Genomic DNA, 261,356 nt, shown 5'->3' with positions numbered 1-261,356 from the left:
GCACAAGCAGCCGTGTCCTGGAGCCACACACGGGCATATGCCAAGCGAAGCTCAAAAGATACATCCAGAAAGAAGTGTTATTACAGAATTTTTTTTTTTTTTTTTTTAAATTTTGCTTAAGTCTGCTGTCATTTGTGCTTTGCTTGGTAGCAGTGGCTACAGCAGATGTGGAGGGAGATGCTGGCTCCCAGATCCCGTTTTCTCATCATCCAGCTAATGATCTTGCTCTGCAGCCAGCTCTTACTTTTTTGAGCGATATGTATTTGCTTTCATGGTCCTTACAGGCTTTAATAAGGAGATAATATTAATGATGTGATGTCATCCGCTCCTCTCTGGGCTGCAGAGGTAGCAGCTGAGGTTTTCCTGTAGGTGTCACCATTATACCATGTAGGAACAGAGCTTAAACTCTACAGAAGAACCGCAGCGCATCGGGTGCTCAGTCCAGTTTGGTGACGACACCGGGGTCTTCTTCAGAAACATTTTACATCCCATGGGTTGTACTTCTCAGATGCCCTTTTGTACTTTATCTAGTTTTGATCTGGAAAAATCCCTCCGCTTTAATAACCATGTAGATTTCAGAGGATTTTGAGAGTGATTTTCTACCAAGGCACTAGGAAAATGTATGTGAAGGCTGTGATGAGCAGTGGATGTTAATTGAGTTAAGTGACCGCTGTTGGAGCATGACTTAACCCACTCAAGTCTTGCAAATATCACACTACAGTAGGATCACAGTAATCCAGAACTTGCAAACCTATGTGATTTCCTCAGCCGGGGGCGGAGCGGGGGGGGGGGCAGCGCCTGATCCCAGTGCAGGCAGTTTTGGGGGAAAATATGTGGCTTTTCAAATTATTTGTTTTGACGAAAGGTCAGATAGCCCATTCCCCCCTCAAATGCCTCATAGGAATGATACACACTTAGTGAGTGATCATCACTTCTTTGTAATAGCAACGAGAATTAATCCAGCTGGCAGTGCAGCCCCAGAGTGTTTGATTCCATAAGTGTACGGTGGCGTCATGTATTGATGTCCGGTAATGAGACTCTAAGTAGAGGCAATTCAGCTTCATCTGTACTAACAAACTAAGTGCATCCAGGAACTAAATGTATCCTGAGCCCTGTGGCCAACTGGCACAAAATGCCCTCTTCCACGCTTGTAAACTCTTGCCTTCCAGAGGAGGGTGGTTGGATGCAAACTGCCTGCTGGGAGTTGTTCTTGGACCGTTCTGGGCATTGAACCATGCCTGGGAATTATCTAGGAAAATGCAAATTGGCACCCAAATTTCTGCTGGGGAACTTTCTAACAATTTTCTCACATGGATGATTACTTTCTAGTGCCTGGGCATGCCTGGATTTACAGCGTGGATGTAACCTTTGTGTAACAGAATATACTTACAGGGAGAAATAATGCAAGCGCTGCCTGCCGGCTCCCTCCCACTTGGATATGGACCTCTGGTTTTCCTCCAAATACTCGTCTATAAATGTGCTAATGAACAGAAGCATTTCTGGATGCACTCCTTTGTGCCAGTGGGTACAAAAGGTCTTCAGCACCTTCCAGGAAGCGCTCGGTGGATTACAGGATCAGACCCTGGGAGGTGTCTGAATCAGTGTGCCAGAGTTAAAGAGCTGGTGATATATTTTATAGTTGCAGGGCAATGAACTGGTAACCCTACGTGTGGGGTGTACTCCACCCAGGACCTTGGTGCACCGTCTGGTAGCTCAGCACCTCCCCAAAGCCTCCAGAGAAGCTTCTAGGATCTGTCTTGGTCTGTTGAGACGCTGATGCCTTGTTCTCACTGCTCTACTTGGATTGCTTTTTTTAAGAGAAATAACATGGTTTATTGTTGCTTGAGATAACTTTTAAATTTACCTTAAACAGAGAAATTTAAATAAAAGCAACAGGCATACTCAATCAAAACAGACCCTTGGTTCTTGAAAGCAAAACTACAAACTTAAGACAGGCATGAAAACAAAAGGAAAACAAGGCAGAGGAAAATTATGTTCTGCTTGTATTGGTCTCTTGTTCTAGAGCTACTGAAGTTTTTAAGCAAAGAGGACAATTTGTCAGGGCTCTGCCGCAAAAGCAGAACTGCAGCCCTGGATTTCTGTTTCCTGTTACTGCTGAATGCAAGCAAAGCTTTGTGGTCCTGCCTTGGTTAGGCTGTGCGAACGCTAACAGAGCTTAGTTGGAAGCTCTATGAGAAAGACTCCACTAGGTGGGATCTCATGGTTATCTCCCCTTATTTTCCTTTTCTCTACTGACTTCAGGGGATCACAGTCATCAGCTGTACTGTCATTTGCAAATGGGGTACCATAAACTTGGTTCTCACTATGTGGCGGTTTCCTTTTTTATTTTGAGCTGTTTCAGAGTTCACAACACATCGGAAAGTGCTCTAGGTTTGAAGGTTTGAAGCTACTGCAAGGTTTGTCCCACTGTGTTGTATTTCATGGCAGTTCTTTTGTGCTCTGAAGGTTTGAGTGTCTGGTCTAGTTCAGCCACAGCTTCTTTTGGGGCAGGTGTTACTGGCTGAGTGATGCAGGGAGTGAGACTTGGTGATCAGATAAAGGCCTCTTTCACCTTAAAAGCTGGGGGAAGATTTGAAACAAATAATGCCAGTAAAAATATAAATCTAAAAGAAATCCAGTAAGGCTAAGGATTTCCTTGAGCAGGTCTTCAAAAATAGTTGGAGATTGAGACTGCTGTGCTAATGGAGAATTAAAGAAAAAAATAGTGGTGAAGCGAAATCCCTAATACTGAAATTCAGACATTTTCCTCCTGCATGGCCACAAAGCGGGGATTTACCTTTTCGGTGTGACTCAGCCCTGCGCGGTGAAGCCCAGCAGACAAGGTGCTGGCTTAAGCTGCAGGAGAGCAATGTGGGTGAGAAGTGATTCTCAAAAATTTCCTGGTGTGCACAGAAGCAAAACCAAAACCTTCCAAAGGCTCTTTGGTGAACAGTGAAGCCGTGCAGGGTGTGGATTTGGATGTCCCTGATTTCAAGCAGGGACTGTCCCTGGTTAATGCCCTGACCGCCCGGTGTAGACCATGTGGCTATGGCTGCATCTGTGTGTGTGTGTATGTCTTTCCAACAATTCATCTGCAGTGTTTTCTTCGTCTCTTTTGGCTATAAATTATACCACATGGCTCCTAACCAACGTTTCTTGGAAATGGACACACTCCCAGAAAAGACCTGTCCTTCTAGTCTTACATTTTCTATTGGAAATCATCCTTAACTAACTCTGCGTAACTCATCTGAGCATAGTCCCAACACTGGGCAGGTTACTTTTCTGTGCCTGGCATTTTGTAGCTGAAAATCAGAGATAAAAATAGTGGCCTTCTATACAAAGTCAGTCCTGGGGAGGACGAGTATTATATAAATAGCGGTGGTGTTAATGTTCAGGAGTTGCTATCATTCTGGATATCTTTTTCATGCAGTGCTGCTCCAACTGCAGAGCTCTCTCCTCTCCGCTCTGGCCTGCAGAGCTGTTTGTCTAGAGCCTTAATGAGCTTCCTGTATCTTTTCAAAATCTAAATTGTAACCAATTTAGAAGTCATTAGTTAAGAAGTCTGTCACTGCAGCCCCGGTTTAATTTCACCTGTCCCTTCCCATGTTTCCATTAAAACCCATTTAATTAAAAGGCTATCTTCTTCTCAGAGCAGTCATCTCCATTTGAAATAAATGTCCCGCAAAGTCCGTGACTCAGCTGACAGCACGCGAGTACCGACCACGACCCAGATGATCAGGCTTTCCAGCACAAATTAACTGGTCTCTCTCCGCATATCCACCAGCATGAAGGGAAAAGAAAACCAAAGACGTCAAAATGCAATTTGGTTTCTTTGCTGCACATGGGCACGTAGAGAAAACAGGGGTGCAGCTGCTGTAACCCAGTGATACCTCCCTTAGGTTGCCCCCAGGGACTGATGGGGGTTTGCAACTGTAATGCGATTGCTGCTTGAGGTAAGGCTTTAGCTGCAGAAATCCCTGTTTCCAGCCAAGTTGCTTAAATCAAGCGCACTTAGCTGGATTGCAGACTCCGCTTAATGGGAGTGTTGCTCTCTGTTTAACGTCTTGGTTTCGGCATGAGCAGGTCGAGTCGTAGCCTGCATTTCTCTTTCTGGACACAACATGTAAGAAGGCATTTTTATTTGTTCTTGGCTAGAGGCTAAACTGTGGTTCTCCCAGATGTTGCCTCTGGGACAAAGCCTCCCTTCCTCTGAAGGTTCCTTCCTGCCATTCTCAGCATCCCTTCGCCTGTGCCTTCCCTCTCTGCTCATGAGCACGTGGAGGAATGGGCCAGGGAACTGATCGTGGCTTCTCATAACCTTTTTATCACCAAAAGACGTGTCTGTGGAACAACAACCTTAGAAAACGCTGGTGTAACCCAAGAGTGGACTGTTTATCTGCCTGAGTTCATCTCCCTTCCAGATTTCTTCCATGAAGCTGAACAAGCCCAGGTCCTCTTGCTCCATACCTTAGTGATGCCAGACTTCTCCACACTTTTGCATGTGTCTGTCTGTCTTTCTGTCTTGAATATGAATGACTTGGCCAGATGAGGTCTTGCCTTGCCCATAGCACCATATGAATGTCCCAGTCAACACGGTCGAGAGGCTGGAGCACATGACTTAAGAGGAGAGGTTGAGGGATCTGGCTTGGTGTAGCCTGGGGAAGAGAAGGCTGAGGAAGATCTAATTGCTCTTTTCAACTACGTAATTAAGATCATAGAGAAAGGAGAGCCTGACTCCTCTCAGGGGAGCACAACAAAAGGATGAGAGGCAACGGACGTAAGCTGCAGCAAGGGAAATTCCAGTGAGATATAAGGAAAAATGTTTTCCCTGTGAGATGGTGAAATGCTGAACCAGAAGCCCAGAGAGGTGGGAACATTGCTTTCCTTGGAGGTATTCAACACTCATCTGGACAAGGTACCCTCCAGCCTAAATTTTTATGCAGTTCTGCAGATGACTGAAATAAAACAGAAGGAATTGCATGTACAAGAAGAGATCAGGTTGAAGACAGCGTGCACAGTCTCCTTATCTGGCTTTGAAATAACATTATGGCATTTCAGCAGCTCCTTGCTGACGGCTGGCCAACAGCTAAGCAAGCTGCACCACTGATGTGGAATATTTCCTTCTCTTCTCTGAACTGCGTGGAGTTCACAGATAACTCTGAGAGCAGCAAGGCTACTTTCATCTCCCTGCAGCTAATCCAAATAGATTATATTGCTGGAGGAAGTTGAGGGAAAAGCAGGAGAAGGCAGAGTATCTTTATTTCAAAATAAGTTTAAAATATCCTTAAAATCAAAGCACTTGGTAGGGATCCAGCAGGATCGGGAGTTACCAATCCTTGCTGGTACTGCATTTCATCTGCTGGGTTATGTGTTTTGTCTGAATTGCCTTCTCTCTCCAACAAGTGGTGCTCCTAGCTAGTGTTAATTGGGCAGTGTGGGAAAAGGAACCGGAACAGTTGTCTCTGTTGTACCTAATCTGTGGATAAATGGGGGTACGTAGGATTGTGAGGACTGTCAGGCTGGATTAGACTCAAGGCACATGTAATCTAGTACCTTGCTTCCTTCGATGGACACAGCAGGTTGCCAGGGGTCATTTTAAAAGCTGTGCAGAAGGCTTCAGAGGAGAAGAATCAATTATTTTCTCCCCTTTTCCCTGAAAAACTGCACTGTCTGCCTTCCTTACAAGGTCAACTTTTGAAAATCAGGAAGATTTCTGAGTCTCTGGAAGGCTGTGGGTCGCTGATGGTGGTGTAGGCTCACGGTGGGTCGTAGGGGTGAGTGGTTGGGGTTAACGTGGCACCCTGGCCATGGGAAGCTAGCTTGTGTCCCCCAAGTAGGTGAGAAGAGGTCAGGACTGATACATGGCCTTTGCCAGGGGCTACCAGGAGTCTTCTGCTGCCTCTGTGTATTTTATATGTGCAGTGTGCATTGAATCATGAAAGCCTGGAGCCTCTAAAACAAAGTCAGGGAAACCCAGGCAACATTTGTCCCTCCAAAGCAGTCAGAAAAGCACTTTTGTAGGGATCTATTTCCAAGAGAGATCAAGATACTCAGAAATGATCTTTGCTCTGGGTTGCAAAGCCTAAAGGAAAAGAAGCTAAACTGGATCCCCAGGAGAGAGATGCAAAACCAGTAACCCCATAAACAAAATTCACTGGATTTCATCTGCCAGTTGCAACCAAATTATAAGGGAAAAAGCAGTATAGAGGCTAGGTAGCTCCTGGGCTACCCATCCCTCGCTGAGCATCTGTTCAAATGCCCCAGGCACTTAGCATCCTCTCTGGATTGCAGGCTGGTTGTCACCCCAGAGGTATATACCCAAAAATGGCAAAAGATGCCTATATACAAATATTTGGCAGGCTTGTGTGGACAAGACATCAAGAAGAGACCCCCCAAAGCCCCAGCAGCTGCGTTGCAGGTATTGGCGTTTTAGAGGGGGAGCACAAAAGCAGAAGGAGGTTTTTAGGTAGCACTAGAAAGGAAGGGAAGCACCTTTCAGTGTGTCAACTAACATTTAGTTATGCATAATCACGTCAGTCAAATCAAAATAATAATGGAAACAAAAATCTTTTTAAAGACAGAGTGGCACACAGGAGGTTTTCCTGCTTTTGTTCCTAGACCCCTGCTCTTGGGGCTAGAAGGGAAAGATACATAAGTGTTTGGAGTTGCATTTTCCTTCATCTTCTCAGCTGTATTATACACGGAATGATCTGACACAAGAAAATGTACCCTGGCATTGCGACTTCATGATTTCTGTTTTGTGTAGAAATAAATGTTTGGTGCTGGAAGCCATAAACTTCTAAAGCATAGCACCATTTGCTTGGTCGTATTTTCATCTTCATAAAATCATGAATTCTGAAAACATAATCTTGCAGCAATTTTTCCTAGAATCTAACAGTTCTGCTGGCTGCCCGCATTCCTGCAATGTCTGGGCTTTCAGAGGGCTTTTTGTCACTTGTTTTCTCTCTCAATGAGCTACTGTGAAAATGGAAACGCTTGCCTGCCAGTGACAATACTGAAGAATGCCTACTTTCCCTCTTATAGTTTTCGAAAGTAACAAGTCCTTAGGGACTGTGTATACTTGATCTCTTGTTTCTTATGGGCTGTCGCTGACTGGCGATGATGAGGGTATATCCATTTACTTTCATCTGGCTGAAGGTAAATGTTTACCTGCTGCTGCACCTTTTGAAATATACTTTCTGTGGGATATTTTCTGTGACACATCTTTGGGGCGAATCCATTGTTTGATGTCTACTGTATCTTTTTTCTGATTAGTTCCTTCATCTGGTTGATGACGCCCCACAATGTTATCACAAGGTGCAAGAAGATCTGTGGGACCCCCTTGACTTTTAAGCATGATCCGAGAGATGTTTCCAGAAATCTGTTGGATTTATTTTAAATGCCTGAAGAAATCCCTCATAGCAGACATGCTTTCCTGTCTGGAAGGCTGCAGAACCCATGAAGGATTTTGGGAGTTTACATCTCCACGTTATGGACAATGATAGGCTTTTCACATCTCATGCCTCAGCAGGCTTCAGTGAGGTATTGTCTGACTTTCTTGTAGCCAAACACAATGACATAGGAACTGGATGAGTAATAGATGCAGGACAGCACTCTGTAGAGACCTCTGAGGATACTGTTCTCAAAGTTGTGCTTAAGGAGTCTTGAAACAAGAGCAATCCAGGTGATGTCATTGAAGAGCCAGAGGGAAACATAAATGGAGAGCAGTGAGAACAGGACCTTGGTCACCTGAGCTGTGCTGGGTTTGAAGCAGACCTCATCTTTCTCTTTTGCCTCCAGAGGAGATCAGTGGTGAATCCATTCAGGACTATCCCAAGGATGATGAAGATGAGGTCCAGGTTGATGGATGCGTTAGGTGGTGAAATTCATGATGAAACTCCCTGGAGGACTTAAGCAAGTGCTGGTAGCCAAGCACACAGCTTCATTACTTATCCTCTGCTGTTGTGTTGTACTGAAGGTAGGGAAATTGGAAGATGATGCTGAAGATCCAGCAGCCAGCAAGGATGCTGTTCATGTACTGCCCCTGGTGCTTGTACATGAACGTGGACCAGCCATGGTTAGGTCTATGGATCTTCATCAAGTGGAGGAAACTTAGATTCTCCACTGACCAGATGCTGATCAGCCTCAGGAGGGTGCAGCAACCCCTCTCACCAAAACCACCGGTGCCATCAAAGGAGAGGACTGCTGGGACTTTTTTGTGGCAACAGAGTAAGATGTTCACCAGGGCCATGTTGACAATGATCCTGTCTAAGGGCTGAAGAACTTCGTGCCAGACAGCATTACTGGTAAAGGCAAAGAGCACAATGAGGTTGCCTATTGTGCACATAAATGCCAAGAGGTAAATGAAGATGGAAGTAGGGTTACATACCATAACTGATGCCTGAAGAGGGGCTCCTGTAGCCTTTCCCAGCTGCTTTCCTAACTTCTTCCTCCTTGCCTTGGCTGCTTGACCCTACCACACCTGCCTCGCTCTGCACCACATCAAGGTGGTGGCAGTGTTGCTATTGCCTCTCTCTGTGGGGCCATTCCCTGCTCCCCACCAAGGTTTGCAAGCTGCAGCTCTGCTAGCTTTGATTGCTTTTCTGCCTGTGCAGCAGCTCTTATCTTGCTTGGAAGGGCCAGGCAGGGTGGAGATTAGGCAGGGAGCTGTGCTGTGGCTGAAAATGTTGCATATGTAAGTAGATAGGCTTGCAAGTGGAAAGCCCTGCAAGAATCCGTGAGGTTGGAGGGAGTGCTTGAGAACTGAAGTTAGTGTGAAGCTTCCATTGAGTCCTGCTATGGCTGGTCACTTGGTGCTGGAGATGGTTAATGAAAAGTCTGGCTTGATGGGACAGGGAGGTGCATGTGTCACTCTGTGTGTGAAGGTGTGAGAGACGACTTGTAAAAACAGGTCCTGAAAGAAACAGGCCTGCGAGAAACAAAAACTAAGAAAAACAGCCTGAGAAAGAGATAAAGGATGGCGGGACGGGGAGGGTGGAAGGGGGGGGAGTGGAGGCCCTCCGAGCTAAGGAGTGTCTCAAGCACTCGCAAGTAATGAAACTATAGTCATGGGGTGGATGGTGTGGAGGTCAAAGCTGATAAGGCTGCCTGAATAATACAGGATGCAGCTGGAGGGGGGAGCCCTGTGGAGACAGGACAGTTCTGCTCTGGGGCACCTGGCCAGATTTCAAGGGCCATCTGTCCCGTGAATGACCTTTGCTTCATTATCCACGAAATGCACATTAACGTTAACACCCCTGAATATGCTAACAAAGATTAACAAGATCATGCTAATTACATCATCCCATAAAACACCTTGCTCTCCCCATCCATGGGATACATAAGTATGTGGGTCGACCTAGGGGACAGACCAAGGAAAATGTGTATAAATTGAGGGGGGGAAGGATCAGGGGAGGTTCAGAGAGTGAAGTGAAGCAAAGAAGATGGATGCCTCCTTGAACCCTCACTGGCGGGATTGATGCAGGAACCCAGACCAGTGATCTCTATTTCTTTGTTCTCTCTATCTCCCTCCTTTTTTTTTTTCACCTTTTCCTTCACTACCATTAAGTAATGCAAGGCATACTGTATTGCTTGCTTGTATATACTCATTGTATTGCTTGTATATATACTCATTATATACTTGGCCAATTATCATGTACCAAATTAGTACATTGTGGGAAGTTAGTAAATGTCTGGACTTTGACACTTGTCTCACCGTTGTCCAGCCCATTGGGGATTTATGAATCTAAGTCACTTGTCTTCCTCCGTGACAGAAAGTGAAAGATGAGAGTTGTTCTGAGCAACCGCCGGGGGAAAAAGGTACTAAAAAGAGTCTGTGACTGAAAAGCTAGACCCAGAAGGCACTGAACATCATCAGACCCCTCAGGATTGATTTTCTAGTCCCTCAGAGTGATCCGATCTGCCTCTGGGCGTGCACGGAAAAGCCCGTCTCAGAGCAGCTGGAGTCCTTTGTCATTTGGGATCCAGCAGCTGATCAGTTTGGGTGTAAAGATCCTGATCTGATCCATGTTATCAGAGCTTATCAGAGATCATCAGTGAGGCTGGTAGCAGCATCATCAGACGCTTGGCAAGAGATAATTGTATCTGCTTTGTTAAAAAAAAGAAAAAAATCTGGTGCAGATGCCCTCCTTGCATTTAAAGGGAGGGCACCTGCCTGGGTTCATATTGGTCCCAGGAAGAAGTTGTCTGAGAGCCAGGCTCCTGGCTCCCCACCCTGCAAGTCCTGCTGGGGCTGGAGTGGGATGCAGGAACTGTGGGCCCATGTGAACCTCATGAGATTCAGCAAGGCCGAGTGCAAGGTCCTGCACATGGGTCGGGGCAATCCCAAGCACAAATCCAGGCTGGGCAAGGAGTGGATTGAGAGCAGCCCTGAGGAGAAGGACTTGGGAGTAGTAGTGGATGGAAAACTGACTGTGAGCCAGAAACATGCGCTCACAGCCCAGAAAGCCAACCGTGTGCTGGGCTGCACCCAGAGCAGTGTGGGCAGCAGGGCGAGGGGGGGGATTCTCCCCCTCTGCTCCGCTCTCGTCAGACCCCCCTGCAGTGCTGGGTCCAGCTCTGGGGGCACCAACATCAGAAGGACATGGACCTGCTCGAGTGGGGCCAGAGGAGGCCACAAAGATGCTCGGGGGGCTGGAGCACCTCCCCTGTGAGGACAGGCTGAGAGAGTTGGGGGGTTCATCTGGAGAAGAGAAGGCTCTGGGGAGACCTTAGAGTGGCCTCCCAGGGCTTAAAGGGGCTACAGGAAAGGAGGGAGGGACTCTTGATCAGGAGAGTAGGGATAGGCCAAGGGGTAACGGTTTTGAACTGAAAGAGGGGAGATTCAGACTATATATAAGGAAGAAATTTTTTACGCTGCAGGTGGTGACACACAGGACCAGGTTGTCCAGAAAGATGGTAGATGCCCCCTCCCTGGAAGGGTTCAAGGCCAGGTTGGACGGGGCTTTGGGCAACCTGGGCTAGTGGAAGGTGTCCCTGCCTGTGTCAGGGGGATGGGACTAGATGGCGTTTAAAGGTCCCTTCCAACCCAAACCAGTCTGTGATTCTATGATTCTATGAACTGCCTGGTCAGGGTGGGAGGGGGGTTCTGGGCTCCCACAGAAGGTCACAGCTTCTGAGTTTCCTTGCTTCCACCTAACATAAGATGGGCTCAAGCTGCCCAGTTCATATCCAGCTCTCCCCTCCATGCTCCTTGGGAAGGTGCTGGTGGGAGCACAGAGACTTATTGGGGATGTTCAGCTGCAGTGATGGTTTCTGGGTATCCTTTGATGCGGTGAGGACTGCATGCACATGTTCATGGTTAAAATAAACTCTCTGAGAAGAAGAAACAGAACCCAGGGCTCATTTTGCTTTCAGACTCCTGCAGCACTCATTTATTTTAAGGCAATATTTTAACTTCAGAGGCCGTATTTTTAAATCTTTTTTTCATGCAGAATATTAGTCCTGGGAGTTTTTTTCTATTTTACCAGACTTCTCAAAATCAGGCAACCATATATTTTACTGATTGGAAGCAGAATCATGCTAAACTCATTTTTTTCAGTGGAGCCACAAGAAAAAAACACTTATTTTATCCACTCCCAGCTTTGTTCCCAAATGAGGTTGACTCACGGCAGCTGGATCAGACAGGGAGAGAGGGATGCCCCCCATGACGGAGGCCAGTACCACGTTGTGTGGTTGAGGCTCTGTTGTCTACCCTGCAGGGGTTACCTCCATTTGCTGAGCGTGGTCTGCTTTTGCCCACACAGGTGTTGGCATGGGGACAAGCAAATAACCCTGCTGCTCAAATGAGGACTCCTACCACAACCCCTCTTGAGGTCAGACCCATGCAAGAGCTCGTATCTGGCCTGTGTTGTCTTTCTTGATAACAGCTCCTTCCTCTAACAGTGGCCAAAAACAGGTGCCTCGAGAAAAAGAAACAGCAGGTCTTTCCTCTGCGTTTAGGACTCTTCTGACTGAGGTTGCTTTAGTGCCTTCAGTGGACCTTTCCTCCCTGGGTTTGCAGCTTTGCTTTTGAACCCATTTAAATGAATGCCTGATATAAGTCAAAAGGAGGGTATGAATACTCATGGGAGGCAGGAAAGTGGCCACTGCAGCCCCAAGGGCTCCCATAGCCTTCTCCGTGCCTGAGAGCACAGCCTTCTCCTCAGGCTTCCCTTCCCATTCCTGGGCGTTATTCCAGCGTTATTCCAGCTGTAATTTAGGCCCAAAAGGAGGAGCTGAGCTCAGTGTAGCTGCTGGAGGATTGTGTGGAGATTAATCAGGGCAATGGTGGTGGGGACAGGTAGTGTCTTTTGTGCCATTAACTCAGGGCTGGAAGAACGAATCGATGGCCAGTGATGACTGCCCAGGTTACGTTGTCTTCTCTTTGATTTAATCACTGTATGATTAGTCCAGAACTTGAAAATTATGCCATTAAACATTGCGCTGTTCCTTTTATTGGATGGCTACTGGTAGAAGTTACTGGAAGATTTCCAATACTCCTACTTTCATAGAAAATGTGCAAAAAAGCAGGGGGTGGCAAGGATCCCACCTATCTGCCCCAAATCAACATCAGCTCTACCTGCTGCACCCCTGATATTTGGCTGTCTGCTTGAAAGCCTCCAGTGATGGGATACGTGCCCTGTCCCACCCCCTAACCCTTCCAGTTCATCACTGTCCCTGTCACAATAAGGATTTCCTTTATGCCTGACCTAAATCTTCCTGCGGACAACGTAAGCCCAATATCATCACTATTCTGTAATGAATATTCATTATAGTTCTGTAATGCATAACGAAGGTCAGTGTTCTTTAATAAAATAGAAGAAAGGCACACAGGAGGTCTATTTAATAACAGAGGTGACTGGTATGTAAAGCAGGGAGATATTATAATTAATATCACGAGAGTGGCAATGTGCTAAGGAAACTCCTGGCAACCAGATGAAGGGATGCCATGAAGTTGTAGCTTCAAGAAGTTAAAAAAAGCATCGACTGAAGTTAATGGAAATTCTGCCTGCATAAGAAACACAGGTGGAAAGGAAAATCGGCTTATTTTAATCAAAGCGAGAGGAAAAAAAACTAATTTAAATCAGTCCAAGTGATTGCAGGCTTAATTCTTTCCCCTTATTAGACTCTTCAATCCTAACCCTACAGTCCTAAGAGATCTCTTTACACTGGAGACGCACGAATTTGATTTGTATGCGTGCTGACCCCTTGAAGTGATACACTGAAGCCATCCTCTCTCGGCAGGGTGGCTTTCAAGCTGAATCTTCTGGTAAAGACGATTACATTGAAACCATCCCTTTCTGGAAATTGTGATGGGTGGGGAGAAACTGTCCCCTCCGTGAGTGCTCTCAGATACTTGGCTCTGAGGTGCTAAATAATTGCTGTGAATGGAAGGAGGAGGAGGGAGCTTTGCTCCTGTTCTGAGCTGGAGGCAGAGGATGGAGGAAATATGGAAATGCAGATCTGTTATCTCTGGGCTGAGAACAGTCTTTAAATTCCTGCTGCTGGTTACCAAACTACTAACCCCTTGTGCAGCCTGTGGTGATAGCTTCCCTATGGTGATGATATCTGGTGTCCCCTCAGAGTGCAGAGCCCAACGTCAGCAAATGGCACACAGAGGAGACAATATCAGAGGTGACCAAGCTGCTCCTTCTGGGAAAGGCAGTTTTGCTGGAGCCAAGGATGTGTTGATGCAAGGGAAATCTCAAACAGCTCTCACCTGCCCTCATTTCCTTTCAACAACATAGCACAGTCTTGCTGCTGTTCTATTTCAGTTCTCATCAGATCGGTTTAACACTTGTTCTTGGCTATGCAGCACCTTGGAGGAGAACATACCTGTATCGCCAGAGTGAAACTCTGGACATGTCTTTCAATGGATCAGAGTTGATGCATCAGAGTTTGGAAAGCCATGTGGTCCTTGAAAAGCAGAACACGTTAGCTTGGAAGGAATTTTAAACCCAAACTGATGCTGAGCAGAGTGGCCAGGCACAGATCAACTTATGAAGTGACCATGTGGATGTTGAGTGGAGAACATCTACGTTGGAGCTCAGGGCTTGCTCTGCTCTTGATCCAAGTTGCTGGCTGCTGGACGGGTTTTGCTGAAAGGCTCATGCAAAAGCCCGTGCAAAGGTTTCTTGTCTCTCTGTAGGATTTATTCATTGCAGGTAGTGAACATGCATCTGCTCCCTTTTCACACCCGTTGCCTTTCTGGACACCCACATGTCTGGTATGTTTGAAAGCAGATCAGGACCCCTTCAAGGAGGCCTCTCTGCCTCACCTTATTTCTGTGAGATGCTCTGAATCAAATGAAGCACTCAACAATTACAGCTGTGTGGAGTCAGTAGTTTTCTGAGGGTTAAAAAGGGGGGGGGGGGGGAAGTCAATCAGGAAATGTTTATTTTTTTAAAAATACTTAATTCCCAAAATGTCCCACTTAAAAAACTCAGCAGTTTTCTTTTCCTCCCTCCTGCAATTGTTATCTGTTCTAGAAATGAGAGAAGCAAGGAAAAGGATAGCAGGTAGATGTTAGTTTAGAAAGCCCTGATAAAAAGCCCTGATTTACCTTGGTTTTAGTAGGGTTCAGCCAAAATTCCTACCAAGAGATAAATGGAAGTACATTCTTATTCTTCCCATTTCACTTTTTTCATCACAGAAATGACACAGACAGAGAGGTTTTAATCAGCCAAATCAAATGAATAAGTGGAGGAGAGACCCCATTTCATCCTGGCAGTCCTTCTGGAAATGAGGCCAACTCATTAGCCAGAGATCTCTGCATCTCTCAGCGGAACAGCCTGTTCTCCCTGCTCTGCACGTGGTGTGGTCATCTTCTGCTCTCCTACCATCCGCAGAGCTTAGTGCCTGGAGGGAGTCACCCTTGGAAAGCTTCAGCCTCATCGTGGCTAAGTGGAGAGCAGTGATGAGTGCTGTTCCTCAGGGGTCAGTGTTGGGACTGGTGCCATTTAATGTCTTTGCTGGTGACATGGACAGTGGGAATCAGTGCACCCTCAGCAAATTTGATGATAACACCAAGCTGTGTGGTGCGGTCAATGCACTGAAGGGAAGGGATCCATCCAGAGGGACCTGGACAGGCTGGAGAGGTGGGACGTGCAAACCTCATGGAGTTCACCAAGGCCAAGTGCAAGGTCCTGCACATGGGTTGGGGCAATCCCAAGCACAAATCCAGGCTGGGCAAGGAGTGGACTGAGAGCAGCCCCAAGGAGAAGCACGTGGGGGTGTTGGTGGATGGAAAACTGACTGTGAGCCAGCAATGTGCGCTCACAGCCCAGAAAGCCAACTGTGTGCTGGGCTGCACCCAGAGCAGTGTGGGCAGCAGGGCAAGGAGGGGGGCGGTTCTCCCCCTCTGCTCCGCTCTCGTCAGACCCCCCTGCAGTGCTGGGTCCAGCTCTGGGGTCACCAACATCAGAAGGACACGGACCTGCTCGAGCGGGGCCAGAGGAGGCCATGAAGATGCTCGAGGGGCTGGAGCACCCCCCTGTGAGGACAGGCTGAGGGAGTTGGGGGGTTCAGCTGGAGAAGAGAAGGCTCCGGGGAGACCTTAGAGCGGCCTGTCAGGACTGAAAGGGGCTACAGGAAAGGAGGGAGGGACTCTTGATCAGGGGGGTAGGGATAGGATGAGGGGTAACGGTTTTGAACAGAAAGAGGGGAGATTTAGATGAGATGTAAGGAAGAAATTGTTCCCTGTGAGGGTGGTGAGGCCCTGGCAGAGGTTGCCCAGAGAATCTGTGGCTGCCCCCTCCCTGGAAGGGTTCAAGGCCAGGTTGGACGGGGCTTTGGGCAACCTGGGCTAGTGGAAGGTGTCCCTGCCCATGGCACGGAGTTGGAACTAGATGATCTTTAAGGTCCCTTCCAACCCAAACCATTCTTTGATTCTATGAACTCTTACAGCTTCACCTCGCACCCTGACATATTTATATATATATTCCTGTTTGCGAAAAAAAATGCTGGCTTTTGCAAACATTTTTTTTTTCAGCCCTGCCCTCTATCTTCTTCCCCATCCCCAGGAAACATACAATCCTGGGGGATTCTGCCAAAAGAAGTGGAGATATCCTGGTGTGGTTTTGCAGTTATATTGTTTATTGGTTTTTTTTTTCCTAGGATTTGCATTTCAACACAAAAACAAAAATAACCCTGAGAAGTGGAGCTGAGAGCAGACTCATATTCCCAGCTGGGCGAATATCAAAAGGCCATTTTACTTCCTCTCAGCCCTGTCCCTTTGCAGCCTTGGGTTGGGTTCTGCACTCACTTTGCAATGGCACCACCAGCACCTGTGTCTCCTGGTGCCATCAGCAGTACCCAGTCAAGAAGGACTGGGAAAACTGGTTTTGGAAACTTCCCCAGAGACGGATTTTGCTGCCATCCTGTGGTCGTTGCCTTTTGAAGCCACTGAAATGGTCTCAAGGCATCAGTTTGATGATCTCCATCTCGCAGCAGGTCTTGCAGTGTCTCCTCCCTGGTCCCAGGAGCTGTACAGATTCCCAGTAACCAAGCATGGAGCAGTGAAAGGCAAGAGAAAGTGGTTGCTCCTCCTTGATCCATCTGAAAGACAAGGACAGGACACAAAGGGGCAGATGCTGACAAGGTGCTTCATCACCATTAGGCATGAGAATGTCCATGGGACCCTATTTTCATCTGTAGGTGCCTAAAAGCCTTTATAAATCTACCCCCTGGTTTTCTGAAGACGCAAGCAGGAAGGCTGGGAAGTGTAAGACAAGGGGTTCATCTCACTGGGAGCTGCTGCTTGCCTGAACTCAGTCTTAACTCTCTGTGTCTCAGTTTCCCCATGTGCAAAATGGGGTTGATAAAGGGTGCGAGAGCCCATGTGCTCCCAGCTGGTTAGCACCCATGCAGTCCCTGGTTAAGGTTTGGTCTGTGCTGGCCAAACTGGCCATTTTCCTGCCAAAGCCCTTCATGGAGCCTGCCATGTCAGGGCCTCCACCTTCCTCCTGATGCCTTGGGGCTGCTGGTGATCCTACCCTTGTCACTGTCACCCCTATTTCCTGCCTTCTCAGAGGGGTTTCACCCCCAGCCTCAGCCTGGTGTTAAAGCCAGTCTCGTCTTGTGCAGCATCCCTGCAGCAGCGTGTCCTTCTTCTGGACCCCTGGTAAGCCCAAGGTCCCCCTTCATCCTCAGGCTCACTTGCAGGTCTCTGCTGTCCCTGCTCCCTGGATGCATTTCCTCCTGCCAAGTATTCCTTAGGAATGGAGCATCCTTCTGCATGGGATCAGGCAGTGCTTGGACCATATCTTTCATGCCCCAGTGTTCACCAAGGCATCACCTTCAACGGCCAAGTCTGAGGGAAGAACATGGGGGAGTGCTGGAGCATGTTAAAGGACAATCACAGCTATTTCTACCCCTTTGCTGATGGATAGAGCCAGCCCCTTTCGGGGTTCTATCTCTATCCCTGTTTCTTCCACTGCTTATCTGTGTGGCACTGGCCAAGTCACTTAACCTCTTCCAACTTTTCCTTTGCCTGTAGAGAAAGGACAAACATCTGTCCTCCTGCCCTGGCGTGACCCATTGCTTTAATGCAACAGGTCTTTGGTGTGAACCAAGCTGGATCTTCATCTACCCAACACGGTCTGGATCAGAGGGAAGCAAAAAAATTCAACAGGGCCTAGAGAATAGCAGCCAGTGCCACCTCCTGGCTCATGGGGTGACTTAAACAGCTCTTGGTTTTGGTCCAGGTCCCTTAAATGAACTCTTGGCTAGACCCCAGCATGGGCTAGAAGCTCTCACACCAAACAGCCTTGTGCAAACCACGTCAAGTGAGGTGTTTCTGTGTTTTCTGGGTCTGTCTGTGCGCTGTGGTTGTATCTATCAACAAACTAACCAGAGCTTGTTCTTTGGCCTCAAGCCCAACTGGCCTCCTTCATATGTTTCAACCCTCTCAACCCCTAAACCAAGCTCAAACATTGCTGGGGAGTCGGTTCACTGGCTCCAACATTGGCACTTTAAGTGTCTGGGCAATCGCTTTTTGAGTGACTAGTGTGGATATAGTGTGTCAGATCAGAGACTCCACAAAAAGCAACACCTTCTGGATGCAGCACCACATTTCAGCATTGAGGATAATTCTGTATTCCCATCTGCTTTATTTTAAGCAGCTCTGGGGATGGAAGGAGCCACCTTAAGAGAATACAGCCAGCACTATCCTGCTCCATCCACCCACAGACTGACAGATTAAATCTCATTTGCTTGTGCCAGAAGTCTTGCTCACTTGTTTGTCATTATCTGGAGTTTTGTTAGGCCATGTTAAAAAAAAAAAAATCAGCAAAATAAAACTTTTTTTTTTTTTTAAATAGAAGCAAAGTCAAGGAAGGAGACAGTGCAGACACGCTCTTGGAGAGCAGCAGAACAGCAGTGGTCTAGTCCTGCCAAGGATGTGTGGAAGAACATCTCTGAAAGACCCACAGGAGGAACTTCTGGCCATGCCACATGGCCATGCTCCACCTCAGTTACTCACCTGTCCCCACAGCCTGTCTCCAGGGCTTGCAATTCCGCCTCCATTTCTAATTGCAGTTTTCAAATTCTTTCCAAAATTTGCTGTTAGCTTTGAAGTTCTCTCATCTTGCACATCTTCTTCCACCCACGCTGGACACCAAAACTAGGATATCACAGTGAATGATATCCTTCTCCATTCAAATTCAACAGGAAGAAGTCCAGATAAGAGCTGAGCAGACACATTTTGCCACCACACATCGTAGCTGGCATTCACATCTCCCTTACGTTCCCTTTTTTTTTTTTTTTTTTTTCCCCCTTCCTGTTTTTTTTCTATTTGCTTCATATCCTGATCCAGAGAATAAATCAAGTGGACTGGACTTCATTTCTTGGAAGGCCACCAATTTGCAGACACATGCAAAATACCAGCTTTTCATAACCTCACCGTATGCTGCAGAGCTAGTTTTGACAGTTGCCAAAAAAGCTTCAGCCCAAAAGAGCCAGAATAAGATGGCCAGCCTGGCAGCCCGTCCTCTGGGACTCACAAGGTCATCTAAGTGGTGGAGTGCACATGTGAAATACAGCTGTGTCTCAAAGCACAGCCAACATCCCCTTGCTGGCTGCAAGCACACTCAATAGAGATGACAGATTGGTAGAGAAAAGGTAAGGGTCTAAGGTGGATCTAAGTTGTATCTACAGCCACTAAAGGAGTGTTACAGAGATGATGGAGCCAGACTCTTCTGAGACAGGCACAGGGAAGGAAAGGGGCTGACAAACAAATCCAATGAAATGCAAGGAAATATTTTTCGCTATGAGAGTGGTCAAACAAAGGAAAAGGGAATCAGATCAGGGGATCAGACTGTGTATTCTCCATCCTTGGAGATCTTCAAAACTCTGCTGGTCATGGCTGAGTGCAATCTACTAAGTTAGAAGATGGACCATCTTTGATCAGAAAGTTGAACTGAAGACCTCCAAAGCCCCCTTCCCACCTCAATTATTCTGCAATTCTGGTACATGCAGCAGATGGAGGCACATTTCCCTGGGTTCTTCCTGCCAGAGGACCTGATCTCATGCTGTTCAATGCCTTTCCCCTCCCAAAACCCTCCAAGAAAAGGAGATCCCCTCAGCCTGCAGGTGTAGCTGAGTGGTGTCAGGCCACTCATTCATGCACATCCACAACCTGATCTCCCTGCAGCCCACTGAGCACTTCGATAACAGGCTTCTTTCTCTCTATTAAATCATTAGAAGAATTAATTCACCAAGTCAATTTTAATGACTCAGAACAGCGCTGCTATCCAGATAAGCATGACAGTGTCTTTTCAAGTGTATCGGTCCATGATTATTCATGACAAATTGTTCACAAAGACATGGCTCAATGGTGAGTTTGCCCACCCAAATCTAAGCCTGGGTGACCTTCTCAGGGGCATGGCGTGAGCTGCAGGCAGGGCTGGTAACAGGGCCCAGGCATCTGATTTCCAGAGGGCTAAAATGCCACCCAGATGTGCAGTAGAGCAGGCAATTTATCTAGATGAAGAGCAAGGCCAGTTTTAAGCCTGTATAACTGCCTATGGTACATAAGCCTCACTAGCACAATCTCTAAATTATCCTTTTTCACTAAAGGGAAGGAAAAGTCCAAAATAAAATAAATTTTTCCCTTTCTCACACCTCCCAAAAAACCTGACCAAAATAATAAAGAGCAACCCACACAAAATTTAAGAGATTGAACTGCACTTATCTCTAGTGTGGCGGGTAATGTATTAGAGCAAATAGCTTGAAGGACCTGGGAGAGTTACACTTTTATCACCAGGAATAAAAAAGAAAGGGGACAAAAGCAGCCTCCGGATAGACATGGACCATCTTGTTTTGTCTTCACGGCCCATTTAAATGTTATTACATCAACTCAAACAAATTGCCCAACGTTCAGGCCGTTCCTTCTATTGACCTCTAGGGACCAAAGACAATAAAAGCTCTAGTGCTTAAATCAGGCCATAATGAGAAAATTAATGTCTTTGGGAAGGCTTGCCGACTGCAGCTTGGACCACGCTCTGTCATGAGCTGGGGCTTAAGGGCTTGACTTTGCAGGGGCTGCTCCTCATCGTCTGGCTTTCCCATGGTGGGGCTTGCTGGGAGAAAACGTGCTTCGGCCAACCTCCTGCTCTCGGCTGGAGCAGCCCCAATGAGTTACAATTGAAACGACCTCTCTGGCCATGCTGGTGGGTGAAGGGATATTTTTTTCATATGTGAGAATGCTGGAAGAAACTCCCAGAAAATTACTTCTATTTTTGTTTTAATTATTATTTTTTGATCATTTTTGAGAACATAGATGGGGAGATGACAGCAAAGCTAAGCAACTCGCTTACTGGGTGCTTGGTGGCTTCAAGGTGAGACCGGTCCTGCACACTGCCTGCATGGGGGAAAAGCCAGCTCCACCTGGTCACTCTCTGGCATTGCCCTGGCTCTGGCATATAATGTCCAAGCTGAACACAAAGGTGGCTGAAAAAAGGCAGGGTCCTCAAGCAGGGACTGGGAACAATGGTTTTTACCATACTGGGGTGCCCAGGACTGGACATGACCCACAGGACTGTGGTGGGTACAAGTGCATTTGTAGATTGGTGGATTTTCATAGGAACATCTCGGAGGAAATTCATTAAATCTCTATTTCTAAGTCTCAATCTCTATATCTGCTCCTATATCAGCTCCACAAAGTTTTTGTTGGTTCAGTGAAAACCTAAAACATACTTTTTAGGACACTATCAACATGTTATGGTTCAAACTGGCATGTTGTGATGGATGGGGGGGTGAATAAAACCTTTCAAGGAAGGGAATTTCTCTCCAGCCAAGCCGTTGGTTTAGAAATCAAACACAGAAACATGATCACTGAGTTGTTAATAGCAGCTTGAGGAGTCAGGGTGAAAAATCATGCAAAGAAATATAAAATAGTAAGGAAACAAGCAGAGAATTGAAAGGTGACAGCTCAGCAACATCGAGGATGAATTTCCAGGAGCTCAGGCCACCATCTGGCTGATGCCAGCAGAGCCAGCAGAGCCTGGTGTGTCTTGTTGGGGATGGTGAGTTTGAAATGGCTTAGTCTGCTCTGGGTAAGAGCCAATAAATAACTGTCTTGAATGCCTGAGCTGTGCATATTCTCCTTGCAAAAATCTCTTTGTGCATGATAAAAAAATGTATCTTATATTTTTACCTTCCTATCATGCCATCGGTCCTTGAGACGAGCACAGACCCAATGGCTCTGACCAGATGAGCTCAGTTAGGGCTCCGAGACTTTCAAAACTCTCCTGAATCTGTGTCCTCATCCCAAAACAGCCCATAAGCTTGTGTAAAATCATGTTAGCGAACATGTAAAAATGATCTCATGTGGATCCTAGAGCAAGAAAGAAGTAAAGAATAACGTGAACATCATATTCCTCCTGGTGAAGGACTCCAAATATGGCTGAACAACTATGACACCTCCAAAACCAGAGTGAAACCACCCGGGACCCAGAGAAGCAGGGAAGGGTGAGTAGAACCCCAGGAAAAGGTGTAGAAACTAAGTGCAAGTATTTTTTCTGTATTGGGTATGGACTAGTAACGATGAGACTGTTGTGATTTCAGTTATACCAACAACAAATTCTTGGCTTTATGTATATACATACAAGGAGTGCTTCCTCTTTGCCCATAAAACAGTATTTTTAGTGCAACACCATTAAATCTATGTCTGTAGTGATTTTACCTGATTTATGCCCTTTTCGGTTGTCAGAGATGTACTCTTCCCACCCTGCCCCAGGCTGTTGGGCTGTATGGATGCGTGGCCCTGCCTCCCACCCCTGGGGTGGGTGCATCCCAGCTGCAGGCAGACCCCAATGTCCCAAATCTCCCGCCAATGCTGTGCAACTGCTGGAGATGTTCATCTGACCTGGACAAGGCTCTGAGAAACCAGCTATGACTTTCAAGTTTTCCCTGCTCTGAGCAAGGAGTTGGACTAGAGATCTCAGAGGTCCCTCCCAACCTCAATTCTTTGATGGTTTGTGAAGGTAACCTTGTGGTGCTTGGAAATGGCAAGGAGACCACTGAGTCAAAGATATAAAGGGAAACAAACATTCAGACTTGCATTTAAATCCCTTTGAATTTATCTAAGATTAGCCAGAAGTTCTGATTTGATTTGATTTTTTTTTCTCACTTTGCAGCCTTGACTTGCAGAACTGAACTAAAACCCGTGGAACTGTTAATTGAAAACTAAGTGTCAACAGGAGCTCAGCACAGAAAGAGTTTCAATTAAAAGCAATCTCTTCTTGCCATCTGAAGTAATATTTTCCCTCCTGGCTAAATTTTAAGTGAAGCACAAAGTGGTTGCTTGTCATTGCTTTAATGGGATCTGAGCTATTGTGTGGGAAAACTTCCTTTCACTCAGAGGCCAAGGAGCTTTTAATTTATCAGCGCTGAAAGCGGAGGATTGCTTTTTGGTATGATCTGGGCAATTCGCTTTTATCTTCTAGGCTGCGTGGGCGTGGAGTGAGGTGTTCTGAAGGCCACACCAAGAAGACTATCTAAAAATTAGAGCTGGATGGGGCAGAAATCAGTGTTTCTCACTCTCTGCCCATCCTGGACCTCCATCTGCCCCTCTCCAGGTCAGTGCTCAGCCTGGATGTTGTGAGTGTGAGTGAGGATAACATGGCCAGAAGGTCCCCAGGTGCCCACAAGCTTCATTTGGGTTTGTGGCTGATTGATGCTGCCTGCTGCTTGACCCACATGAGTGGGCCACCCAAGGGCATGAATGGAAGGTTCCCAAAAGAGAAGAGCAGAGGGAGGAAGAGGTGCTTAGAGGGTGGTGAGAGAGGTAAGAGGGGAGCTGAATGTGGGGGCATGGGGAAGACTGCCATCATGCCTGGTGACATCTCTTGGAGAAGGAGGGCTTCTTGCAGGAGGAGGGTCTTGGATCAGTTTCCCTGATGCAATCCAGGATGGAGACCACACAGCAGTGAGTCTCATGATAGGATGAGAGGAAATGGCTTCAAGTTGTGCCAGGGAAGATTTAGATTGGATATTAGGAAAAATTTATTCACTGAAAAGTTTATCAAGCATTCGAACAGGCTGCCCAGGGAAGTGGTGGAGTCACCATCCCCGGGGGTATTTAAAAGACGTGTAGATGTGGTGCTTAGGGACATGGTTTAGTGGTGGCCTTGGCAGCGTTGGGTTAATGGTTGGACTCAATGATCTTAAGAGTCTTTTCCAACCTAAATTATTTTATGATTCTATGTGACAGAGGAGCATGGGAGGGAATTGGGATGGCACTTGGGTGGAGGTGGCTAGTGATGTTGAGACAGACGCATGTGGGATGAAAGGTGTGTGCTGTTAGAGTCAGCAGCCAAAATATTTGCAGTCCCACTTTGGTAGCAGAGGAGAACATCTGCATGGCCAGGCGTGAATGCTAAGGACAGCTTCTGTGGCTGGCACTGCTGGGAGTAACTGGGGAACAGGAGTTTGTCCTTGGAGAAGAGCAGAGTCTGTAATTAAATCTTCCTCACAGCATCCAAAGACCTGGCCTTGCACCCTGCTCCCTCCAGAGCCAGCCTGGATGGCCTTGCATCAATCACTTCTCCTCTTGGTCCCCAGATACAGAGTGAGGATGTAGCAGGGTGTCACCTTCCCGGCTCAGCGTAATAACTGCTAATCAAGCGTGTGGGTTATTAAGAACGTTCCCAGATTTATTTTCCTGAAAAGGTGTCTAAAACCCCCTAAAAGGAAGTGATAAAAAGCGACAGCTGACGAATAAACTGCTCTTCATCATTGTGAAACAGAGAAAATGATCTGCCTACTGTTTTAGGGCTTTCATGTAAAAAGTGTTGGGAGAAGGTTATGGGGGCTGTGTCTTTGCGAATTGTTCAAAAACAGCAGATCATTTTAGAAACAAAAGTACTAAATGCTGCTTTGTGCTCCAGCTCCACTCCCCACTCTGCTTTCTGATCAGCACTGAAACATGCCTTAGCATGAAATTAAGGATGCGAGGTTCATATATCAGTGCTGCTCCCATTTGCAGGCACTCTCAGTTGTGTTGGGACCCACTTCTTCATGGTTGGACTAATTCTGCTTTACCCATTAATAGGGATGTGGGGCTGCCAATGCCTCCTGTGGGTCCCTGGGCCGAGCACGGTGCTCCTGGGCACATGGCTGAGGAGGAGCGTGGGAGAGACCAGATGAAGGCTGAGGAGCCTCCAGCCCCACATCTCGTCCTCTCTTCATCTTCACGTGGGTTTTGTGCTTCGGGCTGGGCAGATGCGGTCAGCATGCTCAGATCTGGTGTGGCTCTGGGCATCCAGACTTGTATTTGCTGTGGTGGCAGCAGAGCAAATAGCTGGTTTATGTGCAGTTAGACCAGTGATAAAAGTCCTGGAAGCACCAGTTGGAACGGTGTTGGCCAAAAGAGCTGTTTGTCATTGTGGGAGGCTTTCTGGTGTACACAGAGTAGCCAGTGCTGCATAAAGTGGGAATTGCTTTGCTATAAATGTGTGATCTGGTATTTTTGCCTTTTTGTGAGAAAAGAAATTACCTAGGTGAGCTTGGAAAGATGGGAGAGCTGTAGCTGAAACTTGTATCTGTGTACAGTCTTATTTCTTTTTGTCTTACACAATGGAGGAATCTCCAGAACTGTGAAAATGTGAGGGCAAGCCTTAGTCTGGAAAAGAGAGTAATTTTTAAAATTTTGGTTTTTTACTTGGTTAGCCACTTCATAAGCAAATGGGAACAGCATTTTCCCTCTCCCTCCCTCTGCTTGCCCATCTGTAAAATGAGGAGATGGCAACTACACATTTCTCATGCAGGTCTTGAGATCCTGCAGAGGATAAACTACCCAAAGAACTCCCCTTCTTTCCGTGCTGATCTCTATTCCAGTTTTGCTTTTGATTTTTTTTCCTCCTTCTTTGCTTAAAAGGTGTTCAGGAGATGAGCCACAAATAAGTGACTGAGATTTATCTCTGCAAACGATGCATGCATTCAACAACAGCCATAAATCACTCTTGAAATAGGTAAAGTGTTAAGAGCAGGAGCATTTTCATTTTCTTTTGCTACAAAGCCTCCTGGAGGAGTCATGGCAGGTTGCCTTTGTGTTAAAAGACACAATGAAGTTGATAAAGAACTGCCATGCAGAGCTGATGTCAAGAGCAGATCTTCGTGAGACAGATGGGGCTTGGAGCATTGAATGTAGATAAATGATACCAGCAAAGTTCAGAAGGAATCTGAACAGCTACTGCTTGTCCTTGTGACTCGTAAAGAGAACAATGATTGCTCTGGACGGCACCCTTGAGTTGTGTTTTTCATGGCAGAGCTAACACTGGTGTTTGGCACATAGGTCTGGGCAGAAAGTGATGGGGAATCATCAACCCTCCCCAGCGTGAGATGCAACCCCTGGTCCTTGGTGTTGATCTGACCTGAGCCCTTCTGTAGGTGTGATTTACAGGTCTCTGCCTGTAAATCACAGGAGATGTTTCTGCCTGTTGTTTTGGGTAAGATTCAGCTGTGGTTTATGGCCATCTGTCCGGTATTATCCTTCCAGCATCATCTGTCCAGTATGTTCAGACATCAATCTAGAAGCAGCGTGGCACAACAGGGAAACAGACCCTGTGCAGCAAACTTGGGCAGCAGGTGTGGACTTCTCAAGCCTTTGAATTTGCACAGAGCAAAGGGCTCTCTCTGCCAAACCAGACTGGCAATTTCCCCCATTCCTATTGACTTCCCATCTAAGTTGCAGCACCCTCTGTGTTTTGGTTTGCAAAGAGGTACCAGTGATAAGCTAGCCAATGCCCAAAGGAGCGGGGAGACCTTCTCCCATGAAGCCCTTGTTAAAAGAGTCTGCATATAAAAGCAAAGTTAAATAGTAAGACACTTGTTCAGGAAAATAAAAACCAAACAAACAGTTCAAACCCTTTCCTTTTTATGTTTTTCAGGAGACTCATTTCCTCACAACCTTCAGAGGACAGCAAGATATGATCCAGCTGATGATTTACTGCTCTCTGGTGCTCTGGACGTGGCCTGTGGGACCAGGGTCATGGAGGTGTAACAAAATCTGGGACTCCAGATGCTGATGGTCTGGGAGCATTAAGCTGGGTGGAGACTCCAGCTGCAGAGGGGGCACTACCAAGCAGAGTTTCACCAGTGTCATCTAATCCTCAGAGATCTGAGCAGACTGAGGGCTCTGGGGTGGGTGTGACAAAGCATAGGTGAGAGGCGGCAGGTGCTGCTGGGATCTGGCAGGGTTTTTAGATTGATTTTAGATTGATTCAATACTGTGCAGACATGGTTGCATGTGCCTCCTTCCCAGAAGGCTTAGTCAAAAATAAAAATGGTACCTGAGCATCCCTCCCCCAGGAATGACCCTGCTTCCCATTGCTGGGGGACCACGTGGTGATGACCAGCCTGCTGCTGCCGGTTCCAGTGAAGGGAGGATGGACAGAGAGGGCTCAGAAGAGGTGGGTCAGGTCTCCTCTGCCAGAGGTGAGGTGTGGGCAAGTTGTGCATAAGATCCATCTCCTTAAACTCTCTAAAAGCTTGATGTCTAAGTCCAACTGATCTTCTAGAGGCAACATCTGTCTCTTTCTCATACAGAGACCCACATGCAGGTTAAGAGACGAAAAGCACCTTTTAGAGGTACCAACTCTTCTTTGACTATAGCCAACAGTGCTGAATGTGGTCAAGCTTTCAAATGCCTAAAGGGAGAGGAGATTAATACTTTCTGCATAATACACCAGTTTTTACAGCTCTTGGCCTGGTGGGCAAGGACATGGTGGGTTCAGACCTTGACTTGTTGGAGAAAGCCATTAGGATGTGAACCCCCATGAGCAAAGCTACTCACCACCCTTCCTCGGGGCTGTTCAGTAGCCCAGAGGACAGGACAAGAAACAGGCTGAGCAAGCTCTCCCACGGTAACTCCAGTGAAGGACCACAGTGCTGTGTCCTGGTAAAGACAGGGCTGCTTGCCACTGCCCCAGACCTTTGCGGGTCTTACACTGTCCTGAAGTCACACACCATGGTGAGTATCAGACACGGGTTTAGACAGACCTTTGCTCTAGCGTGGCGCAGTCACTCACGTTCCCGTGCTCAGGGTAACAGGAATGGAGTGGGTATTTGACCCAATACAGCTCCTGCTAACCAGGCTGTACCTGAAATACTTTACACAGAGCAATTGGAGGGAAAAAGCCCCACCCTGATCCTGAACAACCTTGTCTTGACTTGTCTGTGGTAGATCAGCTCTTGCCAGAGGTGTGCAAAGCTCACAACAGCCTTGCACTTCTCCTGGCTGTGAACATGAGTGCAAGAGAGACCAAAAGTGGTCAATCTCTCCCATGAAACTCCCCAGCTGATATCCCAGGGAACTTTTAACCTGGCTTTATTTTGAGCATTCATGGGCCTTTCAGTCACAGTGATATGCCGTCAAATTTTGATGTCTAACAAAGGAACAGTCGTCTCTTCACTTCCCTTTTATAGCAGCTGAGGCTTTCAGTAACATTATCCTGCCATGTTTTGACATCTGGCTTGTCTGCGAGAACATTATCTACCACAATATGTTTTTTCCACGAGCAAAACTTTGACATAAATTCACTGCCAGGCTGGCTAGATGCTGCTGTGTGCAACACCTACTGCTTCCAGATAGTAAACACGCTCCCAGATGCAGAGTTTGGAGCCTGTTTTGTACCCAGACAAACTGAGACGTGAAATGTTGAAGCAAGTGTCCACCCTTGGACTGTGCCGTAAAATCCCAGGGATTTTATTTGTCCTTCTTTGGTGTAGTATCTGGGGACAGGGTGATTTGTTTTGGTGTCACCACTACCATCACCAGTGTGGGGTCTTGTCAGCATTGAGACACCCACACCACACTATCCACAGTGCAGGCGCGTGATTTGGTGGCCTGACCATGGTGCCAGGAGCCACCTGAGATGCTCTCAGGTATTTGAGAGGCTGGCAGGTGGGAAACAGGTGGGCAAGGTGGGTTTCCCAGCTAGGATCACACATCCAGAGCCAGTTGCCATCTACGAGCCTTGCTGTGCCCACTTTGTTTCATCAGTGCTTTTCAACCTGTGCTCTGTGGATGCAGGTGTGTCCATGGGATATTTCCCAATCTGTGGTCAACCACGAGAAGAAGACCTGTTTGCTGATAACTTGTCTTTCCACCAGCCAGCCTTGTTTTACAAACTTGTTCAAGAATGGTGTGTACCTCCTAGACATCTTCCTGCCACCGTGACGTTTCTGGGACTCGCAGTCATCCACCTCCCTCTCCGGCAGCAGCACTGCTGCCAGGAAGGTTTTAAGATCTCTGGTGACTTCCATGGACTCCCAGAGCATTTCTGGCCCCCTTCCACCCCTTTCCACACCCTGGGCCAAGTGCAGCTGAGTCGGTATGTTTGGTCCATTGCCACTTTATCCTGGAAGGCCTCAGCGGTGCTGGGATTTGCCAAGAACACGGATCTCAGGAGCGTCTCTGCCAAGCCCAGATGGTACTGCTGCTTCCCTTCTCCTTCAGGCTCCTATCCATGCCCCGGCCAGCACAGAGGGTGTGTGTCTCCAAATCCCTTTTTGAAGACTACTGTAAATTCAGGCTAATCCCTCTGGTACTCCCAGAGTAAATATTAAACTTCCCCTCCGAAAAGAAACACTTGGTGCCCTCCAGAACCCAGACTCATATCATAGAGAACCTGTGATTGGAGGAACACAGGTTTTCAGACCATGCACAAGAGATTCATCCCCTCCCTTGGTGCTGTTGGAAAGTGACACCCAATAGCAAGAGATGACAGGGAGCAGGATACGATACCGCAGCACAGGGCAGTTTGCCCTTACCCCAAGCTCTGCTTTGCTTCCCCTGTTCTGAAAGTCTCCTTGGTATTTCCATACGTTGTTCCAGAAGAACAGTATGGTTCAAATTCAAGGAAGGTCTCCAACTCCTGTTCCTGTGACATCTCTTGTCACAGGCAGCCACATGCACACAAGGTTATAGTGGGCTGACACCAACCACAAATCACCTTGCACTATCTCCCCACTCTCAGAGAGTGCTGTAACCAGTTGAAATTTTAATGGTGAGATCACAAAATTGTTCAAGCCCAAATCTGCTTAGAGCACTTTAGTTAAACCAGCTGCTGGCCCCATCTTTACTGCTTAGAAATGGAGTTTGGGGATGGATTTGTGTTTTGTTTAAAAAACATGACCACAAACTGGCCATCACCAAGCTCTGCAGAGAGATGTTGGGTCACAGCTGGTAAGGAAAAAATGGGGAAAAAAAGGGTTATTAACTATTAAATGCCAGCCTCTCGCAGCACAACTATCTTTCGGTATGGTCCTTATTCAAATAATGAATCAATTTAACTCCTCAAGGCTTAGGTGTATGTTAAGGTGTATGCTGTATGCTGTTTATGCCATGGTTTAGAAACCTTTATTGGATGATCTGCAAGGGTCAGGTGTGGACGTCTGGGTGAAGACAATGCACAAATACACCTCTTCGGAGCTCCCTCCTCCTTCCCTAAGTTCTTAGTTTTCCTATAAAAATCTCTAGAGGTCACGGATGCAAGGAAAGACTTGAGAAATACGCTCTAGGACTTTGGAATCAACATGGCCAAGAAGCCTTCAGGAGGGATCAGTAGCACTCAGAGCTCTCCTGAGTGTGCCGGGAGCCAGGCAGAGCTGCTCAGAGGAGGGTGCACAGTCACACTCATCCCAGTGAGAGTTATCTCTGCAACAGAGGGATGTGAGGCTGGAAAGGAGTGTTATGTGCCAGGAGAGGGAGATCTTTGCAAATGTGGTGAGGGATTTTTATTGCCCGTGGTGGGGCCAGCACTCAGCCTTCAGCAGCATCACCATGCACCCTCCCTTGCAAGACCCCGAAATCTCAGCTCAAAGCAGAGAGAAACCCCTTTTCTCTTCCTCCCCCTCCTCTCCAATCTGTTGATCTGTTCGGAGCTGGGAAGGGGACAGCTTTCCCCCTACTGTTGGGTAGGATGGGAGCTGGCAGCAGGAAACCATCTCCTCCTGGACAGATTGTAGAGGAAAAGGTTGGGGAGCAGGATGAGAAAAAGTGCTATTAAAGGCTCTACAAGAACAACGTGTGGTGGTCCGGAGAGAGCCCATGAGAGCTGGGTTTATCCACCCTGGCTTTGAGGGGCATGGGTGCCACGCCTGGGGCTGGGGACTCCCTCCAGCACCTCCCTACAGGGACAAGAGCACTTGTGGGGGTTTTTTGAGAAAAATCCCCTATGCTGCTATGGAGACATCCCCATCCTATAGCTCCTGGGACGTGAACACCCCGACCGTCACCATTACAAGACACCCTGTTGGATGCAGACCCCCAGTGGGTATCAGACCCCCAGAAATGTCCCTCCTGTGTCCCCAGAGGGGGACACAACCCTCAGGCAGAGGATCTTCAGCAGAGGGAGCACGTGGGGCCAGCTGAATGTTTCACCCATGTATCGCATTGCCCTCCAGCGTTAGCAGACAGGAATATTTTGTTCTGTCTGAAGCTTCTCCCACTCACCAGCCCTGAGTGTTTTCTCTTCCTAACAAGATGTGAAGGCAGGCAGGCCCTTTGCTGGTGCACAGAGCTATTTTCAGCTGCAGAAGGACTGACTGTAGCTCCTTCTAATTGCATAAGCATTTCTATAATTCATTGGTACTGGATTTCATCACTGGGAGCCCGGGTGTACGGAATAGAAAAGGGTTTTTCTGTCCATCCTTTTCTCTCCAGTGACTGTTCTGCGGGTGATGGGTTTAGTGCTAGGTCAAATCCCCTCCATCGACAGGAAACACTTTGTTTTACCCCTTTCCCAGTTTCTTCAGGAGTTCAGGGCAAACCTGGGAGGATCTGAGAAAGTGTTTCCTCCTGCAGATTGCAAAGCACATGCCTGGGAGTTTCGGATCGGTAGCTAAAAGCCAAACAGCCAAAAAGACTCCCGAGGAAGGACTTATAAAATGACACGGGAGGGTTAGGCACTGGGAATGACTCACACATCTGAAGCTTTGGGATCTCCAAACCCTTTGCAAACAATAGTGAAAAACAAACCTGTAGCCACCCCTCCCTCCTTGGTGACACGTGGACTGGGAACACATGATGCCTGTTGATGCAGAGGAAGGGTAGCTCCAGGGAGATCTTATTGTGGCCTTTCAGTACTTAAAGGGGGCTTATAAGAAAGATGGGGGCAGACTTTTTAATAGGGCCCATAGCAATAGGACAAGGGCTAACAGTTTTAAATGGAAAAAACTTAGATTCAGACTAGGTATAAGGAACAAATTTTTTACAATGAGGATGATGAAACACTGACACAGGTTACCCAGAGAAGCTGTGGCTCTCCCCTCCCTGGAAGGGTTCATGGCCAGGTTGGAGGGGGCTTTGGGCAACCTGGGCTAGTGGAAGGTGTCCCTGGGCTAGTAGAAGGTGTCCCTGCCCATGGCAGGGGGATTGGAACTGGATGATCTTTAAGCTCCTTTCCAATCCAAACCATTCTATGGTTCTATGGTTCTATGATTCTATGACTGCCAGGGACGCTTTTGAGGAGGAAAATGTAAATCTGCTCCTAGGGAACATGAGAAACATGAATGCTCTTTGCAAGCTGGAGTCTGGCTTGTGATGACCATCTCATGTGAGTGGTGGTGCCTGGAAGGGCTCTCATCTCTGAAAGAGCATCCCTTTGCTCCCAGCCAGGACATTTTCAGTCCACTCCATTGAAACTCGCCAGCAGCTTTCAAAGATAAAAGCAGAGGAGAGGGGTGAGCGGGAGGGGAGTGGTAGGCACAGACACAGCCCTTTTTCCTTAGGAATCTGGCAAAAAAAATTAAATAATAATAAAAAAGGGATCTGTGATCCTACAGTGCTCCCAGCCCTGCTCTTAGCACCCAGCCTGCCTCCCCATTGCTCTGCCTGCACAAGGCAGCCTCTGTCAGCATCGTGGAGAAGCTGCAGACCCACATGGGCTGGAGACACTCCTGGAGAGAAAATGAGAACCACAGCTGCTGCCGCTGGGATATTTTCAGTTGTGTGACAAGTCGAGACCATCTCTGCAGCTCCTGAGCATGGTGAGGTGTTGTGCTTAATTAACGTAGGGGCTCTGCTGCCTTCCCTTCCCTTCATCACCTGCGCCCGGGATGTGCTGTGACAAAGCCAAGGTTAACAAAAGTCCAGATTTAACGCATCCAAAGTGATGGGAAGGCCTAAACCAATCTGCAGCAGACTGAAATTAAACTGAAATAGGGCTCTGGGTAGGCTTTGGGACTGAACTGAGACAAAATCTGTGCAAGCTCTGACTTGCTTCATGCCAAAAGAGCTGTCTTAGTTGAAAGTGTTCACCTTGTTTTAAGAAACAGAAGTTTTCCAAATCCCAGAGCATTATATTTTTAGGCATCTGAGGCAAATAATTGTTGTGGAAGAGGAGACTTGCTAGCTTCATGAAGGGGAAAAAAACCTACCTGTTTCTCTTCCCAGATGCCTCCTAGCAATGCACTGCTTTATGCTGGGGCGACCCGACCATCCTTAAACCCCTTTCACTAATCAGTGGCTTAATTACACCCGGGCCTTGGTCATTTGTGTCCCTGGTTTCTCACACTTCAAACCATAATGTTCTATTTTTTATTTTTTAGTTTTTTAATGCACACACTGTTGCTGGAAACAGCCTCCAAAGTTTCTAATTAGCTTCCTGGAGGATGAGTCCACATTCACGAACTGAAAGGAGATTTATTAATTCCCTGCTTCGTACTTGGAGCCTGACAGGTCCCCTCCAGATTGTGCCAGCCATGAGGAAAACACCAGCTCTGCAAATACCTAGCAAGTGCTGTAACAGTTGGCAGAGGGCTTGCAGGGAGTTGCATCTTTGACCCTCTTTTTGCCATTCCTGGACTGATTTCATTCACCTGCTGGGAGATCTTGACTCATTTAGGGGCTGAAGTGCTTTGAGTTGTGGCTTTTTGTTCTCTCCACTGCGATGCTGATGGTCTCCCCTTGGTGTTTGCTGAGGTCAGACAGAGCCCAGAGGAGTTGGCTGTGCATTTGTGTGATGTCCTACGCAAAAACTTGTCATCTTCTCAGCCGAAATGTTGCTCTCTTCCAACTGTTTCTGACTGCTGCTGAAGACTAGCAGATGGAAAGGTGTCTCTGTGCGTGGTGTTTCTCCCTTTCCTGTTCCTTGGATTCATAGATCTTGCCAGACAGCGGGTGCTTCATGTTGGAAACAGCTACAGGTGCAAGAAAACAAGCTCTGATCACATGCTCATGTTATGTCTAATGTTTACCATGGACCTCGTCCTGTCCAGAAGTCAACTTGGAGCTCATCTGGCTGAAAAACTATCACTGCATTTCCCATTCAATTTGAAGGGAATCTATCCCTGAAATACATCTAGAGCTGTATCAACCTAGTGGGGTCCTCCAGAGGACCTTTGCTCAGTGATGCCACCTAGCCAGGACATCTGACAGGGTGGCTGTATCTTCACTGCCCAGCATCTTGTAACACGAACATTATCTCAGCCTGGCCACCAGACCTTTTTGGTTCTTGTGAGGAGCCTCTTCAAAGGCACGGTTCCCCACCTTGCCAGTACAGTCGTGTACTTCCATTCAAATGAGAAGCACTGAGACATCCTTTGAACCATCAAACTTGTGGCTTTTGGTGGTGAGGACTAACCCATGTGTCTGTCCTGAGCAGAGGGTGGTGGAGGAGGCTGGGGCCTGGATGAGGAGAGTCCAGTCCCTCTCTGGTGGGGTAGAGGAAAAAGGACATTTCTTTCCATTCGCTGTAGGATTAGCCTGGACATGGCTTGCTGCACATCTCCACAGCAGAAACCATCATCTCCTTTCGGGTTATAGCTCTGAGCATGGCTGGAAGAGGAAAGATGGCTCAGAGATTGTGCACAGTGATGCTCTCAGGCCATTCCACATCTGGCTGTGTTTACATGACGCTCCCTCATTCTGACACATGAACGGGTTCACATGATGCCCCCTGATTTCTCTCCCCACTCAGGGTGTTATGAATTGTTGTCAAGTGCCAGAGCTAATATTTTGAGGGCTTTTTAACACCTTGGCTGGTTTAGGTCATGCACAAGCTCATCCCTCTCTTCCCATCGCTCGTCCAGTCACTTGCAGCAGCTCATAAATCTCATTTCCCATCCACTTGAAGGCCTTATTTCATCCCCGCCATGTGCTGGGGTGGTCTGTCAGTGCAACTATCTCACATCCCTGCACTCCATTTTTTGGCCAGCCAAGATCATCCATCCATCTTGCGGCAGCTTCTGTGGTGCTGAGTCTCAACAACATGGCAAGGAGAGGGATCATGGCCTGAAAAGCAACTCTCCCCTGCAGTGAAGGATTGCATTGTGCTACCAAAGAGCTTATATCCAGCCCACAAAGTTCTGGGGGGAGCAGGACAGAGATCTAATTATCTCTCTGTCTGACGGCAGCAGGTTGGAGCCCTGTATCGTTTCTTGTCCAGCTGTTAATTGCCAGGAGTGACACCCTGCTGCAGATGTGTGATTGCTGGACCCGAGCCACAGTTCACCCATGTTAGCACCCAAGTACAGCACCGATGGCTAAAGGGACCAGTTGAGCAAAGAGCTGCTGTTTTGGTTTGATTAGAGAGGATTCACAGAAATGGTCTGGGCAGCAAATCTGGGGGGGATGCTGAGCTCCAAGAGTTGGAGATGCTGCTGGCAGAGGCCGAGTGCCCCTGTTGGTGTCTTTCCCCTCCACCTGCAGAGTCCGTGCTCCGTTCTGCAGAGGGCAGCAGGGACAATGAGGAGGATGTGCCACCTCCTCATCCAGAGGGGAAGGTGGGCATCTCTGGGAATGCCTCTTTTGCTGGTATTTCTATCACTAACTTAGCCTTACTTCCACCCATCTCATGTTTTGCAGCTCCTCCCAAAGCTCCCCACCTTCTCTTTCTTATCTGAGTTAGACCCTCCTGGAATGGGTCTTAAGGAAACTCACTTCCCATCTTAGGCTGGTCCTTGCACTATTATGGGAGGAAGGAAGAGCAGATGCTCAGGTAGAGCAAAAGCCAAGAGCAGGGAATTGCAGAGATCGCTGCTGCCTGTTTTCTCATGCTTGCAGCCTGGACGCAGGGGTTAAATCCCATCCCTTTGACAGTTTGCTCCATTGGCATTGATATAGTTGATGAGCAGAAAGATGTTCCCCCAGAATATGATTCCCTTGGGGTGAATGAAAAGCATCATGCTTTCAGGGTGCTTTTCATGGAAAGACGGCAAAAGGCTCTCCTGGTGTTAAAATTCAGGTTTGTCTGTTTGGTGGTGGTAAGGGGATGTTCAGGCATAGCGGGTGTCAAACTCAGCTTAGCTGGGGGGACTAAAACTACAGCTGATTTTTGGATGACCCAATGGGAAGTGAATATAAACAGGCTGTCCTGGAATCTGAAGAGGGCATAGACAAACCCATAGGTTTGTACAGGAAATTCCTGTATACAGGAAAGTCCAGGAAATGCCAGAACAAAGACAGTAAAACTCATGGTAGGAGGAAGCAAGGAAGAGAAATGAGCAGCCACTTTCTCCCTAGGCAGCAGGTTTATGCTCATTTTTTTTCATTTGCAATCTTGTGAGAGCAACATAATATTTCAAGGTCACGCAGGGGAATTTGTGAGGAAGATGAGAAAATCCTGGAAAGCACAGGAACTGTTCTGCCATGTTTCTGCTTTGCCCTTGCTTCAGCGAGTCCCACGTATTTTGGAAACACCCGTGTTGGTAGATGTGGTGGGAGCCTCAAATTGAGTGGAAGGCAATGCAAATTGAATTGACGCACTTTGTGCCCACGGAGGACTTCTGAAACCAGTGAAACCTCTGTGGGGGAAAAGAAAGGCAAAGATGGAGCTTCTGATGCAGACGAGCTCGGTGAAGATGTCATTTCGATCTGTAGCAGTGCTCAGCAGTTGTAAACATATTCGTTGGCATGAGAGAGCAGAGACAGAACATAGGATAGGGAACACAGTGTTCTCTGCCCTCTGAGGGGCACCTTCACCTGGAATAATGCCTCTGCTGGTGGAAATGGGCTTTACAGGGACTATATTAGACTGGAAAGGGCTTATTCCTGGGTGGGAGAGGTGTTACAGGAACGGAAGCTGGAGACAGGGTTTTACTGAGAACTGGGAGAGTGAAAAGGTCTGGCTGATTTGGTCACAGAATCACAGAAGTTGTGGAGGTAGGTTGGAAAAGACTTTGAAGATCCTCCAGTCCAACCATTAACCCTCACACTGACCGTTCTCAACTCCACCAGATCCCTCAGTGCTGGGTCAACCCAGCTCTTCAACCCCTCCAGGGATGGGGACTCCCCCCCTGCCCTGGGCAGCCCATTCCAACGCCCAACAACCCCTTCTGCAAAGAAATCCTTCCTAAGAGCCAGTCTAACACTGCCCTGGCGCAGCTTGAGGCCATTCCCTCTTGTCCTGGCGCTTGTTCCTTGGCTCAAGAGACTCATCCCCCCTCCCTGCAGCCTCCTTTCAGGCAGTTGTAGAGGGCCATGAGGTCTCCCCTCAGCCTCCTCTTCTCCAGACTAAACCCCCCCAGTTCCCTCAGCCGCTCCCCATCACACCTGTGCTCCAGACCCTGCACCAGCTCCATTGCCCTTCTCTGGAGACGCTCGAGTCATTCAATGGCCTTTTTGGAGTGAGGGGCCCAAAACTGAACCCACTCATTGAGGGGCGGCCTCACCAGTGCCGAGTCCAGGGGCAAGATCCCTTCCCTGTCCCTCCTGGCCATGCTACTGCTGACACAAGCCAGGATGCCATTGGCCTTCCTGGCCACCTGGGCACACTGCTGGCTCCTGTTCAGCCGGCTGGCAATCAACCCCCCCAGGTCCCTCTCTGACTGGCAGCTCTCCAGCCACTCCTCCCCAAGCCTGTAGCACTGCTGGGGGTTGTTGTGGCCCAAGTGCAGCACCCGGCATTTGGCCTTAGTGAAACTCCTCCAGTTGGCCTCAGCCCATCGCTCCAGCCTGTCCAGGTCTTTCTGCAGAGCCTCCCTACCCTCGAGCAGATCAACACTCCCACCCAACTGGGTGTCGTCTGCAAACTTACTGAGGGTGCACTCGATCCCCTCATCTAGATCATCAATAAAGATGTTAAACAGGAGTGGCCCCAAAACCGAGCCCTGGAGGACACCACTCGTGACCAGAAAGACTGAGGATATGACTGGGCTCCTGGAAGGGACATCTTGCAATAACGCCTCTGTCATGTGTGTTCATATGGATCCTTGGTGTTTTTAAGGATTAAGAGATACCCTGTTGTCTTTGGAGGCCCTTTGGAGGCAAAGGGCGTTGCTGGTCCACATCCGTAGGCAGTTCTGCAAAAAGTGGTGGCCTCTGCTGGCTGTGGCCCATCTCATCCCACTGTAGATCCTGCTAGGGCTTTGAATGCTTTCCATGTCCTGTCCACAGGCGTGGGGACACACAGACCTCTTCAGCAGCCAGGCAGTATGGGCTCTGCAAACACAAGCAGGGTGTCAAGAGGACATGGTCATCATTCAATCGTCTGTTTGATTTCCTTGCAGGAGAGTGAGCAGATATGTGGAAATCCTCTGTGATGGATGGCAGAGTTGTGAAGAGATAATAAAAGAGATGTCCAAAGACACTCTAACAAGCTTACTAGGTCTGAGTTGCAGAACAGTCAGCAATAATCCTTCCAAGCAGGTTGTGATCCAGTTGTCTTATTAACAATACCTTTGCTAATTAACTGTGGTTCATTTTCCTGCCTCTACTGTGGACAGATCTAACAGTGCATTAGCAAACTCTCTGGCTTAATTAATCTCCTCCCTGTTTAAAGAGAGCAGAACGAGCAAGGCTTGTCTGTCTCACCAGTCTCAGGGGAACTGTGGTCAGAGCATCACCCGAGAGTACAGGAGGGAAATCCTTCAATGGAAAGTCCCTCTTTCCGTGAGGTGCAAAGGTAATGGATAGAGGTGTGCTTGCATCCAAAAAACCACAGCATGATTCATACCCAAACAGAGGCTTTATACATATTTCACACAGCAAGGATGTACCTTGCAGAGATGACAAGTATCAGGTGCTGGAGGTTTTTTTTTGGGGGGAAGCCGAGTGGTCCCAGTTGTCAGGAGAAAAGCAGCGATCCCAGCTCCAGGTCCCCTCTCCCTCCTCCTGTCCCCTCTCTCCTTTCTGATGTGTTGTGAATTGCAGCTGCAGCCCAGGACAGCCTGGCCTCAGATGAACGCCAGGGAAAGACTCTTACATAAACCTCTTCATCCATAATGGATGAACATCATCAAAATTCAACAGCAGCCTCCAGAGCCTTTCCGGTGCCTCGCCTACAAATTTCTCCAAGAGGCTAGAAAGCCCCAATTTAGCACTGCACATTGATTAGAGAGAAACCCAGGAGTTTTGGTTCCCTCGTGCCTAGGGAGTCTCCATCCTCAAAGGGTCTTTTAATGTAATCAAGTCCTTTTTAAACATGAAAATGATGTTCTGGCCTGGGCATGCAAAAGTCCAACTCTGGGCTCGTTCAGCCCTGGAGAAGCTAGGTATGAGACAGCAGCTGGGAAAGATGGTGCAAATAAAACCACCAGTGACAGGAGATACTGGCACTTTCTCCTGCGTGCCCAGCTGCTGTCTGGTCACATGGAGGTGGTTTCAGGCCTGAAATGTCCCTTTATGCTTTAGGATGAGATCTGGGGGTGGAGGAAGACAGAGATTTCAGTGCTTCATCTTGAATTGCTTGACTTTGAGAGCACAGTGGAGAATCCCCAATTTCTCCCATCTTCAAATCTCTCTCTGACGGTCAAGGTTTGTAGGTAGAGGTACTATCCTTTGTTAAACCAACTGTGAAAGAAATCAGACAGGCTTCTGGGTCTATGTTTGGGTTTGAAATGGAAACAGCAGATCTCCAAACAGACTGTTTGCCTGGTGAGAGGTTGCACCTGTAGGAGCAGGTAATTGGTACCTACGGAAGAGGGCACAGGGGGGGGAAAGGGAAAAGAAAAAGAATAATAGATGGCAGGGAGATTATAGTGAAGGATAACAGCTGAGTTTGTGGCTTTTGGTATCCAGGAGTTACGAATTTTACCTCCTGAGTTCCTGAGCTTTGGAGGTGTTTTGCTTCATTGGTCCAAGAAGCAGGAGGGCCAAATGTTTTCCTTTAAAACCCGTCAAAGGAAGAGATGTCCAGCTGGCTCTGCAGGAGGTGGAGCAGATATCCAAGTCCATGTTGTCCCCTCGGTGTTGAGGGCTGAGTCCATATTCTGTCTGGCTGTGAGATGGGACACCGTGGGACACCCATGCAGTGGAAGATGCTGCCTGGCCATGTGCACAGTGGCCTGTTTCTCCATCGCTCTAAAGGCTGGGAGTGTGGATGGGGTCTGGCAGGTCGGGAGAGGAAACAGGGTGAAAAACCCACCGAAGATGCTGTAGTAAGCATGCTGGTCATCTCCTGCAGGTGGATGGATACAGCTTGCCCAGCTGTGAGTGGTGGACTTGGATTGAAGGAATGGAGACAAAAAGGGCCTCCTGGGATGCATTAGCTGCTGTTTCTCAAGTTTTTTGTATCCAAGGATCTGCTGTGTCTTCTCACATCAAAATCCACTGGCCATGCCACTCAGTGCTGTATCAGCCATTTCCACTTCCCATCACATGCAAAGAAGGCTGCCCTTCTGCGGGTCCTTCATCTTTCTCCATTTTATTTGTTGGCTGATTGGCCTGAATAGCACTTACTTTTCCCTCGATCTCATGGGCCGTGGGTGTACAGCACTGCACACAACAGCACTCTCATTCTAGTTGATTTTTACAGATCTGCAAACAGTCCCAAGATGCTATATGGCAGTTCAGTGCCTGCTTAGAAATGCATAACGATAATCTCTGTAGATTATCTCACTTTAACATCTGCAGCGATGCTGTTGACATGATGTGCCAATGGAGAGAAGAACATAAGTGTTAACACCTATCAGTATGAAAGCTTATGAGTACCCAGCCTCCAAGGAAAAACATGCTTTTGCTTCCCATGATGCTGAAATTAGCTGATTAGATGAAATGAGCCTGTCCTACTGCCACAGCTGTGGGGCACACTCTCTCTTTTACAGGATTAAAGATGTCAATTTGTTGTTGTGTGTGGACCTACCACAGGTAGGTCTTTTGTTAATTCACGTGCCTGATGGCAGTGCTCAAGTCAGCACGGGGAGACAGTAAATCCTTGCAGTGGGACCCATTTCACTTAATTTTAGCCATCCCAATGTTAGATGCATCATGTTGACTGTCCATCCCAATGTTAGATGCATCATGTTGACTTGACAGTATTAGGTTAATGGTTGAGCTCGATGATCTTATGGGTCTATTCCTACTCAAATGATTTTATGAGTCCATCTCAGCCAGCTTTCCATGCTCCTTCTGTAGACAGTGGAGAAACCTTGGTACCTGCAGGTGATTCAGCTCTTGCATTTTACCTGCCTACCATAGGATGGGATTAATTGCCACCATCAAAGCCACCTCTCCCTATAGATCGTAGAGGGAATCCAGGCAGCACACTGAAACTCAACCCTTGTCCTAAATGCTGGAGTTAAGTGCAATGTCCCCCTCAGCATGAACAGCCAGAGCTCAGGCTCTGGTTACTATCAGCATCCACTCTCCTGTTTTTGACATTTTTCAGCCTTTTTATCTCATCTGCACAAAAACTGCTCCTTCAGGATGCGATGTTATCTGCACAGAGGTTTGTTGGCTGCAGACTCGCTCTCCAGGATGGCTGACAAATAAATGCACAAGAGGACAAAAGTCCCAACTAGGAATGATGTGAGTCAAGTCTTGTCTCATCTCACTCAAAATGCTGCTGCAATTGCCAGAGTAGCAGCTCGGATTTGTGGTGGTGCAGAATCTGACCCATTCCCTCTAGAGGCAGAGGCAATAGAAGATACTACCAAAAGAGCTGATCTGGTTGTCAGAAACTTTTCGTGAATTCCTGTTAATTCACCCATCACTTCAGTTGGAAAGAGCCCTGCAAAAGCTGAAACATTTTGACAGTTGAAACATTTTAACACTCTTCCATGAAAATGCTTCCAATTTCTCATTTAAAAGTTACATTTAATTTTTAAAAATTACTTCAGTTTTATATTAAAAGATCCTCAAAATATCCTTTTGAAAAGATACGAAATAAAATAATATGTTTCCTTACATCTCAGGTGCTTTTAAAGAACATGTTTCTCAGTATCACAAATAAACAAACTTTTTTTTTTTTTTTTCTCCCAAGTGTGGTTATAGGCACAGCTTTGATAAAAACATTTATACCAGAAGATAGCATCAGATCCTGTAGCAGAGTGTTACCCACCGTGCGTTGGTGGTTCACTGTTGTCTGTAAGACATCAGAAGGTGGTCCATGAAATGATTATAAATAACCCTTTCTCCCCATGTATTCTCTCCCAGACAGCAGGTTTGTACGTGTTACCAACCCTCCCAGGCAGGATTGGAAGAAAGGGTCAGAGTCTAGTTAAAAGACAAATTATAGCAATGAATTTACAGTTTTGCAAACCAATTAAACTGTGTTTACCTAAAAGTCCCTTTATTTCCCAGACTCCCAATAAGTGAAATTCATACGATCTTTACTCTTTTTCCCAAAGAATAAAGACAAAACCATTAAACCCTGAGCTAAGATGCCAACGCATGCTGAGGTTACTATTGATGAGGGCAGAGTTGGACCTTAGGAGGTGTCAGCCATGGATGTAGCTACCCCCGTTTATGCCTGATGTTCCCAAGGTGCGCACATGCACCATTACAACAAAACAGACACAGTATAATAAATTCACAGGCTCTGTTATTTCTTGCCATCCATAAACTTCATCAAAGCCCTTGTAGGTACTTAGCTGAAGTCAGAAAAATCTCAGTTTCTAATAAGGAAAGGAGATGGACACCAGAAGAGCTTGCACACCACCCTAGCTTGGGGACATGTGAAGAAAATTTGTCTGGAAAGACATTTCCTATTGCTCAGCAAGACCCATGCACTGATCATGGGCATGGGCAGCCCAGAGACTAGTGCACACTGGATATTAAAAATTCAGCATGCTGTGCAGAGCTCGGGGCTTTTAAAGTCACTTAGATCTTCCCGTGACCCTTTGTCTTGATTTTTTGGGAGTGTGCTGATCCCCCAGGACTGATGGCAGCTCAGCGTGTGGTGGTGAAGTTAAGCACTGAAGAATTTGATGGCTGCACAGATAACTGTGACTATTTTTCCTGTGATGATGGGTTTCTCATGGGACTTCTGCTAAGTTCTGCCTCCTGTGGCCTCAGAAATCCCCTCCAAGGGCAAATCCTTTCTGCAGTTTCAGCTTCCAGCTTTTACTATTTTCTAATAGCTACTCCTGAGACCAGTTGAGAATGAAACAAAGCTTGAGAATTGGGCTGAAGGCTGGGGTTCAAGAAAAGAAACTTAAACAAGATGAGCACTAAGGTGCTGGGTGGAGGGAGAGAAGCCCAGGGCTCCACCAGAGGCAGAAATCTGGATGAGGGACTGGGAGGAGGCTGCATTTGTCCAGGCTGGAGCTAAAATGCAGAAGCTGGTAGGATGCAAATGCAAAGACAGCAATGCTCGTAAGATGGTGTTGAACCTTGTGGTCAGTGATTAAGACAGTGGACATGTGGGCACAGCCCTCTGAACCACCACAAAGCATGTGTACCACCAGGTCCAGGTGACAGAGAGACTAGACTTGAGTAATCGAAAAGCCTCAGTAGATCTGGGCCAGAGTTTCTGCATCTCAGGTTTCCATCTGTAAAGGAAGAAATGCTTGTACCATTGACACTTCTTAAGAAGAGCCCAGCAGATGATTCCCAGTTTCACCACAGGCCAAACTGAAAGCAAAGGTTTGGGCTGCTAGGAAAAAAACAAGCAGAAAAACCTGTTATGCCCAAAACCCAGCCGAAGATGAGTTTTTTAGATAAAATCCACTGAGGTGCTGGGAAGGAAAAACAAAGCTAAAAACAGGGCTCCAGGGCCTTTAAGATGTATTTTTGTACAATAGCTGCCTTTTGAAATGTAAAAAGAAATAACCAGATTCTCACCGGGAATGTGTGTTATATTCACATGATGAGCTGTAGGATACTCCCTTACCAGTTGTACAGAGATGAAAGCAAAAGCGCTCAATCTTTTATTCAGGAAGGCAGTAGTAGTTAAGATGATTAACTGTTCCTTATGAAATACTGTCCAAGGGACTATGCTGGTTTTATGTCCAACCTAGAAATGAGCTGGTAACTTGTTTTCACAGACCTGGTGTGATAAGGATGGCCAAGCCAGGCAGGGGGAACCTGAAAGATGTGCTTTGATATTATGTCAAGAATTCTCATGAATAGTGAAGACCCAAAGGGAAGAGGATTTACGTTTAAAATTATACATTGCGTATAATGAAGATGCTATATAGTGCAATGGATCACTGATCTGTACAAATACAGCATCTATCACACCCAAACACGGGCTGTTGACTGCTTTGCATTGGTATGTTTGGTCTTGTTTCACCTTCTCCCTGGCTTTCTGGCTAGATTCACCATTTAAAATTGCACAAAATAGGCCAATCTCGGATCTGCTGTCCCCATAGGTCTGTGGTTTTTAAGTCTGTGTACTGGGAATCACTGAGGTAAAATCCTTTAGTACAGAATATTTGTAAATGTTAGGAGAAATGGGGCAATACAAATCCTTGGAGGAAACAATGATAATTGAAAATTTGATCCAAACTTCTCTTGAGTCCGTTGTAAGGTGTGAAAAAGGCCAGGAATAAAACAATGAAGTAATTAAGCCCTAAAATAGCATTCAGCAACATTCATGGGTATTAGCCTTGTCTCTAGAGGAGGTTCCTATGAGCACACTGGCGTGTTTGTAGGTCTCGCCTCACTTAACACTAAATGCCTGGCGGGTAGATGCATCTGTTTGAGCTTCTGACCCTGAGCTCCCTCTGTGGTCGGTGGAGTGAAAAAGTCACTGTAAGGACAGTTTGTTGGACTTATTCTAGACATGTGTCTTACTGTGCCCAGGAAATGTAGATTTGTCTTTGCTGGCTGTGGAGTGAGGCAGTGGTGGCCAGCTGAAATGGAGACACCCAAGCGGAAGATACTTTCAATGGGGTAGAGGGATCCTGCCCCACGCAGCAGCTGCCTCTCTGCCTGTGTTCCCAAATAGCTCTTGAGCCCCACGTTTGATGGAAGTTATCTCAAAGACATTTGTTTTGTGCATGTTTTGTGAAAAAAAAATGACCAAAAAGAAACCTTAGTCGTGCTTCCACTGAGGAGAGGATGCAGACTGAGCTCAGCACCCCCGTAATTCCACCAGTAGTTCCTATTGCAGTCCTTCTGTAACCCACTAGTAATTCCTATTGGGACTCAAGAGGAAAAACAGAGGTTTTTTTTCATGGTGCACACAGAATGGTGTTTTTTCAACCAAGAACTAATGAAGTATTAGCTATCATAGTTGCATCATGGCTGAAGACCCCAGCTAGTGTAATCTTGTCCAAGAGAAAAAAAGGTTGAAGTGGTGAGAACCCTGAATCCAGATTGGGGAGGAACTGTGGTTTGGTCCCATCTCTGTAAGAACAGAACAGTAGAGGGGTGAAAACACAGCCACAGTCGCATTTGGTTCTCTAAACATAGGTGTTATAATGCCGTTTCAGATGACCTGGGGTGCCTGAGCTGTCTATATGGGCAGCTGCAACAGAGGATTTGTGGGAAACTCTCACCCTTATCGAGCTGTTGCTTGAGGTCAGCTGGGATAACCCAGAGCATTTCCCATGGCTCACTGTTTAAAGAGCTGAACCCGCTCTCAGTGACTGCTTATTAATGGAGTTAACTTTCATGCTTATTTTTATGATTAGGGAGTGTAAGGCTTTGTAGAAACTTGAGATAGCATGGTGTGATTGGCAGGGCGTGGGAGACGTGAATCCATAAATCTGTGCCTAGACATAATTGCTTGAGAGGTTTTGTTTTTCCTTAACTCCATCCCAACGAACATATATCACAGCATTTCAGGCCGGGCCCCCTGAGGACCTGAGAAAATCACTTGCTGTGTGCTGTGGGAAAACAGCACACAGGGGCCAGGAATCATGACTAAAATACAGATTCTTAGCTGGGGGACAGAAACAACGTCTTGTGGCAGAAAGACTCGTACTGGGTCATACTAGTTATGGCTGTATCTTTTGAAGGGAGCCTAAATGCAGGTGTTGAGGTGATGGATACCCAGATCAAAGGAGACAAGACCCTCTGGAGGGTGACTCTTCTCATTTCTTCTCACGGTTTACCTTTGGATGGTGTGAATAGCCCCTGGAAGTCTCCACTCCTGCTGTGCTGCTGACGATGGACTGCTCCCTCCGGGACCTGTGCTTGCAGCCTGTCCCTGGGTAGCAGCTGGTTCCCTGTACCAGCTCATGGCCTTGGCCATGATACATCAACATTTACATAAGTCAAACTCCTCCATGACCACGGCACCTTACCGTCACCAGCCCATATCAATTCCTCTTCATCAGAGAGCTCTATCTCTAAAACAAATACCTGTGGAAAAACAGGCAGGTTTATGCTCACTCTGTTTTTGGGGAATATTGCAGGGCCTGCAGTATTATGAAACCTTGTGATCTCATGTGACAGATGCTCTGCAGATGTGCAAAATTGTAAGGTAAATCATAGAAACATAGAATTGTTTGAGTTGGAAAGGACCTTAAAGACCATCCAGTTCCACCCCCCTGCCCCAGGCAGGGACACCTTCCACTAGCCCAGGTTGCCCAAAGCCCCGTCCAACCTGGCCTTGAACCCTTCCAGGGAGGGGGCAGCCACAGCTTCTCTGGGCAACCTCTGCCAGGGCCTCATCATCCTCACAGGGAAGAATTTCTTCCTTACATCTCATCTAAATCTCCCCTCTGTCAGTTCAAAACCGTTACCCCTCGTCCTATCCCTACCCCCCGATCAAGACTCCTTCCCCCCTTTCCTGTAGCCCCTTTCAGTCCTGGGAGGCCGCTCTAAGGTCTCCCCAGAGCCTTCTCTTCTCCAGCTGAACCCCCCCAGCTCTCTCAGTCTGTCCTCACAGGAGAGGTGCTCCTGTCCCCCGAGCATCTTTGTGGCCTCCTCTGGCCCTGCTTGAGCAGGTCCATGTCCTTCTGATGTTGGTGCCCCCAGAGCTGGTCACAGCACTGCAGGGGGGGGTCTCATGACAGCGGAGCAGAGTGGAAGAATCTCCTCCCTCGCCCTGCTGCCCACACTGCTCTGGGTGCAGCCCAGGCTATGGTTGGATTTCTGGGCTACAAGTGCATGTTGCTGGGTCATGTTGAGCTTCTCATCAACCAACACCCTCAAGTCCTTCTCCTTGGGGGTGCTCTCAATCCACTCCTCACCCAGCCTGGATTTGTGCTTGGAATTGCCCTGACCCATGTGCAGGACCTTGCATTTGGCCCTGTTGAACTTCATGAGGTTTGCTCAGGCCCACCTCTCCAGCCTGTCCAGGTCCCTCTGGATGGATCCCGTCCCTCCACCGTGTTGACCACACCACACAGCTTGGTATCATTTGCAAACTTGCTGAGGGTGCACCCAATCCCACTGTCCATGTCGCCAACAAAGATGTTAAGCAGCGTCTGTCCCAACACCAACCCCTAAGGAACGCCAGTTGATGTCCATTGATGTTGAGCCATTGACCTCAAGTCTTTGAGTGTGACCATCCAGCCATTTCCTTATCTACCGAGTGGTCCATCCACCAAATCCATGTCTCTCCAATTTAGAGACAAAGATGTCGTGTGGGACAGTGTCAAATGCTTTGCACAAGTCCAGGTAGATGACATCAGTTGCTCTTCCATTACCCACCAATGCTGTAACCCCATCATAGAAGACCATCAAATTTGCCAGGCATGATTTGCCCTTAGTGAAGCCATGTTGGCTGTCACCAATCACCTCCTTATTTTCCATGTGCCCTAGCATAGCTTCCAGAAGGATCCGCTCCATGATCTTACCAGGCACAGAGATGAGACTGACTGGCCTGTAGTTCTCCAGGTCTTTCTTTTTTCCCTTTTTAAAAATGGGGGTTCTCTTTCCCCTTTTCCAGTCAGTGGGAACTTCACTGGACTGCCACAACTTCTCAAATATGATGGATAGCGGCTTAGCCACTTCATCTGCCTGTTCCCTCAGGACCTGAGGGTGCATTTCAACAGGTCCCATGGACTTGAGCACCTTCAGGTTCCTTAGATGTTTTCAGACCGGATCTTCTCCTACAGTGGGTGATTATTCATTCTCCCAGTCTCCGCCTTTGCCTTCTGTGACTTGGGTAGTGTGGCTGAAGCACTTGCTGGTGAAGACTGAGGCAAAAAAGTTGCTGAATACCTCAGCCTTCTCCACATCTGGAGAAGGCTGTTTCCTTCCAGAGAAGGCCTGCATTTTCCCTAGTCTTCCTTTTATCATCAATGTACCTACAGAAGCTTTTCTTGTTGGCTTTGATGTCCCTGTCCAGCTTTAACTCTATCAAGGCTAAAACCACGGTGATGCCAAATTGGGCCATGCTGACAGTCAGAATTGTGCACAATCTGGCAGTGACCAACAGCAGACGGCTGAGGAAGAACATCAGTATATAGTATGAATAGTGAAGTCCTCCATCAAAAATCTGTCAATCTTTGGCAAATTAAGTTAAGGGTGTCCTAAGTATGAATAAGGCAAACAGAAGAGAAGGACAGAGGAAGCAAAAAATGCATTTGTCCAAGTATTAATCCCACCTGCCCCACTCCATCTTCATCCTATCCCCAGCACATGGCAGTGCAAAACCCAACAAGTAGTATTGCCAAAATGCAGCAACAGGGGACTCTCAAGAGACTTCTTCTGTAAGTGGGAAGCTGTCATGAAGATGCCCCTCCTCTGTGGATTGTAGACTGGTTTTCAGTGTCCGAAGATGTGCTTGAACACTGGTGTGAATACATGAACTGTGGAGCAAGCCACTGTTATTGAGTGCTCGCTGTTGGATAAAGACTTTGCATATTTGGCAAAGCTGATGTGGTTAGTCCCAAAACTTGAAGAAACACATTCCCATCTGATTTCAGTTTCTTTAGCTGGGCTGGAGACATAGCTTTGTCCTTGCACAGCCATGGCAGAGCTATAAAAAAATCTTTCTAGACAAGCAAAAAAAGGTTCCCTCCCCTATTTTTGTCTTCCTGTTGTCTGAGTTGCCTGTTGCATTAGTTGTCTGAGATGTGGGTTGCTGTGGAGTTGTTGTTTTTGTTGTATTTTTGTTTGCAGACCCAAAGCCTCAGAGGCCAGCTTTGCACTGTAACAAGCAAAATCCAGCTGACAGGTAAAGACAGACCTGGAGAGGTGAGCTGGCTCATACAGGCTCATATGACTCATATTTTGAGAGGCAAAATATCTTCCTCCTTCACTCCTTTCCCATCTCATCCTTGCAACAATACACACTCTATGACACCAAAATAGTCCCAAGAAGTCTCTTGTCAGAGCCACTCACGGTAATAATGGATGCATTTCCCACTGGGGGGCCCAGCCTGTCTCAGCAGAGATACTGTGAAAGGGCAGAGCTCTACGGGCAGCGCCACGAAGTGCCAGGAGATGTCTGAAGTGGCAGGAAGCATCTGCCGCTGGAGATTTGTCTGGGTGCCTCGTGATTAACGATGAGATGGGAGGAGAGACGAGGTCTCCGGAAAAACATCGTATGGCTTCGTAAATACAGAGAGGGGCAAGGCTGCGGCATGGTAAAGCTGTGTATGGTTGTTAATATAATAGCCCTGTGTGTCCACATTTTGGATGCCTACATATCTGGGTCTGAGAACTGAGTGACCCCGATTTCTATAGGCTTTTCCAGCTAAGGATTAAGGTGGATACCCAATTTCATCGCCCTCTTCTTCTTTCCCTGCAGATAATTTCAAACATTTTGGATCCTTGGTGCCAGCTGTGGCTGAAGTATGAATGTTGAGTTCATACAATTTTCCTTTAGCTAAGCCGTACGGTCCCTGATGAACATTGCTAGCCACTAAAGAGACGTAATCATGCTAGCACCAGAGAAGTGTCTCATATACCATCACAAACATCTTTTCTAGCTTAAACTTCACCTGTCTTCCCACAAAATCCAAGTTTACAAAATTTCACCTAGTAGTTTTAATGCAAACCATGCATCTCACGTGCTTGTGATTTCCACAAGCAACAGGGGCATTTCCTGGGCATTGGTTAAGTTGGGTGAGGAACTGCAAACATTGTCCATACAAAGAAAAGCAAGTCTGCAGCAGAAATAAGGTTGTGATGGATGTGGTGTGAAATCTCATCTCTCAGGGAAAGGAGGTACCATACCTCTCAGCGAAAGGAGGTACCATTTGGGTTAGGACACCTGAAGGAGTAAGGATCACCAAGCAGAGAGCAGAAATTGGAGAGAACAGAGTGCAGGGCGGGTGGTGGAATTGAGCTGGGTATGGCTGTTAAGGGAGCTGTGCATGTGGGAGAGAGCTCCATGTTGGAAACCAGAGGCCAGGAAGAGAGTCAGCTTCATTAGGACCCAGAGGAGAGAGACGGGAGAAAATGGGGGGAAAATGCAGGCTTGGAGCATTGATAGATAAACCTAAGTTTGTCCCAACTGCTTCACAGCCAGGGAAACATTTTCATCCCTATTTTGCTTGTGTGCAAATTTCTGAAAGACCTCTTCTAATAGTTAATTTATCCCACTCCAGAAGAGACAGAAAGGTCCTGAATATTGGCTAAGTGCTTGACCAGAGGGGCTGCCAGCTGTGGCCAAGCTTGCTAGGGGGCTCAAAAGACGTTTCTTTGCAATATGCTTTAAGCTCCCTGGGTGGAAAAGGCCAGGCTAAGGGAGTTGCTAAATGTATCCGTCTGACCACCGATGTGAAGTGTGAACTCAACTCTTGCTGTTGTGGTTGCTGCATTAGCTGAGGTTTCAACCCCAAAGCTTGTTTTCTTGCAGTCTAGTAAAGGGAAGCGTTCACTTTTGGCCACAACTTGCAGCCACGCTCTCTAAAGTAGCAGAAAAGTAAAATAAGAATTTGGGCTTAAGAATTTCATAAATAGGTTCTCTCAGACATGGATAAGCAGCTGAAATCTTGCTTAAACAGCTCCAAAAATACAGGGCTTCCTGCTCCTTCAGCTCAAGAGAAGATCAACAACTTGTATGGGTGAGTAAATTAATTTTTACCACTTTCAAAGCCCATATGATGAATGATGACACATAGGAAAGCAGTACCCCTAGCAGCATAAAGGGGGGGGGGTCTCCCCAGGCTTTTGGCCAGGCTTCCCGTGCTGCCGATGTTTTCCTTGGCATTTCTGCTGGAGTTATACTGCTCCAGGCAAAGACTTTGCTGGCAGGTTTCCCAAAACAATCCCGCTGGGACAGTTTCATGCCGTTGCCCATCACTGCCATGTGCAACGCCCATCTCTCTGGTTCGGGGAGGCAGTGGTTGGGTGATCCTCAGGTCACCTTTTTCCAGGTGCTGGTCCATTGCTGAGCTCTGGAATCACCACGGCTTCTCATCTCAGCAACAGAGAGGATCAAACCAGCCTGCAGCCATGGGTGAAAGCCTTCATAGACCCTTACACATGGCTCTGTCTGCTGCTCTGCAAAAGCTCATGAAGCCTAAGGCGTGGTTATCCCAGACAGATCCTACTGATCTCTCTCTGAGACTCCTCTCTTCACCCTTGGCAGCATTCTCCTCTTTCAAAAAGGGAGGGATCTAAGGAAATGCAGGATGTTAACAGCTTTGGGAGCACCAAGCCAGCTGGATGTGTGTTCCCAGGGCTCTGCACCATACTCAGAGCATCAAGGACCCTCTTTTCTGTGTCCCCACACGGTCTATGTTACCCAGGTCACCCCAGACCTGGACCATGACTCAGTGCTCCTACATACACTGCTTTTCATCTGCCAAAGCACAGCCATCTGTCCTGCACTGCAACTGCCCCAAGCTGCCAGGGCTGTAAGACTTCTCTTGTGGCTGATGGATATTCATGCCCAACACAATGGAGGTGAGGCCATGGCAACCTTGTCCCGTCATGAAGGGAACCATCCCTGCCCAACCATGCTGCAGGACCCTTTAGAAAAGCTATGCCCTGCTGAATTATGCAGCGTTTGCTCTGGTACCATCAACAGCTTAGAAGGATGCAATAATTTTCCTTTTCTGCCCGGCGTCACATCTCGGGACGCAGGTTTCCAAAGTGCTGAGCATCTGCTGAGCCTATTAACGTCAGTGGGAGCTGCTGGCACTTAGCCCTGTCAAAAATTGGGTCCATATAACATGACTCAGCTGAAATACAAAATTAGCCAGAAAGGTAGGGCTGAGTTGGAAGATCGAGCTGTTCTGCCTTAATATTAATTCTGGCCACGCATATCCTTGCAATGTTACAAATGCTATTTTACAGATTGCGGCAGGCAGAGACACATACACATCTTATTTTCACAGTAGTACAACAGGCAAAGGGAAAAGCTGGGTCATACTGTGCCCCAAAAGGAAAGGTTGGCTTCCAGATGACTCAGGAATGTCCTAGAGATCAGCTTTATCTATTTATATATTTATTCCGGCTGGCATCCATGAATCACTGCTAATAGCAAAGGGTTGCATAATTGTAAGGAGGATACTTTTGTGATGCCTTTGACCAGAGAAAATATATCTATTTTGGATTGTATCTATGAATAGGTACCCTGCTCTGACTCTCTGCATTTGCAAACCACAGATACTACTGAAAATAAGATATGATTGGCAGGTAAAACCTGATTAGCATATACAAATTGCTGTGGCCTTTCTCCAAGCAATCATTTGTACAAATTGTTTCCTCTGTCTCCTATCTGAAAAGAAACAGAGCTATTAGGTAAGTTGAGACTTTAAAAGAGTCAGCACAAGGCTAATGCTCATGCCATCTCATTTCACACCCTTTTGAATGTTCAGCTTTTTCTGAACCGTGTCTTTTTCCCCTTCCTTAAGAAAAAGGCCAAAAACCATGGGCTTTAGGTGAAGAGGCGTTTTTTCCCCTGAAGAAAATCCTTGCTTTTTTCTTTTTTTTACAGCTTTTTTTTTTTTTCTTATAGCAACTGTTCCTAAAATATTTTCTCATTGTGGTTTTCAAACAGATGAAAAATTTCTATAACAGTTTAGATCATATATATATTTTTTTAAATCACATCAAAATGGAAAAAGGCTTGCAAAAGAAAGAAAACCTTGCCTGATGAGAAGTGCTTCTGAGTGGGCTGGGATTATATCCCTCCCTCCATATTCAAGTCAGGAATAGGTCTCGTGACATTTTTGGATTGAGTATATTACTGCACGCTCTTCTTCTTGTTTGGTAGCACCAATCATGGAGGTTCAAGCTATGAGTCAAGTATGCCAAACAGCCGAGACTAGTTCCAAAGACGTGCAACCCCTCCCAGACACAGGAATAATTTGGCTTTTTTACTTTGCTTTGTGTACTTTGGACCTGCAGATGGTGTTGCACCCTTCCCCGTAATCAAGACCACTCAGCTGTTGTTATTTTCATGGTAGTAAATGTTCCCATGACTCCAGGAGCCAGAGGCTTAAGACCTTCAAGACCTTCCTGGTCTCTGTAGGCAATAGGAGGGTCAGCCGGAGAGTCAGTTGGTCACTGAGTTCTTTGGAGTGAGGACATCACTCCAGAAATTTTATCCTACTCAATTTAATTACAGTAACAGCAGCACTTTGCAGAACAGCCCATCCAAATTTCATAGGCTTTTGAATCGATAATTAGGCATCTTAACGCCGGTTATGAATACCAAGCTGAGTTCTGGCTGCAACCTTAATTAAAAACATCTCACAGCAGGATAAATAAATAATTCTCTTTTAAGTCTGAGGCCATTTTGTGCTTCAGACCCTGCCGGGCTGCAGGAGGGCTGGTGTGTGGGAGAGGCGTGATAGCTCTGCCTCGATGAGATAAGTGGTGGAGAGGCAGTACGCATCCTCTGATGCGGTCCTAACCACAACCCTTTCTGGGCTCTGCAGACTTTCTGGCCAGAATTGCTTTGCTTTTTCTATGCTGCCTCAGAGATAATTTTTTTCTCTCCTGGTTTGTTCTCTGGGGGCTTAAATAAATAGAGTGTGAGTGGGTGGGTGGGTGAGAGGAGGAGGCAATGCTGGGAAGCCAAACTGAGCATGTCATTTGGTGCAGGAATGTTGCGTGGTGCTGCCTGTCCAAAAATCATGGGTCATTCTCTGACACCAACACTACAGGGGAAGGGATGGGTCACGGATTTGCTCCTTGGCTTCCTGGCCAAAATCAGTGCAGAGCTGATGCCAAAATAACACATGGGCATTGTGGGTCCTCCTGAAGGGCTCTTTCTGGCCATGGCATTTTTGCCAATATCCCAGCTAACAATACAAAATCATTGACAGTGGTGTTTTCAGCTGAGTAAAAGATTACTGGTGTAATGCGTAATGACATAATGTCACAGTGAGTCACAGAGGTGAAGGCATTTCAGACTTTATTTTGGACAGAAAAGAAGAGGTTTTAAAGATGACGGTCAAAAATGAGTTTGAAACCAACATGCATATGTCAATTCAGATCAAGCTGGGTGATGGAGGCAAAGTAGGACCCCAAACCGAAGTTCCTTAAGAAGTAGCACTAAGAAATTCGAGTCAATGAGACCATAAACAGATTTTCTAAATGCTTTAGTGGACGTTGGAAAATCTCTGAAAATGGGTACCTGGGTGACAGGTCCAGACTTCACTGGATGAATCAGAGCCTTGGAAAGATAATTGAGAATATAAGGAGTATGGGGATGGGGAAAATAAATGGTAGAGCCCAAGTGGAAATAAAGAAGGGACACATGGCCCAAATAAACACTCAGTGTTGTCTCTCTTTCTGAAACCTAGGAAAATTGTGGGTAATGAAAGGGGACTTACTAATCTGAGACTGAAAAGGGAGCTCTGTTTGAGATAGATAACCCTGTTCTTGAGTACTGCAACACCCAAAATCTAGGGCAACATGTGAAATTGAATTAAAGTCAAACACAGGGATGGATAACGACTGGAGAACAGCAAGTAGCATCTCTGTCTAAGGGATGGAAAAAAATGATCCATGCAGCTACAGAACTGATAGTCTGAACTTAGTCTTTCATGGAGAAGCAGCATTTGGACTGGAAGAGGTGGTGACGTTGGGAAGAAGGATGGAGAAGAGACTTCAGGCTGAGTAGCCCCAGCTTTGGTCCAGCACAAGATGGGTTGAACATGAGGAGGAAGATTTCCATCACGCGTTGCTGACAGTGCTGTCACCATGGTGGTATGAAGCAACTGAGTATTGGGTGCATACTCCACAGCATCAGCAGTCTGTAGTTCCAGAAATCTGGTGCTGCAGTGAAAATGGTACTTGGACAAAACATCATTCCTCTGCATGGAAGAGGAAAAGCCACTATAATATACCATGTGCCACAGGAAAAGAGAAGAAATCAGTGCTGTTGCCACAGTCCAATGGACACCTTTTAGAGACAACATCCAGTTATCCTAGGAAGTCCATCCCTCCCTGTGTTACACCAGGAACCACAAGGGCCCTCCTGATCCCTATGGAAAGCTCATTCCCAATCATAAAATGCTGATTGATTAATTCTGGAGCTCTTAAGCAAGATACACAAAGCAGGAATGTAAATGAAGTTTTCCACAACTGCTAGGGGTACTCTTCCCAACAACCCCTCTCCATTAAAGTCATAATTGGTGGGCAAAAATGCACCTTTTCCTGCAGCCAAGTGATGCAGTGGAGAATTAGTACAGGTCCAATGTAACAAACAGAGTCCACATGTTGTGATCAGGTTCTCTTTCAACCTCTGCTGGTGGGATGCACAGATCAAACACTCAAAATGTCTGAACCACACAGGTTTTAGATCCTGGCTCTGTCGGTGTTGGACTCCAGGATGAGAGCAGTTGAGAAGTGCTAAGACACAAACTTCCCAGTGCCCTGGGAGCATGAGAAAAGCATGATCCCTTGGTCGTCCAACCCATCCCTCTGACACCTCACCACCCCTTGCCATCTAGCTATAAAGCTGAGCAAATCTCTGAAGAAAGGTGTTTCCCATCCTTGACATGCTGATTATTGACATGTCGAGGCAATCCCAAGCATAAAGCCAGGCTGGGCGAGGAGTGGATTGAGAGCAGCCCCAAGGAGAAGCACGTGGGGGTGTTGGTGGATGGAAAACTGACTGTGAGCCAGCAACGTGCGCTCACAGCCCAGAAAGCCACCCGTGTGCTGGGCTGCACCCAGAGCAGTGTGGGCAGCAGGGCGAGGGGGGGGATTCTCCCCCTCTGCTCCACTCTCGTCAGACCCCCCTGCAGTGCTGGGTCCAGCTCTGGGGCACCAACATCAGAAAGACACAGACCAGCTTGAGCAGGTCAAGAGGAGGCCACAAAGATGCTCGGGGGGCTGGAGCACCTCCCCTGTGAGGACAGGCTGAGAGAGTTGGGGGGTTCATCTGGAGAAGAGAAGGCTCCGGGGAGACCTTAGAGCGGCCTCCCAGGACTGAAAGGGGCTACAGGAAAGGGGGGAGGGACTCTTGAACAGGGGGTAGGGATAGGATGAGGGGTAACGGTTTTGAACTGAAAGAGGGGAGATTTAGATGAGATGTAAGAAAGAAATTCTTCCCTGTGAGGGTGGTGAGGCCCTGGCAGAGGTTGCCCAGAGAAGCTGTGGCTGCCCCCTCCCTGGAAGGGTTCAAGGCCAGGTTGGACGGAGCTTTGGGCAACCTGGGCTAGTGGAAGGTGTCCCTGCCCATGGAAGAGGGGGTGGGACTGGATGGTCTTTAAGGTTCCTTCCAACTCAACCATTCTGTGATTCTATGATTAATCATGGAGCACAATATCCATGTGTTTTGCTGGCCATGGGGTCAGTAGGAGCAGGACTTCTCAGCAGCCAGAGGGATCGGCAAGCTTGGGAGCGTGCACATCGATGCTTTGTGCCAGGACCTAAAGGGACCAGTATCATTTTAAGCTTTTCTTGTGGATTGAAAGTGCACACTTATTCTCCTGCAATATTTAATACCTTGCTATGGATCCTGAGGAATATCTGCCCGCTTGATCATTATAATTAATAATAACAGCACACTGTAGGGAAAAAGACTTGTCTAAAGCTTTCAATTGTTAATGACTCAAACTTTAAGGTTTAATTCATCCTATTCCCTCTTTGTTAATTCAAGGCACTCTCTCTCATTGTGTCAGCCAGATTAAGAAGAGGAGATGCAGAACAGCTGTTACTGCCATGGCAGGGAAATTGCATAAAAGTTATCTCAGCCTGGGACACCCTGGAAACAGGGATGGCTGTGGACAGTAGTTTGCTTCATCTGAGAGCAAAGATGGAAAATGTGCAATGAGGTGATAAACTCCCTTCCCAAGCTTCTTAAACCCTTTTCTTTACAACCCAGAGATTATGGCTATAGTTTGATTTCTGCTCCGATTACTTGATAGCCAGGAATTATTTATTTTGCAGCTGTCAGACTGTATTTGCCACATGCGGTGCTTTTCTATTTCGTCTGTCACAGATATCCTGGGGTTTTATACCTGAGTTTATCTTGTTTGTGGCTCTCTTAGAAATACAATGAAGCCAAAAATAATTGTGTTTATTACAACTCATATTGAAGTTTTTCTGCCAGGAGGTAGCACAGTTCAGGACCTGGTGGGATGCTTTCCAGGCAGAAAAAGGGTCAAGTGACAAAAATCGATATATTTTGAAGCATAGGTCATTTATTTGCAGCAGTGCTGGATCAGATCATAACTTCCCAGATTGAGGAAGAATCCTTCCTGGGATCCACTCAGAACAGCAAAATTAATATTCATTAATTTATTTAGCAAGACTAGGGTGGAAAACAAGTTACCTTCAGTTGACAGCAACTTCTCTGCCCTCATTCAGTATAACCTTATATATTTTTAATCCTCCCAACCTTGTAGTGGTTTTGTGCAGGAGCCAAGATGCTGTTGAGTAATGGAAAGCTTAGTCAATCCCCTCCAGGGAATACATGTAAATAAGGAAGGTTTAGCATGGGGACAAAATGATGGCACGTTCCTTGGTCAGTGCACAGAAAAGAAAAAAATTCCAATCAAATAATTTTTCTCTGCTTGAAAAAAATGGTGCTTTTATGTTAGGCTGAAAATATCCTCCTGGTACTTTCATATCTCCAAAGTAGTTTGGAAATGAAAGCAGCTTTGCAGAAAGGGCTTCCGAGGAGAATTTGTGGCGGTCTGAATTATCTCCCTCGGTCCTGCCTGGATTGAGGCAAAATTTGGATTTTTTTTTGCTGAGGAAGTTAAATTCTGCTCAGGGATTTGAACCTGCCTCCCACTCCCCAGACCCCTGCTGCCGTGGGAGAACCACACGCCCTTTCCTGTTTAAGAGCAAAAAAACCACACATACAAAAATCAATTCATCCTTTGCCACTTGGAGGATAAAGAGAAATTTAAAACCTCTGCATGTTTCGCGAGATGCCACTTCTCCAGTGTTACTTCCCTCCCTGCAGCAACTGCTGCTTATAACTAACTCAAAACAGCAAGAACCAAATTTTTTCAGTGGTTAATCCTGTTAGATCAGACACAAGCTGAGGGATAAAGTGGGTTTCTCTCCTCCACCATCCACCGTGCCTGCCAAGTCCCAGGACACTGTCATCTCTAAACTATTTTCCTTGTCTGAGATATTTTGTTGAAAACTTGGTGGTCCACCAGGTTCAGAAATTCCAAGACAGACAGATGGACAGAGATTTCACCCAAACTTCACGTCTTCATTTCTTTTTGAAGGAGGAAACAAAAAAATGGTCAATGTTTGCACTGGTTTGAGCTGGTTTGAGCACACACATCTGGAGTATTGCTTATACCTAAAACCAGCCAGTGCCTACGAGTCCACAGTTTGCTTTGATTTGGGTTCATCATTCCACATAAATATCTTTGGCTTGGAGAAAACCTTTCTTACCAAGAGCTCAACCATAATTCAATGCTGTATACAACATTTTGAGTTCATGCCAGCCTTCAAAAATGTATTTTTTGAGTGAAATCTCATGAGCACAACGGTTCTAGTCAAGGTGTCTTTCAGTCCAGCATTTTGCAAATCATATATGAGGCAAATACAGAGATCCTTGAATCAAACACGTGGTGAACATACCTTGGGGAGCTCTGGAGAGAGCAAAGAGTTCAATAGCGCTGCTATGGCAGAACAGTAGGTAATTGGGAAAGTCAGGATCCAGTTGAAGAGCTTTTTAAATTGACCACAAGTTACAAAGAAGCCCTTTCTCTGGAGGCATAGAAATCCAGGAAGAAAATGAGAAGTTTTTTTTTTTTTTTAAGCTGCCTTTCTAGGATGATGACCTATTTGACCTCAGCACGCCAAAATAGGGGGAAAAATCTGACAAAACCTCCCCGGGTTAAACTTCCTCCAGAGTTAAGGGTTGGTGGCTTTTTAAGATGAAGGCAGTTATCCTATTGTGCAAAGCATTTGACACTGTCCTGCATGACATCCTTGTCTCTAAATTGGAGAGATGTGGACTTAATGGACGGACCACTCAGTGGATAAGGAATTGGCTGGATGGTCGCACTCAAAGAGTTGTGGTCAACAGCTCAACGTCCAAGTGGAGAGCAGTGATGGGTGGTCTTCCTCAGGGACTGGTGTTGAGACTGGCTCTGTTTAACATCTTTGTTGGAGACATGGACAGTGGGAATCAGTGCACCCCCAGCAAGTTTGCCAGTGACACCAAGCTGTGTGGTGCGGTTGATGCGCTGGAGGGAAGGGATCCATCCAGAGGGACTTGGACAGGCTGGAGAGGTGGGTCCAGGCAAACTTCATACAGTTCAACAAGGCCAAGGGCAAGGTCCTGCACATGGGTCAGGGCAATCCCAAGCACAAATCCAGGCTGGGTGAGGAGTGGATTGAGAGCAGCCCCAAGAAGGACTTGGGGATGTTGGTGGATGGAAAACTGACTGTGAGCCAGCAATGTGCGCTCACAGCCCAGAAAGCCACCCGTGTGCTGGGCTGCACCCAGAGCAGTGTGGGCAGCAGGGCGAGGGAGGGGATTCTCCCCCTCTGCTCCGCTCTCGTCAGACCCCCCTGCAGTGCTGGGTCCAGCTCTTGGGGCACCAACATCAGAAAGACACAGACCAGCTTGAGCAGGTCAAGAGGAGGCCACAAAGATGCTCGGGGGGCTGGAGCATCCCACTGTGAGGACAGGCTGAGAGAGTTGGGGGGTTCAGCTGGAGAAGAGAAGACTCCAGGGAGACCTTAGAGCGGCCTCCCAGGACTGAAAGGGGCTACAGGAAAGGGGGGAAGGAGTCTTGATCAGGGGGGTAGGGATAGGACAGGGGGGGGGGTGTAACGGTTTTAAACTGAGAGAGGGGAGATTTAGATGAGATGTAAGGAAGAAATTCTTTCCTGTGAGGGTGGTGAGGCCCTGGCAGAGGTTGCCCAGAGAAGCTGTGGCTGCCCCCTCCCTGGAAGGGTTCAAGGCCAGGTTGGACGGGGCTTTGGGCAACCTGGGCTAGTGGAAGGTGTCCCTGCCCATGGCAGGGGGGTGGGACTGGATGATCTTTAAGGTCCCTTCCAACCCAAATCATTCTATGGTTCTATGATTTTCTCTTCAGACTCATCAGTGTCTACACCTGTAATGTGTTGCTTGGCAATTTGTGCCCCATCCGGCCTCACACTGCGCACACGATTCATTGTCAGCAGTCCCATGTTTTTAGTGTGCCATGAAAGGCAGATGTTACAATCAAACAGCCCCACTAAAGCCCCCAGGACTTGAGTATCTGCAGTCATTATAGCACTGGGAATGCATTTTGCACAGCTGTTTTAGTTTGTTATAGGGTGGAAAAGAGATTGAGGAGAAAGGAGGATTTCTTTAAGGGCTTTTGGGTGCAAGGGAAATGCGTGCAGAATTTAAGAGACAAGCAAGGTGCATGTATGTGTGTGAGAGGGCTTCAGAAGGGAGCTGCAGTCATCACTCAGGCATTGTAATGTGATGGGGGAGTTGATCCCATCAGCTCCCATGATGGAAAGAAGCCACCGTGAGTGCCCTCAAGCCCTGCAGCCTCTTTCTCCATTGCTCTGGGAATGCCCGTGACAGGACACAGGTCACCTTGCAAAACAGCCAGTACTCTCCAGTGTGGACATCTGGGAGGGGGAAGAAAGTTGTGAAGCCTCTGAGAGAATTGCATGGACTCAGGCCAGGAAGAAGTGGAGCTGAGACATGATAATTTGGTGCTGAGCTGGTCCACGTGCCTTGGACCAAGGATAGGTTAGTTGGGATGCAGCCTTGGAATAGATTTGGGTCCCATGTAGGGGTGGTAAATGTACAGAGCAGGACAGTTCAGATCCTGTGTAAGGTTGCCAGAGGAGGCAATGCTACCGAGAAAAAGGAAAAGATTCAATTTCCTAAATGAGTTCAGTAAGCTCTGGCATGCTTTGACACTGTGGTCCCAGGCTCCCAGCAATGTGGGAATCCCCAGGGCATGAGATGTCGATAAAGGAAGGACAGGAGAATTCTCACCACCATTATGCAATTCTCCCCAGGCCTCTTCTGCATTCAGCTCATTCTCTTTGCTGTAAATATTCCCAGGGAAAGGGAAAATGTCCTTCTTTAGGACAAACTCTCCCCTTGCAAGATAGCAAAGCGCTGCAGGCCAGGGAATCTGTCGGAGGAGCCGGGTGCTGCTGTGCCTACAGAGACCTCGCAGCGCCTCGGGCATGCAAAGGAGAGACGATTGCTACGCATCAGTTTTGGGAACTGCTGAGCATCCCTTCCCCTTCGCTGCTCCACTGAGGGACAGCAGCAGCACAGGGTGGAGGTTGAAATTTTTCTCTGGAAGTTCAGAGCAAGGTTTTGCTGTGGAAGGATGAAAAGTAAAAATTTCCCTGTGGAATGAACATCCTGGGGAGAGGTCAGCTTGGAAATGCCTTTGAACTATTTTATTCTGATAGTGTCTAGCTATCATTAGCAGATATACCCTAATATAATAATACTGGCATCAAATGAGTGAAATAAAACCCAGAAGCAAATAACTTTCAAGCAGGGGTTGTCCCTCATTTCATTTTATAGGGCCAAACATTTCCAGGGAAAGCCATCCTTTTTGGTTTTCCTCCCCACAAAGAACAGCCACAATATTTCCCCTGAAACAGTGATGAACCCAATCCATTCCCAAAGTGAAACCACTTCAAAAAATAAATTTTCAAGCAGCTTTAACTAGGAAGCCCAATGAGCCAACTCCGCTCCATCGCATGCAGCCCCCGGCGCTCAAACACAGCACGAAGTCCCAGCACTGGGTAATTAGGAGAACATACGCTGGAATCAAGCCCAGTGAAAGCAAACATGTGTTCCTTAAGTGTATTGACATTTATTATGATAAAACTCCCTTTTCTTGTCTCTTGGTCCTTTTTTCCACATTTCTGTTCCCCAGCATTATGGTCTGGAGGCAGAAAGGGGTTGCTGAGGCAGTTGTAGCTTTTCCAGCAAGTTGAAAGAAGATGAGATGTTATTTTATACATGAAGACACACATATTTGCTCTGTGGTCCAGGAGAAGAAGAGAAGTGGATGAAGATAAAAGTGGAAATAAACCCTGCCAGCAACTCAGCCACCGTGACAGAAGACTGTCTCAAGCATTTAACAGAAGCAATCAAAAGCAAGACCTGGAGAAAGAGATCATTGGGCATTTTGGCAATTCCTGGAGATCTAAATCAGGTAGCTGGCAGGCCCAGCCATTCTGAAGGGTGGTCCTCTGGTCCACCAGTCCTCTCCTAAATTACCAGCAGTGCTGATGTACACTAAATTATCTGAACATCCGCTGGTGAAACAATTCAGGAGGACTGTGACAAAATCCTCCTTCCCAATCTCCAGGGTAAATGGTGGAGACATTTGGACTGGCATCTGTTGGCTTATTCTCATACAGGGTGGAGGTGAGTGACACACTCTCCTATGAGACATGGAGGACTGCCATGGGCTTCAACTGGCCTGGTCTCAAATGCAGTTTGGTGTCCAGACTCAGGTCCCTTCCATCAAAAGGGACCTTGAGAAGTTGGACAGTGTGCCCAAGTGGGCACAAAACGAATACATCTACACAGCACAAAGCATGAGGAATAGTAAAATGAATGGGGATAACTTATTTTAGAAGGGTGTTGTGGTTTAACCCAGCAGGCAGCTAAACACCACACAGCTCTTCAGGCACTCCCCACAGTGGGATGGGGGAGAGAAGCGGAAAAAAGGTAAAACTCATGGCTTGAGATAAAGACAGTTTAATAAGACAGGAAAGGAAGAGAAAATAATAGTAATGATAAAAAAATATACAGAATAAGTGATGCACAAAGCAATTGCTCACCACCCACTGACTGATGCTCAGCCAGTCCCCGAGCAGCGGGCTGCCATCCCCAGGCCAACTCACCCCAATTTTTTTGTCCAGCATGATGTCATATTGAAGGGTCTGGAATACCCTTTTGGGCAGTTGGGGTCAGCTGTCCTGGCTGTGTACCCTCCATCTTCATGTGCACCCCCAGCCTCTGCTGGCAAGGCAACATGAGAAGCTGAATAGTCCTTGACTTAGAGTAAGCACTGCTCAGCAACAACTAAAACATCGGTGTGCTATCAACATTACTCTCATCCTAAAGCCAAAACACAGCACAGTACCAGGTACTAGGAAGAAAATTAATTTTATCCCAGCTGAAACCAGGACAGAGGGGCAGAACTAGGAGATAAGGAAAAGATCACCTTCCTAGTAGCTAGAGCATTGTGACATGCAGGACTGATGCTCTTGACATCCACTCAGGAAGGGCAGGACAGAACAAAAAAAAAAAAAAAAGAAAAAAAAAAGAAAACAAAAAAAGAAGAAGGGTGTAGTTAGTGGTTAGGAAGCACTAAAGGCTGGGAAAATGCATGGAACTTGCTGTGAATATTTAAGGTCCTCTCTGGGAGAAGGGATCAGAAATAGGTTTGAAAAAAACCTACAAAAGAGGGTGTAAGACCTGCTTCTGAGGAGATGCTATAGACCTTTCTTGCAGCTCTACATAGCTCTTGTGGTGAACGCTACTTACTATCTTACAAGATTTCATATGCTCACTTGTCTTCACTGAAGTAGGTGCCTTTCCTCCTTCTGCCCCATTTCAATTCCAGCCCTATGCAGTTCATATAAGCCCATGGGATCATCCTGTTGGGACATCCTTTAGACCCATGACAACGGTGTTGCTCTCCCCAGTCCTTCTCCATGTGCTGGTAAAGCATTTACCGATATCTCTGCCCCTGCCCATGCTTTTGACTTTAGGAGATTTCCAACTTTTCCAGGGCACTTTCAACAGACGCATCCTGTTAGTGACCAAATCTTTCACATGATGCTAGTTTTGAGTGATCATGCTGTGGAGTCAAAATTACAGGACAAACTCCACCGGCTCTCAGCTCACAGAGGAGCATCTCCATCCCAGCAAGAAACCAGAGTGAACAGATGCCTCTTCTGGGCTGTCCAGATGGCTGAGTAGCTGCAAAAGGCATAAGAAGGATCATAGCCTATGGCAGCTTTCAAGTGGTTAAACTGATCTGGAGTGAGCCACGACCTTCATAAACCTACTTAATGAAAAATACATCCTTGCAGCAGGGTGAAGAGGAGGAGGAATTTCTTCCTCCGAATCTCTTATACCACAAATATTTCAGCTGTGCAAACATTTTAAAGTGAGACCAGCGTGCAGTTAGCTCTCACCACTGGAAAATCCACTTTTCCACCCCAAATTTTTGCTTTCTAGGCAGCTTGCCAATGGGTACCTGGCAGCCAGCTTGCGGGGTGCTGCTCCTAATCACATCAGAGGAAAAGCGCTTCCCTGGGATGGAGGCAGACATTGTGAATAAAGGAGAATGTGGGCTGATCTTGCTAAGGGAGGTGAGCAAAAATCCCACTCGAAGTTAGATGTATGAAACTTATCACTGCAGAAATGGCATCTTTGGTGTCCAAATGGTTATTAGATTGAGTAAAAAGAAGGTCTGGAGACAATCAAAGAGATGATAGATGGATGAATAGGACCTCTGGAAGTCTTTAATCTAACCTCCTGATTAAAGATGGACTATTCCAAGTGCTGGATCCTTTTGATAAGGGCTTTGTCTGTCCCAGTCTTAAAAACCTCCATGGATGGAGATCCCACCAGCTTTCTTTTTCAAGTCCTCTCCACATCCATAGCTCTGTCTTGCTGTTTGTCCTGTTAGGTGAGAAGTCCTTGGAGCCTGGAGCTTTTCGGTCTTCACAGCATTGCTGCAGAGGAGCTCTGGTCTTAGCTGGTTTATTCAGGGTCCAGTGCTAGCACACAGCATAGCACGGTGTGGACATTATCAGTGCATTTGGAGGTTTTGATTCAGTGGCGTGTTGTGTCATGAAATAAAGCAAAAGGCTTTTTAAAAAAACACATAAGCTGAGCTTTGGGATCTCCTAAGTTTTGTATTTAAATGTCTACCACATGAAATATTCCTCATTACAAAATCATTTCAAGCTGTTTTCCCTGGAAGCTTTGGAATATAAGCTTTCTTTGATGCTAACCTGCATTTTCCCTGGGAAAAATCCAAGCATTTCAGTGAAAGATGTCCAGCCATCTCTTGTGTCGAATCTCATCTGAATTGTTCATGTGCAATAAAGTGCATGCTCATCTGCAGTGAAATGTATGTAACTGAATTAGCTTTTGCAGAAGAGAAAGGACTGGTTAACTACACTGAAATTGTTAGCTTCTGTGAAGGGCTCTTGACTATCAGCGTGAGGTGCAGAGTAAAGTTGCTTCCTGGGAAACATCAAATGCTTTTATGCTGGGCTCCTAATCCAAATGAGGACAGGGCTCCTGATGGTGAGTTAGGATTCTTACTACCAAAATGAATGAATGAAATGGAAAAGAGATGATTGTCCTTTTTTCAGAGAGGAGGGAAGAACCCCTGAAGGTCTGGGTTTGCACAGCTTGCCCATTGGAAGTGAAGCTATCGGATGAGTCTTATCTGATGTGAGCAGATTCGTCCCACTGCTGCGCTTGAAAGGCAGATGGAAAAACCTTAGTCTGGTCACTCCTGTTTTAAATTATGCATCCTCCATCTGCTGACTCTAGCACAGACGTGCTTACAGTAACTGCCACGCTTCTTAAAATAGCCTCCATGCTGCAATGGCTACTTATGGAGAGGTTTCACACATCCCTGACTTGCCTAGTCCAAGCTCTCTCAGCTTCTCTCTCTTGCTGATGTCCCTGCAGGTGAAGGTTTGATGTCACCTGGAGGAAAGTGAGTGGTACAGGTTTGGCCAGCTCTGGGCACAGGCCAGGCAGGCCAAGATGTCATCATGCCAATGAAAACTGCTCCCTCTTTCAACACTCTTGCAACCCATTGTTAGGAATTTTATGTCCTTTGCTTTGACTGCTCCAAGAGACCTCGCCTGCATGGAGAGTGTCTACACACAACACCTGAAAACCTGCCTGAGGCACCAGAACCCAAGCTTGAACCCTGGATTGACTTTAATTTTGGAAAGCTCTAACCCCTGGACCACAGCACTCCTTACAATGGGTCTTGGCACCCTCAGGAGACCACTGCAGCCAAGTCTGGTTTCCCACCAGTTCAGAACCACCCTGGGTGTAAGGTGGAAGCGTGTTGGCCCAGCATCTCCTGGAGCAGAGCCAGGGGTTGGTTAGATGGGGACTCACACTGCCATGCTCAGGTCACTTCCAGACAGCGCTCACATCCCTGCCAGACGTGCTCCACCACAGTGAACATGTTGAATTCTTTGCCTCTTTCCTCGGACTCTAAATCAATTCTGTCAGCTCCTTAATTATTTTAATTTTTCTTCATTCTCCAAATCCCTCAAATATATTTTATATATAGGGTACAGGCTTAAAAAAGAAAGCTACCGCTGTGCCCTTGCCTCTGAAATATTACCAGAGAAATGTATTTCATCTCTGCCTTTCATTTTTCGAGACATTTTTTGCTTTGAAGAAGCTTGAAACAGTAATAGGCTGATGGCTACGTTCCAACTCTATTGATTAACAGTGAGTGGTCAAGCTCTTCAGTGCCTGAGAATATATCCAGAAATGGGGGCAGGTGAATCATTGCTTTTTCCTGCAGATGGAAGGAGTGGGGGACGATAAGACCTACAAAGAGGGAGTTCAAAAGACCAGCCTCCCCCAGGTCCAAATCCCCATTGGCATCAAGTCTTAATCTGGGGGAGAATCAATGATTATTTTAGTGGCTTTGCACAGCACAGGGCTAAATCATTTACAAATATTGCAACTCTAAATTGTCTCTACTTTAACAAGAGGAGAGCAGAGAAAGAAAGCAAATGGGAACACTTTCCCACAGTTTTATGCAAGAGGTCAGTGCTGAGAATAGAAATCTCTTCCAGCCATTACAGTTCTCACCAATGGTCCTATTATCAGTGCATTTTAGGAGAAAAGACAGAGAGTCCTCAAGACAAAGGAAGCATTACAGGTTGCAAGATTTGAAGAAGCCCAAGGGCTGCAAAGAGGTTGTCTTGATGGACAACAGGACGGAGGCCCCATGTATGAACCTTCAATTTCCTCACAGGAGGATTCCTCTTTACAACCTTGGAAGCTCCTGTACTGCTGGGCTACTCCCTAACAAGACCACAGGGTGATAGTATCGTAGGATTGTAGGGTAACTGAGGTTGAAAGTACCCTCAGGAGATCTCTAGTCCAACCTCCGGCTCAAAGTAGGGTCAGTTGTGTGACAGGACCAGGTTGCTCAGGGCTTTATCTAGTCTTGTCTTGAAGATGTCCAAGATTGGAGATGGCATAAGTTCTCTGGGCAACATGTTCCACTTCTTGACTGTCCTCATGTGGGAAATGTTTCTCCTCCAATATGTAGTCTTACCTTTTCTGACTCAAAGGAATTGCTGGTGAGTATGAATGCAAAGGCAATGCCATCAAAGCCGGACTTTCCAGAGTAGGACAAACTTGGTAAGGTACTATCTCCAAAAAACAGACAGGTTTGGAGTGGTATCACAGGCTGTGGTTTCCTCCAAACTTGAAGCAAGGAAGAGAAGCAAAGCTTGGATACATAGTGGGGACATCACTCTCAGGTTCCACCACCATGTGTCCCACCACCCCTCCATCTCATCCACCATCTGGGAGAGGTGCGAGTTTGCGTCAAATATCAGAGAATGCATTTTGCCTTCAAAAAGATGGGGAATATTTTTGAAATCATGACTTCTCCTGGGATAGGAAAACATTTTCTTCTTCTGACTTGAATTCAAATCCTGTCCCAAGGCTGAAGAACAGGTAAGGGAAGATGCCATGGGTGATGATGAGCAATACATCACTCCAGCTTGCAAGATGAGTCAGTGAGAAGTCAGAAGACTTTGCAGCTTCTCTGCTGTACCTGATGCAGCCGTTGGCGCTGGGGAGTGTTTCTGAACTGTCTTTCAACTGGACATCCAAGTGAAGTTTTCACTTGTATGTTAGGTGGAGGCAACACCAGCCTCCACGGCCATTCAGAGCATTACAAAACTGCCATTTCCAATCCTCGTGCAGTTAATAGTGAGTGATAATTTTCTGATAAATATCATGAAACTCAGATCCCGACAGGATTAATGCACTGTAAAGACTCGAGACCTCCAGTGAGGAAGGGTGCTCTTTTAAAACATCAGCTTTATGAGCCCATGTGTGGCCAATTTTGGAAGAATCAAAATCCTTCAATGAAAAGTTGTTTAGTGAAGAAAAATAGTAACAACAACAAAATTAATAAGCAACTGTAGAAAGTAAGTAAGCTATGAAGAAAATTTTTTCATCTGCAAATATGCTTGAGTCAATAGCTGGATGAGAGGTACTAATATTAACACACATTTGAAAGCTGTGAAGTCCAAAGGAAAACAAACCTTTGGGCACGGTAAATTAAAGGAGGTTACTATGATATATATGATCAGGCAACTAAAACACTAAAAGAAAACATAGAAGTAAAAGCATGTTCTTCTTTCTACTTATTTTTTTATAGAATAAGATTTAACTTATATTATCCCCATTAAATTCAAGAGATTTTGCTGAGGGGATTTCATCTGTTCTGCAGAGATCTAAACTATCATTTCAAGGTGTGACATTTCCCAAAGACTTTTTGCAGTAGGAACAATGAATCTTCTTGGGGAGCAGGGATCTGAGCAACGTCATGACAGAGAGCGATTCAGTCTTGCAAACTTTTCTGACCCCTATCTTGCCTTGTTCCTCCTCAATTCTGTATTTGCATATCTTCTGTCTTTTTTTTTTTCCCCCCACATTTGAATTTAATAGCTATTATTTTAAGAATTGTGAAAGGACTGTATATTGAATCCTGATAAATCTGTAGTCTAAGTAGCTTTCCTAGTAGCAAAACAGATTATTTTTGTTAATACTGATAGCTATAAAAATCAATATCTGCCATAGCTCTATATCATCTGTTTTGACTCTACACTCCTCAGGAGAACATCTGCTTGTTTCCCACATGTACTGACATCACAGTGAGGACAGGAACACACCCAGGTGTGGGGTAACTCTCCTCTCTTCACTTCTGTCCATCGATTTCAACATGAGTTGCTCAAACACCCTTGCAGCCCTTGAGAATTCCTCATGATAGACCTAGGTCTCAGATCATATGAAAACAGATTAAGGGAAAGCAATATGTAGCAATAAACTATAGCCATACAGCTTTAACATCAGCAGTCGAGAAGCATCCCAGAGTACAATTTCATTGATTTTAGTGGAATTATGTCATGCATTAATTTGAGCCAAAACCGCAATGTATATTTCAGTGCTCCTGAAAACCCCTTTGGAATTTATTCTCCCGTGGAGGTTCCATTAAAATAAAAAGACACCAATTTTAACCATTGATCAGAATATATTGTAACACATCTGAGCATAGAGATTATGGAAGACCTCATAGAAGATTGACCTTTTGATACATGGCAGAAAGATTGCTGGAAACAAGGGAACAATTCAAGAGTTATTTGCTGAGAGCACCCAGGGGCATCAAAATCATTGCATTATGACAGGCTTGGACTGTTATTGTGCCCTTTGTATACAGCTGAGAGAGACTTGCAAAAGAAGCTCTTCTCAAGAAATAGATACAATATTTTTGCAGCCGGTGACAAGAAAGCTTTGACAAATTTTAGATCAGCTCACTTGGAGGGAACAAAGGCTGCTGAAGTGAGTCAAGTTCACTCCTCAGTAGTCATGACAACACTTTCAAGAACTCACAGTTTAGGGAAGAGTAAGGGAAATAAATACTGATTGGCGACACAAAGTGATCCATTATTGCTTGTACATTATCTCTAACCATCTGGACAGCTCTGAAGTTAAGAAACCAATGCTTGGTGGCATTCTGGAGGCCAGGCGGGGTGCGGTATATCATAACTGATGTCAAAGCTCAGTCAAAGGTAGCATCGTTGTGCCACAGGCAGCACAGAGGGTCCTGTGGTCAGAGCCCAGGATGCTACGTACTCATCATACACATCCTTGGAAAGCAGTGGAAGAAGTTAGGACCAGCTTCCTCCAGCTCTGCACTTGGGCCTTTCTGGGAGATGTTGTGACTCCCAGGACTGCATCAGAGGAACAAACTGATCATCCTGAGATGCCTCAGGGTAAAATCCAGGGGTAGGTTTGAGCTGCTGAAGGAGGTGGCTTGGGCAAAGCAGTCAGACTTTGTACTGAAGAGGATGATGGGATGTCCAGCATGCTCCATCCTGCTGACCTGTTGTCCAGCCACCGCATGGTTACAAACAGCCCTAGGACAAGAATATCATAAATGCCTGCAACTACTTGCTAAATGGAAGTGTATCTTTGCAAGTGCTTGCCTTGCAAGTCACATCTGCTCTTTGAAAGTCTATTTTCCTTTTTACCATTCCCCCAGGAAGTTTGCTAGTGCTTTATTAGGTTTTTTCTTTCTTTTTTCTTTTTTTTTTTTTTTCTTCTTCATCTTTTTGGATGTAATAGCTGCCCTTCAGCTATATCTCTTCTTAGCTTCTCATCCAGACAGATTCTGCCACTGCTAATACCCATCTGGACTATGGGAAACCAGAACCCTCACTGGACAGTAATGGGCCAGAGGAAGCTTCAGAGTCTCCATGCAGGGGAAAAAGGGATTAGGATCTATAATTGCTGTGCCCAGGCTCCCTTTGCAACCCTCAAATGGGCTCAACAGGGCAGAAGACAGGCTAATGTTCTTTGTGCTCTCCTGGAGATGTGTCTCATCTCAACCAGAGGGGCAGGCACATCAAAGCCATTATTCTCTTTTGGCTAGTTCCATTAAAGAAAAAAAAGAGTGACAAGTGTGGGATTGCTGGGGACCACAGTGCAGCAATGACCTGCTCCTTAGGAGTGGAGCCAAAGGCATCCATATCTGTTCCCAGAGCCTCCTGAGAGCCTCCTCAGATGTCAAAGTTCAAAAGAGATCTGGAGGCTGAGCCCTGTTCCACAAAGGTAAGAGATTTCATCCCTCATGAACAAGCTTCATCTGGTAGATGAAACTACAGACATCCAGTAAGTGATTGAGCACACCCTGAGAGAGTGTGAGTTGTTTGCTCACACGGGTGTGTAGGGAACCACCACATCCACAATGAGCTTGCAGATGTGACACCACCTCTGGGAGGGCAGCAAAGGGAAAGCAGCAGCATTGCCCTAGAGCATCTCAAATGCTGCTTCTTTCTGCACATTTGCACAGCCCCAGGACTGGATGCTCAGCCTGTGTGCATGGGTATCCACATCTGCTGTCCCTGGACTCCTGCCAGGCCAGCACTGCACATCTGTCCATACCAATCCACTGCCATATGCCTTTGCATTTACTCCAGAAAGCCATACTGGGGTCCTGGGCTTTGGGACTAGAGTGGACTGCCAGCCCCTACAGGTAAATTCTTCCTCTACCTACATGCCAGCCTCCCTGTCACATCTTCTGGCAGCTCAGAGATCCAAAGCTGACCCAAACCCCCAGACTCTGAAGCAGACCACCACATTAGTTTCCACAGAAACTTCTCATCTCCTCTGCCCTGCCTCAGTGCAGTGCTGAAATTTCCTTTCCTTGCACTGAAAACTCTCCAGATGTAACTGCAATTTCTGTAGACATAAATGATATTTACTATTATATTGACCTAGAATATGATTTTTTCACTAATTCTAAAGTATTTACTAGCACTGGCAAGCAAACAAAACTCACCTCTCCTGAGGAGTCAACAAAGTTGGCTGTACATGGAGGTAACTCTCATCACCACATCAAGAACTCAGGGGAGGTTTATTGCCTTCAGCTGTGCAGGGATCTGCAATTTCAACAAGGAGTTTTGTTCCATATAGAATCAACTTTCCAAACTTACCCATGAACGAAAACGCAAATTTTCCACCAGACCAATGAAAACTTCTTCCACTTCACTCAAATGAAAAATTTCATTTCAATTTCAGTCTTTTTATAATTTACTCTTTATCATATAGAAAGAAAACACAGTAAGAGTGCTGATTTGCATTTCTGTAGGGTTTAACATAATAATATGCAGCAATAAGAAAATAGCCTATTAAAAGAAAGGCATTCTATTAACGAAAAGGCATAGTTACAGGCATTATAACGTCTCTATTGACACCATAAAGGTCAAACACCTTCAGGACCACATTGTTTTCCAAAAAGTGGTGATTAATAGTTTTTATGAGCATCACTGGAGAGTATGGCTGCATCACAGAGGAGGAGAGGGTGTGCATTTAGGGCTGGTGCAGTCCCAAGCACTCTCTGGGTAGCCTTCAGGTTCATTATCCCATCCACCAGCATTTGGAAGGTCTCCTAATGAGTCAAGCTTTCAGCAGATCATCCCAAGGGATTGGAGCTGCAAATGCTTAAAGTTGAGTCACTTTGTCATCATGAAAAGCTTTCACCGCGGGCCCCTGGAGTACCGAGAGGCTGGTGGGATGGCCTGATGTCCAGTGACCATCAAAGACACCTCACCGGCTAGCTCACAAGTAGGTGCCAACACGTATACCCCCCCTAAATGGAGGGTTTTTCAGCTTGAGGTATGCTCACATCTTGGCAAACCTGAGAAAGAGATGGGCTTAAGTCCTGTGGAGCAATGACTCAGAGGCCAGCTTGACCAGGCTGTGCTTAAGGAGACATTTTGAACCCAGAGAGCCCTGAGGTTGTTTTACCTGGAAAGCTGCTTGACTGGCATTAACTCAGGGCTGCCTGAGGTAACCCAGCTGTCCTCTTGTCCAGGTCCACCATCCCTGGGAACAATCCTAGTCCTGTATGTTAAATAACAGGGGAAAAAAATGTGCATTATGTTTTCCTGTTGGTACCATGCCATTTGGCTATTTGCTTGGAGCTGCACAGCACATGGAGATGGAGATTGACTGGGTCAGCTTCCTGGGACTGCTCATGTAATGAACACCACCTAATGAAGAAAAACCTTAATTTCTTTGAAACTGGCTTTTCAAGGGCAAGAAACCATTTTCCACATTAGACCTCTTCACACCTCTCCTTGACTTCCCACATGTTTAGACCACTGACAAAACTTGTTGAGGTAAACATTCACCCATACACTGGTTTGGAAGAGGGGACATTTCTGGAGCCTTGACCTTTCTGATGCTTTTATTTAGGGAACTGGGTGAAATATTTAGAAATGGAGCTAGCAGCCTAAAAACTGCCAAACTTCTCTAAATAGAATAAGGGAAGAACTGCTTTTCTCTAGCTTGGAGGCACAGCAATAATAAAGACTAGACCAAAGCAGGAATTAGCTCTGGTTATGCCTCTGCTGCAGGAGGATGAGATGGTGAGTCCACAGGTTTGATTTGCACTGTGTCAAAACCCTGCAGCACGGAGTCACACAAAGCCAAGCCCCACGCATGCAACTTCCACACGTGGGTCTCACTCGACATGTTTAACAGTACATAAAACATTTCCATCTAGAGCAAGTGGTGGATAGAAAGACTTGACCCTTTTAGCCATGACTGATCATTATTTCATCTGCCTTCATCAAATCCCCTTGCCCAGCCGTTGTGGCTTCCAGTCTGAGATGTCTCCAGTGCTTTTGGGTACCTTTTTTTGATAGAAAAATAACATAATAGTTAGGCTCTGGGAACATATGGCGGGGCACTTCCCATGTTTCAGAAACCATGACCCATCCACAGACTGAAGATTAGAAGCCATCTCTTTAAAGAAAATACTCCCAGTCCTTGAAATCCCTCCCCACGCCCAGGGCTTTGCAAATCTCCACTTACTTTTGGCATCCGTTTCCAGATTGTGTCACTCGCCAGCTTAGTTAAGAAGCTGATTTGAATATTGTTTTATCACACTGTGCTTCGCAGACAGCATTGAGTCAGCTTAAAACCAGCGCAGTGTGTACTGGCTCCCAGTTAATTATAGTCATAAAACATAATTTACTCCAGTGAAAGGAAATACTTTGAATCCGGAGGGCTCTTTGCTGCAGACGCCAGTTCCTGAAAAGGGTTTTGTTTTCCCCCCGTTATCACACAGGACATGATGCTAGAGAGTGAGTTTTCTGACTGTGGGATTATAAATCCTTGAAGACCATGTCCAGGCTACCCCCAGTGCATGGGCGATCACAGAGAGGATGTTTTGAAGACTTTTTTTTCCAAAAAACATTAATACAGTCCTCAGGAAAGAAAGGAAGAAACTGCACCCTTGGTGAATAACAGCTTGTCTCTTGCTTGGGATTTCTTTGGGGCACACCAAGCTCCTCAGGTACCCATCCTCCATTCAACAGGGTCTGGCTTGGTCCCTAGAGGAGTCCATTTGCTGGGTTGGTGTTTCCTCCCATTTCAGCTCTCCAGGCAGCAGAGTAGGCACAGTGCTAATGCCCTAATCCAGAATTTGTTTTCCCAAAAGCCAGATGTTTTCAGTGTTCCCCCCTCCCAAACCACTCAGTGCAAGGAGCTGCATCCTTGTCCTTGCCTTAACATCACAGGAAAAGTTATCTACATCGTAGGGACTGGATCGCCTCTTAAACCCACCTGCTAAATCCATCTCATCATTAAATAAATCCATCTCATTAAAACACCTGATGGCCCAAGAGGTGAAGGCAGAGACAAGGGGAGATTGGGGCTCTTCTCACTGTAGATGTAGCTCTTGGACACATCCCAAGTACAGGACTCAGAGTTATTCTGGGAGCATTTGCATGTGTGAGAGTGTCTCTCCCATTGTCCGAGAGAGGATTTCTGGCCAGAAACCAGGTTTGAGGTTTACACAGGAGGTTCAGGGTTGCACGGCTCAGCATTTTCTTACTGAGAGGTTGCCTTGGATGAGTGCCCAAACACAGAGAGGCAGCTGGGGAAGGAGCGTGGCTGAGGACATACGGTAGAGCTGCAGCAACAGCAACCCACCCTCTCCTTCAAGCTGTCATCAGTGTTTAAAATTGGTGGGAGAGGAATGGGCACAAGCTGGAATATCTAGGGATGGTCTGGTGGCAACAGTTATTGCTGATGACCACTGCTAGGGCTAACCTTGGAGGGGGAAACTTCGGTCCTATCAGTGTTTGAGACATATGGGAAGGGCAAGAACAAGCTGGAACTGCTTTGCTGATAGAACTGCACATAACCAAGTCTTCTGCCCTCACCTCTTGCCTTGCTCCTCACTGCTGAACAAGAAAGCATCTTGTCCACCCGGTCTTTAGCAGATCTGGCATCAAATTTAGGTGCTCTCAGTTTCTTCTCACCAGAGGACCCCCAAAGCAGTGGGGAGGGAGGTAAGAGGAGGATATGTTTTAATTTGTCTGGCCAAATGCTCTCCTTGACATTGCGATGGTGAACTTCATCCTATCTAAACATTTCTCCAGCTTCCCTCCCTGGTTTCTCTCCAGTATTGATGCAGAGGTAATAAAAGGGAAAGCAGCTCTCCTGGGTCTCTCTGACAGATGGATACTGGGTAGAAATGAAAGGCTTGTCTGAACTCCCAGTCTCCTGGTTGCCTCCTTTCAAAGTACTGTCTGTGCTGAAGAATGGAAGTGACACGTCTTGGCCAGACCCAAAGGAGGGCATGGAGGGTGCTTAGTGGGTCTGTGATGTCCTGATACAGCTGTGCATGCCTTGCTCCTGACTCCAGATCCCCTCCTCTCTTCCACTCCTTATGATTAGGTTATTAATAGTACAGAAAGGAAATACTCAGGTATATATACAGTCAGAGGGTGTGCAATGTAACTGCCCAAATGTGACATCTCTCAAGAGTTAAAGTCCCTGGGGAAACTGAGGCACTGGATGCATTAGGGACATGACCCCAAATCCCGGCCAACCCTTGAAAGGTCCCAAAGAGAAACCAGCACTTGTGGCTCCAGCAAGCACTGCCAGCCAAACACCCTCCTTTAGGTTTTAGTTAAGTGCTAACCAACCAGAAATATGGGCCTCTTCTTCCTCATCAACACATGCCCAAGTCCCACAGCATCTCTCAGAGGAGACATCCTGTATCAACACTGCTGGCATGTCTCCTGGGTGTCTCTAGTCAGCCTTACTGGGGACATGAGCAGCAGGACCAGCAAGGAAATAAAAGCACTTAGAAGAGCAATGTCCATCACATTTGATATTTTATCAGGCTTCCACTTATCTTTTTTAATGTACTGTGAGGAGATGGGAAGGACTCCAGGTTTGGGCAGAAAGGACCTCAAAGGGAAAGAAAAGTCACCCACAAACCTTGGAGGCACAGGCAGATACATGCAGAAACAAACCAAGGCAAAAACAAAAATGCCCTTAAAAATGTTTTGTTTCTCTTGCAGTTGCTTATTTTACTGCAGAGGAGTTTGAAGTTCTCCATTTCCTGGGTGTGTTACAGGAGCAGCAGAGTTGAGACACAAGCTTTTAATGAAGTTTATGTAAATTTGGTGGTGTTTATATTTAGCAAAACAGATTTAGGAGTACTAATAAAGCAGCAGATGAGGCGTAGAAAAGAGCTGGTGAAGTTTTCCACCACTGTTATTTTTTAGCTTCCTCCCACCATTCCCAATGAAAAGAGTCTGTTTCTGTTGCCAGTTTCCCTTCAAAACAAGTGCTTTTGGAAACCCGTTTATCTCTAAGTGCTGCTGAAGCATCTCACCAAGTTGCAGTTCAGTTGCAACACATCCCCTTTCTTCTGTGAGCAACCAGGGACAATCCAGCCCATATTTGCTTTCCCTTAAAGCAAATTAAACTTTCCCAACTCCACTGACCAATCTTTGTTCACTAACATGGGAACATTGAGACAGGCCAAAGCAATAGCAGGCTTTTCATTATTTATATACAGACTGAAGCTGAAGCAGCCTTTTCCTTTGGAAAAAAAGTGAGAGCTCGTGTAGCCACCCAGATGCCGAGGGCTCAGATGCTGAGGATGCGGGATGAGCCTCAGCCCTGGGGATGTGGGTGGAGGAGGAGGCAGAGCTGGAACTGCCCAGTGATGGATGGTGACTGATCATGTGCTTGGGCCATGAGGAGAAGAGCAGGGCCACCAACAGAGACCTGTGACCGTTATCCCTTCTAATACACTGCTTGTACCCTGAGAAAGCAGCAAGCCCATCTTTGAAGACCATGGTGGAATCGTACGTAGAGAGGCAGAAAAATTCATGAGTGCCAAGTGAGGACAAGGAGTGTGATGGGTCTCCAGATCCTCATCTATTGTGTGGGAAGGCTGGCTAATTAACCATGACTATTAACCTAACAGCAGACATGTGGTGCATTGCCTCCTATCAGCTGTGTCCGGGCTGTACAGTGCTGACCAGTGCTCTGATTTTGCAAAGTGGAAGGAGAGGGAGGAAGGAGGAATGAAGTGAGACCCCACGACCTGCAATGACCCGAGGGCTGAGCCAGAGCTGTGCTTCTGCATCCCAGAAACACCACTGAGGGGGTCAGACTGATGCCACGGGCATCATGGGTTTCATCCTGCCATCCCCTTACAGATGGGAAAAGCCAAGGAGCAGAAACAAGTGACTCAGCAAGTCTGTGGAAGAAGATGCTTGGGAGCCCTACCTCTCCTGACACCCTGCTGCAACTTCTTTAAAATATTTTCTGCTCATTCCAGGAGTGTTTATATTAAGAAATGAGCCAGATTTTGGGCTTGTCAGCATCATGCATTGCTATGGCAGTAACATCCAATGCAACCCAGCAGTGTCTGCTCAGGATATTCCCTGCCTAGTCCTGCCTCAGCAGACCCCACCTGGGATGGGGTTTCCAAGGAGGGGAGGGAGGTCCCAGGCCCCATTTTGAGCAAACACATCTTTATCAGAAAAGAGCAGAAGCTCTTTGCACATGTAGGGGTGTTCACATTGAACAGAGCTGCCAGTCACACACATGAACCCAATGAGATTTACAAGTTTATGCCTGTATTGGCTGGATGGTTGGTGTTCTCTGGGCTGCATCCAGCCTATCTGAACCATTTCTCTGGCCCTGATGGTTCCCTCCCTGTCCCTGGGGTCCCTCATTGTGATCACAAAACTGCTCAATTTAGTGAGGAAGAGCAGTCTTTGATACCAGAAATTTCTATATTCCTCAGAGGTCAACATGAAATGGAAGTTAATGCAAATTATTACAAGCTACTAGGCAAAAGGTGCTACAGAAATACCAAGAAATTTTCCTATTTATGCCACTCTCACACTTCACATTTCATTAACAATAGGGAAAGGGTCTAAATTTAGAATTGGTACGGTCAAAGCTTATGTTTGAGACAAGACTTCCCCACAACCCCATACCCCCCAAAATGAAATAAAGCAAGACAGTTCAGGTGGTGATAACAAAACAGCAAAACCCCACATTGTTGCCTGTCTGCCTCTTACATCCTCACAAGGCCAAATTCATGACAGATGGATAGAGAGCAAACAAATGGGGGTCTCACTTCTTGTCTGCGTGATTTAATGAGCAGCAGACACACTGCATGAGAAAACCATAGCCACTTCCCTTCAACTCAGTCTGGGTCTCAAGTTTTCCTCTGGGACCCCATTCCTACAACACAAAGAGAGTCCTGAAAAACATTAAAAACCCCGTATATTGGCAAGCAGTCATGATATTTATTTTTTTTTTTTACAGAAACTAACCATCTGTTTTACCAACATCCACCAGTGCTTTAATACACACCAGGGAGAAAGCTTGCAGAAGCTTTATGTTAGTAAATCAACACCACCAAGCTGAGCATTGTATCCAGATCTTGGCTGCAAGGCTCTGACACCAGGAGCAAGGAAATGTGATCCACCGAGATCCATTAATTAGGCAGGTATGCTGATCAGGGACTTTTGTTTCTGGCAGGGCTTTGAGTCATGCAATAGCTGTTGGGGGCATCTGAGACCATGTCCTCCCTGAGAGGACTTCAAAGACCCAGTTCAGTGCTGCAGAAGTGGTTCATTAATGGTTTTTACCTGGTTACCTCCTCTTTGCCTCTGATTTCCTCCAGCTCATCTGGAATGAACCAACAGTCCAGCTGGATCAGTCACTCTGATGGGGCTCTCTGATATCCAGAAACTTTCATGAGCATCTTCAGAACATCTTCCTTGCCATGGACATGGGCTTATGGTATTTGCAGGCATCCCAGTTTCTGAGCAGTGTTTCCCTGGGGAGGAAGGGACAGCCCAAAAGACTCAGTTGGAGATAGGTGGGCGTCTGAAGGGGAGGTCTTGGAAATGGGAGCTGCTTCTCACTTAATCAAAAATATCTTTGGAGAAAATGTTTTTTTTTCAGACCACTGGCACTCAAACACATTCTCAGCTGCCTGAGTGATCTCGTTCCATGTGGTGACACAGGGATGGGAATCCAAAAGCCTCTTAGGACTGATGGATTCACAGCATTTTGACTGAATGCTGAACCTCACTTGAATTTTCAGCTGCAGCTTCTTTTCTCGTCAACCTGAAATGAATCTAAATATCCCTAATTTAAGGTGCTGGAGGAGGAGGAGATTTCTGGGGAAAAATTTGTTGGGTCCAGGAACCAGATGTGATTGCTAAAATAGGAGATTTAGACACATAGGGAAAAAGCAAAATGACTGAAAAGCTAAAAATACAGCCCCAAACATGGAATCTGCCTAGGAGCTGCATTTTCATCATCCTTTACTATGGGCTTCTCTAACCCAAGGAAGAAGAGCACTGCAACCCCAGACCTGACCCACAATGTTAATACCTACATAAAAAATGTAAGACAACAGGAGATAAGCCAGCCCAAAGCTCTCCTCTTAGGTATCACACCTGAGCTTTTGCAAAATGACAAGCATGAGCAAGCCATATCTGGGACAACATGTGAGTAGAAAAGTCAAGAGGAGCTGAGCACAGCTTCTCAGGGTTGCCCAGGGCCAGGTCTTGCATCTACCAAATTAAAAGGGGCTGTTTGAGGCACCCCAAGAAAATGTTATCCTTGCCCTAGTGTAAGTACCAGAGACAGAAGACGATGCTCAGAAAGATGTTTTCCTGCTCTTCCGTTGATCATCAGCCTTAGCACCTGTTGACTATTCCACTAATTGCTGACCAGATATAAGTGTGGTGCTGAGCTACTAACATGCATAAGGGCTTCTCCAGCTGAGGGCTAGAGAAATCTCACCTGGTGCCCTTTGCCAGCCAGTTGTGGTGGTGCAGAAGTGAAGGAGCTGGTGAGTGCATTGACTAGGGAATGCTGCAGATTACTGTATCCAGCTCCTAATATGTTGGTGAGTCTTGTTAATCCAAGTTTAAATTTTAAAGAGAGAACAGGAACTTCCAGGCAAGAGGATTTATATGCAAGGACTTAACAGTTAAATTTATTCATGGCTAAACTGAGAGGCCTAGAGTTATTAAAGCATGAAATTGTGCCAGTCAATTAAAGCGTCAATCATAGCCAGACTCATTTAGGAGAGCTGCTTTAATCCCAAGAAAGGAACATTTTTTTGGCCTAGTGAGAGAGCACATTGTCTTGATGTTGGTTTTAGTGAAATAGCTGTTCCTCAGTTACTGTTCAAAGATTTGCCAATGTTTTTTTTATTTATTATTTTCTTCTGTGCTCTTTCCAAGGTGACTTGTGTTATGCTCAAGTAGAGATAAGGATGTAATTTGAGCTGGAGATGGAGAAATTCTAGTGGGCTACACAGCAAACAAACCCAAACAAGAAAACTGATCAAAGACAGATTGAAACTGTCAAATATCAAAGTTCTGGGATACCTTTTGCTTCTAAGCATATAACAGATTCTTCTTTTGTTTTTAAAACTCAGCAATTAGATTATTCTGTTTGCAGCTTCATGCAACATGTGGTTTTTTTATTTGCTTTTAAAGTCTTTTTTCTCTCTGGGCTGAAATCCCAGAATACTGACTATGTTAATGATATGTTTTTAACAAATGATGACTGTCCTTTGGCCGTAGGTATAGCACAGCTATATAGAGCAAGTCACATACTTGATCATAATGAATGCATAGTCAGGAGAAACATTTCCAGAGGTTGTTTACCTGAAGATGAATGTAAGCCTAGGCACTGAACATGAACTCTTATTCCTTGTCCACCAAAGCTCATGAAAAAGAGACAAAACAGACTCAGGGTTGGAGGAGAAACAGGAGCTCAGGGAGTCCAACAGCTTAGCCAGGCTGGCACTGCAAGTCATAGGTGGAGCTTGTTAGAGAGCCCAGGTGTCCTTCCAACTCATTAGCGCACTTCATTCCCATTGATGCCCAGCAGCAGGTATTTCACTTGGGCTGGAAGTATCTTGGAGGTGGGGGCAGGTTTGGGTACACTTTCTGGCAGCAAAGTAGTGGTGTGAGAGTTGGCAAGGTTGGTCAGAGGAGGAGGTGATGGTGGCTGATGTGCCTTTGTACTCCCATTCCCCTTCCTGCAGAACAGCCCACCTGGTGGCAATTCTGGCTGTGATGTGAGCCAAGGGAAAGCTTTGGGTGATTTAAGAATGAAATTCAGGCTGCAAGGCAGCTCCAGACCTATCGCTGACTGCAGTGGATCACACAAGCTTTGCAGTTATTCCTGCAGCAGCACAGCTTCCCATGGTGAAAGCCTTGGGTGCATCCTTATCATGAGGTAGGAGTGAGGTTGCTTGCTCGGGACAGATTGGTTTATATTTAGCATGAGGCCAGCACATGTGTATAAGTAACTACTGAATATATATTAAAGAGCTGTCACTTCACATCTGGGGGATTCAGGAATGGACATGAACCAGGGATATTTAACATTGGGAGCCTGGGCTTGGTCCTTCTGCAGAGGAGAAGAGGACAGCTGGACAGGCTGTTCTGCACCCATTGGCCTCTGGTCCAGAGGGTGGTTTGGGACAAGCTTGGTTTCATAGAACACATGGGGCCTTTGCAACCTCCAGAAAAGGTCTAAACACTTCTTTCTCAACCAGGCACTTCCTCGAAGATGCACACACATCTCTCACATGTCTCCGAGTCTGCATCTGTGTTTGTGCAGAAAGGAAGGGGGATTTTTCTATTTCCTATGGGCTGTACAAAGCTTTCTCTTAGGAGCTCTCCTGTGCTGGGAGGGTGCGGACCCCAGCTGGTAAGGTAGCACCAATGGCAGTAGTATTTAGGAATACCTATGCAGTAAATTTTGGTAGCTTGACTTGAAATTCAAGTTCCTGGGGCCAAGGAAGTCAAGGCAGTTGCTTCAATATCTACTGTAGGAGCAGGGCATGTGGGTGAACCAGTTTCTCTCTTGCCAGTTTGTTTCAGAGCCCTGGACACCAGTTGCCCACATTGATACAAGTGTTTCCTCCTATCTCCTCTTTTGGGAAATTATTCATTCCCTTTCAAGAAGCACCTCAGGTGTGGGTCTGGGGATGGTCCACCTCAGGTACCAGGCTTTGTAGGCACTACAGGTGAGGCTGCATCAGGTTGGGCTCCCACTGCTGGCCCAGCAAACCTTGCAACTTAGGCACCCCTGCATGGCCCAATGCCACACAACACTCATACACACACAAGTTGACTCTTAGGGTTGTGCTATTAAAACATGACTCTGTCTGCGGGACAATCCTCAGATTGTTCTGGATCCTCTGAAGATTACAAAAAAATTGTGTACGTGCATTTAAGAATCTATAAGCATATGCCCATATGTATTTGTTTATGTGTTTGCTACAGCCACAGCATTGTTATATGAGGCCCAGAGAAGGTAGAGACCAACAGTCGTGTAGGGTGGACACAGCCTACCCAGCTATCCCAGAAGAGATAAGACTTCAGCCCTATGGATGCGAATCCCTCTGTGCTGCTTGGCTGGGTGGCTTGAGATGCCTTTCAGGCACAGGCTTTAGCAGTATATAGATGTAGCTGAAGTTTCCCCACCTGGGCAGTCCCCTTGCCACAGTGAGCCATCAGGGACAACCCAGACAATCAGGCTTTGTGTGCGAGCATTGCCTGGAAGCTCATATGAGAACACAGATGCAAGTCCACAGCTCTTTTTTTCCCTCCTGGTGCCTTGCTTTAGATCTTGGGAAGGGCACGTATACTCATGTCCATGCTCTTCTGGTCACCTGTGTCCAGCAAATGGGTCCAAACTGGAACAGGTAAAGACGAGAGGAACAAAAGTTTGTCTTATAAGAGGAGACAGAAAGATTGTTGCTTTATCATACCAAGACAGTGAAAGCTGAGACATCATATGATTGCTTAAACTGCAACAGGGGAGGTTTAGACTGGACATTAGGAAAAAAAAATTCAGAGAAAGAGTGGTCAGACAGTGGAATAGGCTGCCCAGGGAGGGGGTGGAGTCACCTTCCTTGGATGTGTTTAAGGGTCGTTTGGATGGATATGGTGTAGGGAGAACTTTGTAGAGTCGGACTGAGGGTTGGACTCAATCTGAGGGTTTTTTCCAACCTGAATGATTCTGTGCTCTCTATAAATATCCTCAGCAGGGAGTGCAAGGAATAAGTGCTAGAAACAAAGAAACATTTCATGGTAAGGTCTTGTTGCCAAACTGGAAACTGCCCAGACCTCACAGTGACAGGATCCAGGCTGGGATGGAGAGGGGAGATCTTGGGCAATGCAGTTGTGAAGGTTTGAGGAAAAACATGGGGAAAGCTCAGGGAACTTATTCTTCAACTTGGCCTTGGTATGACCAAGAAAGGGTTTGTATAACAAGGTATCTGTGAAAAACCCAGGAGGTCCCCCCAGTTCTCTACCCCTGCCTCTGTAATGATGATGATAACACTTCATGCCTTGCAGGGGCATGAGAGACTAAGTACATTGCAGAGGGAAGAGCACTGAGGTGTGACTGTGATTGGAGCATTATATATACCTGAGACAGTTGTATCTAGCTGTAATTTGCAGTATTAAAAACAAGCCTATTTAATTACTAGGCTGCAGACTATTTTTTCCTGTTCCCACCTGCTGTGAGATATTGTGAGGGGAAAAATAGCACATGTGCAAAGAGAGCCTTAATAAAAACTTTGGAGAAATATAAGTGGGTCTCATCTCTGTAGGTATCAAGGTAACTTTTCTTGGTACTAAGATGAAATTTTCCAAGGCTGGCTGTTTGATTTATTGTCCAGATTCTAAACTGGAACATTTTTGTCTTAGTTCTGTCAGTAAGAACAAAAGTACAAAGCGTAAGATGTCCACATTGTTTTTCATTTTGCTGATGGATGTTTTGACAGCCGAGAGACTTCTCGCTATGATCTCTTTTTTTCTAACACTTATTTTTATAAGACATTAGGGGGTAGGGAGAGAACTGATCTTCCCATCAGCTGGTGGCATTGTGTCAGTCAAAGAAATTTTTTTCTTAAATCCCAAATAATGTCTTCTCAGCTTTCTAAAAGCTGTGATATTTTGTGCAGGAGTGTCACTGACTTAGTCCGTGGCATACAAAATGGTGTGTGTGTGTGTATTTTTAATCACTGACTTACTTAAATTAAAGTTTGCCCCTGATTTAGGATGACTTCAGCTTTGACCCTAATTTGTCAGGTTAGTGAGGCTGAGTAAGCTAAATTTGCCAGCAATGAGACTTAGAAAACCAAGGAGCCATGTCTTTTGGGTCAGTGCATAGTAGATGGGAAAGCTCACATCCTGCAGTCCCTCTGGGTAATTTTACATGGCCAACTAAGCATTTGTGCATCTGTCACACTCAAATTAAACCACGAGACTGCTCTAAATGGCTCTTTCAGCCCAAGATCTTGAGCTGGGCAGAGGAGGAGAAACCCAGGGGGAGCCTTGGCCCAGCACATGGGCTATCTACCAATGCAGAAATAGTTGGAGGTGCACCCATAGGAGATGGAGGATGGACATGGTGATCTAGTTCATTGGCTCCATCCCAGGTCTGGCCCTTTGAGAGTTTCCAACAAGCACTGAAGAACATTTTTCCCATTGAGTTAAAGACCCATCTTATTTCTCTTTCTTTTTCTGTAATCTTTGCAAGATTTCTAACCCATTTTGTGGTCTGATTTTAACGGCATCACTGACACAGACCATGGCAGTCCTGGTATATGTGGGATTTCTGAGTCATCACCAGCCAATTATACCAAGTGTTTTGACCCAGCTTTCCAAGACATAGTAACAGCTCTAGCTGTGGCAAAGTTATACACAGGCATGATAGGATTGATCCATTCAAATGCAGATACCTCCAGTGTAGATATCTGCTCTGAGTGAGTCCCTGTGGGCTCTCTTTATACTGCCTGGAAAGAAACAGTCAATTTAGGGTGAAATTACTCTCATCCACAGCAGACATCTACATTTGGTCAAGAAAATAACTTCCTAATTGTTTTTCTCCCCAGCAACGGCAATGGGAGCACTGTGGAACTCCCTCAAGCATAAGTAGGGATCCAAGATTAGGTGTTTCCACCTGTTTCTGTGGTCTGTGGAGAATTTTAAATTGAACTTTGATGAAGAGAAGTGTTTTGGTGACTCTGGTGTCCAGAAAAGTGAGTGGAGATAAGTTGTGTGTCTTGATACTGCAAGGATTTGGGAATCCATTACTGTAGGGTCTGTGAAAGGTAAAAGAAAATAGTTTTCTAGCCAGTCAGGTTCGTATTCTTTTGAAGTATTTCCTGAGAGAAATTCAGGAAAACATCCAGCCTTTTATGTCTAGACACCATCCCCTACAAAGTTTAGATCCCAAAATGCTCTACTGGCAATAGGAAGAGGTGGCTTTGTCATACTGTGCTGTGACCCAGAAGAAGAAAGGGAGTGCTGCCTCTTCAAAGAACTGCAGCTCATGCCCTTTAGCTCCTTTTTACTCTGCTGAATTATTGCTACTGTGCTAACAAAGCCCATTTTAATTGCCTGAGCTGGATACCTAAATTCTGCAGTATGGGAGTGACCTCAACCATGAGAGCTGCGAGTTGAAGAGCAGGTTGTGGCTAATATCTGGGCAAGTCATGGTATGAGGGGAGCTAACTCAGATGCACGACATGTGCATGACCATCCTTGCGTGAGGAGGTTGCCGGAAGAATATCTCCCGGGGCATGAAATGCCCTAAATATTGTCTTGCAAAATTATCCATCAGAGCACGGGCTGTTCTGGGTAGCAACCTGCGTATGACAATGGCCATGCCCAAGAGTTGCTGGCCTTTAGATTTGAGTACGACATTTTTTTGTCACTTATTGCAAAGTATTATTGGAGGAGGGGGAAGGCACAGTTTGCCTCCCCTTGCCTCCTCTTGCAGCTCTGTTTGATGATTTAGGAGACTTGGTAATAGAATTCAAAACTAATAATGGGATCCTGTTGATGTATTGATTTACTCTACATCTGATGGCTGTACTGCTTTATTCTCTGGGCTCAGTAGTGTTAGTAGTAGTTCATCTTTGTTGATATGTCTTTCCTTGAAGCTTTCTTAAAAAATATATTAGTGAATTTCATAAAATGTATGTGTTATATAAAAAACAGAGGTGGAAAGGTGCTACATCACACTGATTTCGAAAAACAACACACATCCGGAATTGTTATTTGTTTGATTTTCTTTCCCTGATCTTTGGTTCTTGCAATATTTTCTCACAGCAATATTTTTGCTTTCTCTGTTACATCTCTAGTACTCCTGCTAACATTTTTCCAACCACAGATTGAACCCTAGATTTTTTTCTGAAAAAGGTATTATAGGGTGTTGCTGATTAGAAAACAACCTTACATTGTAAACTAGTGAGGTGGGAAAAGTCTGAATTAATTTTTTGAAGGTCTTTGGGCTAAAATCTGATAGAGCCTGGGATTTTCTCATTAGGACCATAGGACCAGTTTTCAGAACTGGATTAGGTGCCCAAGAGAGAAAAATGCTTCCCCCCCCCCCGGCAGTCTTTAATGCTTTTCAGTGTTCCTGTTGTTAAACTAAGGGCTCATCATCATGAGACACTTCTAGTCAGTTTTTACTTAATTGCCAGCAGAAAAATATAAAGAAGTAAGCAAGGAAGAACAGCAAGACAAACTTTAGGAACTCTTGCTCCCAAGGGGATGTGTAAGTAACCTGTTATTTTGGCATCCAGACACATACACGGATGATGGGCAACTCAGTCTATACCTGCTGGGGGCAGATGCTTCTTTGGTGACCGTACCAGAAACACTTTTTCTCCCAGAGCAGCCTGAACATTTCCTTAGAGAGACAGGCACTGCCTGTAACAATCTATTTCCCAGCTACTGTGAAGGCAATTTCATCCCTTGCTTTGATCCTGCAATCCCAAGCCCCATGCTAATTGCTCTTAATTTAAATGACTTTTTATTTATTCATATATAAATGCGCAGATGCTACAGGCCTAGCTTTATGATGCTGAGGTTTGGCAGCCTTGAAGACTCAGAGGGTCTCTGCACCCTTCTTCTGCCAACAGTCTTTCACCATACCAGGAGGACATTATGTCCTGGCCTGGCTCCGAGAGATAAGACAGCCCCAAATCTGATCCAAAGTGCTGTTTGAGTTGTCTCCCCATGGATTGTTGTGCTGGCAGGGCCACAGAGGCCATGCCCAGGTGGGCGAGGAGGGCTGGGTGAACTGTTGGTGGTCCCCAGGGTGCTGGGTGTTCGGGCTGCACCCCAGGAACATCGTGCCTGCAGGAACTTTTGAACACATCAGTCTGTTTGCACGCTGGATTTGTTCTTGCTAAAGGCTGTTGGCATTTTGATGTCTTTTGAAGATATAACAGAGAAGTGACTCTGGAGAAGTGACTAAACTCTGATTAATGTCTCCAAGGAGCTAGATAGTCAACCAGAACCATTTTCTTTAAGCTGCATCAATTTCCATGTGTAGCTCAGACTTTTTTTGACAACGCTGTAGAAATGCGGTGCTTGGAAAGAGCATGGTTCATTATGAGGAATATTACTTGTTCAGCCTTTAAGCAGAGATGAAAAAACCTCCCAAATCTCTGTTTAAAGACACTGGAATATTAATTTCCATAGTAACTAAGAGGTGACAGTCCCACACACTCCCATGAAACCCATACCTGAGTGTCCAGATCCTCAGCTAGGAGGTCTGCACACAGTCTTGAGATGGGAAGGAGAATGGCAACTTGAGGTTAAAGACTAGTGGAAACCACAGGTAATCCATGTACCACTTTGCTAGGACATTGCAGGACCATACTCATGACTTGTTACTGCTTCTCATTTAGGGAGAGCATCTTCTAGAGATGTGGCTGCAGTTCATCTGGGTGTGCTCGCACCAGTCACATGACATAATCTGCTGCCCAAAGCTTTGGTCTGTGAGTTAAATGACCGAGGCATTTCACAATCTAAAAAAGCATATTTGCCATTCACAGGCTTCGAGCAGAGTCCTCGTGAGCTCTGCTAATGATTTACAAGCACATGGCTGTGTTGTCACGTACTGTCACCAAGTGTCTGGCATTTGGCCACCCTCTTCCTCCCTCTTTTCCTAATTGCTGTGTTAACAGACTGCTGACCATGTTTGATGGGTCAGAGATGTGAAGCTAAGAGTGGCAGAGAGGCTGAAAAAGGGGATCCAAATAACAGATCTTTTATACAGCCTTTCTCATCACCCAGAAAGAGTTAATTTTCATTGTCTTTTGGATGGGCTGGAGGAAGTATTGCAAGTTTCCAGCTATCTACTAGCACTGCACTCACACACTGCAGCCTATAAAGATTTTGCTTTTTTTAATTGCTAGAGCAGCTATTTGGCAAGTCATGCAGCAGCAGATGAGTCCTGCTGCTGCTGTCCAAGGTCCATGTGCTTGGCGGGAGAGCAGGAAAATATACAGTGTGTGTAGGCTGCCCAAATCTGAGCCTGAGCATATCTGAAATAGCCTGGGATGTGGCTGCCTTGGAGCAGGGCAGGTTCAGGGCTTAGACTCAGCACTTTGATGCTGAAACACAGCAGGGCTAGCAAGTAAATCCTGGGGCTGATCTAAGTGTAATGGTATGAATATATCCTGACTCTCAGCAACCATGCCTCCAGGATGACTCTTTTTGCTACCTGCCCACCCAAGCAAAGTTTTCCTACAGCAGACAAAGGACATGGGGCTCAACCAAGTTTATGAATGTCATCTCCCATCAGGCTGGATGTCAGACTCTTGGTTAGTGTGGGCTGTAGAGACTCCTTTTCCACCTAGACTGGGACACCATGCCATGCTGCATCTCCACCTTCTCCATGTTCCCTGCCCAGAGACCGTATTCATGTCCATCTCCAGCAAATCCTACCCTGGTTCAATTGCCATCACCTCTGAGTTGTTCACAGAATCATTCAGGTTGGAAAAGACTCTTGGGATCATCGAGTCCAACCATCAGCCCTACTCTACAAAGTTCTCCCCTACACCTTATCCCCCAGCATCTCATCTAAGTGACACCCTGAGGTCAGCTGCTTTCATGAGACCTCTTGGGTTCACGTGCTCCATTATAAACTCTTCCTGGGGTTATTTTCCCACTGGAGATATTGCCTTTCCCCCCCTCTTTAAGGAACCTGCGATACTCTTGTCACAGGGAAGCAGGTATCTCAAAGAGGAAACGTGGAAACAACCCAGATGGGAGATTTTTTGTGTTGTAAACAAGTGCCCACCTGGATGACCAAGGGGCCAAGTGCAAGGTTCACCCAGGGAGAAGCACTGATGCAACCAAAGAGAGCTAAAGAAAACTGTCTGTTTGCAAGTTATATTCAGATCTTCACAGAATAAGTAATTTGTACAATATCATCTTTCAACTCCCACTTTCTTCTTGATTTCTTCTGAAATTGTTCTATGTGAAAGATCTTGTAGTCATTAAAAGAAAGTGAAACCGCCTGAGCAAAGCAGTCTGCTTCCTTCCCTGTGTGCCAGTGCTGAGAAGGACTGGAAATAGCCCCCTGTTGCCTTAATTATGTGCCACAAGATGACTTTATAGGAGGGGCTTGCCTGTTCATTTGGTGTTATTGGGGTTTTGCTTAAGCTCTATCTCAGAGTGATGTGTAAAATGGAGACAGGAGTAGAGTCAGGCAACTGAAGGTCTTGCATGGTGAATACGAAATGTGTCCAGATTAAAATGGCAATAAAACAAGCAAAGGAAAATCATTTCTTACATAAGAACACGGGGAAAGTGTCATGTGACTGACTTTGAGTTTTATTAGACGTGCAACTTAAATAATACTAGAAGGTTCAAAATAGAAGGAGCTTTTTCACATGGCAGGTAGGAGATCTGTAGATTGTCTTGTCAAAAATATGGATGATAAATATTTACATGAGTTTGAGTGGAAAAGTAGACAAATCATCCAAATCAAAGAATACTGAAGTTGGAAGGGAAACCTGGAGGTTTCTGAACCAATGTCATGCTCACAGCAAAGACAACTTCAGACATAGATCAGGTTGCTCAAGGCCTGATCCAGCTGAGGTTTTAATATCTCCAAAGAGGGAGATTGCCTCACCTCTCTGAGTGAGTCTGCCTCCCTCTTCCCTGTAATCCCCCTAACGGCACTGGCTGGCCCCCATTAGCTCTTCTCATCACTTTCTCAAGTTGCCCAGTTGTGGTCACTCCCTCCCTGGAAGGGTTCAAGGCCAGGTTGGATGGGGCTTTGAGCAACCTGGTCTAGTGGAAGGTGTCCTTGCCCATGGTAGGGGGGGGTGGAACCAGATGATCTTTAAGGTCCCTTCCAACTCAAATCGGTCTATCATTCTCCTTGTCAAGCTCAGCAGTGCCCTGGGCACCAGGTCCTGCTCCGTCAGGTGTCCCGGCCTAGGCTGTTATGTGGGGTTATCCACTCCCAGATGCAAGATTTGGCATTTGCCTGTGGAAAAGCAGGGGCTTACACTAAGACTTGCACAGAAACCATGTCTAAGAAGGGAATTTCCTGAACTAAAAATGGTTGGATGCTTTGAAAGTAGTGGAGGGTGGGAAGGCATATGACTCAGGCTGTCTTTGTTCTAATATTCTTCCTAAGGCATTTCCTTATGTCTACTGTTGGAGAAGGACTCATGGTCTGGATAGACTTTTTATTTCAAAGAGAAGAATATGGCAGAGATCTAGAAAACCGTAACAGGCCTGGAGAGGATGAATAGGGATGATCACTCATTCTCCTTCCTAACGCAAGGATTAGTCAGCACCTAATGAGCTTAGCAGGTGGCAGGTTCAAAATGAGTGAAGGAAGATAGTTCTTTACCTGAAAAGTAATTAAATTGTGGAACTCATTGCCTCAGGATGGCAGTGTGGGAAAAACATAAATAGGTTAGAAGAGAAGCACCCGTTGGAGGTTGTTAAACACTACAAGAGCACTTCTGGCTCAGGAAGTTGCTGAACCTTTAATTGCTGGGATGAGGAAGGATACCACAGCAGGCTTGCTGGTCTCTCTCTCTAAGAATCCACCACTGGTCTCTGCTCGAGGTAGGATCCTGGGCTAGATCAGCTTCCAGTCTGGTGTGGTGTAGCTGTCTCAATATCACATTGTCACTGGGAGATGGTAAAGATGGCAGGACCCGAGTGGAGATGAAGAACACGGTGGGTTTGCTGAGCTGTCTGTGCAAATCTCCAGCACTCATCTCGGTCAGCCAAACCCATCCACAAAGTGCTGACTTCAGAGAGTGGGGAGGTTTCAAGCTCTTTGGGAAGAGACATGCAGGCTTTTATTGCCTTGGGCTTTTCCTTACATCTCTAGCTGATCTTACCTGGCTTTGCTCAGCGTTGTTATCAAAAACTTCCAAACCCCAGCTGGGGCAGCCTGTAGGGGTTTGTCAAAACTGTCTTTTTTCCGCAGATTGCTTCTGCCCGTGTTTCTGTATGTATTTCCCCTGCACACAGAGTGGAATAAAAAGCTGACTTGAGACCTACTTGTTTTATGCCTGAATTACTTCGATTTTTCTCTGCCTGAGGCTCCTCATTCTTTTCTACTATATTGCTGCTGGCCTGCTAGGACTCTCTCATTGCCCACAAAAGTTTCTCTTGTCCGGCTAAATTGACACTTTTCTCCATGAGCTCAGATTTTTGCCTAAACATGGACTCTTGGAGCGCTAATTTCTCTTAAATCTTCATAGTTTGGTTAGGTACACGCATGCGCACTAAAATCAGTTTCAAAATGGCTCAGGTTTATTTTAAGCCCTTTTTTTTTTTGTAGATGCCAAATGCATTGATTTCTGTCTGATTAAAAAAAGCCCTACAGAGTATTTTCAGCATGATTTAGAGGCTCATCTACAAGGATCTGGACTGTCTTAACTAAATGGTTGGTGTTCACTCGTGTGTGGAAAAGGCCTTGGTGTCTTTGGATGCACATTATTTTATCTAACCTAAACACAATTTAATCCTGGAGAGTTAAAAAGCAAGAGTTTAAGCTGATGTCTCACAGCTTGAGACAGTCACTACCGGAAAAATCATGCAAGCTATCTCATTATTTTTTTTGAGCAGAGAAGCTGTCATGTTTAAATATTTTTGGATGCAAACTTTTGGAATTGTTTCTGGGAACAAAGCTTTTCTTTTAAACACAGCTACAACTTAAAATGAAAATATGAAGGCAAAAAAAATTATAAGTCTTGAGTGACACAAAGCATTCAGTTCCAAGTCAAAGAAAACACTGATTTTTAAGACAAGTGAACCATTTAGCTTGATTCCTTGCTTAGAAGAAGTTAGGTTTTTGGATCATCCAGAATCATATTCTTTTCCCTACTCTTTTTATTCTGAAAGAACCATCAAACCAGAAAGAACAGTATTCGTGTCTTAATTTAAAAGGGTCAAACATGGTTTCATAAGTCTTCTGCACAATACTTTTAAGCAGTGCTAGAAATACCACCAGAATAAGGATGTTAAGTGGAATTAAACAAGATTATAAATTTTGAAGGCAGTTTAAGAATGCCTAATTCAGAAAATCAGTAAAACCATGCCACTATGACCTTTGGCATATAAATATACTGCAGCAGAACAAACCAGACTCTTGTTATGTGCTGAATGTGAAATGGGCTGTCTTGGGGCTTTCACATCCTGATGAGACAGTCTGAATTAGCAGCTGGTTAGTTTTAATCCAGACAGCTCTGTCTAAAGGGCACCGTTAGCTCCATGGCAGGGAAGAAGCTGGGGGAACCCAGGGAAGAAATTGAACCCTGAAGGAACTTCGTGTCCCCATGGCAGGCCAGAGCCAGTGACCCACTGCTGCTAAAATGTTGTGACAGAGGAGATGATGGCCCAAAGTGTTTTCTAGGAGGAAGGGGGTTGCTTTTGTTAAGCAGGTCCTGAGATGGGCAGTCAGACCATGCCCTAGAGACGTGGTGTGTGGGGACTTATTGTACAGGCTTGGAAGGAGAAGCATTGTGAGAAATTGCAACCAAGCTGGGGAAGGGTGATGCGAAGCAAGTGCACCAAGGTGAACATTCACTGTCAAGGGAAAGTAGAGAGGTTGTGGCAAGGTTTAGCACCAGTTCATGTAGCAGCAGTGTGAAAGCAAGAGAGTGAGGGTATGCTCATGCCTTTGCCTGCCTCATTGTGTTGGTGGGGTCTCTGGTTTGCAGGATGTAAGACCACAGGGCACCCCAGGCACACTGCTGAAGTTTCCCTGGTCAATAGCATCCATCTTTGGCAGAACGGTAGAGGATGGGTCGTTACTGCTGACATGCATTCCAGACAGTTCAGCAAGGAATAGTAGTAGGGACTCAACGTGGCTGTGAGACCAGGCTGCAAGGCATGCAATGCTCTGCCTTCAGCAGATGGCCTAGTCCAGGCATCCTTGCACAAACCCAACACCAACATAAAAAATGTAGGTAGCAAACCATGTGAGACAGATAGAAAGCTGTTAACCATCTTAGCAGAATCACTCACTACTCTTCAAAGAGCTCCTGCATGGCATAACATGTGATACAGGGCTCCAGCTAAACCTTTAGGATCCCTCCTGACTAAGTCCTCCTTCAAATCTCTTTGCTGTCTGATCTTTAAGCATTTCCCACTGGAGACCCACACAATGCTACAACAACCTCCCCTGCCCCTATGTGTAATTCTGGATCTAGCTGTGAGGAAATGAGCTTTGAGAGCATCTGGACACATTGCTGTTCCTGTGCTGAACCGCTCAGTCCCTTGGGACTTTCCCAGTGGACTTGAGCCAGTTCCCCTGCTGTGAATAACCAGTCTAAAGTAGAGACATTGTTGGGCATCTCTAGAAAAAAATGTGTAAAAAGAAACAGGATAGAAATGTCTATTAAAAAGAGAAGTGAGACCACAAAAGATTTCACAGGAGAAATCTTGATTACTAAGCCAAACCATGCTATCAGTCAGCCAAGACATCCAACAGCCAACTTAGCTATGCATGAAGGCATCATACTGCATGGTGTTGCAAGAGATGGGACTACCACCACTCATACACTCTTGTTTGATAAAGAAAGCCTGTAGTGGAGGGAGGGCTAGAAACCCCTTTCCTGAGCCTCTGAACAGTCTAGTTTTGACAAGAAAACCCGGATAGGAGATGTTCAAACAACTGACCCCACGGAGCCGGCATCATCTACAAATGGGCAAGGGTTTATGGGGCTGCAAAGGAAGGTTGATGTATTAAGGTTGGTCAGGAGCAAAGAGGACTGCAGGAAGACGAGTCTCACCACAACATAAAAGTGAAGAGATGTTTTAAAGTCAAAGTGACCAAAGAATCTACACATAAATAAGGAAACCAGACTAATATTTTTTTTTTTTAAAAAAAGGATACATTATTTAGTGTATTTTTTCAAGCTTGCTGGACATCATACTGAAGCACTGTAAAGCTGTCAGAGAAATTATATACTTTTTTTCTGTTGTCAACTAAAGCGTGCTTTTATGGAGTCAATTAGCCACAAATTATGAACACACATCACTTCTCTGAGAATGAATTACGGTACAACCCAGTAAACATAACTGTCTTTGCTCACTGGTCATTGCCCTGATGAGGAGGCCGGTGGACTTTCCTATCCAACCAGAAAGGAAACTTTATGTTCATTTGTGTTTCATTCTGCAATCATGCCTCTTTCAAGTGCTGCAGCATGAGAGGAAATGGGGTCATTGGTATTACTGCTCTGACGTGCAAACCTGGACATGAGCTCAGTGTGTAAAATGCAATTTCATCAGTGGAAAGAGTTCATATAAGCTGGGATGGCATGAGTGCTTGGATCTACAACGGAGCCTATAGCTGCTGTCATATTCGATAGAGAAGTGCAGCCAACATCATCTTTACATAGTATATTGTGTGGCCTCCACAGACCTTAGAGCCCTTTTTGAAGGTGGAGAGCCACAGTCTTATCAAGTTTTTAGTTTTTACTTTTGTTTGCTGGGAGGGTCTCTTTTCCTTTTCTTTTTTTAACAGGTGGGGAAACTGAGGCACAGAAAGGTGTTGTGACTTGCCCACAGTTGGTGGTAGACCTTGAACCCCCTGGTCTTGCTCATGGCTTTTCAGCTCCCACCTGGACCATGGTGAGAAGGAAGGGCTGCCCACTTGTTCCCGAGGTGAGGAGAACCACATCTCCTCCCAGGGTGAGGGGAAGGGGTGTCTCTCTCAGCGGTGATGTCTGGCAGGGGGGACAACAGCACGCATGGTTACTGCCAACCCTGAGAGGCAAGAGAAGCAAGGAACCTGAAATGGAGAGGCAGGAGTTCATTGGTCAGGCACTGGGCGAGAGGACACAGCTCTACAGGATGCATTCCTGCCTCTCTGTGGCTTTCAGGGCCTCGTGCATGCTGGCGGCAGAGAGCCTCCTGTTGATGTTTCTGTACCTGCACCTCAGAAGGTTCCAGAAAGTAGTCCTCAAGTCTCGGTTAAAGAAAGCATAAATCAAGGGGTTGATGAGGGAGTTGGTGTATCCCAGCCAGAGCAGTGTCCTCTCCAGCCTCAGGGGCATGCAGCTGCAGTGGATGCCACAGATGAAAGGCCGAGCCGTTGACATCAGGAAGAACGGAAGCCAGCAAAACGTGAACGCTCCCACGATAATGCCGAGGGTCCTGGCTGCTTTCTGCTCCCTTTTGAAGATGGAAATATTCTTTCGGTCTTGCCGGAGCAGTTTGGAGAGTGTGGCACATTCCTCCACCGCTTTGGTACGCTTAGAGCTGTGGTGGCTCCTGCTGGAGGCCTCCAGGCAGTAGACACCCTCCTCTTCGTAGTGTTTGGGGAAGTTCATGAAGCGGTGCTTCTCGGCGCTGACCTTGGCGGCTTTGTAGATCTGGCTGTACATGACGAGCATGACCGCCATGGGGATGTAGAAGGCAACCCCTGTGGAGTAGACTGTGTACCCAAAGTCCTGGCTGATGAGACAGACTCTTTCCACGGTGACATTCTTGGCCCAGCCAAAAAGTGGAGGAAGAGTGATGGAGGCAGATAGGAGCCAAACAATGAAAACCATCTTGGCCATCAGCTTCCCATTTTGTCTCACAGGGTACGTCAGAGGCCGAGTGATCCCCAAATACCTGGAAAAAGGAGGCATTGCAAAGGGTTAGGAAGGTTGCAAGGTGCGAGTGCTGTTGGGTTGTTTTCATCCCTAATCAGCTGCTAATGCTCCATCACAGGAGAATTTTGGCCCTGGCAAGGGGCAAGAAATGAATTTGCTAAGTGAAAACGTACCCAGGGACTTGCAGCTACAGTATTTTTAGCGAAATGCATTTCACACCCCTTCAGCTCTCTTGCCTAAACACCCTGTTTCAACTACCCCCCCACTTCTTTCTTGCAACCACCCCATGCATGACATGAGATGTCATTTAACTGCTGAGTGCAGTCCGAGCTCCACATGGTTTCCTGGGAAAAAGTTTAAAAAAGTTTAGTTTTCTACCAGAACTAGTTTGGACAGAGAACTTGCAACAACTTCCAGCTGTGGCATGTAACTCACTCCAGACTGTTGCCTGCCTTGGGAAACACCCAGGAGTGGGGTGGGTGATCCACAGAGTAATACTTGCACGAGGATATGTCAGGACTGACTCTTTATGAAATGAATAGACTCATACCAGTGTTTAATGGGAAGTGGGGAGGACAACACCCTTCTCTTATTTGTCCAGGCAACTTGGGAAGAAATACAACCTGCAGCTGAGATGCCCCTGGGGCAGTGTGTGAGCAAGGAGCAATCCTGCCTTTGGGAAGACTTAATGATGTGTCTGTATGGGCACGGAAAGCAAAGCTAGTGATCGGGTGATGGGCTGTGGCGTAAGACTGACAGACTCAAAGCCTCTTTCAGCCAATGGAATCTGCGTGTGTGCATCTTACAGCACTGGCACCCACGGCAGATGCTGCTGTCAGCAGTGCACCCCATCCCTCTCCATCCAGCCTGAAATATTAGGACAAACCTACAGGTTCCTGCAACATCTACTGGAGATGACCTCTGGAAACCAAGAGAGGAGAGAGACAAACAGCTGGAGTAGTCTGCTCCCTTGCACGGCCCATAGCTCCTGAAGTGATGGTGTCCAGCCCTTCCATGAGAGTGAAATGAGAGGAGCTCCGAGTAGGACATCCCAAAAGCATGTGGTCATCCACAGATTCACAAATCCTGATGCCTGGAGTTAGGAGTTACCTTGTTAGCTTGACTGAAAGGAGCTGGAGACTGCATCAACCATCAGCTCCTGGTTAGACTACGGGGTGTAATTTTGAACCATCCCCAGCCTTGATTGAGAGGGTTCGTGTGACTAAGAAATTGTGTCAACTGTTAGTTGGTAAATTACAATTGTAAATTAATAAATCAGTAGGGAGCTGGCCACTGTCAGCCAATGTTCTCACTGAAAAACATCTGCCTGCTATTCAGTCTCAATCAATCCAGAAAAAACCTCTAGCTAATCATAGGGATTTCTTTTATGTTACAGCCTTTTTGATTCAAACCTGCCTGCTGTCAGGAATTTGTAGGCATTTTTAGACAGGATCACATCACCTCTTAATTGTTCTTGGATAAACTGTGTCAGTCCAGAGGGGCAGTGAGAACAGCAGCTGTATGGATAGTTTTTGCTGAAAGCTGTTCAAGAGAAGAACGGGCTTTGCTGCCAAAAAGGAAAATTTCTGTAGAGAATTTTACCTCTGCTGTGCCATTATTTCATTCCGACAATCAATCTTATTGTAGATATTAGGAGATTTTTTTTCTTCCCTGATTATTTCCCTCTTCCAGATCCTCCCCCAAGGTTGGAAGAAGATGGAAATAAAATTTAAAAAAATCCAATTCCTCCTCCCCTCCTGACTGCTAAATAAATTCAAAGCCCGAAGTATTCTCCCCTGACTCCCTGATAAAATGAATTTGAATTCATTCACTGAGTTATTCTTTTCCTGTTTTCCTCTGTATTTTCTTCAGCTGGTCTTACTCACAAAAATGAAACAAAACTCTCCATGACCACGTATGCTGCTTGAACACCCGGCAGTGGTACAGGACGATGTTCATGGATGCAAAAGCAATGCAAACTCGTGGAAAAGGACTTTTAACCCCATCACCCCATGGGGCCATGGTACAACAGAGCTGGGTTTGGTGCTGTCCTTCCAAAACATATCTGGGCTGAGCACATCAAGAAGTGATGAGCCTGGCTGGAAGATCGGGACTCAGCTGGCTGGGGGCAGGCTGGAGGGATGTTGCCAAATATCCCTCCTGCCACAGGAAGGGGCTTTGGAGGGAGAGCAGGCTTGATGTCCCCTAGGCTGGGAGAAAACCATACCCTGCTGTTACATCTCCAGATTCAGCACCCTCTAAATAACACTTCTCTATATATCCAAGCCAAGAACTTCCCAAACTAATATATGCTGTGTTGTATGATATCCTTTATCAGTCTATTACTGGGTTTTCTTTAGAAGCCAATCCGCTCGGGATTTGCTGAAACTTCAAGGAATTTACACGCTAGCCAAGCAAAATGCACAGTGACAAGATTTAAAAAGCAGGCAAAGCTGACACATTTCATCTCTGGGTGCCTTGTGCAGCCGCTGCTGGAGGAAATGGGGCCGTTTTGAGGTCTTTGCTTATAATTTTGATGCGAGCGGGAAGACCTCAAAATAGGCCAGCGTTTACAGCAGTGCGGGAGGCAAGATTGCACAGACATGCAATGAAATTCAAATCAAATTCTCTTGCTTTGATTCTTCTTTTTTTTTTTTTTTTTTCTTTTTTGTGTGTCTTGTTGTTAATCAAGTTTAGTGGTTATCAGGTAACAAAAGCCAGTTTCCAGAGCAGCTATTTACCGGCAGTTTGTGGGTTTTGCAGGACCGCTGCTGTGCAGAGCTGATTGTGTAGCCACTCATTCCTTGTGCAATAAACTTTCCACATCCTCACTCCCACCAATTCCTGGGCAGCCCAAGCCCTGACCGTGGAGCAGAAGACCTGCTCCAGGTTGGGCTCCACCGTCAACCCCATGGACAAGCATTTATTCTACACTCAACAGTAATTGTTGGATCTTTATGTCAGGGATTAAATAATAAAGAAAACCAAAACATCTTCAAGGTGCCCCTACTCCCATTCTGTAGCTGGTGAACTGGGAAAGGATGAACCTCTGCTCACACAGGTTGGCTGAATCCAAATGAGCCCAGAATTGGGGTTTCCCAGACCCCACTGTTTTACCACAATCCCATGCCTCCTCTAAGCCAAATTTGAGCTCCTTACCTGACTCCTAAGCTGATTCTATGCCTGCCCCATCCTGCTGAAGGAGAGGAACCCTCCAGGTGGAGGACGTGACGGGCAGCTGGAGGCTCCAGCTACCTGTGGCTTCGTCTGCCCATGTCGCAGGCCAGGGTTGGTGGGAGCATCCCAGGGATGCATCCCAGCTCACTGGAGATACAGTGCGGGGACATGTTCGGATGAAGGGTGCAGGAAAGGCAATCCAGCAAAATGTTGTGCAGATTTCATCCCACTGACTCTTTTGTGAGGCATCTTTTTTACTGAGGACGATGTCGATTTGCATCATATCTGATTTTGGGTAGAAAATACTTGCCAGGGAGATGGGATAGCCCCAGCGGGGCTGTCTGGGATATGGATGGAGGGTTTTTTTCTCCACTAGGAAAACCTGAGGTGATCTGTGGGGGTTAGGGAGCTCCTTTTGTCAGCTGTTTGGCTTTTTTACAGAGAGCTTCATCAAAAGCTGAACAGCCAAAAGGGTTTTTTCTGTTGTTGTTTTGTTTTTGGTTTGTGGCATTAAAGAACCTATAACATTGGCAGGCTTTTATATGAGAAAAATGTAAGAGAAAGATGGATGTTTCCAGCATTTTTCTTTTTTGATTTAAAAGAAAATCAATCAAATTTCCCTTCAGACAGGATTAGTTCTACAAGCTTCAAGCGAGAGGCTTTTAGAAAGCGCTCTGCATTAATAATCAATAATAGCAGCCTACATTTTAATAGTAGTCGTCATCTTGGGCAAATCAAGCATCTTTTATACCTAAACTAACCAAAATATGAGGACACTTCAGTCATCAATAAAAATGCAACCTCCTTTTTGGCAGAAACAGGCAGCTGCCTAACAGTGCTGACCAAGTTGGTATTCAGGACAGAACTAGAGGAGACACTTATATTTCCGAGAAGCAACAGTGCTGTTCCTCTTCTTTCTTGCAGGATAGGAGGAACAGCTTGCCATCATTGGGGGGGTGGGGGGGGGGGAATTTCAGTTAATGCCTCACTGAGATGAACAACCATTTCATCTCTTTTGGTGCAGGTGTGTCAGGCTCTCTGCAAACTCAGCTCCACTTTTGCTTTAGCTTTGTGGTTGGCTTTGTTTTGTATCAGCATAGAAACTGAAAAGTGTGTTTTTGGAGATGTTTCCATCAGGAGCTAAACTAAATATCCTGCCCATCCCAAGTTTGGGGGGAGGTGGAGATCCAGACGTGGTCCTGGATCCATGCTCTCCCTCAATCCACTTCCATCAACTGCCTTGTGGGAGCAGCGAGGATGATGACTTGGCGTGGAGCATCAATGACTTACAGGATGCTCAAGATCCTGCCCTGGGATAATTCACACAACTCACAGCCCATTCCTGGGGACCCCTGAGGCAGAAAGCAGCAGGACAGTGCCCCAGTCACCAACTCCTCCTTTGTGCATCAGAGGACATCCCAATTATTCCCATTCCCTCCTCAAAGCCCAGCAGGGACTCAGCCCACCAGTCCCCTGCCCTTGCAGCATGTCCTTCCTTCCTCCCAGACCACGGTGGGCACAGCTGGGAGGACTGTCCACTCCCTTCTCTACCAGTCCTCCTTCTGCTCAAATTACCACCTTTGCTCTTTTTCTCTTTTCCCAGCTAGAAATGTATCTCGGGCAATTGTCCTCTAACCATGCGCCTTCCCTATCAGGCATTTGGTGGACGGGGGATGAAGGTCTGGGAGAAAACAATGATGCTGCGGCCCAGAAGAACAAGCCCATGCCAGAAGACTCAGCCTCTGTGGCAGCCTCTTATATCAGAGGTTTTTTCTCCATCACTCTGCTGAGAGGTCTGAAGCAACCTGCTCCCTCCATCATTTCCTTTGCTCCCTTTTTCTCTCTGAAATCCAAAAAAAACCCAGTGGGGTTTGCATGGCCAGCAGCTGGAGAAGGTGAACCAGAGATGAGTTGGTGCTTGAGAGCCATATGAGATGGGGGACAGGATGGGGTCCCTGTGGGGTGGGATGGTTTTCCCTCCCTGCAGCTCAGAGCTGGCAGCATGAGTTTTGCAGCCTAAAGCTGCCCCACTCCTGGGCTCCTGTGAGCCCCACCAAGCTCATCTGGGTGAGCTGGGCAGAGATGTTCCCCCAGAGAGATGGGTGTGTGCTGGAAACAGGAAAAGTATACCCACAAGTGCCTCCAGCATCAGCCAGTTAAAACAGATCCTCCTTGGCTGTATGACCAGTGGGTGCAACTTAGAGCAGCCTTAGGGCTGCTCCCATTTAAGCTGAAGTGTGGAGTTACTCAGCTCCAACACCTGTCCACCCTGCTTCCCCACTGTCCTCCCTACTGCCCTCAGCACCGCCCAGGATTTGGCTTTGGCATGTGTGGGGCCCCCCATGCTGGTGTCCACACCTCACCAGAAACATCCTGCCCAGCCCCATTCCAGCAGGGAAAGATGGACCAATGTCAACCCCAGGCAGCTGTCTGCATGATGTCCTTGGATTTTGGTCTGCTCACAGGAGTGGTGATATTAGGTGAGAGAGACGTGATGAACAAGTGGAATAAACTGCAATGATTTTTGTGAAAGGACTGTCCTATTTGTGTGCATGTTTGGAAGAGTGTTTCTCCAGGGGAAGGGAAGGGAAAAAGGGAAAAAAAAAAAAAAAAAGGGGAAAAAAAGGGAAAAAAAAAAAAGGGGAAAAAAAGGGAAAAAAGGGAAAAGGGAAAAAAGGTAAAAAAGAAAAAGAAAAGGGAAAACAATGCAAAAAGGAAAGGAAAGAGAAAAGGAAAGGGGAAAGGCATTGAAATTTTTTAAAGCAAAGCCAATCTGATTAGTGTGTAGCTGCTTCCCTGCTCCTCACTCATCAAGAGGAAGCATTGACATTATTTCATTACTGCATTTATTCTCTTCCCCCTATCAGAGACAGACTTCTGTCAGCTCTGAATACTCCTGCTTTTTAACGAACGGGCTTTTTATTAAAACAAAGCAAGTTCAGCAGCAGAGCTGGACCTTGTTGTGTGGCCTGGGAGTGATTTTGTTTTCTAGCCAACAGCGTTGAGCTGATCAGGGCCACGGGGCAAAGGGCAGCTCGTAGGGGAGCAGTGGCTGGTGGGGGGGGTGAGGGCTTCAGAGCAGGACTTGTTTGCTTGCCAGGGGTAACATCAATCATCATCAGCGGGATTTTCTCTCTCCTTTCTGCTTTGTCACCAGGTTTCACACCTGGGGAGGGTGGGAGGGTGACCAGGGAGGTGGTATAGCTGAAGGCATGCATCCCATCGGCTGTCTGCCTTCCCTGAGCTCCTTAGCACAAACCAGTCCAGCTCAGCGGTGCCAGCGTAAACCCAAACCAACCCCCCAAGAAAGCCAACGTGTGTGTCAGATCTGGATCTGGCCCACCGGCTCGTCAGTGCAATGTCCCTAATGACGCAGGCTGCTATAATTAGACCCACGGAGGTGCTGACTTGCCTGAGTCTTGCCAGTTTGCCAGATGGGCTTAGCCTTTCCCTCCTGACCCCAGGTGTGGGTGTTGAAGCCAGCAAATCCTCACAAATGCATGCACTGGGCTAAACCAGGGTTTCTGGGGACTTGGGATGGGGTGGGGGGAGTTGCTGACATCCTTATCCAAGGCACGAGTCCAGGAATCAGCAAAGCATCCCATAGGACTAGGCTCCAGAAGACCCCTAACCTGGATTTTCAAAGTGCATGTGGATTTTTTTTTTTTGTTTTCTTGAATAATTTTATGGTGCAGCCTCCTTCCATGGAGAAGGTCAGGTCATGGGTCTACCCTCTAGGCTCTGTTCCTCAAGGCAAGGAAGAACAGCGTGAAGCAGCTGCCTAGAGGAGGAGGACTAAGCAAGTAACTTAGAGAAGTTACTTGAGAAAGGACCTTAAGCCCAGCTCTTCCAAATGGACTGAGGCACCTAATTCCTACAGAAAACCCTCAGCAACCCTGTGCACCTGGAAAACATGTGCTGAAGCACTGACCCAACTGGGAATGTGATTCTAGTGGCCCTCAACCTCCAGAAACACCCATATGTTCAGGCCCACCCGAACACGTGGCAGGTGCCTTGTCCTCCCTTACCTGTCCACACTGATGATGCACAAGGTCATGATGGAGGCGGTGCAACACATAACGTCCATGGCGATAAACACGTTGCAAAAAACCTTGCCAAAGAGCCATTCTCCCCCGACCAGGTCCGTGATGGTCACGAAGGGCATGACAGCGAAGGCCACCGACAGGTCGGCAGCTGCGAGGGACACCACCAGGTAGTTGGAGGGCTGCCGGAGCTTCTTGACAATGCACACAGAGATGATGACCAGCCCGTTGCCGGCGATGGTCATGAGGATGATGATGGAGAGCACCACGCCGATGACGATCTTCTCAGTGTCCCCATAGAGCAAGATCTCCTCGCCACAGTCTGTCGTGTTGGTGAGGTTGGAAGACGGCAGGTCTGGCTCGGTTGGGACGGAGGGTTCCTCAGTCATGAATGGATTCGGGAGTGATCTCTGAGCCGGGTGCTGCTGCTCTGCGTTCTCCACAAAGAGAAGATGGTGATCCAGAAACCGCCTGGGGCTGACCCTTAGCAACATGCTCTGAGCTCACCGCAGCGGGCAACGGCACGAGTTTTCTCCCAGCAATGACACCTCCAGTGACAAACCAGAACATTTTCTCACAAACAGGCTAAGAAAATAAAATACCCCCCCCCTTCCCCCCCCCCCCCCCCCCCCCACCCCCAGCTCTTGCCTCCCAAAGCTGCGGCTGGCTCTCATGTGCTCGGTAAGGAGCTGTTTCCCAAGTCTGCTTCCAGACACACAGTTTCCTGGAGGATGCTCGGAGAAAGCTCGTCTCCACTTTTAAATGAGAACAAGCTGCCCAGTCCACCTGCAACGGCTGCCTGGTTGTCTGCGTGCCTTTCCAGAAGGACAGATAACGGCAGCCGATCGTAACTGCCCGTGTTATTATGCGTTACTGCTGAGCTGCGCTGCTGGTCTTGCACTTCTGTGCATCCCTACATTTAAATCCCATGCAACTACATCCATATTGCCGCATGTGAAGGTAGAAGAGTATGTGCTGACACAAGTCACGGCCACAGACGCGCGCACACGCATCACCGGCTGCATCTCCTGCGTGCGCTAACACATAAACTTCAAAGCCGTGACTGTAAATCCATGCACATGGCATGGAAGGGCAACACGCGACCGTTACCTACCCACGGGAGCACGGTGCGGAGCCGCGGGTCGCAGTGGGAGCTTATCCACTGCATGCAGCACCCCCAGGGTACCACGCACAGCCCAGGCACCCCAGCCTGTGCCCGGCGCCGTGAGCATCACTACCACACGCATGGCAGAGATACGCAGGGAGCAGCTAACCCACCCCTGGCTATTGACCCCTGTCAGTATTTCCTAGCCATCAACAGGGAAACTTCAAGGCAGGGGTCACCCCTACACAGGGCTCCAAGCATCATGCACAACCCGCATCCTCTTCTTTTTGTTTCAAAGCCCCTTTTCCCCTTGAAGGGAGTTTTGTTTAAATCCAAGCAGGATTGCAGCCTCCTCCTCCCCTTTGCAGCCCCCCCGCCCAGGCTGGGGTGATGGGAGTCCCAGAGTTACCTGTGCCGAGGGGGTGAGACATCCTCCAAGCGAGACCCTGCGAGCTCCGGGCAGGCGAGAAAGAGAAGAGCCACCCCCGGAGCATCCTTCTCCCCTCCCCGCCTCGCCGGTCCCTCCTACCGCCCTCCCTTCGCTTCTCCTGGGCAGGGACCCAGATGGTCCCTGGCTCCCTCTGAGCCCCAGGGAGATGCAAAGATGGGGGAAGGGGGGTGGGGTTGGGGGGGTCCAGGCCAGGTCCTGCAGCCACCCCAGCCCTGCAGCGATGGGTGGGGGGGGGAGTGTGCGAGGACCTCGAAGGAAAGGCTGGAAGTTGGGAAGATGCTTTTGAACGCGGTCGTGCAGTGCAGCGAGGCAGGCGCAGGAGGAGCAGCCTGAAACCCAGCAAGCAGGGGACGGAACAGGGGTACAGAGAAAAGCTATACCCAGAGCACCCTTCCCCATTTTTTTTTTTTAATTTATTCCCTGCTCCATGCATTTTTCCACCCCCCCTGCTTGTAGGAGGTCCCGTATTCATTCAGCTCTGCACTGAAGAGCAGCAAACAGCCAGGGAGAGGCAGATCTCTAAAGATGAGCCTTTCCCTTATCGGAATAAAACCAAAACAGGGAGGATAAATAAACCAGGCAAGAGCATGCAGAGATCCACATCCATTTCCCTTTCCACCAAATATTTCATGGGCGCTTTGGTGCTGGAGTTGCTCTGGCGCTTCAACCCAGGGCATCAGACAGCTGCTGTTTGCTCCTCCTGGGGCAAAAGAAAGGGAGCAGAGTCATCTCCTGCTTTGGTTGCTCCTAAAGGCCATTCCCCTGGGGAGCTCAGCCCATCTGCTCCCTCCCTGGGGCAGGGTGGACAGTGTGGGGCTGCTTCTCCCCTTGCACAGACCCCATCCTGCACCCCTCGGGGTGATGGGTGTTCAGCCAGGAGAGGCGCAGGGGCTGTTTGCAGGCTCAGAAAGTGTTTCTAGCTGCCCTGCCCCATGGTAAGCACTTGGGAATGAGATGGGCACCTCCATCCCCGCTGCCACCAGCTCCCTCACCCATCTGGGGGCTGTGCAAACACCCTGGCACCCTCCAGTCCTCCCAGGGACAGTGTGGAGGGCTGATTATGGGAAAAAATCTTTTAAATCCCTGAGACGTAGAGCACTGCATTACCTCAGGTCAGAGTCAGCACCATCCCCAAGAGATTTTGGGGCAGATGTTCCCTGCGAAAGTACATCTGCAAGGAAAGCGCCGGCGAGCTAAAACAGGGCTGTTAAGGCTGTACTTAACACTAGGGTTTCTCCTTTGCTGCTCAAGCATCGCAGCATGTGTGGGAGGCTGGCTAAAATAGCTTCCTTGCCAGGGCAGGGTGTGCTGAAGCTCTGTTTTTTTTTTTTTTTTTTTTCTTTTTGTATTACAGGTGTTTTTTTCTTTCCCTTGAGAGTGGTGATATGCCAGGATGGGATGGGGCTGATACAGAAGAACAACCTGCAAAGCCCAGTCCCTGCCTGACCTGGGGATCAAGGGCTGCTTCAGCGGCCAAACTCACCAATATTTGGTGGAAAAATACACTCGGTATTTCCAAGGAGAAAGGGGGATCTGTAGGACTCCCTGCTGCAGGAACAAAGGACTCAGCAGTCTCAAAACCCAGACAAATTCACCCAAGAAGAAAACCATCCCCTAAGGAGCAGCTGTTACATGCCAAGGCAGCCAGATGCCCGGAGAGTTTCGGGAAAACCATCTGCTCATGAGCTGCCAACTCCTGCACTGCTTTCCACCTCTGGGACCGGCGTTTGGCAGGAAGGATACAGGGTCGGGGATGGGCAGGAGGATTTTTTCCAGCTTCCCTGGAGGTTGCCTTTGGGAGAGTAACACAGCAAGCAGCTCCTGTGCATTAGCAAGGACAGGGAGGGATTTTTTTTTCCTCTTGCTGTGTCGCTGGGAAGCAACCGGCTTATGCACAGAGGTCAAGTTCATGTGCTGGCAGAGGAAGGAAGGAGAGAAGGTGCTTATAAAGGTGATGAACTTCATGGGCCCTTTGCTCTGGCCAACCCCTTACACTGCTTATGGCAGAGCCTCAAAACCCTGTAATAGCTTCAGAGGGCAGAATTAACCTCCCTCTCCCCCATCCCAGCCCCCTTTCTGTATGGTACAACCTATACCTTCCACAACCCCTGCAGGTCTAGGGACTCTAGAGGAGGGGTTTTTTTTTCCCCCCACTTTTCCAGGGGAATGAGCTGTTCTGATAATTTGGGGAACAACAAAATCCCTGGAAAAACAAGGGCAGAAAGCCACTGTCCAGCTCATGGGACATGCACTGAGTGGCTGGAGGGCACGTTCTCTGTATGGCCTGATTTTTGGGAAGACAGAAGGGAAAATGGCAATTTTTCTGTGAGGGAATGACTCAGAATAATAATTCTCCTTCTCCCTAGAACTCTTAGTGCAGCATCTCCCCAGCTGCAGGCCATGATGACCTTACTAAGGCACTTGCTCCTGGGGCAGGCTGGGAAGCACTAATTGCATTTAATGGCAAGTAGGGGAGGAAATGGCCAGTGCGCCTTAGCTTGACTGCTAACCGTAGCTTTCTCTCTTTGGCTGAGAAGAGAGCACAGATTTGGGGGAGCAGGGATGTTGCTGGAGCAAGATGGATGAACCCCATGGGTAATTGTCCTTCCAAAATAAAGCTGAGAAGTTGAAGATGCAAAATAGTCAATGCATTCCCCCTCCATCTGCAGCAGGCAAGAGATGAACAAAGCCCCCCCACCGTTTCATGAAGGCAGTGCCCAGATATATTCTTCCATCTTCCTGTACAAATGACCATTAAAGTGGCTCTTTTATTAACTATTGTTAATATTACACCCTATTAACTCTAATGGCAACGTAATAGGCACATTTATTAATATGCAAATTCTGAGAAATCTCATTAACTCAGAGGCCCTCAACCTCTCAATGTTTCCAGGACTAGCATCCCAAAGCAATTCGCCCTGTGTCGCAGTTGTTGACATTTCTCCCTCTGAGCAGGCAGAGCCTGCCCAGATGGATAAAATTAATCACTTGACGCTATCAGCTTTCAAGGAGCATCACTAAGGACTGCTCTTGCCTCCGGAGAAGTTCATGATGAACTGGTCTGGTGTATCTAAACACTCTCTGATTTGGAAACAGTGGGGCTTAACCCACTTTCATAGCAAGGGTGGCCAATAACCTGCCCATGTGCAGACCCCACGGTGCTTCTCCAGCAGTTGTGATCAGGAATAACAATGACCACAACCTACCTGTGACTCTAAACTCTCAGAGTCGAGTCTTTGGTTTGTTTTTTCTTACTGTATCTCCCCAAAATAGAAAAAAATGAAACTTCTCATCTATTTATAAGAGACACCCCATGCATTTTGCTGTCGGAGCAGATGGGGAGCAACTGGGAACCTCGTGGGAAAACGCCATCCAAAGGAGACCTCCAAATAGCTTATCGCAAAAGATGTGTTTGCTGAAGAGAAGGAGGTATTAATGCTGTTAGATGCAGCCATGCTCCCTCTGCTGGAGTCTGCACAGACAGCAAGCAGCTTTTAGTGTTTAAATCTCCCATGATTTGGAAATTTTAGTTATCTGGAAGGCTCTCCAAAAATTCTCTCTGCACCCCATCGCAGCTAAAGCCATGTGCTGGTAGCATCGATGCCTCATCCCGATGCCCTCCAAAGGTGGGACTGTCCCAGGGGAGGATGGGGACAAGAGGGAGGGACATTAGCCATGGGATAGGAATGAGGTGGAGGGAGGGGAGACTTTCAATAGCAAACTTTTGGCCTGCAGACCCTCCTGTCCACCCTAAAGCTGCCTATAGTGGGTGCTAAAAGGATTTCCAGGGGGGCTGATGAAGCTAGCAGAGAAAAATCAAAAAGCCTGAAATAGGAGAGGAAAGGGTGAAAAAAATTGAGTGATTTAGCTGAAGTTTCCAACACAAACCCTTCAGCCCTGCAGCTCTGGCTCACAGCTGTAGTCACCCATTTGCCAGGTATCATTAGTGCTCATTATTTATTCAAAGTGATGGGCATGCAGCATTTCCACCTATTGCTCTCCCATCCGCCATCTCCAAGGGTTTGGGTAGAGCCTGATGTTAAGTATATGCAGTGAGGTAGGTGCTGATTTAGTTTTTGGGGCTCAGGTAGAGTCATACAGTGCTGAACCAGCCCCCCTCAATGCATCGTCCTGGTGTTACACCTCCAGACCATTGAAATCTGAGAGGGATAGAAGTGGGTGAGGCAGAGCAAGCACTCCTGGCCAAACTTTTTCTAAAATCCAGCAGGATATGGCCCTCTGGAGAGCAGCAGGAAGAGAGGAGATTGCTTCAGGACATCATGGCAAACCTAGAGCTGGAAATGTGAGCAGAGAGGTGAGCTCACAGTGCTCTGGCTCGCTCGTGGTTTCTCCACATGTTTAGAGCAAACCACCAAAAAAACCACCTCTGTGCATGCTCCTCTGGTCCATGGTTTTAGGCATGAGTGCTGCATGAAGGCAGATGCTTTCTACTCGGGACTGGGGGCTGGCTAATCTTGCATCATGCCATGCACCCACCAGCTCCCCATTTTGAGCCTGGGATTCTCCGTGCTCGGTGTCAAAGTGACTGGAAATGGAGATGGTGGGTTGGGGTGGTGGAGAAAGTATTGCAGGTTTGGAAGTGAAACGCCTCCTTGTCTTCTGTTGTCTGTCCCCTAGATGGCACCTACTCTCAGCAGATTAAACCCCTGATGAAAACCAGCAGGTTTTGGTGCCTGGAAAGGCGCAGGGCTGCAAACCGCTTCCCAGAAAACAAACAAACAAGCAAGCTACAGTTCATGGCTTTTTTGGCTCTTACACCAAGAACTTGAGATAGCTGACCTCTTGTTGGCTCCAACGTTTGTGCTGCTTTCCCCCTCCGGTCCATCTCCAGGTGCTGAATCCCCCCAAAACACAATGGACAGGGGCTAACGGGTCCTTTCTCACCAGCTTTGCTGCACATTGGGGGGCAGTGACAGACCCCGTCAGACGTGGATCACTCCGGGAGGATATTTCAGTTCTTTATAGGGCTGGGAAGCACAAGGAGGAATATGCCAACTTCATTTTCAGTTTACATCAAAGCAGGACACTAAGAGGGAAAATGTATTGACAAACTCCTCATGTCAGTTTGAGGAAAGCTCAGATACCTAAATAATCCCTTTTTCCACACCCTCCATACCAAGATGTGGTACAGGGCAAAACCACAGATCGCAACTCTAGGGCCTGGCACCTCTTTGGACAGTTTATCCGTGTAAGTTTTGGCCAACAAATATTTGAATCCCTCCTGTAAAGCTCCTGGCAGCACATTGCATATGTGTCCTCGTGGGAAAGGAAGGACATGGTGGGGGGAAATATATCCCCATCTGACCCTTCCCAAGATCAGATCTGCAACAAATGTCACTGCCATTTAAACCAACTATTAGTAGACATCTGCTTTGAATAGGGACACTTTGCACCTGGCAGGGTTATGGCCTTGCCCAGCTGCCTGCAGTTGCAGACAGATACCCATCAGCCAGAACTCCGCACAGTGAAACCAGAAGGTGGCAAACATGTCCTGCCCGCCCCCTCCCTGCTCCCCAGCACCCATCCCAGGGGCCTCGCTGCATCCCCATGTGTTTATGGTCACAATGTCCTTCATTATACCTCACTTAAACCTAAAGGGGCTGTACAGCCTTCCCAGCTTTCCAAGGCTACTGCTGGGCACCAAGCAGGGACCAAGCTGTCCTGGGGAGAGACCCTCATGGACTGGAGACAGAGACACACCATGGGCCCAGATGACCCCATGGCTCCCAGGAGGCTTTCTTTGATGAGTGCACAACTGCTTCTTACCCATTGCATCTGTTCTTGGGACCTCCTGGGTAGGATGACACCTTGGGTAGGAACACACCCTCACACTCCAGTCATCTTGCAAGACGACCCTCAGGTGTTTAGGACAAGCAACCTGTGCATGCAATCCATCAGACTCAGAGTTCAAAAGAGACACACATTTGCCACACACCCCACTCCCCTCCCACGCCAAGTATCTTCTTGCTGCCAAGGCCTTAGTCCTTGCACACCGGTTTGAGGATCTCTACATTTGGCTTCTTTCGGAGGTCCCTTCTTGGACCATGCTGTGAAGCAGTACGCAACATATCTGCCTGAAAGCAACAAAATGCTGTGAAAGGGCTCCTGAGCCTCCCCAGACCCTGCTCCTGCTTCACCCTTCTGCAGAAGAGGATGGTACCAGACTGGTGCAGCAAACACAGTCTGAGCGCTCCTTCACTTCCCCAGGGACTGGCACATCTCAAAGGTCCCAAAAATTTGAGGCTGCCCACACGCTCAACATCCCTCTGAGGTTAACACTGCAAGGACTGCTTCCCCCTTTTCCTGATAGCCTGTCCACATATATTTGGTTTTTTTATATATATATATATTTTATATATATAAAGAGGGTCACCAGTATCACTTCCAGGGCAGCACAGGCTGATGGAGGAGGGATCCTACAGGATGAGGTGGCTGGAGGCAAAGAGCAAATTTGCAGACTCTGGCTCCTCTCAGATGACGCTACCAGAACCACATGGCCATTCTCAGTCCTACCCTTACCTCAACCTCAGCTTGCATTCACATGCAAAAAACCACTCCTCTGCAAAGCAAGCTCCTCACGGACCCTGATGGGCTAGAGGGAGCTGGAAGGCAACTATCCAAGCTTGGGTCCTGTGGTAGGTAAGGAGTAAATTTACTCCTTGGAGAAGTGGATCATTCTCAAGGCTCCATTACAACACAAAATTCACTAGGTTTTGGACTCAGCTCTATTTTGGAGGATGCCAAAGAAGGCAGAGCCATAAGGGCAACACTAGCCAGGTCTAGATGCTCTCAGTGCTCCATATCAGATAAGAGGTGCAATTATTTTTACATTTCCCCGTCAAAGCATGAAGAATCCCATTTTTGACTTGCACAGGTAAGACAACACGTATCCTTACGTTCACAACTGAGATGCTCAAATGCTACAACTGTTGGGGATTAATTACAGAAGTACCTCAGCTACAGGGATCCCCACCAGTCACCAGAGAAACGCGTAGCACTAGGAGAGAAATCCGAGCAATGCTGGGAGCTAAAGGTTAAATAAAGGACACTGATTAGGCACAAAGTAGAAATATATAAACAGTATACTTCTTTTTATTTTGTTTTTAAATACAGAGTTTCCTTATACAATAAAGGAATTCCCTCTCCCCCCCCCCCGCCCCAAGCAACTCTTATCAAAAAGAAATCATCCACTGTAAAATCAACACTAGATAGAGGCATGCGCGTTAATAGCCTATTTAGCAAGTGCAATATCTATAGGCCATATCTCCCTAAATAGGAACATGTGCTTTCCCTCACTTAAAATAGTTCCTGGGCAATCTGTGATGGAAACCTCCTGGTCACCAAATACAGAAACATTTAACCAGTCACACGCCACATGAAATGTTGGGAAATAAACCCACTGCTGGTCTTCTCCTGGCTCCTGCACAGAAATGGGATGCAGGATTTATAATGAGTCAGCTCTGCCTCAGGAAGGTTTCTCCTCTTAAATCACCCCCTCGGAGCTTATCCTGTGTTTACACTCACTCCAAGGAAAGCAGGAAGGGAAATAAGGGAGTATTTAAGATACAGCCCCTTTCTCAGGTCGGACCAAGGGGAAGGGGGTTTGGTTTGCACAAACGTTCAGGAGTACGTACTTCAGAGAAGTAAGGATTTTTTGTCTTCAGTAAGACAATTCCTGTTTTCTGGGTGTAACATCTGAGTGGGAACAAGGTACAGCTTCACATCAATAAAGAGGACAGGGAAAACAGAGGGGCTGAACACTTCTGAAAATAACAGAGCACTAAGCCACCTTATTAAATCAGAGCAGCTCTGCCAAACGCAAGAGGCTAAATCCTCCAAGGGTCAACAGCACAATAAGCTTCTCGCTTTCCAGCAGCTGCCGTGCTTTGCAGCTGAATCACGGTTTCTCCCATGTGAATAGATCCACCTAGACCTGCTGGGCACCTCAGATCACAGCCCAGCACCTGCCAGGGATGGACACATCCAACGCACACCCCAGTGGTCACAGCTCCCAGACACAGGCACTTAAAACCAGGGTCCTAATTACACTTTGGCTTCAGAAGTCTTGGAGATGGGAGGTAGCTGCTAACACCTGGCCAGGCAAAGGAAGCTCTGCAATAAAGATGTGAATCACTTAAAAGCCTATTTATGCAGGCTGGGACTCTGCTGGGGATGCAGTCTGAAATCAGCAGCACTGGTACCAAATTTGAGAAGTTCAGAAATAGGCGATGCTATAGATATATGCTGTAAATAATTAGAAAGGGGGCTAACACAGCTCCCGAGGTAAGCAGTTCACAGAGAGGAGGGTACACTGCACAAGCTCAGTCGTGTCACTCAGATGTCAAACACACACCTGCTGAAAAGAGATCACCTGCAAAACTGGAGATGCCATCGCTCACAGCACCGAGGGCTGCACCTCCTGCTCCAGCCACGTCTGGCAGAGACCAGCACGGCCACGTTACCCTGCCATCGCTCGTATCGACGCTGCAGAAACCATCTAAGTCATCCAATCATGTGAAACTTACCTAAATTTGATGCCTGGAAAAAGCAGGCTGAGACCCTGATTGTTGCCGAGAGGCAGAGCAAGTCCTGATCTCAGCCCTTCATCAAACCTCCCAAGCACTGAAACTGATACTCCAGCTGCTGAACTGGATATGTTGATTTTCTGCAAAACCCTGATCACATAACAAATACTTTTCTGCTAGAGAGCTTTTTTTTTTTTTCCAAGCTAAAAGCAAAAAGGCAGCATAGCTCAGGTCAAGGAGGAGAGAATTTAATTGCAAACTCTTTTTTCCAACTCTGACATTTTTTTTCACCTTTTGGACTCCCACCTGCAGCTAAATAAGGGATACTGATAGCTTTTGCAGCAGCAAGAATTTGTCACACAGATGACCAACTGAGATGCCACATGCATCCCCTCTTCTGCTCCAAGAGCAGACTCCAGCTCTCCAAGTAAGCAGCTCTTTGCAGCAGAGATGCAGATGGGGAGCAGAAGGCAGCATCTCCCCCAGGACAGGCTCTTAATATTTAATGCGACATCAGAACAGCACCAAGTGATCCAAGCTCACGCAGAGTTTTCTACAAGGGGGAAGAAAAAAAAAAAAAGACACAGCAAGGATTGTCTTAGTTTGAAAGGAAAACACACAAAAGCTGAAGAGGAAAGTGCTAATTTGTATTTCTAAAGCATGTTCTCCGGCAACTCCCTCGCCTGTCTGCTCTTTACACAATATTGATGGTTTGCTCTTTGCAACCAAATCTGCAGCCAGTAGCGTAATGGACAGGGTTTGGTACTTAAATGCCTTAATTAGATATTGAAACAATTAAGACTATTCTCTTTTAACATCCACAGGCCTCAGCACAGATAGAAAATGGGGCAAACCCATTCCATTATGTTTAAGTTGTTTTGGAAGCTTGACAGATGAAAGGACAGCCCAACTGGAACACTGCACCATAAAGTAATCATCTAAAGAGATGCAGAAGACAGTGCAACTGTAGGACAATTATGAATCCTTCATAATTGTGTATTATGGCAAAGCGAGCCCCAAGGGAGCAGCCGCTGCCATGCTGCTGCTCAGACATAGGCTCAAGTCCTCCAGAGAAAAATTCCCCCTCGGTACTTTGGCAGCATTTCCACAGTGGGGATGCCAGAGCCAACTTCCAGAGAAGGGCTGGGGAAGACGAGAGCTGGGTCAGGAGATGACAGAAGATGGCTTGCACTGAAGTTCTGGGGGGACAAACACAAGAGATGAGCTTGAGCCAACCCTGGTTCTGCCTGTTAAACTTCCAGGCAGACAGAAACACTACAGAAGGGCAGATACAGAACACAATGAACGAGAAAAAAGCTTGATCAAGGAGGAACACGAACATGTGTCAACAGATAGTGCAGATACACACTTACTGGGACAGAGACTGGGAAATGGTAGGTGCTTTTGGTGACATGGCATGACTCAGGTCCCTTTCGTATTGCCAAGAGCTCCACGAAAACAATCCCCTCCCTCCCACCCCCAAACGTTCTCCAGCTACATCCAGCTTTGGCCAACTTCATGTTTCTTCAACGAGCATCCACAGAACACAGTTCAGCAGCAGTGTCTAAAGCAGCCAAATACAATATGCAAAAGTTTACAGTTTCAGTCTTTTGGTACAGCTGGGGATGAAGGCCTTTTGGGGAGAATTGTTTGACCTACAGTATATGGAAACGTGACCATCTACCATATTTCTTTTCAGAGCATCCCAGTTCACACAGATCGTCAGGAAGTGTGTATCACATCCCACAGTCGTTGGGCTCATCTTGAAGCCTTTCACCAGATGGCAGCTCTGAAGCAAGCCAGCTGAATTCGTTTACTCCATCCCCATCCTCTCGCAGTAATGCGCTGATGCATAGCCAAGTAGAGCTTGACGTTTATTAATAGCTTCAAATGTTGACGCCAGAGAATTTGGAGATTGTTGCTAGTGAAGTTGTCAGATTTGCTTCCTAAGCAATCTAGAAAGTGCTATGCTGCCTGTTCAGCAGTATGTTTTCACCAACTTTCCTTAATTTACATGGAGAAACACATCTATTTCCATATATAGCATGTCAAGAGTATTTCTGAAAGCAAAAAATAAGTCTCAGACCAACAAAACTATTCAGGTATAAATCCAATTTTAATTGTCAAGCTAACTTCTAGCTCCTACATTCAATGCAAGGATCAAGAACTACAACTTTGAGAGTAGAAGTTTATTCTATCTCCAGTCTCTGATCGTTTTGGCAGCTGTCAAAAGGTAACTTCCAAAATCCACTTGTTTCAGAAGCTTTTTACTGCCTTGTGGTTCCAGGTGAACATCATGGACTCTTAATAGCAATCAACATCTTTCAAACCCAGTTCTTTGGCAACAGTTATACATAGCATTGTGCGTATATAAAGAGCTTATAATAAAACTTCTTTTACATTCTAATTGTCTTAACCTTCACAGAAGTATTAAAGTGCTCAATTGACTCTGAACAAACTCTCCTTCCCTAGTTAGCCTACTTCCTGGAAACGCCTGCACTTAAGTCAGCAAAACCAGAAGCAAACAAGAAGAGAAAAGGTATTTGTATGAAAAAAAATCCTCTGCAGGATCATTACAACCCCTCATGAGACAAGAGGCCTTGAGACTCACATCTCCCTTCTACCCATATATTGACACATGGCTCCAAATGTTCAACAGTCTAAGCCAGCACAAATTCTTTTCCCAATTTATGCTGATTTCCCATCAGTTGATTCTTTGGCCCCTAACTTCTGTAGAAAGAAACCCCTGCAAAACAGAATCCTATTGATGCTACAAAGAAAAGACAAACACTGAAGTCATACTGGTAAAGCAGCAGCAGTGAAAGATATAAACAAGAGTTGTGATGGATAGTTACCACCCCCCACGCCCCCCAAGCTATCTGTTTTTTAAATTATCTCAATTAGCAAACTTTGACACTATCTGAAATCGATACTTTCAAAGAGAGTTTAAATGGGGATATTTTTGGTCCTTCTAAGTGATAGAGGGTACATCCACAAAACTATTTCCTCTGGCAAGACCTGCATGCCAGTTCACCCCACTATGCTCTGTGTTGGAGGAAGTTTCACCCAGGGCCTCTGCTCTTCTTCAAAGAGACCAGAGCCACATTGCCTTGGGCACGTCCTCTCCTTCCTCCACCCACAGCATCCACAATATGATTTAAACCATCCCACAGGGTGACTTCTTCCTGCCAAGAGCCGAGACACCCGAAATGCAACCCTAGGACACGTGCGTTTAAGAGCTTACTCAACCAGAGGATGACACTTCTGAATCCAGTTTTGGTTAAGTCTTTTGACATCCGTGGGAAAAGCGCATTATTCAAGCATCATCAGGCCTTTGCACTCCCTGTCTTACAACAGGTACTGAACTGTTTGCTGTCACCTGCTCTTTTTCTGTTGACTGAAGATCAGACGTACTTTTACCACCTCCACCTCTGCACTGCCCAAAATCCTGTTTGCTGACTGCCTGATGTTTCTACATGCGGATCTTGGTAACAGCTATTAGTGATCTCATCACAGAAATGACTCAAAAGCCAGGAAATCTTGCTGAAGGTGGTCAGGAACCACGCACAGATTTATACCTGCTGTCACACCACTTAACTTATCAGACATGGCACGAGCTACCCCTGCTGCCTCCACGACTGACTGAAAGCCAAACGCGTGGCATTACCTGCTTGGCCGTGCTGGGGTGGTCATCTGGACCCTGAGACTTCTCAGCAGTCCCCACAAGAGTTGGTTGGTGCAACATGAAGGTCATGCTTTCAAGGTTTCATGGTCATATGATGTTGTTTTGCTTACTTAAGCTGAGGGCTTTCCCCTGCGATTGCTCAAGGACATATAAGCCATGGCCACATTCTTGGGAACACTCTTACTGCTCTCCAAGTATCAATACAAAGATGAAGGATTTCATAAGAAAATAAAAATTTAGTTTTTCATACATGTTTTAAAGCTGTAGACAGCTACGTTAAGATGAAATACCATCTGATATTTAGAACAAATACACCAAATCTTCAGTAGCTTGGGTCTGGCTTAGTTTCAGCATGGGAGCTTTTTACCCAATGCCTTCCTCCCTCATTACAGACCTCGTCTTCCACATCATGCAGAGGAACACCCAAGCAGTAGAGCATGTGCTGATAAAAAACTCTGCGCGATTTACCGGGCAAGCAACTGGTAAGAAACACTTCTCTGCTAATAATATATTTGCATTTCATTTTATATTACTCTTCTTCCCTCATTTCTACTGTTTTGAAAGTTCATTATCTTCAGAAGTCCACATTTTTCGTAACACTTTACCTGTGATCTGTAGTGTGCAGGAAAGGGCAAGCACTGAACTAAAGGGCAGCTTATTTCACAGTACTCCAAGTAAGAAAACTGACCATAGTACGAGCAAAATTAAATAAACTGAAATATAAAAGACAGCAGAAGTTAGATTCATCCAGAAATATAATATAACGTCTGGCAATGGGGAAAACTGGAGATTAGCTACAAAACAGAAACAATGAAATGACCAACAAATACTGGATTAGGTGAAAGAGGAAAACTTTCATTGCATGCTGTACATTAAATGCAAAATTCACATGTTGGAGCATCAAGACAGAATGATGAAGGTCTCAAGCCATGGGAAGAAGAAAGCAAAAGAACATCTTGAATAAAGCAAAACATGAACAAAACCAGTAACTGAGCAGCTTCAAAAAGAAAAAAGTGACCATATCTCAAATGAGAAAAAGCAGCACTGAAGCGGAGAACAGGTATATGGTCAAGACACCACGGGTAACACCAACTGCACAAAACACTTGATATTTTGAAAGAATCATGCCTATTTGTATATCTATGCAAAAATATATACACAAATTCATATGTATATATGTACACATAGGCACTACTGTACATATGTATATGCAATCATTAACACAACTGCCCTTTGACAAGTTTCAGCATCTGACTCTGGGTGCAAGCAAGAATGTTGCAGTTGTGCAAAACTACACTTCTGTGTTTGATTACCAAGAAGTAATAGTAGAAAGATCCAAAATAATTCCCAAATAGCTTAGACCCAGATGCAGTTTCATCAACATCGCCATGCGAGCCCAACCTCTGAACAGTTCCAGCTCATTTGTAAGAATTAAATATTCATCCAAAGCAGTGGATTATATCAGTACAGATTACACCTGTTTCCAACCCTGCTAATCTGAGGAGATGGCCAGACATCTCTCCTGACATCATTGGTTTAGCACGAGGCCATCCCACCTGGAATACCAATTTGGGAATACTGGATGCACGGGAAATTGAATTCCAAGGCCAGAACGGGACTGTCATTCTGCAAAAGAAGGGTCAGTTGCTGCTCTTACAGTGTTTTGGAAGAAAGGGACATGGTGCATAAAAGAGAGATTCCCCCCACCCTCAAACAAGGGAGCACATGACAACTCTGGGAACACAATGCTCCAACTGTATGAACATGCTGATCTTTGGGGTTTCCAGTTTTGGGGTGTGGAAAGTAGCATTTTCCATAAAGCTTGCTTGCCTCACAGCTCCAAAGAGCATCGGCCTCCCAAGTCCAAGGCTGTTTTGGTCTGACACTTCAACGCTTAGTTGGTCTTTGATACGTGTGCATTACCAATGCCATATTAGAGCAGAAAGAAAGTGGTGAAAGAAAGAACTGCAAATAGATTGTTCTATGCCTCGGCAAAGCCGCCTTCCAACTCCAAGAGCTGTCCTCGCTGCTCCGTGTGCGGAGGACCCCGTTTAATGCTCTGCATCCATAGCATCCAAGTACTTGGCTTCGATGATCCTAGGGAGCAGGTTATACCTGAGATTGAACCAGAGAGATAGAATCAGTGCTTGTTTATAGTCATGTAACATTTTGTTCTCTGTCCCAAGACTCTCAGCTGAGTTCGTCCGTGGCCATGCATACAACGGATTCACCCAGCTGAAGGGAAGATGAAGTGGGGGAGAGTAAAAACAACTGATCCTACAAGTAAATACACCATTTATAGGAATAAGTGAGGAGCTGCTCCTGGAAGAAGCCTCCTCATTTCAGTTGAAGAGGAAAGAGAACATCTTCATCCTCACAGAAGAAAAGTCGCTATTCAAGAGCACTCTGTCACCACAAAATCTTCAAGGTGACAAAAATGTACCAATCTCACCCAACCCACAGCTATGATGCTCCTGGTTTGTGCTGAGGAGGCAGGTAGTAGCTTCCTGCTGCTTCCAGTTTGCTAGGGGATGGGTTATTTTACCAAGAATCACCATTTTTCACCACTTTCCCTATAGTGGGAATGTTGGCTCAAAGACCTGCATACAAGGGTTATTTGTTTTGCCATTCCTCAGTTTTCCAAGTAGCCCAGGTCACTCCTTTCAGCTCTCACCACAAAGAAGCTTTAATAGACAACCCAGAAGCTTTAGTCTTTAGAGAAGCACCAAATATGTCAGCAAGACTCAAGACCATGGCAAGAGGCTAAGAAGGGCTGTGACATTCATTCCTCCAGCTGCTGCTAAGACTCCATCCCTACCCTGTGTCTGGATTCTCCATTGGACCACGGAGACAGTGATTCCCTTACTTTCGGGATTGTGAATTTTTATAATTTTTTTTATTTGCTTGAAGGAACCTCCTCATGAATTAACATTTTTGGGTGAGAAAGGCATGGCACTGTAACAATATGCTATGAAGTTGCTCTCATTAAATCCTACATATTTAAGTCTGACACTTTTCCTTGTTTAACAAGGAAGCTATTCTTCAGCTGTTAAAATAAGGCACAAAGCACTAGAAAGCCAGTTTTAAGACTTGGAAGGGCCTTTTCAATAGCTGTGCAAGAGATCCCAAACAGCGCTTACCACTGCGAAGTACCAGGATCTGCTTAAATAGACCTGTCATGAAATAAAATGCTCGAGAGCTGCGGGAGCAGAGATAAGCATCACAGAGAACTTGGAAAGGAGCTCTTCCTCTCTGAGCAACCAAAAACTAGTCATCTCAAAGTTCTGAATCAAAGCCAGGAACTGGGAATACCCAAAGAGATCACATTTTCTCCCAACAGGCTGTTCTCCACCGCAATAATGAGAAGCCATTGAAAAACCATTATCTTTCACATTAATGCTACACCAGTGGAAAAAGATGGTCCCTCACCACTGACAATGCAAGTCATGAGTCTAATGTTGCTGGACAGATGGAAATGTGGCTTTGAGACAAGTAACATGGCTGGTTTTCTGGATGGGACACTGAGCCATGACTCACTCATCTGGGTTTGATTCTTGACTTTGACCCCTGGCTACTGTCCCATCTCCTCTTCCTCCCTTCTTAAAAAAAAAAAAGAGAAAAGATATTTCATTTCTTCTGCTCTGTCTCATCTATTTAGAGTGCCAAATCTTTGTGAAAAAGTCATTGTTAACTACAGAGCTCATGCATCATGGTGCTGCCTACTCAGCTGGAGTCCACAGAAACTACATGAAGGCAAAAGAAATCAGAGAAAGGAAAGCCAAGGGCCAATTTCTGCATTGTGCCAGGTAGCACCATCTTCCCCTTAGCAGCAGGGCTGATTATCCAGCTACTAGAAAAAGCTGCTCTGGAAAGAGAAACGAGTTAGCAACAGAGCCAGTTTTAGACAACAGTATCTTACTCAATAAAAAGATATATTTGCACCACTAAATTATCTAGCTCTTATTACAAAATCAAGTTCTTTGACAGCACTCTCTCCAAATTAATTTAGATTACACTATGTCCGATACTTGAATGTTTGGCAAAGGGTGTCCCACATTTTCTTTTCTGTACTGAGCTGCTCTGTGCGGAGACTTGCAATTCCCACAAGAGTCAATCATCCAGCACTGCACACAGTTGAAGTATTTACCAGCCACTTAACGAGTCATCCAGAGTGACGCCTATGTGAAGGGTGGGTGAGAGATTCTTGCCACAGCAACAATAATTTCAGTGTTTTCCAAGATTTTGTTTATCTTTAGAAATCCAGCCCAAATAGCTCTAACCTGATCCTGTTGAAAGCCATGGTAGCTTTGACATTTGCTTTTGTTTTAGAAAGAACTGGACCCATCTTTATCACCCAAGGAAAACATCACAATGAAGATTATGACATTGGTAGCCCTGAACTTTGAGATCAGACAAAATCACCAGACTGCAAGCTCAAAGACAACCAGATATCACTGGATGCCATGCTGGCCTAAAAATAATCCAGTGGACTGGAAACAGATCTGTTCCTTCCAAGATCTTATTATGGCTTCTCATTATACCCAAAGGATGGAGAGCATGAATGATTTAACTGGAGAATGATGGGCAGTCACTGTTAATGAACATTAAGGAAGAATTTAGCTGAATTTCTCAATGTTTCTCTCTCAAGACTGCAAGATATTGTGAGGTCCTCCCAGTTTTAAAGATACATTTTAAGACTAGATGTGGCCAGTTTGAGCTAACTGATCATTGGCAATGCCATTCGGCAGTGCAGGAGGTCTGTAAGGCCACCACAGCACTGGATAAGAGATAAAGATTTCTCTTAGGAAAAGTTTCTAGCTCTGTTCTGAGCACAGGCCTTAGGAAATCAAATTGCAAAGCAATAAGGAACATTATCAAATACCTAGAGGGAAGACTCAGACTACAGCTTCTCAGGAAGATCAGGCATCTCACAGGCACTGCAAAAGCAGACTTCTCTGCCTCTCCACTAGCTGGAAAAAGAGCACCTGCCAGCCCAGAACCCTTTGCACAACATCCAGCATCAGTGAAATCACAGCCTCTCAGCACTGTTCCTCCTCAAGCCTGAGCAGCTGGTGAAGAAGAGGTCACCATCACCCACCTCCAGGATCTGGCTACTCAAGAAAGTACCAGCTGCCCTGCTAGACTACTCAGACTTCCTGCAGTCCCAACCTGAAGACAAAAGGCATGGGAAACAGGAAAAAAAAGGCAGCCAAGCTTCATACCTGATTGGGATCATCCCTATCATGATGAGAGGGAAGATCATCTTCATGTAGGGCAACGGTGACATGCCGAAACCACAGAGGATGAGGAGCTGCAGGACCTGCAAGCCTGTGAAATAGTGAATCTTCCTCTGGGGCACTCTGCGAATGTAATGTGTCGGAGGATAAGCAGTCTGGGAAGAGAGGAATTACATGTTAGACATGCAACGACCTGCACTTGTGACTGCAGAACGTGGTACAGGCTTTTGAACACAAGGGTTTTAGGGAAGACATCAATTTACGCAGAATGCATCAACATCAGAGTCCTTAATGGGTTCAACAGCAGAATGCAGGATTTGTAGGGTTAAAACAAGTGCCTTATACCACAGCCTTGGCAGCAACACACAGAAGATGACTGGGCACTAGAAACATGGAGAAAAGGCACACCACACAGCTAATATTGCCTTTGGGAGCATCTAGAGTGCAATAAAATGTCTTGGTAAGTACAGTAATGAGATTCCCTTGAGTCGGATTATCAGGGCTCTGCAGCAATACGTGAAGTGCCTGTGGGGGTGTGCGAGGGGTGATGGTAAGCAGATGTATTCGGGTGGTGTTACTGCTGGATGGTTTCTCCATCTGAAACCCAGCTCCTCCTTATTTTATAGCCTTCTGTCTTCTGGTGATCAGACTCCACACGTGCTCCTGGTGGTCCCATTTCTTGATTGAACCCCAGTAGGGGAAAACCAGGAGATGAGACTGGGGAGGTGCAGAAGGAGACTGTACTCAAGACTGCAGTGATTTTCCCAACTCATACCAGCTATTCATTTTTGAGAAAGAAGGAAAAAAAATGTGACATTAATAGGCTAAATATCGCTCGTGGTTTCCTTTGACAGTTACTTGCTCATGTCTGAGCACAGGCTTTGACTCACTGTCTATACATCAGTGAAGAGTATGAGCGACTGTCTGCTGGCACCGATACAGACTCGATGGATTTCAGATTGTACCATGACTCATTAAAATGTTTCCAGAAAAGGGATATCTCCATATTTGAGAATACTTTTTAATTTTCCAAACCATAGCTTGGAAAATTCCACACAATTTGCACTAAAACCAGAAGATTCCACATACATCACAGTAACTATTCAATCCTCATTCAAAAATTGACATGACAAATGTTATCTTTACACAGATTTCACAGTTTTAACCTCTGAGATGTAGTATTAGAGATCACGATAAATTAGCAGAAATGCAGAGCCAAATGTTGGGCTTAAGCCCTTCACCCTTGTTACATAAGAGAAGGTGAGTTGGAGACTCACTATTGCTCCCAGGTACCACCTACACTGCAAACTAGCATTTTCTTAGCACTTGTAATAGAGATGGTGTGAAAACACATCTTTCAGATTTGTTTTCACCCCACATCAGAAGGGTTTCGGTAATGCAAGTAATTTCCTTTTGAGTTTAAAATCCTATCTTGTGGTATTTCACACAAGTCAAAATGAAAGTGTAAAATAAAGCTTCAGAACAGGTAATTTTTTGCTACGTTGGGGAAATAAAGATCACCATCTACTGACATCATGCATGTGCTTTTTAATATTTTTATTATTATTTTTAAAATGCATGTACTCTGCAGCTGACATCACAGTGGGATTTTAAAACTTACTCTACATTCAATAAGCAAGCTTATGCAATTGTTTTTTTAAAAAGTTATTGTTTTAATATATTTTTGGTTTGCACTCTACACAGTTTAGGGGGTGTCTTCACTGGTAGCAGCTATCCCACCTCCATTCGTGCACTCGTTTTTGCCTTCTGGAGATAAGGGCTCCAGAGCAATTCCTAGCAGACTGAAAAGAGAAAGACTACATCCAAGACATCGCTCTGAACAAGAAAGCTCAATTGCTTTTGTGGCAGGGAAATGCAGAAAGCAATTTATCCAGAATTTGAAAGACAGACGAGATGCAGCACCATTCTATGAACAATTTGACTACCACCTTTTTTTAACCCAACAATAACCATGCCACTTCTGTCTGACACTGCATTATTCTCCCCCTCCTTTGTCTGCTTTAATGGAGACTTGTCAATAGCAGCCAGGCTAAACTAGAGACATCAACTTTCACTCCCACTCTGCAGCAAAAGGTGAAAGGAATATGCAGGCTGGAGCGGGAAATCGTCCTCCTGAGAGCAGGAGTTTTGGGGGTAACCCTGTTCCCAACAACAGCATCTTTCCACGTTAGCTCCTGGCACAGTTTGGTGCTAAGGCTGTAAATACAATTTCCTTCTCTGTTCCACCAGGCTGGCACCCCAGTCTGCGTACCTGTTCTTTGAGCAGGAGAGCCACCCTTTCAAAGAGCTGGTTCCCATCAATGGAGGTCAACGCGATGTAGAGGAAGAGGCCATAGAGGACCGGCTTTGGGATCCACTGGAGAGGGAAAGGAAGGAGCAGGAGCGAGAGGCCAACCAAGAAGTTTGCCACTAGACTTGTCAGCCGGGTCTCCTTCACGCTCACAATCCTGAAAGCAAGAAAACAGGGATTAGGGGAGTAGGATAATATCCCAGCATCCATGTAAGCTTATTGCTGGAGCTCACTACTCTGCGTAGGTGCAGGACACGTGCCACTCGGGAAAGGGAAACTCATCTCCACTGCACTGAGATCAGCACTTCTGGCCCCGTGCTAACACTGAGAAGGCAGAGCTCTGCTGGATCTGGGCCAAGCACTTAATCCACAGCTCAAACAGAGCAGCTGGAAAAATGCCAAATTCCCCTTCTGCGAAGCTCCACAGATCCCATCCTGAACTAAATTGCCCTCTAAACTAATTCTGTTTAGCACATTGCAAAAAAGCCAGGCAAGAATCCTCCTCCTGGGCAGTGATCTTTTCCTCGATTTGCCCAATACATATGCAACTGGCTTCTATCCAGAAGAAAACTCATTGACTTCTACAGGAACTAATGAACCTCTCGTAAAAAAAAAAAAGTCTGCACTCTTGACTGCAAGTCAGCTTTTTTGATGTATATGAGAATCTCCTTGTTTATATGGAAGAGGATGCTGAGAGCACTACGCAAGGAGCTAGAAATTTAATTCTGCTGTGGATAATAGCAGTTGCACTGCAAATCACCTATTACCATGCAGAACATGTAATTAATTAATGCAAATTTTCCAGAGCTGACAGACCACAAATTGATTTTTTTTTATTGGGGGTGGGGAGGGGTGAGGGGAAGACTGACATGAAAGCATGCAGCAACTTTCAGAGCCTACTTGGGGGGTGAGGGGAGATGGCTTTGTTTTCTTTTCACTTCAACTAAACCTGCAAGCATCTCCTAGTTTGAAAAAGATTACCAGAAACAGGAGAAAAGAAAACCCTCATCTTTCAAAAGTACTTATAAATAGAGAAAAGGAGGATTCTTAACATACATTTTTGAGAAGATAAATCCACCAATTCAGTGGATAAGCTAGTGAGTAAATCCCTGTTTATCAGGAGAAATTTTTGTTCATAGACTGGTTTGGTGTCATCTAGTGGCCTCATTCTCTGGATGCAAGACCAGAGAATGATATTCCGAATTAACCCTATACACAAAATACTCTGAGGATTAACACAAGAGCCAGCCACAAGATCTACCAAAGCACATTTCCTTCTTTTACATATGCACTGCTGGGACTTCATAATCCCTTCTGTCCTAAAGAAGATTGTTTCCAAGTGAATTCCTTCAATACTAAGTTTTTGAGAATCTTCCTTATAAGTAAGGTCAGGTTGAACTTCAAATCTGCTTATACATTCAAAAGCATAATGAAGCTGTGGGGATGAAGGAGCCTTCCACACCTGTATTTAGAGGGAAAGAGTAGCAGCCTAAGACTTGCTCAGGATCTGGATAACATGGCAGAATTAACACAAGTGCTCACAAGACCTAACAAGAGATATCACAGACAGTACACAAAGTCCTGAGGAGAATGTTTGAATTTCTCGGTGAGTAGTGGGACAGGTCATACATATTGCCCAGGATTACCAAGAGAAGAGACACAGGAGGTGTTAACCTCTAAGTAACCTCCCCTGGCTAGATTTAAACAGCAGGAACTACAGCTTTCCTCCTTCCAAACACATTTTGTTCAAATCCTCTTGCAAGTCTCCTAGGTCAAAAGGTCCCTAGAACTGAGGGAGAGTAGAGCACTTTACTCGTACCTACAGACTGCTCTTGCCAGCTCTGGAGGAACTGGGACATCACCTAGGTGGATATAGTTTGGCATCCTTTCACTGCCTCCAGGTCTGGATCACCACAGAACTGAAGTCTTGGAGATGAACAGAGTCAAGCAGCTTAAAGTGCAACCGCAAGTGCTAATTGAGAGTAATTTGACAGTCTGATAAGGAGCAGTCAAACTACTTCAGAGCTACCAGAACCACTACAAACCTCTTGAGTGGCCCAGTAAAGCAGGAATGAAGGGATGCACTAACTGATTTAGCCTCACCCAGGTACAGCAAGAGTTTGTTTCCCTAGATGCATCATCGGGCAGACTACAGAGGAAGCATTTCTGCTATTTCAGGCAAAGATCTAACCCAGTCGGGGGATGTTCGTGACCTGCAAGCATCAGTCCGAGCACATACAAGTCTGCTTCCTTGCAAGTGAAGTCATGCAAATCAAAGAGCTCAGGATCAAAATTAGATATGAAGACACCACATTTCAATCAGATGCAAGTCTGCAAGTACAGAACAGCTCAGAGTAGCAGCCCTTTGGTAATGGATTTTTGAAGTTCATGAAATTTTCTGCTTGTCATCTCTTGGGGATGCAGCAATCACAGCACTGAAGAGTGTTTGATCATGTACAAGAAGTACTGCAACTACTACTGCCAGCTCCTGCTAATGCCACTTAAAGTAGTTTAGAATTTCTTATCAGAACATAGTTAAAACTGCTTATAGTTGACCAAAGAGGAGATCTTTAAAGCTGAAGTTTCCAGCCTCAAATTGGCCTTCTGCCAATTCTAGCACCTTTCTCATTTCCAGGGTAAGGACATCACGAACAGTCACATTAAGCCAACAGGAAAAAAAACCCTGTAATTTGCATGTGTTCAGACTCTTGTTTGGTCCTTGAGGAAACAGCTCCAGAAAGTCTATGCTGCAATGGAAATGAAATAATTAATGGAGATTAAAGAGCATAATCCAGGCTCATTTCCCTAGAATCCTTTAGATACAGCTAGCACGGGATTAGCCGTTCCTGACCTCCTCCATATGGGAAATGAGAGCCCATTTTTGCAGATTGCCACATAAAACTCCAGTGGTTACTCTACAGGGGAGAAGAAAATTTTACTTTCATTGTGACAGATCTTTATTCTTGTTTATATCGTCATATGCACTGAGAGCTTTGATTCGAGTGCAGGAAAGGAACCTGCCAAGGGAGCCAGTGCTGAAAGAGCTCCTGATTTTCTAATTGAGCTTCAGTACATTTCTTTTCCAGCAGAGCTGGCTAAGAGAGAAAAAAAAGATGACAACATTGCTCAGAGCCTCCTGTTTATAGCTCAATGCTTTGCAGAGAACAAAAAGCTTCAGTCTCAAAGGGAGTTCAAATAACTAGGAAATCCTCGTTCCCTTTTTCGCTCTCAATATCCAATTCACAGCACTCATTTATGTACCGATTTGCCTCCAGCAGAGGAAGAGCTGTGCCAAAAGGGAACACACTTAGTGAGATTAGGGCATCCCTCAGCCCTTTCAGGATAATCACTGGAGCCATATCTAGGTTAGCATGGCCAAAGCGGGCTCTCCGATGCTCTTTTTGGGCAGCTGGGTGAAGGAGCAGAGGACAAGGGCAGAAGGTAGTCCTTAACTCTGGCAGGGGACTTGACTTTGTCAAGGACGAGCCAGAATGCAGAATCAAGACACTGGGTGGCAAAACAGGAAAAAAGCCACCAAGTATTAAAATTGACAACAGAGGATGCAGGAGGGAGGCCTGGCACATGGATTTTGAAGCGTAAATTCTGCATCTCACAAAGAAATGGAGCACAGAGGTATCCCAGAGCAGACCACGGACACCAGGAGCAAGGGCATGGATTAAAACCCTACAGAACTCAAATCAAAGTGGCTTTCTTTGAAATCGGGTTTAGCATTTATTTAAGACAGATGTAGCTGTGGGAACCACTAATACCAAGACATACTAATGTGGGTACGAGCCCAAGGGACTGATCCCCCAGGAAAGGTCTGTAAAAGCACTGTAGCAAGCAGCAGGACTCAGCAATTTCCAGATGTGGAAGGTGAAATCTGTCCATCACTGACCCAAAAAGCAGCTGTGCCAGCTGGCACCAAGACCAGCGTGAAGGCAAGATTGAAATGAAGACAGACCCACTCCATCCCCCAAAGTCAATGGCCACTTAGCCTCACTTTTGATAGGTGGCAACTCTGAAAATGAAAACCAAGACAGGATAATTAAAACTAATGGTATGTGAGTGGAAATTACCACTTCTGAGGTAAAAGCATTCAACTGTAACATACTAGGATTAAACAGACCAGATAATCTCTATTCTGGAGCAGGTTTCATGAGAAATTAGGTTTTTAATTTTTTTTTTTTTTTAAATAGGTCTCTGATGTGTTGGACAACTTGGAACAGCAAAAAGCCGGTCTTAAATAGGAAGCTGTGACCTGAGCAGGGCTTCTAAGTTGATTTTGCTTAGAAACAAGATAATTTAATAAGCATCTCGCCTTCCTGAAACGTGGCAGAAGATGCTATGGGAGCTCTGAAATAATGCTGCATTTTTCCTACCCTTCGTAATAACCACCAGACAGGTTTCAGGCGATGAATCAGACTGGCTTTTTCCTGGTGAAAACATCTGGAAAGATCTGGCCAAAACACCTCCTCAGTTTCCACAAGGATAAACCTGAAAAAGTCTTGGCCGACTCTTCCAGAGAAGAATTTGCACCGGAGAGGGTGGAATTCCTGCATGCTGCTGCCAGCCATTGACAAGAGAATAAATTTGTGGCTGTCCTAAAACAAGCACTTTAGTGAAGGGGGATGAAGCCAGGTCACAGGTCATGCTGGCTGAGGTGGCTTCATTTGGTGCATCTCCCCTCCACCTTCATATCTTCCAGGTCTTCAAGAAGACAGCTAACTCCCCAACCACGTAACCCACTGTAGGCAAAGGATTAGGCAATCGCAAATGAAACCAAAGAGATCCATGACAGCTCCGTGGCTCCTACTTACGTTTCATAGATGTGTCCATTTTCAACCCTCTCCTCGACATAGGCCAGGGCGCGGACGTGCATTGGGGAGTGAGGGAAGGCAGCATGGATCCACGGGAGGCCGAAGACCGATAGCCCCGTGTTAATCAGCGCAACGAGCAGGAGGTCCCAGTGATAAGCTGTTCCCTTCACCAACCTGAAACGAGGTTTTTGTTGACAGTAGTTACAGCCAGTGCAAACTAACAGACAGCTCTTGCTGAACCTGAGCTCGAATGCTGAACACTGAAGTGCACTTTCATGCAGAGAGCGATTTCATGCTCCTCCTGCTTTACAGTCTGCATTACATGAACGTGAAAGGTAATGAAACTTGATAGTTTGCTCCCAAAGCAGTCATCTCCCAGAAAGAACACCACTGAGCAGAAAGGCAACCCACTAAAATAACAGCCCATGAAAATTTCATCAGCGTTTTGCCACTATATTTATTGCAGAGTTCCCTAGAAATATACATATAACTGCTAGCAGAGTCCGTGTGGGGAGTGGTTAGAAATCTGGGTGTGGGTTGACAAACTACTGATGTTGAAGTTTCCCACCTGTCTTGTTTTCAACCCCGATCTCCCTTCCTTCCCCATGAGCAGAACATGTGCTCAGTATGCTGCAGTAATTCCCTAATTATGTAATTGCTACTGCACAACAAGAAAACGGGACATGAATTCATTAAGCTTCAGCTCCTCCTTAGTAGGAGCATATCTCCTTGGTTGACTAACTTTGGTGAATACAGGACAGCCTCCCCATTTCGTTAGGGGAGGGGGGGAAGGTGGCAGCCTTCACCAAGGAAGCTGACCAGTTCACATTCACTTTGCAAGGACTACACAGAGAGCAACTGCTAACACTGAACTCCCATGTAGTTAACCTTGCCATTTTTAGCAAGGTCTGCCCCTTTCCTGAATATACCCATCTGGTTATCAACTGCTCAGATACCACGAGTAAAGTTTAGAAAAAGGATTGGGGAAGGATTCAGCTCTCAGACTTTGATACGTAACTTAAGGGACTATAGCCGTGTTTCTGCCTGGGCATCAGAGCAGGCAGTGGTTGTTACCCTGACACGACACAAGGGATCAGCTGAACTGCTCTCCAGGCACCATCAACTAGAAAGGGATCACCATTTAGGTGTCTTAATGCCACCCAAGCAAGCTCTGTTCAATACTGAAGCAGAGACCTGGAGCCATCTGAGATGCTCTAGGACATGAGGCACATAGAGTTTGTAGACATGACCCAGCACATGAAGATCTATGCCTAATATCTATCTCAAAGAGCAGCAGATGCCATTGTTTGGACAGCAGAAATATTGGGTGGGGTTTAGTTTTGAAACAAAGCCTCGTCTCACTGGAAGTGCTCATCTCCACTGACTGAGGCAGCCACGGGGTGACTAGGTCAGGTAGATGTCTACACTGAAAGCCTCTGAAGCTGAAGGTGCTAGCAGGAAGGGTGGGATTGTAAACACACTTCCTGTGCTGGCTCACACTTTGAAAGCACAGCCCCTGCTCATGTGCTGCCTTCTCAGAGCAAAGGCATCGCCAGCATCCCCAAGGTTATCGTCTGATTGTCCTCTCTGTCCCTTTCAGAGAGCTTTCTATGTAAAAAGACCATACAGCTAATTTCAGCACCATTTTAGTCCCCTTGGGACACTGGTCTCAGCAGTCTTGCAGCACTGTGGGTGATATACACCTGCTTTGATCAATGGATGGGCTCCACTGAGCTTCTCTATTTCAACACATGTACAAAGATCTAGATGCCTTAATCCTAGGTTATCTTTACACCACCCAACCAGCCCAGTAGTCCTTGGACTGTCCCAGAAGCTTGCCGTGATTATTCTTTACCAAAGCACATCAGTGTACTGTCGGGCAAGCACTATCTTTTCCCCGTTTATGTTTTTTTTTCTCTACAAGAGGAAATCATTACATTTGGTAAGACACCAAAAAGCACGTTCTCCATTTGGCTGGTATATTTATTCTGTGATGGCAGCACAAACAGAAGGTGTCAAGTCTTAGTTTTTCCATCTCTAAAAACCCATGCCCTGACACCTGATCAGCATAAGGTCAGCCCTGTAACAAGGCATTATGAAAAACACTATGAAGAACTCCAAAGAATATTTAACATTCCTTAAAGACACCCTAGTGGAAAACACCAAAAGTTTAGAAGAAACTCGTGTTAAGAAAGAGATGACCCACTTACATTACAGATTTATGCAACACTTAAACAGATATAATAAAACAGGGAAAATAAAATGGTCAAAGAAAACCAAATTAGTGTAACTGAATTTGAGCTTGTCTTCTCTCCCCTAATTCAGTGTCACTCCAGCTACAGCATGGAGAATGCTAATGTATGTTATGCAAGGAGAGAACCCTCCCACGCATTACATTAGCAAAAAATCCTCTGAGACACGGTGGTTTCCCTGGAAAAAGTCATACATGTTCATTCTTGATATCGTATCTGATTACAGTTGGCACAAAAACATCATAGGGAATATTTTAATAGTGCCACATCTCAACTCAACTGTGCACATAAATCAGACCTATCAGACATACCGTTTCAATTCCACCTTTTTAGTTGGAGACTAACAGCTTCCAACACTTTTCTGATGCTTAACTGCAACATATCATGCTATGACACTTATGCAGGTCATGGACTTTTGATTTTCAAAAAATTCTCCGTACTGCAAGACCAGTGCAAGTATTCACATGGATCAGACACTCCCTAAGTATCTGGAGGTACATTCACAGACCTCAAACCATATAAAATATCTATGTAACATTCACAAGTGGGCAAAGAAGAAACAGGCTGAGGTGAGTTCACTGATCCTTTGTGTTTTTGACTCACTGCCACAATACTGTGTTTTGGGGATGGTGAGGAGTTAAGCAGTAGAGTTACTTCCATCTGTGTCAACAGAAGTTCTGAAGAACATGTCCTGAATACCTTTTCTGATATTCAGACAAGCTTTGGACAAGCAGTGCTGGGAAGAGACTACAGGACATCCCTCCACAGAGGAAGAGGAGTACCAAAAGCATTACCTGTTCTCCGGGGCATTTGTGAGTGACGCCACGATGTTCTGCTCTATGAAGAAGAGCATTGACAGGAGGAACCCCAGCCCCATGGCGCTCATCACTGACCCGATGGAGAGGGACTGGACCGGGGCCAGCACGAACAAGCTCTCAGATGGGTTGTAGTTAAATTTAGACACTGGAAAGAGGAGAAGAATGGTATTAGGAGGCATCTTCTTGTCCAACCATTCACATGTACTCAGATAATGTTCCACCCACACCACAGACTATTGGGAACCAATGCAGCAAACCAGGCATGATGCTCTGGCATGTGGGAGCCAGAAGGCCATAGAAGATGGGCTCATCTGGCTGTTTCAGTTTATTTTTTTCCTCCATCCTCTTAGAACTTGGCTGCCATCCTGATCTGACAGATTACTGCTAGTTCTAGCAAGGCATTACATACATTTGAGCAAAACAAGAGGGAAACTTGTTTTCCACAGATGCGAGGCATTTTTAGATTAGAAAACCTTATTTCAAACTAGCAGTATAGTCCTTGTGTTCAGTTAATCAACTGACAGAGGCAGTTTGAAACTTCCTCATATCCAACAATCTGTGCAAGGCGTTTTAGTATAAAATGCCCCTACTTTCCTGCCATTGGAAGAAATCCATGACTAGGAATAAATCACACATGGCCACACATCATTTTACAATCCAACTGGATGGAATGGCCATCACATAAAAAAAGCCATTTCTTATTTGTTTCCATACATTTCCTCACATCACCCACTCACGTCACCACAGGACAATGCAATTCCTGTCCCCATTATCACTTCCTGATATGGAAAAGCTGATCTACTTGGCCAATGAATGGCGTCTCATTTTTAGATTTCCTTGTGTAACTTAGAACTGCCCAGATGCTCTGCATCATTTCACCTAAATTAGGAAAATGTAAACTGGAGACAAAGAGGACAGACTGGGATCATCAACTCTACGTCTGTACGACTGGCAACAACCCTTCCTGCCTGCTAATTACTCTGCCCTTTGTTCTTTGCCAGAAATTGTTGGTCCTCTTTATTGTAAGAGATATATACTTTAAATTACATGGAAAAGAAAGAGACACACTGGAATAGTTTGTCTAGAGAAAAAAACTTCACTCAGCCTCATTTGATTAGGGTTTTGAATGAATTAAATCTAATATTGAGGAAATCTGAGCTCTTGGGGTGCTGGGAAGTACATGCAGTATTTGTGAGATTATATGGAAGAACTTGGCTATTTTTTAGCTTAACCTTCCTAGGATTTCACTTCTCTTATATTTTTTTTTTATTTACACACTCCAGTATTCCAGAGAATAAAAATATAACTTACTTTCAATTTCCTTGAAGATATAGGAACCCACAACAGAGAAAGTCAGAACCGAAATTGGTAAGGCACAGTCGGACAGAATTTCACGTACTCTCGCATGCAAATATGGGCTGTAATTTAAAGACAAAAAAGTTTCCGTCAACACCACACTGTAGGGACAATCGCTCAATCCAGATAGCATTAATGCTTTAACAAGTGAAAATTCAGTCCAATCTTGCAATTCTAAAGAGATACTTGGAGTGAAGAATTAGTCTTTAATTCAGCCTTAAATCCTCTGGAATCTATAGCCTTTGAAGGTTGACGAATGCATAAGCCAAACCCATAAAGAAACAAGAAATTAAGATGCAAGCTAGAAAAAACTCCTCCAAGCTCCAATTGTGTCTCATTTCCACTTTAGTTTAATCGCTTACTCAAGCGTTTCAAATGAAGAGTTTTAAGGGCAATGGGAGTAAAACCCAAATTAGAGCTGGGCATTTGACTCCCAAGAGCACACTGAAGGTACATTCCCAGTAGACCTTCCAGCACCATCAGGGATTTCTGCCCACCAAAACGGTTCAATGCCTATTTGGGGGGGAGTTACAGGAGTTCCAACATGAAATATGTAGTTCACCCAAAGCTTTCTAAAAAGTCACTTGTGACGCCAAACCAAATACGGAAGGGCATCGTCCAGGGACTGAACATTTTGTTCTGCTGCTAACATTTTCCAGGTGGCCAGCCAAGTTCATCTCTGGCTTTGGCTTCCACCACCACTAATGGAAGACTTCCACCTGATTTTTCTGGGTTACAAAATTAAGATCTAAACCATTAGTGATTCCTCACAGGTAATATGAAATAATCAGTAGTCTGAGTTCTAAGGCTGAAGTAACTCACCTTTTCTTAAACTGATAGAGCGTATGACCAAGCCAAAGGGTACCCAACATCAACATGAGACTAAGGACGGCAGTTTCACGTCCATAGTGCACATCATGCGTGCCTGTTTGATTCTCTAGGGACATGGATCTGCTCACTGATGAATTCATCAAGAAGGTGGTATTGATGCCGAGGCTTGGAATAGCATCAGTTCGTGCTTTTTCCAAGTAACTGTCTCCTGTGCGCCCATGGTAGTAATATTTCTTAAAAACTGTACAAACAACCAACAGGCAAGCATTAGGATAGGTTTGTGACAATCAAAGCAAGTAAAATAAAGTGATTCTTTCTTGCTTGATCATGCAGTATTAACATTATGCTTCACCAGGTTTATAGCTCTACCCCTCAAACCAGTGAAAAGAAATCAGGAGAGCTGCTTCTCTTACGAAGCCAGTGCTTAAAAAATTTATTTTTCACTTTAACAGGTAAAAGTTAAATTGATCTAAAGCAACAGTTTGAACTGTAAGGACTTCCAGAGCTAATTATTTATGCAATCCCTAGCACTGGAATCACTGCTTTTAAAAAACCCCATATATGTATATAGACAGCTAATTTCATCAGCCTGGTAAACAAATTCCATTAGGATTTCTGAAAAAAATTAAGAGCAGGCAGGCTGCACAGATCCTTAAACAGACTACAAAATGTACAGTGATTACTTTTCCTCCAAGGTTGGTCCAGATTTTAAAGATAAGTGTTGATGATATGCAAAACCTGGCAGAATATTTAAATTTACACTGCAAGTTGAAATAGAATTACAGAGCACCTGAAGTAAATGTGTACGAATGAAACACCCAGTAATGCCTCTGGAACTGTCCATAAATGTGTTAGGTTAGCTCAGAGGCATTTGTATAAGTAATTAACAGTTGTAAATACACTCTTGCTCTTGAGCATTTAGACAGCTGTGTTCCCATTTCTATGGCATTGGCTGGCTCCAAGCATATAGATGTGGTTTGGGGATGATTTCACCTCTTTGGCCTGAGGTGTCACAAGGAGCAAGTAAAACCAGCTGATGGGAGTTGGGCCTTGCAGCCTTGGTACTCCCATGTTTTGTGATCGGATGGCAGCAGGCAGCAGCCGCTCTCCCCCATACTCATGGGGAGATACAGGAGGATGGAAACCACCATGTCAGAGCTTTGCAGTCCCCTCTACCTTTCTTCACTTTAGTGAAGATATCTCTTCAAGCTTTGCATAAGGAAAACTCAGAAGTTTAGTGCGGGACCATCCTCTTTAGGCAAAAATACAGTCTGAAACTCAGGCTATAATGGTCCTCACAACATTTCCCCCCACCCCCAGATAATAAAGTTTCTGAAAAGCCCAAGCACCTCAGCTTTTCCATCTGCAGCAGGTACAGGGAAAGCAGGCAAAAAACAAACTGTAATTCTAAATGTTTGAAAACAAGCCAAACAAACTTTAAACATTATCACAAAGCACATCTGGTATTTGCAACCACCTTGAATTTGGCCAAAGCACAGTTTGTGTTACTGCTGGTTTGAAGCTCACCCCAACGTCAGATGCCCCATGTTTAGCCATGCTGCCATTTTACCAGCAGTAATAATCTTTCTTGTACCACCTTTATGTTTTAAAAGGAGTCCAGGCATTTGACAAGTGGATGGGGTCAATAGGGCACGTAGATCACTAGAAAAAAGACCAGTTGCTTCACATTCAATACTTCTGTATATAAATTTAAAGATCATAGAAGGTTTAGTTCAAGACTTAACCTTTCAATTTGCTCTCAGCAGCAGCCAGAAATGAGGAGATCATTGGGGGAACCTCTCTTGTGCTTTAAAAGCACAGCAAGGAGCAATCTCATTACAACCTCGTTAGCACTGCGTATTTCTGCATCGCGTGCTACGGAAAAGGCTCTGCTATCATTTCCTCCCTCCATCCTCGCAGCTGTGTCCAGCCCAGGCAGGACACCCACGCCTGCTTTGCAAGCAGGTAAACTGAGGCACAGAGCACTGCTGTGACCTGCACACCAGCACAGAACAGGTTTTGTTGGAGGATTTGCCGTTTCTGGCTCTGAACATTAAAGGACATTTTGTCAAAAATTATTATGGCAGTATTTCCCGGGGATCAGCAGCTGACCAGGGCTAAAAGCCTGTTCACCATCTCAGCTTGCCCTAAGCATTACTAAGTCCTAGAGGCACATAAAATTACCGAGCATATTATAAACTGACAGCACACACAACCCAGCAACTATGCAGAATGCATTTGCATGCCTCCGTATTTAATTTGGACTTGAACGAGTAAGAAACAAGGTAAGTTTTTGAGGGTCTTGTGGCTTTTCTCAATTTCCCACATGGCTACACTGCAATAATACGTTTAGGGCTGTGCACATCTTTGATGCCCTGCGTTCAGCCTGATTCCATCTATGTACACTACCTCTCAGGCTGCAATTCAATTTACAGCCACCTCAAAACCAGGTAGGATTGCTCCACTCAATCCTGGATATAGGGAAGAAACTTGACTTTACTCTTGTATTTTAGTTAAAGCAATGAGAATGTGCCAAGATGGCTAGTGGAGGCCTCTGTCCTGCACCACGGGCTTGCTATAAAGTATTTAACTCCTGCAGATTTATAGTTTGCTTTTAATGACAGAGCTAAACAAATCTTGTTGACTACACTCAGAGAGCAGCAAAGCAGGTGGTGCCCTCGCTGAAACAGAGCCATTCTCAAACCTAGCGCGCTCTCAAGTTCCCTCCAACAACATTAACTCGCTTTGTTTGCTCCAGCCGGTTCACTGCCGTTTCCTGCAGAGTGCAGATGTCAAGATCAAACAAACACAGCTTTGGTGGCTGGGCCACACGGCAAAAACAAAGTGTCACCAGGAGAGTGTGAACGCACATGGCTCGATTCCTCTGTACAGTATCGCATCCCTCCCCCCTTCTTTCCTGCACATGTACGAGTACCTTGTGAAAAATCAAGGCTATGAACAGACTGAGGAAAACATATCTGAGCAAGATCAGCATGTCCCAGGGCATGCAGGAAGCCCAAAGTCGCTGTCAGCTGGCTCATCATTACCAGGACACATTTAACAGCACGGAGAAGATACCAGCTTTCTCTTCCTACCGAACTGCTCAACCGAAGTTTTGAGCAAGAGGGGGAGATGGCAGCAGCAACCATCACCTCCTGCTACAAAACACGAGTAGGAAAAGAAAGACGAGCATGCAGCCATGAGCTGCACTAGTGTCACATGTTTAAATATAAGCACTGAGAAGGTTAAGGATAAACCCCATGCCTGCCAGCATTGGTACCCTTCTTCATCTGGGAACGTGGCTGGGCCTGGGGTCCCATCTGTTGACACACTGAACACTCCAACCTGTAGCTGAACCCAACGTGAGCTGGCAAATGAGCAGAGCCTTGGTTTGATTTTATTACCAACGTTCCTATGAACTGAGCTCTTCCCACGTACAAGGGAGAATTGCACTAATGCTAATTAAGTTCCAGGATCCTCTCCTGTCCCCACAATACTCAGAGGTATTTCTTGCATATTCCTGAAAGTCTGGCAGCCGAGATCAATGGATTTCTGTACCTTTAACCTGCACCCCACTCCCCTGCTATGGGAAATCAGCTCTCTACTACAGAAGCACTGCGAACATTTGCATTTGCTAATTTTTACAGAGCAGATGAATGTTCTGTTGAGGAGCACCCTAGTGCCATAGGGAGACTGTCTCATGCCTCCAGACTAAGGCACTAACAACACACGTTAAGCAAAGCTCACAGCTACATAGCGAGCAAGGAGAAAGCACATTATCCCTGAATAGCTTCTCCTTCACTAAGCTTTACCTAAGCAGGATATTTGAAAGATGCAAGTGTTCTGCAGAGGAAAAAAACACTTTGTGATTGCACAATCAAAGCATATGCCCAAGGAGCCAAATTAAGGATTCCCAATGAAGCGAGGAAGCATCTCGCTTCAAATTGCTTTGCAGTGTCAAACCTGCTCTTTGAAGGTGTTCTCCTTGCATGCAAGATACCATAATGAGCCAAGTCTGAGAATCTTGAAAAGAAGGGATGTGCTCAGTGTGCTTAGGTATGTCCTGAAGGATTTCAAAGGATAGCCCAGCCTTGGGGCTGTTGGACAACAGGTCATAAAAAACAAGGAACGCACAGCTGGCCAACTCGTCGCTGGGATGAACAGAAAGGTTGTCATTCACATGGCATTTCTGCTAACATTTCACCTTCGCAAATACCTCCAGCCAATCTTGATCAGGAGGAAGAGAGATGCTGTAGAAATTTGTTAAACCCTACAGCTACTCATGGATGCTTACTTAGAACTTAACCCAGAAGTGGGGAGCAAGTAGCTGGAAAGGGCTGAATAGCTTTGGGAGCATGCTGGAAAGCACTGCAGTCCTTATATTGTCACTGAAGAAGGATCTCAGAGCTCATGTAAGAATGGGCAATCGCAACCCATCTTCCAACTCCTTTTTTTTTAATAACATGGCAAGGAAAGAGGTCTAGATGCACTGCATTTAAAGTTGGACTTCTTTTTTTACCAGGACCAAAGAGACTGGTATCAGGGGAAGATTTTCACAGTAAAATTAATACGGTTTCTCCATTTGTTAAGACACTAATTCTATCTCAGCTAACTCAAATCTGAGCTGATAGAAATTCTGCATATCCAGATAAACTGCTGACACACGGCTGCTTCAATCTCAAACACTCAATTTTTTTTCCTGAAGACCCTGAATGAACATAGAACAAGCAAACATCATGCATATTTGCAGCCTTGTATTTCGCTCTGACAAGGAAGCAAAGCAGAGATCTGCACTGAAAAAACACTGTTGCGAGACTTACCTTTAATAATGCCTTTGAAAGCATCAAGCACAAATGTGATGGATATAAAAAGTGCAATTATTTCTTCTGTTGACCTGTGGAAAAATCCCAGGAATTAATATAGCCATTAGCAGAGTCTGCATTCAAATCCATTCAAAGGAAAATCAGCATATTCATGCATTTACATGAAAATATACCAAGTTTAGCTAGACTCCAACTCAGGAAATAAAACCCAGTGAATCTTTAAAAGCTTCTTTCAAGCTAGAACAATAAGCTGATATGATACTAGCCTCGTCTCGCAAAATACATTTTGCAGTAAGTTTGTAATTACGGAGCTTGTGGAATGTATAATTTTTCCATTTGCTGAATAATCTGATCAAAATATGACTTCTTGAAAATAGCTACCTTTTAAAGAGCTTCATCAGAAGACTGAAATTAAAGAGGGAGTACATCACAAGGAAAAAGCTGTTCCACAGTCCAATCCAGGCATAGAAAGCACTGAAATCCAGGTTGTAGTCATCACAGATTCCTCGGATGACTGCAAAAATTAAGCATTCACGTGTCAGATTAAACTTTGTCATTACCACCCTGTGATTCTCATCTGCTTGATGGCCAAAAGAACCAATTTCAAGACTTCACTGCAATGCACTTCTGGCAGATACCATTAAACCCCTGTTCTTACGCTCCTGGATGAACACTGGATCAACCTAAACTGTTCTCCCCTTCCCCATCTCCTTCCTTCACTAGAAACAGGAAGAAGCACTTGGAAGAAAATACTCTCACACTGCTCAAAATTATCTTTCCTAGGGATCAAGGCCACAAAATCAGGCCTTGGAATTTGCTCTCGTTGACATTTCAGGATGCTGTTGAGCAAGGGATCTCATACATGCTTTTGCACCATATTTACTCAGTCACTGCATTGTGGACAAACCTTCACATCTTAAACCTTTCAGGCTAGTCACAGCCCATCTGATTGTTCCTACAGATACTGAGTTTTCTCCTTTGCACCTCTGGCTCAGTAACCCCAACTTGCAGCTGTAACTGGAAAGCTACTGATCACACCTTAACAGACCAACATAAAAAACCCTAACCAGCAAAAAACTTTGTCTTAGGCTCTTATCCTCAAGTTGGTTTAATGCAGCCACATGAGAAAACCATCAGATTAAAAAGGATTTCCTCCCTGGAGCAGAAGAAACGCTTATTTTCACAACATGTTTTTTCCGTACAAGATGATTCTTTTAGAAACCAACTTTAACTAAACCTGAATCAAATTCCTCCCCTCTTCCTCAGCAACAGAAGTAGCCTTTTTGTATTGATTAAACAAATGCAAAGCTGTAACAGGATTGCAAGGTTCTTGTACAAAGTCCCATTACACCAATGGCAATCACATCGGTCCCGACGTACAAGTTTAACAGACTTACCATTAATGTAGAGTGCTAAAGGAGCCGTTGTTAGGAGTACAACTAGAGGCTGCCCCGAGAAGAGTGCGTAAAGCAGCCCTCCAATACACTGGCCAACGATTGTCTTCTGCACATCTATGAATAATTAGGAAGGATGGAAACACACGGTTTTTAACAAACACCTCCCTGACCAAGGAGCATTCATAGGGCATAAGCCAACCACTTGAAAGTAAGAGCAATGCTTAGAGGATATAGAGAGGTGAGACACTGTGAAAGCAAGAAGTGACTCTTTGCCAGCAAACTTATACCAATAATTTAGATGCCATCATATTTCCAGATGTTGAACTATGAAAGTTGGGTGGGGGTTTTTTGCTTGGTTTGGTTTTTTTGTTGTGTTTTGTTGGGTTTTTTTTAATTTTTATTTTAAACAGCTCTAAAAACATAACCAGTATTTGTGGAGGCCTTCAGGACAAGATATAAAGTAAGAATCCTATGAACTGTAACAGCAGTAGGGAGTGCATCATGGCCACAAATGGGTTAGATCAAAGCATCATCTGCTATACCAGTGGTTTGGATACTGGCATCAAATTCAGCTCAAAAGCACAGGAGTTTGTACTAGGAAAAATGCGCAGGTAACTACACAGTTATAAAGTGAGCATCATTTAAAAATACAGTAGCATATATTTGTATGCATCCAAGTTCAGATGATACTATCCAAAACAGTGTTCAATTTTTCTAGTCTTCTTAGAAAACGTCATGAATGTTACAATTGTTACATTTAGAAAATGTAATTAGAAAATTAGAAAAACCTTCAGGTTTGGGTTGGGTTTTTTTTCAGTAAATAAAATCTACCAAAACTTTCCATAACCAGAGCTACCCAGTTTGAATACATGGAATCTTATAAGATGTGCAAAACTGATAAACTTACCAATAGCTCCTCGGGTGTTTTCATCATTGAGTGACCCAAATGCAATGGATGGAAGGAGGCAGGCAAAATACAGAAAGATCATAGTTGTGATGTATTTTCCTATAGCTTTGTTGTTTCCAATAACACCTAGTATAAAACATAACAAAAGTTATGTTAGTACTGCCCACTTGTAAAGCATTGAAACCCTACTCAAACCAGCCATATAGACCATTAGTTCTTTTCATGTTGAAAGGCAGAAGTAGAAATTCAGTCTACACTTTAGTCCTAAACGTACAGGTAGGTCTTTAACATTTGATTTTGCACACCCACGCTTGCTCTGTTCACCTGGGACCAGAATTAGAAGCACCAACACGCCACCAGACTGCTTCAACAGACGTTTCTGGCATTGTCAAAACAGGAAACGCTGGAAGCCTTTTGTTCAGTTTTGCTAGCCCCAAAAGCTTGGAAGAGGATCAGAGCAGAAACTGTAAGTTTAGGGTTCATAAACCCCACCATACCCTGCCTTTTTAATACCAACGTCATAGGTATTCTGGACTATGCCCCTAACGAGCTTCATGATGATCACTCATCTTCACAACTCATGATGCCTTGGGCAGGAAAACATGAAGCACTTCATTTTTCCCTAGACAGAAATCTGAGGTTATAGGCTTGAATCAATAATATGCTATGCTGAGCCAATTAGTGCTTGCAGACTTACAAAAACAAATAGCACAAGAGGTCAGGAATGCGTACATTGAGAGTCTTGCTTTTAAAAAGCTCTTCTGAAAGAATGGCTTCTTTCTTTTCCATCCACTCACCCCCTCTCATCTCCCTCGGAAAAAACACACCAAGCCAAAACAAAAGCAGCCAGAAAGAGAATTAAAGTGTCATAATATGAATTTAAGGGCCTCTGAAGTAGCTTCCCTTTCCTGTTTTCAGGCTGATGTCCATCCCCAGTGAGCTCACATCACACAAGAGAAAGGATGAGAGATGACAATAGCTGAATTTGCTTGAGGAGAATATAAGTTTTTTCACAGAACAGCCTCTTCAGAAAGGATACACCAGAGAGGGCCCTTTCAAAGAAAACCATGAAACAGCCTTCAACCTCTCTGTGCCACCATCCTTGATGATACTCCTGCTGTGAGACACTTGGACAAGCTTGGAGTTGTCCAATTCTCCTTTCTGGAAGCCTCCTGAGCAGTGAACTCCCACACAGGCATCTGCCCCTAAGCTCCCAAACGCCCATCTGAGCCTCTGATAGCATTAGTCCCTTGCTGAGGGAGCTACAAGCCAATGAGTTGAATTACAGAAGGGAGGGCTTTGAATTAGTGCAACATGAAAAGCTGGATGTTCTCACAACAGACTAACTGTATCACTGGAATGAAAAAGAAAAATCTCACTCAATGACTTTGGGATCTTATCTAACATCTGTTTGCTGCACCATCTGCAGTGCAGAGATAAGGACAGAAGGAGGATGCAAAAACCAAAACTCAAAGGTGATGTGTAATGAACAGGCAGCCGCATGAAGAAGGGACACCTTGTGATGGTTCCTGTTTGCAGACACAAAAGGAACAGACAGTAAGTAGGACTTCTGATGCTCAGTATCCTCCAAAAAAGGGCAGGGGTTGAAACTTGACAAGAAACATCTCAAGCATGCAAATATGAGCCTGACCTTCCAGGAGTCCTAGGACCAGCTGTTTCAAGGCAGATTCCTTTCAAATTTATTGTGAAGATTCAGAAACCACAGACCACATTCCTGACCACTCTTGGCAACCAAAGGGCCTGAAATTTACTTCTTGCAGATGAAGCTTTCTCATGTGATCACGAGTCCAACAGCTGCAGGCTCCTACCTCACACTCCCAAGTGCCTGAGACCTTTAGAAGAAAGGAAAGACTTGGCAGGGCAAACAGTAGACCAAGTGGTAGTTTTAGAAGTAGAGATGGTCACATCCTTGTTCAGAGGACTCTGCGTCACTCCAGAATACCGCTTTTTGGACAAAAGAATCTTTACAACATGAAAGGTCAGAGGCAACAATGACTGAAAGCTTTGAAATCATTCATAGACAGACAACGAGGACCAGAGAAACAACTAATACTGGGGGGGGGGGGGGGGGGGAAGGCTCATTTGCTGAGTAGAGAAAGCTACACAAGTGATGAGGTGCTTTCTAAAAAAACTTTCAGGTAGATAAACCAGAGTATTAGATGGCAGAAGGAAAGAAGAAGCCTTGAAAAGCATCACAAAAGCTCATGTGTGGCTTTTAGTTTCAGCTTCAATCCTTGCAAAGTGAGCAGCAGGAGTCCTTGCTGAACATAGAGGCCCTTATGCCACATCATGGCTGGGTCCAAGACTTCCAGTACAAAGTACTACTTTCTTTAGCCCATGATCAGCCAGATGAGATCCAAGGAGCAAAGAATCCCTTCTGGTGGGCAGCAAAATTCAGTTCATAATGGAGACAATAACTACATCAGATTAAACATACTCTCACAAACATGATTAATCACTCTTTAATTGCAGGTAATATCATGAGCAAATACTGCCTCTTTGCACAGATTCACCTGAGGCCAGTGCTAAAATCCAGCGTTAACCACAATTTACTTTTGCCTTTTTAAAGTCAACATCTGGCAAAACATTTTCAGAGTCTATTTGCAACCCAGAGACTGACATTACTTCATTTAAAAGAAGGTGGGCTGCATTATGATGGCATTTCATCTGCAGTAGGCTCATAAAGCCATTGAAAAATGTGTCACTCCAACTGCACAATGTGAATTTGTAGCAGAAAAATCAACCCTCAGTCCAGCTGTGAAATTTGCGTAGATGACTATTACAGAAGCAATCCCTTGAAATTAAGGTACATCTACACATTGAAATTGGAAGCAATTATGTTCATCAACATGACAGTTCTGTTTTACTGGCTTGAATTTCTGAAATGTCGTAGTTTTTAGAGACAAGGTTGGAGTTTCAGAGAAAACTGCAGCATTGCTGGCCTCAATTTGCCTGGTATTCTGCATCAGTAAGTTAATGACCAAGAGACCCAGAGGCTTGGGACTAAAGCTCCTTAAGTCTACCAATTGTACATTTACTGAATCAAAATTGAGACAGATGGACATTCTATGAAATGTCTATTAATGTTCTTTCCCAATTCTCTGAAATGTCCAATGCAAAACAAGTTTAATTATACTGATCTGCAGCACAGCAGCAAGGATGTGTCTATTAAAGCCCTGATTTGAAAAAAGTAAAAATCACCTTTCAATGGTAAAAACACCCAGTAACAATATCTGTTCATAGGTTTTGAGCCATAAAAACTCAAAGCATTACAAACTTCTGCTAATGCCCTCAAGCTGGGCTTTCAGTTATGTAAGTAGCTGCTGGACTCTGCCCAATTTTCTGAAGATGAACAGAAGATGAATCTTTCCTAAAGTCCCGTGAAGAGTAAATCACAGTACAAGTGAGACTAAGAACTTAACCGGAAAAGGAAATTCACTCTTACTCATTCTGGAGCAGAGAAGCCAAGCATATGCTCAGACTAGAGAAGTATGAAGAAACAAATCAAGGGCTCAGATCTTTCCCTTATTCTTTTGTTTCTTTCCCATGAAGGGCTAGTCTCTTGGAAGGAAACATCCACAGACAAAACAAGATTCTTTTATGCATCTTTAATACATTCCCATCCACCACTGACACAAAGAGAGACTTCAAAAGTAACCCAGGCCATGATGCCCCAAAGCATCCAACAAGTCAGTCTTCAAGAGGCCGTTGAACTTTTACTCCCAGGTGATATTTAGGAATGAAGGGCTGCAGAGTGACACAGGAGCTACCCCATCACCTAAACTAGGGCAGCAGAGGCACTGACGAGAAGGGACAAAGCCTATCTATAATCCCTTTATTTTTCCTCCTCCCTCGAGAATGCAGTCCTGCCGAAGTGGCCAGTGCAACCAGGTGGGAGACTCAATGAAGATTTGGCACATGCCACAGCCAATCCACAGTAAACATTTTAACAGGTTTACGCTCTGTGCTATCTTAGAAAACCGGCAAGACAAAAATTCCCCTTTCAAATCCCATTTTTCCAGTGCCTTCAAGCTTCCCTTCGAAGCATGCCTGCATTACAGGGAGCTTTGGAGATCTCTCTCCTGGAAAACACAGCCATCAAATCCTGAGGATGCTGCCAGCAGATACACTCGCCTTACTCTGAGGAGCTGGCTACGGACCCTCTGCAGGACCAAGGGCAGGGAGGAATCCACATCAGCAGCTGAAATATCCACCCACCACAGCCATGCACCAAGGACACAGGTCCGGGGAAACAGTAAATTTCAGCTCTCCTCTCTTCCCTTCACGCTCCCTCCCCAAGAGGTGAACGGATATGGCAGAACACAGCATCAAAGCTCACCATAAATAGCTCGGGCACGTCAAGTTTCCCCTTGCGCACTCCAGGCACTACATTCATGAGTGTTTATTCCTCCATGTTGTACCAGAAAATCCACACTGAAGAATAAGGGTAGCAACTTTAAAGGGTTTCAGGAGACTTGTAACTGAGTCCATGCAGAATTGCCTCCATTCAAATCAGCCTCAAAATAAAAAAAATTCAGGAAGCTCCTAGGGTTCAACCGAGTCATAAAGAGTAGTAATGTTGATACACACCTGTTTTGAGCCTATTTGACAAGATCAGGATGAACTTCTGTACAAACTTTTTTTTAAGAAAGCAAAATCCCATAAACAATGGTTGTAGTCATTAGGAGACTATATGCCATTAATCCTAAATTAAACTACAGGTATTTTTAGGCTCAGCATAATCCAACTGTTCATCTTAAGATGCTCCTGCTTGAAGACACCTATTACAAAGCTATTCATATCACTAAAGTCCTGGACCAAAAGTTAAGAAAACTCTTTTGATCCTTGCATGTCCAGTAAAATGCACAAGACTTCACAATCCAAAGCAGAACTAAAGTTGACAAGTTCCTAACCTGGAGGAAAAAAAGAAAGAAAAAAAGATGATTCCTTTCTTTCCTCTCCCAAATCATGACGGTTAGGGATAATTTAATGGCCAGCTTTGTGCAGTGTGTGAAGAAGATCAAGCCCACAAAAGTCCAACTGACAAAACACTTGCTGGCCCTACAAAAGCCTTATTATTTATCACCCTGCCCTTAATCGGTTTATCTGTCTAACCAAAACCCCAGGATGCTTCTCAGATGAGGATTTAGAGACTGCAACCATTCAAAAAAAGGCATCTTTGTAATTCAGTGCTCTTTGATGATGCACGTGTGGTTGTCTGGAGTGCAGATACTTGGATAGCTCAAATCCCCGATGTTCTGGTACACTGCTGCTTTGAGATGGTCCAGGAATTTCACATTCCTGATCACCTTTGGTCTTGGTGGTTCGTGGCAGATACTTTGCTCCATCTGGTTTTCATTCTGTGCAGACCCTTAAAGAATTCATCCTAATTTCTGGTTTCTGGGAAGAAATGGCACATACTAATATAGAGGTTTTTTTTAAAAAAATCCTCTTTTCTCCATCTCCTATTTGAAAAGGCATAAATGCTCCTAAGGTGAGTACTTCACATTTGAGCTGCAGTAGTTCTTGAGTCTCACTTGTCTTGTTTCTGCACCTTCCACCCTCCCAACAACGCACTGACACTTTAACATATACTTGCTGCTTATACACAAATATTTTTTCTGGAATATTTGTAATGCTGGATTCTCAGTATGACAGTATTTCATCACTCAGGGCAGATGAACTCAAGGGAACAATTCTTTCAAGCTAGTCAATCCCAGCACCTTGTTTAAGTCAGGCCTGATCTGCTACGTGCATCAGTTCATGGAAAGCTTGTGGACCTGGTTATAGCTGGCAGCCCCAGGGCTGAGAGGCAGCATGTGCAGGTTAATTTGGACACGTGCAGAGCCAGAACATGGACCCTGAAATGCATTTCCAAATCTGCTGACAGCCAGTTGGCTGCAGGACCATTGTATGATGCTTTTGTGCCTGTGAACCTGCTGCGCTCAGGACAGGCAGCCACAGCAGACACTGCACTCTGGCTTGAATCACAGAATCATCTTGGTTGGAAAAGCCCTTGAAGATCCTCCAGTCCAACCATTAACCTCACACTGACCGTTCCCAACTCCACCAGATCCCTCAGCGCTGGCTCAACCCGACTCTTCAACCCCTCCAGGGATGGGGACTCCGCCCTGCCCTGGGCAGCCCATTCCAACGCCCAACAACCCCTTCTGCAAAGAAATCCTTCCTAAGAGCCAGTCTGACCCTGCCCTGGTGCAGCTTGAGGCCATTCCCTCTTGTCCTGCCGCTGGTTCCTTGGCTCAAGAGACTCATCCCCCCTCTCTGCACCCTCCTTTCAGGCAGTTGGAGAGGGTGATGAGGTCCTCATGGGATTGAGATGCACATGGGTCTTCAACAAGGTGCTTCTGCAGCACTTCCCTTCTGAAGTGCTTCAACATCCCTTTAGAATGAAAAGTTAGACTTTGACAGCCCTACAAAGCAACAGCCATAGAGATGAAGTGTCCTGAACTCACTCCAGTTAGGAGTTTAAGTCCCCTGACAGATCTGGTGGCAGTGATGCCCATGCCAAGAAATTTTATCATCAAAACTTAAGACTCCTTGCTGCTACCCTGAAAATAATTTCTTGTCCCCCTCCCTCCTCAACATACCCTCAAATGCCCAGAGAATATATCATTACCTTGACTTCAAACAGAGCCTGCCCTCCTAAAAATAGTTTAATCCCAGAAATTACAAAGCACCTGGAGAAAGCATCCAGCACTCAACCACTATGCTAAGAGCCAGCATCTCATCCCATTTTATTCTTCCCAGTGGAGTGGATATGACTAACTGCAAAACACATTGTGGTGGATAAAACATTCCTAGTCAACAAAACGGGATCTTTGTGGGAAGCAGCTACTTGGCAACTGCCCCAGACACATGGCATCTCCTTCAGCCAACAGCTGATTGCCGTGTTCCTCCACTGGCAGTGACCACCCTTGTTGAAATGTAGTGGAGGACACACGTCCATACCCTGCCCACGCTTGCTCTCAAGTTTAAGCTGCTGTGGAAGGTGGCTTTGCACTAGCATACTTGTCTGCAAAATAGGGCTTGAGTATGTATCTTTTTTTTATGCCAACTGCAAGGGAGATAGCCATCAGCAGAGGTGCAGTGAGGACACTGTGGCTTGAGATGAGGAGGATTTAACAGCAGGAAGGTGGCTGATAGAGCCCCAAGATTCTCCTTGCCTACACTACATCTTTACTGTTGAAAACTTCATGGGTTTTATACTTGAATATATTAACAAACTCCCCAGTAAGCTGTAAGAATCCGAACAGGTTTTGATGTCAGGTTGAGGCTCTGCAATCATGGTTTGCCCTGAAGACTTTTCACAGAATCTCTGAAAGTGAAAGTTTGAAAGTGAAAAGGAAGAAAGTGACTCTTAAAACCAACGAGGCCATTGTGAGAGCTATATAAAGCCCAAAATCTGAGGCTCAACATAAACACCGTACTGCTGCTCCTGTGATCTGGCTAGAGCAGACAAGCTATATCCTGCTTTTAAAAGCACTGAGCTGAAGTTACTGCAGCTCAGATTTTGTTTAAGCATTCTCAACTCCCACAGCATTACCATAATTGCTATTGATGCTGGCTTGCAAAGAGAGCAGAAAGGGCCTATTAGGCCAGCGCTGACTAATTAGGTTGCAATGAGTTGATCTGTGTCTACACACGACAATAATCAATCTGTGTAATCACCTCATTGCTTAATAAAAATTAAAATCCTCATCTACATACAGCTAGCATCTTCATTAAGGGAAGACTGCAAGATTCTCATCTATAGTGTGCCACGCTGCCTATTCACAGGCTTTTGCCAAAATATTCTTTTAAATAAGAAATGAGAGCGCTATTACACGTATCAAAGAACACATTCAATACACAACTGTAAACAGGACATCGCATCACAAAAATTTAAAATCAGGCCAATGCTTTCATAAACATTGGCCAACATACCGTCAGTGAAATCCAAAGCGTACACTGGAAATCTTCGTGCAATGTCATCAGAAATCCCCTTGCCAACATTGAGAAACTCGTGCAACTAAAGAAAGGAAGGAAGTGCTGTGTCAGTTTAAAGACTCGTGTATTGTTAAAGAGATTAACCTCCTTATTCAATACTGATAGGAGCAAAACTGGTCATTTTGAATAGGGCATTCAAATCAGATTTTGTAATGATAATAAAAATAAACTCTTCGCACTTCAATTTATATCCTTAAAAGCATTGTAAAAGAGAAAACCCCCCAGACCACCCTCTTTTCCTCCCTTCCTTCCCTTCTCCCCCTCCCATTCATATCTGCATCCCTGCTTTGCCAGTGAGGGAGCTGATGCGGTGTGACCTGCTGAGAACACCCTGGCCAACAGCAGGATTAGACCTTGGGTAGCCTGGGGTGAAACAACAGGTCACAGATACCTTCCCCATCCCTCTATCCAACTTCTTTTTCTTTAGATACCATTGTAAAAAACTTCTCCCAAATCCAAAGAAGCCTCAAATGCTCCCTTCCTTGGCATTGCCATAGGAAAGCAAGACCTCAAATAAATGTAGTAAGGGAACTAAGACTGTCTACACCTCAAACTCCACCAAAAGGGAACAAGCTTGAATAGCTTCACATAACCAAGCCATAATTTCTGCCCATTAAATGACAGTAAGATCATTGTGAAAGGGTTCCAAAAACCCAACACATTCCCTTTTATTTCTGGTTTGCGGTCCTGCAAGGTGCAGTAGGATTGTTTATACGATCTGATGCTCACCACAGGCAGTAAGGAGCTTTTCAGAAACATGTGACAGCTGCTGTTGACTTAGAGCCTCCCAGTTCTCACAGCTACATCCTTACAGAAAGCACATGGAAAGCGTCAGAGTAGGCAACACTTGCAAATGAGGCACCTGTCAGATTTTTTCCTGTTATCAACTCAAAGTGCACATACTACTCTGAAAATCAAATGCACCTTTATACAGCGTTAATTACTGCAGCTGTCTTGTCTAAAACATTTCATATGTTTGTTACAGAACTAGACACAGAAGACTTATAACCTCTGCTAGGGAGTATAGGGCAGGGAAAATTTACACCAACAGATCATCTCAAAACAGCATGGACTTTGGCTGGTTTATGTGGAAACTGATAAAAACTACTGCTTTGGAAAGGACTTGACACCGCAGTGTTCGTTTAACAGACTACACAAAACTTTGCATTTTCTCATGAGACTCGCCTGCTTTGCAGCACCTGGATGATCAGCGTCATCAGTAAAATAAAGAAACCTCTCCTTTAGGAGGAGTACGCTGGGCACAGCAAACACTATGGTTTGGGGTGCAAAAGACACCTCAGAGCACCAGCTCCTTTACCAGTGACTATGGCAGGTCATATTTCAGCTACTTAAGTCAAATCTGTTGCATTTTGCCAATACACCTGTATTACTTTAAGACAGTTTCAACTCTAACCTGAATCATCAGGATGAAAAGACAGCAGACACCAGCAGAACATCTGCATTTTAAGCATTTCTGAAAAAGCTATGAGCTTAAACTATATTTGGAGGCATATTTGGACATCAAAGCCATATGCGCTTGAAAAGCAATTTAATTTTTCCCCCCCAGAAAGACATTCCTGAAGGCACGAGTCAGCCAGAGAATCACAATAGCTTTAATGACTAATATGTTTACTCGTCTCACTGCAGTGAGAACGGGGAAAACGACGCTCGGGGTATCTCATCTTCCGGGGAAGAAGCCACATGCTTGCTGCTGGCCTGGGGCTGCGCGTGGGGTGGGGAGGGATGGGGCACTCATGCACAATGCCTGTTTGCAAGCAGCAGTGAGTGTGCAGAAAAGCACTGCCTAACTTCACGTCCCGCAAGGCAAGTTCAGGCAAATTTGAGAGAATGGGGAGCCAATGGGTTATATTTGAGACCCCTCCCAATTCCTTCACGCATTTGCAAGTTTAGCCTAGGATGGGGCATGGGGCTGTCAAGCTAAACCCCATCAGTGGCTAAGGATGAGGGAAGCTGCTGTTTCTGTATGGCTAATCCTCCTCTTACTCTCCTCTCTGCTCTACTAACCTCATCCTCAACTTGGGTTGCACTGAGGACATAGAAGAGCAAGTTCACAGACCTCTGAAGTTACTGCCCTTTTTGGTTTTACTTTCATTCCCCCCCAACCTGTCAACCATGCATCTTCATTGTCTAACCCTACTTCAGACATGTTTCAGTCTGGCTTTTGCCTCCTGCAGTCTTCCGAGCTTGCACCTTGGGAGGTTTCCAAAACTCTTGGAAAGGGCAGTGCTAACACTTAATTCTTGCCCTTTTGATCTGCTTCCTCATACTCCAGTCCTGGGAATTTCTTGGACTGCCATTCCCTTCTTATTTCTCCTTCAGTGGGTCAAGTTTGGCTGACCCATTGGCTTTCCACTCTCACTCGTGGTGGCACCTCTCTCATGGCCCCATCATCTTTTTGATTTAACATCCTGATACTAGGTGACCTTATCCAGGAGGCCAGAGCTGCATCCCCCACCAACACCAAGATCAAGGCTTATCAGCCCTTAGGAACCACAGCTCAGGTCCCCAGCACCAAATCCTCCTTCAGTCTCCTTATTCTTCTCTTCAAGTTCTTCCAGCGCTTTTCCAATGCTACACCTAATACACAAGGTAGGAAAGAGCAGCAAAAGGAGCACGCACACACAAAAAACCTAGATGAAGTTCATGAATTTTCTACTTTCCATTTCACAAATCCCTCCAAGTCTCTTGCCATAAGCAACCATTGTTTGCATTAGAGGAAGAGGCTGAACCAGCACTTAACAGCAGTTAAAAAGCCAAACAGAAAATCCCTGCTCCAACACCAGTGACTCTTTCTCAGTCCTCTCCTAAAGTACTAGGGGGCTGCACAACTATTTTACACAGACCAGGGACACAAACTACCACCCCCTCCTGCTGATGCTGAGCGATAGCCCAGCCCTCTCAGCAAATCCAAACAGGTATCAAATGGACACAAAAATCACAGCTAGAAAGCATCACAACTGTCAGGGGCTCCTCCATGAACAAAATCACAATTAGATGCCTCAGTAAACAAGTGGATTTCAGGCAGGCTTAATTATGACTGAGTATGTAGCCTTGCCTAAATAATCCTCTGAGATGAGCCAAAGCAAACTGTGCTGTAGGCACAGCATGGTATGCAACTGTCATGTCCCCTTTAGTATTTTAGCAGAGGTAAAAATGAGCACTTGCAAAAATCCCACTCTCACAGAGCACTTGAGGCCCATTTCTCCCCCATCACTGCAGGACCAGGGGCAGGAGGTGGTAGGAGACAGATTTTTATGCTACCAAGAGACTTTACCCTCCTGCCCTCTCCTGAGGGCTCACTTGTAATAATACAGTGGCTCTGGCTTAGGGTATTTATTTCACTGGGGGTGGTTCACAGGTTGAAATTACACCCCTGGTCTCACATGAGTCCGTGTTCGTATTAAACGCTTCCTTTTGAGAAGGCTATTGCACAGGGGAGGCAGAGGGGGAGGAGATGCTGCTGGAGATGGCTCTCATAGGAACTGAGGAATGCAGGCTACGATCTCAAATCAACCTTGCTTCTCCAGGCAAATCTTTGCTTGCCAGGAAGAGAAATCTCCATTCCAGCTCTTAAGGTCTATGCTGGCAGGGCAGCGTGGGGGACAGCTTCTTCCAAGAGACATGAGAAAGCAGAGTTACTGCTATGCAGGCTGCATCTCATGAGGGCTGAAGGATAGAACATTTTAAAAACAATGATTTACCAAATCCAGACCAAGAATGGTCGATGCCAAGAACAAGTGCTAAAGAAACAAGCATCACTATCTACACCACTGGCTCAGAGCAATAAAAAATTTGCCTGGCCAAGGCTGCTTGCCTAGCAAGGCAGATAGGAACCACCCCTTCTCAGGGTCAACACCTACAAGCTCAGTGTTGCATCCAGCCCTCCTGCTCATCAAACCACAGAGCAGAAAATCCTCTACAGACATTTAAAAAGGGCTAGTTTTAGCAGAAGACAGAGCCAGACACTTCAACTGCTCTAACAAGAACTCCTTTGAAAGGCCAAGTGCAAAGGGTTAAACCTATTTTACCTGAATTGCATTACTGCAACTACTCCGAATACCACTGCTCTGAATGACCTAGGTTTAAAGAAGGTTTCACGACTTGTTCTGCAAACTTAAAGAGCAGGTATGGGGTCTAGGAAAGTTCAAAGCACTACCTATGGGCAAGGGGGTTCTGCAGGAAAAACATGAGCTTTGCTCATTTCCAGATGTGCAGATTAAAACCCCTTAAATTATCCCAGGGAAAAAAAAAAGTGGTAAGTTAACCAGCTTCTGCACTGTGGACAACCCAAAGCTTTAAGGTTATTTGTAATTCAGGGACAGGAGCATCAAGCTAGGGATGGCACAGTTTGTTTTTCAGGTATGCTGTCTGGTTAAAGAATGAATTTCTGAACGGAAAAGCAAAACGATGACCAATACACAGGAAATTCCAGAAAAGAAAGCTGGGTTACAGCATTTCCCTCGAACTTTAAAAGTACAAAGCAAGTAACGTTTTACAGAGCTACAGATCAAACAGTGAGAAGTCAGGCCAAATACTGACAGGCAACTTTTAAGTGAAATTACTGTGCAGAGATGGCCAAGAAGTCTTTTGGCTGCAGGGAAGACAAGCAGCAGCTTCCTTCAGAGACTTCCGATTGTAGGATTAAGTACCTTGGACCAACAATGCACAGTGATCCATTAATCCCACCCTTGACTAAGCATCTGGAATCAAAGTCCTGTAACTATTTTAACCCCCTACCACTCTGCATCCCTTCAGCACCTGCCTCTTTGAAGTGTTTGGTGGGGGTTTTTCGTGGGGTTTTTTTGGAGGGGTGGAGGTGTTGGGTCTTGTGGTTTTTTTTTGTTTTTGTGGGGTTTTTTTGTTTGTTTTTTTGTTTTTTTAAGATTTACAGCAGGAACTGAGGAAGGTGGACATACACACAGCAGCCATTTGTAGAAACCTCTGTGCTGAGCGCTTGCTAGGAAAGCCCGATGGATGCAAGCAAAAGTGATTCATCTCCTTACCCAAACCCCCTTGTATTTATGCATTTGGACACCACTGAAGCAGGGCCACGGCAGATGTTGGCCCAGCCTTACCTTGAGGGGCTTAGGACCATGTGACTTGTGCCCATCACTCATTGCTGAGGGTCTCTGATTCACCACCGTCAACAAGTGGCGTTGGTGGACTAAGGCTTCCTTGAACTCTTCTTCAGTTTTGGTTTCTAGGAGTTTTTGCCGAAAGGTTATGTCTGAAAACATCGTGGCAAAGGTCCTGCCCACTTCTGTAGCAGTTTTGGTACTTTTCTGAGTGGGGGGAAAAAAAAAAAAAAAAGACACATAAAACAACCCTTGTAAAGTTATCTTTTTTCACTTCTGAAAGGTAAAACCACTGATTTTCCCCACTGGGCACCATCTGAAAAGCAAGCTGCCTGGCTTCCAGGACCCCGGGGACACACCATGGAGAAGGGTAGATGTGGAAGCTGTTGCAGATGAACACACCAACCACAGCAGGATCCTGTGAAGGCATCAACATACAGGCCCTGACCAGCAGCACTGCTCAGTCTTACTCGATCAACTTCCCAGGACTCGATCCAAAGCTGAATCATGCTGAGCATGCATTTTTATCCCCAGTCTCCCTTCGAGGCTGCTAAATCTGAACAAGTAAGAGTTTTTGCTATCCTACAGCATCTCAGCATTACTGCTACTGGGGTGGAAAGACAATGTAGTCAAGGTTCCTGCAGGTAGAAGTATCATGATATCTTTTCCAGACGGCTGAGATTATTGTGCACATCTGCTTCATCAACTTCCCATTTTCTGGGCATTAAAACTTAATTCAGTTGGCCTCTCTGGGGCAATTCTGGCAACACAAGTGGAGATAGAGAGCTCTCAGCTAAAGTAACTACTGGCACAGAGGAAAGCACAGGAAAGAAGCAGCTGAGCACACACACAGGCAGCACTGTCTATCTTCACTAAATGCTTGGAAGGGACAGGAGACTTGCAAACAGGAAAAAGGAACAAGTGCCAATTTGCAAGCTTTAACGTTTCTGTGAGCCACAAGCCGGGTCTTTGAGGGTCCAGCTTCAACAGTATCCAAACCTGCTTTCCTATTGCTCCAAGCACCTTGGAAAGTAGATACAAAGGGAACAGTAAAGGGTGCTGAGCTCCTCCCATCCCTGCACAAAGCCACCTCTACAAACCCTGACCTGCTCGACTGTTTGTACCACTTTGGTCAGGACAGATAAGATACTTGCCAAGGCAAAGTTATACAGAACCATAGCTCATTAAGAGCTCCTTCTGATGCAAAGTTTTCACCCATTCGCCTTAGTTACACTCAACACTCATCATGTAGCAACTGCTACAGACACCCAAACAACCACCCTCCTTTGGGCAGCCTCCAAGCTCCTCGCATTACTGTGAAAAGTAGTAGCGAGCATATGTGATTGATCTGAATTAGTTTTCATGATTCATAACAAAGCAGATGAACAATTTCTCCATGAACACAACCAAATAATTCAGTGTTGCTTGACGCAGAGGCACGGACATGTGGGTGGCACTGCACTAGTCCCAAAGTCATCACTAACACTATACTTGCTCCATCACTCACACTGTCCTGCCTCCACCTCTCCTCCCTCATCCTCTCTCCATCACAGGGAATGTCCCTTCAGACACGCTTCTTGCTAGGACACATTCAATTAAAGTTTGTAGTGAAAGGTTTGGATTTAAGAGAAGATTATCTGCTCTGGGAGTCATTTCTGGAGTTGGTCCTTTCAGACTGAACCAGCCTGGATTTGCCACCACAGGGGAGGCTTCTCTTTTCACCTCTAAGCAGCAGCAGTCCTTTGGCTGGATGCTGCAAGGGGTTACACTTCAGGCTGCTCAATGCCACTCCCTTTCTTTGCTTTCCCAGATAGACATGAACACTTTAGAGGAAGAGTGCAAAGATTTGCAAGACAACAAGTTTTTTCTGTCCTCCATATTAGAGAAGGCCAAGGATCTGGATTCCTTAGCACAACAGATGCCCGTTTTCTGAGCTTTTTTTTTTTCTCCCCAAGCAAGGCTCATTTAATCTGTTACTGTCAGCAGGTTAATTATTTTAACTGCTGCACCAGAAATGCGTACTTAGAGCTGGCTAGATAAACTCATTTAAAATAAAAAGCATATTGGCAACTGCAGCTCTGCTTGGCCTCCACTCCCTTTCCTTAATTTGATGCTGTCCACTGGAATTGCAAACTTTCAGGATACAAGCGGATACAGAACTGTTTGCTGGGTGCTTTGCACGTAGCTGGCCAGAGATAAGCAAACTGCCATACAATGAAAGAGAGATCAATGCAATTGCACATGGGTTCAGTTGTTTGCCTGCTGCCTTTCATAAGGAACATCAATATGTTTTCAGCCTGTTAGGTTTGAGATCTATGCCAAAAGCACTGAACTGCTCAGTTGGGAAAGATCTGCCAGAAATCCTGGGAAATAAGGAAACACCAGTATTTCTATTTAAACAAGGGTGGTGGGGAGGAGACAGACAGACCAGACTAGAAGGTCCCAAGGTCACACAGACAGCATTGAAGAGCAGGAAATTGAATTAGGCTATGTCCTGTTCCAGACGAGGTTCCCAACCTCTCCAGCACCTCCCAGAAAGCACAGACCTAGTAGGCCCAAAGTGTAAACAGCCAGCTTAAGTGTGAAAAGGTCTTGAGCTTTGAACTGTTCAACCATTAGCTAGGAGAACACACCATCTTGATCAAGCCAGTGCTTTCTAGGAAGACAGGACAATGATTCTCGATTAACCTTGATGCCCCTGTGATATTGCAGTAAATGTGTACTACTATGACATTTGTTGGCCTCATCTACACCAAAGAACCAGCAAGTACACTTGAGAAAGCTTTAACCTTGCTGCTTCAAGCGCCAAAAGCTATGAAAACACATCCCAAAGGATGTCTGACCTTACAAGCACCCCAGATCCTAAACAGTCTCACCATTACTGCAACAGAGCTTACAAAACTACATCTTCCTCTTGGTTACATCAGTCCCATCTACAACCTTTGCAATCACATCTGCAGTGTAGCTGTTGGTCCCATCAGGAGAGCAACCCAGACCTTTGCAGTAGGGCATCAGCTGCAGACTCACAAGAGCCCTTCAAAAGCCTGGCTTTAACCCTGAACTGCATTCTTTACCTCTGAAAATAGTGACTAAACTGGTAAAGCTGGAGGGGGGAGTCTGGAGTAATACATGCATCATAGTTGTAGCTCTAGCAAAAAGCGTATGGGGACTAGAGACACACTTGATCTGCAGTGTTCTCCTCCCAGTCAGGCTAGAGGCCATTCTCCAGTATGAGATGAGGACACAGCTGACTAATCTACCCCTCACAGATGCTGTTAGTATAAACCATCTTGACAACTGCTGAAATCTCAAGCCTTTTCACATCGCTTTGCATTTTAGAAGTATGTTGTCATTAACCCTAGAAGGAGAAAACACTCTTGGGAGAACCCTCTGAAGCACCAGAGCAAGAACGGAATACTCACCATTTTAGGAGGAGCCAGGACTAATATCACAAATCTCACTTCACAGGAGTTTTCACCCCAATTCTGAGGCCTCTCCAGGCGGCTGATGCAAACATGACGTCGCTGAAGGGACTTTATAGTGCAACTGTCAAGGAAGATGGCATTGTTATACTTAGCACTGTGATACATGGCACGGTCTCTCCTGGTGCACAAGGTTTATAAATACACATTTCAACTTCAAGAAATAGAAGATGTTGTTGGCTGTGAAAGGCTCACTTCTGAAGTCTTAAACAGTGACTTTAAGTTATCGTTAGCCCAATTCTGCTAGCTCTTCTGTAGAATTTGAACATCCATGCTTGCATGGGAAATAGCTTTCCAGATTTCAAGGTGTATTCTTCCTCTTCCCCAACTGCTTTTTAATAGCCAAGAGATCAAAAGACAGAGAATGAAATATACCTAGTAGCACTTGCAGTGCTACAGAAGCTCCTACAGAAAACCCTCTTAGAAAAAAGAACCCTAACACCTACGTTACTGGAAAGGATTTACGCTTGATTTCATTTCACCTGATCTCCTAAAGTGCTTCTGGAAACACTAAGGCAAGATGCCAAACCAACATATTTCCACTTCTTTTGCCTTGGGCAGATCTCTGTTTGAATGGCTCTCCCTATTTGCTCTCAGCTGTTATTTTTCCCCTTTCTGGTGCAGGTGCGTTGCAGACACCAAGCTCACCACCTTGCTCAAGATTTACAGAGGCTGTAGCAGGCAGGATTGCTGCTCCGAGGGAAATCCTTGGCTGCAATCCACCCAGCCCCGCTGGGCACATGATGGCTGTTTCACTCCTATAACAAAGACTAGCAACAAGTTGTTTGAAATAAACAGAGATCATCTGTGGAAGCCATGAAAGAGCAGGTCTGTCTCCACCCTGGGATATTTAAACACAGCTGTGGTCAGGGTAGCTATCATTTTTCCTGCTGGGAAATTCTGACAGAGCAGCAAAGTGTCTTGGTGCAGTTGCAGGAAGAGGTTAACACCACCCTGGACTGCAGATCTCCTGTTCCCATTAAAGCCACCTGCTACTTCTCAACTCTGAAAAGCACTAATGAAGTACATACATGGGTTTTGGCTATTGACACTGAAAGATGTATGGAAGTGCGTTTTCCTACCTCAGCTATTTATTTTGTTTCTGGTTCAAAGTCACTTAACAGACTGCTTGCTCCCTTTTATTCATCTAGCAAGCACCTATCACAGTCCTGGAATCATCTCTCCTTTAACTTCTCTTCCATAATCCTAGCCCATTTCTTCCCTTTTAACATGTTTTCTCACACCCATGCACACTGAAGGTTGTTCCAGTAACGGCTCCAGTAAGATCTCTGGCTGGAGATGTATTAGTCAGGACCACTTCATTTTTTCTATTAACTCATATGCAAAAATCACAAAGTATTTTCTTATTGAGTTTGACTTCCTGATCACAGATTGGAAGCAGCCTACTTACACAAATTAATCTGACAAAGACACTTGTCTGAGAGCAACCAAACAGCTTAATTAGAACAATATAGGTCATGAGTAAGATGACAGTACTTCATTCATTTCTGAACTCCCCTCCACCACAGCCCCGTGTCCTTTTTCTACTTGAATCAGGTTTGGAAGGGAGAAAGATCAAGGCAGGTCCTAAGGTTAGGAATAAATCTCCTTATTCTAAGGTAATTCAAAATAGAATACAAGCTATCTTCTCAACTAAACCCATAGTTTGGATCTGCAACAGCCCTTGTCCCTCCCTCCCAAGGGATGAGCACAAAGAACACTGGTTTTCACAAGGAAATCAAAGCCCTTGGTAGCACAGTCCTGCTGTGGCTGGACAGCATACAAGTCTCTTTGTGTTACAGTTCAACAAGTCAGTGGGGAAGATACATGAACTCCAGGCTTTATACTAACAGAAAAACCTTCAAGCAGTCCAACACCTTCAGTTCTCTCCCCATCTACCTGAACTGGTCAACAACAATGAATAGTTAATGTACCAACAGCAAAAGTGAGCCTTATTTTGTGCTCCATTCTCAATATTTTCATACCTCAGATGTTGAGCTCACCGATTAATTTGTTTTGAAAAGGAAGGCTTTCTGAGCATTTTGAACACCATTTCTACTCCAGAGATGGCCAGAAACAGGTATCAGATACCTATTGCTCACAGAGCTGTCCTAACTTTCCAGACATCATCCCTTTCCTACCATGTCTATCAGGCAGTGGGAAGATAGCAAGAAACTACTGAAGAACAAAGAATAGCCAGAGAAGACTTACTACAGGGCAAGGGCTGATCACACCAGCGCATGCCTCGGTGCCTGAAGTGGGGCAGGATACTGGGGTACGCACATGAACATAAGCGTGTACGTGTTGTGGAGGTACAGGTTACCAGCCATCTCTTGGCAGTGCTGCTCAGCAGCTCCCGCTCCATTTGAGTAAATCCAAGAACCAGAACCTCACAAAAAAACAGAATGTCAACTTCCTCCTACCTGAGGCAGGAAAGCCAATGTGCAAGAGCCCTGCTCCCCTAGCTACAATATCTGCAGTCATGTTGCAATACAGCAGGTTATGTGGAAAGATCTATTATATAGTGCAATAATTAAGCAAGACACATGTTTTTCTGTAGCTAACTTTCTCCCTGAAGTGACAGGGTTATGTTTCAGCTCCAGTAACTTGTCTCTATGGCTCTGCTTTCCACAGATGACAGTCTTGCCAACACTGCCAGTCCACAGGGCTACAACATCATGTCAGCTCAAGAGCTTCTTGGGTATGGAGGGGAAAAACTTGACTCTAAAAGGTTGCTCTTTGTTATTGGATTGCTTTCACATACAAGCTAATTTTCTTGGCAGTCGTGCCAAAACCTTGTGTTTCTCTACATGAAGAGCCCACTGTTTCATTACCTCGAGGGACTGGGAAAGTGTGCAACAAGAGGGTCTTGCAGTGCTTCGGCAGTACTGGAAGATTTGGCAACACTGAGCACATTCACAAGACACCAAGCAACCTACTGTCATCACGACCCATTTTTATCTGAAATAGCTTTATCCACAGTGCTAGAGTTTGAGACTTCTCACACCTGAGACAGTTTCTTCCAACTCTTCCATAAAGACCTCTATTGACATGGACATGTGCATCTGAATCCCAGTATCACACCAATAAAGCTGAGTGTGGACCATTGAAGAATTTCCAACCTAGTTTAGAGGTCAATGTTTGGACACAAATTAAGTCAATAATACCTTTACAAATCAGGTTGAGCTGGTTTAGTGAGGGTAAACCAGATTAAAACCAGGTTTAAACATGTGCCACAGAAAATGTCTGAGGTACCTGGGTATTGCTGCATGGAGGGGAGAAACAGTGCCTTTGTGCAGAACGAAGCCTCCTCTGCACTGAGCCTGGTCTCACTTTGTTGTATCTCTTTATTTGGGGGAAAAATACCCAGTGTCTCAGAACTTTTAGTTGTAAGGCCAAGTCACTTCTACCCATGCATCATTCAGCACCTCAAGCTTTCTGTCAAATTTAAGCCATTATTTAGCCAACTCAAATCCCATTCCCCAGTGTAGTACTTACAGCTCCCACTTTTGTTTTAATTCCAGAATCCAGATACAGATATCAGATAAACCAAAACTCCAGTCCCTGCTAGGCTTGTGCAAATTTTTAAAGGACAAAAAAGTTATTTTGTTCACATGGAGAAATCCCAAGTTATGCAAGACTGCAGGTAAAGCTCAGCACAGTTCAGGCCAAGAGGAGAGTTACTTTCAAAACAAAGCAACTTTCTTCAAGAAGCACTTAAGTAAATTCCCACTAAGAAAAAATAATTCTGAAGGGTAAATAGCCAAAGCCCCAAAAAACCTAAGAACTAGCAAGACATTTTCAGCTGACTCTAAATCAAGTCTGGTTTGGCCAAAGCCTCCAAGCTCCTTTTTGGTTTGGGTTGAGCTAAATTTGATTCTCTTTGGTTTGGCCAGAAAGCTGAAAAATCTATTTTCACCCAGTATTAGTCACACAAGGAAATGCTGGGCTATGATTTAATGAAATGTCAGGTTGTGTTCTCAGCAATTTTATCTTGATCTTCCAATAATTGAGCTCATAAAAAGGGCATTTAAATTATAGCACACATTCCTGCTTCGCTGTCCTCCTCTCTTTCCAGGCTGTGTATCTAGCGGCGTTGAGCGTGGCACTCAGATGGTGAAAGCTGGCAATGCTCCACCAAAATCAGTGATACACCAAGTCACACACGCCGCAGGTCTGCCCCACACCCAAGATGTTATCAGAGTAATAACACATTTCTCAACCAAATCATAAAAAGGGTCAAACTATGGAGACCCAAGAGAAACAGAAACCCTCTTTAAACAGGGCAAGAAAGGAAGTTAATTCAGAAACAAATTATTCCCTGCAGTAAGAAAAAGTGCCCAGCAGAGGTAATCAGCTAGCCAGCCTTTTCCTGTCCCGATGCAGAACAACAATGACACTTCTTGTTCTCATCCACTGCAAATAAATCTTCCTCTGCGGAGCAGCTCCAGGCACAAGCTTTCAGAAACCAGAATTTGCAAGCAAGGAATGACGCTGTGACCAGCAAGCCAGCTCACCCACAGCTTGGCAGAGGGTTGTTTAAGCAACAAAGTTGCTCCAAGCTGGATATCATTTTGGACTGGTAAATGCATAAGGAGACATCTCCTCCCTGTACACATGCTGCAGGCATCCTTCTCCAACACATCTCCTTTGAGACTCAAATTCCTAATGATGGGTTTGAATTTGAGAACTCCTTTTCTTAACACAACACCTGCAAGAGCTTCAGCTCTCCAGCATAACCTGAAACAGCCCAACAAGGGTGACTCAGGCACTTGAAAGAAAATTAATCAGTTCTTTGGACCCAACAAATACTTGAGATGATGGTTATAAATTCTGGAGAAGAGGCTCTTGTAAATAAGACTCCAAATCTTGTAATCATTCCTCTAAAGTATAATATTTGTTTTAAACAGTTGAACTGTTTAATTTCCCACAGCATCCCATTTTGCTCTTTGAAAGAAGGGGCACCATTCTGAGGAATACACAGTAACTGACTATTTGAAAGCTATTCAACAACTAAATCAGAAGCAACGTGGCTTTTCTACAGACTCAAACCTCTGGGTCTGGACAAATCCTTAAAACCATGAAATAGGCTTTGCATTACTTCTTTTGGAGAGATCCATTAGTAACGTTTCACACAATCATCAGTTATACATTAAATCTGAGAAGTTAATACTCTTAAATTTTCCTCTATTTGAACAGCAGTCTTGCTTGATATCCAAAATAACTTCACAATACCTGTTTTTGAAAGGCTACCTGGGTTTTTCCAAGTTAAACTCCTCCACAGGAATCATTGCAATGACACACTATATCAGAGTAAGCAATTTTATAGCAACACAGAGCACACAAACCACTAAACCACTCTTGGCTTGCAGAGAGGCTTTTCTCCTCTGCTTCGCTTGTTAAAACAGCTTTAGCAAATCAGTTGAACGCACTGAAAATAAGTCCTTCACCAATCCATGTGCCTTATCAATGCAGCCAAAGGAAATGGCTCTTCAGCTACTCAATCCAGGCTACAAAGCAGCTCAATTTCATGTTTTTCTAAGGATTCAGCTTTGGAAGAAAACAATTATATCTCCTGGCAAGAAGAATATCGCCTGGAAGTTGTGATGCCTGGGGAATTCCACTCGGCTCAGGGAGCATTTGTTCAATAACCCACACAGCTGGTGTTTCTCCTAGGAGGGTATCAAGGAAAGAGATCCACCAGCAGTCAGTTAACAGTTACTTTAACATCTTTAGCATTAGATATTGTTCACTCCAAGGGGAAAAAAACCAAAAATAGTCATTTGCATCTCCATTTGTCGGACAGCAAAAGCAGCAATTGGGTGTGATAGGACTTGGTTTGTGATGAGAGCCACTTCTCCATATACTCTCCACTGGATAAGGCAGGATGGGGCTTCCTTGGGCTTTCTGACCCACGAAACCGTGCAAGACCAAAACCAATAGTTCTCACAGGGGCTTCTTCCCCACCTTTCCTGATCCAGACATGCAGAGCATCCAGTTTACCCCCTCCAGGCCTGGGATCATAGTAGGTCTGGGTGGTTCATGGGCAACTCCGAGAACCCTGCTGGCAGTACATGGACCTGCTGCAGTCACTGCATGCTGGAGAGGTGCCCAAGCACCTCCCTCAGCTCCTACTAACAGCAGAGCTTCCTCATGCTGAACAACTGAGTAAGTCTGAGGACAACAGTTCAGCACCCCCCATTCTGGGACAGGTCTGGCTACCCCTCATCCCAAATTCCCTGATGAAACAGTCAACGAGCAGCTTCACAGTGAAGCAGCAAGAGATCTCCATGCCAGTTTGTGTCTTCTTGTTCTGGCAAATGCTATGAATAGGAGAAAGAAAGGGTTGTGTTTGTGGTTTCCAGGGTATGAGATCATGTCCTTGACTGATGAAGCTCATCTGTAACCCTGAAGATCTGCTTTCTATTCTAGTTAGAAAACCATCACGTACACAAATATCTAACAACCTTCATTTTTCTAGAGCTGAAGACTGCTGGCTAATGGGGCATGCAGTACTGCGCTACTCTCAGCCACGCAGAATCTTAATGAAGGAGTCTCAAGGTTTCCATAAGCTTATGTACCCTGGTATAGCTTCAGCAAGATCAGGTTTTGGTCATTCTTGACAAAAAAAAGCCCAAAAGCCTATTGTGACTCAGAAGCCAGTTGTTTTCCTGGAATTCAGTGGAATGTTCAAACCTTGACATCTTCAATTCCTCAAGGGTTTGTTCTGTCATATGGTTATAGCCCAGATCCATATGGCACATTTAACCTTGCTGATGGTTCAACAGACCTGAAACTGTCAGGAAAGTACCAATTCCAACAGAAGCAGAACAGCTATTTCACCCTAGGTTCTCCCCGTCGCTCTTCCCACTGATAAGTCAGATAAGAAAGAGCAGCCCTCCCTCCAGCACAGAAGAGGGAAACAAATTTTTGTATCCATTTGGAATGCTCTTCTACGGCCAGGCTTTGGACAACTCAGTGAAAATCCTACACAAGTTTTGTCTTTGACTCTAAGCTAGTTTCAGCTTTAGTATTTCCCCTCAAAATCAATGCAGAAACAACACTACCAAAACCGTATCTCTGAGCTGCTCTTCCTCATTAACATAACCCTATCATGATACTCAGCCTATCTCATCCACTAGGACTAAAAAGTTAGTTAAGGTGCACAAAAACCAGCAAGGCTAATTTAAAATTTAGCAAAGAGTACAGACTAAATGCAAGGATAAAGAACACCAGATATCTCAAAGGTTCTTCCCACTCACATGGAAAATTTTTTCATCAACAAATTCCTTTTACTTCAGAGCTTTGGAAGTTGTTTTGCAATCTGACTTCAAGAAAAATGTAAGATCTAAAAATATGGTTCACAATCTGTTGCACAATAGCTACAGCAGAAATACAGTGCAATAATTAGATAATTATAGTTAATAACTCATCACTGCTTTCCCACCACTTTCTTCTCCCTCTTCAGAGTAACAAAAGGAAGAAACAAGGAAAGTTTTGCACAAGACACCTTCAGGCTGTAAGCTTATTTTTCAAATCATGTCTTGTCATGGAAGCTAGTATTACTCACATGGATGCATTTAAAGCTTTGGGACACTGTCTACAGAAAGGCTGAACCTACCCTTTTCAGTTTCATGTATATAATCACAGCATTTGTATCATGACCTCTAGAAATGCTTTATTATTAAGCCAATGCTCCCCAAAGCCCTCCACAGAGCCACGTCACATGCCATGGTAGAAACTTCCACCCTCCACTCTTCCTAGAGTAGGATGTACGTATCCTTATTGACACTATGCTACCTATGGCATCCAAAGTGGAGAAAACTGCTCAAAAGTCCTCTTGGCTGATCAGTGCAGAAAGACTGTTTTACTGTATAAACTCATTTTCTTCTTTTTGCAAGCTGCTCTGTACACGCCAAGAGTAGAGGTGACAGTAGCACATGCAGCACAGATGTTATTCAGTGCACGTATTTCACAGAACAGAGCCCTGATATGCAACAGTTTCCTTTTTACCTAGAGACCACACCTTTCTTTCATAAGAGATTAGAAAGAAGAGTAGGGGGTTTAATGTTTTGTTGGTTTTTTTTTTTTTTTTTAAAAAAATCATCTATTTCCAAGGCAGAATACATTTTTTCCAGCCATAAGCAGAGGCTAGGAACTGCTAGTAGAAGAAAAGCTATTGTGACAGTAGTCCTAGCAAACTGGCTATGAAGGCTAAAATATGTGCACGTACTCCCCGAGCCTTTAGGCACCTATCCAACATACCCTAGTAATTTCTCTGGGAATTAATATATTTCTTGACAACTTGACTTAGAGACTGCATATGCACAAACCAACAGACAGTAGTCAAATTGCATTGCTTTGGCTGGTTCAGTGACTCAGGTTCTGGCCTTCCTCCATGAAGGGACTGTTTGACTCGCCCAACATGCCTGACTTTGAGACAATTTCAAAACTCAGTTTTGGTCAAGGGGAAGCTAGGGTGAAGCCACCATGTCTTGTAAATCCCAGGTGACAGAGTCCTTACTGTCTTAAGGGCCTGTTCCAATGTTTAACAGTGTTGACAATTAATCACCATCTGAATTAATTGTCAAACAAAGTAATCAGTGTCTAAATAGTGCCAGAATTTCTGTCTTCAATTTTCAGTTACAACGTTTAGATGTTTTCATCAAAGGACCTAAGAAATCCTTTGGTACAAGTTCCCAGACTTTGGCAGACAAAATAGTCCATGAACCAGTTTGCTTGTCCCTTTCAGAAGTTCTTCTCATTAACATTTCTCAGTAATTAGCATTTTCTGGCTCATTTTTTTTTCAGCATTCTTAGCTTGTTAACACCAGATTTCAGTAGTATCCAAGAGCTTAATGCCCTGTAGACTGTGGTCACCTCTGCTCAGGCTACTGCTTGCTCACTTGCAGAGATGAGTAGCCCAACGCTGAGACTGAGATCCCACAGACCAGGATGGATGGAGAGGGCATCCCCATCTTGACTTACAAAGGCATATTCTGAACCACTATTCCTCCCAGCACCAGGAAAAGTTACAAGTTTTGAGCAGTCAGTGGATTCTGCTAGTCTAACCCAAGTACTTACATGATACAGAGCCAGGACTGCTGATACTGCACCCCTGTGACTGTTGCTGTGACCCCTTGAATTGTGTCTGATAAGAGGTGAACTAGGAAAAGAAGAGAGGGAAACATTACAGGCTGTCCACGTTCGGTTTGCAACTGCAAGTAACATTTCCTTTCAAATGGAAGCCAAGTACTAATACCAAGCGTACTTATTTATCTGCACAGTGGATTTACGCAAGCATGGGGACGACAGAGAAAGATGGAAACATTTGTCCTGATGCTTTTGAATTCTGTCCTTAAACTATTCACAGCTTGGAAAGGCAGCTGTTTTCTCCTCCCAACATCAACCTACTGCGATATCAGGTTATTAGATTAGCATTATTCAACACACAGACAGAACTGGAAGAGGTATTGCCTTCTGGATCCCCTGCCCTTTCTCCCCCTCTTCCTAATTACTGCTCTCATATTTTATGGCACTGCTTAATTTTTCTTTATTGGCAGAAAGCCTAAATTAAAGAGATTATAAATGCAAAGCTCTAAGACAGGTAGCAAGAAGTAACCAAAGCATGAACATGCTTACTACATGCTCAGGACTTGACATATCTGTTAAACAAATTCACTCAGGCTGTGACAGTTACATTTGAGGTGCGATGTACATGTTTGTATATTCATTCCTGTTGACTCTGAAACATCATGGGTGCCTACAGAGAAACAATGCTTAGTTAAGCTTCTTTATATCTTGGGCTAAAAGGTAGCGTTTTAGACTATGCTATGACATTTGCTGATAGCTTAAGGTGACACATGAGCCAACAACGTCGGCTAGGGACGTCCTAGTTGAGTTTCTGGAGGAAAACAAAGTGGTTCTCGTCCCTTCCAGTGGGCTGGGAGCAACGCAAAGGCTCAGCCCTCCCCAACCAATTGCTCATTCAAAGCAGGGAAATTTCCCCAGCCTGTGTGAATTCAGATAGAGAATCACAAGGCAAAGGAGCCATTTCTGAAGAGACACCAGCAAGTGTCTCTTTGCTGAAGAGCACTGGACACTTGTCTGAGGACAAGCATGCCTAAGGGGTCCAAACAGACAAGACACTCCAGTGCTGTAGACTTCTCACCCCAGAGAACACCACTACGTGTCATCTTAATGAAACAGGGGCATAACTCCACCAAAACATAAGGGCCCTGGAGACACGAGACCCTTCAGTCTGAGTGACATGGAAAAATAAACCCCCAGTGTCACATGCAGCATGCAAGTCCGGGGACCATGCGGTAGTGAGTGTTCAACACATCACCAATGGAAAGGATGATAACTTAACAGTAACCCACAGGCAAAAGCAAATTAAGAGTTGATTACCATTCCCTTCTCGTGGGGTCCCTGAATCTGTGAATAAAGTGCTCATGATTTTTTCGAAGTTGCAGCTTGGCTCCATGTTCTCAGGATCTTCAGCAAAGTGTTTCAGCATCTCTCTAAGAACATCGTCCAAGGAGGTGGCTGTTTCATCAAGGATGATGCTGGCTCTGGCCAAGAACCCATCCAGGTCTCGGTGGGCTCTGACTTCCTCCTCAAAATTCTTTAATTTCAGGTACTGTGTTAAGAAAAGGTCAGAGCATTAGACAGCTATACACAACACCTAACAGCAAAGGCCTAGGATCTGTGTAGCTCACAGGCAGTTTTGCTGAGGTTACTGCCACCCAAGCAGTGATTCTGGAATCACTTTGGCCATTCAGATCACATTATAGAAGAAAAGGAGTTTTATGCATTATGCATTAACACATTAAAGGTTTGCATTTTCAAGACTTATCCTAACAGAGTAACCACAGGTGAATGCCTGAGCACCATTTATACCCTGACAGAGAAAGCAAACTTAAAAAATTGGGATTTTTTTTCCTAGAATTAAGCACATAAATTAGTCTAAATGCAAAAAGTGCTTAAGGTAGCATTTAAAATCCTCTTTAGGTTTAAATAATTTAAGAAGTTTGCAGAAAAGTTATTTGGAAGAAATGGACTCTGAATTTAGCAGCATGAAAAATTACCAGTGTGTATCTCAGTGTAACCTAACCCAGTTCTTCTCAAACTGGGAACCATCTCCCTCCGGTGCTCCCAGTTAGGAAGTCTGAAGGAATAGATGGGGAATGCCATCCAGGTGATCACCTTTTCTTCCTTTGTGCATAACACTTAGCTTTGAATCAATGAAAAAGACAGACAGAGGCCGAGACTCTCTCAACTCTCTGCTGGTTCCCTCTGCTGTCCCAAACTTGACAGCCTTGAGATGGAAGAAACAGACGTTCTCTATTACAGAACCTCAACTTCCTTCTGTATCTGTCAGCTGTGAAGTTTGTTAACTGAGTGATCAAACTACAAATACACCCTTCCCCTTTCACAGTCCTTGGAAATCCACACAGAGTTAGCACTCACAGTACTGGTCAAGAACAACTGACAGTCCTGTCTTCTCCTTCAACAGCTTAAGATTGAGTGAGGAAATGGGAACTGCACTTTGATATACGGATCTTCCTTCCGATGGGAAACCAGCCAGGCTTGAATTTATGACGTTGAGGACCAGATTGTCAAGATACATTTAAACACTCAGTTCCCCTTAAGCTCAGTAAGAATCAAGCTTTGAATTGCTTTTACAAATCTGACACCAAGTTGCCTCCACAACCAGGACCTTGGCAGGTTCTCCCCCAAGTTACAGGGCCACCCCAGAGCCTGACTCACGGATGCCCTCCTCTCACACATACCCTCTCTATCTTTTCCATTTATAGCCTAGACACAGGGGAAAAAGATGCTAACATCTCACTAATTACTGTAATTATCACAGCAACTATCAAGTTGTCAGTATACATCCATTGCAATTAGCACTGTTTTACTTTGCATCAATCACTTACACAGCATCCCTGAGAGGGAGGATTCTCTGAAGGATTCCAGCTCCCACCCCCAAGGCTTTGTTACCATCTGCTCTTGGGAGAGGAGAGAGTGACACAGCTCTGTTATAACTCCACCTAAGAGAGACCATAACTGCAAGCAGCCGAGTCAGTCTCAAATTATCACTGCATGAGAGCGGGTTAAAACACCTATCACTAACACTGGTGTTCATGGGGTCACCACATGACCAGCAACCATCTCCCAAAGGTCACTCATTTCAGCTTGTCCAGCACACAGAGTCCATCCTAGGCTGTAGGTTCAAAGAGCAAAGAGGCCAAATGACCTAGACAGGATTTAACAAGGTGGATGACAGAGGAGGTACCCATGGAGGTATGAGGAAGCTTAAGAGCATTAGGAGTGCCACAGTGCCAAGGAGCTTTCAAAAAGGCAAGAGTGGCTTTGTGTCACCAATTTCTCCCGTGCATGAGAGAAGCCACCAGAAGCAGAAAAGTAGAAGGAGAAAGTCAAGGAATAGCTGAGAGACAGGAGAAATGAATCAAAGGCACTCAGGAGAGGGCTATTATCTGCCCACATCATCTCAGTCAACACTGATTCTCCAGCAACCTGTGCATGACAGCATCATTTGCTTGTGGCAGGACAGCACTGTCAGCAGCTTACTGCAAGTCATAAGGATTCAGGTCCAGCTCTGCCACAGGTTTCAGGCAATGCTTTGGGTAAGTAATTTTCCATGTCTCAGTCCTGTTTTATTCCCCTGCTCCTGGTCCTTCATAGGAAATTGGGGCAATACCCATCCTTATCACCACTCCCATAACACTGGGGAAAATATGCACATTAAACATCGCAAGGCAACTAGCCACCATGAAAGGATATAAAAACATCACTCCCTGGGACAAATCAAAATCAAATTAGTGGAAGCACTGGCACAGCAACACCTCAGAGATAGCTCAAACAGAACTGTTCCAGTCAGGACACCCAGTGGCTTCAGATTAATGATTGCTCCTTCACAAATATTTTTAGCTAGATAGTCAAGTCACACCAGGATACTTGATGCTGGAAACTTGATGCTGGAAACTGCTTAGCAAGAAACCCAAGACAGATACCCAATAGCCATTTTAATAGCACTGAGTACCCTTGATTGCAAAGCTGCACATTGCATCATGGTAAAAGCAAAGACTGTTGCGCCAAAGAAGGGGGAACATGTTGAAACAGCCTCCCCCAACTTCAGGCAGGTCTCTCAGCCAAAGTTGCACACACTATCTGTAAGAAAAGAGCTACCAACACTCATCAAGGCTCAAAAGTCAAGTTCTCTACTGGGTGACTGCTCTGGAGACCACCTCCACTTATAGACACTGCAAGAACCTTACAAGAAGGGGTGTCCAAAAAGCACGCTGTCCTGAGCAGAGCTCTACCTGTGCTGTTGCCACAGTCACTGGGGCTAATTCCCTCAGAAACACACCGTGATGGCGATTAAATAGTTCCAACTATGTCAAGGAGCTTTTTCTTATTTATGCCAACCAAGTGCCGTGCCAGGTAGCAACTTGCCTGAGACACAGATTGGCCTTCCAGCACTCCTGAAGTGAACCACAGGAACCACAGGCTACCACCAGAGATGGGAACAACCTAGCAGGAAAACATCTCCAGACAAAGCTTCTGACCTGACCACTCCTCTTCTTGGGATTCCCCCCTCCCAGACACTTAGAGCCATCTTCTCCATGACTCAGGTCCTAATTTCCTTTGTATCTGAAGCACAAAATTTCCACTTGTCCTCCCTGGAGGCAAAAACTGGCAGTAGTAACTCTTCAAGCCCTGCTCAAGCATGCTAGCTCTCTCGTATTTGTTGCTCAACAGCACACTAAAATGCTTAAGCATGAACTATAGGCCAGAAAAGCAGGAATCCTACAGCTCTGAAAAGGAAAAATAAAATAGAAGAGACATTTATGTGTTAGCAGTCTCCAACTATTTCTTATCAGAGGCAGATTCTGCATTTAGGCTTAGAACTTGAACTTTAAGTGATTAAGTTCTTGGGTTACTTTCAGTCAAGTGTATACAACTCAGAGAACCTTGGCACTAGTATTAGACAAGACAAATTATTGACAAAGACATTTCCATTCCAGAGCACAGGATAGCTTATTTTAACTTTTACGACTTAATATCAAGCAACGTTTGGGGTTTTTTTTTTTTTTTTGGTGGTGGAGGGTTGGGTTGTGGGGGTTTTTTGGTTTTTTTTGTTTTGTTTTTTAACTTAGAGGAAAGGTGTCTTCTACTAAAGCTATTATACATTTTCCTCCCCCTACTAATTCAGCCTGCTGAAATACCTTTTCAGGATTTGAGCTGTTTTAAAGGCCTAAAGCAACGCAGAGTTAAAAAGCTCTCTGCAATTCCCTAAAAAGCCCCCAAGGCTTTGGTACACAGATTTAAGAACCCAAGTTAAAACCTTCAACCAAGCCTGCAATATCTGATCTACCAGGATCAGCAGTGCTACAAGTTTTCACACAGACAGCCAGCCCCTCCAACTGGCAGACAAGGCAAGAGTCAAGACAGCTTAAAGCACCATGAGCCACGTCTCACAGCCCCAAAGACCAAGACTTCATGTGGTATTAAATATCAACCCATTTCCTCTCTGCATACTTTCTTGTGTAGTCAGAGGTTTGTAATAACACAGCCTATATGAGGGGTTTTTTGCATTTCCAGCTTATTGTTATTGAGTTGCGGTCTCGAGAGCAAGGGTAAACTAAGCGTTGTTTCCTAATTGTCCTCCTAGACTGCACATTTCTAGGGAATCCACTCCTGCTGAACCTCGCGAAGGCAGCTCTGATTAGCTGGAATAAACAGGAAACCAAGTCACAGCAATGTCTATTGGGTGTTTCTGCTTTCAGCTCGAGAGGAGCTCAGCAGTCTGAATCTCTATGGTGCATGCTTGGATCCTTTTGCAGGCAGCTGCAGAGGAGAAAGTGATGAATTAACATGTCAAGGAATTGTCTGGGACAAAAAGCAGCAGAACAATCAGAAGTACAGAGAAATTGTTTGGAGAATGAGCAGCATATGGCTTTTTAGGTTTAAAGACAGAGGAATTCAAGGGAAGAGGCATTAATATGCCTTCTGTTTAGGCCAGTAAAACACACCTCCCCACCCCCACAGTGTTTCAAGAACCTTTTCTGTGCTTCTAGATCATGAAAAAAACCCCAAACTGATCACACAGCATCCCTACTTACCTTCCTTGATGTGTGCAGTAACACGCAGCCAGCACTTTCATTTTCAGCTGAAAAGAGAAAAAAAGATAAAATCAGGAAAGCGTTACTATCGCAGATACCTGACAGGCAGCAGGAACCAAGCAGAAGGCTCAGAACAAGGTGAAGTATCACTCTCTTGGCAGAGGATGATCTCTAGAGAAAAGCAGAGATTCAATTTTTACAACATTTCCCATTTTGGAAGTGTGAACCAAGTGCAGAAGCAGCCTTTGGCATTATCTGATCAGCTGGGGGTTATGTCGTGCAGCTTTTTTTTTTTTCTCAGATTCCCTATGTATTCTTACTCTTCACTTCTCCCCCCACCCCCTGCCTCCTCCCAAAAAATATCTAACTCCTAATCCTTTAGGTAATCATTTAATCCGATGTTGTTTGATAGATTGAGGCTAAGATTGCATGAGTCACACTCGTTTGGAAACCATTCTTGTCCTCGTTAAGAGTCAACAATAGCACCGAGGCACTTCCAAGGGAGCGGGCTGCGAGAGATCACACACAGTGACTTGAAGACGAGCACATTAATGTCCTGTCAACTCACCACGCTGCCTCTATAAATCTAAGTGTAAAGCAACAGAGCTCTTGGGAAAGAAAACTGCTGTTTAGAGACTATTAAATGTCACTTAATATGCAGCTGAGATACAGGGATGGGGTACCCGGGAATTTCCCAGTTCAAACTTCCAAACACCAACATTAACATTTTCTTACAGTATCTATGAAACAATTTTTGGAGTATAAGCTAAACAAATAACACCCAGTTGTTTCTGCCACAAGCCCACTCCATACTGCTTGCATTCAAGGCAGCTTCTCTGTAGCATCACTAGTACCACAGGTACTGTTTCTGCATACTTCTCCTTAAGTCCTCATCTTCACACTCCAAAAAACCCACAAGACTGAAACATGTGAACAGTTTTTATTTAAATGAGTGACAGCATGGAAAAAACCCACTGGAGACCAAGAACTTTTCCAAAGGCCAAGCTGTGGAAAAGTACAGAGATGCAACACAGAGTTACAGCTGTTCAGATGAGGTTTTTGCTTCCTTTACAGATCTGGACGTCCAAATCCTAACCTATACGAACCACCACAGCCCCATTTCACAGGCTGACCACACGCACAGGCACCTTCAAGCCCAGTCCTACTACTCTCCAAAAAATAAGCTGACTGAGGATGCAATTCGCACAAACACACCAGAACTCCAAAGAAGCAATTATTTTTCGCACACAGAAAGCTGATTTAACCAAAACCATCCCTGATCAAACAGGAATTCCTGTCCACAGTGGGGTTAACAGGCTGCAACTCAGACTGGGAACAGAGTTGACTGCAGTAGAGAAAAGGATTGCCTTCATCTCCCACTGAACAAAATAAGAGCGTTCAAAGGCTTTGGTTTCATCACCCAACTTCTCCCAAAGTTCACTTGGATACTGCACATGTGATTAAAAGCATTCACTTAACTAGACAAGTCTGCTGGTGCAACAGTCCCAATTATTACTGCTTTTGACACGTCTTTTGGAAAACACAAGCTGTTTCATCTATAAAATGCTATTTATTATTAAAAAGCAAGCACCCAAATAAACCAGAAACATCAAGCGTTTTCCCCAGGCTCTTACATTTGTAGTTCTCCAACGTTCACTTACTCAATTTACAGTCTAATTACACATGCAAAAGTATGCTGGAAGATTTGGAAGCCATAAATATTCATTGAGGAGAAAACATGTTTTGGTTTTTCTGCTCTTGCAAGAAATAGTTCTAGAGAGACAAAAAAATACCCACAACCCCAAACAATAGCAAGCACGTGCTAAAAAAGAGATATCTGCATATCTGCAGTTTGTCCTTACGGATGTATGCAAACGCAACAGAAATTCATGTTGTCCTTTTATCATGCAGCAACTCTTTGTTTCTCTTATCAGTTTCAAGTGTGTATCAATCTTCTCTGCTGACAGCTCTCTCAGGTACTCAGCTCAGAGGAGCACCAAGTGCTGCTTTATCAACACAAGCAAAAACATCTAATTACATCTGTTGGACCAGGATCTTTCCAACTTCTCGGAAAAGCTGCTCTGGGTACAGAGGTGACGCTTCAGAAGGCCCAGAGCCTCATTCATCACATCATCCAAGCAACACACCATTCAGACTTGATCCAGGGAAAGGAGATAGCTGGATGTGGCCATCCAAGTTCTGGGCTGTTGTCTTAAAGGCCCACTGAAGTGCTATAACATTACTTAGGGATAGCAGCAAATCCACTGGAACATGAAAAATCAGGGGAAAAATGGTGTTCCCAAGTGCTCTTCTGCCTGGCTTATAAACCACCCATTTACTTACTGCGAGGAAATCCACTAGGCAATGTGGGATAAAACACTGCATGAGGTTGCCCACGACACATCCATTGGGAGATAGCTTGGCTAAAGCCCAAAACCAACCACCACCAGCCTGCCACCCATTTTCAGAATCACACAGAATCATTCAGATTGGAAAAGCCCCTCGGGATCATCAAGTCCAACCCTCAGCCCGACTCTACAAAGTTCTCCCCTACCCCACATCCCCCCACAGCTCATCCAAACGGCCCTTAAACACACCCAGGGATGGGGACTCCACCCTCTCCCTGGGCAGCCTATTCCACTGTCTGACCACTCTTTCTGGGAAACATTTTTTCCTAATGTCCAGTCTGAACCTCCCCTGTTTCTCCTCCTTCACGGCACTACCACTGCTTCTCTCCAGTTATGGGGGAGATGAAAAGATGCAACACCCTTGACCCTTGCACCTCCATGGAGGAGCCCTTCCTGGGGACAAAACAGATACAGAAAACCATGGATTCACCCTCTACTGACAAGGAAGAAGCTACCCATCAATCAGTTGTGTCCCACAACCAGGAGTAATAACTAGATTTCACACCTGAATATCAGGATTAAGCATACTTCAGTGGAAGAAGAGGTCAAGGCCACGTAAAATTTTCATTTCTATTTTTGTGGTCCTCCTTGCTGGACAAAGCAGGCTACAAAAGTTTATTTTCAGTGAGCTAGCTAGCTACAGGCATTATTGTCTCTATCCTCACACGTAGTTAAAGGAGAGCTGCCAGGGGTGGCTAAGCTTATCTGTTAGGCTGTGCTCCAGGTTCTGCCCAGGGGAAAACCAAGAAGTCAGCAACGCATCTCCGACATCCCCTGGCAGCCACATCAAGGCAACACGCATATCCCGAATTTCTAGGATGCACGCACACAAGCACACGGCATTACTGACTACAAGCAACTCGCTGGGAGTTCGCTTCAGTTTTAGCGACACTGATGAATTACCAACATTAGAGTTACACTTGTTGCCTCGTGTCAGCACATTCAGAGCCCTGCCACGGCACTGTGGCATGCCTCCATTTTTTATTTACCACCATTTGCAGAAGAACAGGACCCATCCAGCTTCGACATGAATAAGGAGATTTATGCTTGGAAGCAAGAAATTTCTTTGCTATACTCCAAAGCCATTTCATCCCAGCTGCCCTTTACATAACATCCCCGATAACAACCCAGAGAAATGAGATCCCTACTTGCTTCCCCTCTGCCCCGTTTAGATAATGACATCTATGCAAAGACAACCCTGAAAACAAACCCATGAAAGTCATATGCCAAAGTTTAAGGCTTTTCACCTTCTGCCTTAAGAGATCTTCTTTCACTTAAGATCCCTTTTCCATCCCTTCCCTTGTACAGGTCCCCAGTGCTGCCCTTAACACCTGAGGAGACCCAAAAGTCTTTGGAGCAAAGACACCACTGGATGTCCACAGCATCTTAAGATCACATTTTTCTTTGGGATAAAGGAGTGAAAATTGGAGATCAGGAACCTTTTGGCTGTGCAGGTGTCAGTGCATGTTACTTTAGATCTATACGCACTCCCCAGTGCATCTGCATGGTAAACAGGCTAATAAATCAGAGTAGAATACTAACATTAGCACTTCCATGGCTTTCTCAGAAAAATATCAAGGATCTGGTCTAAGTGGAAGCATTTAAGGTTTGGGGTTTTTTATTGTAAAAAAGCTATTTTATCTGGGCTTTCTTCAGGGGTCTGAGCAAATCTAAGCCTCCACCACTTGTGTTGAACCACACTGCAAGCAGCAAAAACTGTTCTGCTTTTAGATTCTGTTGCCTTAAAAAAAACCCAAACAAATAAAAACACATCAGCACATGGCATGACAAGAGCTTGTTCGGAGCAGCGGCAATACCTCTAACTCATCACTGGTAGTGAGGGATTGCACAAGCAGGATCTCAAGGGAATCCTTTGCTTTGATGTCCTGCCATGGCTGTGCTAAGTCTGGACTCGTCTCCATCAGACTTGGGTAATTTTGGTTAAATACTGCTAGATAAATAATTGTGCCCCAACTATCCCACATTCCCACAATAGGGTGGTGGGCTGAGCTGCAGCAGAAAGGATGAATCCAGCTGATTTGAGGCTGCTTAAACCAACACCCAGATTAAAGGCAGGTGGGAGTAAGGAACTAGCTGCAAGTTTCTGCAATAGGTTTTGTCATAAAAACGTGCATTTTTCCATGCCAACTGGAGGGACAGGCTGGTCAAAGTCCCAGGGGAAGCTGCCCCAAAGCAAACACGAGGTGAAGCACCTAAAAGGGAGAATCTGATACCTTTGTACAGAACCACCCACACTACCCAAACCCCCCCGCACCTTCCTTGGCTTCGTAAGCACCGCTTTGAAAACACCCTCATCAGGAAATTTGGAGAGAGGCTGTCTCCCCCCCTACCCCCCCGCCACACAATCTAACTTTCCATTAGATTATAGGAAGCTTCAGGAGCCCAACATCCCACGCTGACATCAAACTGCTAAAACAGGAGTTATCAGATGGAACGCGTGGGTCAGCATTGTGCCTCGAGACATAAAAAGGACCTTGGTATTAATGTGAGGAAATGTGACTATTGTGTGCAGAATGATACCCATTCAGGCCCAGACCACTTGTCTCTGGACGCTACTCTCTCTGGAATATCCTTGGCGCCAGCATCTAGCATTTCTCCTCATCCCCTTAAAGAAAAAAGTCACCTCAGCAGGGGCTGGGCCATGAGTTAGAGCACCGTGTTTTGCTCGGAGCAGCAGCGGCGGGCGCGCACGTGCGAGCCTCTGGAGCGGATTACAGGAAACTGTTGATTCTCCCTATCTAGGAATGATCAATTGTCCAGAGAGCGGAACAGGCTTTAATTTTTCATGAAGCGTAAATTGTGTTCCGTTATTTCCCCCCCCACACCCCAACAAAGCCACATCCTGCTTTCCGATTGGCTTTTCACTGCCATCAGGATTTTGCCTTCTTCCCCCTCCAAAAAAACTGCTTCAGGCACCTCTCTGCAGCTAAACCCACCAGTATGAGCATCAGCTGTTAAGTGGCAATGCATATTGCAAAAATTGAGCAGCTACAGCTCCACAAATCCCTGATAAATTGTGCCCAAGTTTAGGAAAAAATCCTGTGCAAACCCCTCTACTGCAATCTGTGGGAAGGAGAAGGTGAATTGTCTTAAATATCCAAGCTGCAAAAATGAGATCCAAACAATGAAAATATTTGCCTGGCTGATTTAAGGGAGCTGCCAAGCAGATAAGGACACTGTGACCGACAGCAAGGCTGTGGCCCCGCAAACTTCCCAGACCCACTGCAACAAGTGAGGCTTGCATTGCCTGTCCAGCAAACTTTAAGGCTCATCCTAAACTAAATTACTGTACTCATTTGCAGGGATTTATTTCCGAGCGTGCTGCAGATAAAGCAGCAAGTGGTTGAATTACCTAGTTTGATGTTTCTGTGACAGGCTGAAGGGATGCGGGTACGTACACCTGCAGCCCAGGCTCCAGAGGGACTTATGGAAAAGCCCAAATATAAAATACATAGAGACAGTCAAATTCACATCCAGAGAGCACTAAGACAGAAGGATCCATACACTTCTAGCTCGGTGAGAGAACAGGAAAGCAGTTGTAAAGCCATGTATGAGCCTGCAAGTCACTGGACGGCTAACCTGGTAGCTATGAAATAAAGCAGGGCTTATCGCACAACGGTCTGGAGAAGAAAGATGTCCCCTCCAACTGCACACCAAACTCACTGATGCTCTTCATCCTCTCTGGCACAAATTCCCATGAAACAGAGCATCAAGCTGGATTTTCCACCTGGAGCACAGGAGAGGCAACATCGCTGTTCCTGTGCTGGGGCCTCCCTCTCTCCACCTCAGGCAAAGGTGTTGAGGAAAAGGGACTTCATCTGGGACAGGAATGCAGTACTGACTCCTGCAAAAACACATGCAGCGGGGCACAGACCTAACATTTTACTTGTACATATTTATTCTGACTTCAGAACAAGTCTCAGTCTCTAAAAACCATCCTGATCTTCCCCCCCCAAAATGCAGATCCCAGGTCCAAAAGCATCCAACTTCACATAAAGACCCACCTTCATGCTGGATCTACTAACATTTGCTGAAAACAGAAGTCTTGCCACCAAAACCTAAGCTAGAAGGATGAGAGACAGAAGAGAATAAAAAAAGCCTTTTATCAGCTACTGCAAGGAAGCAATAAAACACCAGGAGAAAGGACCGAAGTGTCAGGACTGAGCAGCATTTTAGTGCCTAGGCATCTGCACTGATTTGGGCTCAATATTTCATGCAAGAGCAGCCAGTATTAATTAAAAATGAGATAGGCCATACCTTAAACCCTAAATTTCTTCAAGCTATCCTGCTTTATATGTATATCTGTGCACACAGCCCAGCATTTTATGACAATGGTTAATTGCTGGAATTTTATAGGCCATGCTATGTTTTGTTGGCTCAACGCTGAATCCCACACAATGATCTTTTTAAAACAGAATTATAGTAAAGTGCATCCAATTATGCTTATAGCAAGTTGTACATCCATCATATGGAGATTAACAGCTTGACAGGATGATGGCAGAGCTGTCACCACGTTTGTAATTCCACTTACATTGCCTGCCAGCACCCAGACCCTGGGGTATTAACTCGTCCCCTCCCCAGATGGGATTTTTGGATCTTTTATCCCTACACTGAGGTGAGCAGCAACCTCACAGCAGCTCACCAGAAAAGGTCTCCAGCAGGACAGAATTTGGACACCACATTCAGTCAAGAGACCAAATGGTGACGACCAGAACACGCACACAGAGACTCACAGGTATCACAGAGCAGCTATTTATCTTATTTCAAGTCACCTTAGAGGTTTTTCCTGCTGGAGATTGAGCAAATCTATTTTATGCAGCAAGAGCATCTGACACCAGGGAGCAAGTCAACACAGGCAGCACCAGAGAGCCCTCTCTGCAGAAGATAGCCCATGCTCAGTCTCTCTCTGGTCAGGCAGCAACTGCCCAAGCCCCAGCAAGTGTTGCAATGGGTAGCATGACACAAGAGGGCAATACCGAGCCCTCTGGCACAAGGAAGCCAGCCTTTCAGCTCAACGAAGGTTTCAACCAGCTTGGAGAAAGCAAAAAAATGAGATGGAGACAGAAAGATGTCATTCCCACACGTGCCTCTCCTCTGTGTTTAAATAGGACTAGAGGACCTTGTAGGATCACGGTGCACTAGCTCCCTTGGGGGTTGGAAATGAGGTGTTTGGGGGATCTTGCATTGCCTGGACAAAACCTGCTTTTTCCCCCCCCCTTTCTTGTCAGCTTCTCTTGCTGGAGACAAGCACCGCAAGTGCTCAGCTCCACAGTTTTGTTCCAGGAACAGAAAGCCCGAGTGTAAAACAAAACTCCCAGAGAGTGGCAGCAATGCAAGGGCATTTCTGAAAAGTGTCCCCTTGCAGAGTTGAACAAGGAACAGTACACTCCCAGCCATACCTCGGCCGTGGCATAGTTAAACCTCACTTCTGGAAGGAACTTAGGAAGCTTGTGAAGAGGGTGTTTTTTTCAGCAGTTCAGGCTACTTTCATTAGAAGAGCTTGAAGGGGCTCATCTCAGTCCCTTTCAACCACCTGAGAAGTCAGCTTTCCAGGAGGATCAGCTATACACTCTGCAGCCAGAGACTGATTTAGCATGCATAAAATCCACTCTGGAAGATGCTTCAGTAATACCATCTCTGACAAAGAGCTGACAGTCTAGATGACTCAAACACCTGGAGTCTGAGGAATCCTATGCCTGACAGCCAAAATTCAGGTTCTTTATCTGGACCACTTCCAAGTTGTCATGGAAAAAAAGAAAAATCAAATCTCACACCTGCCCTTATTGAAAGTCTGGACTTCTGTTCTTCCTGAAGCCCATTTTTAAAACCTCTATCCTTGCACTTGAAAGGGGACTCCAGCACATCAGAAGTCCATTTTTCCTTAAAAATTCTAAACATCTCAGCTGAAGAAAAAGCATATAACTAATACCATCACAAACATCAGCGCTTGAGGGAAATAAGGAAGCCTTTTTTGTCCTGTTTTGAATGGAAGGGAAAACACTTATAAAAAGCCCAGGAGAACACACAAGGAAAGTCAGCTTCTTCAGACACAGAAGAATCCACAGCACTTGCATTCCTCATCCCCGAACAATGCACCCCACGGCATTAAGCCCAGACTTGTCATAGCACAGTACAGTTCCCCTTAAATCTTTCAATTAAGATGGTATTTGTAAAATTGCAGGCTTGAAAATTGCTAGATATTATTCTTAAGTTGAAGTCACCGCTCCAATTCAAAAAGTAAGACTTCAAGGTAGTCAAGCGGAGGTCTGGGCCATGACTGTTCTGCATCACTGTTTCCAGTAATTCCTCTGTATAGAACAACTGGGACTTGCTTGTATTCTGAAAGTAACTTAAAGCAAACCTAAAGGACTCTCCGATACTGTGACATCAAGGATAATCCAGAGCCCTTGCATTTAATCTCCAAAATAGTCAGTGCCCACACAGGCAGGCTCCAGGATGCCTCCACCCGCTGGAATGAAACCCAGGCTGCTGCCATGTCCCAGAGCTGCATTTTCCTAGGCAGGTAGCATGAAAGCCAGGTTTTGCTAGCCCTCCTCCTTCACCATTTAGCATGTACATTACAGAGGATTTTAAAATGGTGTGCTAAAGGCAAAAGCAACCTGTAGAGCAATCTAGGGAATTTATTCCTTCATAGCAAGCACGTGAGATATCTTCACAATTTGTGTTAAGTAGGCTGTTTAGAAGTCCCCTCCACCTTGCTCCCCATATGGGGCAAGGCTTCTAAAGGGTGCCGGCTTGGCAGGGAGTACACAAAGAGCATAGTTTTGGGGCAGACGTGTCCATCTACAACATAACTGCACAACCACCACCTTCATGGCCACTTGGCCCATACGAGCCAAGCCACCACTCCAAGCTGACACCGTGACTCCCCGAGGCTAGAAGCCCCAGGGGTGCGTTTTGCTAGGGGGTTCATCCTCAGCACCACAGGCACCACTGCTGGCAAACACCATCCTCCTCCCCTGCGTGAAGCTGCCTTGAAGCTGGCTGAGATCCTACTAAAGCATATTTGGGGGAACTCAGAGCTTGGGCCCTCACCTGGAACAGGTACTTTGTATTTATAAAGAGAACACAAGACACAACAGCACTTCACTGTACCAGACACAGCTGCATGCAGTGGGGGCCTGATCTCCATCAGAGGTGTCTAACAGGCTGGTTTTCTCCTCATTTTTGCTACCTGCCTCAATACAGCAGGTGTATGGATTGCTTGCCTCCATCCAGGATGATTAAACCCAAAAGGCACATGTCCAACCCCAGAAGTCCCTCTACACTCTTTCTTCCCTTACCCAGCTCCTGTGGAGAGCAGCAACTGACCCAGGTGATCCACAGCTCCAACTCACCTCCGGCATCTCAATTAAAACATGATCAAAAAACCCTCCAAAACCTCTGGGAAGCCACAGAGCCATGACTGAATTATCTACAGTGACTACACACACCAAAACCCATGATTTCTCACTTGAAATGGCTCTCCTTCAGCGACCAGGCCACAGGAGTGAGAGCAATGGCAAGGCCCCAGGCCCCAAACTTGATGACTTTTTTTAAAAAAAAAAAAAGAAAGTGGGGGGGAGGTGAAAAAGGAGTCAGGACACTTTACATGGATGGCTGAACACCTGCTCAGCAGCCAGACTTTTATTAGATTTTCTAGAAATCGCTCCAAAATTCCACAGCGAGGAACGACCGCACCTCGCAGCCCTGTTTCGGGGTGGTGGGGGGGACACACTCACCGGTGGCGTTCGGTGGCACCTCCAAGTTGACGTTGACGAAGAAGCGGATGCTGTCCCCTGAGACGATGGAGGAGTTCACGGCGTCGAAGAGCTCCTCTCCCCCCGTCTCCTCCTTGGCCTCGCAGCCATCGTCCGTGTCGCACTTGAGGTACCCTGCCAACGAGACAGGGAGGGCGGTTAGCGGGGCCGTAGGCTGTGCCGGGGCCCAGAGCCGCCGGGGCACAGGCATACCCACCGATCATGGCCGCCGAGGGCTGCAGCGAGGCCTCAGCAGCACCCAGGGCCTTGTGAGGGGCTTCTTTATGCCCTCCTCTGGTGAGGGCTGAAAATTATAAGCAATCTGCTCCGGCACATTTCAGGTTGGCCTCAGGTGTGTGTCCAAAGGGCCACTGCAGAGCCTGGCCGGGCAACACCACGGGCTTCACACGCTGGCCTGCTCGCCACAGTCAACGGCATGAGCGGTAAATCCAAAGGGGATACACTTTGATCCTCTCAGGTCAAAAAAACAGAATAAAACCTGGACTGTAAGCGATAAAAAACACAAAACAGCGACCCAGAAGCAAGAGCTGCACCACAGCCCCAGCCCACCCTACAGCCAACGCGCTCATCAGCTCAAGTCACCAGCAGCGCAGCCGTTCCACTTGCGATTCAGCAATTTGAAACTGAGGGGGTGAAAAAAAAAAAAGGTTTCCAAGGAGACACCCGATACAGATAGACAGACCCGCAGCTCCCCAGGGGGCAGAGGAGCAGGTCACAGGAGGTGGCAGCACCGAGAAAGCGAGACAAGTTTCTTAATTACAGCGGACAAGTCCTTAGCCTTTTGCAATGCTTCTAATTAGAGTTTAACCTAGCCTCACTCAACAGCAAGCTGGTTCACTGCAACGTTTTATTACGAAGCAGCTGGAGGACTCTTGTGGCATGCTCGTGTATCATATTTAATTAGGAGAATTAGGGACATTATAGAATGTCAATTTTTATATTACCAGGATTATTCAGCAGCTTCTACCCATCTTCTGACAAGTCTTTTATGCCTAATTTGAAGCAGGAGGGATATATTTCATTAGCTTGCTTTAGGCACTACAGCAAAATGAAAAGCGTGAGCTTCAAGGCGGACACTTGAATGGAAACTAAAATATTGATGACTTTTTTTAAAGCCTCATATAAGCAAACGTAGAGGCAGCAGCAGCTGAAAGCAGCGCACATGGTCTCAGAGGGATCTCGAGCTGACAGCTCACCACCGCAAAATACAAGCCCCGAGCAGGGAGGCCACAAACAGGAACTCGGCGACGCAGGACAGCGGCTGCAGCGCTTCCTGCCGCGAGCAACGTGCTGACGGGCGCTCGGCATCTCCCCAGGAGGGCTCGGAGGGTGCAGGGGCTTCAGGCCTTCAGGTGACTTCTAAGCTGCTTATCCAAGGTGTGGGAAAACCGACAAAAAACTCAGATTAATCCCCCTCCTGATCTCCGCCTCCTCCATCTACCTGTGTGATGGGACTGATTCACATTTATTCTTATCAGAACTGCTCTGAAGGCTTCAAAAAGCATCCAAGGTGCTGCTGTCCCCATCCAGACAGCCAGCAAAACGCACTAAGGGTGCGTCCTCTGCTGCTGGTGGAGCTTAGGCAGCTGTTTCCATCTCTGCACAATGTTAACTTGTCCAAAGACAAACAAAAGAAAAGTGAGGTGAGGAAAGTATAGGAAACACCTGAACACAACACCCGAAGTATCACAGCACTGTGGACACCACCAGGTATGAAATATCTGCACAAGGGCTGGCCTGGATTGAGGGGCAGCCAGTGTCCTGGAGGTGTGACAACAGCCAGAGTGCCTGCTGGCATCAGAAGTACTACAAAGCCCCATGCAAGCATCTCAATCCCAAACAAAGTGCTAAACTTGGGGTTTGGTTCCTACAAAACACATGATAGACATCATAACCTCTCCTCAGCAAAGCAGAGCACCCACCAGTGCTGACAGCCCCACCCCGGTGCCAGGAGAGCTTGGGCAGCCCTGCAAAGCAAAACTCAGCCTGGGGTAGCCTCAAATCCATGATATCCTGGCTTTTTCATCTCAGTCATATCCAGGATTGCAGCCCCAGGGAAGTTGTCACAAGAAGTTTGTGCTTCTCCATCCTTCCCACTCAGTGGGTCAGATGAGAGGCATGCAGGGGCAAGATGGTTTCAGGACACAGCTCAGAACGTGGTTGAGTTTTTCCCTACTATCCTAATGCAATTAAGACACAGATGGGTAAATGGGTAAGAGTATTTATTCACCCCCCAAGGCCACTGAAGCTGCCTTGGTAAGAGCACAGCAGCAGTGGGCCCTGAAAGCAGAGAGGGCTGGAGACAGGAGAGAAGCAGCACAGGAGCTGGAAGAAGGGCAAGGGTGGAGTAGGATCAGAGGGTTGGGCAGAGGTCAGCAAGGACTCTGGCAAGGGAAGCATCCTCTGTTCCTCCCTCTTTAGGGGAGGAAAGAGCAGAACAAAAGGCAGCCGAGCCTCGCGTCCCTTGGGCAAGGGACGGACAAAACACTCCGTTTGCAAATAATCCCAAACCTGGGTTGTACAGGAACTGCACTCCCAGGCAGGTGTCTGCTTTGTCACTAAACCACCTCAAGGCTTCAAATCACTCCTGTTTTGAATCCTTCAGCCTATTAGTCTGCCAGACATTTTAAAACATGAGCACCTTACGCCTGTCAAATGCAGGGTCACCTTGAGGTGAGATGATGAGCTGTGTGTGTGGCAGATGTACCTTCCCTTCCCTCTAAGCATGGCTCAATAGCTGCCTCCAGCCCTGGCAGCTGTTTTCCACCCCATCGCCTGATGATCAGAGTGCCACCCCTGCTGCTTGAAGGGCAGCAGATGCCACAAGCAACAACAGAAGCTGTTCAGCTCCTCTGAAAGTTTGATCGGTGTTTTGCAGAAGTTCGGAGCAGGGTCTGATATGGCTGTTGCACAGTTTGTGTAAATATCAATCAGGTTTTCACATGGAAGCACAGTCTCAGTAACACTTTATAGCCTGTGCTATAGCAGTTGTTTCAGTGAGGTGGAGGGCAGAGTTAGACACCTTTGCATACCACCTCAGATTAGCTGGGAAGAGTTTAAGATCTCCAAAGTGGTGCTCCCCCCATCTCTATCACTGCAGACGGCCACCTTCATATGAAGGCAGCATTTGCTGAAGTGCCATGAGCTACATGACAGGGTGAGTCAGACCTCTGAGCACAGGAAGTGCCACTTCAGCCTGAAATATGGTCTAAAAGCACTAGAGGAAAGAGATTTTGCTGAGTAGGAGGCTAGAGTCAGGAACTGAGTTAAGGCTGGCTGAGAAGATCAGTGCAGCCCTCCTGCACCTTGAAGAACACTTTGCAGACAGGACGATTCCCCTCGGTCCACCCTGCAGAACTCATTTCACAGCAAAGAGAAACGGAAGAGCATGAAAAGTGCATGAGGCCAGAGACAGCAAGCACCATCCTTCAGTGCTGCGGGAACAAAATCCACTCCTCACCTTGTGCAGCCATAAGTGGCAGATGCCTTGACCCTAATAAGTCTTTCGGTATCTCAGCACATCATGTGCATTTTGTGCTGAGAAAAAGAAGAAAATTGCAGTTTCTCTAGCCATTCCCCTCTAAAGCATCACCCATTCCCCTGCACCTCATGCCTGGTCCAGGTCTGCCTTACTCCAGTATCTCAATATCCATCCCCAGCCTTCTCTCCTTACTCCCATAATCTTCTCGGATCCACTTCATCTCCCCAGTCCTGCTGCTATCAACCCTCTCACAGCTCTGACAAGGTGCCTGCCCTGCAGCTAGTTTGCTTTTGAGCTGAGTTTTAAGAGCCCAGGGCTCTGTCAGGAAAAGCAGTGAACTGAGCCGCAGCAATCGGAGATAGCATTACCTCTCCTACCACTGCTTCAGCAGCACCTAGCAGCTTCACCTTGGGTAATAAAATCAGCATAGTAGTAGTTAGCTGGAAGCACAACTCCAGCTACATCATATATGTTCCCTAGAAAAGCTTACTTGCTCTGTGGGAGCAGTACTCACAGCCCAAGGGCTGCAGACTTCTCTGAGAAAACCAAAATCTTAATCATCAAACCCAGATCATCTCCCTTTCCTGGGAGAAAAGCAGTTATATTACTAACACCATCATCTCACATCCCAAGTTATGAGACTTCCGCCAGACGCAGCCCCAGCATAACCTCTCCGTGTGCCTGTCATGGTATTTTAATCAACATCTGCAAGCATGCACACTAACCAGGAGATTAGGAGTGCAAATGCACCTACCCACACTTCGCTGCAGACTGAGTTTAGCACAGCAAGCCAGACAAGACATCGAAGAAAGAGGGTTTTGGTGGAGATGAGGCATTTTTCCTTTTGGCATTACTCAGATGTCACACAGTTCAGGGCACGTGCACGCCACGTTTTTGTTTAGGCAGATATATTGCTGCTACTGTTTTAGCAAGAGTTACATGGATAAGATGAAGGTACATATTCACAGAGCTAGATGAGCAGGGCAAAACAGGAAAGCTAAAAATTAAAGCTCGTCAAAAGTTATCAACCTCTGCCAAGTCTCTGCAAAACTTGCTGGCTTTATTTCTGAAGGACCATATATGCCAAGTTAACACTCTGAATACTCAAAGCAGTTTTCTGGAAACCACCGATTTTTTTTACTCTTAACTTCCAAGGTAGTCTACGCTACAAATCAGGAAAAGCATTTTCATTTATAGCCCCTGTTTGCGCAGCAACACCTGTTCCCTCAGCCAAATCCAAACCCCAGCTTCCACAATCATGGGAGGGCATCTCCTTTTCTTCAGAAGTGGTAGTTCCCTTCTCCCACCAAGTCTCTTCAAAAAGCCAGAAAGCTAAAGTTAGATTAAAAGAGTTCTTTCGAGCCCGTGTGATCAGCAATCCAGCACTATCAGCTAGCCATGTTAAAAGCCATTTCAGATTTCTCAAATGAGTTTTTAGGCACGGAAGGCAGCAAATTGCAGTCGTTTTCATGGCCTTGCAAAACAGCACTTGGGGTCATCTTGCCAGAGCATAGGAGCAACAGTATGTACTGTGCTCCTGATGGATTCAGCCACCTCAGATATTCTACCCTGGGAAAAGCAAAGGCTTTCCTCCTAACATCACTGCTTTAGATATTTTTGTCACTGATCCTGATCCATTCAGGACTGAAATCCAGCAGTTGGCCCCACTCTTCGCGTTCCAAGCCATAAACCTCACACAGCCAAACAGCCAGCTCTGCTGCAGTCAGACAGTCAAGCACAGGAGTTGGCAAGTTCTTGTTTTGGAAGTGCCCAAGAGCTATTTGCATTCATTTTCTCAGAGGAATTAAAGGTCAAGTGCAGAAGGACAACAGAAGCAATAATAATATATATTCAATAGCTCAGCTATAATACAGCATTAAGGAACTCAAGAGAGAGAATTAAGCTCTGTATCTGCCTAAAAACTAGCCATGATACTAACATTAAGTTAAAAAAAGTCAGCTTCATTTGATTTTTTTTTTCCACTCATGGATTTTCAACATCCTCTAACCAATAATAGACACTAATTTTCAAGAAAGGCATGAAGTTTTAATTAACCTGAGATAAAGTGATCAGCCTGAGCTTTAAGCTATCAGAGGGTTTGCTTTGTTCCTCAAGTACTGCAGGCATGCAGATCCACTGCGTCACTCAGAAAATACCCAAATCCCCAACACTGGGTGCAAAAGGAAACTCAATTAATAATGGAGCCTCCACCTCTATTTTGACCTTTACACTCTGCACAAAAACACAGACTCATGTTGCCTCCAAAGGTTAGATAACCTTACAGTTAGTTAATATTGGCAAGGATAAAGCAGTCTACGGATTCAGGAGAGACTAGGAAGAACTTTGTACAAGTGTTATCAGTTCTCCAATCTGCACAGTATTCTAGAATAAAGTATTTGAACAGCATCCTACTCTCACACACTAACCAAGGCAAGCTTCTGGTCACATTTTATACGCTGATTTCAGCATAATCACCTACTTACCAAAATAGCTCTCCTTTTCCAGACAAAAAGAGAGCAATTGTATTGATAGAACAGCATCTTTTAGGTAAATATTTGCCTAAATTTTACATGTTCCTGCTGAGGTTAAACTTCAAAGTTAGGGGGTTACTCATTGTTTTGTATCACAAGAGTCGGGAAAAGCAGTCATGAAAAATTCCTTCCTTCCTAACAAATTACTCCATTTCACAGACAAGAACAATTGCAGTGCTGTAGTCACAGAGCAATAGCCTCCAAAGGGCACTATCAAGCCACATTTTGCAAAGCTGTCTCCCACAAAATTAAAAATTGAAGCCATGCTGATTAAATAAAGCAGTTCTGCATACAGCTGGATGCTTGCTAGAATTTTAAGCTTTTCCTTTGGTTCACAGTCAAGTGATTCCCTGGCAAGGCTCACTATTTTTGTCTTAAAGGAGATTTACCCATCGTGTGGCAGGCAGCCACGTGGTTTACGTCAGCCCAGAGAAGACAACTGGGGGGGCTAGGGGTTGCCCACAGGCTGCGTTGTTGGAGTGCTGAGGGTTTGCTACTGACAACTAATTGGCAAGAGGGGTCCAGAGCTTACCTCTCATGCTCTTGTTAGACTACCTCCTTTACTAAGCCAAATATTATGGGTTGGTACAGGTAGACTAATGACTTCTCTTGGTCATCTAGATGGGATTTAGAGAAGTGTTCTCCAATCCCAGCCCCTCCATGGGTAGTTTAAGGGGCAGAAGAGCTGGGGAAGTGTTGGGTCATGCTTCTTGGCTCTTGAGTAGTCACTGGAAACCCGTAAGATATGAGCTTGGAGCCTTTTGGAATAATGACTACCTGCTATGGAAACACCAGTCCATTACTTGAACTTTCAGAGTGCTTCAAGACCACAGATCAAACCACAACCTCCTCTTGTAAGAGAGAGGTACAAAGCGTCTAGCAGATAAGTCACCAAGACCAGACTTGCATCCTTTAAGTAACAGATCCCTCCACTACTGGCCAGCCATAACTTCAGTCACATGCTTCCAACCCTATTTCGAGTCAGTCTTTTGTCATGAAGAGCCAGATGGAAATAGTTTCCCCTGCCACTTCAGTAATAATTCATAACAGAACCAAAATAACTGATCTGCTACAAAAAAAAAAGAAACAGGCCCTTTTGAATTAATTCCAGTATTGTATTTTGCAGCCAGATTTCTAGGAAATGTTGTGAATAATTCAAGTAATTCAGTGAGGCTTTGTTTTTATTTTTTGTTTTTACAAAACACAGCAGCACGTGGAACTTCAGTTCTGTACCAGAACCCACAGAAATCAGGAGCATTCATTTCATTATAGGCCTCCTGATAGTTTTTAGAAATAAAAACCTGCAAGAGACTTGCAAGCCATCCCCTCAGGCTCTCCACAGGTAGCAATAGTGCATCTCCTGCTGGTAAACTGGGCATCTCATCAGGGGAAACCCATTGCGAAAGGATTTGTTTCACAAAAACGTTTAGATTAATCTCCTAGCTAGGCAAACAATTCCGAGACAGATAAAGACAAATTTAAAAAAGAGAAAAAGCCCACAGCACACATACCAAACTGAACTGCAAACTGAAAAACAAAAACAAGCAGATAAAATACATCCAAACATCCCAAGCCAGACTGGGGCCTTGGGGCCCTTCAACACAACTGCAATTTGTTGTGCCAGCAAAACCAATTAATAAGTCAGAGGAGACCAAGCAGTGAGGGATTTGCTTCGGAAGACAAAAATTTATGCTGCAATATTTGTTGGGCCAACTTTAAAACAATGCAACAATTCACATATCCTCAGCACTACAGTGAGACTCCTTCCTTTGGATTTTGCAAGAACTAGAAAGCCTCCGGTTTTGTGTCCTATCAGAGAAAGTTCTTGGGTCAATCAAAAAGCTCATCATACATTGGCTGAATTGAATCACTTGCAGGTAGTACCAATGCCTTTAAAGCTAACCCACTTGTAGCAGAAACTGGATACTCCCCCACCACCACCATGGAGGGTGCAGGAGGCTGACAGCCGAGACAACGTGGGGCTTGATGAGTAGTTATTCTGAACATTGATTGCCGAGCTGCATTTCATCAGGACTCCAATTATCTTCAGGTTTGGATTGGGTCTACACAATCATCTCATTAGTCACTTAAAATTCATCAGGAAGAAAACTCATTTGACAAAACAACCTTGATTCAAGCAACTTAAACACACATGGGGCAGGTAGGGAAACACCAAATATTACTGCGCCAGGCCAGACTTCATTCATTTGCTTGTGCAAGAAGTTTGTTCCAAAGAAGAATGAGTAAAAACATGGACTTTCATCAGCAAGATGTGTCAGAGGACAGCTATTCAATCTGACAATATACATGGGTTGAAAACTGAACACGGCCAAGAGCTGCCATCATACCTGCTGCCACCACACCCTTCATCCGAAACTTCTAACTGGGCAGGCACAAACTTATTTCCTTATTTTTCCTCTTAATGTTGCTTCTACAGAGCAAACTACTAAACAGATTTCCCCCCTCCCCCCCCCCCCCCCCCCCGTCATACTGCATGCATTTACCTTTTGCAATGTGCTAAAGGCCACAAAAGTGGTTTTCAGTCAAGTTCTTCAGCAGTAGGGGAAAACCAGAGTATGCTGGAAACTGGAACTTGTAGCTAAAGACACGGGCTCCGTTGATTAACCTTCCAAATTTTTAGCCAGTTAAGAAGTTATCAAGTAGGTTAGTACATGGTTGGGACTGTAACAACTCTGAGCTTCCAGAATCATCATATATTAACATCCATTCACTAGAAAAATCCTTCCTGAACTTTCCTCAACTCCTCAGCAATTAACAGAGCTACAAGTTATTAAATACTTCATAAGTTTCTATGAACAGCAAATATCCAGGAGATTCTTACAAAGCAGTGCTTTGGTGCTGCAGCCAAGATCACCCTCACCACAACAGTTCAAACTAAAACTGAAGTCTCAAGTTTTAACATTGCTGCAGCTGCTATTGAGAACACAACAAGAGGAAGAAAAAAGTTAGCTGGCAAAGACAGACACAGACTCTGAACAGAGCCTCAGATACAGTCAGAAACAAAAACATCCTAATTACTAAGGATACAGAAAACCATATGTATATGCAAGATCTCAGGAGGAGATAAGGAAAAAGCTCGACTGTGCAAAGAGCAATAGTATCAAAAGATGTTTCTCTGAGAAAGGGGAAAAATTTAAGTGCTAAGGAAATCAAAGGAAGAGGGCTTATCTTCCTTTACCCTCCCTCAACACACAGCTTAGGGGATTGGTTTTATTCTAAAGGTGGGGCAAGAGCATCTCTTGGTCTCCATAATGAACTGGCAGATCCAAACAAGTGATGCCAACAAACAGCTTAATGATTACGTAGCTCCGTTTCAAAACAAGCAGTTTTGAAACTATGTGAAAAGGTAACTTCTTTCTCTGCCGTTTCCTCTAGCTCTGATAAAGTTTGAGGTAAGTCTTCAAGAATCTCAGTGCATGAAACTTCCGTACAGAGAGCGCCAAAGCACTGCCTCACAGAGGGATATGAACATTCATGCTGGCAACCCCCAAGATGTGCTGTCCATATATTCTGTGCAGAAACACACAAGCCCTCAGTTAAATCAGGCAGTAGAAGGTGACTCATCACTCAACAGCAACTGAACTTTTAAAAAAGGTCAGTTTGTAATGAGGAACAAGAATGACAGCAGATTTGAGCGTGAAATAACCAAGAAATCCACTGTATTCTCAATCACAATTAATACAGCATTCAGTATTGCATGCAGGCTGAAGAGGAACTTGCAACCTTCCCTCCTTCCCCTAAACCACGCAGAAGTAGAACAGGAAAGAAGCATGCACAGTTTCATGAAGTCCATAATGGTAGCTCTACGGTGCCATCTCCTTACAACAAAAGGAGGAAGCTGGGTATTAACACAAACAGGGCAGAAATAAATGCTCACTGCCATGGCACCAAGTCACATATCTCCTAGGAGAGCTTTACCTAGGAGGGAATGCCACAGCTAAACATGTTCTCTAAAAACATCCAGAGATCTGCTTTTTTTGTTTGGACAGTTTGAGGAAGACAAGACATTTTGTCCTGGATGGGAGCGTGTGGAGCCTTTCCATGTAAGATACTAGGACAGGCAGCTGTGCTTGTGTTCCTTGGGGCAGGAGGACTTGGGATGAAGTAGGTGGCTCCAGAAGACAGCCGCCTTTGTCCTTCCTCCAAATCATACAGCAGCATTCCTCCCCAACCCCTTATGCTGTTCTCAGCCAGAAACTAAAGGTTTAGTCATCTCTCCAGGTCCTAACTCTGACATTCCTGGTCCTCAAGAAAACACCAGTCACATCCCAAGGAGCCACAAACAAGCCACGGAAGGTAGGAGCCTGGCTACCCAGACCCACATGCCCCACGTGCCCTCAGAAAACCTCCCTGAGGTCAGGCATTAATTTCTGTCCATTTGCAACTCAACCCAGCCTTCAGAAGAGACCTCTTACTAGAGATAAGAGTACTTGCTTCTAGTTTCACCCTTTTAACTCCTAGAAACTGGCTCCATATAACACTTTCAGAGAAGGCAAGTGAGCCAGTGCCAAAGGAAGCACTGTCAATGCTGGATCTACTGCAGCTGACATCTGGCAAACATTCAGCTTCCCCTTCCCAGATGTTAACCGAAGACTTGGCTCCCTGGAACAAGGAAGATGAGCCTTGTGACAGCTGCGAGCATCTACAGTCCTAAATAACTGGAGCATTCTAGTCTTCTTTCACCATTTGGAAGTCCTGAATACTCCAAGCACTGCACCTCCCTCAAGGACAAGACGACCCAGGCCCTTAGACTACACCCCAAGGAGGCTGGTCTTGAGTTGAACTCTCAAGATTATCTCTTCCTAACAATCCCCACACATGCTATTTCTCCAGAACCAGTAGAGAAGTCAGGACTTCACTGCACTTTAAGTCTGGCTGTTTATCAGTACAGTATCTTGGAGAGCTCAGCCACCTTTGCTGAGGCAGATGATACAAGCTTCCAAGTGCCACAACTTAATCTTGCTTCAAAGAAAAAATAAATCTTAGAGACCACTTTGCACCAAAAGATGCATTTACAAAAGCCACCCAACATTTGCCTGATGCTCTTGGCAGGATGTCTCCAAGGGGATCTGACACCCACGCATGATCTCCACTCCAGAAAAAGACAAGCAAATATACCTGCCAGCCTGTCTTACAGGAAAACATCATGAACAAACTTGAAAAACAAGGAGCCACCCAGAATAGTCACTGATGACAAGGTGGAGATGATTAGTTACTGCTTTGAATATCTTGAACATCTACAGGATTTAAAAACAGAGTCTGCTTCCAGTAGAAGATTACACAACCACCACATAAGACCGTCTTCACATGTTGCTTGAACTAAATGGATTTTGTATCACCTGTTTCAAGTTGTCAGCTAACCCTACAGTGCAGCTCTCCCCCCAATAAGGCGACACTATGCATAAAGAAGTCAAACAATACTTGCCACTCTCTTCAAAGAAGTATCCATTTCTTGACATCGCTGCTGGTGGAGACTCTAAAAAGACAGAAAAAAAAAAGGAAACATAAGAATCATCAAGATGTTGAATGGCTTCACCTTACTGAAAGCCTGGATTACAGCAGAAAGCCCAGCCCCAAAATACTGCAGGCATCAGATTTTCTGAATGTGGCAACTTTAACCTTTTGTTTATTGACTTTAGCATTTACCCGAATATCCTGTACAGTCACAGCTTAACTTTTTTCAAGCAGTCTCAGACATCTTGGGCTGGGACCACAAAACAGCAAGACTAAAGATCACGACAAGCCTGATCACCTCAGTGACCTATCAAACATGAACAAGCGCATCCAAAAATAATACAAGCTAAGCATTTACAAGGCTTTTATAAAAATTACAAGCCATAATGAAGTCCAGGTTGTAGTTTATGCTCAGATAAAAAGCAGCAGTTTAATTTAGAAAGAAACAACTCAATTTAGATGAGAACAGAATTTCACATCCTATTCTGCTGCTTCTAATCATTAGGATATCCCAAAACAGTGCTTGGCACTTAAAGATAAGCACCAGACCACTGTAGCCTTCCTTGGCCCGCTTCCTGAGCAGGGGTCCTGCAAACACCATCTGCACCAACAGGGTCTCACGAGGAAGCCACAAATGGGAAATGACACTGACCAAGAGCGAGCCCACAAACACAGCAGCACCAGGACCGAATCCCCATGATTCATTATGGAACATATTTTATTAGTTAGTGAGTCAGTTCTGCAATTAACTGCTGGCAAAGTGGGTATTTACAGTGCAGAGAGATGTTCAAACAGCATAGGAGCACCTGCTTTCAGGTGTGATCAAAGCCTGGTACCCAAGCCCAGCCTGGCTGTTATAATCCTAACAGTATTTGACAGTTCAGACTGCGTGGGCTAGAAGCACCAGCTTTTCTATACAGGTGCATGCCCCATTTTACAGTGAGCTAACAGAGCTCTGTTTCAAGCCTCGACTAAGAGTCACCCAAGCAGTCCCTCAGAAAGCTGCTACTAGGTACTGCCTCTTTCTGTGCTTCTTCCCAGCCAAAACGCAATCAAAAAAGAGGAATAGATTTGCCCTGTCTTTCCCCCCTTCATTAGGCTAATCAAACATTACCTACGCAAGCCTGGGATGAATTTGGGCCAACAAGGAAAGAGGTTTTGCCTGCTTTATTGTTCTACAGATTAGGCTTCCTGCTTTTCGTTTGAGGTATGAGACTGTTTCCCAAAGACCCTTTCTCTACCCCATAACTTTTGGCTTACGGGTTATGTGCTTTTTTTTTTTTTTTTTTCCCCTTTTACAGTGTGCCACGTTTTCAAGCATCATAATTCATCCTGGTCCACCGGGAGCCTTTGTGTGCCAGACGGATACAAGTAACACCACTGACGGCAGCACCTTCCAGCCCTAATGCTTGTCACAGCCCAGCGTTGCTCAGACCTTTCAGAGCAGACAGCATCTGGCTGTGTAGGTTCCTGGAGGGCCACCGTGATGACCATTTAAAAAAAAAAACCCAACAAAACAAATCAAAACCACACACACAAACCCAAGAGCAATTCAACTGTCTGGTCCAAGACAGAAACACAATGTTCCAAGTTCATCCCAGAACAATGGGTTGGAGGAACAAACGCACCCGTGGCCAAGGGGCACCCATTACACGAGTCAATTGTTTCCCTCCACCTGGAAGGGAAAGAGAAGATCCATCCAGACTGATTAGCATGCTAATGATCAAAGGAAAGTTTTTTAAAGAGGCTCTCATTGTGTAATGATTGCATTTACGTATTTCAGAGATACAAACAAAATACGTCTAGGCAGACGGATTACCCAAGGAAGTGACATTCCCAGCAGGATGGTCTATCAATTTCTCATTTCTGTTATGGCTTCTGAAGGAGCCTGAAGGAACATGTTCATCCTTCGCTAGGCAAAATGAGACATTGTTTGCTTCTTCTTTAACTGCACACACCTATTTGATGACCTTTAAGGTCCCTTCCAACCCAAACCATTCTACAATTCTCAATTTTTATGGGCTGATTGTGCCCAACGAGCAGGAATTCTGAGTTGGTTGGTTTCTTCATTAGAAATACCTTCTAGCTGCAGCATTGCCTGGGTTGACATCGTACCTTTACCGGAGACTGGTTCGGTAGGTGCTTGGACTAGGCATGAAAAGGGCAAGGCTGGGGTATTACAGCAGGTAGTGCCATTTCATTAGGTGGCACTCGTCCCTCTGAGTCACTAATGAGCAACAGTCCCCTAGGCAACACGCTTTGGCAATTATGTTGGAGATGCTGTTTTTTCAGATGAGTCATAAAACAGAGGTCTTAACCTTGTAATTAAAGATGCAATGGCACGTTTGGGAAAAAAAAAAGTCCGTCATTCACCCTACTATGTCCTGGCTAAAGTCCAGCCCTGGTAATTTGTCTTCTCCCTACGTAATACTATCCCATAGCACCAACGGGATTCGGACTTCAAAACAGCCTTGTTGGAGCCTTTTGGAAAGTTGTTACAACCCCCACGGAAGGGGCTACGCACATTAACATCAGGAATCAGGAACGGTGTGTAACGTGCCCAGGAGGTAAAAGGTGATGGGGTGTTTACACAAGTCCAGACACACGCACTGAGCTATGGGACTAGCTTAAAGGTCAACACATTAGCAGGAGTGGAGGTAGGAAGGGTAAATTGGGGGCTACATCATCCGCATCTCTGAGAATCTAGAGAAAGTGGCATCCACTTAGCTTTTTAACCGAGCAGAACAAAGGGAACAGATTTGGGGGAGAGTGTGATTAACATTTTCCTCCCTACACATCAGTCCCCTTCTCCTCATGCTTCCCCAAGCAGTCTAACACAAGCATAGCTTATGTTTGTGGGATGCTAGCTAAGGACAAGGCCAGCTAGACTGTGCTTAACTTCATGCTCAGTCACAGCCAGCAAGGCAAACATCTCAGCAGGCTCCCCATGCCTCTCCTTTCACAAGGCTTATGGGATTCTAATATCCAAGGTCTCGGCTCCTTAGTCACGTTTTGCTGAAGACAGGAGCAATGGGTTAGAGTTGTGCAGAACTGACAGCAAGGAGGAGTCCTCTTTTCTCTAGCAGAAAGGTACATACCCACAGCCTGCATTTCCTCTCCCCAGCTCACCTCCACTCCTGAAATCAAAAGCACTCAACCAAGGGGCAGTAATAAAACTGCAGTAACCAATGCAAGTGTTTAGTTTAGGGAAGCCTAGGATACGAGTCTCCATATATATTAGAGATCAACACTACAAAGGTCCAAGGTCTGCCTGAAGTTGCAGAAGTGTTTCCATGAAGTATAAATCAACCCCTGCACTAGCCTTTGCAGGCTGGAGGAAGAGACCTACAGTCTGGGGAGCACTTTATTACCACAGGGTGGGAGTTCCCCCTCTCCAGACCAGCACACCGCTTCCCTCAGATCCAAACCCATGTTGCTAGTTCCTTTCCCTCAGGTTTTCTTTCAGAGACTTCAGCAATTAAAAAAAAAATCCAAGCAAAGCAATTTCAGCAAGACATTAAGGTCAGGCTTCTAGAGGCAAAGCTGGAAAGCATTACCCCAAGGAGCTAAGATACACAACACAGCAATTCACTCTGGTATCTCTCACTGAGGTCCATGTCCTCACTCCCCAGAGCTTTCTCATCCAACACCTACAAGGACAACCAGACTCTCCCAATTGCTCTCCCTGTCCAAAGGCAGAACGAGATGCCATCTTCCACTATCTGCCAAAAAGCACGAGGTATAGCTCTTTTGACAATTTAAGCAGTGCTCTTCATTTTTAAGATTTAATTTACTGCAGCAAATAAGTTTCTACTGCCACCCCACCTTATTCCCTACAGGGATGTCTATTAGATGAGACTAAATTGGACTGGCATTAAGAAGTGTCACCACTTAGCTGCTTTTTCACAGGAAAGCTTCTGACTACTTTCTCATCCCTTTATGAGCACTGAATTCAAAAAGGTAAAAGTGAAGAACTGAAGCACTGAAGTGCTGCAAAATGAAAAACAAAGCCTATTTCTTGAGGCTCAGGGATACAGCTTAAGACTTCAGAAGTTGCTGCTCTTTGACTCGAAGCAATTGCAGGGACTCCAAGAGTCACCGAGGGGGAGGTATATGAAGTTTACTTCTTAACTGGTAGGACTGTCAAGTTGGCTGTAGTTTAAGGTGCTTGGTTTTAGGACTATGACGAATCAGGTGACCTGCAGTGGGAAGTATCAGACAAGAAGCGGCTATACTTCCCGATTTCTTACATTCTTACCATTTTTACATTTACATTTAACAACAAAAACAGATATAACCCTACCATGCCATCCTCCATTATTAAATTCCTGTGGGAAACGTGTCTCAGATCTAATAACCCATTTTAACTCTCTTGTTTTAAGGTCAGTAATAAGTTCTCTTGAGCCTTGCAATATCAGTGGATTACAAATAAAAACACATTCTCTGAATACTTCAGTAACTCAATTACAATGTTCTGCTGCTGGCATCTTCCAACTAAACAGCCTTCTGCTGCACAAGCCTTATATTGAAGCAAAACACAGCGCTCTGACAAGCTTTCTACAGACTTTGGCTTTTATGACTTCCCTCCAGTAAGTCTCTCCAACTTCCAGTGTCTTGATATTTAATTGGAGTTTACTTTGAGACTACACCATTTTGAAAGGGTTACTTGAAAGGTACTTTTTCATTTACAGGCCCTTTAATATTGGCTGCTCTTGGGTTGTCTCTGAACAGGCAGCCTGCACATCTGGAGCATTTAGTTACCCCATAAGTACTGATCAGAAAACATTAGGTACCTTCATCATCTTTTGCTCAGGGCGTGCTCCAATATCCCAATTTCCACCACCACTTTCATCATTGTTTTGTTGGAGCTCTGAGGACATATCTGAAACTCATCAGCCCATGCAATGTCTTGCCTTAAAGTTGCTAAAGCAAAACACTTGAGCCTCTGAGCAAGGAGTTACAACAAAAAATCACTTGTTCAGCTGAAAAAGCCTTTAAACTTTCCCAATTTCCTCCCAGGAATTACCAATTCTCAGCATGAACTGCCCAGTTATCTGGAAATAAATCTACTTTCCAGAAGACACACAGGGCTTTAGCTTTGAAGCAAGATTTTGGCCACTTCAGACTGACTTCCAGGAGTTTGTCAGTCAACGCTAGAAGCCTCCATCACTACCATTGAATAGCCGGGCAGCAGCTTCCCTGCACGACAGGGAACAAGGCAGTTAGTTGCACTACCTTGAACATGTCCAGGGTCAAGTCCAGCTTAAACAAATGTATTGTCTCATCTAAGGCTTAGATCAGGGGCGAGATGACAAAGCTACTCCTATCCAAGGCTCCACCAGACCTGGTGTTCAATATTGAACACTGAGCTTACTTCTTATTCTTTGTCCTCTCTACTCCATCATGAATTAACATCCCAGGACAAAGGAGTCCACAGCTGTGCAAGTGACCAGGTAGCTACACACAGGTTCATGCAATTTGGGGCAGGAGAGTCACAATTTATGTGTTTCAGATACCCAATAACAATATGATGCTGCTCCCCTCCTCCACTCAGAGTCAGCAGAAAACCAGACAGACTTTAAGAAAAACCACACGCACAAGGAATAATACCCCAAGAGAAACCTGCAGGAGAGGACTTTTTTAATTACATGGAGCATTGACTGAAAGGAGCCTGCAATTGAGAGTTTAAAAAAAAACTCTGTATACAACAAGAGCTCAACAGCAGGAGGATGAGGAAGCCTCAACTCCTTTCGTAACACAACTGCACCACCACAGAAGAATAGGAAAAGAGCTCCACAGGCAGCAAATCTGATCACAATGATGAGCTGATCAGTTCCAAACATATCAATACTGCAGGATTCTCCTGCAGAGCATCATTTGTGCTCTTAAAATATGAGATTCTGGCAGTTTTCAGGGAAAAACCAAGCAGCGAGGTCTCCTGGTGGAGACATTAGCTACAAATTATTTAAAACCATGCAAGTCAGCAAGAATGAATGGACAGCAGCATGCTAAAAGCTATTTTGCCTGAAGTTACTGCTTCTCATTTCTGTCTACACCTTAAGCAGCTGATCCCTTCCCCTGGCCCTGCATACTTCAACTGGAAAACGCTGGTGAAAGCACAGCTCATACTGGCAAAAGTCAGAGATGAGAAGCATGTCCCTATGCTGCTGTTATAGGCAAATAACAATTGACAGAGAGGCCAAGAGCTTGAGATTTTACTTGTTTTTCTCTACACCTAGAGAGGTGTGACAAAAAAGGAAAAAACCACCAACCACACAAGTCAGTGTTTCAAAACTGATCACCATAATTCAAGGAAGTGTAAGATGAGTAAGTCATGCTTGTTAATACTTGGGCAGGAAAATACCTGGTAAATACAGTGTATAAGCACTGCTGCCTGTGGCAAGCCCAAACATAGACCTTTCTCCAGAAAGCACCAGTTTGCATCGATAAAGGCAAAGGAAAACAGAATAGAAAAAGACTCAAGAGGGGTAAAAAGACCTTTTGTAAGTCATTAAATAGGAATATCAGCACTGCTATGTTCCAGGGAGTTTTATCTTGAAGGGATAAGAGTCAAGATCAACCAAAGGACTCATCTTCACTGCAGCTTTACAGCCTCACTCCCCCTGCAAGCACCACACTTGCTTTCTCAGTACAGACACACATCCATCCACATTTCATCCCCATCAGAGGCCGAGGGGATAAACCCTCCTCTCCCAAGGTATAGCAGAGCCCTATCACTCCTCACACACATCTAAATACCTTCCTAATACTGCTTTCTTCAGCGCTATTTGACAAGTAAGGAGTTAGCAACATACCAGTCATCACGGTGAAAGCCTAAGGGCAGACTCCAGCCAGTACTCACAGGAAGGGTAGGCATCCCTCTGTCTACATTCCCCTTCTGCACTGCTGCCCCCCACTTTTCTTCTCAACTTATCCTCCTCCCCACGAAGACGTCAAGCCTTTGAAAGACACAGCCAGACACTGAAGGATCGGTGAGGGACTCATCCCCACGTGGCATACCTAGAGGTGTAATGCAGGCAGCAGTATGGCACACCAGCAGGCAATGGCACCACTTTGTAATAATACAGCGATTTTTTGTTAGAGACCTTTACCTAAATGGGCTGACTAAAACATCATCTGCATGCAAACACCTACAAGAAATTAACTTCTGAGGTCTTGAGAACAGTCTAGAAGACAGCCATGACCCAGGAAGATTTAAATCTATTCCAAACCCCTTCAGCTTGGTAAGCATTTAGAAAATCAAATTGTTGGCACCTGAGAAGGAAGGTGCTTTGGAGTAGCCCAATCCAACGGCAAATTGCTGCTTTAGCCAAGAGACTCAGATCTGCTCTCCTTATGTGTAGACATGGCCAAATCCTCTAGCAATCCTTACAGGAGAGGATGTTTCTGCTAAAGAGCACTTTTTAAGACTTATGTGTACCATACTCTTCTTACCACAGAATTGCATAGATGTGTCGCTTGACTCCCCTACCCTCTACTAGAAGAAATATCCCGAAAGGATTTTCACCACCTCTTTGCTTCCCACAAGGGTTTCGTTTCCCAAAAATCCCCATTTTTAGGACTAAGTCTGGATTACCGAAACTAAACATCTCTAACACCCCTGGAAGTATCCCATTTCTCAGATTTTTGGAGGACATGACACCAGCCCTGACATTTCCTAGGCTATCCCATGGCACACCAGTCACTTAGACATAAAGCTTTGCTCCATGGATGTATCTGAAGTGTCCTCCATCACAGTGTGACCACCCCAGCATGCCAGTCCCAATGCAGGCAGAAAGCACAACTTTTATAGCTTCACGGCTCAGCAGACACTGAAGTATCAAATCAGGAATTATATGCAAGGAACTGGATATTCTTCTGATGAAGGAAAATGGCGTGAGGAGGTCTTAAATTACGCCATGGTCACTCTGGTAAATGAAACCCCAGAACTAATTTTCACAGTCGAAGGCTGTGAAAACAGAAAGCATCATATTGAAAGGATAAAGCAGGAAGCATCCTCCTGCCTGCTCACTCCCAGGCAAACACACACCCACACGCAAGCTCAGGGATCAGACATGTCTGCTCTCAAAGCATTTTCCTCACTGCATTGAACAATTCTCCTCTTCATCCCCTCCCCAGCTTCCTCCAGAACACCCATCACAATAAAACCATCTAATAAAAGATCGCTGGCAGCAGCAGTGACAGCTACCAGAGACCTCCCCCACCAAAAAAATCCCCATGCACACTAAAGGTTGGTGTCAGCGGTGCTTGGATTTACCAGCAGCACCAGTTTGACTCATCACAATTTAGCCCACCCGAGCAATTAATATCCGAGGGTGCCTCCCAGAGGTGAGCTGCAAGAGGAAGCAACCCTGTAAATTGAGAGTCATGCAGCTGCTTCGATAACGGGATCTCTTTTCCTCCTCCATTGGTGTTTTTGGCCAGTGGGACAAGGCAAGAAGCAGGCGAATGACAACACTTTGGGATTTGGCTGGCGGACAGAGAATTTGGGCTATTTGCCTTTTTCCCAGGTTGAAGGGGGAGGTTTCATTTTGTTGGGCCCTCTAAAAAAGTGATTTAAGACTTGCAAGGATTTCTTGCATAAGCACTACATGGAGAGGAGCGAAAGCAAATACCTCCAGAGATCCCACAAGCGGGCAAGGACCCAAGAACAGGCCAGTTGAGGCTTTTCAGTAGACTTTTCCTGAAACATTTAAATAATTTAGAAAGCATTAACTCTTACTGACAGCTTTTCAGACTGCTCTTTCACTTGCAGGGCCCTATCAAAAACCTCATAACTCTTAATCAAAAAATGGCCCCAAATCTTGGTCAAGGTTGAATGTGGATTCAAAAAGGTGCCAGAGTTATTTTCCTTTGCTGAAATGCTTTCCTTGTACAGGCAGGTCTTCCAGAGGCCACCACCTGTCACTCAGCTGCAGTGGTACTGTGAAAAATATGCAAAAATGGTTAAGAGACAGTCTATCAACATTTCACTTGCTTGGGGCTATTCAGAGAAAGGGAGCTGTTCCCTGCAGTGGTTCAACTGTTAAATACTGTAAAAATTAAGCAGCAGCAAGGTGTAAACTAGTAGCTATAAGACCTCTTCTTTGGGGTTAGGTGGAAGAGATGCCCCAGCACCACCAGTTTCACACTCCAGCATTCCCCCAGGGTACCAGCATCATGTTTCGGAACAAAGTGTTTCTAGAAAGTTTTTATCCCCTATCTTACTGCCACCAGAAATGAAAACAGCTGCTAAAGAGGCAGCAGCGGCTGGGCCAAGCTTCTGCAAAGTTATTCCTGCACCCCTTCCCACCACCACCACCCAAAAGGCATCTAGATGGAACAGGAGACCAGCTTTAATTCACACAAAACTACAAGTTTGGTCAAAACAAGATCTATACTGGAAACATAGGAAGACACATAAGTAGAGAAGTGAACCCAGCCACCTGATCACCAAACGCATTTTCAGTTGTGGTTCCAGGCAAGACACAGAAAGAAAAACCTCCCCCTGCAATTAAAAGTGAAAATGGTCCAAAGGATACCCAAATGGCAGCCCAACTGCCCTCCACAGCCTCAACCATTCCCCCCAGAAACAGAGATTTCAAATCACGACAGGCTTGGCAGGATAACACAAATCACCCCATACAGTTTCTATGTCTAGGAGCCACAAAACAGCAGCACAGTGACAACACCACCACGGACAGGGGGAGAGCCAGCAGCACCAGATCCAATTTTGCTGTCCATCATCAACCCAAAATAAAAATGCCATGGGCCAGTGGTGAAATAATTGCAGACTAACAATCCCTGATAGAGTGTTATTCATTAGGACATTGTTTATGGTTCGTCTACATGGCTTCCATGGCTACAGCACCAGGGATGATGTTTGCTAGCATTTTAGACAGATTACATACATGCATTTTGTTTTCACTCAGCACTGCACTTTCCCTACATGAAACATCAGTATGTAAAGCCTCGCAGACAGGCTGTTAGGATGTTTTAGCATTAATTAGAGAAAAAAACAGAACAGGTAATACATCTTGTGCTCATCCCCCCATGCATATCTTGAAACTAAATTCAAACCCTGAAAGGCAGCACTCTGGTTAATGTAAATTGAATTCAAAAAGATATTCTCCATCCTTAAACACAACAGCACAGAGACATCCGGCACAGGCAATAGATAGCATCACTAAGCAGCAAAGCCCACTGAAAATACATCAAGTACTGCCTTACTTTAGTGAATTAAATAATTAAAGAGCCGGCAGAGCTGGTTTTCTAGATTTCCTGTCCAAACGCATTGCCCAGCAACAGTATTGCTTCAGTTTGGGGTGTTGTTTTTGGCTTTTTTTTTTTTTAAGACCACAACTTACCTGCACTACTCCTTTAATAGAGATGCTGTTCAAACAGCCTCGGCTCCCCTCCTGGCTGCTCCCCCTGAGCCACCACACTTATTCCCAAAAGCTACTTGCTCAGGTGGCTGAGGCAGCAGTGGCTCGTGCTTTTTCAATGGCTCCAATATTAATCCATCCAGAGCATCTTTCTCCCTCACTTCCAATTGGCGAGCGGCGAATGGGTGGAGTGAGAGTGTGACCCATTAGCTCCCAGCTGGGCACCTCCAACCCAGTTCTCCCAACTGGAGCAGGGATGCCGGCGAGCCGCTAACTTCACGCCTGCGAAGCACCGCTCCGCATGCCACCGCAGCCCCGGCCAAGGCTGGGCTTTGGGTTGTCTCCTCCAGCCACCCAGATCCCACTGCCTCTCAGAGCTATTTGCCTCTGCTAGCAAGGAGGGAAAAATAGAATAATTAAAGCGACCCGGCGTTTTTTGCTGGATGCTGTAAGGAGAAAGCCCTTGTTCCTCCTTAAAAGAAAAAAAAAAAAAGCAGCTTTGTGGCAGCCAGGCTCAACTGAAGTGAGAAGATACTGTACCTTACAGACAGAAGTACAGGGAGAATAAAAGGATGTGAAGATGCAGGAAGAATTGAGCGAAGGGAGGAGAAAAAAACCTGCTGCTGAGAGGTAGATATAGCAAATTTCTTAAAGATATAGCTGCTGTACTCTGCAAGCGCGGTGCCTGCCCGACTGCGGGGCTGGGCTCTGATGTTTTTTCCACGCTACCCAGCATGACAGTTCAGCTGCACGGGCAGCAGCAGTGCAAGGGTTAACGCATGCATGCAGTGAGGAGCCTGCACAAGGGAATGAGAAACAGGGCAGTAAGTCTGTGTTCTAACAGCAAGTTGCCAAAAAAATAGAGCTGAAGAGACCTCACCTCTCCGAGGAGACTTACATCCAAGCCTGTCTGCCCAGCGCTCGACTGTACAGTGCCTAAAAAGCTTTGGAGGGAAGATGCCACATCCTCCCCCCTCTCCAGCCTATTCTGCTGCTTCACTTTCCTTACAATTCAAGATTTTCATAACAATAAGCCAAGTCTCCCCCAGCTGGATATTTAAAGCCCAGAGGAATGGTCTATGCTGGCCAAAAAAAAAAAAAAAGAAAAAGAAAACCCTAACTCCCCAAAGCAACATCAAGTCAGACTTAGAAAAGGCAGAACCCTAAAAAAAAAAAAAAAAGGAGACAGAAATAAACAGTGTGTTATCCAAATGCTGGCAAGGCTGGGTCACTCCCCTATAGTAACTCTGACAATTACTGTGACTTAAGTAAAGATTTCCCAGTGATCGTATTTACCAGGAGGCAGCAAATGTTTCCCAGAGCAAAGCAAGGCAAGGCAGGGCACGGCTCGGGAAGAGGATCGCTTTTAGCAGAGGGATTCAGTCAGAGCCATATAGCCCCGTTTTCAGTCCCTGATACAGACTTGTTTCCGCTGCATGAAACCACAGGCAATGCATGTTTTTAAACACCTCCTACGCATTTTCTCTGCTGAGACTGCTCATCCAGTCTCCTCCATATTTTTTTTTTTTGCATGCCACCTGACGAGCTTTTCCAGGTAAGGTACATCATATTCAGACTGTTAGTAAGAGGTAAAGGAAGCATACCATGGTCTGTAAAGTATTTGAGGGTGGAAGAGACCCTTGGAGGTCTCTAGCCCCACTCCTTGCTCCAGGCAGGACCACCTTCCAAGCTAAATCAGGCTGCCCAGGACCTCATCTCATCAAGCCCAATATCTTCCCCAAAAAAGTTTTACAGAAAGTCAAGACTCCTGCCCTTGAGATCAGCACTTAGAGCAGAGCTCAGCTCCTAAACCAGCAGGATTTACTGAGTTTCCCCTTATAGATTCTTTGCAGTAAAGCAATGTATAAAATTTTGAACCAAGCTGATACTTAAGGTACCTTCTCCTTGTAGCAAGACAAATCTGCAGTAGAGGATCTTAATACCTTCCCCTATACCCACACTTAATACCTTTAATAACAGTTTAAAGGACAGAGTTGACAGCGTCACAACCCTAAAGGTGAAATGAGCCTCCTCCAAGCAGGTATTTCAGGTTTCAAACACTGTCGGATTCATTTCAGCAAGTGAACAAGCTTATGAAACAAAAGACTGGCTAAGATCAGTTTCTATTTTTATTATTTTCCATGCTGAGGTTGTTTATCAGCTCTCCCTGACCAGCCTGCCCAAGCGCGAGGGTGTAGCAGGGGCTGGAGCTGCTCCTTGGTGGAGATGACAGCGGCCAAGCGAGCAGCACCAAGAGAGGTCCGAGAGGAGAGTGCATCAACACAACCGCGTAACGCATCCACCAAGTCCTACCTTTGTTGCCTCCCTCTTCACCCACCATCTCCAAAGCCACCCCAAATCTCAGTAGGCTTCTCTGCTACCCCATACCACCCCTCTTCCAGTCCCCAACCCTTTCATCCCTGGTCACCCACCGTCCACTGGCCCGGTCCACCTCTGCGTCACTAAACGTTGTGGCCACGGGGCCAAATCCTGCGAAGAGCCAGCGCTCGCCCCAAACTGGCCGTAGGGCGAGCGGAGAAAGGTGAGCCGGGGGTAGCAAAAAGAAGCTGGCTCCATTAGGACGGAGAAGAGAGGAGAGCCAGGTACGAAGCAAACCGTGTCTCCCTTCACCTCCTTCAGCGGGTACTGTTGGGACATGCAGTCTCAGAGTCTTCTCCCCGAGAAGTTCCTTTTTGGAGAAGAATTAGTGCAAAAAAAAAAAAAAAAGCTGCTCAAGCAGCCTCGCTGCTGCTGTCACAGCCCAGCAGAGCACACTGGAAAGGCTGCGTCTCCAGCCTGTATTTAAACGCCCCTCTCAGAAAGCAGAGATGCAGCACAGGAAGAGACAAATTCCAGCTCTGCATCGGGCTGATAAGCCAGGTTTATAATATTCAAGAAGTATTGGCATTACTACAATTCCTGCCCCCCCAAATGAATATCTTGTGTGGTAGCTTGTTGTGCACAATAAGCAAAAAAAAAAAAAAAAGCAGCCCAATCCCTAAAAAAAAAAAATTAGCCTGTTCCGGTGGGAACAGCCAACACGTTGAATAAAACAAACACACGCGTGTTAAACCCTAGGGACGCAATTAGGCTCAGCGCAGGGGGAAGAGACGTTTAACTCCTGGCGAAGGAGATGGCAGCGGGCGAGAGGAAAAGGAGAATAAACCTGATGCCCGGCACTGTGCCCCATGGGGTGATTTCTTTCCCCAGGGGGTGGGCCCAAGTGGCAGCTCCCACCGCTGCACGGTGCCAGCACCTGCCCCAATATCAAAAAGGGAGGAAGGCCACCTCATCCTCAGCCCCCAGATTGCCCCATACACCTAATTTTCCACTCCTTATCTTCCCCCATGAGCAGGTAGCACCCAGCAATAACTCACTCTGTTACCTGCACAGCTCCAAGCCCACCCGTAAAAATCTCAAAACAAAGGTTGCCCAGCTCCAAGCACTGAACAGCTGAGAACTTCTCTCCACCAGCTTCAAATCGGTGAGTTTTCCCCCTGTAACAGCCAACATTATCGCTCGTCTCCATCCATCCCACCATGGTGTGGCTACAGGGATGCCCCTGGGGTAGCCACAGCCCCACAAGCTCCTCTGCTGCACTTTGCATCAGGTCCTTCAAACCTAGAGAGCTAAAAAACCCCTATGGAGAAGAAAGCTCCTGCTCAAAACGAGTATAAAGTCAGTGTTACCCACTCCAATGGCTTGTATCAGGTTTTCATGCTTTTGTCCCCGTCTTCCTGCAGTTTCTCAGCAGGGCATTTATGAGGAATGAAACTGGACTCTATTCCCTCCGTGCCCTCCCCAAATCACAGCTCCCACTGGTCCAGAGCTTGCAGAACCTTCTTCAATAACAGAGTCAGATTGAAGCCCTTCATACTACCTTTTTTTTTTTTTTTTTAATTTCAAGTCAGAGCCAGGGATGAATTTAGAAAGGGGGAATAGAAAAGCCCATGGAGTTATAAGCGACAACTAAGCGCTTTGATATCAAAGCCAGCACTGACAGATGCAGAAGCCTGCAGTGCTCTGCTCTGGGCCGGCATGTCACTGTGCTCTGCAGAAAGGCTTTACAGGGAGCTTATCCTAGATCACATTTAGAAAGTTATATTGCATTTAAAAAATAAAAGTTTTTCAGTTTCCCAGGTCCCAGCACAAACTCCTGACGGAACTGCTTTACAGACTTCACGATCACAAAACCCTGCTCAGATTCAAATTAGGATGAGCTTTAAGGAATTGCCACAGCATTCCCTGTTTTTAACCTCAGTGTGCTGCATCCTTCACAGCGGACTCCCTGCCCCGCTTTGGCAGCGGCAGCGCCACGCCACGCCTCAGCCGCTGCTCGCAGCAAAAGTAGCTTGGATTTAACGTATGCTGGATATCTGCTGGTGTGCTCGGCAGTAATTTGCATATTTAGAGGATAGATGACAGTTTCATGATGATGAGTCATTAAACCATCCCAGAGAGTTGTTTGCTCCTAGAGAAATCCTACACAAGGAAACGGGACTTTTCTAGAAGTGGTTTTGCATTAGGAAGATGCAACTCAAGTGCCACCCAAAAAAAGCAACAGAAAGCTTTTTGGGTAGCAATCACTGTGGCTTCCCAGGGACACCTAAATCACAGTACAGTATTAGAATTACTCACTAAAAAAAAACCAACCCAGCACCTTCCCCCTAGGTAATGTGATTTAGCACCTGTCTTTAGGCATAAAGTACATATGCAGAGCATCACCGCAGTTCTGTAAGGACAGGGTTTAGGTCTTACACAGACAAATAAAACAGCACCAGGCTAAGTCCCGTGACTCTGGACTAAAAACCAACTTTGCAGCTAACCTCACGCTCCCTTCTGCAAGAAATATCAAACTTTTCACTGACACTTTTCTTCTTTAAAGAAAAATTAGACTTGCACTTTGGATCCTTTTGCTTTTAAAACCAAGACATCTTGCTTTTCACATTGACTCAAGATAAAGCTTGCTTTAACAACTGTTTACAGCCTTAAATGATTTACTACAGCTTTACTAGAAGGCAAGGCACTGCAAGTTTACATACAGATATCTTATGCCACTGGGGGAGTCAAGAAAGTGCTCCATTTAAAAGCCCAACTGATATTTCAAGATCCATTCATTTAAACAAGCTGAAGAATTCAAATTGCCAAGGAACAACCCGAGAGCCGGAGAGGAACTTCCTCTGCGGTACATAATTCTTACAGAGTGGCAACTGTATAAAAGCCACAGATATTTCAAAACTAGAGGGCTCTGGCTGAGATGGATTAGCCAACGTGTCTCGATTATAGCAGGGAAACGGCGACGCGTGGCTCACAGGGGTGGTAGCAATGACTGAGGTTGCAGCGTAGACAGAACTGAAGTGTTGCATCACTGCTTCCTTCCAGCCTCCAAAAAAATAAAAAAGCCACAAAGTCAACAACAGCAACCCAGGTGAGAAAGCTGAAATACCACTGGATTTATCCAGCCCTGGGTCAAGCAGTTTATCCCGTGCTTCATCTCCGGCGTCTGAGGGGCAGTAACCCTGCAAAGGAGGGACAAGGCTGGGCTCACACCTAGAGAAAACCCCCATGAGAAGTCCTGCAAACACTGCGACAGCTTGAGGAAAAGAATTTTTTTTATGTTCCAGCAGAGTGCTTGCATGCATATTGCTGATGGACAGCCATCAGCTCAAGCAGAAGAATGACAGTCCTGGACACAAAAACCAGCAGCGCAGATGAAAGCTTTGAGGAAGAACATCGGATCTGAAGCAAACTTTTTCATTAAACTGGGAGATGGAAATAAAAAAACAACACACCACAGAAAAAACACACCAAGGACAAAATCCTCCCCGAGAAAAGCTCCTCAGAAGTTTGAGGACCAGCCTCCCGCTCGCTGCTCTGCAGGCAGCAAAGCTGTTGTGCCACCTACAGTTGTTTTTACTCCAGAACAAACTTTCCTCCATGAACCCAAGTCCCTGTCATTTAGTTTAGTGTCAAACACGCAGCCATGCTGATTAAGGAAGTGCTTCCTTTGGTAAGGAGGGGGGGGGGAGGCACTTCAGAAAATAACTTTCAAAGTTTAGCGTAACTCACAAAGCGCATTTCGAAGGGTGTTTAAACCCACCCTCTCCCCGCCTCTCAAAACACACACACACATCGCTGGGGGGTTTGGAAGTGCACACGACTGCCCAAGCCCTTTACACTAGTTCAGCTTGAGCCATAGTCTTTTTTTTTTTCTTTCTTCTTTTGGCTTTTACACGATTACCAACGTGAAGTCAGGCAACCGCATCCGCAAGCAAAGCGCCGGAGTGGAGCTGAGCACCACACCGCGTCCTCCTCCCTTAGTTTGGTATAAACAAGTACTAGAAAGGGGCAAAAACACCCCCAGAAAAAACAAGCTGTGAACTTCACATCGCTCCTTTATCCCCTGGTACTTTTGTCACGCCGCATCTGCCCTCCCTGAGCTGGAACATCCCGCTGCTGCTCAAGGAGCCCAAGATTTGGGGGGTGACACCACCTCCCCGCAGATAACAACGGGCTCCTCGTTGCAACCTCGAGCAACGACACAAAGCGAACATTTCCCAGATTTCTGCCCCGACACCATCACCCTTCCAAGAAGGCAAAGCAGGATAACATCCCCCTCCCCTCCAGACCACCCTCCTCACCGCATCCACCCCTCCCGCTGCTGCAAAAGGCAAAGCTAGGGTAAAAGTGGTGGTGGTAGGGGGGGACACGGGACACACCCCTCGAGCTGCCGGCAAAACTCATCACACTTGTGCCCCTGCCCCCCCCCGCCCTCCGCGGGGGTCTTGTCGCCTTTGCTCTCACCGCAGGGCTGGAGGTGAAACACCCGTCGCGCTGCCATGGCTGCCGCGGTTTTTTTTCCTCTCATCCCGTCTTCACCATCTCGACACTTTTCGGGCTTTCTTGTGGTTTCGAGGGGTGGTTATTTGTTTATTTATTTATTTTTCCCCCGCCAAAAAAAAAAAAAAAAAAAAAAGACAGCTCAGCTCCCCCCCCCCCCCCAAAAAAAAAAAAAAAAAAAGTAAAGAAACTCGGCGTGCAGGAGTGCGGGCTGGAAGGGGAAGGGAGGGAGCAGTGTCACACCCCAGCCCGGGTCCTAGCGCCCTCCCCACGGCCTGTGCCCATCGCCCCGCGTCTGGCCCCCCCGGGGTACCCCGCGCCTCGCCACAGCCCCAGGTGCTCTCCAAAGGGAAGCTTTAAAAGTCAGTTCTCCCCGCCACACGCCCCTCCTACACTGAGGCTCATCAATTCAAAATAAAAAAATATATATAAAAAAATCATTTTTCACTTTTCCAGAAGCGTTAGCAGGTGAGATACTGCCAGTAACTTCACAGCTGGGAAAAAGCATCGAGCTGACAAATCTTGCTTCTCCCCTAAAGCATGCCGATGTACACCACGGGGTCCCAACATCCAGACTGTTTCTTTTCTGGCCCTTCAAAACCACCCCCAAAATAACCAGGCGCAGCCACGCTCGAGTCCGAAGTTGCCAGCTGGGATTCAAAATGAATCCCCAGGGCACAGCGCAGGGATGTACCTCGGGTCGCTTTACAAAACCAAGCAGCAACAACAATAAAAGTTTTTAAAAGCAGGTGCAGAGCGATGCTCCCCAGCCTGCAGCCTTTTCTTAAAAAAACAAAAAACCAAAACCCAACAACCCCAAAACAAACAACCAAGCACATTTCTTAAATTCTTACAGGCTTTGCTGCTTTTTTTCTTTTTAGGTGGGTTTTCCCCAGCCACTGTCACCTTGTTTGCTCACAACCTGAGCAAGCCTTGGTGTTTTTTGGGGTTTTTTTGCCTCCCTGCTCAAATCACTCTCTGCAGGAGGAGGTGGGTGCCAACACCAGGAGCCCTGAACACAAAGCAAGTTGGGGAAGTGGTGAATGAAGTTTAGCAGTCCTCTGCTGAAATTAAAGCAAGGCAACAATTAGAGACTGGCAAGAGGACATCTGCATTACCTCCAGTGTGTACACTATATCCCATTAGGATAAATAGCTATTCTACCATAAAAGCTGGACTTGGACTGTTTTGTTTCTCCATTTCCTGATCTTTCCTTCCTCCGAAGGGTCTGAGCTGATCTAACTGCAGCAAACAATTTGGGAAGTTTGGATGTTAGGGGTGAAAGAGGTTTAAAGAAATCTTCAGAGACATCTTGGCTTTCAATTGCTACAGATTTGGTCTCAAGGGAGCATATCCATAGTGAGCCTTCCCCATCTAAACCAGCAAACCATATCCAGAAAAAAAACCACCTAGAAAACCATTTGACATCATTTCAGCTGGAGGTGGGAAACCCTCTGCCGAGGTTTGAAGGCTTAAGCTACTGTATAGACTCAGCAAATACTGGGGACAAGAGCATTCACGTTTATTTAGCACTTAGATTAATTTCAAGGACTCAACTAATTTTCAAGTTTCAATTGCTAAGTGCCATCTCCTTCAGCTCACAAGAGAAAACCATTCTCATTAAAAAAAAAAAAAAAAAATCACAGGAAGAGGGGGAGATCTGGTTTTAATCCAGTTATGTTGGTTTAGAAGATGCATACATTTCAGTAGTTAATAGATGTTTGAATGGTTTAAACTGTACGTGTTTAATACAACATTTAACTCCTTGCACAAGTTGAACACATGGCATCCAGTTACACCAGGTGACTGGGAGCCCAGTCTCCCAACTGGTGACCTGGCCAGCTCCTCCTGGAAGATGACAACCAGGAAGAATAGGACTATGGTGATACGAGAGCATGCAAGGACAGCTTTGCAGGGCTGTATTTCTCACAAGCCTCCTGCAGGGGTTTGTAGGATTCCTTCAAGACCTACATCCTATGGGCACACAGCTAACGGTGGAAGACTGGGCCCCATATTAATTTCCTTTTATACATCAAACCAAGCCATATTTTCCTGTGATAAAAAATTATTATAGCAGTCTGTGTCCCTTGCTAGAAATATTAGCCTCGCCACCAGTATAGCTTTCTGGAAGGGATCAGCTTATCTGATATGATGCCAGGCACCAGAGAAGATATCAAATACCTTCTGTCTGGCGCTATCTGGTCTATCCTGGTGTCTCCAGACTGGCTCTTTGCAAGCTGTCTCCACTGGCCCAGCTAAGCACAGTCACCCAGAGGGAGCTGGATCTAAGGAGCAGGAGTTACACCCTACCCTGAGCCCTCCAGCTTCAGAGGGGCCTCATCGAGTATTCCCCTCCAGCAGGTTACTAACTATGAACAAAGACAACCTCCCTTCAAGGCAGATGTTCGTTATCCTCCTCTTAGCATGTTATTTCTTATTGACTGATTTGCATTAATTAGCTCTTTGTACCTAGGCTGGTTTGGGACCAGAAACCAGCGGGTAGGGGATTTTTCCTTGCCTTCACAACCAGACCATGCAGGACCCGACTGCCTGGTCCAGCAGGATCAGCCATGGATCTGAGCAGAAGACACGTGGGTTTCCTCCAAGCCACGAACAGGTACGAGGTATATTTTCTTTTTAGCAGGACGCTTCTGCCAAGACTAATTTTTCTGGTGGGCTAGCGGAGACTGCAAGAGTCTGGAGCCCAGAAAGAAACACTAGGTGGACCCAAGCATTGCAGAGAAACTCGAATCCAAAACTCATGCATGAAGGAGTGCTGGGATTCCCATGCCTGTGACACAGCCAAGACTTTAGACAAAAGCAAAGAGTTGCTCATGAGAGCAAAAAAATTTAAATATTTAAGTAGTACCATAACCTGCAGAGTTTTATTCTGTTTTAATCATGCCCTGAACTCTTTAAATCTCCCCTACCTCCCTCTGCTTTGACTGGAACTCGAGTGAAACAGGCAGTTTTCTTCTCAAAGCTGCACAGCCTGCTGTGTGCCATCAGCTGCAGGAGGGCAGCTCTGATTGCAGGACAGTGCAATAAATGCTGCAGCACAGCAGAGGGAGCACAGTGTCCTGCTGGGAACCCCCCTCCGGGAGGGGAAACCACCAGGTAACAGCTCCTTGTTGAGTCCTGGTCATTTGGAAGGGTTTGAAGTGTTTATCCCACCACCATTTGCTTCACTGCTCTTTGGTCTCACCTCTGGAGCTGAATCCCACAGGTCTCAAGCAGAGAACTAAGGATCCCGTTTCAGGACACGCCTTTGAAGTTGCTCTGACACAATGGTCTGCAGACACCCAGACTGGTTTGGGGCACCACATTTGTTTGGGAAATTCAGTATTAGAGGCCAAGGTAAGTAGTGACAGTTTGAGCAGTTGCAGCCCACAGGTTGAAACAATGGGGTGAGTTTGGCAATTATCACCTTTTTTCAGTGCCTGGCCTCCAGCCCACAGCAAAGGCACAAATAAACATTAGGCAGAACTGTATCAGTACCTCCAGATACAAGGGAGCACATCTCAAGTCATCTTTAAGAGTCATTTCCCCCCTGCAAACAGAGAAGACCACAGAAACAGTCACAAAACTCCAAGAAAATACGCAACAGTCCCTTTAGCACAAGGGGAATCAGGGGAACTAAGAGGCAGCAGCATAAAGAACTGACCCTGAAGCCTGATGCTTTAAGGCAAACAAAGACACAACACTGCTTCTCCTTGCTCGTGTTCACAACTAAGACAGGGAGAGCCAGTCATGTCTGACAAAAGGAGAAATTAGTTATATTTGATTAAGAGGTACATAAATACTCATTCCTTTGTCTCCCTCTTGTAGATTTTTCTCCTGCAGCTTCCCACAGCTCTCAAGCACAGCTGGCTCTTTCCTACAGATGCTTGGAGCTACACAGAGCCAGCAAGGACCAGGGCTGGTGCTCAGACCGAGGGCTGCCGGGAAGGTCAGAGTCCTTTACATGCAGATTGCACCCAGATGGTGATTTCCTCCTGGCACTAGTAGGAGTTGGGGAAGGCAGCCAGTCTCTCCAGCGTGCTCTGCCAGAGCTAGAGGCAGAAACTCCCTGGCAAAAGTCACGCCAGCATGCAGGTTTTATTAGGCCAGGACCATGCAGCCAACTTGTGTTACCACCAACTAGAACAGGGAGATGCAAGCAGGACTGAGTGCTCAGATGTTGTAACTTCTGCTGTGCAGTCCTTGTGCTAAACACAGCCCCCTCCTCATGCCCCAAACCACGATTCATTTTGCCTGGGACAAAGATGCTTCTCACCTCCAGGAGGTATTTAAGGGTCCCTTGCAAGCACATAAGGGGAGCAACCCTCACCCAACCATTGCTTTCTTGCAAGGGAGCTGAATGCCACAGGAGGGAACTGCAGCTTGAAGGGGATCTGACTGCAAAGTCCCTGCTCCAGCCCTCTTAAGGAGCACATATCTGGGGCAGGGGATAGCTTCTCCTCTTTGGAGAAGTTTTCCAAGTATGTCTCACCTCTACAGGAGCAGCAGGAGTAAGGACACCCTAACAAAATCTAAGCAACTTGACTGGAAGGTCTTGTAAATGCGAAGATCCCACCTGCCAGCAGAGCAGGAGCCAGCATGGCTGGACACCTACAATACTAAACTGTGGTTCGTGTCATGGACACCAACACTGCCCCAGGCTTTTGTCTCCTGAGCATGTTGGACTGAGTGAACCCTGTTCTTTTCTGGGCCCTTAAGGGCCAAAATATTAACTAGACACTACTTGGCCATCCCTGGAAGCTGCCCAGACCACAGGGTAAGAAAGCCATACCCTTCTCACGTGTCCAGGAATCAGGTCTTCTCCTCAGTAGGGACAGTAAAAGAGTTGCTCCTCATCCAGCCATCCATTTTCACAAGACATTTCACAAGCAGCTTTTGAGATCAGACAGTGTGAGACTGCCCAAACTCACACTTTACTGGAAAGGTGAGGTCACAACACACCAAGACAAGACTTGGCCAGACTTAGGTCCCCATTAGCTGGGCTTATCCTGGAAACAAAGGGAGGAAGAAGGACATTTGATGCTCTGTTAAAAAGTTTATTTAGCAGAAGATTTGTCTGGAGATCTCTCCAGGCTGCAACCAGTGGGCTGTAAGTTTGGTACGGACTTGTGGCCACTGAAAGCTTCCACCAGTCAGTGCAGCCCCGTGCACTCACCTTGGCTGACCGATTAAAGCATTCTGTAAGGTACAGCACACCTGGGGCCTCCCAGGCTCCCCACAAGATAGGTGTGGAAAGCAGGAGAGAGATTTCCCCAGGGAAGTGCCAACACAAAGCCTAATCTAAATCTAATCCAGACCTTGGAGTCCTACAACACACCAAATGCCATCTCAAGTCTTTCCACCTGTTGTGGGAGAGGAGAGGTGCGTCACACTGAAATAGGAGAGCTGAAGAGAGATGATGTAGAGAGCAGCTCAAGAGAGGAGCAATAGCACGCAGAATTCATTGCTCTTAAAGCTACAGTCTGTCCTCAGGCTCCTGAGCACATTCCACCTGAGGACAGGATTTGAACCAGAGTTTGAAGGAATATCACTTACGGTTATTTTGGTATAAAGGAAAAAGTTACTTTTAAGAGAGTGTGGCATTGAAATCCATCCCCCAAGAAGTAGCTTAAGCTCTAGCCTATCACTTTAACATCTGAGCATTAGTTTACCTTTCTGTAGCAATTAAACAGGACATCTCCATGGAGCCTGTCAAAGCACATGTCCATTTCATGGCTCATTAACAATAGGACATCATGTCTCTGCCTGTACCCTTACTCCCTGGACACTGTAGCAGCAGTTGACCAAGGACCAGAGAGCCCAAGCTCCATCTCCCTCCTACCAGCACATGCCCAAGAACCACCACATCTCATCATTGTGGAACACAGCACATACTGGTACAGCAGGATTGCTGAGACCCAGCCATGCCATTGAGGTCACCCAAGAGGTGACATTCAGCAAGAGATGGTTTTCCATTGCTTTGGTTTCTGTGTGGGTAAGATCATGGGAAAAGCCTACCCTTAAATGATATACACAGAGTTCTGCTAGCCTAATGAGTAAGTCTTAGGTAGAGATAAACACACAATAGATTTGCACAGAGCCACAGCTGAATAGCTGACTTCAGCCTTAGTTTAGCCTCAGAGCATTAAGAGGTTGTTGATTCCAGTAGAGAACACACTTGCCAGCCTTTTTTGTGCAAGAGTACAATTTAAAGGAAAAACCTCAGTAACTAGTCCAGCAACTGGCAACCCAGCCTCTTCTGCAGTTAGCAGCGACTCAAACAATGTGAATATTTTCACTGCTGCTGGAGGCAACGTGCTGGCGATAAGGAGTTGAGCATGGCATTTATTTATTTTCAGAACGCTAATGGATTTAGAAATAAATGATGGTCCTTACCCAAGACTCAGCTGAACATGTTATGAAGCTCAAAGAACAGACTAGAGCAGCAGATCCAGATGATGTCATGTAATAGAGCAATAACGAATTACACAACTGAAGGCAATAGATAAAAAACAGGAACACTCAGCAACGTCTAAAGATATAATAAGGAATAACCTTAAATCTTAGCTATGCACACTTGCAAAGCCCCTTGCCTAACACATCCAGTTAGATCACACAACATCCACAAACATAAATATTTACCTGAAACCTTCATGACCAAGAAGAGGAGGGCACCAGGCAGCAATGCAGTTTCGTACCAAGCAAAGACACACCAGAAGCAGCAGCGGAGACAAAAACAAGCCTAACAAAGACCAGCATTTTCCAGGCAAAGAGTAGTTTCTAAACAAACTCAGCAGCAGGTTCACAAGGACTTGCAGCATAGAGAAGCTGGTAGTCGGGAGCAACTCTTAAGTGTTTCCAGACAAGCAAAACACCCCACTTTTAACACAAAAAGGGATCATACTCTGGGATGTGGTTGTGAAGAATCTTCATACTTTGGGATGATGACTTTCATCTCACTGAGCAGATAACATTGTTGGCAGCAAATACACAAGAACAGAAAAAAAGCCCCTCAAGTTCCACAACAAGCTTCAAAGCCCAATATTGTTTTAGTCACTGTTAAAACAGATCCAGTTTGCTATGCTTGTTTAACTTAGAGTTGCATGAAAAGCCTCTTGCTTCTCTCTCCTTGAAGTGCCACCCTCCCCCAGTGAGGGGACAGTAGGGTACAAGTAGCAGGGGTGCACTGGTTTTCCAAGTTAATACAGCTTGACATCTCTAGCTTTGACACGGCAGACTGGGATCAGAACTGGATATATGGTAAAGGATGCAGTAGAAGAGGCATTTCAAAAAACACGTCAAGACCAAGTAGCCAGCAAAGAGTTTGAGTGAAGTGTGAGAAACGCAGCATCCCTGTTCAGGTGCTTTTAGAAAAGGGGCATAGCTATCCTCTGTGGATTCACTAAGAGCAGCGGATCTCCACGTATCCATGGGTTATCACATCTGAGAGCCCATCACTTCAAAGCAACTTCAATTTTAAGGAGAAACCTGCCCTCTGAAATGAGTCAAGTGACAGTAAAAGCTAATGCAGCAGCAGAACCCAGCAGTGAGAGGACACTCTGGGACTCAGCTTGTCTGTTAGGAAGGGAATGCAGATGCCAACACCTGGTCGCTACAGGGACTGGAGGGCCTCTTGGCCAGCCAGGTACAGAAGTGAGTTGAAGGCCCTGCCAGCAATAAAGTTATGTTAGAACTAAGCTTAGAAATAGATGCTCAGATTAATCCAATTGCTGAGTTTAGTCTCACCTCTGGACAGAACAATTCACCTCCCCACAATTAGCACAAACACAACTTCCAGGCTGCAGTAAGGAAGCAACAAGGGGATTCATTTTCCCACTGTCCAGTAAAAGCCCATGGTAGTGACCAATGCACCTCAGTAGCACAGAGAAGACAAACCCCTTTTCAACAGCTGTTTCAGTTTGGTGGGGGCACTAAGGGACAAGTGTAGAGCTGTCTAACTTGCAGTCCTCTATCCCCAGTAGGGAATGGAGGGCCCCACTTTGGTCGTTTACAGAACGAATCTAAGGAGGTGTTAGCTACCCTCACCACCTTCCTTGGTAAGAAATGCTCTAGCGGAATGGCCAGGGAGCATTTACCTCCTTAAAAAAAAAACCACACCAACAAAAAAAAAAAAAATCACTCAAGTTATAAAATATTTCTATCCTACTCCAGCCCTACAGATATGGGATAGAGATGTTCCCATTTACAAGTGAGCCTTTCAGAGCTAATTAGAGCATGAAAGCAGTAAGTGGGTATGAACATACTGAAGGACAGACCATTAAAATAATGCTGTCCTTAACCAAAAAACTTAACCACTGCTTGATGCTCAGTGGCACAACAGACAGCAGGAGCCAATGCCTGAAGACAGAGCCCCAGTTTTGCCTCATTTCCACATGCAGGGAGGTGATGCAGTTGGAGGGGCCATCACCTAGCATGGTTTAGGACACTGGCACACAGACCTCACCATCACTGCAGCGTAAACACTAGTAGCACCTCTCAACAGCAGATTCGAGATTTTGTAATCCACCTCCCAGACAAAGAGAAAGTTACTCTCCCTACTGCCAGATTAAACAAAACCAACCTCTTTTGATGTTAAAAGCCCAGCTGACTTAAATATGCAAGCTATTAGATAGCGCTTGTTCTTAAAACTAGTTTGGACCAGTAGCATTCCCACCGCCTGGAGAACTGGATAAATAAAGCCCTTGATGCCATTTTATGAAGCAGCTCAGAACCCGTATAATTACATTTTTGCTTTAAATGCCATCGACTATTGAGGCCATCCGGGATTTATCGACTCCCTCTGAACAGTGACAAAGTATAAGGTCAAGCAGGAAACAGTCTGAAAGCATTACAAATAGCCATCTTTCTTCAAGCACACACTTGCATTTGTCTTCTGCTGGTTAATGCAAGTAGTCACGTTGAGAATCTGTATTTTAAGTGTTGGTGGAGTTAACTCAAAGCTCAGAGCCTTCCTTCTTGACCTTGCACTTCAGTCCTCCATTCCAGTGTGAGCTATCCACAGCCTGTGTTGAACCAGCCAGTTTTCATTCAACCCAGGGCTTTCCTAACTGTTAGGCAATAGGCTTCTTGCCAGCAAGGCCAAGCTTACTTTCCCAGAGACCTTCTGCAGGAGCTCAGAGGGTCTGCAGACAACCAGATCTACCTAGCTGAGGCTGGGTCATAACCATCTGCACCTTCTCCACCACCAAACACCACCTCACTGGTGGTATGTTTTTTTTTTTTCTTCCCTCTAACACCAGCCACACCTCTCCATTTTCCATAGGAGAGAAGGAAGAATGCACAGTTGGACAAGCCATTCCTGAGATAAAATATTTTAAGTTGGAAGGGACCTACAATGATCACTTAGTCCAACTGTGAGATTATTAAGTCTGCTTTCTACAACCCTTAGTAAGAGGGATAAATATTTCAGAGCAATCTGGAGGCTTGCAGCTTTTTTCAGGCTTCACAAGGCAGAAAGGGAAACTCTTAAGATTTAGTACCCAAGTAACAAGCTTGAAATCACCTACCAGTCTCAAAGGATTCAAGGAGAAACTGTTCCATGAAAACTTCCAGGTAGACTCCAAGATTTTGCCGTGTTTCAGAGCTCCTGTTTTGTGGCTTACATTTGTCCCATTCATATCCATAATCAAGCTGCTTATCATTAACAATCAACGTTTTACTAATTAAGCCCCATTGCTTGGCATAAAGCGTTGGGCAGGTATGTTTAAAACCTGCAGTTGGAATCACTCACTCCATTGTTGTTGGCAGGGCTAAACAGGATCCTGAGAGCAAACAATAAAATGATTACAGTTTCTCAGAAAACTGACCTGCGAGGAAAGCAGTTGTGGACAGGCTTCGAGACAGAGGAACTGGAAAGGAAGAGAACAAAACCAAGCAAGGTAGTTTTGGCACACTAGCAGGAAAGTTTTCAACTATTAAGCCAGTTAGACTGCAGTCTAGTCATCCTCTCCCAGGAGAGTATTTTTCATGAACAAACTGGAAAAACCTAAAGGTTGCTGTATAGCAAACAAGTGGGGTTTTGGTGGTGGGTATTTTTAATAGCAGAGAGTTGGAAGAAAAACAAGTGGTTCTTATCTCTGAATTCAGTGTCTTACCATCAGTCCTGTGCCAGAAGAATATAAAATTACTTCCTTGTCACAGGAAAGATCCCTACATGTAAAGGGATGCAAGATATTCAGTGTAGGATTCATCTCTGAAACCTTGCAACTGCATGAGTATAAAACTGGGTTCAGATGCACAGACACCTCAAGACACCTGCAAGCTCTTTGGTAAGAGATTTTCCTACCTAGGCAAGAGTTTGTAACCCACCCAAGATATAGTTCAACTCAGACAGATTCAAATGGGCACACTCAGCCTCAGTGCACACCACCAGACCCACAAAGCGTCCAGCCAAGCTTGAAAGCTTCAACCTACTGTCTCTGAGACTCCATCAATCAATATTTACTTTTTAGATAGCCCTTCCATACTCCCCTTTTACTCTTTCTCCACTTGAGGTTGCAGAATTATATGAAATGTCTTAAAAGTACTGTTGTCAGTAGGGCTCTTACCCCAACAATGAGCAGAAACAAATTTTATACACCAAACTGCCCAAACCCAACCCTTATTTGCCAGTTTGAGAGCTGCATTCAGAATTGTTCACCATGACAGACTTGTGTATGCCAAGCTGCAAATCCTGTTCTGCAGACAGCTGTAATTACAACACCTACCCCCTGTCCTTCACTTCTAGATTTTTTTTTTGGGTGTCCTAGCTGAAGATAACAGGTAGACTTCAAAGAGCCACCTACAGAAGCGCTGGCATCCATTCAGATGGTTTCCTCTCACAGACAGACTGGCTCCTGGCTAGGAATCCTGAGAAAGTAGATAGAAAAGACTGAAATTAAAGCAGAGAGTAACTTGACAGTAATTTCCTTCTTTGGGGAGCTCCCACATGCCCTGCCCTTTTACCAGCCTTCCAGTGAGCAAGAAGGTCCTGAAGTCCTAGGATGTGGCAAGTGATTACACCCAGAGTAAAGCACCACAGGAGCACAACTCCTTCATTGCAACATGATGTCCTTCCTTATTTTGTTTTTAGGTGTCAAAGTCCACAAGAGTTCAACCAGTTTGAAGTATCCACAAGAATTTGCTTGTAGAAGGAGCCTCGATGTCGCTTCTGATCTCTCAGCACCAGAACAACCAAAGCCAGGGTTTCACTGAGAGAGGGAGTATTCCCTTGCACTGGTTTAACACCCATTACAGAACAATCATTTGGCCTCTAAATGAAGCCAAATACTCTTGGTAGTCTAAGGGTTTTGCTCCCTCCCCAATGGAAAAAAAAAAAATCTGAGAAAAATCACACATCTCAAATTTTCTGAAAACCTCTGGTGTCTGAGAAACTCCAACAGACTGATATGAAGAGAGGCAGCTAGATTCAGCTTAGACTGACCTGCAATTGCTATTCCCACAAGAGAATATTTTTACACCCCAATAAGCTAGACAGCAGTTTGATTTTGGGAACATTTTAGTTCAGAGCTAGAAACAACTCCTCTATTCACCGCATTTTCTTTCCCCAAGACAGTGCCAGCCTCAGATCATTTTGTCTGAACATTGAGATCTTGAACTTGAGACCTGCTGGGAACCAGATAAGTAGCTAGAATTGGGGTCACAGAGTTGATGTTATTAAACCAACTAATGCACAATACATGCATTAGGACAAGGACGATGTCTTTAAGTGATCAAGTTTACTGTAACTCCATACTGTTCTAAGCTTTAGGGGAGGAGAGGTCCAATGATGCCTTTCCCGGAGCAACCCTCCTGCAGAGCAGCAAGAGGCTGACTTTCCATCCCCTTCCAGGTACCCAATATGCTGATCTACAAAGGAGACTTTGTCAAAAATTCCTACAAGTGTTTGCCTTTATACACAAACATGCCAAGCACTTACGTGGCACATTAAGGAGCTAGCAATGCTCTTCCCTAAAACAATGCAAAAATGTTTAGGGAAGAAGTTGCATTACATCTACTTCATCTCCTTGGTCATGTGCCTATTTGAAGATGGCTGTCTCTCTCTCCCCATGTGGGTCAGGGTTGACATTAACTTTATTCTGTGAAATCTTTCTCACACTGTCAGGCTAAGCTACCAACAGGCTATATTGCTGTCAGCTGGCAAAGCCAGAGGGGAGAAAAATCAAGGCAGCATTTCAAGGCAGCAGCTCAGACAGGCTACTGCTTTAGCACAGTTCTGTTTTCAGCCTGGAGATACAAAGCAGATACCCGTGGTGCATTTGAATAGAGGGCTTGCATGCCATTACAAGTATTTTATTGACTATATACTGAGAACACCACAGCAGTTAACTGCCAGCCATCTTCTGTCAACATGTGCTCCAGGACTCCCCTCTAGCTTCGTCAGGCTATTTTGATGATTGCTACCTGAATTATCACAGTCAAGTTACTCTACTGTACTCTGAAGCAGTGCTGCAGGGATTACTAGGTACTGAGAGCCAGTTATGGTCATACTGGTTGAGTAATATGATCTCCCTGGGCCTTTTCTCACCTCTGTGGGATATAGGCATTCAGTACCAAACAGATTGGAATGATGGTATTCCATCTTGGTCCACACTGATAAATTCAGTGCTCTTGTTAGTTTTAGCAAGAATCCTCACTGAGGATTTGACCTGAGCTTGCTACTCAGCTTTGTGCATCATCACCGTGAACATCCCCAGGTAGCCTGCCTAGACATCACATCCCTGGTCTCAGTCCCCCAGCAGACTGGAGAAGGAATTTGTGTCCACACCAGAGACTGTCTGGTTCTGTCTCAATACCAAAGCCAATTCAGGTTTCAAGGTCTACCCCAAGCAAGGTAAATGAGATTTGACAGCTCTAGAGAAATTCAAAGCCTTATCAAAGTCTTATCCCTTATTTCTCCAGGTACATGCTTGGAACAGTTTAGCACAATTTGCAGTTGATTTCAATCTATATCAAACTTATCCCTGCCTAGAACTGGTGTGACTTGAGTCACCAGACTGCTTTTAACCTCTCTCATTAAAAAGGTTGAAATCACTAACTAGCGGTGTCCCAATCCCACAAAGCATACTCAAGTGCTGAGAGCACCATCCTAGCCAGATTCAAGGTTATTATCTGACTTTCTGAAAGACTGAAAAGTTCACCTGGTACATTTCCTCTGCGAGAAGGGTTACGATCATCAACAAGCAATAGAAACTATGGGGAAAGAGTTTAGCAAGTCCCATGAAAAACATAAGGAATGGCTTAGTAAGAACTGGGGAAGAGAGCAGGATGCAGACAGCTAAAGACTCAGCCCATCTCCTTGCAACATCCACAGAGAGTGAGTGTTTCTGGCCACACTTCCCACACAAACATCCCATTAAGGTTTTGGTTCTGCAAAGAAAGCTGAGGCCTGGAGCACTGTTGCTATCGGTACATTACCTTTGCATGTAATGGGAATTGCTGATGATGGGTATGGTAGAAAGCAAGGGCATCAAGAGCTTAAGAACAGCTTCTTCCACTGATCATCAAAATCCCCATCCAGCCTGGTGTCCTGAATTGGATAACAGCTACTAACATATACCTGGAAGAGGGCTTTAGCACCAGCCCAGCCTATAGGGAGACCTCCTAGGGTGTCCTCCAACAAACCTGGAGACCAAGGGCTTTGAGAGTTGGAGATGGGTTTCTGCACTTCATATCTACAGCACGTGTCCCTTCCACAATAGGGCTCACTCATTCCTTGAGGTTATGGGCATTCCAGCATCTCCAAAATCCTGCAGAGCGCTCTGCAGTTTAGCATGCTGTCACAAGAACAGTTTCCTTTCACTAGATCGTTAAGCAAAAAAATCTGCATAAAGTGCCTTCATTTCCCACCTTTGTCTGCAGTCTTCAGTCTCTTTCCTTGTGACCTTTCCCAGGTTAGAGATAATCTAATTTTTTATTATTCCTTGTACAGAAGCTATTTTTGACCTTGGCCCTCACTGTTGCCTTTCTGACCCTTCAGTGATGCTAGGGCTGCTGGAGGGGCAGTGCAGGCACCCCTGCATTTTGGAGCTCTGCATTTTACAGGAATATGAGCCAGGTTTAAAGGAACAAGGGCAAAGACACATGAGGACGCCTCTCCTCGCCTACCAGAGGTCACAGTGCTTTTCCTCCATTATCATCTGGGTAAGCCAGAAACCTCTCACTGCAGTTCCAGTAACCAAGAGACCCTAAAACAAAGGCAGATCAGATCATACAGAGTCATTCAGATCTTCAGCAGCACAAACAGAATTAGTGGTGGCCTGGAGGAAGACAACTTTGACAGACTATTTTAGGTAGGTTAAGCAAATTTGGATCAATAACACAAGTTTATGTTCTGCTTCCCTCTGTAAATCATGCCCCAGTAATGACACTGGAGCACAATTTAATGAAGATAGAGTTGATGAACAGTGCAGAGGAGAGCACCACAGAACCACAGTTGGGAGCTAAATAATTGTCCGGTTATTATCCTAACAGAATACTTGCTGCTAACACAAAAGATTTCCAGAAGTTTGGTGCTTGATGAAGCAATAGCACCTCTGCTCCAAAGCGAGGTGATTTGCACAGTGATTTCAGCCATCTGGAACAGTTTTTTTGGAAGGCACAAAGCATGGCAGCCCAAAAGAACAGAACAGGGAGCTCTGGGGGAAGCAGCCCAGATGCTTTGAAGCAGGTTTCCTGCAGGTAAAGGCTTCCCTGTCAGGGGGAAGAGATACACAAACATACTTCCCACCAACCACCCCTGAGAACAGGCTGATTAGGGGGTGGATCAGGACAGGAGAAGCAACAAGTCCTCCCAGCCTGTACAATTCCTGCACTTTACTGCAGGGACTTTCACCTTCTCTGAGCAGACAGTGCTCTCAGGGTGGCATTCCCATTGCCAGACTGTTGTGCTGATGCGAGATGGGTACTGGAGTCCTGGGAAGTGGCTGGGGACACCACCTCTAACGTGATCAGGTAGTCCTCAATATCCAAGAAACCCCAAGGCTACCAAAAGCTCTTCTTAACACCATTACAGCCTTGGAACATGGTTCACTGGCACAAGAAAAATGTGAGAGCAACCCTTTTCTACCTGCATCATCTGGAGGCAGCTCCTCAGAGCTGGAAGCTCTCCATAAGTTTAAGACCAGCAATTTTTGGGTGGGTTCCAGGTACTTTTCATGAACAGCTCCTGGCCAACCCAAACTCTCGAGAGTTGGCGAGGGCTGGGAATCCAGTCACAGCCAACTTGGGCCGCTGCCTGCGTACCTGCACTAGGAGCATGAATGAAGTTGCAGGATCAGCAAGTGCTGGAGCTATCCAGGGTATGCCCATGGCCCTCCACCTCCTTCATCCACCCCACAGCTCTTCAGGGCAGAGACCTCATCCCCCCAGCTGCATGCCCTACCACATAGCACCCCATCTGACCCACAGAGCACTCACCAGTCAAAATATGAAGTGAGATGTGTGTTCATCACACTAATAGTGAGTTTCAGAGCAGCAAGAGCCAACTCACACTAGGACAAGCTCTCACCATCTGCTTCATAGTCCGCTCAGGACCTCTCGTCCCAAGGTGGAGGTAAAAAAATACAAGCTGAGCAGATTTCCTATGTCTAGCCTTGCGTCCAGCCTCACCATCCGAAAAAAAAAAATAATCAGTGCTAGATATCAGCCCTGCCATCACCACCTTTATTGCAGGGAGGCAGATCATCGCCACAGGCCACTCCACGACCTTGCTTTCCTGCATGCCTGCTGCTTCGTCCTAACCATAAATTGGGTTTTTTGTTGGTTTGGTTTTTTTTTTCCCCTCCTCTTCACCACAGCAGCCCAAGGCTGGACTGATGCTGCAAGAGTTACACAGCACTGTGCTGTACAGATCCTCCAAATATAGCTGGGAAAGGACTGGTGTCCCCATGCAGGAAGGTCCTCTACCTCCGGAAGGAGCTCCGAGGGGAAGCGATCACTCGGTGGCTTCCTGGCTCGACTCCGGGAAGCTGTTTGTGCTGGCAGATCCAGCCAGGAGACGATGCCGCGCTTCATCTCAGCTTGTAACAATTACCTACGTCCAGGGACAGTCCTAGTGGCTGTGCTTGGGCATCAGGATCAAAGCCACAAGAGCAGATCATAGTGTCCAAAAGTGGCTCATCCCTTCAGCATCTCCTGAGGAGGTACCCCAGCTCATGCATGGATGTCCCCCTACCCCCAAGCTTCAAAGAAAAAAAGGGTTTGGAGGAGATTGAGGCAGAGATAAAGCCACTTACCCAAGTTCAAGAGGGGAATAGAGCAACAGGAGCAAAATGAGGGCCTCTCCAGTCCCAACGATGCATTTGGGTGATCCCTCCTCCTCTTCTCAATGCCCTGTGGCTCATTTCTTGCTCAGATGAGTCCAACACCCCCATCCCTATTCCTTTATTGTCTGCAGAGGGGCTGTTGCTTGGACAGAGGCTATCCCTACCAGGAGCAGCAGGGAAGAAAGCTACAGCTGAGAGCAACACATTCACTTTAAGCTTCCTGACTCAGGGTGGGTAGGGGGAGGGGAAATAATAATAATAAAAAATTAAATAGTTAAGAACTGTGTGCAAGAAATACCATGTTGTATTACTGAAAGCATTTGTCTATAAGGCAGATCCCAATTAAGGGTGTCACAATATTCCCAGCACAACACACTCTGCTCACAGCATTCAATTCTTAAAAATATTGAAGTAGCAGACATAGGAGCAGGCAGCAGGCCTTCAACGCCTGCATCTCTAGGTTTTCAGCTATCCAGAGGAAGCCAGAGGCACACAAAGTAAATGTACATGCTTAAAAGCAGCAGATATATCTGTAACAGACTTCAAGGTGCCCAATAAAAGCAGTCTGGGCAATCTCCAAATGTTTCCTAGATCCAAAGAAATCTAACTAGGTGTAGACAGAAGTAAGTACTCTGCAGGAAAGCATCTGTACCTAGTTTATCTTAATTTAAAATTGCTTTCCAAATCTCCCCCAATTTCTGTATCCTTTAGCCCAATATCACAGCACTAGTTCACCTTGGAGAAATCATTTGGGCTTCTCATGTCTTTGAGAGCAAGGGACACCAGGGCTACCAACACCTTTCTTGATTCCTAGTTATAGCCTTGCCTCTGGATGGGTCCTCATCCACTTCCACTGGTGTTTCACTTCTCTAGATGGGCCCAGATAAGCCGTCTGGTTATTTTCCTCTTGATAGGATCTCCAAGGGAAACCAGAAGGCTCTTAGACAACCAGAGTGTGTTTTTTTCTAGAGGTAGGAACCACCATGCAGTCTGTTTTAATCCCTCACTTTGTTAGTGACAAAGTCTCACATCCAGCTTCCCCTGCCCACTCCATCCTTGCTCCTGGGGTGGCCAAAGCCAAGCTGGTGACTGAGGCCATTTCAGTAGGTAGCTGCACTTTAATTCAGTTTGTAGCGAGGTCACACGCTATAAACATCTTCAATTTGTCAAAAAGGACTTTGCTACATCTAAAAGACCCCCACAGTAGCATAAGAGTTTCTCTTTAGAGAGGCACTCTGCAAAACCACCACCAAAGCCACCATTTAGCAAATGGATTTCTATGTTGCACTCACTGCAGTCATTCTGCCACGCTGGGTTGTTTTCATGCTGCAAGGTTAACTCTTCCAGACAAAAGAGGGAACACTGAGTGGGTTATGACTTCCTTCTGTTAAGTCATTTAATAAGAAAGGAAACCCCAGCAGAATACACAGCACAGCATGTCCTGCTTTGTCCTGCACCATAGGATTCCTGTTCTGCACATCTTTAATTTGACTGAATTTAATTGCAGAGTTCTGCTTTTTTTCCTAAAAGAGCATTTTAGAGAGCTGACATCTCCCAGCATGAGCACCTTTGAGTGTCAGAGGCTTTTCTGGGGACGTCATGTTTGTACATCCAGAAGAGCCAAGGACAGCATGAGGAGGAACCCCGACCACCATGCAACAACCATGCTTTTGTAAGCCGACAAAATGAAGTCCAGAATAGGTACATATGGTCTGCTCCGCTCAGTTCTGGCTAGCATTCCTCTTGGCCTTGCTATGACATCTGTTGTTTCATAGCAAAGTCTCCTGTGAGATTACACACATGATTTAGCCCTTGCAACCTTGCCAACCTCACACATCATTATCACAGCCACTTCTCATGCCACCTCCACTACACCACCTTAGCCTACAGGCTTGCAGTAAGATTTGGCCAAACCCATAAGGAGGATTGCTTGACAAAAAGCCCTATGAAGTGGGCCTGAACTCCTGCCCTTCTGGATTGTGAATGCATAAGTTCTGAATTTGTTTTCACACACTCAGAGTTCAAAGTTTGTCAGATATGAAACTGGACGTTTAGCCAAAAAGAGTTGCTGGAGCCCAAGTTCAAAAGACTCTCAGATCTGCTCTAAATTGCCAAACTGTGTCTCAAGGGAGGGAGTCTGTAGGGATTAAACACTCAGAGCTTCAGAAAAAGATAAATTTGTTCTCTAGTTGTAACATGGGGTGTTATCCCAGAGGTTAATTCTAGATTTTTAATAGGCAGAAATTACTCACATGGGAGACTTCTTAGGAGGGGTTTGCAGACACAGACCTATCTTGCAATCCAGCATGACTTTTGCAGTGCTTTAAGCTTAAGAAGCTTCAATTTCAAAGAGTTGTTTTGCATTTCATCTCAGAGTTCATTTGGTTTGAAAGAAACACCACCACCAGAGAAGATGGCCAACATGTCTGGGGGCATTAGTTAACTGAAGGCTCACGCAAGATGTACAACTACAGACAGCTCATCCCCCTTGTGCTCTGTGAAGGGGATGCCCTGTTACAGAAAAATCTTCCTTAATGCAGTCATCCTCCCTCATTTTGCAAGCAAGGAGTGCTCACAGATAGAATAGAGCATCCCAAAGCCACACCAGCACTGCTAGAGGAAAACAGGGAACACCTCTGAGCTGCAACACGGCAGCACCTATGGCGCACAAGCCACAATGCTGATCCCTTCTCCCCCCAGCAGATGAGGAACCAGAAGGCCATGTGTATTATTCACAAGAAGGAGAGACCCAAATGGCTTATGACATTGAGGGAAGAGCTGATTTAAGTGGATCAAGCTGGTTTGGGTTAGCAGATTCTTGCTGCAACAACCCACGGGATGAGCCAGAGGCTCAGCTACCCGCAGGGAATTTCAGATATCCGAGAGAGGTTATTTTGAGTGCTATGTAATAGCTATATGGCCTTAACTTGGGGCTGGGGGGGTGGCACTTAAGTAAAATTAAATTTAAGTGTTCAGATGATACCAGTATTTCTATATTAAGATAATGCCTGGTGATATAAGCAGGTATTGGAATGTTGTGTTAAACACCAACAGCCTCATACTTTTCCACTGACAATTTCAAACACTTTCATTAAGATCATCACTAGTGGTCACATTTAACACAAACTTTACTAACATCACATTACCCCAATAAGTAAAACCTCATGAGCAAACTTGCTTCCTAATTTGGAAGCATCCATTGTTACCTCAGATACAAGTGACCAGAGCAATGAACATGGTTTTTACCTTCAGACTTCTAAAGCCACCCTTATGGAAGGACTTGCAGGCAGAGAGGTTGTTTTAGGCAGGCAGACTAGCCAGTGGACATTATTGACCTTTTCATGTTAAGGACATCCATGGACCTGCAGAATGCTCTGGGTTGTCAACCATTTGTGCAGAAATCAAAAAGATACTAGAGGTATTAAAGATAGAGTAGATGGAAAGAAAAAAAAAAAACTATCTGCAACAAAAGTAGACTCATACGTAGTTCAGTCTATCATGCAGCACTATTTATTTTGTAGGAGGTTTTCAAGCAAAATAAGGTGGGTGTTAATTTATTTTAATCTCCTGCTCCCCTCTTGCTAGCACTTGGATAGAGAAGACCAATTGTATTTATTCATTGTAAGACAGCATACAAAAAAAATCCTACCATAGATTCATTTTTAAGATCACAGGGTCAGATTGGCTCTTAATTGGAATCTAGACGCAGCTGAAACTGCACACACATGGGATATTTTATCTGAAGTTGTAACTATAGATGTATTTCATGCTGCTCTTCCATGTGGTCATCCAGCCCCGTGTCAGCAGAGCAGACCCTGTCACCTCATCTCAGAAGTAACTCTGCGTGAAGTGCTGCTGGGTGGCTTGTCACCCTGGGGACAAGATTGCTCCTTCTCACCTCCTCATAGAGGTAAAAAGCAATATTCTTTGCTTTTATGCACTCAAACAACAGCTGAGGCTTCAAAAGCCTCCCAAACTCATCAGAAGTGAAAAGCAAGGCCGAACTTGCAGTGCTGCTCTCCAGGACTTCCCAGGACACAGTTTTCAAGGTTCCGCTCAATTAGTTACACTGAGCAGGCTTGTGTGAAAGAAAAGTTGCAATTAAATAAGAATCCAACAGTCAAAGGCCTTTTAAGGGTTACAAGGGATGGGCATGCATAGTTGTGTTGCTATATCCAACCTTTAAAACATTAAATAGGCATTGGAGACAGCATGCCCCACCCCACATCTGCCTGCAGTCACTGGAGCCATTCTATTAGTTGCTCTCCAAATTCATATTTCACACTACAAGTGGTGGTCGAGCAATCATCCAAGCAAGCAAATAAACTTGCATTCTTCTCCAAGACACACAACTACCCGCCTCCCCGGATGCATATTTAAATATCAAAGCAGTCTATCCTTTAAGACTCCTCCAAAAACATGTCATTCTCACATTCTCTCATCTGCGAAGCTGGAGACACCAAGTGACCATGGCGCATTCATGACATTTGAATACTCTCCAGTTAACTTTTATCTGCATGTGATCTTTGAGTCAGGGTCAGGGTTACACGTGCAGATCTCTTCTCCAAGAGTCTTTACACTGCTGCGTGCAGGACCTATATCACACCTTCCACCATTTTTGACAGAAGGCAACAGTCCAGCACCAACACATCAGGATTCACCTAAATGTCCATATAGCATAGGATAGCAACCATATTCTACCAGAGCCCCCACAGTTTGCCAGCAGGCAGAACTCAGCTGGAATTCGACCAGGGATGAAGTCACCCATCTCCCAAACCAAGCCTTAGGATCTCTAGTAGTTTTGCAAATACATTTTTTTAAGTGACACCACTTCCTCTGCTTCACAGAGAAATACTAATGTTGCAGAGACCCCACTCCTCTAAAGAGCTTCTGTTGAACTTCAAATACACAGCACCGATGACATGGGTGGTACCAAGTGCACAGAGTTAGGAGCAGCTAGTCAAAGCTTTGCAAGATCGAGGCATTTGGTTTCTTGACATTCTATGCACAAAGTCCCGTTAATTTGAAACAGAGCTGTCGCCTATTGCTTTTTGAAGGTGAAAGCAAAGCCACTCCTATTTCTGAGCAATTAGGCTTTCCTAAGAGGCTCAGCTTCCAACTGCTTTGTTTCCACAGTCAAGTATCATTCCTGATGAACACTATCCCAGCTCTTAAAGAAACTGGCGTACATGAGGAACATCATAATTAACCAGCCTCCCAGGTGAGGTACATGCTTAGCAAGAGAGAAACACCATAAACAGATGCCTGCATATAAAAACCCCCCATATCTAGGTCAGTAAGCAATCCATCTTCTAAGGAGGTAGAAATATGAGTGGACAAAGGCGCTCTATCGGAGACAGAGAGCAAGATGTGGCACACAGGAAAGCCTGGAAGAGTTGAGCAGGAGGGTTGGGGCATTTGGTGATGAAAAGTGTGCCACAGATGAAGATTAAGCTACACCGAGCTCAGGTTGATCATTGGCTTCACACATCAGAGGTGGATTTTTAGTTCTGTAGGGAAGTGACAACTTACTGATGTATCTGTCAGCATGAAGAGAGCTGAATTCCTACTTTCAACTAATGGCAGCTAGAGAAAAAGCAGAGGGACTTATGGTGCTATAGTACCTCCACAGAAACCAGCAACAGGAACGAGGTACACTTGAGATGTGCAAGTATCAACACAAAAATATAACAAGAATAAATTATTAATCTGGCTTTCAGCTTGCTAGAGGATGTGAAAAAATGTAGGGAAAGGGATAAACCAAGCTAACAAGACATCAGTATCAGCTGACAAAGAGGTTAAATTCACAGTGGTGAAGAAGAAAAAACAAAACCCAAGATGTGTAATCACTACCCCATGTTATCCTTCCCTTCAAGGAGAAAGGAGCTGTCACCCACAAATACACAGTGCTGGTGAACTGATGAGAATGCCAGTTAAGCTAAAAACCTTAGTATTTAAAGAAATCTATTCTTCCCCTCTGCCAAAGCAGGTTTGCTTAAGAAAAAAGTTTTTGCTTTAAAGGCAACTTGAGCAAAACATTCTCACACGGCTAGTCTCTTCGTATTTCGGCAATTCTGGTTATCAACCCTTATCTGCTGGGGGAAGAATCCACATCACAGTGTGGGTACGTCCCTTCCCTGTAGTATGTTTCTCAGTCTCTGGTACACCATGTACAAATTAATATATCCACATAGAAAGGTCTGAGACAAGAGCTACAGCTGGAAATTACTCAAGAAATAGTCATGTTAATAGAAACCTGCCTCAGAGAATTAGTGCTGCTCGTTTCAAGCTCTCTGTGCCTGTCTATTGGTCTCCTTACTAGATAGCTGTGTCACACTTGGGCTACATAACTGTCTGCCAGGCTCCCATCTTTTATGATTTTAGGTAGTAAATGACTCAAATACAGAAGCATCGCATTCATTTTCTGCCAATAGCCAGAAGTCTTATTTCCTAATAGTTACAGTAGATTTTAGTGCACACTCAGTACTTTTGAGATATAAAGTGCTATTTAAGTGCCATCATGAAGTACTCAGGAAAAAAAAGCAAGCCATTTTAAGAAAAGCTAAGATAATTCAGCAGGGAAAATAATTTAAGTTTCTCATAAAGAAAGGGTCTCTCTTCCAAGTGCTTTTCCAGCAAAGGTACCTTATCTGTACAGTTTTCACCCCCTAATCATCAAGATGGGAGTCATCCATACATTTAAACTAAAGACAATGGGGGAGCAGTGCTATGGCTTGTCATAGCTCTTCAGCCAGCCTAGGAGACCTTCATTACCAGAAACAGTCAGTCTTAACTTGTCAGAGAAATATTTAATGCTTCATCAGCAGAGTTACCACCATTCAGGTTAACCGTTTCTTTACTCTACATGAACAAAATTATTAAATAAATATCAGCAACTGAATTCTGTTGTTGCTGATAGAAATTCAAAGTGATTCCCCCACCACTGCGTAGAAGACACTTAAACAGTCCTTTCCTTGCCCATAACTTATTCTTGGCCTTCTCCTTCTCCCCATACCACCACACAACATGGAGACATGGCCAGATGTACCACACTGACTCCCTACATGTCAGGCCCACCAAGGGGGTGCATGACTTTCAACAGTTTCCCTTGCGACCAACATCTAAGCACTTATATCTGGGATATGCTCTGAAATTTGAGCTAGAACACTGCTCAGTAACTGTGTAAGTACCGGAGCTGCCCCAAGTTCAACACCTGACAATGATGTAAACCGATGCCCAAACCCCTCTCAAGCTGATCCTATGCTGTTTACCCCAAACCCAGGACAAAGCCAGGCTCAAATTTCAGTACCTAAACTCATTGGTTGCCGTGCCTTGTGGTCCCATTTGTTTTTCCATTAGATTATCTTCATAAAACTCTAATACGCAATAAGAGATGAGCATGAGGACTCCTTTACTTTGTGAAGGTTGAAGGCTGAAGCGACCTAACATTTCAAATGCGCCATCAATAAAAAAGCCTCTGAAGTCTGTGAGCTAAAGACAACTCCTGCACTGTCTGGTCAGCTGAAGCCCTGGCCAGGTTCTAGGTACTGAACAGCATCTTCACATGTTCACCTTCAGGTAGTAAGGGAAATCCTCAATTCAAGCACAGAAGCTGAAGCCTATCACTGTGCTCACAGCCTGCTCTTACTTGGTCCCTTTCTGAATTTACTCTGGCTCCAGAGAAACCCTGCAGAGCAAACATCATCCCCAGCCTAAGGGTATATTAGAAAGACAAGACTTGGATTGTAGGTCCAAAAAGTGGTGGTAGTGGCTACTTCAGTTTGAACCCAGGTCGCACCTGATCCAGGCATGTGTTCCTCCAGCTGCAAGGCTATTTTGTAAGAGCTAGTGAGCAGGAGAACTGGCTATTTTTCTTGTTAATCCCATTGCTTGTTACCATGGAGCTCTGTTGCAAGTTCAGTGCTGTTCGCCCACGCCAGGAACCAAGGAACATAATTACAAGCAAGACCCTTCAAGAGCTTATCAGGGAGATACTCAGCCCACCAAGACGCCAAAAGCAATTTAAGTTCCCATCAAGAAGCAGAGCTTGAATTTGAAGCGACCAGTTAGTGGGGTAGAGAGGGTAATGGTGGTCAACTTTGTTCATCTCAAAGTTTGGCACCCATGTTCATCCCAGGTTGCGTATTAAGCATTCAACTGCTTTTAAGGCTCAGAGCCTGAGAGGCTTGGAAAGCAGTGAGGAAAGTGCACTGGTTTTGGCTGGGATAGAGTTAATTCTCTCCATAGTAGCTAGTATGGGGCTGTGTTTTGGATTTGTGCTGAAAACAACGTTGATAATGCAGAGATGTTTTTGTTATCACTGAGCAGGGCTTACACAGAGTCAAGGCCTTGTCTGCCTCTCACCCCACCTACGAGGAGGCTGGGGGGCACAAGGAGTTGGGAGGGGACACAGCTGGGACAGCTGACCCCAACTGACCCAAGGGGTATCCCAGCCCATATGGCATCATGCTCAGCACATAAACCTGGGGGAAGAAGGAGGAAGGGGGGGACATTCAGAGTAATAGTTACATCTTCCCAAGTCACCATTAGGCATGATGGAGCCCGGCTTTCCTGGAGATGGCTGAACCCCAACCTGCCAATGGGGAGTGGGGAATTAATTGCTTGTTTTTCTTTGCTTGTGCATGGCTTTTTCTTTACCTATTAAGCTGTCTTTGTCTCAACCCACGAGTTTCCTCACTTTTATTCTTCCGATTCTCTCCCCCATCCCACCCAGGGGGGATTGAGCAAGCAGCTGGGTTGGGCCAAGCTGTCAGCTGAGGTTAAACCACTATAGAAGGCAAAAGATACACTGTGATGCACTTAGGAAGAAATGTAGGGCTTCAGTTTTAAAGATAGTAGCTGTACCAAACGACAGCCTGCCTACCTTACCCAAGCAGCCAAAGCTTCAGGGAGCACTAAGGGACAGTTCTTGTAATGGCGTTGGAAACAGCTGAACTGACAAGAAACAAGACCATTTTAGCAGGCACAGATCACCCACTGCAGTTCACCTTCTCTGTTCCAAAACCCAATGCACAGTCCTGTTGGCAGCACCATGCCCTGATTTCCAGCATCAGCCAACACAATTCAGGCCCAAGAAAAGGAGCTTAGAGGTGTTGTACAGAAAGGATCAGCCACGTGTCAGCATCTCCTAGGAAAGAAATAGGAGGGCAGAAAGCCTTAGCATAGAAGAGGATCTAGGCAAAGGTTCCTCATGGTCCAATACTGTAGATGTTGCATTAAAAAAAAGCAGGAAGGGCAGAAGAGGAACCCCTAGTTGAGCATCACAACTACAATCTCTTCATTCTTCCCCTTTCCCATCCAGGCTGAGGGACATCAGGGCTTCTCCAGTGCCTGTGGGAAGTTTGGACTGCAGAAATTACCAGCATTACACAAATGATGGCCAAACTAAGGTTAAAAAAGATTTCAGAATCGTTCTCTCAAAGCCTTCCATGAAGCACCAAGCAATACACCATAACCCTCCACCTGGGCAGCCAGGCAGCAAAAGCCCCAGAGCACTCTGCATCTCTCCTCCTCCTCAGTCCCCAGATTTGGGGGAATACAAACCCCTCGCAGCAGAACCAACACACACACACAGTCATGCTGGCTATCACAGAGCTCACGTGCCAATGTCAGACTAGACAAATGCCACTAACCTCTCACAGGAAACATCTCCATTGCAAGGCGCTCGCTTGAATAGGTCAGACGAACCCACTGCGAGACTGCCGGTAAGAGAGGGGCCAAGGAGCAAGTCTCGAGAACCCAGACACTGGTATAACATTGATAAAAATACATTCAAAACAGTGAAGTCGGCCAACTCCAGCCTTCCATTTAAAGGATCACTAGATCAACACCAGGCTTATTCCTTAAGATACAGACAGTAGGAGATGAAGTTTTTAAAAAGTTGTTGAATCACACCCATTCTTAAAAATAAATCAACTATTAAAAGACACACTGCTTTAGAGATATGTATTCCTCATTGTCCTAATTACAAAGTTGGCTAAATGCAGCTCCTTGAAAAATGAAACACGGCTGTTGTCATGCTGTTTCAGCAGGGTGGTGTGTCAGAGGAAGTTCTCCAGCAGACAATGTTCTTTCAGGGTCTGATTGTATATCTAAGGGAGGGCCACATGGCCCATGACCCCTGAAATGCATCCATTAAAGAAAATAGACTCGCAAGCACACAATCACTTCCATTTGTCTTTTGTGCTATTGTGGTAGATTCAAGAACACTGGGCTATTTAAACAGGAATGATGTGGGATCTGTGGAGGTCTGCGCAAGAGTGTGGCAAGTCTGAATTAAGTCCTTCGTGTTCTTAGGGGAATTCAGCAGGACTTGATTATTTCTTATATTTTTTTTTTAGGAGACTTTAAAGAGATAATCTTCCTTCCAAGACTGCATCTTTAGACAGTATTATTAAGGCTGGCTAACCCTTCCCAGTACTGTTTTCAGTTGCTTATAAATTCACCAAGTCCTGGCTGTTCAAGATAGGAGTTTGCATGCTAGCTGGGTCTGCCTCAGGCAGAGTTGTTTTGGAACATGTGAATTCAACTGCTTCTCAGAAAGCAGCATGGGAATAAACACATTGTTTTGTTCAATTTCTGGTGACTTTTTTTTTTTTGGAAAGCCTTGGACCTACAATTTAGAACTGGGACTTTAATGAACAGCGGATAGCTTTCTGTGTCAAATTTAATTTTTGTCATTGCTGAAAATCTAGGCAAATTATAAGCCTTTTTGAGGGAAGGAGAAAAAGCAACTAAATTGCATATGCTCAACAACCCTTAGACATTAGAATTTAAGACTTGAGGGTTTTGGCTTTGCTGAGTAAAATTGGAAGCAGGTATAGGACAAGTAGGAAGTAATGAGGAATAGGAGCCAGTAAAAAAAAGAAGAAATTATGCAGCAGCAGGAGCTATATCAGGAGAATTGGGGACTGAAGGAGATTCAAAACCCAGGTTTGAAGCCAGTAGGCCAGAGCGGCAGCTTGGGAAGACCAGAGTTGTAACAAGGGACAACATCAAGACAGATGCAGCAAGAAGTCATAGTATATATATAAATCATAGTATATTTTGCATTTCTAGTGCTGCTCAGCTGGAAAAGCCCTTTGCTGTTGTTTTAAGGAGCAGAGTCTGCCCAGCAGCTCTGGAAACACAAACCTGCTGATGGACAACAGTGACACCAGAGGCACACTGAGAAACACTCTCACAGTAGCAGACAGGAATTAGCTTCCGCAAGTTTTTCTTATTTTGTGAGAGAGTGTAAGTCAGTCTTTAATTATTCAACCATAAAACATACAGCATTAGCTTCATTCTTCTGTGCTTTAGAGCGCTGCTTTTGTGGCCTGCGCTTTTTTAACAATTTGGCATGAAGTTGAGTGTTGGGCATTATGCTCAAAGGAAACGGATGCGAAACAGTAGTGTTTGCTAAGCCGTATTCAGCATTTGTATAACCTTATATATCTGATTATTACTCAGTTTGCCTTTATGTTTTGGAACAGAGATGGAAAAGCATGCGCTGTGGTCACATCTTCCTGCATGAAGTTAATGACAGATGATTCTACCACCGTAAATACCAATTGCTCTGGAGAATTCAGCTCCAGTGAGGGGGTCTACACAGTTCCAAAAGACTGAAGTCAGTTGTACACTAGCCATCCAGGGAGCAGAGGTTATAAATACAGCTACCCAGTTAAGTACTGGCCATCTGATGTCTAGAGCATTCAGATGAAAGATGCATCTTCAATCCTAAACCGATATCAACATCAGTGATGTATGCACAAGTTCCAAACCAGTCTGCTATTACTTGCGTGATAGAGACTGCATGAAGAGTCAGAACTCTGAAGCTTCTTTGAAGGAAGATGAGATCAAAGCCTTGTAACCCCCAACTATGACATTTCACGCTTAAAATGAACCTCTGCTAATGCAACTGCGAAGGCTTATTCGCAGTATTTGAGAGTTTCACCATCTGTTGGTGAAAGCCAAGTGTACCTGCTTCTAATAAATGGCATACCAGATCTTCAAAGCAGAAAATTTACCTGTGACCAGAAGTAACATACCACCTCTTTCTACAGAGACTGGGTTTCCTCAGTTTATTCAGTCTCACTTTGGAGCTGAAGAGGAAGAATTCTGTCAAGTGTTTTAAGGTTTATGTTAGAAGTGTAAGCAGAGGTACACATTATGCAAACTTAACCTCAGTTCTGACCCCAGCAGCTCTTTCTTCCCCTACTGTCAGCCCACACTCTTAAGAAGATCAATTTTATATGCTTTTATCTTGTTTTTCTAGCCCTTGCCAGCTTTCCATCCACACAAAGTTTTTCATACCTTATTGAGGGTACAATAAAAGTATATGATAGCATCTGAAAATAAGGCAGAAATGGATCTGTTACACTGCTTTATTGAATTAATGGCTTGCAGAATGGTAATGAAGCCTGTCCAGAACAGTAGTCTACCCCTAAATGTCACCCCTTGCAGTTCAGTTTCACCATTTGCAAGTTCACAGCACTTAGTGTCTATTTACTGAGACTAAAAAAACTTGTTTACAATGGGATTGCTTTCATAAATGAGGCTTTTTGGATCCCCAACCTAGGCAGAGTCCTCATTAGCAATTCTATAATCCTACTGTGCTTTAAACAGCTGTGCTTTTATTATAGGATAGGTTGAACAGTCATTCTCCCAGTCTGCCAAACCAAGTGCTTGTTAGCGGTCTCAGCTCAGACCCAAATATGTCAAACAGCTTTGACTTGCTCTGCAAGATCATCCTTATAACAACTGCTGGGTACCGCAAATCCCTTTCAAAAACCTGCATTGTAAATTTAAAGGCAATAACAAGACTAGCAGAAAGGTAAAAAGGACACCCTCTGAACCTGATGTTACACACAGAATCACAGAATCATCAGGGTTGGAAAAGACCTTGAAGATCATCCAGTCCAATCATTGACCTAACACTGACAGTTCCCAACTCCACCAGATCCCTCAGCGCTGGGTCAACCCGACTCTTCAACCCCTCCAGGGATGGGGACTCCCCCCCTGCCCTGGGCAGCCCATTCCAACGCCCAACAACCCCTTCTGCAAAGAAATCCTTCCTAAGAGCCAGTCTGACCCTGCCCTGGCGCAGCTTGAGGCCATTCCCTCTTGTCCTGGCGCTTGTTCCTTGGCTCAAGAGACTCGTCCCCAGCTCTCTGCAACCTCCTTTCAGGTAGTTGTAGAGGGCCATGAGGTCTCCTCTCAGCCTCCTCTTCTCCAGACTAAGATGTTCAGAACTCAGATGTTCTCTCTCACTGATTTAAAATATCACTAGGTTTCAGGTGTTATCAAGCTAGAGGATACACCTCATCTGGTTAAGATGATGATCTCTTGGCTTTCCAACCATTGGGAGTAGCTGGGATACTGCTCTCACTTCACAGGCTTTTTCCACAAAATGTTTCCTCAAGAGATCCTGAAGCCTTTTATCAACTTCTTTCTTAAAAAAACCCCAATCCCATCCTCAAGGATCAGTTCTTTCTTTACAGTGTTAAGAGCCTTCTAATTAAGCTTTAAGTAGTCCAACATAAGTTCCTCATGTATGTCACATTTCCCCACTTCAACCACAAAGATCAAGTTTAAGTGCTGCCCTGCCCAGACCCAATAGCTCCATAACTGACACTAAGAACAATCCTACATCCATTCTTCTATCCCGATATGAGTCACTGCAGCTCATCACAACCTTTTCCTTACGGGAAAGGGACTGAGTAGCAGGTGCCAGGTCATTTCCCTCCAGCTGTGTTTTGTTTTAGCTTAGTCTCATTAACCAAGTTTGAACTGCAGAGGTTTAATAAGTAGATGAGCTGAACAACACTATTGCTTCCTCTGTGCTTGTGCAGTAACCTCCTGAAGGCACGTTATCACAGCTCTTCCTTTGCTTTCTTGTTTCTTAGAAGGGACTGCTACCCATCTTAGCATCCTAATCATAGGAAGTTCTCTCAGTCTTAAGAATAACCTTACCCACTTCCACTTTTTCCTTACACAAGCTGATATTGCCCTAACAAATTGAGAAACAAGTCAACACCAATATTGGGGAAGGTTCAACTCTCCGCTCAGCCACATGCTGTTTCTGGTTTTACATGTACTTGTGTGCACACAAAGGCTTTGCTTCAGGAGACTTCAGCAAACCCTGTCAAACCTGGAGAGTCTCTTGGGCTCATCCATCTGCTCTCAGGTCTTAAATAACCTGGATATATCCTGCTTTCCTAAAGCAACAGCAACATGGCTGTGTATCCACCAAACTATTCTTCTTCCAAATAGATTGTTTTTCCTAGAAGCCAGTGTCCTTAAACCCAATTGCACAACTGCTTTGTGCACATGCTCCAAGATCAGAGCGAACAAGTTTTTTGGGGGGAATTGCACCCACCCCCAACATAGCTTGCTGCCCATCTCATGTCAACTATGCTACGCTGTGAGCAAGTTTTGATGTCCTGTCACATACTATCATTCATCATGTAATATTCCAACCAAGGGAAGAAGGTTCAAGTGTACAGAATTAAGGAGTCTGTCAGAGAAAGACTTTAATACAACCATGCTCCCGCCAGCAAACATTATCTAATGAGACTGCAGTGCTCTGAACACTAAAAGGGTGGCCTCCAACCCTCCCCTACATCAAGAAGCTTGGGAGGGGGGCTCATTACAAGTGTCTACACTAACCCTAACGCAAGTTGGACAGGACTTCTGAGACTAGCACTGGATAAACAAGTGTTTGCTTGAGAAGCAGAACAAAAGTCAGTGACTTAGATTTATCCCTGGATTCAAAAATTGCAGGTGGATTCCTCAGCATCCACTATAGTGCAAGTAAACTCCTTTAGCAGGGATGCTAGTTAGTCATTTCCCTCTGCATGCCCCTTTCCTTTTAGTCTTGTAAAAGGCTTTGAGATCACCTGTCAAGTTCAGCTGTAGTGGGTTGTTAGAGGAAGGACATACATGGTACCATTACATAAAACCTACCTTCCTTTAGGGGGAAAAGCAGCCAAGAACATGTCCTACATAGTTATTAGCCTACTTGAAATACCCAGTGCAGTGACTACAATAGATCTTGGAGTGACAAGATCTGGATGCAGACAGTGCTGGGGGCTCAATCAAGTTTGATTCTTCAGGGACTGTGACAGCTCATGGAGCACGCAAGTCCAGGGGAACATTTCTGAGGATGAAGTACTTCATTCAGTCACAACAACAGCTTGCAAAGACTTTGACATTTATTTTTATTTCAGTTCAAAATAAAAGGCATCCCCAGGCTGAGCAAGCTGTCAGCTACAAGCCTCCAGCACACAAAGCAGCTATTTCATCTCCACTGCACAGGGCATCACTGTGCTGGTTTGTTATTACAAACTCACTCCTTAATTCCCTTATCTTGGGGGGAAGGATGCCAGTGGGCTGATGGGGCCTGAACAGCCAAACCCTCCTATTCATAGGAGATATGTTCCTGCTTTTCAAGAGAAGAATGGCTAATTTGAAGGGAAGATATGACTGCAAGAACACAGGAATCCAGAGATTAATAAACCAACAGCCTCTAGGATTAGTCCAAGGATCATTTTGCACAAGCAGACATATAAAGATATCAATGTACAAGCATGTTTGTGTAGATGCATGGAGGCTCTGACTAGTCAGATGTCAGACTTCAATCCAAAACCTTACTGCAAATAGATATTGGCTTGGTCTGCTGGTGCTGATGATGTGTTGGGTAGGGGGGACTGGTATCTCCCACCACTTCTGCCCCAGAGACGAGCTAGAGTGCTCTGCCCCATTCCCAGGAGCAGGGGGAAACTGCAGCTGAACCCATCAGTGAGGGATAGGAAAAGGGAGTTTTGGGACTATAGCACTGTTATAGACAAACATTGGGAGAAATTCTGTATGCTAGAAAAAAGAAAAATCCCAGCACTCACTTATTTTACCTTTGGCTGCTGATTTAGCAAGCTGACTTGCTATCTAGCTTGTAAAAAAACACAGTCCAGAGGACAGCTTCAGCAGACATGCAGCCTCGTCCAGCTGTTCTGATCTAGGACATGCTCCTCAGCATGCAGTAAACCAGCCATCCCATACCAACCCATTTTGAACCACCACCGAATATAGGCAAATATATCAATGCCTGAACTGCTCCTATCAGAGCAGAGCTGCACCTGAAGCAAGAAGTATATTTTTTGTTAGGAAGCCAGACTAATAAACACAGGCAAACTTTAAGAGACATGGGTTCAGACATCTTGTTAGGACAATAACAACCATTTGCATAACACTGTTGAAATCCTAATGAGACGTCAGATACAGACACTTGTAAAGAAGTGTCTATCATGCCAAAGTTACCACCAGATTAGGAAACAAGGCAGGGCCAAGGCAGAGTTGCCACATTAACAAGCCTGGCCACATACAAAGGAATCCAGGAAATCACCTGAGGAGTCTTCTGGTCTCACTGTCTGTGCAGGTGAAAGCCTTCAACTCAAAAGTCAACAGGCTAATTGCCTGGAGAAGCCAATTGTTTTAGTGCTAAAGCAGCAGCTGGTGCATAAAGTTTTACGCCTTTCAATTATGACTAATCTGAGAGCTGATACCAAGCTACAGCCTGTTTGCTGTAGACTTAAATCTTTTGTTTATCACCTTAATGCAAGACAAGAATGAGCCTGAGCATCAGTTCACCTCCCTCACAAGTGACTGCGTCATCTCTCCTAAAGGAACAGAGGAGGAACCAAGTTATTTGGGGAAGTGCCAATATTTAACACTACTGAAAGAACGTACTGATACCAGATGGGGGGTGGTTATTGTTATTCTTGAAATATCTTGGAGGATGCCACCAGCCACTTTCTTGATTTAGCAAGATCCAGAAAAACAGCTAAAGCTGTGGGTTTGCTCGTTATCTCAATGGGACATCTTTTGTCAGACATATGTGAACCAAGTCTCAGTAGAGGCACACTTTCTTTTCAGGCAACCAGCAGCCCACCACGTTTATCTCTAGGTTAAGGCAAAGTAGTGTCACTACCATTCCTCTGGAGATTCATAGTAAGATTTAAGGTCTTGCTTGTCTCATCTGATGCTGTTTTGTGTTCTACCTTATCTAGAGCAGGAGGAACTTCTGAAGAGACAACCAACTAGTAAATCTACACTCCCCTTGTACAGTGCTGTGAGGCTTTTAACCACTGTCTTAAAGCAAGCAGCTCTAACAGTCATTAGAAATCAACACAGAGCTTAATTCAGATTTCCTACTTGACAGCATCTCAAACCACCTTTGTCTGGCAGCATGCTAGTTCTGACCTCAGGAAGCAGTGGACTTCCCCTCACATCTTCAGCCATGGCATGTCTGCCAGGCACCAGTATATGGAAACTCTTCTCTGACTTCTCAGCAACTCCTCCCCTCTGTTCAGCACTGGTGAGACCACATCAGGAGTGCTGCAGCTAGTCCTGGGCTCTCCAGCACAGGAGGCAAATTGAAGTGAAACCAGCAGAGAAATACCAGAACCACCAAAGACTGGAGCATAGTGTGTGAAAAAGAGTGGGAGAAATGGATCTGTTCAGCTTGGGGAAATGGCTGAGGAGGTCTCTTATTGTTGCATGCAGCTACCTTGCATAAGGCAATAGAAAAAACAGACTTGAGGTGCACAGTAACAAGCTCTAGGTGTAAAAATGGAAATACCAACTCAATATTGTGGGTTTTTTTTATTTCTTCCTTAATGACAGTGTTTAAGCACCAGATCATGATCTCAGGGAGGTTGGAGAGTCTCCCCATCCTTGGAAGTACTCACAGCTTGACTGGACAGAGCTCTTAGAAACCTGACCTAACTGATCTTGGAGGAAGGGGTTGGACTGGAGATCTCCAGACCTCCCTTCCAACCTCATTTATTCCACAATTCAAATTTAAATTTTTACTAACGTAAGACTGCCGATATTTTTGCCCAAGAAATTAAAGGCACTTTCCCTTCAGTACAGCAGCCACACAGGTAAAGTACAATTCCACTCCAGACTTCTCTATCTTGCACAAATTAAGAGTAATCACATTGTAAAAAATGCTGCCTATTTCTGCTATTGTTGCTGCTGAAAGCACCGGTGAGTCATGTCACAGAGTGAGACCAAACAACAGTTTCTGTCCCTGAAAGAAGCTTAAAAACAGGCCTGAAATTTTACCTGGAATGACCTCAAGACAGGTACTTTTATACAGAACAGGGCTAGAGGGATGCTGTTGTTGGGATTTTGTCTTTCAGTTGCAGGATGGCCAAGGCAAAGATCTCACAGACTTGCTCTCTCGGTGTGGGTGCTACAGGAGAGCTGTCCTGAGGTGGGTAGCTCTTGAGGTGAGACAAACATTGCACCTGCTTGCTCCCCTAAGACCATTCATGCGCCACAGCTGAATCTCAGCACCAGAGAGGTCAAACAAAGCACTGCTGGAGCGGAGCATTCCTTGTGTGCAGAACCTCCTGCCAGCCTTTATAACAGCTCTCCTGAGCCACAGAAGATGAACACCATGTTGCTTGCATGTGCTGGCTGTCCTCTGGACAGCTTTAGCCATGGAGGTGCATGACACACCACAGTTCAAAGGGGTTTGGTCCCACCAGGGCCACTGCTGACTCACTGTTGTCCAACTCACAGCCCCGGTAATGTGTTGCAGGAGGGACCTGGTGTCACCATGCACAGAAAGGGGGATGAAGAGACCCCTAGAACAGCACCATGTCAGCTTTGTCAGCCTGGATCAGCACAGGCTGCCCTCAGCAGGTCACAGGCTTCACGTTTCTTCTCCCACAACTTACATTAACATCCCACCCCCAGCCTTATAGCAATAGCCAGTCCCACAGAGAAAGCAGTTATGCTACATGGCTGAAAGGGTCGTTGTGTATATATATATATAGTCTATCAAAGCCTCACCAAACACCCTCTGGTTTGTCTTATTCATGCCCTCCAAACATTTCCTCTTAGGAGGACTACAGACAGCCACAGCTGTGCACACACTTTCCTGTACCAGCTTCTCTGCCCTTGAGCACTCTGACTTGCAGCAAGTGGCATATCTGACAGCTGCAGATCAGAAGCTTTCCTTGCAGAATTACAGTTGCTAAATGCAGCCCAATCAAAGTAAACCCCGACTTGCTCTACAGGAGATAACAATCAGAGGCAGACAATACACAATCCTCCAGGAGAGCAAGAGGAAGAAAATACAGTCTATTTGCAGAGAACACAGTAAAGTTGTGGGGTGGTTTGTTAGTTTGGGGGTTTGGGGTTTTGTTTTGTTTGCTTTTTTCACTCCAGGATACAAATTCTCCATTTACAAGATGCACTACAAGACACAAGTCTCCAACGAGCAATACTGGCTGGTCTGCTAAAGGCTAAGAAACTTTGGGAATAGGCGAGCACCACTCAGCAAGGAAACATTGATCTGAAATAGTGGCGTTTGCCCATCCAAGTACCTCAAGCCAAGGTAGACCATGCAAACAGACTGGTTACACAGCAGTGGCTTCCTAAAAAGGATTGAGAAGCAATTGCACAGCTTCCCTTGCCATGTTGTATGCATTATCCAAGGAATAATAGAAAAACATTTACTTTCCGACTGCCATCATGACCATACTTTTCCCACCAGAAGTCCTTTGTCTCACCTCAGGGCTTTTAACAAGCAAGAGATTTAAGAGAGCCCCAGAACACTAATGAAAAACAGACATGTCTTTCAAAGGAATAGCTACACCCGAGTTAGTCTTTTCCTTTAAACTGTCTTTTTATGACCTGCATTTCACAGAGCCCACAGCCACCAAGTTCAGCAGCAGTGACAAGGTAACAGTAGCCCCCCCCAAAACCAAAAACATTCAGCTGAGATTTCAACAGCCTTCTCAGGCAAGAAGAGAGATGGCCTCTGAAGATGTGTATGGTCACGCTGGGAGCATCACAGCTTCAGATCAAAGATCACAAACAGCAGCCCAATTGCAGGCTGCTGTGAACACAGACATGAAACAGAAAAGTGTTAACCAAGGCTAGACTGTGGCTTTGTTTTCTGTCCTGGAGCCACACTCAGCTGGTCTCTTGGGCATTAGTTTATAGCACTGCAGTCTACAAACTGGATGCCAGCAAGAGCAGCTAGCTAGGACTTGCTGTAGGGTTTCTGGAGCCTACCTACTAGATCTTATCACCTAAAGGCATCAGGGGAGGTGGGCTCCCCCACCAGATAAAGCATTAAGCACATCAGCTAAAGTCCCTCCTCCAGGTGGGAAAGGGACCAAGACATTTCTCCGCTGTCACACAAGCCGTTTCAGAAGCAACAGCAGATTGTATCTGCACCAAGGCTGAGCACCATTCAAAAACAAGCAAGTCCTCTTCAGGCTCCAGCTATCACACATCCCAGTTCCTTCAGACGGGGAGTTGATGAGACAGGAGTTGTGAAACATGGTGTTTCTGTTGTCAGTGTGACCTCACCACATCCAAATGGGTATCAGTTTCTATCTTTTCAGACTCACCATAGCTGCATATAACTACCCTGGCAAGGGATGGGATGCTGTCAGCACCTCCTCTCTCCAGCCTTCCTCATGTGCACTTCAGAGATAGGGAGCCATCTCCAACTGATTTGAGAGGCTACTGAGCAGATATCCTCTGAACCGAGAGCGCCCAGCCCAATTCAAGTTCAGATTTGCATAAGCTAGCAGTCATGGGCACACAGAAGTATCATCCCGACAGCTCCATCTCCAAGAGCTTTGCTGCCTTGTCTATTCACAGCTTGTTCGCTTTTATAAGATACACATTCAGAGTGGAAGGCATTATCTTAAGTCTGTCCTTCAATTTTAACTATAGCAGCCCAAAAAGAGGTTTAGAGCAATAAAACAGCACCTATGCTAGGAGCTACTTGTTAAATTCATCTCGACTCTCTCTTACCCGAGACAGAACACACAGGTCATTAGCTGCAAGGTCTCATCAGAGCAATCATTGTAACCGAACAGCAGGGGCTCTTCTCCAAGAGACAAGGCATGTCCAATGCAGTTGTCTGTGGGAGGAGCTGTCAGAAAAATCAAAGAGGATGGGAGAACTAGGTGTCCTGGTTTCAGCTGGAATAAAGTCACTTTTCTTCCTAGTACCTGGTACAGTGCTGTGTTTTGGATTTAGGATGAGAATCATGTTGATAACACACCAGTGTCTTAGTTGTGGCTAAGCAGTGCTTATACTAAGTCAAGAACTTCTCAGCTTCTCCTGCTGCCCTGCCAGCAGAGGCTGGGGGTGCACAAGCAGCTGGGAGGGGACACAGCCAGGACAGCTGATCCCAGCTGCCCAGAGGAGTACCCCATGCTATATGGCATCATGCCCAGTATATAAACTGTGGGGAATTGGCTGGGGGGCACCAATGCTTGGTGATTGGCTGGGCATTGGTCAGCAGGTGGTGAGCAACTGTATTGCACATCACTTGTTTTGTATATTCTTTTATTTTCCCTTCTTCTGTCCTATTAAACTGTCTTTATCTCAACCCACGAATTTGACTTTTTTTTTTTCCAATTCTCTCCCCCATCCCACTGGACGGGGGAGTGAGCAAGCAGCTGTGTGGTGCTTAATTGCCAGTTGGCATTAAACCACAACACTAGGTTTTGCCCTAACTAAACTTTCCAAGAAAAACTGCTTCAGCACTCTGGGCTAGAATAGGAGAAGAGGTTCAGGTGCAGTTTCCAAGCTTTAGGTGGAGAAAGAAAAAGAATCTGGGGGAAGAATAAACATGACTTTTGAAGTTACTAAATTCATGACTGGTGTCTGGGCTACAGGCAGCTGCAAAACTGGAGTCCTTTTTAACTTTACGCAAGGATACAAGTTGGTTTAAAATTGCTGAATTGCTGATCAGAGACAGCTCATGGTGCAGCAGTCCTGAAAAAACAGAGTCAAGGCTGCACAGACTAGAGCAGGTAGGAAGAGCACCCATCTCCCACCTTGTTTCCACTGGACACCATTTAGCACAGTGAGTGGCTATCGCTTTAGGTGTTCAGTGCATGCACAGCTCAATGTGACACCTACATGAGGGCTCCCAAAACTGAAACGATCAGCGACAAGTCCCCTGATAACAAAAAGTAATTTCCATTACATTTTTTTTTTTCCTACTAAACCAATTTGGATTTTAGCACTTCCACCTAAGAGCACATGACAGAGCCTGCTATCTGCAATTGTAGCTAAGCTACTTTTCAGAAAGAAGGAAGGTCTCTAGAAACTTACTGATACCTCCTTCAGCCCCACACTGGTTTGATACACTGAACTACAGTTAAGCTGGTCTTTTCATCTTGGTGAAGGCTGAGGAGATGGCCCTCAGCAGCAAGCCAGCTACTGCACTATTATTGTCTGGAAAGTTCTTCCAGAGGATCAGACAGTTTGAAAACAATCAGAGTCTTAAGATCTGATACAGACATATGCACAACTATTAAGACAAAAAGAATCAGGGTTTTCCTTCACCAAGTCATCTTCCTTTCTTCATAGGTTGTGTATTAGCTGTACTCTTTAGCTGACATTTCACCTGATGGAGCAGAGTAAGAGCCTAACATCTCCCCCAGGGGCCCATTCCCCTCAACTAAAGGAAGGAAAGCACTGTAGACATCTGGGGAAAAGAAAAAATAAATATAAGCAGAGCAAACTCAAAGCCTAATACCTGGTAGACACACTTGTCAACAGCTCACACAAGGAAGAGCAAAGACAAGGTTAGGAGCTGCATCACATCAGTCAGTTATACTTGCACCCACCTTTGGCCTAGGACTACCTTGGCCAAGTGCAGACAGATGCTGAGAGCTCAAAGCTCTTGCAGGTATCAGACATTTGCCAACCACAAGCCTGTGCCCAGTTTGACTATGCCACCTGCAACTTTGCAAAGTCACACAAAACATGAATCTGCCGACCTTTTATTTTATAACTGAATGCTTGCCATGTTCCACAGTATGAAGATTCCAGCCACGATCAGCGTGAATCAACATCAGCAGCAGAGCAAACAAAGCTGAAAAGCACATATTTTTCAGCCCTCTCAGATTCAACAACTGCTCTCAGTTTACATAGCAATTATTCAAATTTCATTTGTCACACTGAAAAGCAGCAAGAAAGAAACAAGCTGGGTGCTCACTCTCCACACTAGGTGCAGACCAGCTTTCCCCATGAGCCTTCCCATCAGGATTTGAAACTCAGCTGGCTCCAAAATCCAATTTCAGAGTAATTTCAGTATGCTGTGTTACTGCATAATCTGTGCAGCATCATTAAGAGGAAGACACAAGTTTATTTTCTAAGTTGGGATTTTTTTTTTTTCTCTAGATGAGTTTTGATATCATGCTTAGCAGGGAACCAGAGATAAGCCGCATGCCGGGTGAGAGATCTGATGTTTTAATAAAGCATTTTTCATAAGGCAGTGAGGCAGACATTAAACAGGAAGTGTTTATTGACTTTATACTCACTTCATAAAACATTTACACAGTTAAGAGGAGAAACAGGAGCTCCCAACAACCCAGACTGGATTTCAGTTAAAACAAAGATGAGTCCATACATTGTTCTAGCACACAAGTGATCTCAAACACTGGGCAGTCTGAGCTTTAGGGCTGCAACATGCTCCTGGAAAAAGACAAATAGATCTATCCCAGTCAGGGCTTCATAGTACTCAGCCACTAAAGCGTAGTTATCTGACATTATCCTTTTGATAACTTAAATCAGCATGGAAAAAACCTGTGCCATTTTCACAGTATTAAAGTGGTATGTAAACATTATAAAACGAGCGTGGGGAAGGGAAAAAAGGAGCTGCTGGTGCAGGTGAAGTGAGAAGCAGCAGGGCAGCTGCTTGCAGATCTGCCTGTTTGCAGCCTCCCGAGCTCTGATGACACCAGCCTCTCGCCCCTGGGTCACTTAGAGTAGAGCAGTGCCCTGCAACTCAGCTTTGTGCTGGGCAATCAGGATGGGTGGTTGTTGCAGGTATTTGCTCTACCATCCTCAGCAGAGGACCAGCATCCCCCAGCCCCACATCAGGAGCCATCAAGCACACATGCGTTAGGGAAGCAACACTTGAAGCAGTTTTATGCAGAATCCACGTTCAGTTAAGCATTTGTGTATTTCATTGCACCAACTTTTTTTAGCTCAAAGCGAGTCCATGCAAGTTCAATTTCAGCTCCTATTTAATGCCTCGGGAAGGTCAGCACACATCACAGCTCGCACAAGTCCAGGCTAGATACACCACATCCACCAGTAACACGTTGCCAACCATAAGAGCTGCAAGTCATCCAGCTCTCAACTCTCTCATCCATCCAGCAACACAAAGTTACTTAGGTACATGAGCAGCATTTCTCTTGCTGTGACAGAGCTATCCATTTACTCAAGGCTTTTCAAAGACTTTTGAGGGACGCTAAAGTCTGTTTTTCTTCTGCCCTACAACAAAACCAGGAAGGCAGTTGGAGCCAGCTGTCTTGCAGTTCCAGTACTGGATCAGCACCGTGTTCAACCAGAAGTTGGATCCTCAACTGGCATTCAGAGGACTTCAAGATATAAAAGTTTCACAGCCTTCATCCTCCTTATATCACTGGCTCTGATTTGAGCCAACACTTCAAGTAAGGAAAAAAAAAAAAAAAAATCACCCCTCATTCTCTTCTCCTCTTGATATGTTTGCACTAGCCTTATGTTACAAGCTTTAAGGATTTTTTCATTACCAATTATTAAAGTATTACTGTGTTTTAAAGATACCATGGAACCAGCTATGAATACAGAAGGCTTGACCAGGTAATTTTTAAACTTCTTTCTTTGTTAACTTGACAAAGGAGATACTCCTTTACTGGCATCAAGCTGAGCAACCCACTCCCAGTCTGGTGAGGAAGTGTGGAAATATCCAAACCTAATTAAATGCACTTCCCATGAAATATGACATTCTAGGAAATACTTCAAATGCTCTTGCCCACCACACAAATCGCATCACTACCTCCTTCTGAGGTTGCTGACAGATGCCACATATCAGATCCCTCTTTGTTTCAATTAAATTAAGCAATGAGCTTGATTCGATTAGCATGAGGCAACTAGCAATCAAGATGTTCTCACAGCAGGAGCAGTGGGTCCTGATGAGTCCTTCAGCTAACAGGCTTAGACACACATCGCATTGCCATCATCGGAGCAAGAGCACAACAGCATGAGTACCACTCACAGGAGGAGAGTTACCATCAGCAAAGATGTTCTGCACATGCTGAGAAAGGACGTTTAAGATGGAATACCTATAGGCTATTTTAGATTGGTCTTACAAGCACCACTCACAGCTACCATGTGTTATTAATATACCCCTTGCCTAGATGGATACAGCCACAAGCCCTAACACACCCATGTCAACATGCATTATGTTCTTAAAAACACATTCATTTCTTTATAACCCAGTGCAGATTTCTGCATTTTGTTCTATTCATTAGCTGCGAATTGTTAAGGAAGAGTTCCTATAGTCAAATGAAGATAAAAAACCCAATGCGTGACATCTGGAGGCTTTGGCCTTAATTCCATTTATGGGAACGGCTGATGTCATTTTTTTGTTCTGGGAACATACATCCATTAGTTCCAACTGCACAGAACTATTAGAGAGCGCCACACAAAGATCAGAAAACCCCAGACATGAGAATGACTCAGCCCCTTGCCAGGGCTTGGGGGGAGACGTGCGAAGGGCTCTCTCCAAGCTCCAGCAGACTTTTCAAGCTGCTCTACCATAGAATTTACACAGCAGATTCAATTCCCAACAGCACTACGTCATCTTGTCTACACACCAGGTGTGTGGCTGGAGGCTCCCACACCCGCATCGCTTCCTCACTGAGGAGCAACCCATGCAGCACTGGTGCTGCTGAGCCACAAAGTTGAGTCCCTCCATCCTTGCTCAGTAGGTTGGTAGGGGTCAGCAGGTGCCAGTTGCAACAACCTACAACACCACAACCTTCCTTCCACAAAAGAGTAGCTCCTTCCTTGGGAATACTCCACTTGAAAAAAATAAAAGAAAAAGAAAAAAGATCACTTCTCAATGATAAACAGTAAAATGTGGCTTGTTTTTCCCAAGAACCATTTATCTGAGATCTCATGAGAACACCATTCTCCATTTTTACCTAGACAGGTCACCAATCTCTCAGACCAGAGGCTATTAAGTGTTTCTCACTCTTATCCCATAAGGCAAAACATCCTGTCCCAGTGTCACCCAAGCCGATGTCAAGATACCACATATCAGTCCAAAGGATAACACCGGAGATGTCAAGCAGACACGAGGAAATAAGAGTAGTTCTAGGGACTATTTCCACATGATGGGAGTCCCTCCTGTCCTCTGTATTACGCAGTTCTGTCCCTTACCCAGAGCAGGAGAAGCCTTTGGCTAAACTGGAGTTCATCCCATCCCTCAGTCTCCTACATTAGCATGTATAGCACAGTTGAGGGTATCTGCATGCCCCTTACCTTCATTCCTGCCACAAGCATGCAGCTGGGATAGTTATACTCTACTTCACCTACTTTTGACCCCACGCTCTGCTGGGAGAGCAAAACTTGAACAGTCAGTTCTACATCGATACCAATAAATTATGGGATTGAAGAAGGGCTTGGCAAAGGGCAACTCTCTTCAGGCAAGGCTTTAGCCAAGTTGTGTGTTCATTCTTGTATGTGAAGTAGAAGCTTTTGGCGGGTGACTGTAGCTGCTGAATCCTCTAAGGAGCTGTCTGACTAGGGAGTTGTATTTTGGGTTGGTCACTAGGAGGAAGGGCCAAAAGCCCAACTGCATGGTAATGCAGACAAAAAGGTTTACAGCACCCACACTTGGTTCTGCAAGGGGAAAACCTTCCCTGGGTTTGCAATCCAGGAAATAATCGAGAAGACAGCTCCACTTCCCCCCACTCCATTGACAGGTCTTGGGGATTAAGGATTCCCACTTTACCAGAAATAATAATTGCAGAAGTGATTGGAATAAGTCATCACTGGATACAGTGGAACCTGAATGCTTTTGAGCCATCTACTCCCGTCAAATACAGTTAAGATTGGTCAGTGGGTTAAATAATGGAGGATTTGGGGTTTGGCTTTTTGGAGATGGGTGACAGAGGGAAACCAGGAAAATAAGACAAAGACAAAATTGCAGACAAAGCAGATAATGCACAGGCCTTATTCCATCAGAAAGGCAAGAATTATTTTAAGGTCTGAGTTTCAATTCTGGTCTTTTTATTTTTTTTTTTTTTAAAGAAAAAGCTTGCAGTAGACTAGAGTTCTAGCTAAGGTCACTCTCAAACACCAGACAACTGTGAAGTTCAGATTTGAAAGCCACCCTTTGAAGCAAGGCTTTTCCAGGAAGGAGAGCCCAGCTGGGCACACTTAATTAGAAGATTCCCAACTACTACATCTCCGAAGGGAGCAACTCTGTTACAACCAATTGACTTATGAAAGAGAAATGTCTCCTCTGCTCCCCAGAGCCTCCCTTGGGGCTCCCATGTGACTCCCACCCCCCCAATTTGATCTGCAAGGACAGCATGTGGCATCACAGGAGACATTCTTTGGGAGGGAGCATCCGTCACAGGAGATAACAGGGGCTGTCAGCTTTTGAACTGTAGCTCCTATTCATTGCAGGGCAGGGAGACAGTTTAATATTCTGGGTCAGTTCCATATCTCACAGCTGTTCAGCAAATTAGATTATTGCTTTAAAGATTAAACTGTGGGGAAGTTCAGTTTCACATTTTCTCCCAGGGCCACGCAAAGAGAAGTTTTTCAGCTCCTGGGAGGAAGAGGAGGACAGTTTTGCTCCTCTATAGCCTCTCCCCAGCAAGGGCAGGGGACCCAGGGACAGATTGAGGTCCTCTGGGAAGTAGGGAAAGTGCCTCTTTTCACAGCAGTTATCCTTGAATCAAGTCCTAAGTGCAAAAACAAGTATTAGATGGCTGGTTTGCGGAATGTATCTGAACTCCACACAGGTGGGTGCAGCAGATAACTGGGTGACCTGTTATTTGATAAAACACACCTGAGTCTCTCCCAAACAGCAGTCCACCAGCTACAACACATCCTTTTAGATCAAGGAACACCCCACATCATCAGCAGCCTCAGGGGTGGGTATTTTCCTAGACATCCAGTTGCGTGCCTGGGAACGTTTTGCATTGAGCTTCTCTTGGCTGCCTGTAGCCCAGACCTAATGCATTGATTGAAAAAGGGACCAGACATTCAATCCCCTTCATGTCTCCTGCATACTAGTTACCACCTGGTGGTTACCCACATCTCTCATCCTTTCCCTTCAAGGGCAACCGGGTCCATCAAGACCTATCCAGAAGAAGCAGTGAGTAAAACAAGACAAAGGAGAAGTCTCCCCGTTGCTCCACCACCAGCATTCATTCAAAGGTGGATCTTTAGCCTGAGGTAACAGGCACAGCCCAAAGGCTGCTCTCATAAGTGGATGGAAGAACAATCGTTACATAGGGTGCGTGCCCATAGTTCCTTCATCTCTCACACCATCTCCCAAGGCTGCTGTGCCAGGTCGCTCAGTGCAGCATTATACAGGTTGTGGCCTCATCCCTGGTGGCATTGGACTTGCAGCTCCTTTCACAGTTTATTTCACCCTGTTCCAGCCCAGGCTCTCACTAGGAACTAGGTGAAATCCCTAGGCACCACCATTGCCTAGTCTCCTACCCATACGATTAGCTTCTCCTGGGGAGGCAAATCTTGCTGCATTAGCTCAAATAGCTCATACATCACCCTGTCCACAAGCTTAAGCTACCACAGGAGGCATAAGCAGTGTTCTTGGCTGTTCCTCTGAACAACAGCAAGGAAATTTCTTCCCAGGAGCTATTGGCAGTAGCTGCCTTTTCTCCTGAAGAGCACAGTTAGAGTTGCCACTACTTAAGGGGGAAGAGACATGGCCTTTCATCACCTTGGCTTCCACATTACCCAGGCTGTGATGTAGTCTCTCTGCAAATAGCTTTTTATTAGCTAAAAACACAAGTTAGTTGTGGGAAGCATAACAGGGTGGGCTTTTTTAATAGCAACTTAACATTGGAAGACCTTTCAAGTGATACCAACCCCTACATCAGCCTTTGTATTCAAAGGGAAAAAAATTATTTCTCACCTCTGTCCCTTTCATTGTTTCACATCATCCCACAGCTTCACCCATTCACCCTCCTCCCCTTGCAGTGAGGTCTCTACAGTCATCACCCCTGAGCATTGCTTTTCTCAGAAAAGGCACAACAGACAAACAGGACTCCTCAAGAACAGATTAAAAAACCCCAAATATTTTAAAAAAGCAGTTTAAAAAAAAAAAATCAGAAACCAGATACCCTTTAACGAAGCTCTTCAACAGCTTTCCACTTCACTTGCTTTACTAGCCCCACACATAGCCCAACCACTCACTGCATCATTTATGTTATCTCCCTTCACTTCAAACAGCCACAGAAAGACAAGAAAACAGCAAAAAATAAAAATCACAACTTACCTTCCTGGACAGAGAGGTCATTTTCATTATTCAGGACCTCTTTTGACTCAGTTATCATCTTCTCAGAGCTTAGGGGATGGAGGACACAGCCCCCTCCCTCTCCACTAGCTCCTAAAGGGGTTACTCCATTCATCACCCCCACCACAAGCCCTAAAGAAAGAGCTCCTCTCCACCACTGAAGAAGAGAAGAGGGCACACAGCAAGGAGGCCAGGTCCTCTAATGAGGGTGGGGAGGAAAACAACCTCCCCGCCCACCCTAGCCTTTAACCTCAGCTATTTCCTATAAACTCATTTACACTTTGTGATGGGGGAAGCTCCTCAGCTCACAGAGTTAAAGCCCGGGGTCCAACAGCCCAGGCTTGACCTTCCTCAGGAGGTTAATACTCAGGTATTTAGGGTGTCAAGCAGTATTTCTCCCCCAGGCAGAGAGATGGGTCAAGAAGGAATAACTGGAGATGTTCAGCTTGGTGGTTTGTTGGTGCAGCAGTGGTGATTAACTGCTGCTTCCCAGAATCTTCCTGGGGTTTGAAAACACAGCTGGTGCTGAGGTGGAACAAGGGACTGGGGTGGGATGGAGGTTGCGCAGGTGATGTTGAGCAGCCTGATGGGGAAACTTGGTTCACTTGGAGACAGGGGCAGGAAAGGGCTCTTCCCCAAAAGTTCCTCCCAGTAGCATCCCCAAGGGATTGGAGAGGCTTAGAGAAGCCGAGGTGAGTGATAAGGTGAAAGATCTCCAAAAGAATTGGGATTTGTGTCTGTAGGATGTCTTGGGGACTACCTGATAGGGAGATCTTAGACCATATGGCTAAGTTTGCTTTTGGTTCTTGCTCGTTTCCCTGCTTTTTCAGTGTTATTCCCAATTATGTTTTTGTTGGTTGTAACTAGGGTTTCTGATACAATCACACACTCCCAATACTTCTCCAGAGTAAGTGCTCATCCTGGTGTCAGAGCACTTTTCTTTATACTTTGTCTCACAATACTGGGTTCCTGATAACTAAGATGGAAAACGTCAAGGAACCACATAAAAAAAAAAAATCAATTAGTATTATTACAAACTCCATATCTCAGGTAGAGGCTTTAATCTGTTTCTGAGGAGAGGAAAAAAATATACACCCAAGCACCTACTCACATGACAGTAAATGTCACACTATCTCATTCTTTTATATTATATGATCTAGGGCTGTGTCATGCAGACCTCATGGTACCAAGTGCAAATGTTCATCACTTGCTCCTTATATTGGATCTGAAAAAATAATCAAAAAGCCTCATTAAAGTTGCAAAGTTATGACCTTTACCACAACTATATTTTATTCTATCTTTTCACTTTGATCTGCTCAGTTACAGATATTGGGGGTTCCTCCTCTCATCAGAGCCTTTCACTAGAAGGAAAGTTATTTAGTTTTTCTTTATATCCTCCATTCTCTGTGTGAAGCTGTTGGTCTTAATTAAAGCTCATCATTCAATTCTTGCTCTGAAGATGGTGTGACTTTTCTTGGAGGGCAAACTCCATGTTGGTTTTTATGTGGTAGTACACATGGACTTGCAAAAATCTCTGAAATAGGGGGATAATGTTATTGTACTTTCTGTACAGCTGCTGCAGTGAGCCTGGGAGATTAGAGAGAGATGTTTGGTTTATCTGTTTTCTGCAGGTGACTCCATTTTGTGGCAAGTTGCTGCAGGGACTAATCCTTGCCTTGACAGGCACAGTGCCCTGACCATACATCTCTACCACACCGCCCAGGAACGGGGAAGGGATATCCTCCAACTCATTTGCTTTGCAAAATAACTCATAATTAATTAAATGCAAGAATTCCACTGTGAAAATAGTTTCCACCTAGCATGGAAATTACCTCAGCTCTCAAACATGTTGTCCCTGACAGCTAGGTTATACTATACATCACAACCGGTGCCAGCATTTTGCGGTAGTGTGATTGGACTCAAATCAGAGATTAGGTCACCCATCAAGAGGGATTTCCTCCAACTGGTCTCATTTACAATCACTAATTGGGATCTGTCTTGCAATTTTCAATAGTAACATCAATAACTTCACAGAGATGTTATTAGCGTGAAAGATGGGGCATCTTTCCTTCAAGAGATTTTTTTAATGAAGACATGCAGTGTCTCAAGAAGGCAGGATGATACCATCACACACGTCTCAGTAACTGAGTACCTGAGCTGCTCTCGTGTGAGCAGAGTAGACTCTGGCATCCTCACATAAAACCAGTGAAAAACAAATAGTTGTGGCAATAACTGAACACAAGGGTCTGCTCTCCTATAGGTTTGGGGGGGTGGGGTGGGGTGGGGTGTGTGCTGTCCACATGGATGTGCCATGGGAAGGAGGGTGCATAAGATATTTCTGAGGTCTCTCACCACTGCTCAGCTGTCTGTTTTCATGAAACTTGTGCAAAATCAGTAGTTTCATGGCAGGTTTGGTTGGAATTGGTGAAAGGGGCAAAAAGTTACACCAGGGCGGAGTGAGGTAGCATCACACACGATGCTCCCATGTACCCCATTGCATTAGAAAAGTAGGCTAATAATGCTTTCTATTTTCCATTTTTTACACCAGAAACACCATTGTTTCCTGCTGGAGATGCCTAGAAACTACTGTTATTTGCTCCTGTGGTGCAGAGGACAAACACCATTGAAGCAGAGAAATGAGAGCTGCGTGGAGGCATGTTTAGCACCTTCAGCAGTCACAGACACAGGTGAGCCCCAGCTCTAGTCCTGCCCTGCTCTCTGCAGGGACTTCGCCTTTGTGAAATATGTTCTGCTGAGGTTGATATTGTCCTCACAGTGATTTCATCCAAAAGTAAGGCAGACTTTCTCTTTATTATTCTTTTTTTTTTTTTTTTTTTTTTGGGGGGGGGGTTGTCCAATGGATTTGTCTGGTTCAGCTCAAATCTGTGATCAGGGAAACTATACACTGGTTTTTTATTACCAAGGAAGGAGAGAAACAGGTAGAGGATTTTTTTTTTTTTTTCCCTAGAAGCCAGTTTCCTAAGAAAATGAGGCCTATTCCATTAAGCCGTGTGTGGAGGGGGAGGTCAGACAGTCACACTATTAGGGAGTGCTGTCTGCTCAATATGCCACATTTTTGAGGTGAAGTCTGGGAACATGTGGTCAAGATCTGAGGATGAGAACAGACGGGGATTCACTTTCTCTCCTCTGTAGCTGAGGACTTGTGGGACAGAGCCTGAGGGTATGGAGCCAAAGTTGGCTGACACTTGTAGGTTTCAAAAATATATCATTCCTTACAGACAAATAGTTTTGACCATGACATTGAGGAGTTCAAGACTTTTATAGATGCTCAAGAAGCCACACAGAGTGATGTTATTGTCAATCATAGGAAGAACTTCCCCTGG

General features: G+C 45.5%; 2 protein-coding genes across 7 annotated transcripts; both read right to left on the bottom strand.

Moving 5' to 3' along the window:
• Positions 1-95,154: 95,154 nt before the first annotated feature.
• On the bottom strand, positions 95,155-104,668 carry LOC141942055 (5-hydroxytryptamine receptor 7-like). Its single transcript, XM_074865008.1, has 3 exons — positions 104,642-104,668; positions 103,113-103,675; positions 95,155-95,926 (listed from the first exon to the last, which is right to left on the bottom strand). The coding sequence occupies exons 2-3, from the start codon at positions 103,619-103,621 to the stop codon at positions 95,155-95,157; spliced, it is 1,281 nt and encodes a 426-aa protein (XP_074721109.1). The 5' UTR covers positions 103,622-103,675; positions 104,642-104,668.
• Positions 104,669-115,326: 10,658 nt separating this feature from the next.
• On the bottom strand, positions 115,327-208,905 carry SLC4A11 (solute carrier family 4 member 11). 6 transcript variants are annotated; one of them, XM_074865427.1, is made up of 21 exons: positions 207,939-208,905; positions 195,093-195,143; positions 183,596-183,748; positions 173,425-173,471; positions 168,683-168,914; positions 167,973-168,035; positions 167,357-167,438; positions 158,213-158,336; positions 154,791-154,997; positions 149,632-149,716; positions 141,667-141,792; positions 140,760-140,873; positions 139,744-139,876; positions 139,360-139,433; positions 134,531-134,780; positions 133,664-133,770; positions 132,329-132,497; positions 129,283-129,456; positions 124,424-124,619; positions 122,137-122,306; positions 115,327-119,029 (listed from the first exon to the last, which is right to left on the bottom strand). In XM_074865427.1, the coding sequence occupies exons 1-21, from the start codon at positions 208,162-208,164 to the stop codon at positions 118,966-118,968; spliced, it is 2,847 nt and encodes a 948-aa protein (XP_074721528.1). In that variant the 5' UTR covers positions 208,165-208,905; the 3' UTR covers positions 115,327-118,965. The 6 variants fall into 6 exon arrangements, with proteins under 6 accessions (XP_074721528.1, XP_074721532.1, XP_074721531.1 ...); XM_074865431.1 differs by lacking the exon at positions 207,939-208,905 and adding an exon at positions 206,047-206,068; XM_074865430.1 differs by lacking the exon at positions 207,939-208,905 and adding an exon at positions 205,489-205,998.
• Positions 208,906-261,356: the final 52,451 nt, after the last annotated feature.

Source organism: Strix uralensis, chromosome 4, assembly GCF_047716275.1.
Source record: "Strix uralensis isolate ZFMK-TIS-50842 chromosome 4, bStrUra1, whole genome shotgun sequence".
NCBI lineage: Eukaryota > Metazoa > Chordata > Aves > Strigiformes > Strigidae > Strix > Strix uralensis.
The sequence above is the reverse complement of the archived record's forward strand: the minus strand, read 5'-3'. Positions and strand labels throughout refer to the sequence as shown.

Bases quoted from the DNA above. Each gene is read 5' to 3' on its own strand.
- LOC141942055 (XM_074865008.1), bottom strand. From the start codon at position 103,621: ATGTTGCTAAGGGTCAGCCCCAGGCGGTTTCTGGATCACCATCTTCTC. The intron at 95,927-103,112 runs GTAAGGGAGGAC...TCCTTTTTCCAG, and splicing joins TGCATCATCAGTGTGGACAG to GTATTTGGGGATCACTCGGC.
- SLC4A11 (XM_074865427.1), bottom strand. From the start codon at position 208,164: ATGTCCCAACAGTACCCGCTGAAGGAGGTGAAGGGAGACACGGTTTGC. The intron at 140,874-141,666 runs GTAAGTTTATCA...AATTATTCATAG, and splicing joins AAACACCCGAGGAGCTATTG to ATGTGCAGAAGACAATCGTT. The intron at 129,457-132,328 runs GTAATGCTTTTG...ACCTCGTTTCAG, and splicing joins ACAAATGCCCCGGAGAACAG to GTTGGTGAAGGGAACAGCTT.